This window comes from Plutella xylostella, chromosome 13 (assembly GCF_932276165.1).
Source record: "Plutella xylostella chromosome 13, ilPluXylo3.1, whole genome shotgun sequence".
Classification (NCBI taxonomy): Eukaryota; Metazoa; Arthropoda; class Insecta; order Lepidoptera; family Plutellidae; genus Plutella; species Plutella xylostella.
Window position 1 is genome coordinate 6226140 of NC_063993.1, and position 243793 is coordinate 6469932.

Genomic DNA, 243793 nt, shown 5'->3' on the forward strand with positions numbered 1-243793 from the left:
TCAGGGGCAGAAAGGACCTATACATGTTTGTTTGATCAGTAATAATGACTCGTCTGAGACATAACAAATCTTTTTTGGATACAAAGAGGCCTTGGAACTAGACATTTGAAAATTTATCATGTTAGGTGAAGTGAAGTGCAGTTGGTACATCATTGTACTTATAGTCATCCAAAATATTCTTAACTTCTTAGGATTCCGACCACTCTGAACTGCAATTTTCCGGAACCTCTCATTCGGATAAAATCGGAAACAATCGGCCGCGATAGAACAATAAACATTTTTATCAACTTCGAAATCATCCGGATAATAAATACGCTTGCATGTGTGGGTAGTCGGAGCTATGGCGACACCCGGCCGCGGCCAACAAATTACGGCCACTTGCGCCAATTGACGGCCGGCCACCCTTCCGCTTTCATCTCCGACCTGAACTACTATTCTACTAATTTCATGAAAAGATGGAGAAACGAATGATGCTTTATGTTATCTACAGTAGGGAGCTAGGCCCGAACAGAGAGTTAGAACCTAATGTTTATCTAATCTAATGTAATCCAATTGTATCTAATCTTAGCAAGCTACTTTGACTAATATTTTTGAGGTAGGTGAATTTGAGTTTCAGAAGCTCATATAAGTCGAAACTTGAAATTTGTTTTTATACGACAGAGGTTTCTTTTATATCGACACAGTTAGTTTAATTATTAAAGTTGGACATCTATCAAGATAAGATAGATATAAATAACTTTAACTAGGGATTACATAGCATAATAATGATAAAGGTAGCATAAGCCAGTATGTTCAACGTGACACTACTTCAGGCTGGAGAAAAGGCAGGATAGCAGATAAATAAGAATAATATCCGTAAATTAGCTTATACGGTTCAATCTGGAGGATGAAGATTGCAGAATAGCCCAATAAAAACCATATTACCTGACAAAAATTAAAAAGAAAACATAATCGTAATCCTTACTTTAAAGCTTTCGTTTGATTTTCTACTAAAGTATAATGTGCCTAACTGCTGAAATTTCCTTTAAAATAACTGTAGGTGACTATTGTCAGTAACACTTTGTCTTTTAGCATTAACGAATAATTAAGGAATTCACGACGAACGAATGGCGTAGTGGTTAGTGACCCTGACTACTGAGCCGATGGTCCCGGGTTCGATTCCCGGCTGGGGCAGATATTTGTTTAAACACAGATATTTGTTCTCGGGTCTTGGATGTGCCCGTGAAATGGCAATAGGCCCGCCCCCTATTATATTGGGACTAACATAACACTCCGGCGAAAAGTGGGTGCAGCAATGCACCTCTGCCTACCCCGCAAGGGAGCACATTAGTACAAGGCGTGAGTGCGTGTGTTGTGTGTTTTAAGGAATTCAATAGTAGAATCGGTCGTGCGCGGCTCGTGACGATCCTATTGGTGGCTGGACACAGCTGTTCGGCTTGTTCAACAAGTACATATCACTGTTGTTAAGGATAGTTTACTGGAATAGAGTTGGAGTGTTGTGTGTATGTACACGCATTTACAGCTATTGTCATTATTGTATAATGTGTACATAAGTATTAAGTAAGTATATCGATGTGTTTAACACGAGGTTCAGAGTAATAGAGGGGAATTAACTTCATGTTACGGTGATTACGAGTAGAATTGATTTTTGTTGCTCTGGTCCTACAATTCCCCAACAACAACTTTACTTATTTTATACAGGGTTATTGGTAAGTAGATCAGATCCTTTCAGGAGGTGATAGAGGAAGGCATTTCCAGTCGATTGAACCCAATAATGCATTATCCAAAACTTAACAATTTCTAAGATATTTAAAATTTAAGTTTTTTTTTAATTTTTTGCAAAAATTTTATGCTTAAACCGAAAATAAAAAAAAACTAGCCTCATTTAAATATTTTTTTTGGTTGTTTTGCATTAGTAACACCTTAATAAACAAATTAAAATAATCAAATGTCCATTATTCGACTTAAATTAGACATAATACCTCAAAATAGTTAAACATTTTGAAAAAATATTCAAAACGCAAAAACAACTAAATTAAATTAAAAAAGAATTTCATATGACATTTTTTGTGCACTTCAGCTTAAAAACATGATCAACTAATAAGCTTTCAAACAAGATAATTCAATATCTACAAAGAAACAAGCTACATTTCTCATTGAATTTGATAAATTGTAATAAGTACGCTTATGCTTAGGTACGTTTGTCACTCCGGATTACAAAGTAACGAGCTAATCTTGAAGTAAACATATCCGATAAAGCAGCTAAATACAATATTTAGCACTACTATCATGACATACTCGACGCTATTATCAATTATCTGTGTAGGTAACTCACACATTAATGTAATTATGAACAGTGTAGGTAGTTAGTCGCATTTCCGCACGGCAAGTGACACGTGTAGTATCGATGAATTATACATAACTAGATTAGGTATTTAACTGGGTACATTATATGCGAATTATGCGCTGTTTTCTTCATTACGTCAGTAATTATAATTGAGTAAATCGTTGATTAGCTTATTGACATTGGGGATTTGATTATTGGTATCACTAAAACTTCATTTTGCAGTTTAAACAATATACTGTTCTCCTTGCCAGCTGCCCTGAAGACCTGCAAAAGCTGATAAATTGTGTGGCATCAACCAGTGCTCGTAACGGTCTCAATTTTAATATAAAAAAGACCAAGTACATGGTTGTCGGTCGTTCTCAAATATCTGCCAATCTCTCTGTCAACAACCAACCATTGGAGAGAGTTAGTTCATATAAATACCTAGGGTGTATTGTGAACGAACAAGAGGACCACAGTGTGGAAGTCAGATGTCGCATCGAGCAAGCCAGGGCTGCGTTTGTGAAAATGAGACACCTCCTTTGCAACCGAAATCTCAAACTCTCCACTAGGTGCCGCTTGGTACGGTGCTACATATTTTCCATACTTCTGTACGGAGTAGAAGCTTGGACACTGACCAAGACCTTATGTAAACGGTTAGAAGCCTTCGAAATGTGGATATATAGAAGAATGCTGAAAATATCATGGACGGATAGAGTAAAAAATGAAACGGTACTGCAAAGGATGCACAAAAGGCTAGAGCTCTTAAACACAATTAAGAAAAGGAAGCTGCAATACTTAGGCCATATAATGCGCAATGAAAAATATGCCCTCCTGCAACTCATATTGCAAGGGAAAATACAGGGCAAAAGAAGACCTGGCCGTAGAAGAACCCACTGGCTACAGAACCTCGCCGAATGGTTCAATATGTCCACCATAGAGCTATTCCGAGCTGCGACTTCCCGGGCCCAAGTGGCCATAATGATAGCCGACCTACGATAGTAGATGGCACTTGAAGAAGAAGAAGAAGTCATACATTTGGCAAGATTGCTAAGATCATAATAAGGCTTCATAAACAGGGTGTGTAGGATATGCTTGCCTTTTTTTTTTATCATTGTAGATAGGGGAGACCGGGGACAAAAGTAACAGTTTGTAGTTTCTGTCTGATTTCTCGTTATTAATAACATTTACGATAAAATAAATATAGTCACATAAAACTTTCGTCTATAGTCTACAAATATCCTTTATTACTTTACTTAATGCATCCCGAATTTTAGCAATTTTAGAGCCTCAAAAAAAAAAGGGAAATCGTTACTTTCGACCCCATGGTCAGGGCGAAAGTAACAAGGCATGGGTCGAAAGTAACAACCCATAAATTCTGCCCAATGTTATGAATACGATTCAAAATAAAGAACAAAAAAAATCAATAAAATTATTTAGTTAAGAAAACTTCTTAGAAAACTATCAAAACTAAAAAAAACTTATAACTTTTGACAAAACTAAAAATCTTCTTGAGATAAACTGTAAATGAGATCCATCATTTAAACTGACTAACTGATAAGAATTTGTTTTATTTGTGCTATAATATACAATATTATGGCACAAATATCTAATCAAAACAACAAAAAATAAAAAATTACAATTTTACATGGCAAACTTACCAAAGTAACACGTTACTTTTGTCCTGCCGCGAGCTGTTACTTTTGTACCCATCCCCATTTTTGAAATATCAGGCGACATAACTTTAAAACAGCACGTGTTATTCGAAAACAATTTATAACATGCTACAGACAATCTTATAATGAATCAATGAGCAAATAGTCATATGGTTTTTGGCATCTTAATTCTACGTAAACACTAAATGAATAAACACCAAAAAACTTACTTTTGGTGTGTAAAATCACGAAATGCTCACTAACACAAACTTGCACCGCGGCTCGGGCGCGGAAAATGATATCATGCGCGGGGGGCATCGCATGCTGACAACCAGCGGTCGCTTGGGACGTTAAGGCTATTGGGGAAGTCTACAGAGTCTTTGTTACTTTCGACCCGCTGTTACTTTTGTCCCCGGTCTCCCCTACTCTAAATATGCACTTGACAGTGAATGTACCGATTGTACTGACCACTTATTTTAAGTTTAGAGCTAATAAACAAATAACAAACTACTTAACCACATTTCACGCTGTACCGTATCGAATCCCGACTGCCAAGGACTAGAAAGTCGTCATCAGCACTGTCTAAAAACTAAAAAACCAGGCTTACAAATAAATTTAGTAGAAGAAAACTAAAGACATAGATATTTGCGTAGCTATTAGTGGCCGTTTCCTCGTGTGTCGAATGTATTGACGTCAGCGGCGATACCGGCGCGAATTTCCGGGAGAGGGCACGTGATAAGCCGTATCACTCGGAGACAGCCGCAGGGTACTACAGACACACCACTTGATACACCCAAAAATAATGGAAAGTAAAATACTCTATTTTTTTAAATAATTATAAAAAGAAGACAGCTTGGGAATGCACGTGGGGTTTCTTGTTCTGAAAGCGATTTCTCATTGTATGATTCGTTTGTCAGATTTACGGAACTGCTGTTGCGAGCTTGGAGCTTGCTCTATGAATGGAGGCTGCTTCGTCAACTCAGGACACTTCACTAAATCTCAAGTCTGGCACCTCTAGAGAACAAAGGCAGGTCTATAAAATAAACTATTTTATGCGCAAAGCAAACTAATTTAACACTTTTAGGTGCCATAAAACGGCTACGGTTATTATCATATCGTATTTCCGCACTCTGCAAACACTCGAGAGCTGCAGGTTGTGTTTACAAATAAAACAATAATATCATTCTTGGAAACTGGGTAAGCAGTATCTAATCAGTTTTGAGGAAACGCGCACCTACTAGGATGTTTTAGTAAATTGTTCCGTCTACGGGCTGATTTTTTAATGGTCAGATAAGTGTTATCTGAAGAATAAAATTGCTGCTGTCACTGTCTAATTCAAACATTCAGATGCGACAGATACAATTTTATTCCTCAGATAACATATCTGACTATTGAAAAATCAGCCCTAAGTCTAATATATCGATTGCTAATCGCGTGGAAATGGCACACGTAACCCAAGGGTTTTCGACATGGAGGTAGGTTTCTGTCAAAAAAAGTAAGAAAATCCATCAGGGGATAGGGCGTTAGAACGTACGGGCGTAGGTAGGTACCAACCATTGGCAGCCAAGAAGCTTTCCTATTGAAACGAAACTAACCTATTCAGTCAAAGAATAGATTCAGCGAGTGCAATCGCTGAGTATGTTCTATGTACGTTATCAGTGAGTCGGTACTGTGTGCAGCGCGGGGTGGATGATCGATAGCGCGCGAGTGTCACTTACAATTTACAAGCTACACTGTTACTGCCAATTACATTACACTAGATATAGAGGTTAATTGGCGAATGGCTCGTTTAAATTATTTATGGCAAAGAAACTTTTCTACAAAAGTAAGTTTTCTACAAAAGATGACCCTAGAGACCCATGTATACTTACAACCATGATTTGCGAGGAGCGAATCTTATGAATTATATCTTTTTATATGAAATAGTAACGAAGTTTAGGTTTACTGAGTAAAATAATAATGATTATGTTTTATCTACCACTTACATAATGTACTTCCCTGCTTGGATTAGTGGTCAATTCATCATGATTTGGACATAATGTACCTACTAATACCGATAGCGGAATTAAAATCTGCTAGCTACACTGACAGTGAGAATACCGGATTGCCGGTGGTATATTTCAGAGAACTAAAGAATCATAAACATTTGTTAGACGAGCAAGGTCTGGAAATAAGATTTGGTTAGGTACTTGAAGAGCTGTGACAACATCAATATATCTAACACCACCAACATTTATTAGACAAAACATTCTAACAACTACTACCAATCCAACCAATCAACACCGCACACATCTGACTATCAAGCATAGAAATCTCAGAACAATAACTACACACAACTGTGGCGGTTTCTTTTTATTTCTCACCGGCCAGCATTGTTTCCCTTTCGGGGAGAAGCGACAGCGACAGCGGAGGATGGCGTGCGACGGCTCGCGTGCTCCAGTCGACGCCCTCAAGTTTCTCTGGCCACTGCGCGTGACCATCCGATGAATGTGATCATAATAATATGATGCCTTCAGCCGAGATGAGGATTAGAGAAACTGCATCTGCAGTTTTTAACTGTTGAAAGTGAGAGCTGGGTTGATAGTGCGAGATGTGCACGAATGGGTAGGACTTAGAAGGTGTGTGCTTACTTGATTAGTTGGAACATAATTATGGGTACTAAATTAATCTAAGCAGCAATAAATTGCATCAACAACTTAGCTAAGTAGTTACTGGGTAAGTACCCAATCTTTACAAAAATTGCAATATAAGTTATATTAAAATACAACGCGTTTTTATTACTTTTCACAAGTGCTTATATTTGCATATTGTTGTAACTACATACTACTACTGTAATGGAATTTCAGAATTCGTGATGGTTTCAAAGAAACAGTCGTGAACAAATGTTTTCCATTGCGATAACGATACAGTCGCGAAAATATGTAAAAGAGTCACGAACACGAAACCATGCCTAACTTTTAATTCGAAACGATCTAGTATATAAATTTAAGATAACTATAATAATACATACAATATAACTGATACTATAAGGGACATTAGGGTATTAGGCATTTTTTGTCACTTTTCTGCTAAACTGAATGGTCCAATAAAATACACCAGACACCTCCACTAGAATCTGCCGGCTGAAACTTCAACACTATTATTATAGACCATAACATAATATTGTTCCTTCTGATAGTCCCCTACATTTTCCGTTATCATTATCAGACACCTGAGTTGGGCGCCAGGCTCAAGGGGTCGTCGCCACCGCTCTTACTCTCGCGGCGTTCCGGTCGTTTGAGCACACATCAGCACTCCACTTTCTGATCCGCAGGAATTTCACGTTAGCCAAGTGAAACTGGTGACAATAAACTCTGCTCATAACAATGGGAGCCCACGACGCGATCAACACAAGCGATGTTTGTACTTGTGTTCTCAATAAACGTTTTTTTCTTCATGTTGTTGCCCCTTTGATTGATGGGATGGCTGACATGATATTGAAAGTTGGCGGCAAGGTTAAGGTAAGATAAGGATGATTGAAGATAATCCCTTAATTACCAAAAGCTACGATAGTTAATATAATCAAAGGGGTGTCGTGGGTTAAGAATGAAGCAAATTAAGAATACGGCAAATCCGGACCAAATCTATGAAATTACTAGATATGCGTAACAAGCGCAAAAGCCCACAAAAACAAGAATTTAAACGGATTTCAGGAATACTATGTAGGTCAGGTTAAACATTCTTAGAGCCACAAACAAGTTTTGATGCTTTCATTAAACAATGGCAACCAAATGACGATGATGACATCCTAAGATGACGTGTATCATCAAGAATCCTTCAGCCAGGTCCAGAGGATCCGGGATGGACCAGGGGACCTGCCGAGCTGGTACCAGAACCTGTTCTCATCCTCTCTGCATCAGGAAGTACGAAGCGGTCAAACAAATTAGCATAATGCAATGTCTAGATTTAATCGTGTGAATATTCTGCGTCCGGCATTGATTCCATTCATTTTCTGCTCGCCTGGCCAGTTTTTCTCGACTTCGTGACGCAATAGCGGATGCTCTTTGAAACAATTAACTTGAAGTACTCGCATCTGATCGTTCCTATGCCGAGCATATAACTAGTCAAGTAAAATAACTGATAATTTTATCAGACTTAATTGCTGAATGTGTAAATTTAACATAACTAGCTCAAGTTGGGAACCAACAAAAGTCAACATGTGTGATGTAATGACGAAACGGAGTCCGTGTTATCATAACACATGATAGTGTTGGTGTGAACACAGCTCTAGCGGTTGGACAAATGCAGCATCATGTTCTAATGTTATCATCATACTGGACAATAACATGCACTTCAGCAGAAAGTAGGTACGTACGTACGAAAATCTCATTTTTTTGTTGATATCCATTACAATAGAAGATTCCGAAAGAAAATTATAAAGTTCTTTACAAAGTTACCAACAATACCTACTGGGGTGCTGATATGATAATTGAACGACATAAATAGATTATATAATTTCCCTAAGATCGGTCGGTGTAGAAAGCAGAGGCCTTGGCAATAACCTTGCGCGTGGAAAGCGAGTGACGAGCAACGCCCGAGCATTGTTCGCCAGACCACGGAGGGGCGGAGGCACATCTCAGCGGGGCAGGGGGGAGGGCCCGTCAAGGAAACAGATGCGGTGAAGACCCATGATTGGTTGACGACCACGTATGTAAAACCATTCGCCGAATTGAAGACGACCTAAGAAAAATATTTGCACGTGTCGTGACGAGACCGTCGAGTGCATCGACTCCATTATGATATGCATCTTGAACACTCGACGTTGCCTTGTCTGTAGCTATAATACATCTATGATGTTTTTCATATCGTCCCAGTAAAGTATAGCAAAATGGATGGTTTGTCGTAATTAGTACGATAAGTTTATAATTAACAGTCAAACAACGCGCACCACAGGAAACTGGGAGTTTTGTTTACAATATTTGGATGATAAACTATTAACAAACACTTTATTGTTCCGTTTCAAACACAGAACAACGGACTCGGGTGTAGTTTCATAACATTCAAATAATATTATCGTCGTAAAAAAATGGAGCATGATTAATGATATCGCACATTGCATAGGCGGTCGATTATTGGACTAATTAGTGAGAGTAAACACTAAACAGGCACCAAATCGTTGTTGACGCAAATAAATATGGGTAGAAAATATGACGAGGGCGAGATGCATTGGTCCGGACTCCGGAGGGCAATCGAGGGCCGTGTTACATTACGGTGACCGCAGCGCAACAAAAACAACTCGAGAGATTGTCCTCAATCGTGCGTGTCCTGCACGCCCAGATCCTACCCAGGGCTGCCAGAAATATATACAATACCAAAGGAAAATACCTAATACAAAAACTACTTAAAACAGTACAATAAAGCGGCCTTATTGTTTAAAACAATCTCTACCAGACAATATTTATAAATACATCATCGAAGGACAAAAGCTATGGAATCGCACCTCAAAGGAATAAGAGAAAGAGATGATACAAAAAGTTACGACTACGCCGCGTTTACTATGCCCACAATACCCTAGTTTCAACAAAATAACGTTGACATTAACATAAAACTAGAATGAATTAAAAGCGAGGGAAATATCGCAGAAGTTAATTATGATAATTGACATGCAAACAAACGCGATAAACAACGATTATTATAAATACGGTTATCATCATCAACATTCTTGACGAATGTAACTGAAAACATGTTATCTGCTTCAATGAGATATTATTTATTATGCAATGAGGAGAGGGTACTTTTTTTTACTAACTTATCTAAGGTTACAATTATATACCAAGTCTCTCAATGCAGCTCACTTGCATAACTTCGACTAACCTTTAAATTGCGTATAGAACATCCCATCCCATCCGAAACTGTCAAAAGCCGAGCAGATTCAAATTGGAACACCGTCAACCCTGCCTCCTCAAACCCGTTGGCTGGAGGCAGCGTCGGGAGCGAGACAGGAAGCCGCAGGACATCCGACACGTACAGGAAGCAGAACCAGTTCCATCGCCTTTGTCCCTGCCCCTCCCCCTCCCCGCCCCACCCCGCTAACCACATTCCTACAGAGCCTCCGCGGTTTCGTGCGCCCGCGCACCCTCCGTGATCGTTTTCTTTCTGCTCGTTTTGTTTTGTTGCGCCCGGATTGGAGGAGTGAGTTGTAAAATGGCTTCGCTGATGGTATGTGGATTAGTTTGGTGAAACGTTTAGTTGAGATCGTTTGTTGTAGTGCTTGTATACTTAGAACAGGCAATGATGCATAATATGGCCGTAGTAACGACTACACCTGTTAATTTAGGTTAGTATAAAATGGAAATCTTTGTTATTGGCAAGTAGAGGTATATTGATAAATATTACTAATAACTTGGTAAGTAAACAGATAGTGCTTATGAATTATTCAGCTATGATTATGTTTAATAAATTGTAAACACTTTGTAGTTCTAGGCGAGGCGTGCCGGAAATGACGCATACTTAGATCAACTATTAAGAGTCTGATAAAAATAATATGTTAATTCGTAGTATGTAGGTGCCAATATGACTGTCCAAGCGAAATGCAAGTTCAATAAAAACTTCAGACAGACGCTGACGCTAATGTGACTTCAACATCATTTTGTTGTATGACTCTCTGACTAACACAAATATGAGGTCCTATAGGTGTGTGTAGTCCTAGCATGTTAGATCATAAATCTTTAAAACAGTACCAAGGAAATACAGAGGAAAATATTATTAAATTATTATTATTTCACAGCAGCCACGCTAGATTAAGATAGACAAAACGAAGACATTCTAAATATGTCTCCCACTACGCCTCCGCTGTCTAGGGATGACTTAATAAATCGGTCGAATGTCTCCCAGAGGCGGAAAAACGTCGGCTACCGAAATAGCAGCCAACTATTTCCGACGTTTATACTCCGCTTTACTCGTGGAAATTGTGTCTAAAGACGGCGCGCGCGCAACTTCCGGAGCGCCGATAAACATGGCCGCCGCGAGCCAACATGGCGACGTTTCCGGTCGCGCTGATTCACATGTGATGGCGACTGGCACGGCTTGCTCATTGCATTTCTGGACCATGATTCAGCTTTACACAGCCAACACGTAGGCGCATATAAATTACAGAATTCGTGTAGTAAACACACCTGTTCTAGCAGACGTGCTTCTGTTTATACAGTTAAACTTATAGCGTAACGATTTCATGAACATTAATTTAATACGGAACATCATTACTAATTTGTTGCTTTAAAATTTTATGGACTTATTTTAGCAAATTTGTTCGGCAAGAAATGAACATTCGTAGATAATTATCTTAACCTTATTGCGTTATTTATTACATTAATGTCAGACATGTACGATGGACCTAGGTTTTCATTAGTATGCAGTAGTTATAACATCATAGTTTTTGCTGCAAGGGTCAGTTCTGATGGGGTTGACACGGTTCATAGTAGTGAAAATGTGAAGTACAAAATCCTATCGTTATTTTTATGATAAAAGCCAAGCCTTTTTTGGAGTTGCTCTGGAAAACAAAACGAAGAAAGGATAATTTCAAATCATGATAGTAAGCTATGTAATAGAAAAGCTAGCAATTCCGGTACAGAACATTCCAGGATACAACATCAAGATATGAACATGTCTCATGAGAAACCGGATCTGTGAACACTTCACCAAGGAACAACGGTGCCTTGGCCCCAATCCCCCGAAGAACTTCAGCTTATTAAACCTCACAGCGCGACGGCGGCGGCTTCTGGTGAAAAAAACGGCGCCTATAGATCTGGGAAGCCACATAAGATCATGTGGAGCGGGAGATGAATTCAATTACTGTACTGTAATCGGAGGACACATTTTTCTGTGATGTGAGCTACATTGGCGTTATTGAAACTAAAACATCATTAGAGTTTCTACATATAATTCTTTATATGAATAGTAGGCAAAATATTAAGTTATGGAAACGTATTGTCACGGATGTAAGTTTTCCTCTCAATATTTAGGATAGCTGAAAACTAAAAGCACACACCTAGGTAAAAAAATCAAATTTAGAACGGCACCTTTATTAATATGCAAAGCGTGTATTTCATCATTAGAATAACGTTGTTACGGAGGCGAAGGTAATCGAACAGGTTGTCGTCCGGCCATGGCAGTGAACTTGCTTTCTTCGCAGCGCCGCCGCCGCCGCGCCGCCTCGTCGCCAGCCAACCGTGAATAAGGCTGCCTTCTATTATCAAATACGTTATAATTTGGAACTTATTAGTGCGACTGAAAAATCTATTCCTTCTGCTTTCGACGGCATCTACGTTCAGAAATATCATTTGAAAACACTCGATCATTGATTAGCTTCATTGGGCACAATAAAACAGTTTGTTTTCATTTCGTAGCGTCACAGCACCACCGAGTTGGGTCAAAGAGGCGAAGTCAATCAATGGTTATTATTGCTAATGGCAATAATCGGCGGCGGCATACCGCGGCGGGCCGGTATAACCGCACGGGGTTTAATCGTCGTCCGCGATTTGCTTCCGCGTAGCTCATCCCGCTCGGCGACCTAGCCCGCCCGTTACCGGCAGCCCGTTACGTCGCGCCGCCTGACCCGGATCCGGCCGCGGCTGCACCGTACGGCCAAACGGCGGAAAAACGCACTAACTGTCGCGTCACATGCTGCACTCATGCGCAGGCGCAGGCCTACATCTGGAGCGCGATCGGAGCTACCGTTCCTTTGCTAGTACTTGGTGCTTGTTTAATTGTTGATTGTATTGATGTTTTGCTTTGTCGCAGACAATATTGTTCCTGGTAGGGCAATCTTGAGCCATTTTTCCATACATTGCGACAAGTAGAAAAGTCTGTAACAAAAGTATCCTCAAGTTCACGACCGAGTGGGTAATAACAATAACTAAAACTAACTTTAAATTTTAATAAAACCAAGAAGACTTCAGTATGAAACTGAAAACATAGCTAAAATGTCATAACAACAAATAAATGAAGTGCCACAAAAAGTAGCAACGAATGCTGCGTGAACCAGTAATTATAATTTATCGCTCAGCATGAACATTTGTGTCGTTAGTCGTTATTAAAGTCATGTGGAGCGCAAGTTAGAGCTAGTGACCGTCAAGTGACACTTGGTAAACAGGCTGGAGTAATAACATTCGAGCCTGCTCTTAGCACTCCAGATGATATCATTCGCTCGTCAGATGATATTTACCATAGTAGGTAGATATTTTACGACTCAAGTCCTTATAGCTACAATTTCATTAGTTTAATCATCTTTAGTTTTGGAATACAGGTAAGTAGGTACTTACAATATTTCAATTACAAAAAGAAGAAAAAAAGGTATAAGGACTTTCCAAGAAAACAGACAGTATGTACCTACTATGTATAAGTAAAATGAAATATTTATTTTCCTTATTGTATTAGGTAGAGACTGATCGCGGCGCAAGTCGGACGAGCGCGCACGCTGGCCGGTCATAAACTGGTCGACAAAAAGTATGCATACATTTGAATATGATTTCGCAAACAGGAAATACCAAGACGCGGCGACGCGACTGCCAGAGGGCAAAAAGACAAAAGAAGCTTTGATACTCGTATCAGCTACATTCCCGCTCATCCAGTGGAAAAAAATAGAATCAATTCAAATTTTATAGACAGAATAGCAACAGCTTCTGATTCCGTTTTACATTCCTCAACAATCGGTGTCAATTATAAAAAATATACATAGTCAGTTAATTCCAGTAAGACTCTGCTGTGTCATGTAAAGCTATTGTCAACTGTTATCCAGAAAGTTATGTACTTACATGTACACATATCTGGGTGGGCTCAGAAGGTATTGTAACTGACGACTGCATCTGACTAACACGCTGAATTGACTCATTAGAAGATATTAGGTTACGTAATAATACACTTATGTGCACGGGTAATGAATTTATTGTGACAAGTTGCATAATTCTAGCATCAACAATAGGAAGTAGATAATGTGGAAACTCGGTTAGTATTTCATCTCAACAACAGTATGCAGTTGCGTTGCATATTCACACCTATCATTAAGGTAAACTCATAAAAGTTAAGGGAAAAAATATCGTAAACGATCGTTCAACTTTAATTGACAAGCACTATTCATCTCCGTGGCGCACCATTCCGAGACACAATAAGAGAACTTGTAACGCCATTCAAAGAAACGCAAAAAGGAGTCCATAAACGCAAAAACGCGACAATTGCTGGGAGTTCATCAATCTTCCCGGGATGTATGCAGCGAGCGGGGGAGGGGCGGCCGGGGTGGACGCCACAATGGCTCCGGTCATCCAGAGAAATTATTAATTGGCATCGAAGTCACGACAAAGAAGCGGAAATATAAAACTTCAGCGATGAACCCCCGCGGTGCGCGCTTTACCTGACTCTTGCCCCGCTTTTGTGTCCAGATCAAAAGAAGGTATTTACTTTTGAAGCCCTGTGGGAAATTGCGCAACGCTGACGGTTGCACCTATGAGAAACCTGTGAACCGTTTATGTTTGTGAAGCCGTATCATGGCTACCGGTAATGCTTCATTACAGAAAGATTGAGCCTTTTTATAAGGCTTATAAAACCTTTGCAACCCTTTCAATTGTGATCATTCCTCCAGAAATAATCCTAGATAAGGAGAACAGTTACAGGATCCTGAACATCTTTTATACAACCAACAATACAACCTTAACAACAAAACCAAGAGAATAAAAGTGATCATAAAAAGTAAATAACGATCCATTATTCTCTTTTTCTGATACGCGTATTACCATGACAGTATGAAAACCCTAAAAACGCTACCGCTGGTATACTTGTATTACACAATTTAAAGGGGTTCTACGATTTTAGGCTACGTTAAATAAAAATCCATATTGTTTAATCCCAATCATTGTTCTCCTCAGCAGATCTAATAAACGTGACAGTATCAGAAATCGATGAAGTACTGTAAATTCACACTTCATTGTGGGAAGGCTGAAGCCGATATTCGTTGAAGCCATGTCCAAGTGTCCATTGGGCCGCCCTATATCTCACGAGCCAGTGTCAAACAAAACCGAGATCTCTTCCTAGAAGGACACCGCGGCGCTTTAGACCCCTATTTTTTCTCCCTTTAAAATATAATAAATGACGCTCTTAACAAAAAAAGGATCCGACCTGTTCACGTAGATAACGATCAGGGAAGATTTTTATGGAAATGGTCGAAGGAATTATAACGATCACGAATCCTTTGGGATGCATTGGTATGAGCAGACAATGTGTCGGCAAAAGTATGCAGTAATGGTTCCAGATTCACCCATCTGATAAAGGATACTCAAAAGCGTAATCGTTTAAGATGCATATCGGCATCAAGCCGATGCATCATCAGATCATCACTGAGGTGTATTTTCCGTTTTAGGCAATTTCCATACAATAATTATGGAATATTACCAAATGAAACCTATAAACAAATATTATAATTACAAACCAGTTTAATCCCATCATGGATTCTGAAGTAGGTTTTCTCAGAAGAATCTTTAATAGAATATAAAGAGAAGAGTCCGAATACAGGGAACCAAATAAGACTACTCGAATAAGGACAATAATCTTGCATTCAAAACCGCTTTTGTACGGATGTTGTTTGTCCGTTAAAATCTTCAAGTCCATGGAAGTAACGCCGGCGTCTACTCGTACAAGACAATGTTCCTTTGTAAATACATAAGAAGCCTTCTTCCTTACTATTTGGAATAAGGATTTTATTATGTTCAACAACAAAAAAGCGCATATTCATTTCAGGTTTTTGTTTCCTTATTGCTTTAAAATTTTCAGTTTTTTCTTATCAAACCATACAGATTATTAGACGAGTACTAGTGCTAGTGCGAGCTAGCTATTTTACAACAGGTTATATTATATTTGTTTATAAACCATCAGGTTACATAATTAAATAAAGGTGGCCATTATTATTAACATTATTTATTACCCATGGTTTTTTTCGAAGAAATATACGCGGAGCTTATTTTTTAATAATAATAAAAAGGGACAAAAACTCTGTTCCCCTGTTAGGGAAATAATCAAGAACTGGCGCATTATGATCGCTGTGGAATGAGATCTATTTTTTGTATTACTTCTATTTAGTTTTCGTAGTTTTTTATTGTCAGCATCGGTGTCTTTGTTAAGCTAGCCAGGGCTGGCACTTTGGAATAAACTTTGTTAAAGACAGTAGCAGTGTATGAGTATAAATATGCTTTATACAACTTTTCTTTTGCATCAATGTTCTAACCTTACCTTCATGGTAATCATGGTGTTGTGACTGTAAGTAACACATCTTCGTAACATTGAATTAGTTAGTGATTTAAGAGCAGTTTCAAATATATAATTTAAAATACAAGTCATTTGCAACTTACTTGTAACACAAAAATAACATAGGTATATACATACATAGGTACAGACGAATTGAGCTCCTTCCCCAAAGTCGCTTAAAAATGTGCAAATCGGTATAATCTATGCTTATGTGATATATAAAATGATGAATGATAACATTGATAACACATAAACTACTAACATGGCACACAGCCCTACACAAATCAAGCGAGTTGCTCAGCCCACGTATATCGTGAACAATGCAATGGACGATTCGCCCCACAACAGATTCGGATCTGCAAAGGAACCACTGTTTACCACTTCGCTTCCCATTGATGCCTTTGTTCGGAAGTGAAGAAGTGCCCGATACTTGGAAATATAATGTTTCTCTTTGTGGCAAAGTTAATATTTTAGCCGAACGAAAAACGCTTCCATTGTATCCGGCAGACGCCTTACCTGGCGCTGAATGGTGTAAGTGTGCAGATTCAGCGGTTATAATGCGAAGGACGATGGAAATACAGCAAATACACGGAGAATGTTAATGCAAAGCTTTATAAGTGGGCTGGGCGCCGTAATTGATCGGTGCAAAAAGGTTTCCTCACGCTTGGAATTTTGAATTCACATGGAATGCCGTGCACAGTGCGAGTAAAATACCCGTGGTCATCCAACCAGTACTACGAATATGATGAATAGCATCTAACTGGCACAAAACCATATTTTTTTAGTCAACGACAAATTCAGCATTCAATAATTTGCTATTCAGGAAGTCAGCAATAATCATAAGGCAGCTATTAGGTCTGTAGAGAGACTGCGACGACGTTTCGTTCGAGTCACAAGACAATGGCATGTAGTGAGTAAGGTACGACCGACGTGCCACGCATGATATGTGTGTAGACTGCGCCGGCGACCTTGGAGGACGCTAGAACGTCTTCCTACTTCACTTCCTGCTTTACGCCATCTAGTCAGGACGGTTTATGGCATGTTTATGGCGCCAATAATGTATCAGCACTATATTTAATGAGAAGTATAACAATTTTCAGTGAGCGGAAAGCGAAAACATTTGTTTAAAATTTGCTCTGCTATACCGACTAAGGACAATCAGTGTTATTATAGTTACACAGGTGGCAGTTGCCCAGACAGGCTCTGCAGTATGTAAACGGGAAACAGAGTTACAAATTAATAATATGTAAAACCAGAGACAAAACAAAACTATCGAATTTGAACAATATTTAAACAGCAGTTATAACGCGTCATGCTTACAGTGGAAGTAGAAGACCTCCACTGGTTTAATACATAATGATATCGACAATATGAGTAATTCGTTATTGATTGTGAATTGCTCTGGATTCTGTAGTCTTTACTTGTTATTTGCGATTACATAGTAGGTTATCACTTTGTTATGTAAAACCAACGTAAGTAGGTATTATTTGTCGTTCACGGAAGCTGTACGAATACTACGAATCGTAAGTTGTCATCAATATTGGCATATACGCCAAAAATATTCACTTTGCGGAAGACACGATAATATTACCTACACAAAAAATCCTACATAGCAAGTAAATGTCGTCTGGAGAATGAGGCCACATGTAATCTCCGTAATGGCTACAGTATGATCCATTATCCGAGGTCTGGCATCTAACCCGAATGCACCTTCTTTATGCTCCGTATGCAAACTTCCTGCGCAGAGGCAAGGAGGATAATAGCGGCAACAGTGACACCCTGGCTAAGACAATGCGCCAGCGACGCGGGTTCAGACAATGTTGTTGAAAGGCTCGCAGCCCTCGCAATCTTCCTAATGAGTGCACCCTTTCACACTACACACAAAGCAGGGTTTACGGGCGATGTGACACGTATTCATCACATCGTCCTTTTGTTTGTCCCCCATCAAACTGACTTTCCCTGTGCATTTAATAATAGATTAAAGTGGAAAGTGTATGTTGTGATTGCAGCGTCATCGTTGTAAATATTTCAGAATCATAACAAATACACACACTTCATGGTATTATGTGCATAAAATACACCATGGTATAGGAAAGAATATAAATAACCACATAATAATATGCTGATATATTCATACTCGTATAATTTTATATTGATTGATACAACGTCCCATCGCATACAAAGAGAGACAGAATGTTTACTTTATATTTTTTATAATTAAATATATAATATATACTTTACTAAAGATGACGAAATTAATCAAGTACGAGCCACAAGCCATAATAACGCGATAACAAAACAGAATGAATACCTTTATGTTTATTGTTGATATTAATTTGTAATAACAATTAAAACGGGAAATTGTTAATGACACAGCAACCGGAAATAACTAAGATTGTTAATGCAATTAAGTGGACGATACGGCGCTGTTCCTCGAAACAATAATCGTAATGAATCATTAGCTTGATTCAGTTTTAATGCTGTCAAGACTGGAAACGCGCAGCATCTATCTGTGTTATTGACCTGGAAAGTGTACAAGGATTTAAAAGCAGCTACTGTGAGTTTATAGGATGCAACATGAACCAATGAGGCCACAGATGGCGAGCGGGCCCTCCGTCCACGGCTGAGAATCTAAGAACAGTGGCAGCCACTGTTTATAATTCGCTCCAAAATAAGACGACTACAAAGTGCGAAACTCGGAACCAGGAACATCACACTTGGCATTGTATTTCATGCGATAGCAAGCAGAGTCTTAAGAATTCGTCGATAGGCAGAAGTGATAAATGGTATTGCCAATATTTATCACACCTTTTTGCGTACGCACATGATTGATAAGATAAGTGAGATATGATAAAAAAACGTAATGAAAGAATTATTGTTACTATACTCGTTTTAGCTGGTTACCTCCGCGAATATATTCATGTAAATGGCTGACATAATAGTTGCATCACTAGCTTAGTCGGTATTGCTTAATAACAAGGATGTTTGTGGTGCGCCGGCGCAACACGCAGAGATCACGAAGGAATAGGAAGAAACGATAGAGGAAAAGAGACACAGTAACTTAACGTTCAGTGGCTAGAGCAAGATAGACAGATATCGTCAGAGGTTAAGTGACGAAGCCCGAACGAAATTAATAGTAACTCGGTTCCTATCACAATCGTGACAGATTGTAATTACGCTTGGTGCAGTTCGATATAACTAAATACGTAACCAAACTAAGTCCAATTCAAAGCGGCTCCTTTAAATAAATAAAAAAAAACATAAAAGAAGCAATGAATAATAAGAAAAACTAAATTGAACGAAAGGAGTGTAACAAGTGGCACTGCATTCCGTCCCGAAGCACAAGTATCAATTTGCTGACGGTACCTGTATCTTGGTGGGGTTGTAAGGGCGTGGTGCTGCATACTTTATCCCAGGCACCTGTGGGCCAGCCCTAATGAAGGGTTGTGCGGAGCATCTTCTCACGCTCTCGTCGCAAGGTGTCGGCTTACGACCGCCATCGGGCAAGTGTTCCTGCCACTCGGCTGCTCATTACGCAAATTGTTTGTAATTCATATTTTGTTCAATAATAAATAGCACAAGGACTCGTTGTCTTATCGTTTTGCTTGTACCCGACGTGGAACGTGTTTTCAGGTAAATGTCAAACGAATTATCTAGCTAGCCGGAGTGGAGCAGCGCAGTTCAAGGCTCCCGACCCAGTTTAAGGATCAAGGTTAAACACCTGAGCGTCCCTGCACCCACCACCCTCTCAGATCTCGGGCTAGGGTGGAATGGCACAGGAAAGGCAATGGAGAAGTTTTTATAACTAACGTGATTTAAATATATAAGAATTTCTTTTTATGATACCTCATTTTTTTTCAACTTCAACCTTTGAGTTACGTTGAAGTGTGATTTGTTGTTTTAGAGAGCTTTGCTGAGCTTTGATTAGGAAAACTCCACGTTTTCGTCTTCGTGATCATCTATGTATCAAAATTAGGTTTTTTCAGTGGTATGGCCAGGCTGGCCAGCCCACAAACTACATACTTGCAGATTTTGACCGCTGTATCCGTAACTAATAATGAAATGTAATTCTTCGACACTTTTCGTACCTGCATAATTTGAATTTTACAAAAAACACATCAATGAATTTGACTACACCAACCCCTGAATTCCGTTCCAGTAGAAAACAGATGATGTAACTTTTTGTAAACTAGGCAACTCTACTCCACCGTTGTCTGAGCTTCCGTGTTGCGTTGTTAAGTCGCAGGGGTGGCGCATGGAAGCCATGTAGCTGTGTCCCTCATCCAATCTGGACCCCCGGCTACACGCGCGACGCATAACTCTGGTAATTGCATTACTGCACCGCCCGTAATAGCTGATGCGGTTCTTCTATTACGCTATAGTAGCAAACTAAAGTAGGTATTGGAGTCAAATATAAAAATATTGTGTGCGATCTAATTTGCATACTTACCTATGATATCGGTATCAATATTAATGAATGTAGAAACAACCGAAAAAAATGCAAAGATTTTCTTTATCACTGCACGATTCTATTTATTGCAACAGGATCTTAGTTTGGAAGCAGATTAGACTCCTACATTCCTAATATTTATCTGGTAATAATGCACTATAATCTAGAGTTGTTAGGGTTGATGGGTACATAATGTGCCACCATCATCAGCCAAAACTCGTGCACTACTGGACATGATGACTATTATCATTCAAGCACCGGTCTGTTAGTACGTAGAGGTATAAATTAAATAGTATGCTAATTTGCAATACTTATACTCATAAAAGCTGGCAGTCGATACATGAAACGCCTAAAGGAAAAGAGATGTATCTTTATGCAATTTTTGTATTTTAATGCATTAGTTAGCAAGAATAGTTTCTTGCACTGCACATGTACAGTACCTACACACCCTTAAAATGTATGATTCTAATCACTCAAGAACAAGGGCAACAAAAGTAGACATAATTCCATATTCAAATGATTGACAATCACAATCAAACTAAAACGCACATGCAAGGCGGATGTTTCGTTGCCTTGCAACAAAAGCAACATGTGCGGATCTCATTGTGCAGTAATCCCTAACCCTTCGGTATCGTCCGAATCAATTAATGACGTTGCGCCTAATCCTGGCCGATGGAGGTGACAGATGTGAGGGCTGGGAGACCCCTGGAGAGAGGACCCCTGCGCGTTGTGCAAACTGCTCGTTATGAGCTACATCTGTCCACTTGCCGCTATTTGCGCTCTAGGGAGGTTTCATGTTTGGATGTCGATATAACGATGTTTTGCAAACGCAGTTACAAAATACTTCTACCACGGGTTTAGGTCTTATTGTATTATAACAAATAAGATTTTAGCCATAGTCACCAGACAACAAGCATCTTGACCAAAATCCTAACTAATATTATAAATGCGAAAGTAACTGTGTCTGTCTGTTTGTCTGTTACGCCAAAACTACTGAACGGATTTGAATGAAATTTGGTATACATACGGTTTAGACCCTGGGAAAGAACATAGGCTACTTTTTATCCCGGAATTCCCACGGGAAAACTTTTTAAGGCGAAGCGAAGCGCGCGGGAACAGCTAGTCTCAAATAAAGCCCGAAAATATATATAATATATAGATAGATTGGACTAATATTCCAGTTGAAAGCTCCTGAAATTTTTCCATTAACCATCAACCCAGTTGAGGTAAATCAGTAGGCCACTTCCTGAAACTGAAACAGTTTTGCAAACAATGACGGAACTAGCACTCATTGTTTCATTACAGAGAATGTAAACGGTCGGGACCACCGCGAACTTCGCGCTTCCTGTCTCCAACGAGGCCACGACATGCAAAAACATTATTTATACAACAAGTACAAGCAATGATTCAATATTTGGAAAATATTTGGTGGTGATATTTAGAGTTAGTTAAATTTGAAATCAAAGGAAGAAAAATCAATGTATCGACATGACAACAAGCGATGTAACACAAACCTAGCTAGCTAGCAGGGTAATCGGACGCTGCACTCCGGCCCTCGCAAAGAAGAGGTAGCCCCAACATTCGAACAAGTGGCTCACACACACTGTCACATAATCAGGAAGTACAATAGAGATTGAAAGGACTTGCACACATGTGGTCGTCATAATTCAGTTCGTGTGCCTCAACTACGGAGTGGTTGAATATAAATAATATTGGACGCACACAAAGGAACTGAGGGAGAATTTAATTTAAACGAACGAGAGCGCCGAGTCGCTCATTGTACCAGGAAGTGGAGACACACGCACACATGCAGGGTGTTGCTAGTGCACACACACGGTGCGCGTGTGTGGGTGCGTGTGTGTCGGCGCCCGCGCACACCACCACGCTGGCGCTGCGTGGGAGCGCGCGCACATGGCTTGATTGGGACATACCAAGTGAGCCCCCAGACAGAAGATACGTTTTTTATGACACGGTATATATCACAGTTCACACTATATTTACAACTGACAACTGTCGCGTGGATAGTAAAAGTCGCACTTTTATTTATATGCGTTTTTCTCATTTAACGACCGTTGGAAAAGAAATAAATTAAGGTATGAAATGGGATGATGTCTAAATTAGTCCATTTTAGATCTTAGTTATAAAAACAGAGTAAGCTTGAATGCAATTTAGCTGCATTTCTAACTAAATACGTAGATTGAAAATAAGAGGCCTCCAACTGTCTACCTTGCTTCAGTCTAAGCATCGGGTAGCCATTTGTTGTATGAGTTGCATCTTCAAAAACTATTTACAGAAATAAATAAAATGCTTCTGAATATTTCATCAACTGCTAATAATTTATTCATAAAGCTTATACATAACTGCCATAATAAAAAGGGCATTCAAAAGCCACTGTGCCACACGAAACGATCGATGCATCTTTAAATGGGGGTCCAATCCGGATCCATTGTAGATAACTTTTATCACAGTGGGGTTTGCACTTTTATGTCATTTGACACTTGTGCCCCAAAGAGCTACTCTAGAGGGTGCGTCGGCAATATTACAAACCCACCCTAATTGCGTGTACAAAGCAATCGGGACATCAAATACTTAATGCTCATTTATAATTAATATATTTTCTTTGAAAATACACATTACAATGTACTGTAAATGGATATCAGAATGAAAATGTTCGATCGCCTTCTGTTCAATGCAAGACATTAAAATAATCTTTAGTTTATTTAGGTATTCTAAACACATAACACAGTTCCATAACCTGCACAACACAGCGCAAGGACTGTAAATAAACAAACCTCCGCATAGCATCCAAGGAACACACGTGTTAACCACACGGACGAAACTGACGAAGCTAAAATAAGCTCTATTTCTGAGAATGCTATATCAAATTTCGTTCGAAACGTTCGCGGGTGCACTTGTTAAAGCAAAAAAAGCGGTTGACGTTGAACCCTTCCACCCCTACAAATGTGAGAAGTAAGCGCGATAAACATTCCACTGAAAACTTGATTGATCGAAGTAAAGTGAACGTTGAAGCGAGAAGTAGATTTATATTGATAGATAGGCGCAACGAGCAGTGTGACTCAATATTATATTTGAATACTAATTCTATGTAGGATATTCTGGATTAAGAATTTGAATTGTCACTCTTGTAATCGTAAATAGTTTTTAAAGGTTGTAAGACTAGGTGGTGTTATATGTAAGCTTACTAAGTACTAGAACATTTAGTGTAATTTATTCACGGAGGCACTTTGGATTTCTACATAATATACATATTATATTTATGTCCAATTTTACTGATATTCCACATAAGAACATTAAAATCCAAAATATGATACCTAAATCCTGTAAAGCCAATTTGCATGATAGCATTAAATTGAGGCCTTAAGGCTCAAAAATAAACAAAGTACTTAATTCATTCGTTTTGGGTGACTCTTGTTCAAAATCTCGACATCCGAAACCAATTTGTCATACAAGACGGAGACGACACGAAGCTGGTATAATAGAGGCGCGCTTGCGTGACCACACGGCGACCGCCGGCCTGAGGTCGACGGAAGTCAACAATTTCTTAGCAGCTCTAATTAGGAACCGGGGAGAAGTCACATGCGAACCTGCACACCAGAATCTTACAGTTTGAGACAATCATTATTCACGTATGTCGTTCACTTTACAACATGGAGTACCGAAATGTCTGGGTAAGTTTTTACTTAGAAAGAAAGGGAACGATACTAAGGTCACCATATGAAAAAGATGGTAAAAACGTCGAACTAAGAGAAGTGGATCGGAAATTTAAACTCTTAAAAAAGGAATGAACGATCGCACAAGAAAAAGAATGTCCCTGTTTACAATTTTATAGCGATTGGCGAGCGGAAACACTCTCGTGAGATGGACGCGATAACGGCACACTCGACATGGCAACAGCACCGAGCGACTCGGGCAAACCAGTTGTTATTTTGTTCACTTTTAACATAATTAATAAGTCGTTAGGAAAAAAAACTGCCAAAACCTCAAATATTTAGTTATTTGTATCCGGCTTAAGCAGACAAAAGCTTAAAAAACTTGAAAACATCTTATACCTATAGGCAGCAAAATTTTATGTTTGGACAAGTGATTCACGTAGGTACCAATATTTGAATGTGCGTCGATTACATTAAATTCATTAGTTCTACAGTTTATAAAGCAATTAAAGAAGTAGAGGAGAATTAAAGGTGGCATATTCTTTGTTTCCCTAACTTACAAGAATTATATTTAGGTATCTTGTCGGACTCAAATCGGATTAGTGGTGGAAGGATGACAATTATCACCAATCTCAAGATTGGCCAATGAGCACGACGACTCCAACTAAGGCACCGGAATCGGCGGCAGCAGTAAGTGGCGCAATTTTCGGCATCGTGACATCGTTGCCTAGTTGTTGGTGCCGTGTTATGTAAGCGAGAACAACAACAGTGGAATCGGGGTCGCGGCCCGCTGTTCGGAAGTGCGTCGGCCGAGAGGTTGCAACACTTGCGGACTACGTACTGTACCAAAGGGTATTGCTGGATTGACGTACAAAAAGCGACTGTCCATTAAAATACCAATTACTTAATCGGTAGTCCCAAATGCGTCATTTCTACTTGAATATACCGGCAATATAATGAACTTTAAGTATTAAAAAATATTCGTGAATACAGATATATTACTGATTTAAACGGGTGAATATTACGGGGTCATACATGTTTTCATATATCCATCGGTATGGCATATTTTTATGTGTGAAGATAAATGGGCGGGCCGCGGGCCGGGAGCAGATATGTAGTTTAATTATGTTTCTGTAAAAAATGAACGACTTCAATATAAGTCGCGACTCTCGAGCGCCGACTCTGATCCGGGTCAGTGCTCAGGAAGTGCCGCCATTTCCATACGATTGCAATTTTAAATGGATCGACATCCGGCCGAGACTTCCGGCGCGTTTGCGACGCTTTTCCCTGGTTCCGTTCGAATTGCCGCGTTTTCACCGTAAACAACAATTAATTCCAAGGATATTTTACGTTAACGGTTGCCAACTGGCATCGTATTGGATATTATAACTGAAGTCAAAAGTAGGATCTTCTGGACGGTAAATTTCAACATGACCTCACGTTCACTTTATGGCTTCGTTCCTTTTCCGGTCCATGGCCTGTGCCGGATGTTCGAGCAGAGATTCGCACTCCCCCTCCCTCGCCTCCTCCATCTCACTTCCGGCGCCCACGCCGTCTAATTTCCTCTTCCCGCGTGTACTAATTTCCGGATTTGACTATTGGATGTCTTTTATTTCCTATTACTTTTCGATTAGTATCTACTTCTTCCTTCTTTTGAGATATATTTTTTGTTACTTAATGTGTTGCGGTGTTACATAGGTTGTAATCCATTTAGACTTTGAGCTGAATTAAATAATGTACAAATGTATGTAAATGAACTTTAGGTATAGCTGGTAGACGTATGCGCGCACAAAGTGTCTATTTATTTCGGGAACTTCCGCATGTATTCGGGTCCGGCCGCGTCGTCTCGTCACATTCCGATTGCGCCGCCATCTTTAAATAATTACGGTAGACATGGCTGCTTCTCGAGAACGTCCGACGTTTGGCCGGTTTATGTATCATTTCATAAGATCTCGTCTACGTCTGGCAAACAAAATGTTAATTATTCTCGTAGACAAAGGATGTCATGCAAAAGTAAAACATTATATTTAATTTGAAATCAATGACACCCAGAAATGTTAATGCATTTATGTAATTAGGACATTACCGTTATTCAAATGTCATTAACTCATTATGTAACTGACTGCATAACGAAAACGAAGAGTCAACAAGAAAGTAGTAGCAAGTTCTCTCAGGTCGGTCACGGCCACGCGGCACCCACGGGGCAGGCATTGTTGAACCGCAGCAGTTCTGTGAGTACAAAACCTTTCTTTCCCTCCAATTCTGACAGGCTCCGACTAAGATTCACACATTTAAGATTACAAGCAATAAAGTCCAATACAACACACAGTTTTGCTGCGATGAGCTCGCCGTGTCCGATGAGTACGAATAGCGCGGTGCTGGGGAGTGGGAGCGAGATGGAGGCAGCGGGGCGCGGGTGGGCGAAGGGAGCAACAGGTAAAGATTCCGAGGCCACTTCCGTCTTGGCTGCCGAATATTTCTGTCTCGAACCGGTAGTGGGCCGAGCAGCCAACGCGCACACCCGTGTAGCCCCCGACTGTGTGTACACACCCACACAGGGACACTTTGGCACTCGACTCCTTCATTGGAATTAGAGAAACAACTGTCAACTGACACAATAATAGCTTTGGCCAAGAGATAAAAGATCAGTAATTGATGGTCCTTTCGGAAACAATAGAGAAAAGTTAATCCATAGAGAAATATGGTGCAATTATTACGGTTGAAGGAATGTTTTTAATTTAAGAACTAATAGGGAACTTATGTAGAATATTTCATGAACATTTAGAACTACTTATAGACAGGAAAGTAAGCACATTATTGTGTAAGACAAATTATACATCCTGTAGCAACATTGAATGCAAAACGTCAAGAAATTGAGTGAAACACACACTATATTTTTATAATAATAGGTAGTAGGTGTGTAAAGAAACATGCATCGCTCTGCCCAGCTTCGAACACAAACCGGTTCCGAATCATATTGTCTCACTCTGGCTGGACCAGGAAATCGTCAGCCCACCGCTCGACGTTTCCTGTGCTTTGTCTCAGCAGCGCTACATTATCTACCTACTTGATAACTTACATTCACACCATAAGTGGCTAACAAATGAGACCAAGAATAAGAAATAGCAGCTATGGTAATGACCAATCAGCCAGTATAATTATGAGGATGGAGGATGTTTGGTTTAGTGAAGCTTAATCGAGTCGAACTAGGTAGCAAGCTGCCGTCATTACAGAAGATAAAGGTTAATCGGAACTCCATAGACAAACTTTGAACTTTTTAATACAACTTTAATTATGGATTGAACAAGCACTACAAATGCTAAACCATTTACTTTCCGGAAACACAACATGACAAATCAAAATCAGTAAGGAGTCAGATACAAATATTTAATAAAAATAAATAAGGAAGTGAACATATTATTCGAAGTTTTAAAATCAGTACCTAGGTGCCATGACGTAATCATTGTAACATTTCCGTGTTAACACAAGATTACGGATTTGAGGCGCTTGAATCTGTAGATATATCAAGAAACATCTGAATCTATAGAAAAAGAGTTAAAAAGGTTGTGGAAACAAAACACAAGTCGTACACTAAAGTACCGAGTTGAAGTCCTATTCAAAAGAAATGGGATCCGCTCCTGAAGTTTATCTCGGTATGTGGCGACGACGCGGACGCGGCACAACAACGTCGTCGTCGGCGGGCGGGGGCGGCGGCGGGGGAGGGGGAGGGGCACCTCGCGTCCTCCACCCGCGCCGCCACCGCGCTCAGTCCGCGCTGAACACTCGTTCGAGACGCTCGTTCTCGAGCTAGTTCCCTCAGATACGCTGCTGGTTTACGGCGAGCCGTAACACGACACGTTTGGAGGGACCGCCGTTTGACCGCGTGTAACCCGTGCTCAGTGAACACTGGATTTTGTGCTACTAGTGCTTGTGACTATGATGTGCTGATTAGACTGGTGTAAGAAACTCTTGGGATTTAGCCGGCGCTGCCAGTTCCGGACCAGCTCAGCCGGTAAGTCGCTTATCGCGGGCTACGCTATCGCAACTTTACGCATTTCCGACCGCGCCCGATAAAGCGTGTTGAATGTACCGTACAAACCGGATTTCGATCCTTCACAGAAGAAATAATAATAATAAAGGTTCGGAATCGTATATGTTACATTATAGGTTATCAATAAAATAACTTCGAAAGTACGATAGAGGTTATTATTACATAGCATGGAACGGTTCGAATCATAATTTTATCAGATTTGTAATTAGGACTAGCTTGTAAGACGAACATTGAACAGAATTTAGATTCTTTATTTTATTAAGTCCCAATTCCTATGTTGTCTGTATCAAAGAGTTCATTGGTAGACTACAAGAAGGGAAAGGGCAAGACCAAGGGTCATAAGTTCATTTTCATAAGTGGTAAGCAATGATAGTAATAAACTAATAACGATGTAGGTACCCACTTAACTTCCTAGTACAACTGTGTAGTTATGATTAATATTCAACATAAAGGCTAATTCTGAATACCAGGAAAATGGATCTATGCTTTCATGTTCCAAATTGCTCACACTCAACAAGTTGGCAATCCCATATCACATTCCGTCACTAAAAACCTCGTTCGATTAACTAATGTTTTTTTACCATTAGTATTTTACCAAATTAGGTTGTTAACTCCAAAAAATTAGCAACACAACACAACCAACCATACAAGAATGTTACCAAGAAATTAATAACGACAGAGTAGAACTTATCAATATTTTTATGCGCTGTAAGAGATTACGGTGGTCCCCTTTTTACACGTCCCTTTTCCGTGCACCCCTATTAGCTACATTGGCAATAATAATATTACTCAGCTTCCCTCGCAACAAACAACAATAGTCCGGAGGCCCCCGCCTCTTTATAAAAAAATGCGTCTGGCAGGTGTCACACCACAGAGTACTTTGTATTATACTAGAAATGTCACACATAGGATATCCTTTCTTCCTCTGCATCTATATTTTTGCAACAAACCCACGAATTTTAAATAACGCGAAACAATTTGCTGTAGTTTGAAAACTAATTGGTAGTTGGGTATTACATAATTAATACGGAACTACGGACTAAGTGTAAGTAATACCAATACTAATTTTAGACCTTGCAAAAGATTAACTATCTGGATTAATTATTTCTTTTTCAGTAAATATGCAAATGGTTCTTTCACATTAGACACTGATTTCTTTTCAATATTAATTTAGAGATTAACATCGAAAATATTCGTTAGGAAAACTTAACAGTGTACAGCTATAACTTTAATCATGTTTTGTAATATTTTTTTTGTTCTCATCGAATAAAGCGATCTCTCTTACAAATTCCAAACAACATAAAGATGTAATAGACATAAAGAAACAATAATAGCATCAAATTAAATAATTAGATGTGTAGAATAGTCCAAACAAGATAATGTAATAAGAGTTGCATCATTCCTATACATAATCTAGATAAATGAGATTCAACAGGTTCAAGACATGATGGCTAGAATACAAAATTGATAAACAATAAAAAAGTAACTAACCACAACATAATATACGATTATAGAATTTTATGATTGTAATAGAAACTAAACTCAGATCCTTTATAAAAATAGGACAGACAAAGAGGACATCACAAAAATTATCACCATAGCATTAGTACCTACCATAAAAAATCTGCTCGTCATCAAACTAAACTTCACCAAGTTGTATGAATTCAACTCAAGACCAAATGTTTTAGTAGTGACAGTAGTGAATAGTCTATCCAAAGTGTTTTTCTGTAAAGAAATTAAATGCTAGACTCAACTAGTATTCTAGTTCTACTAGTATTCCTCATCCACCATGCATTGCGGCTATGCAAACTCACGGAATAAAGATGATGTCATCGTGTTTTGAAATAAATATAACTTACCATCTTTAGAATTAAAAACACACTATTAAACACACACACACACAGTTCAACCGAATACGAATAAAATTTTCTACACGACTGCAAACGATACAGACAGAGGAACAGTTTGTTTGGTCATTCAAAAACAATTAACGCCATCTGTCGACGAAGCCGAAGATACAAATAAAACGAGCGAAGTTTGGGGACGAACCCCGTAATCAGAAATCAACACAAATGTTTAAAATGCTAGCACCCTAGATTATACAAACGTTTTAATCCAGTATTCTATTCAGATCAGGTGTAAATTTTTGCCAATCGATGAACATTGTTTTTGCATTCTTTCACAGACAATCGTGATGAAAGTAGTAAGTCTTCAACTCCCTTCTGGGCCCAGCATGGAGCGGTTGCCGCTGCCATTTAGCCCCACGGAGCTGCTGTGGCGCTACCCGCTGCCGTGGGCGCCGCCGCCGCCCTCGCCCCTCGGCGACTCCAAGGCACAACTGCCGGCCGGCCTCCCCGCCGAGCCCAGGCTATGGAGCAGGGAAGATGTCGCCATATTCCTCAAGTGGTGCGAAAGGGAATTCGACCTGCCCAACTTCGACATGGATCTTTTCCAAATGAATGGTGGGTTTCATTTATGATTGATTCCACTTCATTAAAGTTTTAATATTATTATGTTTCCGGAATAAGGAACTCGATCAAGTGCGAAGAACGAGCAGAAACTAATGAAGTTATAATTTTGTCTTTGCAGGTAAGGCATTGTGCCTGCTAACCAAAACAGACTTGGGTGAGCGTTGCCCGGGCGCGGGAGATGTTCTTCACAACGTTATTCAAATGTTGGTGCGTGACGCAGCCATCCTGGGCCGCATGCCCTCGTCGCCCGTGACGCCGACGGCCCGCGCCGCGCCCTACCCGCCCTCGCCGCACTCACACCCGCCCACCCCCACGTGGGCCGTCGACGGCTTCCACCACTTCCACAGCGCCGCCGCCGCCGCCGCGCAACCCAACTCCGTCACCTTGAGCCCGGCACCCTCAGTCGACAGCTCCGGAAGCCCACAGAGGGGCGACACCAACGGCTACGCGTCAGTCTACGCTCAAGCTAGTCAGCCACCTACACAGAACAGCTCCGGAAGCAATCACTCGGATTCCGATGAAGACAACCATCTGCAACCACCCTCACCGAAAGATGCGCCACTCTCGAGTCCGGCGCCGATGACCCACGCGTCTCAGCAGTCATCACACTATCGTGTTCAGCATAGAGAATTCTTCCCCAACGACATGCCGGAATCAAATACAAGTAAGTATCCAAAACACTTGTAAGATTCAAATATAGCATAATTATTTCAATAAAATGTCAACTCCATAGCAATCGACAAGTACTAACTCAATTATTCTACTTTCAGATGGAAGACTTCTGTGGGATTTCCTACAGCAGCTACTGAACGACCCGGGCCAGCGGTACACGAGCTACATCGCGTGGAAGAACCGCGACACCGGCGTGTTCAAGATCGTGGACCCGGCGGGGCTCGCCAAGCTGTGGGGCATCCAGAAGAACCACCTGTCCATGAACTACGACAAGATGTCGCGCGCCCTGCGCTACTACTACCGCGTCAACATCCTGCGGAAGGTGCAAGGCGAACGACACTGTTACCAGTAAGTATTTCACATAATTACATGTTTTGGAAAGGAGCCAGATTGTAATGTTTGAAGAACCTAGTGTTCAGGCATGACTTGAAGACTAACATCATCTACTCCTCATTACAGGTTCCTAAGAAACCCGACAGAACTGAAGAACATCAAGAACATCTCCCTGCTGAGGCAACAAATGAGCCCGACCCGGGTGCCGCCGCAGCAGCAGGTGGTGGCCATCAAGACGGAGGTGAAGGTGGAGCACTGCGAGGAGGAGCAGGCGGACGAGGACATGCCCACGGACCTGAGCATGGCGGCGGCCGAGCCGTGGCGCAAGCGCGCGCGGGCCGACCACCCCGCGCACCCCGCGCCCGCCCTCGACAAGCACCGCATCAGCGCACTTATCGCTGACAACATGATGCAGCGGCGCGACCGCGAGACCGACTACTCCATCGAAAACTACGGCCTCAATCTCAAAAGTGAAAAGTGTGAACAATGATTCTCGAATCAAACAATGATGGACGCTCAGCTATGCGCCACCGTGATGTGATTGTGAACTGCTCGCTGGAGCAATCGACTCCTCCCGCTAATCCTAGTCAAATATCTCTCACGAGTTTTCTGTCTTCCTTGTAACTGTAAAACAATATTTGTTGAGATTATTGCCTACTGTTAAGTTTATTTTGCTTCTAAATATTGTGTTTAGTGAGAGAACTTTGACAGTTTTATCTGGGTTTCCGGAGTTGAGAACAGGGTATGGACCTAAAATTATTAAAACTGTTGCCTTTGTGCCAAGTGATTAAATGCTTGATAGTGTCAAATTCCTTTACGAGTAGTTAGATAAAAGGACAAGTTTATATGTGTTGATTTATAGAGACTGTTTTAATATTTCGTGCAATGGATCGCCACTGCGTTTGGACAACCAGTCGCGAGTACATTGTTGCCAGAAGTCATTGACGTTACTGTAGCTTATTTGATAATGAGTGCGTCCTCGTGAATAGATGCATTTTATGTAATTTAATTTAGTTTACGATCATTTTTGTTTATAGATTGCTGAAAAGAAGACCTGCAAAAATTATAATCACCTAAGTCAACTAGAAATTTGATAATTATGTTTATAATACCAATATTGTCTTCCATTGATTCTTTTTGGCAATGTTTTCCAATTGTAGCATGAAATCTATTAAGTTTTCGCAAAGCCACAATTTTCGGCAGCTTGAGGTTTAAGGGTAATAAGAAACTGGTTTGTGGTAATAATGCAAAGGTATCTTGAGACAATAACAAATATCAAACACTTGACAAAATCATCCACTGTGATAAAAATGTAAAGTGGTAGACTAATAGAGAGTATGCTAGGGTTTTTACACAAGATTTCCAGCTACAATTTTCTGTGATCTCTCTTATCGTTATAGATAAATTACATAAAGAATAAAAGTATCATGTTGTAAATATAGTTAAGATAGGTAGTAATAAGCAACTGACTGTAAAGAGAGTGTATTTGATTTGTAAAACAAAATGTGAGCTTTATTGAACCTAGTATGATAAGTACTAAGAGCTGAGTTTGTATTTTTACAGTTATTTCTATTTTGGCGTATGAAAACCATATTTCCAATTTGTTAAATACAAATAAAAATGGTTTTTCATATAAAAAGATTGTGTCGGATCTATTATAACCTAAAAATAAAGAAGAGAATGTTATGTAAAGTACTTCGTTTATTTTGGTATCCCTATATCCCGACTCTTACTTTCATAGAAATCATACTGCAGGACTACATAGCCCTTGCGAAAAATATACTACAGAGAGCGGTACTAAATATACAAATGCTGTCCGTCAGTCTCGAACGTGGAGCCGGTTTACGATGCAGGTGAGTAATTAGGAATGTATGTAAGTCATATAAAACATAGCCCACGGGCTTCTCTTATTATTATTATTATTTGATACTTTATTGCACAAATATGAAATATAAGTGTACCAAAGGTGGACTTAATGCTAAATGCTTATCGTTATTTATCTAATACCGGAAGGAGTAGTAACGGTCCAGTAATAGACAGGGCCGGATGTTTTGAATTTTAGATGCATAAGAATAATATACTAATGTTTAATGTAGAGCACAAGAGCACAACAAGGAATGATTTACTACGTCAAAGTGGATCAGCGTGGTGCGAACTGCTTAGGAAGTTGGTTATGAGATCTTGTGGCAATAAGCACAAAGGTTCCATTCTAGAGAGCACCTGCAGCTACTAACACCCCTGCAGAGAATAGAATATTATATTCTATTCTCTGCAGGGGTGTATGCAATACAGAAACTGCAAACATAGCAGTGCCACTAAATATGCCACTAAGTTTTAAGTGCCACTTAAGATTTTTGGATTCCTGTAGAGAATTTGGATGGCCTACCTGATTCTCACAAGTTGTGAGTTCAAACATTTTGCAGGACAAATCTAGTTTTCACGATCATCAGATCATCTGTAAATGTATATTCGACCAAACTATGCGTGCTGTACACACCCTGTTCTTATACTTAAATTCACAATATATTATAGTAAATATTTATGTCTGAGAAATATATTTGATAGCTATAAAGTATTCTTCCTATAAAAAGAATTAGGTAGGTAATAAAATAATATTATAAGTAGTTTAACCACCGAGTTTGGTAAGGATGAGGTAAGCACTTTTCTTGGGTAATTATAATGGACACATTAAAAATAAACAATAATTTGAAAATAGATTTTAATGTACCTATGTACTTATAAATGTAACTTAATTCTTAATGACTAATGGTATTTTTAAACCCTACCTTTGAAACATAGAAGTACTTAACAAATTTTTGGCCAATTCACTTTTCAGACTGGGTGGTTGGTTGGAAGAAGATAACATCGTCAGCAATAACCGTTGATGCTGTCCTAACCTGTCCGTCATCTAGTTTAATTTCACCGTATGAAAGTTTTCCTGTGACATAAACTCGTTGTCCTTTTTTTAGATAGTTGTAGACCGTGTCTCTCAGACTTGGTTTGAACACACTGACTCGGTGCCAGTCAGTACGCTGAAGCATGTCTCCGGATTCATAACGATAATTGAAATGAGTAGCAAGAGAAAAGTTTACCACAGGTCGTTCTTCTGTGCCTCTCTTTTGTGGATCAGCACCTACTCTTCCGAGTAATGTCACTTGGTTGATTGCTAAAACAATACATATAAAAAATTATAACAATGAAAAGCGTTATGTTTCTTTAAGATTAAGGGCTGATTTACCAATAGTCAGATAAATGTTATCTAAGGAATTAAAAAAACTGATACTGTCTAATACATAGAAACATTCTGATCTAGGAATACCTAATTCTGATGCAACACAGTAACAGTATTAGAATTATTGCCTTTTATCTCCTCATTGAAAATCTGCCCTCACACATAAGGATAAGGTGATTTTTTATTATTATAAAATACAATACTTACTTTTTTCAGTTTTTTGACTGTCATTTCTAAGAGATGAGGTGTGGAACTTCTGGCACTGGAGACCAACCAGTTGAGGTTTGAAGAGGACCGGTAACTAAAATGAAAAGGGTATTTTAAAGAACTAATATAGTTAACGAATTTAATATAGGTTATACCGAGTGATGTAGCATGGAAGTGCACACGAAAAGTAAAACTTACCTTCAATGCAAAAGACATGGTCAATATGATATATGTGTAAAGTTTTGTAAATCTTAATCAAATCAATAAATGGAACAGTAAAACACTAAATAAATACAATTCCAATATAAATTTTCAGAGTAACAAAATAAACATAACCTTTACCATAAATACAAGAGCTTTTTTTTAACCGCCAATTTCATAGAGTAAGTAAACTACGAACTACGAAGAAGTTGTTCTATGAATCAGAACAAAATACATTATTCTGAGCTTCTGTTATAACCAGACCTACATCATAGTATATGTCGGCTGTTGCAGCTTGTTTGTTGGGTTAAGGTAGTTGTCCTACCGTCGCGCCGACGACGATATAAATTAAGTAAACTATCAGTAGGAAGCGATTGTTTAACCCCTGACGGAAAAAGAGGAGTGTTATGATAGTTCTATCACTGGTTTTATTTTTTACTTATTTTTGCGTCCAGTGATATGAAACAGTCAGCGATGAACTATTTATTTACTTACCACTTTTTTCACACGTAAAGTATATCTGTTGTACAATGTACATTATTTGAATTTTATTGAGCGATAGTAAAATTGGATAAAGCTTCCATAATATTCTTGTAGTGTAAGTACTCGGTCTTGGTCTGACAACCACCATACCATACCCTTGACTTTGCAGAGTATGAAGATTCCATCACCGTTTTGTTTGATTGTGTTCAGTTGTCAAATCAACAGATCGATTGTGCATCAAGCTGCTGCTATTACTATACTATAAAAAATTGTTTGTTGATTTTTATAAACGTTATGGAGCTACAACCTAGCTCTTCCCGGGAAGCAGCCCTATCTGACAAAGCTCAAGAGTCAGACTTTCTCTCTCCCAGAAAGAAGTGTCCTCGTTGTTCTTTTGCGCCTAAAGAATAAAAACGAATGAATGAAAAAACCATAGTTAATTCTAAATATTTAAAAATATAATATCGAAAATTAGCCGGATACAACTGATGTTCAGACTCGTATTGAAAAAAGTACCCAGCCAAAAAAGGTTTGTGATCTCTGACATATCAAAAATCGATAACTGTCAGAATTCTTTCGGATTAAAAATTAGAATATAGTCTAGAAATTTTAGTGTATCATGATATCGGTGTAATAAATGACTAATTATTTATTTATTAGGTATTATTTAAAAGGGATGAATTTAAAAATACCATTTAACCAATGAGTTTTATTTATAGCAAAACTTCTTTGAATAAACAAACCAAGACCTTTATTTTATCAAAAGAAGCAGCACGCGAGGATTCAGTCGTCCAACCAAAATGACTGTGTATAGAATTTTATTTATCGCATTGTACCATAGACTATCGCAATTCTACCTACGGTACAACAACCCAACAACCACCACCATTCCAAAACCAGGAAAAGTTGTTGCCTGTGAAGGATGCCTTCAGCCGCGAATGGAAAGTCTGAAAAACCAGCTTCTTCGGAAGCTACGGATAATTCGCCAGTACGACAGATTCTGACGATTATTGAACATAAAATCCGTAATTTGGAGAAGCGAAAGGTACGTAAACCAACACAAAACTTTGTCTTGTAATAATGTGATTAACCAATTAATTACATTGGTATTAGTCTTCTTTTAATATTTATAGCTTTACATTACGTTAATTTTCTTATGATCTAACTTCATCAGTGCTGTAGCAATAGAATTACAGCAGTAAACCGAACCGTGTCGGTTCCGACCGCTGACGCCATTTTCACACATGTGCTCCAATGTTGATGGTATTGAAATTGCGCTGAAGCATTTTATTTTAACATTCATTACAATTATTCATCAATTTAATCCACGAACAACCTGTTATACATGTCCATACTTACCTCAGAAAATACGTTACGATCATGACGAAAAAATCCTTTGTTCAAAATGATCAAATCATGTTATTTACAACTTTTTTTATTTGCTTACAATGCCGATTATGAAAAACTGGTTAGGGTTAGTGTACGCTCGTATTACAAACGTAATATAGCTTATTAATTAGTGATTATAATTTGAAGCTGTTCTTTATTTAAGTTTTTACCTGTGGCTAAATTAAAAACATGCAATTTTTATGCGTTTCCAGAGTAAATTGACGTCATACAGAGACTTGCAAAAAGCAGGAAAAGAACTGAATGCTGACCAGAGAGTTGCTGTTGCCAAGTACGATGAAGTGTCTCAAACACTGGAGTTTGCACGGGACCTCGCCAAGCAAATGGCTTCTATTGCAGTATCTGCAGAGAGGGAGGCCAAGAAACAAGCTAAGAGGGTACATATTTGCAGGCATATCTATAGTTATAATGCTAGAAATTTGTACCTTGACATAAGTTCAGAAGGCACAGAAATAGCATCCAGATTTGAGCAAAATTTTATGAAATCTACGACAATATATTTATATTGGTTTCATTCAAAGAAATATTTAAACCCAGTGGAAAGCACTCTTTTTTTCATATTTTACACCCATATTATGTGTGTTCTGGACCTACTATTTTTCTACAAATATGTTTTTTGAGTGGTATTCACGAACTTCATCCATTGCTTAATAATAACAATATGAATGCTATTTTATAGATCTTTTACCAATTAATTATTCTTCCAGGATGCATGGGTCCGGTATGCTTCTGACACCAGCAAAATCCGTGAGGTACTTCTAATCATGGACTGCCTGGTGCAGATGGGTACTCCAGAGGTCCGTGAAGACTTCCTCAACGGAACAAATGGTGCAGCTAAACTCACTGAGCAAGATCTGAAAATTTTGGATGAGCTGTAAGTAGAAAGATAATGCTTTTCATTCCAAAACATATAACAAATAGTTACTAAAAACATGTCTTGAATTTGAAGAGATATGAGAGATAGATGAATAGAGAATCCCAGGTGTGATGTGTATGTGAACTGGGGCGTAAAAGGCATTGGCTTCTTATATATGTAGAAGTATCCAGTAATGGATTTTTTATAAATATTCCTTTTCACTGTTGGTTGTTGATTAGCAGTAGGTACTTTATCACTTGAGTGTTTTTATGAGTGCCTAAAGCGATTATATTATGTTGATATTATTCTAGGAATATTTTGAGTGGGTATTAGGTGTAGGTAATTTTGCTTGTAACCTATAATCATAATCCCCAGATACTACACAAAATAATTATGTCTTCTGTTGTTTATATTTCGTTATCCATGAAAATATTAAAAATCATTTGTAATTTCAATACACCTAATATAAAACCTGAACTTTGCAGGTATCCTGAAGTGACGCCTAAGCATGAAGAGGGTGAGGCAGTGGAAGGCCAGCTCGGGTTCCAGGCGCAGGCGAGCAAGGCGGCCGAGCACCTGTACTCCATCATCGACGGCAAGCCCAAGGAGGTGCTCGGCACCACGTACGCACACATCAAGCAGATAGTGACCACCGTGCACGAGTGCGGGTACTTCGACAAGTCGGCGGCGCCCGAGCCCGAGCCGCAGCCGGAGCCCGAGCCGCCCAGCGAGGAGCCCGCGCCCGCCCCGCTGCCGCCCGCGCCGCAGCCATACGCGCCCGCCGCCGCGCCGCCCGCCGCCGCCGTGCCGCCCCCCGCCTACCCGCTGCGCCCGCTGCCGCCCATCACGCTGCAGGAGGTGGAGCACGCCTACTTCGCGCAGCAGTACCCGCCGCGCCCGCTGGCCGAGGTCATCGGCTCGCAGAACTTCTTCTTCCTGCAGGAGTCTGAGCTGGACAGCCCCGCGGGCACGCCGCAGCCGGCGCCCGCGCTCGCCTCGCCCGGGCCCATCCCCACGCAGACCTTCACCAACCAGCACTTCGTGGCCATCGCCGCCCCCGCGCCGCCCGACGCCGCCGCGTTGCCGCTGCCGCAGCCGCACTTCGCGCCGCTCCCCGAGCACGCCGCCTACGCCGTGGCGCCCATGCCCGCGCCGCTGCCGCCGCCTGCCGCCCCCGCGCCCGCGCCCGCCCCCGCGCCGCCAGCGGTTGGCAACAACAACCACCACGACGAGGAATGGAAGGAGAACGAGAGCCCGGAGCGCGAGGACGGTGCCGAGCGCAGGACCCAGGGCCAGGGCGACGGACAGAGCCGCTACGGACAGAACCGGCGGTACGGCGGCGGCGGCGGGCGCGGCCGGGGAGCCCCCAACGGCTACCGCGGGCGCGGCGGCTACCAGGCCCGTCAGGGCGAGGGCTACCACCGCGAGCACCAGGGCGGCCGCGGCGGCAAGGACTACCAGCCGCGCCAGTACTCTGACAACTACCAGCCGCGCCACAAGGACGGCTACTCCAGCCGCGGGGACAACTACTACGGCAACGGCGACAGCGGCGCCAGCGAGACCAACGGCCGCGAGCGATACGGAGACTCGTACCGCGAGGGCGGGTTCAAGAGCCGCGGCCGAGGCGGCCCCCGCGCGCCCCGCGCCGCCCCCCGCCCGCACTACCGCTCCGCCAAGCCGGAGCAGGCCGACTAGCGCCCGGTCCTGGCGCCCCTATACCCCCCTGACATACATTAACATGTTTCGGACCTGCCTCACAACTGTTAAGTGCGACTGCTTGACTTTTAAGAATCGGTATCTAGTGAATTCATTCAGCTACCCTGTTTGAGCCGATCGGAATCTCTCGATAAACGCTCTGTGTGCTTAACTGGACATTAAATGTAATTATAAGATGGGCACTACTAGTCTTGCTGAAAAAGAAATAGTGATATCGCTCGTGAATCAAAACAGTTGTGCTTCACTGTTATGTCGTGAGTCCGAGACACCAAATCATTCGTGGAAGGCAAATTTCACCGGCAACAACGCGCTGTGGTTACAAAACCGAGAGATTATGGTATAAAAAAAATAAAACAAAAAATAATAAAAAAAAAGTAAAATTATGAAACTTGAAACTGAATAAAAAATAAGTTACGTGGATTTAGATGTATGATATATGCAATTTATAAGTTAACTCTAGATTGTTCTCGCTCGTGTCGGTTCGGCGGACGCCACGCCTCGTCTCGTCTCGTCTGCTCGAACCTTTTCTCATATCTAAACTTCGTTTAAGTATTTCGATTCCTTTTCGTTAATACATATTTATTTGTCTTAAGTGATTTTAAATAACGCATTTTATTTGAAATGTTTACCGATGTCGTTTTTAAATATTTTACATTTGTAATTAACCATCGAGCCTGGTAAATATAGTATTAAAAATTGTTATCGTATTACGGCGTTAAGTATTGCATGTCGTTATACAGATATATTCATAACTCTTCCGGGCTTTAAACATCACACATTACCCATATATTGTTCTCAATAGAGGCTGTGTGCAAGCAAATTAAAAGTATTCTATGATTACAATAAACGCTTTTCATTACAATTACATACACCAATAGAATATTACGTACGGAAACAAGGATACAATAATCATGTTTCCATGGTGGATAAGTAAGAGATACAATAGATCGCTAGTAAAAAAAATATACTCTATGAAGAGATAGAATAGAGATAGAAAGAAAGATAGGGCTGTCAAAGGATGTTTTTAGATTCCCGGTACTACTAAAATGGCATGAACGTAGATGCGTCTTCAGTATACAAACGAAAATACGTACTGAGGTAGTATTTTTGGTTTAGTCTGCTTAGCTTAGGTGGTTCTCACACTGCCATGTATCACTCTGCATGTTACTTGAATGCATGATATAAAGTTACATTTATCTGTTTGTATAGAAAATAAACACGCTCATTCCAACACAGAAAACGCATGTTCATACAATTTTATTCATGCATCGTGATGCTTGGTAGTGTGAGAACTGATTGTTTTACGGTTTAGGGTAGAATTAAAATTAAACTCAAAAGTTGTAATGAAAGTTTTTATTCCTTAAAATTGCCTTAGGATTGACTTAAAGTAAATATTAATTATTTAAAGTCCTCCAGATCTGTCCAGTCCAGTCTAAGCAAAATAAATAAAGTTCTCTTTAATTATCAATATCAGACAGAACCTTACTATTTTTACATTACTACTATAATAATACTACATCAAAGTCGTAATATCTATACAACCTAATACAATTATACAAAATATCTTTCACTGTACTTTTAGGAAAGTCAATTACATTTTATATTTATTTTTGTTCATTATATACGGGGCAGATAGTTATTAACAATATTATTCTTATACACAGCATGTGAATAATTATTGCATGTTCGTTTCAACCATCAAGGCAACTTAGGAATGTAACGTTTGTCAAACCTGCACCATCAAGCATGGAATGCTTCTCTCTCTGGGACTGCCGAAATGCACCGACTAACTTTCATGGAGATCTAGATACGGACGCCACATTCTACATATTAAACATTTATTCCCTAGGCAGGCAGTTCACAACACTCCTAATCAATTGGCTAACTGAGATTTTATATTTGTGGCAATTTGGTTTCTGTGGATAACAAGTTAACGATACGGGTAAATACGATTCAATTACTTTTATATAAGTACACTTTGTACAGATAATGTAGAGCCGGTTGAGCTATGTATGCCACTGGAATGTTCGCCAATATGCTTAAAATAATTTGGATTCAACATTAATACTCTGCAACTGTTTACGTATTTATAAATGGTTATTAACGTCTAAGCAACTATTTTCAGTTAAACTTGCGTGTATAATGGCACAAAGACTGCCTCCTAACTAACCGAACTATCCTATTCGCGGCAAATCACAATGTCGTTAAAATAAAATATTTAAATTAGTATTATACAATAATAAAAACTAGTTACGCGTGATGTTCGAGTATAAAAAAATGTAAAAGGGAACAGGTTCCGTCCCGTTTTGTAAAAATCAGTTTACTAGAGGCTAAGATAGTATATGTTATAAAATACATAGATACAGCACACGTATGTCACAGATGCAAAGTCCTCATTGGTTGGTGCTGTGCACGGCACTATGTTATATCATCTGTCGGGACATGGCGAGCCGCATCTTGCGCTCCCAGGACTCCGCCTCCGCCCACGAGTGCCGCACGTCACGGAAGAGCTGCAAATTAATACAACTCATGTAAGTACGAATTGGGATGGCATAATAGGCAAGTGGCATATTTGCGATTCAGCTGTATTGGTATGATGAATCGTAATTTTTTGTTGACGCAAACGAAAAAAGACAATGCAGCGCCTCACTATAATGAAACAAATGACAGATAAATGCCGTTGACAGAGGAAAACATTGCAAAAGTTACACTGAGCACTCGGGGTGTGGATAATGGTTTCTATGAAATACACACTAAATGTTTCCATTTATTGCATAAATAATTAACATGGGCGCCCTCTAGAGGAAATAATGAGACTAAACTATCCTGTCTTCTGAGCCCTTCCACTTGCACTGGAGAAGATTTCCTTCAGACAAACCAGAATGCTATCAATGTATGTATTTGGTCTAGAAAACATTTATTTATGGTGGTTTACCTGAGAGAGCCACAGCTCGTCCGCCAACAGCTCGTTCAGTATGACCGTGGTGTCCTTGCCGGGACTCTGCATGCGTTTCTCGGCGACTCTCTTGCCGCACTCGGCGTACATGAGGTACTTCTGGTGCGAGATGCGGGAGAACAGCTGCACGCGGCCGCAGCACGTGGCGCATACTAGAAACTCCTGGAATAGGGGGGTGGATGGTGAGGTAATGAGGTGATTGTTGCAGGTAAGATGAGAGGTTCACTAGCTAGCACCTCTGATTAACTCTGCAGAGAATATAGGGACATCCAGTCCCGAGAATTATAAAACCTATCGTGATATCATTAACATCGCTCTATGACGTCGTAGTGGTAGTTAAGGCCGTCGGTGCAGCGTGATGGATCTTACTAATCAAGAAATCGAGCTCTTATCGTGTCGCCAGTTTGTTCGTAAGTTGGAATCGACTTGACTTATTCTACATTCTTCTTAGCGTGTCGGTGACCAACACTAGAGACAGACTATATACCGTAGTGAAACGATTAGTCCGTTAGATCAGCTGACGACTCACAGTGCGCCGGTCCTGTATAAGGTACAATACACCCTCGACATAAAAATATAACTTACCTTCTCATAAGCGAGTCTCGCATCCGGCTGGGTCGGCTCCAACGTGCCCGGGTTATAAGGCTGTCCGTACAACAAAAGCCTCGCTACCGCAGGCCGCGCGCACGCTCTGCACGCCCCGTCAGTAGTGCCTGCTACGCTGAGGCCGGGCCACGTGGCGACGGCGGCGTCTAGTGACCGCGCGCCGCTGCCACCGCCGCCGCCCGCCGCGAACGACACTCGCGCTCGCATTGTTTCTGTCACCTCGTCGACTGTTTTGACGTTTGATAGGAAGTATTCGTCTGGAATTTAGAATAGTGCTTTAGGATTTAGTGGTTCAGGTGAAAGAAAATAGAAAACATAGAACCAGTTCTCGAAGAACTATTATGAAAATGACGGTCGAACACATGCTATGTAAATACTTATTCCTACTCCCACTTATGTATAGTCGCCGCCATTTTCATAGCCTTTCTTTATCCACGTAAAGTAGGTTGGTTGCATTCTTCTCTATGAATAAAATTTCATGTTTTACCAAGAGTTCCTGAGAGTAAATAGAATACGTACCTTGTTCTTGAAATATTTCAGTCAGGAAATTGGGATCTAACGCGTGCGATATTAGAGTCTGTATGTACACTTCGAAGTTCTCTTGGTACATCTGCGTCTCCAACATGCGTTTTTCTATGAAATTACAATCATCGCCGGAACTATCACTTCTTATTAATTCTACTATGTTCTCCAAATGTGTTTGTGACCGCACTTTTACGTGTACTTGGGTATATAGTTTCTTATTGTCTGGATTCCATGCCGCGTACTGGAAATTAAATACAAATTTGTAATGATTGGTACTGGTATGGTGGTACCAAGGATAATGATTAATTAAGCATGGATATTCTGAAGTCAATCTACTCAGTGATGTACGACTTGAAGCGGCCAATTACAAGGAACCTACTGCACTGGGAAATTGAGCTTAGGTCTACTCATCAGGAGTAAACTATTATTAGGGTGTTGATATTTATATTTAATATGTATCCATCTATGTATTTATGTAGATATATCAGCTGTCCGATACCCATAACACAGACTCTGCCTAGCTTGGGGTCGGATGGCCGTGTGTGAGATGTCCCCACATATTATTATTATTATTTATACTTAATAGATTCGTCCAAACTGTTCCCAATAAATACCACCCACTCCCTAAAAGGTTGATTTTAAGATTTTTCAAAAATATCCTAATTGTGTCCGGCAGTGGACGATTAGACGATTACCCACGCCCACGGGCTATTGATGAGCATGTATAAAATTTTCCAAATTGTAAAAAGATAAAAGATACTTCATCATCAGCCAATAATCATCCACTGCTGGGCATAGGCCTCTCCCAAGGAGCGCCACAACACTCGGTCCTCGGCCTTCCTCATCCAACCACTACCCGCCACCCGCCTAAGGTCGTCAGTCCAGCGGGCAGGAGGGCGTCCCACGCTGCGTTTGCCTGTTTGTGGTCTCCACTCGAGAACTCGTCTACCCCAACGGTTATCGGTTCTTCGGCAGATATGACCAGCCCACTGCCACTTCAGCTTGCATATTTTGACAGCTATGTCGGTAACCTAAGTCCTCTGACGGATAACCTAATTTTTGATACGATCCATCAGAGAAACCCCAAGCATAGCTCTCTCCATAGCACGCTTTGTGAACTATGAAAAAGCCTTCGACTCCATCGAGACCTGGGCAGTTTTGGAATCCTTGCAGAGATGCCAAATCGATTGGCGCTATATCGAGGTGTTGAGATGTCTGTACAATGCCGCTACTATGACTGTCCAAGTACAGGACCACAAGACAAGACCTATCCAACTGCAACGTGGAGTGAGACAGGGGGATGTGATATCTCCGAAACTGTTCACCAATGCATTGGAAGATGTCTTTAAGACGTTGGACTGGAAAGGACATGGTATATGTATAAATGGCGAGTACATGTCACACCTCCGCTTCGCGGACGACATCGTTATTATGGCAGAATCTCTGCAGGAACTCAGCTGGATGCTAAGTGGCCTAAATGCTGCTTCCCGACGTGTAGGCCTCGGTATGAACTTGGACAAGACGAAAGTCATGTACAATGCTCACATCAAACCGGAGCCGGTCGCCGTTGGTGAGGCAACAATCGAAGTTGTGCAAGAATATGTCTACCTCGGGCAGACTGTTCGGCTAGGCAGAAGAAACTTCGACAAGGAGGCTGCAAGGCGCATCCAACTTGGTTGGGCTGCATTCGGGAAACTTCGTCACATATTCTCCTCGGCCATTCCTCAGAGCCTGAAGACAAAAGTCTTCAACCAGTGCGTCCTGCCAGAATGCCAGATGTATGGTGCAGAGACGTGGACACTGACGGTAGGACTGGTCCACCGATTTAAAAGATACTTACAGTTGAGATATTTCTGTATAGCACCTTTCCATTTTCTTCAAAAGGTTCATATTTCTGCAGTAACGTTTTCCCGTCCACTCTCCATATTGCAGGCCACATTTCACTCAATTCGCTTTTTATTGCTACAAATTCTCCCGACTGCAATAGAAAAAAATGTTATGTACCTACTCGTGAATTTGATATCAATGGAATGTGCACAATGGAGAAAAATTTACAGTGCGTCATAGAAATACAAAGTGCGAAGACTTGTTATTGTCAGTTATTTAGGTTATAATTGAGTTGCAAAATACATGTTTTCGTTAAAATTGTGCGAATAAATCTTGAATACTTATGCTTGGCTTGATACCAACATCGGTTGAAATTCAGGCAGAAAGAAGTCAGTGTCAGTATGATGCTTTGACACCCGCAGATAAAGAATCAACAGAAAAATGGCGGACGAAATCATGTTCTCTCTCCCGATGGATGTTTATCAATACTCCTTCCTACTCCTACTAGTAACGGCCGCCATTTTCATTATGGTTTCTTTATCTGCGGGGGTTATACTGTGCACCCACCTGATATGGCATTTCTTCTATAGGTCGGTTGGCATCGTGTTGGACAGAAGCCGGTTGATGCTTTATCTGATGTAACTTTCTATCGTTCTCCGGTGCCGCATAGTTTCCATAGCCCAAGTTCGCATGTGATGCCACTAAAACACACATTTATACGTTAAGGCATCATGAAAATGAGTATTGATGATATTGAAAATTCATGCAATAGTAAAAACTACCAGTTCGCTCTTATTAGGTACCGTAGGGTTGCCACCGCTGCATAATTCCCAGAGTCGGGTTCGCTGTCTTGGATGTAACACGTCCTGCCTATTAAAATAACTTCTCCTTGCACCATTCCAGTAATTTTGTTCTTACACTGTGTGTTATATTACCTGTGTCTATCCGCCGCTTTTGATGTTTTATAAGTACTTTTAAAACTGATAAAATCGGTCAAGTGTTTAACACGTATCACTTACTGCGGTATCTTGTATGAAATTATGATTGTATTATCGGTTAGGTCATCTACCGTTCTACCTAATTAATTTAATTTAGTAATTTTATAGACATTTAATAACTTTAACTATAAAATATAAATTGCCCATTTAGCATTAGGCGCAAGATATAACAAAACAAAGATCATCACGCTCGCTCTAATGGCGGCGGGATATGTATGAGTGAGCGAGACATGAGACTTTTCTTTTCAGAAGTCTTTTCATGTGCCTCTTGTGACTCGTGCTACGAACATGTCGTATAACCTACACTGCTATTTATCATACTTTATATTAAATCAAGACCTACATTAGCAGTAAATAAATGAAGTATATCGCCATTAGTAGGTTAATCAATAGAGACCGGCGCGGCGGCGGCGCAGCAAAAAATTAAACCATAATCATAGAACTTTTTAGGTCTGAGAATGAATTATAGATAAAAGGTAAAGCAGGGAGGATTGAGGAGCGCCAAGCAGCATCATTGTGATAACATGTACATTCAATTCTGACATTGTTTACAGAGTTCAACAATACAAGTGAAAATAATAAAAAGAAACGGAAAACAAATGATTTATTTTACAATGTACATGTTATCCCTACTGTGGCGAAGAAAGGGTGCTACCAGGAATAATTACAAATTAAAATTACTTAACACATTGTCAGTAATATACTTGTGTTTATTTTATGTTTTCTGCTATTTTACAAAATATGTACATAATATTATATGGAGAATTGTGCATAAACAAATAACAATTTAAATACAATACAAAAAAAATGTCCAGCACATGGCTATTTAATACATTGATGCACTTAGTTATAGCTGTCACTGTATTATGCATTTCCCTTCTCTTACAATATAAAATCACTTTTAGCTAACAGCAAAGAATATGCATACACTATAATTGTAAGTACAAACTAAACTGAAATACTGTAATGATACAATACAGTTACTGAATATATACAACAGACACTCTCACTGGTATTAATCCCTTAAAAAAATATACCACAACTTTGAAATTATTTATGGTAGCACCCCTTCAGTAGCGAGTATGACAAGAGTCACAAATCTAAAATTTACAATAAAATGGCACTAAAAATGTGTCATCATCATTAACAATAACTCTAGTGAAATCTTGTTACAGACTAACGCTAAATATTGAATTTAAATGAGATACATCACATCCCTCCTCACATTAAAACTATTTACACAATAACTAGTTTCGCTCTAATAAATCGTACAATATATCACAGTTAAAATGTAACAAGTTTTCACTACCCCTCGGGCGGTTAGCTTGCTCCTGTCATACAAGCTTCAGGGCTAGCTCTTCACCAGCGCGCTCTACTTCTCAAGTGGAAATCTAATAAATTGAACGCACCTTCCTCGGGCTGGTGTTGGTAATAGTACTGCTGCTGCGGGTGCGGCGCGGGCGCGGGCGGCGGCGGGCGCGGCTTCTTGCCGGGCGCCGCGGGGGCGGGCGGCGGCTTGCTGGGCGCGCGCCCGCCCTTCTTGCCCTTGTCGCCGAGCGGCGCGGCCGGCACGTTCAGCACCGGCTTGTTCAGGCGCCGCGCCTCCTCCTCCTCGTAGCTCTCCTCCGTGCCGTCATATTTACGCTTTCTGTCCTTGTTCGGATTGTAATATCTGGGGTCCTCCATCTCTAGGCCCTTCGGCTGGGAGGCGAGCAGGTTGGAGGAGGCGGCGGCGTGCAGCGGGCCGGCGCCCAGCAGCCCCGCGCCCATGGCGGGGTGCGCCATGCCGCCGCTCATGCCCGCCGCCATCGCGCCGTTGGCGTTTTGCTGGCCGGCGCCCGCGTCGCACGGCCCTTTATTGTGCTCGTTTTGATTGTAGGCCTTATTGTTAGTGTTATTCGTAGTCCGCGACCACGTGGACTTTCTCGCGCCTCGGCCGGCCGGCGGAGGCGACGTGTCTCGCTCTCCTTGTAAGAATTTCAGGTAAGAAGCCATGAACCCTGCACCGGGGCCCGTGGTGGGTACATTAAATTTTTTTTCCATGATTTTTGTAGAGGCGTCTTGTGAAGTATTGTTTATGTTCTGCTGCTGTGAAGTGGGTGCTACCGACGACGCATTTCCGCGTTGTTCTGCAAGGAAACCAAGTTCTTCCTCTATATTAGGCACTACCACCTTAGGCTGCTCCTCTTCACGAGTTTCGGGTGTTGAAAAAGATGACGAGGAAGCCGAAGGTGGAGTCTCACTAAATGAAGACAGGGGCGTTAACTCCACAGAGGATTGAAAGTCGGGATGTGGGGCTAAATGGAATGGTGGGAAATATGTTAGGTGGCCGTGAGGCATGGCTAAGGCTTGGTGTTGGTTCGCAAAGTTGCCAGCATGTAACGGAGCTTGGGAGCCGAAAGCGGAAGTACCGGGGAACATTTTCGGTGGAGGAGGGGGAAGGTTCCACCGCTCGAAGTCAAAGTAAGTTCCGTTCTGTTGCTGGCTGGTGGTGGAGCTGTGCGCGGGCGGCGGGATACGGCTCGCGAGGTAGTCCGCCACCACAGCATTTGACAAATCATTTAAATTGGAGTGCGGAGCCGGTTTTTCTATGCTCTTTCTCCTTGGAGCGGGTTTAGCAGGAGTTATAGTAGATGATGATGATGAGAGTGATTGGGACTTGGCAGACTTAGAATCTTGTAGTTGACAGCTTTGCTGTAAACTTTGCAAATTCTTAACAATACTCATAGGATCACCGCGACAACTAGATAAATCATGTAAGGCTACGTTATTGCTATCAAAATAATTTTGCTGCTTATCAGGCAAAGGCAATGATGACCTCTGAGTAGAGGATTGTGAACTTGATTCATTTTGAGTATTAGATTCAGATATGTTACTGTAATTACTGGTACTATTACTAGAATACTTTCTAGGAGCTTGTCGGTCACTTTCCCAACAGCTCTGACTGGAAGACTGTGTCTGATTTCGTTCATATCGACTATCACTGTAACTTTTGTTTTGTTCTATGCCTAAAGCTCTCGTTATAACGGAGGGATAGGCAACTTGGCTGTTCTGAGAGGGAGGGCGGGATACTGAAACGTCTAGGGGAGACCTCGGAGCGGCACTGCTAGCTTTAGGGTATGCGACTTGACTTGAGTGCTCTGCATGTTGTTGGGGTGAGTTTATAGAGTTCATGGGGCTATGGTACACGGGGTATGCTGGACTCGAGACATGTCCCAAGGGAGATGTCTGAGCAGTGGCTTGGGAAGGGCTTTGTCTCCTGGCCGCATTACAGTCTGGGCCATTTAACGAACTACTACTGGAGTAGCCAGTATCCGTACTAGAACTACTCTTAGCTCGGGCATGGTAATCTGATTCAACATTATTTCCACTTTGGTAATGTCTGAAACCAGAACCTGAGTATTGATTAGCACTAATCCTAGACTTGGAGGATCCCCCAGTGCCGCTGTAATGCAGACGACCGGGCGCATCCATTATTGAATAACTTATGGGTGAAGATTGGGGTTGTATTTTTTCGTTAGAATCGCAAGATTTTCTTTGCTCTGCTGTTAATTCGGGATATATTTTACTTTGTGCTTTAGTCTGTACTTGGGGGGGTTTAGAAGTTGGGGATACAAAGCTGCTAGTATTCTGTCGGGTAGCTTTCTCTGCAACTGGCTGGATAGGTTTAGGAGACTGGGTGCTGTAGACAGAGGCGGGGCGGGAGGAGCTGGAGGAGGAGCGGTTACTGGGAGGAGTCGGGGACGAGGTCACAGGAGGAGTTGGTACTATACAAGATTGTTGAGAATGAGCACTGGTACTTCCAGAACTTGAGTATGACTTACTTCCAGCATAGTCCTGCTGTGATGAAAGTTGACCACTCTTTGCACTGCTTGCACTGTATGAATTATCAGTCTGATTGCCAAAAGATGATGGAGATTGGAAAAACGTTGAAGATGCCGAAGATGCTGGCTGCTTGGGTGCGGTGGCCGGTGAACCAGACCTATTTCCCTGTTTGCTAGCACTGGAAATCTGTGAGTTTAGGTGATTATTTAGAGTTTGGGCAGCCGCAAAATGAGCATTGAAGTTTTCATAGGCTGCTGATGCTTTAGTAGTTGCAGGACTTGGTGAAGATGGAACTACAGTTTCATGTGGTAAGATTCCAAAAGGACTGGGAAGCTGGTTATTTCCTTGCCAACTGAGCCCGCCTGCACTGCCTGGTGATGGCTGGTCAAAAAACGAGGTCCCTTGTGAAGCTAGTGCTTGATGAGGGTAGTTTTCTCTTATTGATGACAACTCTGATTCTACAGAGGATTGTTTAGATGCAACAGCTGCCTGAGCTTGAGCTATCACTTGCCGATGCTGGGCTTGAAGTGATGAACTGTAGTGTGCAGGTTTAGGGTTCGCATGATGAAACAGAGGCGAGAATACTGCGTCGTAGCCAACAGTTGGGGGGGACAGAAATCCTCCAGGATTAAACGGTGATGCAGTTGATGATCCCAGTTGTCCAGCGAGTGATGCTGTTGTGTGGGCCGCCTGCAGCAGTAGTTGACTAGTGGTGGATGGGACGGATTGCCCTCCCAAGCCAGAGCCTCCACTAGCCAGGTGGTGATGAAAGTCCCCACTCGCAGCACCTGCCTGAACCCCAGCTAAGCGATTGTAAGAGGCATATGCTGACCATGGTCCTACTGGATCCATTACCACCTCCGTGATCTCTTATTTTGTGCAAATTTAATTCTGTCAGTATAATGAGTCCACACTTTCATCCATAGTTTTGTTTATGCACATAGAAGTCTTTTTGCACTTGTTAATTCACTGAATATCATTCCTCTTCAATCAATTCATCATAATATGCACCTGGCAATCCTGAAATGGGAATAAAGTTGACTTTATCATTCAATTCGATCAAACAATTCACATCTATCTACACAATAGATACAAATACAATGAAGGCTCTTGTTAGAACCGTAATTAACATTTCGTGGCAAATACAGACCGTTGCCTAAACAAATAACAAATCAAACTATAGGATTGATCTGATTATTAATGTAAAAGGTATCTATGAAACAGGATATTATAGAAGTTGAAGAGAAATAAAAATAATACGCCGCATCCATCGCCATGAAGGCGTCAATTACTTTGGTTTGTAACAATACAATGAACATAACCCTGCGAACGAAAGGTAGTTGGTTACTCTATCTTCACGCTAACATACCATCGCCATCAGTTTCCAATATCCATTTATCAATGTGGTTCCAGCAGACGCTCACACGCTAGATAACATCATAAATATGGCCTCGAGTGAAGTGCTCGTAACGACGGGTTCTGAAGTTATTTCTGAAGCCCCTTCAGTAATACACAAGAGTCCACTATACATTTAACACTTTTAAACTTAAGTTTGTTCCTTTTAGCAATGTTAACAGCGTCTCACAGTATCGATTACTTTATTTACAACCAGAAATAAGACAACGTTTCGCCTTTCACATTATTCGCCGCCATTTTACTTGTCGAACGACCGCACAACAAGCGTAGAAGCGCCCTCTACAAATTCGACAACAATAGAAAGGAAATGACTAATGATTCAGATACTATTTATAGCTTTCTATAAAGAATTCGACGGATAAGATAATTATAAATATAATTAAAATATTATAGATACGTTATATACTTTTCAGCTATATTAGTATCAAATTAATTTCATAAGATTTAAAAAGTACTTCACTTTGAATTCTTTAAGTTCCGCTTGTTGTTTGTCGTTTTGTTTTAGCACCACTTGAATAATTATAAAAAAGTTGGATTACACAAAATTTAAAAAGAACAGGGAAAATATACATTCGGTTTTTTATTTTTGCAGTATTGAATTGTAATCAAAGTTCACGTGCATTCATTGTCATGTTCGGCACTCATAAAAAATATTTGAAATCCCTCTGTAAAATTGAACCGAAGTAATAACAAAACGCACGTACAAGATACTTTTCTTTTTTTTACGTTTCTTTTCAAGCAAAATATACTTTGACCAAAATATGAAATGGAATGGAACGAACGCGGGCGAACAAACGAATAAAAAGCCACAGACTATAGCAGTTTATGGTAAGGGCGGGCGGGGCGAAGCGCGATCTTTCCTCTATCGCTGTTGCTGCAGGGCAGGTAGGTGCGGGGGCGGGGGGTGCTCCAAGGAATGTGGGGTTAGAGAGAGAAGTAGCTGTACTTTTATCTATGAGAAGTACCTACCTACTTACGTTTCGTGTAATTTAACAAATTTTATTTACTTTAAAATACATTGAACTCACACACACGCACAATAAATAAAGGTTCCACTCGAAGGAGCCATGTATAGAAAATTCGGTGGTAAGGCTGCTTACTCCTTGCTCTATGCGAAGTTCACTGATGATTGTATCCTGTATTGCCACAAACAAGGGGGTCACTCTCTTAAATAAAACAGGATAGAGTCGTGATTAGCGTAGAAGTTTTGTAGTTCCGAAGCTTCGGATCGCTGCGCTAACCACGACCTTATCGAGTTGTATTAAGTTTACCGATTGCATGACAGCTCTTGTTCGTTCGATTTTGGTAGTGACTCTCCTCAAACGTAATCGTAGTAACATACGGGTTTAGTAAAAAAAGGGTTAAGCATTTCGTAATAAAACCATTCATATTATTTGCAATTCCTTTTATTTTAGAAATATTTTCTTTGGATTTTGAACACCAAAATATAATAAGAGTATTTCTTGAATCTTTGGTATGACTTTAACTTACAACTACTTAATGAAATGAAATCTTATAAGTAACATAATTTAAGGTAAGATTCGCCTTCAGTATTGAAGCCTTGTCCATGTCCAAGATTGTTGAGTAGGGTACTTCTCAATTGATAGTTACTTAGCATAATATTATATTAGTTCTGAATGAGTATCTGCTTGCCCCACTTCAATACCGGAAGAGAAGCTTTTTAACTTAATTATGTCCATTATAGTAAGGCGATTCACACACTTGACCGCGCACCGCCACGGTTGGCGGATTATCATTGTATGCAAAAATGATAGTTTATATACTTAGAAAAAACGCTTACCCGCAAAGACTGTCGTGCCGCCGCCTCACCGTGCGGAAATTTACTATGCTAAATCCGCAATCCGCGCGGTGAGGCAGTGAAGTGTGTGAACCGCCTAAAGCAGTTTTTTCGACGTCATTTACTACTAGACTGCGAAGTATTAAGTCGCATCCACGACGCAAGAGGGTGGAGCAGAGCGGCGGCACGCACTAGTATTATTTACTCTATGGCAGATAATTACGTGCGAAACTCCTCCCCCAAACACTAAATACTAGTATTAGTAGAACTAGTATATTTACCCACAGTTTCATCATACTAGATTAGATCATAACAACCTAATTAGTTAATTAATTAAGTATACGTCATCTTCATATTAAATTCTTGACAGATGTGTTAAAAGTCAACAACTAATCCCTGCTTATGATATAACCGAGTATGATGAAACTGGGGCTTAGTCTGTAGCCATCGCTCCGCCTGCTGTCGTCGTGGTCGCGGCCTTATAGAATGCCTTATTAACATAATTCTTCTGAAACAATACTAACAACGAAGTGCTGATTTACCAATGTGAATTTAATCCTTTTTTTAACATCATTTCGTTTGTGCAATAATAAAATAAAGACATAAGCACTCCTCGTCCTTACTTTACGTCAGCACCGTGGCGCCATCTACAATTTACATAGCGGAAATATGCAAATGCAAGTTATGCAATTTTTGTTTCATTGACGAGCTTGGAGTAAAAGAGACATTCAGAAGACACAAATATTAATGTTAGCATTGTCAAAACTTATATTAAATTTGTCCATGGGAAAATAATATTAAGACAATCGACCATAAACCTCGATTATTTATTGAACTAAGAATTTAGGTTTTGGCAGTGCTAATTTTAAAATTGATCTCCATAATAGAATACATTAGCTTTACATACTTATATGAGTTCAGCTTAAATTTACATGTTTTAGGAAGACTATGTCGCTCATCATAAGTTGATTTACTTTTTCATTATTTGTGTTATTGGTATCATGTGCGTATGCGTACCTATTTTATTTTACACTTAACTGGAGTGATACAGATAATTTTATTCCATAAGGACATAAAATTCACAAAGTTTCTGGGACTACAAAATACAATCATGGGGGAAAAGGTGCCAAAGCTTTGGCAACACCATTGAGTGTAACTGGCCAATCAGATAATGGCTCCCAAACCAAGCAATCACAACAGTGGAATCCGGTTTTCTTCACGTTTTCTGGCCATAAGCTTCAACCTTTTCTCCCCATTAAGAATTTACAAAACAAATGATTTTTAAACACTTCTATAAAATACACTTAAAATTTGACACATTTGATGGACAAACGGTAATATCAATTTAAAACTCACATACCATTACATTGGAAAATACATCACAACATGATTTAGGTTTGGATGAAATCGAATAGAAAAGTTTGGCACAGTAGGATGTTATGTGCTCGATAATAAAAGTGCATTAGACAGTTTAAGATATTAATTATTATAAGTTTATTAAGTTTCAGATTTTTTATTTTCAGACAAGGTAACGGTTGGTCCTGTTCAAACGGACTATGTTAGGTATTATATTTAAAACCTAGGACGGCGAACACCTACATAAACAATTAAGAGTATTTTACTAATATAACTATTTACTTACTACATTTTATAGCAACATGTAATAACTCTGCAATTACGTCACACATCAATGTTCGAAATATCCATATTGAACCCCAACGAATATAAACATTTATTTTTTTGAACTTATTAAAAAGTACCTACATATACTTGGACCTCAAAAATTTACTTAAGGTTGGCAGTATTTTTATGTACTTATCCTTTACAAATATTATAACGATATAGGTAATAATATTTTTTTCAGTAAAGGTAGTTAGGTGCTTGGATCATTACAATATACCTTATTAGTTTAATAAGTGGTGACTTTAAATCGAAGTAAAGTAGGTACTTTTTTACCACTGATGTAGGACATGGTTATCTCCAGTACCTAGTAACCATTGTTGACTGATAATGATGATGATTACGGATTAGGATAGGTTATTATTCAACATATAAGTTAATTTAAAATCTATGAAGACATTACCTATAGAATTAAAACTCTAGTCTCTAATAAATATTATTTGTCAATTTCTCGTTTTTGGGGACGTAACTTTTAAAACATTTTATCTAAGTTTAGAGAGCGGCTTTCTATACATATTACTTAAATTATAAACGGAGTACGATATTTTTACAGCATGTAATGGATAGATTACTTATAATCATACCGAGTAAATCAATAAAAAAACGTAAATTAAAACTAAATAAATGCATCTAAAAAGTACTAACAAGCATAAAAAAAAATTTATATTATTAAGCTGCAATAAGAGTAACTGGTGGGATGATCTTACATAAAAACTTTGGTATATAAAGGCAAGAAAAAGTAATATCATCGGTAGGAATCTATATTAGTAAGTGTTACCTGTCACAAAAAAATATAAGGTAAAGTAAAGTAAAAGGTACTTGTTTAAACTTTTTAAAATAATGTAAGTCTGAGTCTGTCTGTAAAGTAACCTCTCTTTAACGATCTAATGATGTATGAATCTGGTCTCGAAAAAAATACGAGTTAGGTAGGTAATTTCATAATATTATGGTTTCAGCTGGAATATTATTTTCTCTGAGATCAACAGAAGCTCGAGAATATTTCTTAAGCTATGACATCAACATGTATTAATTGATTGAGTATTCCCTAAAATAAAGTAAATAATATAACTAAACTATTTACCTATTTTTGGTACCTGGCAATAATCATAAAACTTAACATAGATGAAACAACATCTACAACTACTGCACTTAAAACATAAAAACAACGGTAGGTACATAAATCAGACCCTGCATTTAAGTAACAATAATAAAAGTTAAAAAGAAAATGAGTATTTCAAGAAAATCGTAGTGGAAGATATCAATAATTTTCATTAATTCTATGGTTTAAAAAACAATAAAATTCTATAGCCGATATGATCCATTGATCTATAGAGATGGCATCTAACAGAATATATATACGGCGATTGGATATCAGAAATTTTCGAAAGCAAATCATACTATGAACCAGTATATCCTACATACTATTTTGATCCTTGTTGAACTGCTTTAGCTGCTAAATTTATAACATCACCTTATCTACAACACCTACCGAGTAAAGTGGCGAGACAGTATCCTCGGCCGATCCTCGACCAATTAACGGCTACCAAGTCACCGAGTGTCCGAGGACACTGACTCGCCACTGTACTCGTTAGGTGTAATCGACCCATAAGTGATGACCCTCAGGTATTAACATGGCTGGATGCCTAAATACCTTGCGTGAGAGAGTTTTCTAGAACGATGTCGAATTCGTCGAGCGGCTCCAGTATTTGCCTGAGGAACGTGAGTAGTCCACGCTTGCGTAAGAAGCTCTGCTCTTCGTACATCTCCGCCGTCACTCGCGTCACCGACATCGGGACCAGCATTCTGTGCAGCCAGTGTTCCCTTAAATTAGAAGAAAAATACTGTTCATTCCATCTGAATATTACGGGATGGTAGACGACTACACTTTGTAAATTATAACAGTTTTTACATCGTTTTGGACATTTTCAAAGGAAAATAAACTTTATTCACCAGCCATAAGAATCTGATAATCAAACATATAAATATCATCAAAGGATTATATCACTGTACGTACACAATACTCTGTAGGAACACTTTCTAAATCTAACGTGATTACCTCAAACTAAGACACCGACCGCAATTTTGTTCTTGATACACGTCGTGTCGTACTTAATAAAAGCCTGTTTATTTATATCTAATGCCCACCTCAAGCTGAAACATATGAAGAGCTGGAACTTGCCGTCCTTGCCACGCGCTCTGAATCATTCTTCCTCTGTTATCATGTATCATAAATGCAGCGCAGAATGCCACCATTTTGTTTTTTTATTCTAAACTTAAACCCAGCGCAGGAAGCCGCCATCTTGTTTGTCTTTCATTATATGAAATGTACGTTCTGTTTATATTTAAAACCCACCTCAAGCTGAGACAGATGAAGCCTCGTCCATGAGGTCGCAGTAGCAGCGCCAGATGGCGCGGGGCTCCTGGTGCTGGCGGCAGTTGTAGCGACGCGGCGCCAAGAACAGCGCCTCTGGTGCCATGGCGAGACGGCACGAGCTAATGTTACTTGGCTAATGCCTATAAGGCGCTTTTGAGGACCCGTGTGTCTAAACCGCATGACGCCATTGTTGCGTGCTATACCGCTCGCTTACTATTGGTCTATTGCTGTGAGAACGCACTCTAAATCCTTTTTCTTCTCTTATGCATGTCTTATAAATACAGCGCTGAAGGCCGCCATTTTGTTTTTTTCTATGAAATAACGTGTAACTTACTAACAAAACAGGATTCCGCATTAAAAAAAAACAACTACGTATAACTTACCTACTAGTGACTACGCGCTTCCAATCATTCTTCATCTCTTATTTGTATTGCATAAAGCGCATAAATACAGCGCAGAATGAGCCATTTTGTTTTTCTGCCATTAAACGAAGTTTAACTGAACAAAAACCTGTTTAAGTTTAGTACCCACCTCAAGCTGAGACAGATGAAGAGCTGGAACCGGCCGTCCTTGCCGAGCGCGGCGCCGACGGAGTCCACCTCGTCCATGAGGTGGCAGTAGCAGCGCCAGATGGCGCGGTGCTCTTGGTCTTGGCGGCAGTTGTAGTTGACACCGCAAGACGGCTTTGTTTGTTGGGAGTTGTCGTCGCAAAGGCTTAGCTTGAACTCGTCGCGGACGCGGGCTGTGGGGAGAAGTTGTAATTTATGCTAAAATCTGCTATGTATCAAAACCATATTTTAAAGTCATCGCACATAATATAAGCGTAACGTAAAGGGATTGCTTCTTTTAACCAGTACAAGGCAAGCTCGCGAACGCCTGGTTGACAGAAAAAAGGCGATCCCTATACGTTTCGCTTATATGTGCTGAGACCCTAACTCGGGAGTTCCAGTACTTTGGTTTGTGTATACTACAATTCACATGCCACAAATGGCGACACAATATTGTATTTAGACGTAGGACAAAAAACGTAGGTATTTTAATCCACGCCAAGCTGCATTTATATTACACAAATATTACACAGTACAAAATATAAACACCTAAGTCAACCTACAAACACTTGATCAATAAAACTTACCAAAAAAGTCCCAAATGAAGAGATTCTTGCCAAACAGCCGCGCAGACTTGAACCCGCATATGAAAGCTTGCTCCAGACATTTCACTAGTCCGTTCTCTCCGCACAACAGCACGCTGAGAGAGTTCGAGTCTTTCTCCCGCTTCGACTGGTAGTGCCATTTCACTATTGCGTTTACACAATCACCTGAAAAATTAAGCAGCATGTAAAGAATATTGTTCTTAGATGGTATTCGCCATAAGTCTTTTGTTTGGAGTCTCGCTAGGTAAAACAACTTGCAATCATAAATTCGACTACTGATGTGGACGGAGGCAAGAAGACACCGATGATGTCGTCCGATATCAAAGAACACGAGTCGCTTAATATTTGTCTCCTAGTGGGTACAAGACTTTACATTTACGCCTGGATCTATTGGTTGGTCACAATCACAAGTTACAGGGTGTAACTTACAGCAAATGCTGAGTTTTTTCCATTTCGCCAACAAATATATAATGGTTTAAATATATATTTTTTTTACCATGAATTAAATTTTATTGCATGTATTAGTAAATAAATGATTTCCTTTCTATCTAATGTACAGTACTCACCAATCATATGCTGTATAGTGGACGTAGACAGATGCGTAGACGCAGTTTGCGGCGTGGTCGGCTGGGCGGCGGGCGTCTTGGCGGACTTGTGTGTACGGAGTAATTGTGCTACTAATAGCCGCTCGGTGGACCCGTCGTCTACGCCGGAGCCTAGCCAGCGGTTGCAGGGGAATCTGAGGGTAAGTGTGCCTAATTTAGTTTTAGAACCCTATGCCTAATGTGATGCGGTGACCTTAAATTGCCCCCCTCCCGCTTAGAGAGAGCGTGAAATCACGTGGGTTGCGAGCACACACCGTTCCGATTCACAGTTTATTTTCTATGTATAAGTATAACCCCTAATAGTTATGAACAGTCAGTAGCAGTTTACTATTGGACATGAGCTGTCATCGGGTTCCGCTCATCTCGCATAATCTTTATTGACCAAAACTCATTTCGCATAACTCGTATGGTCTAAACTTTTTTGGCCGAACCATCACTTTGCCAAGACTTATGTGGCATAAGGCTCGTTTCGTCTAAAACTCTTTAGGCACAATCTTTAAACACCTAAGTTTCGTTTGCTCAAATTTATGTTCGTCTATACCTATGTATAATCTTGTTTCTCCTAATGTTATCTTAATAAATAATATATTAAGTATGTAGTAAATGTACAAATTGTGGTATTTTTCTCCTACATCCCGAAAATCACGATATTGTTTGATCAAAAAATCGAAAGTTAAAGACCAATATAATTATTACAAACCCCATGAGATCGAAACCTAAAAATAGGTGCGACGACGAGCAAAGCGAGGAGGAGCGTGTTAGGTGCACATGTTCATCAAAACCAAAGCGGAGCGCAGCGAAGCGGAGCGGAGCGTTTTCCAAACAGCGGAAACAATACAAGGCACCAGTTTGCGCTATGTAGGGAGACTAGGGAGACGCTCCGTCAAAGTTAAAGCCAAACGAATATTATTACTTTGTATAAACCTATGCCATAGCATTATTAGGCTATTCAAGATTTGGCAATACCATTATTAGGCTAAACAATGTTATGCGAAATAACTTTTTACTAAACGAGATTTATGCCATACGATTTTCGGCGTAACGAGACTTTGATCAAACGTTACTATGCAATACGAGATTAGGCAAATAAATCTTATGCCAAAAAAGGTAGAACCGCTGTCATCTCCTGCATACAGTTCCCCAAAATTGATAATGCGCATAGAAATCTTCGCCATTGTTCGGCAACGGTCGTATTTCCGAGCGCCAGAAAACGATATGTATTTAGAGTGGTTAAGTGCATTTTCTTCATGTATTTTTTTTTAGATTTATGTGTTTGGTGCTAAAAGAGATATTGATTTATCAGTAACGAAATTTGAGTCGATAATTCATAATATTGTCATAATAATAAAAATTAACTTCGAAAATGTTACAGTACTTTTCAAATGTCTTGCTCAAACTGGTGTTAATATGGATGAAATAAGGTTTGAATAACACAAGGTTTATGTTAGAAGAAGAAATATGGATTTAAAACACAGGTTTACATTAAAATCTCAGTTCAAAAGTATTTACAGCGCTGGTCATTCACAATAATATTACAATTACAAACTTGGTCTTTTGGGTGTGGCTTTATTGGCTAAGTGAAGTCTATCAATGTGACGTATATTTTATTCTTAAATGTGCCTCATAATATGGCGACGTCAAAAATAATTAAAGTTGAAATTAAATTCACATTTGAAAAAAATAACAAGAACGATGTGTAATTGCAGCTATTTATAATTCCACAAAAGTAATACTGATCTTGACCTTTGACTGATCGGTGACAGCCACCGACCGCCCAAATTGTTTTCGATTATGTGTCACATGATATTGACTACTATATCTTTCGAACAAGGATCAAAATACAAGTGCCTTGTGTAAGGCTCTTACGATTCAATGATTCGGGTGTTTCCGGGAATACGACAGTTAATATGGGAGAACTGAACCTGTTTCCTGACAAACGTTTCATGATTTGATAGATGTACTGGATGAGGAAGGTCGCGGACAGAGTATTGTGAGAGGCCCAACAGGGGCTGATAATCCTAATCCTAATATCCTAATATTATATTATTAATATTATAAATGCGAAAGTAACTGTGTCTGTCTGTCTGTTACTCTTTCACGCCAAAACTACTGAACGGATTTGAATGAAATTTGGTAATCATACGGTCTAGACCCTGGGAAAGAACATATGATACTTTTTATCCCGGAATTCCCACGGGAAAACTTTTTAAGGCGAAGCGAAGCGCGCGGGAACAGCTAGTAATCAATACCTACAAAAGACTAAAGAAACTACAGTTACTTACATGTAAGTGTGTCCCGTGACCTCGTTCCTGACGAACACCTGGTCGAGCAGCCATCTCGGCGAGAGTCCCGAGTTGTCGTGACCGATCCGGAGCGTGGACAGTATGCCCAGGTTTTTGTGCTACAACATAAGTTATGGGTTGTATTGAATTCTTGTATGTAAAGTTAATTGAATGTTAGTTGAGCGTTAATCACAGCACTTAGGTATGTTTGGTTTATTGATTAACTTTAGGTGGAACTTAGTATTGAAATTCAAGACTATGATGGAATCATCTATTTCTTGAAATTCTGGTGCTATATGCTGTTTTACTTATGTTTATACTGACGACCTTAGGCGGGTAGCCGGTAGTGATTGGATGAGGAAGGCCGAGGACCGAGTGTTGTGGCGCTCCTTGAAAGAGGCATATGTCCAGCAGTGGATGATTATTGGCTGATGATGATGATGCTGTTTTAATCAAAATAATTACATGTATAGCAATACTTACATGAAAAACAAACTCATAAGTATTCCTCGGTATAGGGATCTTGGGCGTGGCCTCCCCGTGCGCGCCGGAGATGGCCACCCAGCAGTTGGCCGTGGTCTGGCTCGCCTTACGTGAGGGTAGGATCAGCACTCGGTATGGCAGTTCTGGTGGAACAGCATTATATTTACTACATGGATTTTCGAATTACTATATCATATGATACGCGTAGCATGGCAAGCTACGAGTCATGCGACAGTTCCCTATCATTACGTGGCAGGTGGCGAGTGGCGTTGAATACTAGCTCTATTTGGATTAATATTAATTTATTCGAGCTGTGTTGATTAGCTGTATTGAGGTGCTCGGCTCACTCTGTCAGCTACGAACTTTTATGAAAGCTCTTATAGTGTGCGCATGCTAAGTTCTTATAGCATTTAAATTACAGAATTTTCTGATAGACTTTCGGAAAGAGAAAGCTTCTTCACTTAGGTACTGACAAAATCAATACATTTGAAACCACAAGCTAAAAAACATTACCCTCCTCCTTCGGCAGTCGGGTAAATACTCACTAGTAGTAGGATAAGTATTCGTGAAGCAGAAGTAATCCACAGCGTTCAGCGTCAACAGATGGTACAGGAACTGTTCCCGCTCCTCCTCACACCTCAGGAATGCGGTCCTCTTGTACTGAGATCGTAGAAGAGTGGTGTCCGCTAACAGCTCTCGAAGATGTTTGGAAAGGAGCTTTTTTTCCAGTGACAGGCGGACCCAAGCTCTGGCGTACCCGATTTCGGTTTTTATGTCAGTCATGGCTTGGACGTTTCTGGAAGAGAAATAGAAGTTTAAATGAGTGCATGCTTCAGGATTTGCATCTTTTAGGAGGCGTATTAAATTTAAAAGGGAGCGATTCTATAGTAATCAAATTAATTTTTTGCTGTCATATATTATTATTCTAAATGTGAAGGTAAATGTAAAATGTGTTGTTATGATTATCGCGAACGCTGCGTTTGAATATCGTCGCAAACGACATAAAACGCTATGACCGTTCGGTTTATCGTTGCATGGCTGTTACGGCTATCTGTTTACACACCGGCTACTTTTACGGTAAGTGCGTTATGATTGGGCGCATTCAAGGCAAGCTGACGGCAGAGCTAATCAGTATGATGAAGCCGTAACGTCAAGTGCAACATATGCCACTATAAATAAATATGTGGGGACATCTCACACACGGCCATCCGACCCCAAGCTAGGCAGAACCTGTGTTATGGGTGCCGGACAGCTGATATATCTACACAAATACATTGATAGATAGATACTAAATATAAATATCAACACCCAAGACCCGAGTACAAATATCTGTCTTTAAACAAATATCTGCCCCAGCCGGGAATCGAACCCGGGACCTTCGGCACAGCAGTCAGGGCCACTGGCCACTACGCCATTCGACCGTCACTATGTATATCAACTATCCTACCTCATATCGAAGGTGAGTGCCTCGGGCAGCGGGCGCAGCGGCGGCGGCGCGGGCTCGCGCTCCAGCGTGCCGCTGTTGCTGAGGCGGTCGCGCGACGACTCCCGGGACGGGTCTTGAGACTTGTTCCGGGAACGGGAGGAAGAACGGCTGTGCTGGGCCTGGGCTTGGGCTTCCACTTCTGCGCCTACTGAGGATAGGTCTGTGGGGGAATGGTCGTATTGATCATGTAAGTGTCAAGGGAAATTGTAGGCGTCCAAGATTTTTATTAACTTTTTTGTATTTCCGTTGCTTTCACTTTTTATGTCAGAAAACTAAAATATTCATAGTTTACGCTACTTATAAAAAAGTGTAAGCGTTATATACAGACATAGAAAGTAAATATTTACGTAAAAAGAAACGTTATAGATCAAAGAAGGGAGTCTAGAAGGCCTAAACAGTTGTTAGGCACTTGTTATTCAAGTTAGAAACTTTGATGATATCGATCAAACAGTCCCATGGAAAAACTCTCTTTGTCTTCCAGCTAATTTTCAGAGATGCGTGTAATGTGTGTTGTTTAAAATTTACTATCAGTTATACTTACAGTCCAAACGCTTCCGTAAAACACACCAAGCCAAAGCTGCATGTTAAATGGTAAAGAAAATTTATAACAGTGCTAAAGTTATGACAAACCATGTGATAACGATGACCAATGTGAGATTAATTGTAAAATGTGACGGTATAAAATTATGTACAGTGGAAACCTAAAGTTAATTTTATCTTTTCCCTCCCATGAAGCATGGACAAAGTGCTTCTGATGATGGGTGTACAACTTATGTTATGTTTATGTATGGTAAATATCAAAAACAAACGGTAAAGTTCGTTGGCGTATCAAAATACGTAACAAATATTACAGCAGTATCTTTAAAACCATGACAGCAAAAACCACACATACCGGGCGTAAGAAAATTCGGGTCGATCGGCTTAGTAGAATCACTACACTGCTCCAGCTCCTGATAGTTCATGAGATGCATCCACAGCGCTGACTTGCCCATCTTGTGCTGAAGGCCGTGGGACCACAGCCTCTCGAGTAGGTCACAGAGGGAAGCTATCATTGTGCTTTCTTCTACACCAGTTATTGAGACTTCGCAGCCGAGGCCCAAGTCTGATTCCTCGGTACCCATTTTCTCGACTAGCATTCGTTTGGTTTTACTCTTGCATTCCTGTGAAAGGAGAATTAATGTTCAAATTCAATAAGAGGTAGGTACTCAAGCATCAATCTGTTCTTATCGTCACAAAATTTTGTTCCACGTTCAGATGTCCGTTGATCACCAATATTTAGTGCTACATTATCCCTAAGGCTTCTCTCATTATTGCATTCCCACGGAAACCCTTTAAGAGCGGTGTAGTAAAATCATACCTTTAGCAGTTTGTCCACAATAGCGCGGTGGTTGATGCTAGTGGTTTGCGGCGCGTGGTCCGCACGGCGTCCCAGCTCGCCCAGTAATAGCTCCCCTCCACAATCCTTCACCTGCCACTTGCCGCCCTTTATGCGCTTCAGACTGTTCGTTCTGGAATACAATGCAGGGTTAAGTGCATAGAACACAGAGTATAGAAAAGTGCCGACCTCTTTGCTCTTTAGCTGAAAAGGTAGCCGTACGTAAAATAAAAAAGTTTCCGATTCCTTTTGTGCCAGTTAAGTGTGCATGTCCGAACTTGGATGTTAGATAAATGTTGCGATGTCATTATGGTGCGATGTATGTGTTGTTTCTGTGTGTGTTAGAAATAAATAAATTTTCTTTTCTTTTCATTAGCTTACAGTTAAATTGCTTACAATATTTTAGATTGTTTCCGCTAGAGGCGCCGCATTGTATGCAAGAAAACGGAAAATTTCATAGTTTATGAAAACTATCATTACTCGTAGTAAGTCTACTGTACCTACTGATCCTCTGCTATAGTCCTACATGATCGACAAACACAATACTTCGCTTTATAGCTGACTTCAATATCCCATCCATCCATTCGATTACCAGAATATAATTTCTGATTGTTATTGTAGGTATGATGTATCGCTAAATAATTGAATAATCTTGGCATAGACATACAAAGGGTAGTAAGAATATTGAAACCGATTATCAGTTGCTTACCTAGGGCAGTTCAGAAAAGTCAGTAGAAACCCATGGTCAGTAAAACCCATGTTATTGCGAATTACTTTATAATGTATATGTGCTTCTTTAGCTATTTTTATACGCATGCTAAAGAGGCAATTATGTATAACTTAGATGAAAGGGGGATTTACCTATTACACCTACCTAATTTTATAATTCAACAAGACCACATGACATAGCTAACACAAAGCAAATAAGCGGATGAAGCAAGCATCTACTATAACAACAATTTTCCTACTTATTATGTCAACTACCAGTTTCCAAAAGGCAATTTTATAGTTGATCTAATATTTTACCAATTTATAGCAATGCCCAAAATAACATCAGTAAGATCAATAAAAAATAATTAAGTAATTGATAACACCTCTATTTATATGTTTACGGCTTAATCGATGTCAACTTGGAATAATCTTTCAGAAACTGGGGCAGAGTTATAAAAGATACAAAATATATGTTTAAGATCAAGTTAAACTTTATTCATAAACTCATGAACAGGATTTCATCTATCATGTACTAAATAAATATATAATTATGAATTTATAGAGGCCTTTGTTGAGGTTGTGGCTAAGGATTCACTTAAAACTACAATAAATATAGGGTTTTCTAACTACAATATTACGTATTATAAGTTAAAATCTGCTATAAACATTATACATGCACTGACTTTAACAAACAAAATTTCCTTCGAATTCAAATTGCCTCTTTTTTAACAGATACTAGTTTTTTTTTATTCTTGTAAATATATTTTTATGGACAGTAGTAATTAGGGATATATTATCAGAATCACAATGAGTCTTATTACTAACAAGTAACAATATAAATTCGTAACATAAATAAATCATATACAAATATAAATTTAATATTAATTGACATGCAATGTTTACAAAGCATGCATCACATAATTTACGCACATCACAACAATAATAAAATTAAACGTTTTAAATTGTTTTCGAGTAGCCAAAGTTTGGCTATTAACATTTTTATGTTGTTATATCAGTTAGTAATTAGAAATAATTACGCTATAGGTAAATAAAATATATGAGTATCAGTATAATTTCACAAAAATAATCATGCCATTATGTAAATAAATACTTTAAACATTAATATAAATTTATACTTCAAAGGTACGTTGTCTTAAATTAAATAAATTGTTGACAAAATAAAGTCAAATCTATTATACAGGCTGCTGCAAAATTGGTATAGTAAGAATGACACACTAAATCACCCCCTTCGCCCTTTTTGCAACACCTGAATATATTTTCCTACTAGGAGATTCTCTATTAATAAGATCAGAACTTTGTACCAGTTAAACCTACTTTCAAGCAGAAAAATACGAATCTTTATGTTCCTTGCATAAAATATATAGTTTTTCTCGCCATCCTATAAAACTTTTGTTATAAAAGTTTCGGAACTTTGCTAGAAAAGGGCATTCTTTAGAATTATTTAGGTGAGCATAGCCTTTATGTAAGTATTATCCTTTTTTAATCACTAGTTATTTGAATTTACGCCTCATACATAATTTTGAAAAAATTCTTTCAAGTAAATTAGTATTTTCAACATAAAAATGTACCTAATCTAAGTAGATATATTAACCTTTAGAAATAACATTTCATTGCTTATTTTCAAAATTATATTTTAAAAGAACATCACTTAGGTACTTTTGTTTCTATATGGGAAGACGCACTACTTATTTCTACATTATCTAGTAAACTACGTACGTTAATATGCAGAGAAACCTGACCCCCCTCTCATAGTAACAATGCTTCTGAGAGGGGTCAGATTTTTCTGCCTTGTACATGGATTTGCATGCTGCAACATAAAGCGGATTCAAACATGCTTTTACACATACCACATTCAAGATAAGTACGGGACAATGACATTGATTTAAATAAATAATTATTAATCAAACATTGCGTTCATGAATATTGGTAAGGCCTGTTGGTATTTTATGCCATCATATTATACACTCGCGAGCAATGCTAACGTTTTAGTGGCAACAAATTACTCCTAAACGGAAAAGGCTAGCCGTCTCGCCGTATATTGAAGTGCATATTAATCAAGAACATTTATCAGCGCATCATAACAAAAATCAAATTCAGTATCTCGTGAGTGTATAAAAATAACTTGAGTTTTTTTGTCGCTTATAGCGGGTGCAGTGTAAATGCGCGGGCGTGAATGCGAAATTAACATAACGTGCTATCCCTCACAGGGTAGGCAAATTAACTTAGATGAGAATGCACCCGGCTCATACTTTTGAATTTATTTATGTTACTGGCCAAGTTGAAAAATAAATAAGGTGTGGGAGAGAATTATTTGCGAGTGACTTTTGACTCATATGGCATCCCGAATAATCTAGGTAAATCACTGACTAAGCTACTGAAGAGTAATCAAGCAGTGACAGTGTAAATAAATTTTTCGTAAAAGCATTAATCAGCTAGTAGAATTACTTAAAGTATGTACATTATAAATTACTAATTTAGTAACAGTTTATACTCATTTGTTGTAGATTCTCTCCCACACCAATTTAACAACTCACCAGACAACATTTTCAGCATTTTATCATGCGTGATATGTTACACTAGATGAATACCCTCTTTATAGCTAATCACAATTGGTAACAGTCCATTAGTTGTTTAGTCAAAATACGTAAAGAATTTGAGTATTCCCTCTGTTTAATCTCAGTCTAATAGTCACATTTATGGTTTCAATGAAAGCGATAAGCTAATAAAGCAGTACATACTAACATTGCTATAAACGCCACGTGGCATCCGCGTTCTAACTGTCATTGAACAAGTATACATAAGAACAACAATTCAAGAATTGATTAATGCGTATTATGGCTGTGATGATGATTAATAATCATAATGTTATTTATCATTCGTGGAAGTAAAAGTACCTACCATATAAAATATATCGCACGCCAAGCCTCAATAGGCACACAACCTGAGATTGGTTTACAGCATTAAATTTAGTCGATGGATTCCATGAAATAAACAGTATTTGCTACAGTCAAAGACAAATTGAGTATAGTCTAAGGTTTACCCTACTGTACCTACCTGGCGGTAGTAATCGTCAAAGTAGTCAAAGTCAAGTCAAGAAAACATACCAAAATAGTCTATGGTTAGTTCAGGACAGCACCTAGCTGCATGACTGCCGCTATCTTTACACCTGTCAAAGTCAAATTAAGAAACAAAAACAGTCTAGTCTGATTACTTCAGGGCGGCACCTGGCTGGATAACAGTCGCAGTCTTTGCAAGTCAATTTAAGAAAAAAAACAGTCTAGTCTATGGTTACTTAGCGGCACTTGGCTGCAAGACAGTCGCATTCTTTACATCTGTCAAAGTCAAATTAAGAAACAAAAACAGTCTATATAGTCTATGGTTAGTTGCACCTTGCGGCTTGCTCGGGCGGCGCGAGGGCGGCGGCGTCGAGTCTCGCCGGGAACGCCCTGTAGTAGGCCGCTCTATGGCCGAGGCGCTCCGAGGGGCCAATGACCTCCAGTTCGGCGGGTACTTGGACACTATTGGAGAGGGTCGACACGTTGTAGCCCCGACTCGACCAGCCTTCGCCGAGACGCCGTCTGCAAATAGTTTTAGTGCTGTAGTGTTATCATGATAAATTATATGATTTTTAATTACGGACATAGGGCTTGCACTGTAGACCTAATCTCGATATTTTCCTACCAGTACAATTTCATGCATACAAAACTACTTATCTATGTCAGTACATAACGACACTATGCACAACATTGCACTTGACAATTCATAACACTGAATAGTGTCGGGGTCAACTCACAACTTGGATCCTTTATTATAAACAATCAATAGAAATATTATTTACAATTGATTGATTGTTTATGACATGACTAGAATATCATCAATACAAAACCATTACTAACCTGACAGACTTAATCCGATGCTCGAAGACTTGCAAGTTAGGATCATATTCCCCCCAGGTGGTCATTATCTTGTTATCGACCAGTGTAGCGAACATCTGCGTCTCGAGGAAGCGAGACAGGAAGGGGCGGTGTCTCTGCGGCTGGTCGGACAAGAAGGACGCCTTGTCGAAGTTCACCATTGACTCGCGCGCCGATAGCCATGATTCTCTGTCCTGGTGGAGAGAGAATGAGGTTTATAATTATTTGAAGTCCATGAGTTTGGTCCTATTAATTTATTGTAACATGGAATAAGACAACTGAATAATACAGCGGATGTAAGTATGCAAAAATGACCAAAGTGCTGAGTGCGATACTCGACCAAAGCAGATATTGGATGTGGCAAAACGATGACAATAAGGTCGTTACTTATTAAATTTGGTCTCAAACACTTAGTACAAACCCGATGCGACGAGGTATCGCAGTTTTGTGTAAAGAGAGCGTGACGTCACGAGTGTTGCAAGCATTTCACCAAAACGCAGTTTTGTATATGGGCATAAGAGAAGATAATTATAACGATTATTATAAGGCGATGGTATTAAATTTGTTTTTTTTATCCTCACCTGATCCGGCATGATGACAAAGTTCTCGTACATGAGGAACATGTGCACGAATCTGTTCAGAAACGCTTCCCTAACGGCCACGTTGAAGCGTAGATCCTCAGAATATTGTTCCTCGTCGTTTAGTATTTTTTTCTTGGCGGTTGGCATCACTGTGTCCGCATCTACATCGTCTATGTTCACTCCTGGGAATAGAATACATGATTTTATGATCTTTCAAGTTTATTATTTTCGGCCACTGCTGAAGGTTTTGTAGTTCTGAATGGTAAGTTAATGTACGGTAAGAATGAATATTTACTGTACTTTGATTGATAGATATATATTTTTTAAACTCTACTACTAACTTATTAAATTTTATAGGAATCAAAGGTGTCTATAGGACCAACAGTACCATAAAGTGTTAGCTGAAAATTACAATAAGTACATCTAACACCTTATGGATCAACCAAATTGAATGCTTCATAATGAATATTTTATTTCCAAACTATAGTAACATACCAGTCCGTTTAACAATATCCACGATCCTCTGCAAGGCGTCCAGTCGTCTTGGCGCGCGGCGCGTCGGCGACGCGGGCGGGGAGGCGTTGAGCGGCCGACTCTCGTCCCACTCTAGCACGTCGTTGAACGAGTGCTTGCGACGGAGACCGCCTGGGGGAGACAGAGATAGATATAGACTGCGCGAAAGATGTCTATATGTGTAGGGCAGAGATAAATAATAGAGGGGATGCCAGATGCGTCTGAAGTTGGCTGCAAGACGAAAACGATGCAATTTCAATCGCTTATATTATTACACTGTGCATATTTTTTTATATGTACGTGCCTTTTAGAATCTGTAGCAGGGAAACGGTAGAATCCTACTCTAGCACGTCTCTAGCTGCATTTCTTTCGCACGTCTCGTAGCCAGTTTCAGTTAGATAGATATAGTGAAGGTTGAGCGGACGACTCTCTAGCACGTCGTTGAACGAGTGCTTGCGACGGAGACCGCCTGTGGCAGACAGAGATAGACTGCGTAAAATATGTCTGCTTGTGTAGAGTAGAGATAGATAATAGAGTGCATGTAAGATGCGTCTGAAGTTGGCTGCAAAACGAGAACGATGCAATTTCAATCGCTTATACATATACTCGTAGGTAGTTATTACACTGTTCAATTCAATTCAATCATTTATTGGTAATAACTTAAATAATATTACAAGTCATTTACATAGGTATAGGTAATTGGTAATTATGCACTAGGTATAATTAAGTTACTTATACAATATAACATAGACTAGCTAAAGTAGGTAGTTATATAATTATATTCATAAAGTAGAAGCATTGATAGTTAGGTATTTCTTTATACATATAAATAATTTAGTTATTAGGTAGTACATCAATAGTTTTTAGGTATTTCTATTAAGTAACAACATTTCAGCATTATTTGCATATTTGCATTGTGTTTAAGTATGATAGTATCTTATTTGAAAGCTTTATACACACTGTTTTTCATCGTTATGAGAGTTACTGTTGGTAGTAGGTACCAATAGTGCATGGGTTGGCGAGGTGAGGTCAAAGAACTCATTTATAGTATAGCATGCCGAATTAAGCAACATATTTTTAAGTTTTTTTGTAAAGGTGGCCTCATTTGTTTCGTTTTTAATGACATCAGGGATTACGTTATATATTTTTGGTCCTATTATATGGATGAGTTTATTAGACTTAGTTAGCCTGCAGCCGGGACAGTACAGCTTATCTTCACGGCGAGGGCAGGTGTTTGGACGAACATCCTTGTTTGTTGGGAAAAGGCTAAGATTACGCCTTACGTATTTAGCTATTTCTAATATGTATAGACACGGCAGCGTTAATATTTTGAGTTTTATGAATAGTTGCTTTGCTGGGGTGTCCCAAGGTACGCCCGCCATTATGCGCAGTGCACGTTTCTGAGATCTGAAAGCACGTCCTGCATCAGTTGAGTTGGCCCAGATATCGACACCATAACTTAGTATTGAGTGGAAATATCCAAAGTAGGCTTTTTTCATGTTATCTTCAGACAATGTAGGTTTTAATCTGCTAAGAGCATAAGAGGCTGATGATAGTTTAGAACAAATATTGTCAATTTGCGGTATCCACGTCAGGCCGGAATCAAAGGTGAATCCTAGGTATTTGACTGTGTCGACTTGAGGGACTAATAAGTTGTTACAAACGATGTTCAGTTCATGGCCTCTGGTTTTTCTCATTTGGAAGTGAATTATGTTTGTTTTTTCAACGTTTAACGCCATTCCGTTGGCAGCGAACCAGTTAGATAGGTCGCTGATAGTTTTATTTAGTTTAGATTTAAGTTGTTCGTAACTTTCGGCGTTAACAATTACACAACCGTCGTCGGCAAAAAGAACATAATCTACGTTTTCAGACGCTGTAGTTAGGTCATTGATTAAGATTAGAAACAGGTTATTGCCCATTACCGATCCTTGGGGGACAGCGCAGGGGCCTATTGTTTCTAAGTTTGATTGTGCATTATTAACGCGTGTGCTCTGTTTACGCTCGTGTAAAAAAGATGCAATGGTTTCCAGAAAATAACCATTAACACCGTACAGTTTGAGTTTGTTTAGGATTAGTGAATGGTCGACAAGTTCGAAGGCGCGGGATAAGTCGCAGAATATGGCGGCGACTTGTCGGCCGGCGTCCAGGTGACTCATTAGTTTGGTTAAGACATCGCGAGCAGCGTGCACAGTGGATCGCCCGGCTTGGTATGCGTATTGCTGCTTGTTTAGGAGATTATTTGTGTTGAAGAATAACATGAGTTGTTGGCTGATTAGATTCTCAAATATCTTAGATATTATTGGGATTTGTGATATTGGTCTAAAGTTTTTAAGGATATGCATGTCGCCCTTCCCTTTATAGACAGGTTGAACCTTTATTATTTTCAGAGCTTCGGGGTAAATACCGCACTGTACACACTCGTTAAATAGATGACATAGTAGTGATATTAATACAGGGGGTAAATAGTCAAGTACCAGAGTAGACATGTCATATATGTCTTTTGATTTTTTACGTTTGATGTTTTTGACTACTTTCAATATATCAAGTAAAGTAAAACATTTAAATGAAATTGTTGGTATTTGGTCTGGTAAGTAGGTATTTAAAAATGTGATTGCCTTATTTATTTCCGGCTTAGCAGAGTTATTATTTGCTTCTATGTAGAATCGGTTTAAGGCGGCGGCGGTGGCAGCCGCGGCGTCGCGCGCGCCTTCGCTGTCTACAGTATCTACCGAGGTTTTGCTAACAAGTACGTTTAGTGCATTGTTGTTACCCGTGCGGCAGGTCTCGGATGAGATCACTTGCCATACTTTCTTACACATGTTGCTGCCGTCATATTTTGTTATCGAGTTGTTTAGAAATTGTTTTCGGGAATTGTATAACTCGGAGTTATATTTAATTTCAAGATCAAGTAATTGAACGTTAGTTTGTATGTTACAATTCGGCTTTAATAATTCATGTTTTTTTGAAGATATTTGTTTACGTAAGGATCTGGCGCGGTCGCTCACCCATGCACTAGAGGAACTCTTTGACGGATAAATTCTAATTGGAAAATGTACATCATACATGTGTTTAGTTATATTAATTACAGAGTTGAGTTGTTCACCAGGACAAAGATATTTTTTCATCAATGAATCCCAGTCATACATGCATAAGGCATTTGTAAAAGCGTTTATCTTGCATTCTGAAAATAGACGCGTTTGGGACGTAGGGTTGTTTTTTTTACAGTTATTATATAAGTTTAAAATTAGTATTACACCTAAATGGTCAGAAATGTTCAAGTTTATACTTTCATTTAATAAAATATCAGACTTTAGTACGTTAGTGTAAGCGTGATCGATACATGTTTTAGAAGTTTCAGTGATTCTTGTTGGAAAGTTAATCACAGAGATAAAACCTGATGATTTTACAATATCAATTAAACACTTAGAATGAGTTGATTTTACTAGAAGATTAATGTTTATGTCACCCATGATTATGACTTTATAGTTTTGAATAGTGTTAAGTGAAAACAATTCGTTTAATTTAGAATAAAATAATGATAAGTCACCTTTAGGTTGGCGGTAGATGCATACCACTATCAGGTCCAAACCGACACATTCAGCCGCGCAGACTTCAAAATGCATTTCAACGGAGAGTTCAGCGACTTCCTTTCGCTCGATTGTAAGCAGTGAAGGCCTGGAGTAGATGCATGCTCCCCCTCCTTCCCTGGACGGTCGGCAGTACTGGGCGCATAGCTTCAAGTTAAGTATGTTCACTTGACGTAGTTGGTAGGTTTCAAGCCAGTGTTCAGTTAGGCACAGGATATCAGCACCATCCTGCAATAAGGGCTGGAGTTGAAGTTCACATTCGAGTTTGAAGGTCTTTCTACCTAGTCTGTTTACGTTTTGGTGGATTATTGTAACGGTCATTGACTTTGAAGTCGTTATTCTTTCACTTTTGTGAGTGTGTGTCGTCTTCCGTTGTTGTGCTGGTGGTGTCTTTTGGCCTGCTGAGAAAGGGCAGCCATTCAGAGATGCTAATGTTGACTGGCCATGCTTCGGCAGTTGTGAATTTGTCGAAGATTGAAGTAGGGATTCCAATCTTAAATGACGCATATGTGTCACGTTTAGAAGCTATTAATTCGGCTGTGTACTGACCTTCTGCGTGGATTCCACGGAGGTGTTCAATTACATCCTCTGGTTTCGTCGATTTCTTGAAGAAGCAACCGTGGAGATGTTTGTGAACATCAACTCCTTTGATGGTCGTATTTTGTGCCGAGCCCTGGATGGCAGCAATTGATGGCTTCCGTTTGCGTCGGCTGACCGTAGTCCATTTTTCGTTATTATTCGGTTTTTCATTTGGAACGTTGTCGAGGTTATTAGTAATGGCCGTTATTGGTGTTGAGGGCGTCGTTGGTGGAGTGGCGATCGGTGTTTGTCGGCCGTCTTCGGACAAAGTCGTTTTACGCGAAGTGAGCGCCGGGCTAGCGCTAGCATTGGCTGTTCGGTTTCCAACACGGACAGCGGCTGCAGCGCTAATCGTGGGTGTAGCTTTTTTGCGTGTTGGGCGCGTTGTTTGCTGCGGTGGCGCTGTAGCCGCTGCTGACTGCGTGGTGCTCGATGTTTTGGAGGTACTTTGCAAAACAAGTTGGTTAATTGCAAGTGACTGGGTTTTTATTAGGGCATTTTGGTCACAAATTAATGTTTCCAATGCACTAACTTTAGTCGTAAGTGATGCTACGGTACCTACTAATCCTTGCACAACACTTTCGAGGGCTTTGTATGCCATTTTTCCACGGGTTTTGATTTAATAAATCGGAGCGTGATGTTCGCGTGTGGGTACGAGACACAGACTGTGCTTATTGGTTTACGCGCGTCACGTTGCTAGTTTTTAGATATGTACGTGATTTTAATAAGCTGTAGCGGGGAAATTGTAGAATCCTACTCTAGCACGTCGTTGAACGAGTGCTTGCGACGGAGACCGCCTGGGGGGGACAGAGATACATATAGACTGCGTGCTATACGCGCAATGTGCATACCATCGCTTTCGGTTGCATTGCTTTCTAGCGTCTCGTAGGTAGTTTCAGTTAGGTAGATGTTGTTAGATACAGTGAAAATTGAGCGGACGTCTCTCGTCCCACTCTAGCAAGTCGTGCTGGCGACGGAGACCGCCTGTGCGAAACAGAGATAGATATAAAATCCCGGAATACAAAGTTAAGTGCATAGACCACAGAGTATTGAATCGCGCTGCAGTGCCGACCTCTTTGCTTTGTAGCCGAAGAAAGAAATAAAAAGGTTCCGTTTTCTTTTGTGCCATATAAGTGTGAAATGTGCATGTTTGAAGTTGGCTGCAAGGCGAGAATGGCGCACTGTCATAAGCTTACATTTGTATTGCTTTAAGATCATTGGTTTATAGCAAGTATGCACAATTCGTTTCACCGGGCATTGGAAAAAGGAGCTAAAAATTGGAATGTAAATTAATTTCTTACCTGACGGCAAAGTGCAGCTACTAGTCATAGAATCGTTGTGTTTGTATGAAGTGCCATTTATCGTCATCCCTAACTTCGTTGGCTCCGTCTCGGGTCTTTGTATCTGTAATGGAAATAATACCAATTATTTGCTGCTTAGAGCTGCATAGCTAGAATCTGTGTGCTAATTACGAGTGTTGTCGACTCAAGTCACTAGCGTAATTTGTATGAAATCTTGATCAGCGCCCCTATCGGTAACGCTACAAACTAATAAAACGCATACAAATTCCAGTGACTTGCCTATCGAATTAAGTCGACAACACTCGCGACCGCACCTCTGATAGTTTATCTTAAATCTGTCTCACCTGGTGCTTATCCATGATATGGTTGAGTTCCTCAATAAACGGTGTCCGGTGCGGGAATATGGGCAGCTCCTCGGGCAGCTGTATATCCGGCTTGTCGATGTCCACGAGGCACAACGCCGCTTCAGAGCCCAGCGCGATGTTGCGCGCGCCGTTCGGCGTCATACTGGCGCCGCTGTCGGCGTGGAGACCTGGTGTAGTAATAATAAGGAATGTCAGCATTGTTTGTACGTAATGGCCAATGTGGTAGCAGAGTATAAACTTATATTCTGCTACTGTAGTCGACCCTCAAAGGTTTCGTTATAGTTTCCGCTAGAGGCACACGTTGTATGGCAGAAAACAAAAACTTTCATATAACTTCAGCCGTTGAGATAATGCGTTTTTGTTGTTTGCGTCTGGTAAGTAAAGTTGGTTTCGAATGTCAAAAACGTATTCTCTCAACGGCCATACTATAATTCCTATAATTTTATGCAATGTGTCAAACACATAAATCACATAAACATGCACCTGTGGGTGACTTTATCCCTATGCATGGCATCCATGGTGCAACGTACCAAATCTACTTTATATCGGCGGATCCTGGATAGTCAGCCACTGCCGCTATTCGGACTGGTTAATAAAAACGGCTTTCAAACCCATACCAGCTGTAGTGTTTGTCACCGACACGCTAACTGCCAGTTTCAATAACTCTACCTATCGATAGCTGATAGTTATTTTCATACGATTTGGCAGTAAGTCAACCATTTTGTACAGTAAACAGTAAAATAGATTACCCATAACAAACGGCACAGGAGCGTCCAAGAAATGATGCAGCGGCGCCGGCAGTATGGGCACGTAGACATGAGCCCACGTGAACGGCAGCAGCAGCGAGACTATGCACTCCGACACTAGCATCAGCTTGTTGAAATCTGGAAGAGAGGAGTTTTGTTTTAATTATTTATAGAGGACATGTGAATTTTTACTATTGAGCCACAGACGTCTATTATACTAGATTCCGCAAGTGTACGTGCTGGGCGTGTCAAAACTAGTCAAAAGGTTGAGCATTTCTCAACTTTTGGTTCATGGAAATGGGTGGATTTGTAGTATAGTATAATAGACAACTGTGTATTGAACGGAAAATTTAATATAGACCTAGAATTAGCTCCCGTGTCACCCCTTTCGGCTTAGTATATATCAATTTTGCAACACCCTGTAGTATATAACAGTTTCAGTTCATGGCAAACTTCAAACAAGTCGTTATGAAAATTAATAACATGCAGATATTAATTAGTTTGATTGAATCATAATCATAGAGTGCGTGCATGTGCTCAGTTAATTCTGGTTAATTAGCACACTACGCCAGAAACAAGTAATGAAGATTATAGACAATAGATATGTTAATAATTTAAATAATTATATTAATGAGCGTTATGAGTGTGAGTTTTATTTATATAGAATGTTTATAACTAATAGAAATAAAGTTTAATGTAACTGTAAAAAAAATTGCATGTACAATGACATTTACGCAGCCAAACATAAAAGTTTAATTTAAAATGATTTTTTTAATACTGGTTCAATTGAATCAGCAATATGGGCTGCACGGATCAATCCAGGTAGATAAAGTACCTATATCACAATAAATACGAATTCGCATTAATTAATACCGACTTCAATAAAGGACCCGTGATGTAGATAGAGCTTTAGGACTAGCTACAACAAACATACCGCTGGACCGCAGCAGCACCTGGTGCTCCAGCAGCACGCACGTGAACAGCTGCACCGCGAGCTCCGCGCCCAGCAGCGAGAACAGCGCGCGCAGCGGATAGTCCAGTAACGGCAGCTCTTCGGGCAGGTGAGGCATTCTTATTACCTGTGTAGGAGAGGTTATGGTGAAGGAAAACTAAAAGTTCTGGGTTGCTTTTTTTGGTCCTTGGAGCCGGATTTTTTCGTCTATCGGTCGGGATTTTTCTGGATAGATTTTAGTGGTAGGAGGAGGGCAAAGTGTTGTGGCGGTCGTTTGGGTAGGTGTATGTCCAGCAGTGGTTGATTAAGAGCTGATCATGGACGAGCTCATCTCTCAAAAAGGGAAAGGTCCATGTATCGAAGGGGAGTTGAGACAGTGGAGTGTAAGATCTAAGGATCCAATTGAGTGAGCCAGACTGATCTTTTATTTCTGGACTTTTGTAATGAATAATTGTGGTGCCACATGTACCTGTATTTACCATGATTTAATACACCATTCATTTACTGTGCAATATAAATATGTATTTTATAAATTAACAACGACAAATAGTGACGGAAAAGATTAACTTACAACAGGTATAGGATCCAAGTGCGGTTCCGGTGGTGGCAGATACAGCCGCAATGCCTGCCCTGGCAGTGGCACTGGCACTTCATACAGCAAGTTGTACACATACGACTCCGGACTGAGCCCTGGGCCCGGCTGTCTCGGCAGAGATCTGTGGGAAAAGCAGGGATGTATTTATGAAGCTAATAATAATTATTGTCTCTTCCATCCAAAGGTTGTCTGGTAGAGATTGCTTTAAGCAATAAGGCCGCCTTTTTTGTACTATTTTAAATATTATAAGTTGTGTTTTCTTTAATGGTGCAAAATAAAAAGTATTCTATTATTATAAAGGCGAAAGTTTGTAAGTATGTTTTTAATAAGACTCCTGTAACTACTGACTAATTTCTTATGAAATTTAGTATGTACGAAGATAGTCTAGATTAACACATGCTACTTTTTATTCAGGAATTCACCACACGGGAAAATCTTTAAAGGCAAAGTGAAGCGCTTGTGAAAAGCTGGCAAGTGTAATAAATGCGAAACTGTATTTTGTTATTTTAGGTTGGAGGTATTTCATGTAATATTGAGATACTTTTATGTTTTAGTAGCTGAGTGTGTAGTAAAAAAGTTTTTATAAATTAATAAAATTATGGCAATTTTGATGCAATGGCATTGAAGGATTCTTTCAGCATATTATAGAGTACTTTACCCTATTGCTAAAGCATTACTTTATTAAAGCATTATAGCTCTCACTGTACAATAATAAGTATTCAATGTTACTTACCTAAACAAATTTTCTAAAAACAACTGTGCCACCCTAACAAAGGGGTACTGGCATATAAGAACAATACTTTTGGCTACATAGAGTTTGTCTTTGGTAATATCATAGTAAGTCAAAGCAGCACCAGAGTGGGGTGCAAGCTTGAATGAGCGCGGCAGTGATCTGGAACTTTCTTTTCCCGAGTTCTTTCTGTGGTTTGGAGGTGTTTGCCCACTTGACAGCTCAGTGATGTACATAGCCTGAAAAAAATGGGTTCTATAATTTTAACTGTAACATCAGGCCTAGGGTAAAAAAAAATGCTTAGAAAATGGTTTAGACATGGACTCTTATTTGTAAACCAATAAAGTTAACAAATTACAATAATTTAACTAGGGTAACTAGACAACCTTTGAATATAAGAATTATGAGAGATTGGATTCAGTGTACTTATTAAATTAAAGTAAATACCTGCAATGTGTGCATGGCACTGCAGATGTTTCTGTTCCTGACTTCCTCGTAGAATATGAGGCTGTATCCATAGTATCTTGATGCATTTTCTCTTGTTATTACAAAACTATGAAATTTTGGTTCTAATGAATGTTTTTGAGTCTTGAACTGCAGTCCCGCTGGTAGACTGAGCTGTAAAACAAATAACAATTCTAATTTACCAATGTGATGTAAAGCCCATTTTTTTCTTTTACACAAAGGTACTCAATGAATACAAAGGCTATTGTCTTTACTTGAACTAGATTATTAGCACACTCACCATACACACTGCATGCTCATCAAACTTATTACTGTTCACATTTTCTGGATAATGGGCAAGAATCTTTCCTTTATAAGAACGGTCCAATGGTGAAACGTGCAAATTGTCCCCTGAAAACAAACATTTCGTCCAATGAATTAGCTTTCACTTTCAAAATTACAATTACAATGATGATGTCCCAAGTAATCTTACCACATAGTCTATCAGGTTCCAGCCCCGAATCGAAATCCAATCCACATATAACAAAATAATCAGCAAAACGGCATCCTACAGATAATTCTGAAACGGACATCATATCGATCTGCTAATTTACCATGTTATGATGAGACACTTTCTCTTTCGAATCTTGCACTTTTTGAACACATTTTACTGGCATTTTATCAAATAAATTTAACAAATATACATTTTTACATGTTTTTGAAGCCCAAAACAATCATCTTTAGCCAATTTTAACTAATTAATCCCTAATTTTAGGGCATTGAAAGGAACAGAAAAACACCACCAACAACACAGGGGTATAATCGTGACAGTTCTGACATTGCGAAAAAGAGACGCTTATCTACATTAAGCGTAAGAAAGAAACGTTAAGCTGTAAATGTTTTTTGTCCTTTTTGCTGAGGCGCCTGTTTACGTCAGTTCTCTGTGCCAAACAATGAAACAAATGAAAAATCTGTGCCAAACAAAGGCTGACAGTTACAACAAAATTTTCTAAATGCTATTTATTTTTGATTTGCTAGTGATTTGTGGGTGTTTATTAAGTTTATTAGACTATTATCATCACTTAACGAGTGTGTGACATGGGTGGGTGGATTTTGTTCGGTTGTATAGAGCATATTGAACGAAAACACGATGGAATGATGGATGAGATATATTTTCACATGTAAGTAGATACTATCAAGTTTAACAAGCTTACATTCATCATAGTACTATCTATTGGCTCGATTTTAATATAAAACGATACTAATTTTAATACTGTAAGGTCTTTTAGTATCAGTTTTAAGTAAAAATTACGAGGTACCATATCATAACAAATCACATGGTGTTGCAAGTTATTGAAAATTTATTTTACCCACAAATATTATAGTATGCAAAGAAAACACTAGAAATTGTAACGGACTCGGGTTGGGTTTACAAATGGGGCGCACGAATTCGGTTTTTGTGAAGATTGTATTTTGTAGAAGTCATTCTCCTCTTTCAAATGAGGTGCCTCTCATTGTGAGGAAACGTTCGTTTCGTTTTTTTCTTCTATGTGTGATTTCTTCTGTATAATATAAAGTTTATTGTATTGATACGAAATACGTGTTTCCTTTAAAAAAAACCCCATCACATATTTAGCCCACGATTATAATGCTCATGCTCATCCATTTATCTCTGCTTCATAGGTTTCCGACAGAAAAAAAAATATCAAGAAAATGGATAGACATTACCGGTCGCACAAATTGGGAACCAAAGAAACATACAAAAATTGTGTTCGGCACATTTATTTTGAAGAGGATTGTTTCGATTGGACGAAGACAATGAATCATACAATCAACTCAGTTTGTGTATATTAAACAATTATATTGAAATCAAATAAGTATGAGTAAAGTTTTTTTTCTTATATCGTCGGTTGACAGGAAAAACTCACTAAGGCAGATTTTTCAATATTCAGATAAATGTTATCTGGGTAATACAAACATTGAGAAACATTGAGACGCAACAGCATCAAAATTATTTCCCAGCAAAACTTTTATCTGGCTATTGAAAAATTAGCCTTTAGTGTCTTTTTCCTATCAACCGACGATATACTCAAGTTTTGTTTTTGTTATTATGATAAGTTAAATTTCCCCATATTTAGGTTTTATTTTTTTGTCGGCAACATCTATGGTTTGAGTGAGAAAGAGAATAGTGCACACGGCGATTGCGAATCTATTTGTAGTTGATCTGAGACCAACAACAAGACAAGGAGTGCACACAGAATCTGAGTGAAAAATTCGAAGGATGACAGTATTGACATTTGTATATTCTGTGGCAAAAAAACAGATTAGAATAATTACCAATCCAAGTGATAGTGGCGAACCGTATCGCCGCGCCGTCTTACTAATACTGTGAAATTAAAGAAATATGTAACGCCTATACGTAAGATGATTGAAATGGCTCTTTAAATCAACATTTTCATCAACGCTTCGTTTTGAGTTTATTAATTATGCTGCAAAGTAAATAACTTTACTGTACAGTGCGACAAACTTATCTGTTCCGGTGAGAGCGAACTAATTTGATCTATATCTCATTACTTACTAATGAATTGTATATTGTAAAATATTAGATGGGTTTATTAACACCGCAAGAGCGAATTAAAAATACGAGCAAACTTAAAATTTTATAGAATTAAGAAATATTACACATTTATGTGAGCTGTCACCGGAACAGATAAGTTTGTGGCACTATAAGTACTGTGGGGTTACCACCACCGAAGCGGCGCCCACACTAGAGTCTGAAATTTATCTTATCTGTGATAAAAAGAAATATATTTTTTAATTTAGTCTATGGTGTGTTGCGGTCTCGCTCGGCTCGGTTCGAAATGGGCGTGCTGTGGTGCTAGACTTGAATTTGAGATTTTTAATCTTTATTTCTATTAAATATCCATAAATTAACGAACTAAAAATATTTTAATGCTTTATAATTTACGGGGTACCTAGCTCGACTACTAACCTTTGTTGTGCAAATTGATACTGATATTGTGACAGTTTTAGTATAATCTTCTAGTTTTTTGGATTATACTGAAAATATCGTAACGATGAGGTGAGTTCCCATTCCCATTCCGGCTTTAGAGGAGTAGTACCTAAGTGCCTTGGTTCTTATTTTCTTAACCATATTAGATTGGCTTTTGGTTGATGAGACGCCAGAATTATTTATCTTTTGACTCATAGTGACATCGTTCCCTATGATAAAAATCTGGTAATTCCATAGAATTTAAGCCCCTGCTGACTACTACTATTTATCAATACGTGGATACTTGTATTGGCCACTTCATAGCCATTCCTTTTAATTTTTATAGAGGAAAATTTAAAATATGTCCAGGTAATTAAGTTTGCCTAGTTTTACCTTGACATTTTTTATGTGTCCTCTATGTTTATACAACAATACAAGGTTCTTTTGTCACAATTTTATAAAAAGCTAGACGACATAAGTAATAGTAAAATATTTTGTTTCAGAATGCTACGAATCAGAGTGAAACATTTACTTCACTGTATTTTGTTTTTATCATTTATATTCTTCTCACTGGTGTTTGCTGGAGCTATTCAATTGGATGATAAAGAGAAGGCAGAAATCGATCCATGGGCTACCTACGGCATCTATGGCAGCCTCCTGCTGTATGCTCTGAGGCTGCTCACCCTACTAACATTGCCACAAGTGCTGTTTAATTTTGCTGGACTCATATTTTTTAACACTTTTCCCGGAAAAGTCAAGATAAAGGGATCACCCTTATTGGCACCATTTATCTGCATCAGGATAGTCACCCGGGGAGACTTCCCGGATCTTGTAAAGAACAATGTGTCCCGGAACATGGGGCTCTGTGTCGATGTTGGCTTAGAAAACTTCATGATAGAAGTTGTGACTGACAAAGTTTTAAATTTGCCCAAACACAGAAGAGTAAGAGAAGTGGTGGTCCCATCGGAATACAAGACCAAATCTGGGGCTTTGTTTAAATCCAGAGCCTTGCAGTACTGTTTGGAGGATAATGTTAATATTCTGGCTGACACAGATTGGATTGTGCATTTAGATGAAGAAACTCTTTTGACTGAGAATTCAATTCGAGGGATCCTGAACTTTGTGTTTGATGGTCGACATCAGTTTGGTCAAGGGCTTATTACCTATGCCAATGAGCAGATAGTGAACTGGCTGACGACCCTGGCCGACAGCTTCCGTGTGGCCGACGACATGGGCAAGCTCCGGCTTCAGTTCTACCTGTTCCATAAGCCACTGTTCAGTTGGAAAGGATCTTACGTCATTACTCAGGTACACACATACCTACATAGATAAAAAATAGTAATCAATGATTAGATTTGGAATACTTCATATTTGAAGTGTTTAAGCTGAACTACATCCTTATCATGTTTTGAAATATTTTAATAATTAATAGTGATAATGCAAAGCTATTGAATAATTATTATATATCATAAATTAAGCAATTTGCATCTCAATTTCGTCAATCAACTTTTTTCTTATTAATGTTACAGGTTGGCGCAGAAAAAGATGTGTCTTTTGACAATGGTCTGGACGGGTCAGTGGCTGAGGACTGCTATTTCGCCATGAAGGCCTACACCAAAGGTTACACCTTCAACTTTGTTGAGGGTGAAATGTGGGAGAAATCACCTTTCACTATGTGGGACTTTATGCAGCAGCGGAAGAGGTGGATTCAAGGTATTCTGCTAGTGGTACACTCTAAGGAGATTCCCTTCTACCATAAAATCTTCTTAGCACTATCTTGTTACTCGTGGGTGACATTGCCACTGTCCACTAGTAATATAATCTTTGCTGCCGTATACCCGATCCCATGTCCACATCTATTGGACCTTGTTTGTGGGTTCATTGGTGCCGTCAACATCTACATGTACATGTTTGGTGTACTTAAATCATTCCCTGTGAATAGATTTGGCTTTTGGAAGTTTTTCCTATTTGTGGCGGGCGCGCTGGCCACGATCCCAATTAATGTGTGTATTGAGAACATCGCCGTTGTTTGGGGTGTCATAGGAAAGAAGCACAAGTTCTATATTGTGAACAAAGAAATTAAAATTCCAGTCACAGTATGATTAGTTTTCAGTATTTCATATCACTAGGCATGTTTACAAGTTTGTATTCCCTATAAGTGCACAAGTCTTGAGCATTGTGAAACGTGATGACTTAAATAGATAAGATTACTTAGATATTTCGAAGTCACCAATGCTACACACATACATTATTATAATATTTACCAAAGCTTAGTTAATTAATTATTAGGAATAATGTTTGGATGAAGTTTTGTGGTTGCTGGAAAACTTTATAGAGAAAAAAACCAGGAGCAAGATCTCTTATTGTATGATAGATAATAATAATATGTACCTATAATATTGTTATTTATATCACAATTAATTTTATTCTGCAGTTAAGGATTCTCTACTTTTACATAAAAGTACAATACAAAAAATACCAATACATTTTAGAAACATTATTAAGTATTTATTTCATGTATAAAAAAACTAATTCCATGACATTGGTGCCTCTTAGTTTGAATAAGCCCAGTGATAGTTAAAAATTACAAAATTGTTATAATTTTACCACCAATAATTGTGTAAAAAAATTGATTGGTAGATTGGGCTTTTCGTGATGTGATAAAAAATTGCTGTAGTTACCTACGTTGAAATAAACGTAAGGGTCACAAGCTAACTAATAAAATAAATAATAAATTAATTTTATTAGTTTTAAAACAGTGAATCCAAGAAACGATTACTGTGTTATCTTATCACTTGTCGATATAATTCAGATTCATTGGAATTCTCATGTTCCGATAAATTATGATAATTTGAATACCTAGCTCACACTCATGTCTTGCTATATCCACTCAGTACGGATAGTATAATATTCATTGCGATGGAGAATATTTATGTATAATTTGTTGATTTTGTATTTCTTTTTAAGAGAGTTATTAGTTTGAGCTTTATTATTTTTGAGGTACTTACTGTTAAACGAACGAACACATCATGTTACGAGGTTTTCGTATTTTAGATTTAGCTTTTTATGGATTATGTTTTATTTTTCTATTTCTACGTTATCTCAAAAAGCCATAATACATGACGATTTTAGGTAAACAAACAGTAGTGTTAGTAGTACACGAACACGAACAAATTATTTATTGTTGTAATTTAACTTTTTAATATAAAATATAATTTATGTAGCTTGGTTGAAAGAAAAAAATAGATTTGAAACTATGTGCACGTATTATGGAATTTATCTCTCTCTCAGCCTTCTGTAGTCCACTGTTGGACATAGGCCTCTCCTAACGATCGCCACCCCAAACGGTCACCCGCCATCTGCATCCAGCGGCTTCCCGCTACCTTCCGCAGATCATCAGACCAACGGGTTGGGGGGCGACCGACACGCCGTTTGCCGACACGGGGTCTCCACTCCAGAACCTTTCTACTCCAGCGGTCGTCGGCTCTGCGGGCTACGTGGCCAGCCCATTGCCACTTCAGCGTGCTAATCCTTTTGGCTATGTCGGTAACTTTAGTTCTCCTGCGGATTTCTTCATTACGAATCCTATCTCGCAGGGACACGCCTAACATAGCCCTTTCCATAGCACGTTGAGCAACTCTGAGCTTGTGGATAAGCCCTTTGGTGAAGCACCACGTCTCGGCTCCGTAAGTCATCACTGGCAACACGCACTGATTGAAAACGTTTGTTTTCAGACACTGAGGTATGTTTTCAGTGAAGATGTGTCGTAATTTCCCGAACGCTGCCCATCCGAGTTGGATTCTACGAGCTACCTCTTTATCGAAGTTGGATTTACCTAATCGGATCACTTGTCCTAGGTAGGGATACTGATCGACAACTTCGATGGTGACACCTCCTACAGTTACGGGCGATGATGAAACATGTTCGTTCGACATGACCTTTGTCTTGTCCATGTTCATTTTCAGCCCAACTTGTTTAGAGGCATCATTGAGGTCTGTGAGCATTTCGCCTAACTCCTCCAGCGTTTCCGCCATAATAACTATGTCATCAGCAAATCGTAGATGAGAGATATATTCGCCATTGACGTTAATGCCCAGTCTTTTCCACTCTACAAGCTTAAAAACATCTTCCAGTGCACAGGTGAACAGTTTCGGAGAAATAACATCTCCCTGTCTCACGCCCCTTTGCAACTGGATCGGTTTTGTGCTATGTTCGTGTAATCGAACTGACATTGTGGCAGCATTGTACATACATCTCAACACCTCGATATAGCGATAGTCTATATGGCACCGCTGAAGGGATTGAAGCATCGCCCAGAGCTCAATAGAATCAAAGGCTTTCTCATAGTCCACAAACGCTAGACATAAAGGTAGATTATACTCCTCGGTCTTCTGTATAACCTGCCGAAGCGTGTGTATATGATCTATGGTACTATAGCCTTTTCGGAACCCGGCTTGTTCGGGTGGCTGGAAGTCGTCGAGTCTTTGCTCGAGACGATTCGTAATAACTTTCGAAAACAGCTTGTACACATGGCTCAGAAGTGCAATGGGTCTATAATTCTTCAATAGGGCTTTGTTGCCTTTCTTGAAGAACAAAGTCACTACACTTCTGCTCCATGCCTCCGGGCTTGTGCCTTCGAGTATGACGGAATTAAACAGCCTCCGAAGTGCTATTAAAATCGGTCTACCGCCGGCTTTCAGAAGTTCTGTCGTTATTCCATCATCTCCCGGAGCTTTGTTGTTTTTTAGCTGTTTGAGAGCTATACTAATCTCGTCTAGACTGACGTCCGGAATATCTTCGGTATAGTGTCGGGTGAGTGGCGCTCGGCTGTCGTGAGCACCGCTGGTAATAGGGTTTTGTGTTGTGGTGTATAACTGTCCGTAGAATCTCTCAATTTCTCCCAGAATTTCGGGCACTGATGAAACGGTGTTGCCAGTGTCGGTCTTCAGTTGGGTCAACAGAGTCTGCCGAACAGGTCGATCTCTAGCAAAGACTTTGGAGCCCTTGTTTTGCTCTATTGCGTCTTGAATGCGCTTGCAATTGTAGCGTCTCATATCGCAACGTCTTGCTTTGGCGATCTGTCTGTTTAGACGTCTGTATTCGACCATATCAACTGAAGACTGCAACCTCATTTCTCTCCGTTCTCTTATGAGACTCAGAGTCCCATCTGAGAGTTTTTGAGGTCCTCGGTTGGTTCGGGACGAAAAATATTTCGATCCTACCTCTCGGACAGTTTCCACAAACCTATTATTTAAATCGTCAACTGTAACGCAATTCTCTAAACATATCAGGCGGTCGCAAAGCTCAGACTGAAAGCTTTCGGGATCCTGGATTTGAGCAGGAGTAGGGCGGAGCGTGGACTTCATTAGACGGGAGCGTTCTATTTTGCAGTTTATATTCAAAGTGCCTCTTACGAGTCGGTGATCGCTGCCGGTCTTAACCCTACTGATCACTGAGACATCATTGAATATGTGCTTCTTATCCGTCAATATGAAGTCGATCTCGTTTTTAGTCTTCCCATCGGGGCTAATCCACGTCCACTTCCTTTGTGGCTTCTTCTTGTAGAAGGAGTTCATCATATAGAGGCCCTCCTTCTCCAAGAAGTCAGCCAGCATTTGCCCACGATGGTTCCGGACTCCAAATCCATGTGACCCCACTTTCGTCTCGCCGCCTTCTTGTTTTCCGAGTTTCGCGTTAAAGTCTCCCATCACCACCGTGAAATGAGTAGTGAGCTTACGCAGGGCAGACGATACGTCTTCATACGCAAGTTCGACCTCATCATCGGTGTGCTTAGATGTGGGTGCGTAAACCTGTATGACCTTCATTGAGTATCGTTTAGATATTCTCAGGATGAGGTACGCAACCCGTGCCGACACACTTCCGATTTCAACGATGTTGTTGACGAGGGACTTGTTGACGATGAACCCGACACCCCCTTGGGACAGTTGGTCGCCCTCCCGGTGGTACAGCAAGTTTCCGGACTGGAGAATTTCCGTATCCTCTCCCTCTCGTCGGACTTCGGATAACCCTATAATGTCCCATTTTAGCTTGCTGATTTCCTCTTCCAGCTCCTCTATCTTCACGTCTTCCCTCAGTGTCCGTGCGTTATATGTTGCCAGGTGCAAGGGTCGGTTGGGCTGGTAGCCGACTCTCTGCCGGAGATTCTTCGCACCCCCTGCCCCGCCGTTACCGTGACCGCTACCGGAGTCCGGGATAGCGGGGCTGCCGGGGACTGGGGGCCGGGGCTTTGTTTTTTCCATCAGGAGGTTTATTTGCCATAATCACCGCGCTTGGCAGGCGTGTTGGTGATTCTCCTTTTTTACGGCGGGAGATCGCCGCCTCTGCTAGGAGAGGAGGTCGGGTCGATTTACCGCCGCCCGACATTCGGCGTTGTCACTCGTTAGCACCACCCAGGGGACACGTGTAGGGTAACTAGGGTTTGTACCTACGGACGTGAGCGACAAGCCCCCCATGGAATTTATCGTCATCATCCAACACTGTTTTACAATATTTACAGTATCTGTTTTAGATAGAGCGACTGTCCAACCAGATCCTTTATCCTCGGCTTTTCTCATGAATATGTATAAAACGTACGCACGTAAAACTTTATGCTTGCTCCATATTATAATAAAAAAAAATATGAACATATCCGATTATGCGAACTGATTAATTAACGATCAATGTATCCGCAATATAACCTACGACATAACATTTAGGCTAGTCGTATGCCGGGTCTCAGATGACGCAGGGCAGGGCAGGAAGCACAGCTGCCGCTACAAAGGTTCTTTATCGACGCAGATAAACGTAACTATATCGCGACTCGCCATACATGCAGCCCCAAATAAGCGCATATCGACGTCGATAACGAACCCGTGTAGCGGGCACAGGGCAGGCAAGACAGGCATAGTCCATGATTGTGAGAGTAGGACAAACAATCCGGTCTGATCTGTGCTGCTCGGCCTGCATCCGAGTAACGAAAAAGCTCAAAATATTCACCATTTTATAAAAGACTGTATAGTACTGCTATAATGAAGCAAACTTAATTTCAACATCCATCCGTATTTAATATACTATAAGATTTTATTATTATGTCTTCGAGTCCTACCTAGTGTTAATTTTATTTTAATAACGCATTTGACTAGTCATTTAGGTTTACCAACTGTACAGGTTCAAGTAATTATGGTATAAAGTATGATGTAATTAATTAATACCTAGGAATGCTATTCCCCATTAGAAGGCAGGGGGCGACCTTAAGGTTAAGATACCAAGTCATTTGACCCCTTTAATTGAAAGTACAACTGTGTCCTATATCCTTGTCTTAAATTTAAAACAGCACAAAATACACTTATGTTAATATTCATGAATGACATGTACGATTCACGATTATGATATCTCAAACAATTTGGAAGTGATTTTGATAACGAAACCTGTATCCAACTTATTGTATCGTGGTATTAAATCGAGCAATGATAAGATTCTAAGGCAGATCAGGAAACGAGACTTCTTTATAGATTGTACTTACCTTAACAATCTAGTTTCCATAATTTCGTAAACACCGATCGTCCTTTTATAAAAACTCTGGACTTTCATTATTCGATAGGTACATGTGTATTTTGAGTAGGTACCTACCATGCAGAAATAACGGATTTTAAATTGAAATATAGAATAACTCCAGATATGGTTTATTATTTAAAATGGTAGTAAATTCTACCTGATAGGTACATATTATTTGAACTTTGTGTCGGTTGAGGCGTAAGTAGGTACATACATAGGGTTTTGTACTAGATGAGTATGAGAAAAGTTACAGCTGTAACATGCGTGTAACTTCAAACAAAAAACGTTAATAGCTAACACCAAAATCGATAGTTTATAGTTTACATTCACCATGATTATGGCATAATACTTGGGGTTATTCTATATTTTATTTACGAACATGCCTACTGCGATCAATAAATACTTAAATTAATTAATTAATATTTTACATAAACTCATGCCCACCTTAATTGGTTTAATGATAAATTATCAAAAGGAGTCGTTCTTATATCATACATTCAATGTGTCATACACGAAGAGTGATTCTGTTTGTTACAAATAAAGGTATTCCAACTATCGACATCGTACCTATCGCAAGAAAGGGATTGTCATAAAATGCGTCGGCAATGCCGATGAAGTGGACGCGCTTGTGTGAATTTCTATACAAAGAATACTGAATGCAATTCGTCCTTTGGTGGACTTATCTTATTATATGAACTGATGATTGACCTCGGATGTACAAACACTTAATTGTTATGATAGGTGTACACTTCCCACGATTGTGGTCCTTGATGTGCTCCATGCCTTATCAGTTAAGAAACCGAATGTTCCATAAAACATACTATTGTTACACAGGTATCTAATCTAGTGATGGTGCCATATTGAAGTTATACCTTGAAAACTAGGTGGAACCTATTTTGTAATACTGTTCTCGCTGATGACTTATCCTAAACGCAAAATTTTCTATTAAATAAATTATAAACACCTTTACCTGCCTGATAATCATAGCTACATAATATTCAATAATATGGATAAATCATAAGGTACCTACAACCTATTACCTACATAATAAGTTTGAAATGTACGAGTGTGTGAATGATGTTCAATAAGAAAAATGAATGTACCTATGGTTGGTAAACAATTGTAATGATAAGTAGTTAATAATAAATTGTGAATTTGAATAATTAAATTGAGTTTTTCTTATCTACCAGATATTTTTTAACCTACTGCTCTAACGTTTACGTTATAACGTAAACGTTAATTTTTACTAGTAGTGCTAGTAGGTACTTGCCATGAATTTATAATAAAAACTTTATCAGTTGGTCAATAACGAATTATATCTATAGATAATAGATACAATTTGGAAAAATAGGAAGATTACTACCTAATATTCCTAGTAACATAGTCATAACAATGTTTTCATACAAACATCAAAGGAAGTGTCCCGAAAATGTGCAGAATCGCTAGCACAGGATTCGATACCTCCGCGTGAATACACACTGACACCTTTGTTCCCAGCCAGTCACACCTCAACCAGTCACACTGTTACTCGTTGGGAATTTTATGTTCAAAATTCCCATCAGTCCACACTCTGTTACTCGTTGAAACACCCTTTTCCTTCATTCCCAACGTGTCACATACAACTGTAACACTGTAACTAGTTGGGACTATGAAAATAAAAATTCCCAACAAGTCACAGTAACTTGTTGGGATTTTCAATGAAGAATTTTCCACCATAGACAAAAACCGATTATAGAATAGAATACACTTTATTTGTACACCCCAAAAGAATAATAAAATATACACGTTGTAACTTAATTAGGATGCGGAAAGCTAAATATCACATCCAGTGGCGTGCTTTGGGAGACGCCTACGTCCAGCAGTGGACTGCTATAGGCTAAAGATGATGAACCTAATAAGGGTACAAAAGGCGGTCCTATCACTAAAAGCGGACTCTCTGCTCTCTGCCAGACAACCTTTGGATGGAGCGAATAAGAGATTAAGGTAGATGGCGCTAGTGAAACCTCATCAAGTCTTTTGAGCCAATACAAGAGTCCAATGGATCTGAATTCCACCATATGCGATAATTATAACTACTACATGGCTGTTATGCAAATTAGTAATATTAAGTTTTAACTAGTTTAAGTTTTCCGAATAAAATAAATAAATAAGTATGTAAGTACTAGATCGGTGTTGGTCCCCATAATATTCGCCATTATTTTGAGATCATCTGCATCTTCCGACAAACTTTAAGTGTTTCTACGAGTAATATCTTTAAGATTTTCTTCTTCGTTTAGAAAATCATCTCGAGATTTAAACGCTTTACGGACATGAAATAAAATGCTATTATCCGCAAAAAGTCATCTCTATTCATTTAAAATATTCACAACTGCTTAAAAAAAGTTCAAAGCAAATTTAGCTTTAAAATGGCCGCCATTTCTATAATATTGAGATTTGACCCCACATATGGGGGTTTTTCTCGATGAAATTACTCGTAGAATCCACCCTTAAAGTTTGTCGGGTCCGAAAAACAACACACTGTATAAGTCACAGTACCTATCACTGGTTAGGCATCATCATCATTCATCATCACTGAACAAATCTTAACGAGTAACGGGAGAACAGTTGGGAATTTTCTAGTTTATGTTCCCATCCAGTTACAGCGGCTGGTTTGGAATTCAGAAATAAATCATTCCCAACGAGTAACACTCCCATCGAGTAACACTGTGACTAGATGGCACACTTTTCATGAAGAATTCCCAACTGTATACAGTGTGACAGGTTTGATGTGTGACTCGATGGGAACAAAGGGAAAAACACTGTGCTCCGTTAACATTGCGTAACGTCAACTGTCACTGGCAAAGTTAGTTCCAAAAGTGACATTTGTTTTTTTCCATATGTTAGGTGGAATTTCACCAAACGCTAAACGTATTTAGTAGCCTGTCATACGTCTGTCAGTTAGTACAAAATGATCCTTCGTGTAGATTCGAAAATAGTATCGAATCCTATGCTCGCGATTCTGCACATTTTAGAATAGATTAGAATAGAATAGATGCTCGCGCCTCTGAAAGGCAAATGCCGGTTAATGTACCTAACTACATCTTTTTTAAACTGTAATAGTCCCATTCTAAATCCATAGATTAGATTACGCACTACTAAAAAAAAGTTGAGAAACTAAATTGTAAATATTTTTCGACCGTTTTGTATCCATGCATCGTTCGACTAAACGATAAAGACCTAGAAGTACTTTGGTAGCTAACTTACTTATCTTTTGTATTAAAATGCAAAGCCTAAAGTTAAACCCGTTACCCTCTGTAACAGCTAAAGACAGAATGAGCTTTACTGTAAGTAACTAAGAAGTAACTACACAGATAGAGTTCGATTCACGCAACATGACCGCTTTCCCCCTGTATTTTATCTATTTCATTATTTACTTGAGCTATAATCGGCTTGGTTATTTCAGGCAACCAACAGCGTCATGGAATCAACCATCTGTATTCGTATCACCTGATGCTATTGACAATATTATGTCTCCATTTTGGTCAAGTTACGTGACTAGCAGTATACTAGAACGTGTCTCAATCCCGCGTGTCGTGTAGTCTGCATGGATGGGCCTGCCCGCCGCCGCCTATTACGATAAGTGCAGAAATGATCGAAGGCAATTTATGAAAGTTTGTGGACAAACGACCGATCACTTTGATTGAAGAGCTTATTTTATTTAATCTGTGTCTCTCGGGAAACGCCGTCATGATGTCCCCTATATTTTATAAGTAAATCTACTTAGCTATAGCCCCACTGTAAGCGGCTGTTCGTCATAATCTCCTCTGTTTATTTAGTCATGAGTAATTGGCGCGGTATTAGGAGGCGAATACGTTTCTTATCATCACAGTTTACGTACTTACGTGGGTGGGTATTAGGTCCGATAAGTGATTCACCATTCATCGTCAAATCTGTTATTGATGGAGAGGGCGTGATAAATGTAGTTATGTTGAAGGTATGTGCTAAAGTACCATGTTAGTGCACATACACTCAATACCATATTTTGATTTGATAAGTTGATCAGTGCCTAAGTACACACTCAATAGAATACTTATGTTTTTTGATAAGATATAATCAGATTACTCGATCTCTTGAGGAAAACTTTTGTGACTCATCTCTAGACAGTTTTGTCATAATATAATATACCTGTATTATATACATAATGCTTTAAAATTTTGCTGCTATGCGCAAATTGGACGTACAAAGTTCATAGTACACTGTACGAAACCTATATACCGACTTTCACTTTGCTAACTCATATAATAACGTATTCAATTAAAGTGAAAAGGCTTCAGAATATTAATCCGAGCTGCCCGATTTCCATCCGCCTCCGCCGCTTTCAGAAAATCCATTCAGAGCCGATGCTAACAGTAGCTGTTAACAGGGTTGTCACTCGCCACGTAAATAGGATCGGGGGGCCACAACGACAACCTACTCTTTAAAGGGATTACGCGGGAAGCCCTGGACGTGCGTTCGTGACCCGCTGTCCACCGTATGCTTATGTTTCATGTTGACTGTAAGTTCACTTCGCTTAATTTAATAATAGTAGATACGTGCAGTAATAATCTTGTACCAAGGGCGGGCTGGGCCAGTCTTCGGGATTGTTTCGTGGTGGATAGTTGGTTAGCTGAAGGTTCAGTGGTAGCGATGAGTGAGCCTCCTGAGATCACGGTGGAGGATTGCAATGGCGTGGAGCAGGAGGCCCCCGGGCCGGAGCGAGGCGATGAAGGGTTAGTTTCATGTCAGCAGTCAGCACCTACTTAAGTAAATTGAAGCTAAATAGGTACTTAGGGACAATGTTGAGTGTGTGCTTGTCTTGAGTTAGACGCTACGATTATATTTTAGAATGTTTAAGTGATATCGTTTCATTTAGTTAAGTTTAAATATAGGTGAGTAGTAGTTTGTATCCATCACAATAAGAAAACTTATAGATTACCGACATTTGGAAGTAGAATCGAAGGGCAATTGGACGAACATAGACCAATACAGTCTCCAATCTTTGCTTTCTGACTTCCATCTTCACCTTAACTACCTAGTTAAGTACGGTCAGGTGCAGAGAAACCTGACCCCCCTCTCATAGTAACAATGCTTCTGAGGGTGGTCAGGTTTCTCTGCCCCTTACTGTACATATTTATGTTCTATATTTTCTCGTATTACCTCATTACCTAGGTTTTAGATAGGGCAGATAGGTTAGACAAATTGAAACGTGGTCATTACGTACGAACAGTCAAACGCAGCGTGGGACGCCCTGCCGTTGGACCGACAACCTTAGGCGGGTAGCTGGTAGGGAGGAGGAAGACCACGGAATGAGTGTTGTGGCGCTTCTTCGGAGAGGCCTATGGCGGGCAGTAGTTGATTATAGGCTGATGATAATGATTACGAATAAACGTAGCATGGGATTCCAGTGGCCCTCTAATCCACCACTATGTGAGATGCACTATCTCCATCAGTGGTAGGTAATTGGCTGATGATATTTATGACTACTAAATAATGATATATAACCTGCTACAACTTTTAAGCAGCCAATTCTTAGATTAAACTTCATAGAAACTGAAGCTGGACTACGCAATCACAGTCATGTTGGAATAAATGGTCGTATAGCATCGTATAGCACTGTACCTAGGTAGGAACCTAATTAGGTCCTAACCTAAATCTGTATTTTTCAATGGAAATAGGAGCTAAACTAGAAAATACTCCCGGACATAGGCTAACATTACCACCTAGATAAGATACCTAGGTAGATACTTGATTGTTCAACCGCTGACATAGCTGATACTTAAACATACTTACCTACTTATGTATACTTATATTACTTATAGATGCCTGTAAACGATAACTTTTTACGTCGTGTCGAATTCCAATTCCATTTCAGAACTCCAACAAAATTTCGGTTGAAGTCCCCCAAAGCCGAACTAACTCCATGTATTATTCAGACGAATAATTGACGGAACTTTTTTCGCCTTCAAAAATTGCTGCAGCTCAACTTTGAATTGGACTTTTCTATTTGTAGATTGGCCATTGACCCCAAACTGGGCTGCCGAGTTCGTTTTTCGAGTGACGTCATGAAAGAAACGTGAGTGGCAAGTGTGGGTACTATTACTTAAGTTTCATTCAGTGGAAGGCGTGCGGTATTCTCACAAAGCCGATGGCAATAAGAGTTTTCAACTTCGTGACGTCTAGAGTATAGGGTCCCTAGATATGTGCCTTGTTACGTGATCGGAGCCCCTGTAGCCTCATGACGACCACATATCCCGCCACGGTAGCTGCGTGTGACGTCACGGCACCCACGCCTGTATTCACTCAGTTAATATATTAATGATGTTAGACTTAGTTTACATAAGGTTTGTTGCTACCCCCCACGGAGCTTAGTTATTCTAGCACACTTTCACCGGTTTGACCCTTCTAGCATTAATTAATGAAATGAATGGACTTAAAATGTTTGGACCTGCATTGCTGTTCATTGCTGAAAAACTTTGCAAGCGACATTCTGCATGTTTTCATGGTAGGTATTCTAGGTGTAGCCCAATGCTGAGATTCTTCACAAAATGCACATAAAGTTTGAAGCTTTCAGAATTATTGCATGTCTGTGGTAGAACTTTCACTCAGAAGTTTTTTGCCTTTCAAATAAGTATATAGGTTTAAAATGTAGAAAGTTAAACATGCAGGATACTCGTGCTTAAAGTTGTAGGTATAGGCATGTGTAGGTAAGAATCTAAGTATATTTATTATATTTATTAGACTTCCATAAAAGTTATTGAATTGAAAAGGTTCAGTTTTTCAAAAGTTTTTTGCATCGCTTATAGTATCCATCCGAGTTTTTACTCTCCAGTGAGCCTGAAAAGAATAGCAGAGATTAATCCAGGAAGCTTTGCGAGTATTATTAAAAATACTTGGGTAAGTAAAGCACTAGCAGATATTACCTACGACGAATAGTTAAAAGCATGCCTAAGCATACTGGAGTAAAATATCAAAGTTGGTTTCCTGGTCCTGAAGAATTACTTATTATATTCATAAACGCATAACAACCATAATTTATAATACAATGATTGTATAGTTTATTCATAAGTATTAGATAAATATAAAACCCCCATATTTAAAATAGCTGCTTTTCCGGCGAGCTTCGCTTCGCCATAAAAAGTTTTCTCGTGGGAATTTCGGGATAAATATTAGCCTATGTTCTTTTTCAGGGTCTAGACTCTAGACCATACGTAGGTACTTATACCAAATTTCATTCAAATGCGTTCAGTAGTTTTAGCGTGAAAGAGTAACAGACAGACAGACAGACAGAGTTACTTTCGCATTTATAACATTAGTTAGGATAGAAACTAAATTAAAATTCCAACTTTTTTTTTCATAAATACAAGTTTAACCTTTTTTCATTATAGTTACCTAATTAATACAAGGCTTGAACTAATTACATTTTCAAAGGTTAGGTACAAGCGTTATAGGTAGGTAAGGTTGTAGTCCCGCTATAAAGCAAATAAGCAGTTTATTTATAAATCCTAATACCTGGAATCCCTATAGTCCTTAACAGCTCGTGTAAATAAAGGCCTTATTATGTACGTCGTGATGGTGATATATGTACGTAAATTGAATACACACAATAACCTATTCTTTTCAGGTGAGTCGTGTGCCTCGTAGTGGTAAGTAAACACTGGACAAGGCATCTCTACACAATATACACATACATAATAAGTACATAGTACACATGAATATAAGTGCGGGTCAAGATGTAGGTACCTACGTATACCTATGTACCTGATTATATAGTAAGAGCAGTTGCCAGGGAAAACCGAATGAGTGTTCATATATACACTTATCGTAGAATATGGCGTGTATTAAATGCGAACATTGACTACTGTATTTGTATTAAGTTATTTTGTTGTCAAGACTTTATTTTATTTAAATGTATCTAACATTTACGTTTTTATTGCTAACTTTAATCCAACATACCTAACTTGAATATGAACACATAGGAACCTACCTAAGTGCCGCTGAAACTGAATTTTCGAATGCGTTATGTTTACTGACTAACCGCGTGCACGTGTTGTAAGCATTACTTACTTCTGATTCCGCTGCAGAAGTTTATAGCTAACAGTGAAAAAAACACGACGCGAGAAATATCAGAAAACTTTCCATTTTAATTAATACCTAATTAACAAACTGCCAGCCTATACAATAGACTTGCCAACTTAACATTTCCCAACAAGTTTGTTTTAACGAAAATACAAAATCGTTTGCGAAAGAAAATCGTTTAAACTCTTTTCAGTTTGTAATTAGCCTATTCAAGTATTCACCGACAAGCCGACCGGGCAGCGAGCAAATCGACAGCTCAGCCGATTAAATCGTTCAGCAAAAATATGTTCGTGAAAAATGAATTAGCATTTCCATCGCGGGGGTTCGGTAAACACTCTATCGTGGGAGAGCGCGAGTAGGAATTTCAGGTATTTAGGGGTAGCTAGGGCGGGCGCGGGCGGGCGCGGGGGCGGGCGGGGCCTCGTCGCCGCCCAGCGCCAGTCGCAACACGGGACCGCTCAGGGCGCCTGCTTCCCGCTGGACAGCGCTAGTGACTCGCGATCGCGTTCGGAACTATTTGCCGTCGGTTGGGACTTGCGTGGTTTTGTTTGTGAGCTCGGAGCTGGCGGTGCCGGGAGCGCGACCTGCAGCCGGGCCCGGCGCCATGCCCCCCCGGGCCGCCGCCGCCGCCGGCTGACCCGCACGCACCGCAACATCGCGTCAGCTGGTAAGTCCACTTGTTTTTATTTACAAACTACCTACCTGACTACAGGTAATTTTAACGAGAGATTGAAAACACCTTTTTTAAAAATTTGATTCAGTTTTTTGTAAATAAGTATATAAGTTTGCATTGTTGTGCCTACCCACAGGTTGTTTCGAATACATTTTTGTTAGTGTAACAGAGTGTAACTATAATAAGTAACTACGAGATAGTAATACAGCAAGCCTATGAAGTACTACCTAGGTTTATCAATTTGTAAAATAAGTTCCAAATTTAAAAAGTTATAAGTACATAGGTAATATAGGTATCTAACCTACCTAGATACAGCAGTCATTTGGACACCTATAAGTATAGGTAGATATGATTAGTAGCATTTCCCAACCTATTGTCTTGCGCATTATGAGATGAACCTGTAGGATTATAATTCAAAGAAACAAGTCATAGTATAGTAGGTATGGCTACTTAGTTATAAAAAGTTTATAATAAAGTTTATGTGGTTAACTCAAAACCGTGACTCCCATGATGGTTAGAGGAAGAAAATACACGAGCTAACAAACCACTAGTAACTTTAAATTAAATTCTATTAGTCAAGTGGTCAAGCCAGGTAAATAGTAATAAAAAAGTAAAATCAATAAATAGTAGGTAGTATGTATAATATTGAACACAAAATTTTACGCAACTTTTTAGTAAATTTAAAATATCTTCTTCTTCTACTTAACTACTTACCTAAGTATTTTTGTCAGTATGCCAATGCACCTATTCTGAAAGACTGCCTTCAGCTAATTCATTGATACAACTCCATCCCATCTATCTGTCCACTTCGTTTACCTGACCGCCCATAAATTAGCGCCCCGTAGTCCCCATAGTGCGGTGCACGTCAGGGCAGGATCGAGTGTGGCCGCCGCTCGCCCGCCCAAGAATTCTTCTTGTTTCATGAATGTTAGCGAGCGATGTATTCATTATACGAGTACTTTATTTTTACCGAAGCCCGTGATCAGAGTTCTTTTTAGGGTCTCAGCACATATTTAAACGTAACGTAATGGGATCGCCTTCTTTCTGTCAGCCAGGCGTTCGCGAGCTCGCGTTCTTCCTACTGGTTGACAGAAGAAAACGAGGCGATCCCTTTACGTTACGCTAATTATGTGCGGTGACCTTTAAAGTTTGACTTCTGGGCTTCTGTACCCGTATCATGAAAAACCGCAGCATATTCTATTCGATAGTCTATTCGAAAGTGCTGTCAACCTGTCAACAACAAAATGGCGGTGTATTGCGGTGTACAGATTTGCGAAAGTTTGACAGCTATCATTCCATAGGTCATTGTCAGAATAATATCATGTACTCTGTGGTCATTCTTTTCGAAACTCATTCGAAAGGTAAAAAGTGTTCGAAAGTGCTGTCAAGTTGACAATAGTCGCACTCGCATTCGATTCTATTCGTTAGTTCGAATTTTCATGATACGGGTACTGATTATTACTAATTTTTTTGTTTTATTTATATAAGTAGTCTAGTATGCACTTATGTTAAATATTACAGCACTTTACAATGAGTGCGCTTTACGTGCGCTGAATTAAGCTTTCTTTTGTCTAAATTAAGTTTATGACAATATCACTGATCTAAAATACATCAGGTGGCTTTCAAAATTAAAGCACCTATGAAATTCATTTGTACCTAACAGTTCAACCTAAATATTTACGTTGAAAATGTTTTATTGCATTCAGCACGGTCTTATTTTTAACCGCTTTCAAAAACAAGAAGGTTCCCAATGTTCTGTCTGCTTTGTATCGTATTGTATTCATGCCGAAAGATCAATTTGAATACCATCAAATGTAGGTGTAGATGAAAATACTTAGTTATTTTTTTAGAATGTGGCTCTCTGAGGGTCTGAATTTCAATACCTACTAAAGTAGCTTTTGATCGAATTTCAGTTAGCATATTGACACTTTATGAGCTTGTTTTATGGAGAGAAAGTACTTAAGTAACTGTTTGAGGGTTCACGTAAAAATATTACGATGTATAAGTATGAGTAAAATAAAATTCTTGTTTTAGGCAGACGGTTTTTATATATTTTGTGCAGCAATCATATTTACTGATTCTCTAAATTTAATACTTAACTACTACTTTGTAGATAAAAGGAAGTTATTACCTACACTGCAAATTGTACTTACATTTTGTAGTTATACTTACCTACTCGTATCAATCACATTCCTGTCTGTTATCACGACTCGACTAATTCCACCCTATAGACATAACATAAATATTTTTGTTTTACTTAATATATTTAATATAACACATACCTACCTAGTAAAATAACTGTAACACTGAAACAGCTACAACACAACAAAACAAAAAAAAAACGCGAACGTTTTCAAGAAAAACGTCCTAAACCAACAAGCCCTGCCAAAAAGTTTTCCACGAAAATAAAAGGTGGCAGGGCGGAGTAACCTCGGTCCACACACAATCAAACATGATTATATTATGTCAGCCGTCGTCAGGTAGGTCGGACCATAATATATCCCTGAAAGCTGATCCCTATTGAACTCGCAAAGGTCACTGCAAACGTGACCACGGGCCGGCCGCCGATTTCAACCGTCTTTAGTAGAAATTCTATTTAAATAGCTATGTGGGACTTATTCAGAGACCATTTTCTTTTGTTTTATATATAATATAATGACTTACCTTACCATGATTTCACTGCCATCTTGGTACTGGTTAATTTAATTTTGACTGGTTCGAAACTATGGCTTTCTACTCGACCATTTTCTATCCTTGTTAGTTTGTTTGCCATGGATTCGTAGCCAGGAACTATGTGAAATAGTCCAGTTTTATAAATACTTATATGATAGAGAGATATAAGTTGTATGATAGACACTGTCACTGTTACATGTGGCCTAGCTAAAGTAGAATGAAAAGTGAAAAATTATGTACCTATTGAACAAAAAACTTATATTATAGGTTTTTCTTTGACCGCTTCGGGTCGAAGGTTCCTTTCTAGCCTTTGGATATTTTCTGTTTTTTTACAACCTATTACCCTGAAGCGTCGTTTTTCTATAAGTGTTTCCCTTGGGGTTTCCGGTATACCTACATAAAAAAAACAATCAAACTTTTAACATTCTCATGAAAATCGGTCTCTCGGTAGCTGTAACTTTCAATAATATCTAACGACTGGTAGTTTCATACGATTTGGCAGATTGCTTCTTTTTGATCAAAATCTTACCTACTATTTGGGTTGCGCTGGGCTGTCACACAGTATATCTATTGCTGTCTGTACATCTCAGAAGGTTGGATTAGGTTCGTTTATTGGGAAATCTGGATCAAGGTAAAGTAACTTCAAAGTAACATGGAGGTACGAGTACCTAAGTAGGAGCTGCTCTTATTATTTTGTTTACATGATTAAATGGCTTTGTTTGGTTTGTGAGAAAAATAATGAGGCTTGAATGGATTTTCCGTGTATTTTTTACGACGCTAACGCTGTAACCTTTAAGTAGATTCCAATAATAATTGTGTTTGTTCCTATTCAAAATTAAACAAAATGTAAGTGGGTATCTTATACAGAGATACCGCTGATTGATGAATGTACAATTAAATAATTATATCTAGCATAAGTAGGTACTACTTACCAAGAAATAAATGATAAAGGTGGTGAATAGAATAGAATAGTGGGATTAATTAAATTCAAGGTGAGAACTTACACCAATAATTAAAATCACGAGATCGAAAACTGCATTCATATAAAATGCACTGCATCTGCCAAACTGGAATGAATATTCAGGGTAGCGACGAATTTTTCAAAACTAAGCCATGGCAGCTGAAATGAAGGGTTATTTTAGAAAGTAGCGTCTTTGTTTCAACGCGCCCCAGTGACGATCGAGGCATTCTCTGTGGAGCGATTCTATCAAGATATTTACGATGAGATTTATTTTCCGATAGTTGCCAGTTCGTCAGTCACTTAAGTACTATTATGACAGGTAGGTAGATACTTATACTTACGGCTTAGTATACCACTTTTGCAACACCTGTATAAATCGTGCTAAATACAATACAATAATCTTTATTTGCACACCATAAAAAAACTTAAATCTAACTTAAATAACAGTGATGCACAAATGCCGGTCTTATCGCTAAAAGCGATCTCTCTCTAAATATTGTTACTTATTGTTACTTATCAAAAATACATATTTTACAGCCGCGCCTGCATAATACGGTACTAAATACGGCAACCAACTGTGAAAACTAAGAAACAAATAATAATACAAATGAATAAGTAAATAAAATAGTGGAGCGAAATGAAAGAAGTCTTCACAAACGAGGCATGGCAGAGAATACGCGCATGCACCGGCCTCGCCGGCCTGAAAAGTAATATTTTTTCAGCACATCATTAGTGAGTGCTGGTGGCGCCCCCGCACCCCCCGCACCCCCCCCCCGCACCCCCCCGCACCCCCTCGCCTACTTTAACTAGTAAGTAGTCGAGGGCTGGTCAAACACCTGCCTGAAATGGAGGGGCTCGACGTTTTTTTAATTACTTTTATATGGATCCTATATGGATCCAAGCCAAGCGTATGCATGGGTTGGGTACTTCCGGTTACTAAGTAGGTTTGAGTAGGTAATTATGATTAATGAGAAACTTAACAGCTAAGCTGCTAGTAGTTTACAAAAAAGTTATTGATTTTTACCTTCAACGGAAGTTGTACATGATATTTGATAGTCAAACGTTTAGTGAAGTTAATAATCCAACCCGGCGAATCTCGCAGCCCTGAACCCATCATTAAGCTCTAAAGAGATATGATTTTAATTTTAAATTACTCTACTAATTGCAAACTAATTGATGCGGTTAATGAGTGGGGGTCGGATGTATGCCGGGCTCGTGTTACGCATTTTAATATAAATATTAACTATTAAACTTCAGTTATAAAAAACATAAACTTATACTTACATTTACAGCATAATTTAAGTTTCACGAGAGCTTTTGTTTGTGATGATGAGCTGGCGCACGTAATAACCAAAACAAAAGGCTACACCAAATACGCGGGCATCGATATCGATTTTATAAACTTGCCACGAGTTCGAAATTACATCACATGACAAAACTAATCTAACACAAACAAAGAGTACATACAATACAATCTAACTTGTCCTGTTAACCGGAACTCGGGTAACCTATAGCGCAGTGCGTACCTGTAACTCGTATTCAAAGCTTACAAAACTATTTCCTCGGGATTTGTGCCAGTGAGCAGGCAGTGCCTACCGTGTGACAGTCGGGTGACATGCCCACTTATCTCAATTCCCCTACAGCTCGGATTGTGCTCTGAATTTGAATCAGAATTGGGGATTCCGGGTTCATGTGTATTTTGGGGAGCACGAGTCATCCGCCGGACGATCCGCCGCTTGAGTACTTGTCAATTACCGTGTGACTGGAATCCAATGATAGGTTCTCTCACTACGCATGCCAATAACAAAAGGCACCTTACCTCGCTTTTAGAAGAGCGTTCACGATTGATTGACGCATCGACTTTAGAGCTATAGGTATTACTTTATTTATATTATGTAATGCACCCTGGGCAGTCAGCGACTGTCAACTAATCTGACTGGCTATTGCTCTGTTCCGTCCGGCCATAGAACAACGCCGACTCGGGTGTTCCGGCTTTGAATTCTATCACAGACACGCTAGGAAGAAGATTGATTTTCACCAAACAAATTAATTTAAAACTTTTATACTTATTTAGCTCTAACTTATTAAGGTATGGCAAGAGAGTCTGCCAACGATATTTAATTAATGATTCAGTTGTTGGTTTGTAATTTTACAAGGGAAAGGTAGCTATCAATTTCAGCAACTTCTCTACAGGGTGTTCGCTGTTCGTTTCCACACGGGGCGCGGCCGCGGGTTGCTCTACCACGCCGCCGTCATATGCAATGTGATATTATTATTGTCGCTCGTAAAATATTTCGGCCCTCTGGTCCAATTTATAACAATCCTATTGAGATCAGCAGACTCAAAAGACACGGTCAATAAGAAGATAAATAGCATTCTCTAGTCCTTTATTATCGCAATAGGATTCATGACCGACACGTACGACTAGACAGAGTACATGCAGGAGCGAAGTTATTCACGCTCACACAACATGTGACCATATGAGTCTCCTTAAATAGGATAAGTAGGTATTCATTCACCGAGAATCGAACTCACTATCTCTGCATGTAGGAAAGCTAGACTACACTAAACTTTTGAGCCTCGACATTAACACTATGTACACACATAAGAGGGGTAGGCTGAAGTGACTGCCCATTTCCCGAGTTCTACGTACTCGTTCTCTGAATCGACCCATTTAAAACAGCGCAACAAACATTGACAGAGAATAAAAAATTTATAGCCCATAAAACGAAACTGGATTCAAAGTTAAAAATAAAGTTATGTTGAATTATTCAGTTTGCCATCCAATGTTTTATAGGCAGAAAGCAATCCGTACCGGATAATGTAAATAAGTAATGGATTTAATTCCATGTTAATTTTGTAGGTAATCTCACTTGTTGCACCGTGAAGGTACCTCACTTTCGAAACGACTTTTCACCACTCATAATTTTTAAAAACATATAAGTACTTACACACTTTTTCCGTTTTCAGTTTAAACTTTTTTATCAGCGTACATAAAATTGTACCTACCTCTACTTCTTGATGTAAAAAACTTGAAAGCGATGTAAATGTTTCAGGCAAATTGTGTTCGCCGGAAAACCTAGTTTGCATTTAAACAAAAATATAAGGGCCGCAACAGACACTTTGGTATGCTAATTCGTAAATAGCGTTGTGCGATGAATTCGCGTAGTGTTTTTAAAATGCTACAGAGCATTATGAAAGCACTCTACGCCTCCTGAAATAGCTTTGTGATGTGATGAGAAATGTCTACGTAGTATAGATAGATGGGGTCATGGATTTGAATCCCAAACAGTCATTATAGGATTTTACTCAGATCTAAGTAAATGTTTTTCTTTTAGTCTGAAGAACATCATGTTACAAATAATTTATATGAACGCCAAATAATTTTTTTTTTAATTTTATACATTGATGTTTTGCAGCCAAAAACTATTAAAATTCCTCCTTATGTCAGTTTTTTCGTGGAAAATACTGAAATTATGTGCTTAAATATTGGTAAGTATAAATATAGGTATCGTCGTTGCTTAACTATGTTTAGATTTGTTCTCCTAAGTAGTAGGTGTATTGACATCTATTTCATGGACATGGAAAGGCTTTTTAAGAGCACAGATTAGCTCTATATCGTGCCGATTATTTTGATAACATACAATCTTTGTTTGACCAAAGCTCGCTGCAATATTTCAGTTTTCAAAAGCTTGTTTTGTGAACGATCCTGTTTGTTGACGTAGGTAATTAACGTAATATTTCGATTTTGTAAAGACGACTAGATAACGAGAGTTGCACTAATGACACATAGAGTGATCGTAATGAGAACGAACGGACCACCTTATGTGGTTAGAATATCGAATAGCCCTACAGCCTCCATGCTCATTCCACTCACATGCTGAATGCTTGTTCGTCATTTGAATAATGTTTATGAATAGTCCTAGTCACTCCCCAACGGCAATCAAGAGAACTTCGCACTGCATACAACAATTGAGTATTGGTAATTTCGGTCCCGATCGGTATTTCAATTTACTCTACTGTAATGTAGAGGTAGACGCGGGATGGGTCGGTAATATCGGGAGAATTTGATTCAATTGAATTCCGTGAATCTGTTATATTGACGGTACCTATTTACGTTTAGCAACAAAATAATGTTATGTGGTTATAGTTGACCCTATTAAAAATAAAATATATTCAGTAAGTAATATAATATCCACAGGTTGTCCAGGGCTTGTCTGGATAACATGAAAAGTATGAAAACACTAGAGAATCTCTCTGTAGCGTAGGCGATACGCCGGGGGCCGGCGCCGCTCGCGCTCACGCCCCGACGCTTTCGCCGTCGTTTCGTGAAAGACGATACAACATTGCTCTGACGTCAATGTTGCTTTATGACTCAATCTTGTGTTAACTGAGCTCTCTCCCAGCTGAGTGCAGGCCGCTCTATAAATATCCGACCAATTTACATACACATGCTTTAACGTACGGATCCTTTTGTCTGTGGCGCCTCGTGGGCCGTGCGGAGACCATTGTCCAGCTGGGCTATAATATAGTCTGTGCCTATATCGGCTATCGATGCTGAGTGAATGGCCGTCTAGGCAGAGAACGGTTTGCATTAATTGTTTTGCGGAGATTGAGTAGCTGCACCGACGCACAATTTCAGAGAATGAAACAAATCCTAAATAACTAAAATTAGATGCTTTTGTTTACGGTTGCCGATTCGGCAGTCGGCACACTTCTGGAAAATACCTATGTATACCAATTACCTACGTGAAAGAACTATCCTAAAACATTGTTCAGTTATTTAGGATTCAGGTAGATTAAATACCTTTTTAGAAAATACAATGTTTAATTTGCTTATGGAATAGCGTTCATTTATCATTAAATGTTACGTATGTATTACTTATATTATTGCTTTAATTGCTCAAAGTAGACCCTGAGTATCGTGAGATTCACGAGTACGTAATTATTAGACATAGCTGTGTGATTGGCTGATTCGTCGTTCAGTAATACTTAAGTTCATAAGCTTAGCTAGGTATAATCGGTATCGTGACACAATCGACGTGAGTCCCTAAAATCATCATATAAGTAAATAATCACGGTTATTTGTTTGTGTAAAAGCCCTTCATTTGTAAACTAGATCAAGAGCTGTTCTTGCTGTTTACTTCAGACTTTCTCTCTTTGCTTCCTCATATTATACCTCAAATGATTCTAGGACGACCGAATGGCGTAGTGGTTAGTGACCCTGACTACTGAGTCGATGGTCCCGAGTTCGATTGCCGGCTGGGGCAGATATTTGTTTAAACACAGATATTTGTTCTCGGGTCTTGGATGTGCCCGTAAAATGGCAATAGGCCCGCCCCCTATTACATTGGGACTAACATAACACTCTGGCGAAAAGTGGGTGCAGCAATGCACCTCTGCCTACCCCGCAAGGGAGTACATTAGTACAAGGCGTGAGTGCGTGTGTTTTTTTTTTTTTTTTGATTCTATATAAAAATTTGGATATAAAAAATCCTACACCAGGATCAAATAGGGAGCTCCAGTTAAAATAGTCAATAATGTATGATTTACTACTTTGATTCACGACTGGTTACCGACATAGCTGTTAAAATATGCGGGTAACCGGTAGTGGTTGGATAAGGAAGGCCGAGGACCGAGTGTTGTGGCGCTTCTTGGGAGAAGCCTATGTCCAGCAGTGGCTGGCTGATGATGATGATGATGATGATGTATGATTCACCAACCTACCTGCCAAACGCCAAACCTACTTCACATTCCCATAGTACCTACCTATGTGTGTCCCGCGTTCTCTTTTGGTTCTCTCTTCATTATTTAATTTTCTTACTTTGTATTTGTCAAATTGATGTCGGCGCCGGAAATTGGGGTCGAGATTTTCTCTTTTTTACTGAAGTGATCCAATAAAAATAAAATAAGCTGTCCCTTCAAATATAATAAACTTAAGTATACTTTTACGATAATAACGCTGTAGACCCTCATGTTATCCAATGTGGCTTATTGGATCTATTGGCGTTGTCTCCTCTTATTGCCACTTTCTATATTCTGAATTAAGTCACGCAGTTGTCTGATTACTAGGAAAGGAGCTTCCTCGAGTGACGTACAAAATGTAGATACCTACATGATATGTAGAGGTATACATGTACCTATGTCCCACACACCATAATTAATCAGTAATCTCATCAACTGAAATCGTATCAGACTGGCTAATATTTTCTGACGGTGACAAACGTTAGTCCAACTCCAGTGTTTATCGCCGAGACGTGAAGATAGTGCTATAAAATTTAATTTCTTCTTCTTTTTTAACCGACTTTAAAAAAAGGAGGAGGTTCTCAATTCGTCGGGATATTTTTTTTTTTTTATATTTTTTTTTATGTATGTTCACCGATAACTCCACCGTTTATGAACCGATTTTGAAAATTCTTTTTTTGTTGTATTGGGTTGAGCTTCCAGGTGGTCCCATTTTTTTTTCAGAATTTTATCTCACCCCTAAGGGTGGGTAAAGGGGTAAAAACAGGGTATGAATTTCCATTTTGGACACATATTAACCGATTCTAATGAAATTAAGAACGTAAATATAGTTCTTATAACAATAAAATATGATGGTGACCTTGAGCTGATCTGATGATGGAAACGGAAGGCAGTCAAGGGAACTCCTCAACGGTATATAGCAACTACCTCGTGTTTAGGCTTGAATGATTCGTATTGATTAGTAGGACTTTTTGGTATCATTTGCATCTTACTTTTGATTTAAAATTATTGCAAATAAACTAAAAACTATAAAATAAAATAATAATTTAAAAAAATAAAAAACCGACTTCAAAAAACCACTAAAATGTAAGTAATAATTTAAGGTTTACACAAATTATATGTGACAGTACAAATATACCTAAGCAGGAACTGTTCTTTTTTGAAGTTGGTGCCATATTTCTTCAGATTACTTTGTCACTGCACCAACATCAAAAAAGAACAGTTCCTGCTTAGGTATATTTGTACTGTCACATATAATTTGTGTAAACCTTAAATTATTACTTACATTTTAGTGGTTTTTTGAAGTCGGTTTTTTATTTTTTTAAATTATCTTCAGAATTTTACTGCTGGTCGTAGGCGCAACGCCACTGGATGCGATCCATAGCTTTCCGCAGCCAATCATAACCAGACACCTTTCGCAAGACGTCACCCCATCTAGCCGGAGACTTTGAGAGAATTTAACGTTAATAGTAATACTAAAGTAATAGTACTTAATAAATTTATAGTTAGTTAAGCAAAAAGTTACAAAAAGCTACTTGGCGACTCCAGTTAAATAGACCTGAAAAGTTGTGAGTTACACTAAAGGTTTCCCTTTTATCCAATTTAATAGTTTCCGAGCTCAAGGAATCTTCTTATTTCAGGAGGAAGACGACAATTCTTTCTTCGCATCCGCTTTCTCGAAACTTAACTCTATCACAATTTGTTCATGAGGACCACTGTATCAAGTAACGACTAATACTTGAACCCTTTGAGCACCGGATTACTGTAGTAAATGAATGAATGAAAGAGAAAGTCAAACCCGAGCCGGAATAAATTATATTGGAATAAAAAAAATTATGAAATATACAGGGTGTTGCAAAATTGGTATACTAAGCCGAAACCTACATGTGCAGCATGTTATATCTAAGCCCGAAACTGAAATCAGAATTTTTAAAAATTCGCGAAAAAAAAAAACCATATTAAAAAAGTCACGTGACCAACAAAGTTTCTATGGAAAATAAAAAAAAAATATTCGCGAATTTCCAAGTTCTGATTTCAGTTTCGGGCTTAGATATAACATGCTGCACATGTAGGTTTCGGCTTAGTATACCCTTTTTGCAACACCCTGTAGAGTGAAATTGGTAAATTCCGACAGATTTACGATAATCCTATTATTAAATATTTTAAACTACATACTTACCGAATTTATATCTAAAAAGGAAACAATTCTAGGCGAAATACTCACCTACTCTCTTCTTCAATTTAAAATTACAAGGTATACTAACTTATGAAAGCGTATAGCTGAACGGAGCCCATTCCCAGAGAGTCCAACTTACTCCAGTTCTCAACTAAACTAACATATATGCAGGAGAGTTCTTAATACTCTTTACCTGAGTTTCCTTTGAACAAATTGAAATACGCTTAGCGATTCCCAATTCTCGTTTTTCTATTCATGAAAGGAAATTGCTTTTCACTGATTGCCGTTGGAGGAGAATGAAAACTTTAAAGTTGCGATCGTGTGTGGCTCCCGCTTGATTTTGGCATCAACTGTACAGTCAGCCACTGGGCTTAGTGCGATTATACTAGGTACTATAAAGTATAACAGGGTATATCGTAGGTATAAACTTACGCCCTTTCAATGATAGATTGATTAGGCAATTCAAAACTTTACACCGTTTTATGATGTTTTATGTGTAATGTATAAATAGCAATAACTGCTAGTTTATAGGTATAAGTTTAAGTTTAAAGGGCATCCTAATCGTAAAGTATCAAAGTGATAAGTATACGAATAAAATTTTGACTATTTGACACTAATTTATAGATGAAACTATGTTTCTGGCGTTATGTGAATGTACCGAGATATTAATACAAACTTTTGTTGTAATTTATAGTGATAGGTATACAGGGTGTTGCAAAATTGGTATACTAAGCCGAAACCTACATGTGCAGCATGGTATATCTAAGCCCGAATCTGAAATCAGAATTTGGAAATTCGCGAAAAATAAAATTATTCCATACTAAAAAGTCACGTGACCAACAAAGTTTCTATGGAAAATGAAATTTTTTTTTCGAGAATTTTCAAATTCAGATTTCAGTTTCAGGCTTAGATATACCATGCTGCACATGTAGGTTTCGGCTTAGTGTACCCTTTTTGCAACACCCTGTATATTTTTAAACCCCAACCAAAAATAGGGGTCTATAAGTTTAACATGTCTGTGTATCTGCCTGTGGTAGCGTAGCTCCCAAACGGTTCAACCAATTTTCGAAGTGTTTTTTTTAAGGCACAGGTAATGTTAACCCGAGTGTTCTTAGGCATATTTTATCAAAATCGACTGAGCCATTCAAAAGTTATGCGGCTTGTAGTGTTAAATGTCGGGCGTTTTTAGGTAGGTTATTTATATGATATTAATAAATATGTATCTGTTATCTGAGCGTACTCTGAGTGTGTGCGACGGAACGAGCGGTGTGTAGTCGGTCCGGGATACGGGATGGCTAATGAGTTCGCAAACACAGCCAGATACAACACCCCTTGTTTGGCTTCACTCGTGTGTGCTTACCGTTACGTGTGGTGCTTAGGATCTATTAAATTGAGCGAAATCGAATGACGCAGTAGTTAATTAAGTAAGGGCCTACACAATCAATATCATTAAATAATACGGCAATCAGATTACACTGCGGAGAAATAAATAGCAGATCAGATAAAAATATAGAACAAAGTTTTTTCTTATAATTAAATTTGAATTATATCCGCTTGCCAGATCACCTAGAAAGTAATAAGATACATAAGGTACCTATTACAATCACATCACATGATCTTTCAATCATAATAATAACCATAGAGTGTAATACACCACGTTTTTGTTATGTACTACCGGGAACCGAGCTGCTATTTATAAAATATGATAGATGACTTCCAACAATAGAGTAATAACTTCTCATATATAAGTAATTGTAAAATATGGATCATTACACCACTAGATTACTAGACTTCAGGTGAACGATCAATAGATTAGGAATTAAATTATATCGAGGGTGAAGTATTTGGTCATGTCTATTGACTAGTAAAATGTCTGAATGGAAAAAATTAAGCTAGGTTACCTTTATAAATAACGATGTTAATGCCTATATGTAGGTATATTTCATTTTTACACAGTATCCTTAATGTACAACAATTTGTATTAGAAGTTGGGAAAAGTTGCCGACTCTACGTGACAAGAAAGCAACTGTCCTATTAGATAAGATGTATCGGTCATATCTACAAAGCTGTGAAACGAGATTTTGCAGTTTGCTGTAATACCTTTTCTTGAGAAAAATGTGTAAATAACGACTGACTTTTATTTTCATTGAATACTACAAATGTATAAACTTTTTAAATTATATTGCAAATCATAATTTTTATAGTTAGAGGGGCTAGATTTTAGTTTTTGGTTAATAATACAGACTGCCGCTTTGACAAACATGAGGGCAAATGTAACATGGAAATGCCAGTCGGATTATTGCATCTAGTTCCCAAAGGAGATACGGGAGTTGGCCAGATTACATTACATAGTTCCTGCTCATTTCACGTACCTACATACCTACATTGTTTGTATTTAGCAATGTAGGGTGTTTGTAGATTATGAAGATACCTAATTATTTAGAGAAGTGATTGGTATAATTGTGTTACCAGAATCCGTCTGATTACTACTTATGTTATGTTTGCAGTTTGCATATCCAGGGAATTCTTTAACTGATTCTTAAATATTTACCCCCTTAGGGCTGATTTTTCAATGGTCAGATAAGTGTTATCTGAAGAATAAAATTGTTGCTGTCATTGTCTAATACAAACATTCAGATGTGACCGCAACAATTTTATTCCTTAGATAACACTTATCTGAATATTGAAAAATCAGGTGGTTAGTGTCCAACATTAAATGATTATTTTTTCTTACTAAAACAAGGTATGATTATTTTGATTATGTATGGGTACGTAGAGAAACCTAATAATAAAATACATCACAATACTCTGTTTTAAAGTATACTTGGACATTTCAACACCCCTATAGTGACCGATTTGTTCGTAAATCGTAATAAATAATACTCATTGTATGTCGGGCTCACTGTTTCGCCTTCAAATAAAGAATTTGCGATGTGAGAATTGAATTTATTTCAATTTATAGTTCCAACAAAGGAAAGTGCAGAGTCATTACGGGAAAATTACATGCTATATATTTTCAATTCCTTGTAATACAGTATTCGCTATTTTGTGTATTTTCTATTACTAGCTTCACTCGTTACATTTTACTTTTGTTCTCATGCAGGTATTGCTAGTCAGTCCAAGTTCTTATAGCTATTAGTCATTTATCTACTCTCCTTTGTGTTCAGATAATAGACAATGTCTCGGTTGGGTTGTTATTATTTACTCAAGACAAGACGTCTAACCTTTGACCTACAGCCGCAGGATTATTATACAGGGTGGTATAAATTAGGCAGGTGCTGCTCAGCTAAGCGCCCGTGTCCCGGGAGATGTCACCTCCGGCTGCCACACTATCATTAAGACAGAGATTGCTCCTCAAATTACATTCGCCTCAAGGGTACTATGGCTACTCTTCAACTCTATTTCATAATCAAACATATTATAAGTTCAATAATTATGCACAGTTTATAGTAGAGTCAATTTTTACGTATAATAATGAGCCGCATTTGATGAAAGAACACAACGATACATTTAAAAATGCATCAAAAGTTTAGCAAAGAGATATACCAAAAAATACGTACGTTTGAATAGAAAATTGACTCTTCTAGGTTGCCATTGACAATAAAAGAGTAATGTAACTCCAGCATACAGATAAATACGATGTAAAACAATACATAGTGTGTGAAAATGTAGCATATACATGAGTTAAGATGGTAACGATGGATTGATTTCAAGAGTAGCCGACCAGGTTTATCCAAGTACCCTCATCTACACTTGGCAGTCAACACGCGTCACAGTGCCTTGATAGCCGGATTATCGGGTTTAGAGTAATTATTGTTAATCTGTTTGCCTAAAGCCTTTTATTGCCTTGTTTTAGTTTTATTTACTGTTTCATTGTTATACGGCAATCGATTTGCGGTACATTGTATAGGTCGACATAGCTGTCAAAATATTCAAGCTGAAGTGGCAGTGGGCTGGTCATATCTGCCGAAGAACCGATAACCGTTGGGGTAGACGAGTTCTCGAGTGGAGACCACGAACAGGCAAACACAGTGTGGGATGCCCTCCTGCCCGCTGGACTGACGAACTTAGGCGGGTGGCGGGTAGTGGTTGGATGAGGAAGGCCGAGGACCGAGTGTTGTGGCGCTCCTTGGGAGAGGCCTATGTCCAGCGGTGGATGATTATTGGCTGATGATGATGATAGGTCTATGCCATTTGGACTTTGGTTTAAGCTTATTGAAACTTATAAGTACTGTTTCCTTTTACCGAAATATCCAATGTGAGGGCCGACAAGCCAGCCTTGAAAGGAATATTAAATTTCACCTATTTCACAGTTTACAGGACAATTCTTGGAATTAATGCCAGTACAGTATTTCTGAGTAAATTTTCTGAATATAATCGTAATTCAGATCAAAAGTTATGACCATAAATTACGTTTGTTACTTTTGTGTTATTCACGGTATTCTCATTATGAGTAAATACGATGGTTGAACGGTCCTGAAAGTGACTAATGTACGGGTGGGCTACAGCGATCCAGCCACTTAACTATTGTAAAGGCTCAGTGTAGAAACATACATTATGTAGGTGCCTAATAAACATATTCAAGGCGTTTATTTAACCAAAGCCTTATGCATTGCCCATTTACGTTATAAATGGTTGCTGTTAGCAAAATTTACATTTGTCGTAATCGCAGAGATAAAATGTATTTTCTGTCTTCACGTTAACTGGTGTTTTGTCTCAATAACTTTTTCTACATTTTAAGTGCGAGCTTTTTTGCTTCAAAATATTTTGTCGTGGGAATAACGTTTTATGCGCTTTAAGTTTAGAACGTTTATCTTATCTTATCACATCATTTGTGAAGTTTAAGAATATTAGGCAGTTACAAGTCATAAGGAAGTGGCATAACTGCTAAATTGATAACCTTTGAATAGGGCAACATTGTTGGTTGGATGAGCAAGGCGCAATATTTCTTAAGACTAGATATTTGTACCTATATTGCCAATATCAAGCTTTCGGTCGTCTAACCTATCGACTCAAAACATAAAAGCCAATTAATTCTCTTAAGACAAAATTTTCAATATGAAACTGTAAAATTATTAAAACCAACGCTTTGGGAAGTTACGAATTAGGTCAGATGTTGCTTCACAAGCGAATCTTATCCAATAATTGATCTCTTCCATTTCATCTTTTCATCTCAATTTGTAAATCTCAATTTATCATAATATTAGATAAGTAAGTATATTAATTTATTCAGAGCTGCCCAAAAGACTCTAGGGAAGTCGAGTTTCTGATTATCAGCTTACAAATGAGTGGATGAATATCAAACAGCCATATGTCACGTCCACGCAAAATTTGGGAAATGGAGGTTTTTGTTTTCTCTATTATTTAATGGTCATAGAACTTGCCCCGTGATTTAATCAGTTGACTTGTGACTTTAAGAATGTATTTTAATAAACAAATCCATTATAACACTCATAGAAAGGCGTAAAAGTTAATAAACAGTTTGGACTTATAGCAGTTTGATATGCCCATACAAGACTTATGCTGTTTTGATATGAGTCATAAGGACTTATAGTTGTTAGAAAAAATACTATTATCATGGGCCGGACTCAGTAAGACTAATATAGTCTATATTCTATTAAATACAATGAAGTTAATCAACCAAAATTTATCGGTAGAAAAGTACCTACCTACCCTATTATATTCTATCCGATACGACCCTGTGTTTACTACGAAAATGCTTTGTGATTGACACGTGGGTTGGAAAAAAGGGGTTTTAAACTTACTTCGCCATAGTTTTCTGTCGTTTTTTTGCTACACTCTTCAAACTGTTCCTTTCCGAGCTTTATCAAGGTCCACAATCACAATTTCCTCAACATTTTCATTCATATTCGTTATAAAACACTGGTAGCACACACCACAGCCTCGAAATTCTCACCAAGACTGACGCCATGTTGAAAAAATTACGCTCTGTGATTGGCCGGAATGGACTTGTGAAAATTTGTAATGCGAAACGGTTAGACTTAAAAGGATTTGAAAAAAACTTACTTTTTTAACGGCTTTTTTCTCATGGATGCCTTGCACTTATTGGAACTTGAAGGGCATAGGCAAACTGATATTTTAACGAAGAACACGACCAAATCAAAAAGTAAATTTTTCGGGTAGGTGGACATATGGCAGTTTGATATTCATCCACTCAAATGCTTATTAATAAGATTGAGATCGTGTTTTGAACAAAATCTTGGTTCCGTGTTGTTTACGTAGACTCGTGACTGTTACAGTAAATTACAAAACACCTGTTGGTTCACGAATCAATAACAAAACATGGAAGATAAAGACGTACATATCGTTAGTAACCAATACGCAAGTTCGAGGCAGCGCTAACAAGGGCGATATACGTCAATGGAACCACCGGCACCGCCCAATCAATATTCACCCTTATAACAACAAGAGTAGGGTACAATAATAGCTCTATAGTTTACCTGTATTTCTATTATGCTCAGGCCTCAGGCTGTTCCTATTATTTCAAACATTCACTGCCACGTGCCCGCTGCATGCGTTCCTGAAATCACTTCGTGCTAATATTGTAAAGATTGGAGTGTAATACCTATGTGCGTTTATTACGAATACATTGCAAAATAACAGTAGTTATCGATTGAAAAAAATATTTCCCTATGATAAATAATACATTTTTCTTCAGTTATATAGAACTCGCGTTTAAAAGCATAAATAAAATACAGTAAAGATGGTTAAATATATTCCTACGCATATTCTCTCTCCGTTAATATTATACAACTTAACAAATGTGATTACATGGTCTTCAATCCACATAATTTTGAAGTGTGTAAGATAGAATAGAATATGTTTGCATTGTTCACCATAATAACATTAAAAACGTAATAGTTTTCAGACATCGTGTATTAATTAAAGTTAGCTTAATCATACTATACTATTTGCTACAGAGCGATGAAAGCTTCAATGAGGATTCAGGTTTAACACACGGACAATACAAAATACAAATACTGCTACGAAATAAATCGTAGCACTAATTGTAGTTAACGCAAAACAAATAGTAAAAAAATATATTTATAAAAAAACCTTTTGATGTTTCCAATCCTCATTGATTCAACCTTTGCAAACTTGTTACCTTTTTCGATGATACCTGGACCCTTCTTACGAATTTAAATAATTTAACAGGGCACTTCACCGACCGGCATCCGTATGTATAACATAATAGTGTAGGTCTGTACGTGTGTGCCTGTTGAGCACAAACAAGTGGCAGGGGATAGGTCTCCCTGAGGAGGCCGAATAAACTCATTATCCTTGACGCAAATTGTATATTACGACTTTATTTCCGTACGAAATCCATCGTAGTTCTACGTGGAATAACAAAGTCCTGTGCAACTTTTCTCCCATAACGGAATTTACGGAATTCGCGGTTGACTTGCGATAAATAAAATAAAATGTGCCTCAGCTCGTGGAAATGTTTGAGCACAGATATAAAGCGGCATGTCCAATATCTCACTGAGCCCGCCCGTCAAACGCTAAGCGGGCAAATAAAGAGACTCAGCGTCACTTTGCCGCGGGAACCGGTATATTTACTTATAAACCGGATTCGAGTTTGTGTAAACTCCGTTGCGCCATTTCTTTCATCTGAAATTTTGCCTAAAGAGAGCATCAAGGGCCTCAATATATTAAATAAGTATATGGGTAGGTACCTAATGTGATGGTGATAGAAGCAGCTATTATTGTCTGTGTAGTCATCGGTGTACCTACATAGCCGGCGCGGCTGGCGTGGTTCGCGGCTGGCGACGGCTCAACAATGGCTCAGCGATTCAAAGGCATACCAGCCCGGAAGGCGTTTTCATTGCACTATTTTCTTTGCCCGACTAAACTATATTAGAAAGCCGCCAGACATGCGTAGACTCACAGTATTTCACAGAATTCCAACCTTTGTTCCGCTGGTAACAAGATCGACAGTGCAAAAACTTTCAACGTCTGAAGTGAGTTGAACTTGGCCCGAGGCGCGGTTCCGTAGATTGCTCTTCAAACGTCACTACAAAGGTTTTCCTTTACCGGAAAGAAATTCTTTTTATCAGTAACTACGTGAGGTTTTACCGCTTACAGTTTTCTTTGCTACCTATAATGTATATTGTTGTTTATAATACCTTGTGATAAAGGATAAATAAATTTATTTAGTTCTATGCCACAACAACTACTGAATCGGTATCCATAAGTACCAATTTAACACTATGTTTTTAATTAAAAATAATATACTTAGTCCATAATTCTGAAGAACCGGCGGCGACTATTCGCCGGCCACGCGCGGAATGCCTCGCCTGACCCCGGTCGAGGAACTATGCTGTCAGCCACTCTGTGAAGCCATCCAGAAACAATTTCAACTCGCCTCAGTGTCTCAGACAACTTCACTAAACGACTTCAAAGTTTGCCACAAACTATTATTATCGCAAGACTAATGTCTCCCATTATAATAACCTTCTGACAAAGCGGTAGATTTGTTCAGGTTGCGTTAACAAATTAACAAACGGAAATGTTGTGTAAGAGCAAGGCATCCCTTGATTAAATATTCAATTGAGTTCGCTACTTGGCATATTACGCATTGTGTTAGTTAACTAAACAACTGTTATTTATAAGATAAACTCTGTGATGTTTCTCTTTCACTACTTACATACCTAAATTAACTAAGTTATTTTAAATAAACAATTGCAACAGCTCTGGCATAAAAATACTTAGAAATAAGCTTTAAGTAACGTGTAGAGACACAAAGCAGGGTAGTCCGGAAGCAAAAATGAAAAAAAAAGTTGGTATTGGTACTTTGGTACTTACATGATACAATTTTTGACTGGCCCTTAATGAAACTGCTGTAATTTATTTGTTGTCTTTGCTGATGCTAGGTAGATAAAACCCCCAACGGGAACCAACGGGTCGGATGGAAACGGTCGATCGTCAAGACTCAAGACAGATGGCTTGACTGACAGACCAGGCGGCTACGTCACTGCCGTACCAACCAACCCGCCCAAACACGATGAAACGTATTCTTTTTAGGTTTTTATGCCCATTCATCTTATTGAGAGACAAGAATAATAAGAATCATGCCCTTACATCCTATAATCTGGTAAGAAATGGGTAGGTACTTTTTTCATGGATAATTATTATTATGGAAATATCCATATTGTTCTCAATTTCAACTAGTTTTACCAGATTTCCTCTGGATGAGATTTGATTGGCCGAACAATTAACTGTCAATCAAAGTCTTCTTGTTATATACCGGGCTCGGCTAGCGGGGCCACAAGTCCGCAACGCTTTGTCTGTCAATTAGCCAAATTTCTGAAAGCAATGAAACCTTGACGTTAGAGTTACGTCAGATAGAAATAATTAAATTACAGCAAAAGATTATTGGAACTATTCAAATCATAGAATCTTAAATAATACAGATGAAGTAGGTTTGTAAATTAAAAGATACTTAAATAGGTATATGTATTTGGAACTTAGTAAGAGACAGAGTTTTTGCGCGGGTAAAAAAACAATAAACGTGTCCCACGTTACATACGAAAGATAGTAATGCATAATGCGATAGAAACGCAGTGAAATCACATTTTGAATAGCGCGACTTAAAAATCGTGTCGCAAAAAGTTGCTCTACAAAAAATCGCAGTGGGCACGCGCCTCAATGTTATTGTGTATCGGTAATTGGTGTTGCCACTGTCGAATCGGCTGTTTGTTTGCGAACATCCGACGTAATTAAATGATAACAAACTAATGCTTATGCGTGTAACTGAAAGCCTCGTTTCACGTTTGAAACCTCTGTGAAAATTACTTCAAAATAATTATGCTTTTCATTTGTAACTAAACTGCGTCGAATATTAAGTTAAGTAGACCAAAATGATGGCACTGATAGCTAAGTCGGTAGTCACCCTGCTTCCCAAGCTTGGGACCGCGGGTTTGAATCCGTTTCAGGGCAAACCTTCGTGTGTTGCGAACTTGTGTCCGGTTGTTTATCTATAAATACGTTTCTATCTATGTATTAGCATGGAAATATCAGCTGTGCCTACTGTCTACAGGCTCTGCCTAGTTTGGGGTCGGTTGGCCGTGTATGCAATGCCCGCACATATTATTATTATTAAACCGTACCGTCACTGGCATAATACGGCAAGCATAACAGTACGCTTCGCTTCAGAGGTAATTCATAATTCAGCACTAGTTAGCCGTCGTTGTGCTATGTCGCAGTTGTAGTCACGTGATGGTGCGACGTCGACTGTTGATAATTAATTAAAAACAAATAATTTAACTTACGTCATTACTCTTCTGTGCACTTTATTGATTTTGCAGATGCTAGGCCTAAGTCGTGAGTACAAACTGTATCTTATCGTTTTGTAACTGAATAAAATGCAAGCAACGATAGAGTTAGAAACAAAAGCTCAGTCAGATACCTATTACACTCACGGGCAATGAAAAAGTTCCACTCATTAAAAGCCAAAACCGAACGACCCCAATTTTTTCAAAAATTTAATTTGAAATATTGACAAAATATTACCTTTTTTAGTTGGTAATATCCTGATGCTCTATTAAATGTACTTCAATGTTGCAGAAGTCGTCATTAAGCTAGCCTTTTCCGTTTAGGAGTAATTTGGTGTTTTTCTCAGTGGAATCTTTTCATTGCCCGTGAGTGTATTAAGTACCTACCCTACATCCAGCAATACTTTGAGAAAGAAGAGGGGAATCGTGCTTACAAAAGTTAATACATTATTTCAGAATTCATATGTGTATTATGAGTATATTATGAGAAAAAGCGGTGGTAGCTCAGTCGGGTAAGCGCCCGCTTCTCACGCCAGAGATGCGGGTCCGATCCCGGCGCTGACATGTACCAATGAGTTCTTTTAACTTAAGTACAATGTATACCATCGCTCTTACGGTGAAGGAAACCATCGTGAGGAAACCTGCATATCTAGATCTGTGAATCTAGATCTAGCACATCTAGATATGTGAACCCACCAACCCGCAGTGGACCAGCGTGGTGGGGAAATGGTCCAAGCTTAGGAAGGCAGTTTAGACCTTGGGGATATGCACAAAGGTTCCATTCGAGAGAGCCAGGTGCAGGTACTTACACCCCCACAGAGAGAATAGAATAGAATAGAAAATGAGAAAAAGCTTAAATGTTTAAATGAAATTGGTGGAAACCTATCACGCAATTTTCTTTTGTGTTGTGCTTTAAAAGTGTAATTGAGCCAATGCTCAGGACATTTTGTCTCCAAGGAGTTTGGACAAGCGTTTCTAAAAGAGCTATAAGTATCTACAAGTATTTGCTATCGGGAAATGGCGTCCTTACGGAAGAGGAAGTGAAATGAAAGGCTACAGCTGCTTATTGGATTTTCATTGAATAAAGATGCTTTCCAATAAAGTGGATGGTTGAATTTGATTATTTCAACCTGAAAAAAACATGGAATTGAGAATAATGTTAGAGGTAATATCGTTAGATGTTACACTTGTTACCCATACCCCATAGATCCCCATACCTCAGACAGGTGACATGCTGTGTTTAAAAAAATACAAAAAACTATTGTCATTTTTTATTTTAAATCCGAATTGATAGACCGACATTGATAAATTGGATACCTAAATAGTGTTAGAAATTTTTCGGATTGTGCAGGACAAGGACAAGTTGCATCATTGCCAGGTTTCAGCTGGCTAATACCACATTACTTATAATAATAATTCATGATAACATCAGAGAATATAAGTACAAATAACAAAATAAAAACGCCTTTTGTTAAAGATCAGTTTACCGTACGAATTTATTATTTATTCAATAAATAATGCATTTCAATTTATTTAATGGTAATGGAGGTAGTTATTCCATTAAATTATTTATATTGGTTCTACCTATATGCATATAGGTAGGTACATTAAGATATATTGAATTGGAATGGAATAAAATCAAGTGTTTTATACAAACAACGAATATTAATGTTTAAGTGAAATTAATAAAATCACTTGCGGGTTAAAATGATAGGGAGATTCCTCACGGGATGGTTTGAATAAATGACAGTGAAATTATGATTTTATAGTATACATACCTACATCGGTAAAGTTCATGTTTATCTCACGGAGATTAATAAAAGCGGGAGTGGAGGATCCGTTTAAAAAATGACACAACAAGTAGGTAGGTCCTGACACGATATTTGAGCCAAACGAAAATCACAAATATTTTTAAAGTCCTTTCGTATGTTTCGTACTTATACATTCACAAGGATTATTATCTGTCATGAAAATGCGTCATTCATAAATATTTAATTTACATAATTTCTGTTCCACCCTGCTAAAATAACACGATATAGCGTAAGTAAGTATATTAATATTCCCCCAAAATTTCCACCTAGTTATTTAATCACGATAGTGTCAGCACATTTAACTAGCTCATTTTTTGTACACCTATTGTTATGTTAGTCATTATCATTTTTCATACGTGAAAACGGAGCCGGAAAATTTATTACTGAAAAACACGCGAATCATTTAAAAGTACCTAACTATACCTATGTAAGTAACCCATAATTTACTTTACCTACGTACATAGTGTGAGGGTGACCCAGAAAGAGTATGACTGGCGAGCTTTATTCGCTTTGTTCTGCTGTCGTAAAAATTGTATGAATGTTTAATTAGAAATGCCATCACCACTACCGAGTATAAAAACGATGAAAGAACCGGTTATTTGATTCCCAGTTCAGGGTAACGTACGGTACGTACGAGTACCTATTGTAATGATGCCTTTAGCAACTCACCCCATCGGAAATAAACCAGCGTTTAAATCGTATGACATGGGGCAATTTTTTTAATGGTCAGTTAAAAGTTATGTCTGGGATAATTCTGATGCCTTCACTTGTATGAATGTGTTTATTGACAGTGAACACCATAACTTTATTCCTGAGATAAAATTTATCTGAATGTTGAAACATCAGCTTTAAATACTTAAGTAAAAGCTTAAGTGGTGGAGCATTCGCATAGGTCACCCGTGTATTGAAAATAGGCATATTAATTTTATTTTTAAAGTTTTTATAGATAGAGAGGAGAATTACATTTAAAACTTAAGTACCCTGGCTAGTTTACAGTCACGAATACTTGAATACCTTCAGTGGGAGCCATAGTACTTTCAACTTATAGTAATTTGAAAAGTTGGAGACTGTGCACACTCGTACCTCCTACAGAATGCGATGAGCGCTGAGAGTGAATAACTTTACATTTCTTGGTGAAATAACTCTTTATTTACTCAAATATACAGAGTGTTGCGAAAAGGGTATACTATGCCGAAACCTACATGTGCTACATGGCATATATAAGCCTGAAACTGAAATCAGAATTTCAAAATTCGCGAAAGAAAAAACATTTTCCATAGAAACTTTGTTGGTCACGTGACTTTTTTACTATAGAGAATGTTTTATTTTTCGCGAATTTGAAATTCTAATTTCAGTTTCGGGCTTAGATATAGGTACCATGCTGGACATGTAGGTTTCGACTTAGTATACGCTTTTTGCAACATCCTGTATAGAAATATCTTGACATGACAGAGCCTGTTTGATTTTATAATAACACACAGAGGTTATAGCTATGCATTGTTATGCCATTTTTAGGGTTCCGTAGCCAAAATGGCAAAAACGGAACCCTTATAGTTTCGTCATGTCCGTCTGTCCGTCTGTCCGTCTGTCCGTCTGTCACAGCCGATTTACTCGGAAACTATAAGTACTACAGTGATGAAATTTGATGGGAATATGTGTTGTATGAACCGCTACAAAAATATGACACTAAATAGTAAAAAAAAGAATTGGGGGTGGGGCCCCCCATACATGTAACTGAGGGATGAAATTTTTTTTTTCAATGTACATACCCGTGTGGGGTATCAATGGAAAGGTCTTTTAAAATGATATAAAGTTTTCTAAAAAACATTTTTCTTAAAGTGAACGGTTTTTGAGATATCAGCTCTCAAAGTCGTAAAAAGTATGTCCCCCCCCTCTATTTTTATAACTACGGGGTATAAAATTCTAAAAAAAATAGAGGTGATGCATGCTAATTAACTCTTTCAACGATTTTTGGTTTGATCAAAGTATCTCTTATAGTTTTTGAGATAGGTTGATTTAACTGTAATTTTGCTGCTACTCTTTGTGCGCGAGCCCGACTCGCACTTGGCCGGTTTTTAGGGTTCCGTAGCCAAAATGGCAAAAACGGAACCCTTATAGTTTCGTCATGTCCGTCTGTCCGTCTGTCCGTCTGTCCGTCTGTCCGTCTGTCACAGCCGATTTACTCGGAAACTATAAGTACTACAGTGATGAAATTTGATGGGAATATGTGTTGTATGAACCGCTACAAAAATATGACACTAAATAGTAAAAAAAAGAATTGGGGGTGGGGCCCCCCATACATGTAACTGAGGGATGAAATTTTTTTTTCGATGTACATACCCGTGTGGGGTATCAATGGAAAGGTCTTTTAAAATGATATAAAGTTTTCTAAAAAACATTTTTCTTAAAGTGAACGGTTTTTGAGATATCAGCTCTCAAAGTCGTAAAAAGTATGTCCCCCCCCTCTATTTTTATAACTACGGGGTATAAAATTCTAAAAAAAATAGAGGTGATGCATGCTAATTAACTCTTTCAACGATTTTTGGTTTGATCAAAGTATCTCTTATAGTTTTTGAGATAGGTTGATTTAACTGTAATATTATATTTGCTGCTACGGAACCCTTTGTGCGCGAGCCCGACTCGCACTTGGCCGGTTTTTTTTTCTAAGTTGGTAAACTTGAATGATCGCAAATCATCGTAATAAAATGTGCTGTGTAGTAAACTTGTCTAAGTTTTGAGATTATAAAATTACTTACAAGACATACTAACAAATACATACCCCGACATTAGTCATTTTTAATTCAACTGACTGCATTAGAACAGTCAATCGAAAAAACTAATCGAAATGTAGTATTTTTTTTCGTCCAAGGCTTGCAATTCATACCAGAGAACGAGAGCCACGGGCATTCGGAATACGTTTAAAAATGTAATTTGAATTTTACGAGGGACCGCCGCAGCGTCTCTGCATGCAGATAAGGGCTGCGGCACACCCACTGGAGCCCGCTAAGGAATTCTGTAGTCAGGGGGCTACTCTTGGTTCAAGATATACACAGTTTCGAAGAACTATTGCGCTACGCTACGGCTCTATCTCGTTAGATTAAATATACTGATTGTACTGCCGGTTTCTGAAACTTCGAATTGGAAAAGCGAGAGTAGCCCCTCTCTAGACAGTGTGACGTGGGCGCCTGTTATAAACAACGGGCATTATGTGCGACGCGCAACACACTGCTCGATGCTTCGATGTTTTATGCAGGCGCTTATTCTGCGATGGTCACTGTTACCGATAAACTCTCTTAAATTATACACGTATGTTTATGTTTAGAGATGACTTTTTTATTCACATTTCCGTGGTCATAAAGATACCTACTATTTAATACATCATTATGTATTAAATAGTAGGTAAGTATCGGTATCGTATCGTCATGTTTTACCTATGAGTAAATTCTAGTAGTGGTTTGAACGTTGAATAATAAAATTTTAATATTAGTCCCATCACAGTCCCAATATTATTTCGCAGAAGGTTGCAGGCATTGAAATCATCTTACAGCACAAACCCACTTACTTATACGCGAGCTAGCTACGTCAGTGATTTTGGTTCTCTTCTGTCGATACACTTCATTACTGATTCGATGCTTAGCTGATACTTTAAGAATAGCTCGTCTTGTGATATAATAATAATAATAATAATAATCATTTTATTTCAAACAACAAGGTCCATAATTAATTACATATAAGATGTGCTGCTGAATTTAAGTTTTTTTTTAATTTAATTGTATTTTACCCAATTAAGGCAAAACCAAAAGAATGGTTATGTGATAAACTTGTATGTTCGAATGTTTCTTCAAAGTTGAGACTTTACTATACAGGGTGTTGCAAAAAGGGTATATACTAAGCCGAAACCTGCATGTTATATCTAAGCCCGAAATTGAAATCAGAATTTCAGAAGCCCTGTAGACATAAGGCTACTTGAGAGGTTAACGTTAGTACTTAGCCAAAGTAAACTTTACACTTTTGTCTCGTATCACCACTAAATAAATTTAATTCAAGTGTCCCATCATGTGAAACATCCAACTTTATGTTGAAAATATAACCTCATAAAACCTATTGTGTCAACGAAACTCCCGCTACGAATGCACCGCACTAGCTGAGAATGTTTAGTACGCTTCTTTTTTCATTTCTTTTGTTAAACTTAATTAGTTTGTTATGTTTAGTACAACCTACATACTTCAGTGAGATAATTAGATATTCAGTGAGACGAAATAAGACGTTGTTAATTAGATAGAAACAGTATACATACGTATTTATGGTGGACCTGTGTAACTATGTTCAAATAAAAGGTTGACCTTTATGTTATAAAAAAAACAGTCTTTACGAAAATGGAACTGGTAAAATAAAAACCCAACTCACAGAACAATACAGTTGGAAATAGGCGGAAATAAATTTGAACAACGGTAAAGTTACCGTTTGTTTAATGACTTCGTATTCATGGCTCGGTATTGAAAGTGACCATTCAATTCTATACACTGAATTTGAGTTGTAAGCTGAATTCCGCTTACAATTTTTTTGTCAGTTTTTTATTTTAATATTTTAACGCTTTTATAGAATGAAAATTCGTTGAAAAGATTCGACAGCTTTTTGTTTTTCGCGTAGCAGTATTACTATTAAGCATGTTTAAAAAAACACAATTGAGTGGTGTATCAGTTAGCACACTGGCTAAACAGCTGAACGTCGAGTTCGATTGACGCCAAATTGATTGCTCCAATCTATAACCTAAAGAAGACTAAACTTTACTGAACATGACGTTGAATTCTAAGTGATAGCGATAAAGCCTGCTACGGCTCTGCTACGTGGTGCTACGGCGCGGCGTAGGTGTTGCTACGCCATAGGTCTTATAGTGTGCTGTGTCATCGTATAACTGCTTATGATTTGTTTCAATTCGCCTGAAACAGTGTTTAAAAATAAAAAATAAAATTGACTACCTTTGAACTACAATCAAACAAGCCGCTTAAAATTTTATTTATCAGATATTTTTTCAGTGGCTAGTCAGGGATGATGACACGGTTATACAATAAGCATTCATTGATTATAATGATAAACTATCTCGAATTACTGAAATGCAATTTAAATATGAAAATACTAAATATTAACCGAAAGACTTAAAAAAGGTCATATTTATTTATTTTAGTGTTATTAATTTGAAATTAATAACACTACTAATTTCATGATAATCGGCATTCTTTGTATCTACTCGTATATAATTATTGTAGATAACTTAAAACAGCCTTTGTGAAACGAGCCGTAAATCGTGTAAATGTAAATTAATAAATAATGAAGCAACTACACTTGCGGTGTGTCGACTACACTAAGGCTCTGATTGGGTCAAAAGGGTCAAAGTGGGTTATAATGGGTCACCCAAGCCGCGGCCGGCTGTGCGAATATCAACAAGTTTCAGCCAGTTCACGCTTCAGCAACTTGGAATCTACATACAGTTATGGATATTGTAAATCCCAGTATAACATATATAACATAATTTGCATTAACATAAACAACGTTAATATCATAGGTTTCTATCAGTCACTGCGTGCCACAGCGTGTGGACTTAACTAATATAATGACATCTTAAAGTGGACTGCGTCCGATACACACCTTATATTCATATCTGGCTCTGACTGGTATTTTTATCGAGAATGGTTCACTAAAATACTTCCAAAATGATAATAATACAGTTGAAAAGACCTCCACTTAACCATTATATTTGTGTTATGGTAGATGATACTGTATTTCTGTAATTTTCATATCTGTATTAATGCCACTCATTCGTTGCAGTTTGGTTTAGAAAATTGATAAATCAAATTCACAGTGGGTATTTTAAACAATACAAAATTTGAAGGTACCGTCTCTTTGCTATTATGCGAAGTTTCATCGATACGACTCGAGTTTTGATTAACTAGCGGGAACCCCGGTAGAATACCGCGCTGCTATTCCAAAATAATATTATAGAACAATGTTTGCTAATTGTTTTGCTACAGTTATGTTATTATTTTGACCAAACTTTTCGTTGTGTAGCATTTTTGCTGTAAAAGTATTATCCACGTAGCATAAAAAAAAATAGCTGCATTCTGTATTGCTACCGCACGGGTGCTAGGTAAATAACTGAAACTAGCCGTATAAAAAAACGGAAGAAGATATTTTTGCGGTGTCTGGAAAGAAACTAAATATACACTGACTTACCTTAAAACTTTTAAAGAGACAACGTACCTTCTCAAAGTACCTTATTTCAGAAGACATTAACAAGGGGGCGTAACGGTAAATGTTTTGAATAATTTATAGCGCGGTCGACTGAACAACCAACATACGGCGTGCTCAGGATCTATTCATTAGTACATCCGAGAGCTGACCCGGTCGAATGGAAACAGACGGTTAATATATCGTAATTTTCGGCTAAATGACATGGCTCGGTCTCAAATAATGACCTGCTGAAATACTCGCAACATAGGTTTGTAATTATACTGGTAATTTTGGGTATTTTAGTATTGATAATGATGTGGTATTAAACCACAATAGTTAAGTTTATGTGACCATCCCGCCCCTGTTAAGACACAAACAACTGAGTCATTCCATTCTATTTAATCTAAAGTTTCAACAAGGAAGCCAAAAATTTGTATTTTTCAAAATCGTAGAGCTAAAGTTTCCCAGAAAGAGCCCCTCACTTACCCCCTTTTTGACTTTTTAACATTTGCAAAACACTATTTAGCTCCTCCATAGAAAGATTTTTGTTGGCCACGTATATTTTTTTCTATAAAAGGTATTTTTTTGATGAATTTCTTCATTATTAGAACAGACGGAACAGACGTTGTTTGAAATAATGACGAGCTCACTCAACCCCTTTCGGCTCAACATTTTTTTCATCATCCTATATAACAACGTAAACTATTGTATAGACGATCAAATTCATCAATGATTACTAACTGGCAAATACAACAAGAAAGAACTATGAAGAACAAACATTCATTCTCACTCACTCATCATGATTTGCTCTCCCCAAGTGGCAACTAAGCATCTCGCACAATGAGATTTATAGACTGGCAAAGTAGTCTTTTGTTGTCAACAAATGAATTGATTTCCACTCGATTATTAGATTTATTATCTAGGGGGATTAGTTTTGCGAATGGATTACTAATAAATATGTGAGTACAAAATTAGATTTTCAACATCGAGAACGGCGATAACAAAATTATAGAATGTAATTTTATATACACAATTAGAATAAAGCTGCGTACACACCGGGCCAACGAACGCCCAACGAACGCCAACGGTTATCCCAACGATGGATATTTATCATAAATAATACAGGGCAGATTGTAGCAACGAAGGCCAACGTAACCCGTTCGTTGGCCTTCGTTGGCCCGGTGTGTACGCAGCTTTAGGTACACATGCTTATAAATGTGACTTAGAACTTTTTATAATAAGTAGGTGTTGTAGGTAAGCTAAAATAAATTTCCCACCATGTGACGTAGGTACCTACATGAAATTTCAGTGTTAGTATAAGTTGTCTGTTTAAATGTTTGTAGAATCTTCATTTGTATCCGATATAACTAACGCAGATAAAGAAACAATTAGGAAATTGAGGATCGGCTCATTCTATTATTTATTTTTATGTACGCGTTACAATGTCGTATTTAGAACTAAATGAATATCTTGAGGTTACGGAAAAGTTGTTCGTTTTTATTCGCTCCCATGGGCGAGCAGTCCATTACGGGTCCAACTTGGAATTTAACGATAGATTAAGTAAGAGAAGTTTGAATCACGAAAGTAGCTTGGCTATTATACGCCATTAGCCCCGAGGAATCATAAAATTTTAATTCAAAGTCGGATGTTAAAAGTTAGCCAAAGCAGTACCTAACTTTAACTTAGTAAGTTAAGTACTTAGTTAGTTTTTGACTCGGTCTTTATAAAGGTACTAGGTACCTTATTATGACGATATCTTTTAATATCATCGCAAATAATTTAGCTTTTGTATGTTTCACGATGTTATTTTTATATACATATACGATATGAGCGCTTAAATATATATTATTATTTTATAAGTGGTGTTGTTAGTAGGTATTACTATATCGTAGTAAAATCATGATTATACATTAAACAGTTCAATGTAATAACAACCTATATTTATTATGTATGTGGTATATAAGGCCATCTTACTTTATTTTAATTATTGTTATACGCGCTAGCTCCTACACTAGTTTTCAACCCGGATTCACACCAGCTACCATGTTGTACCACCGAACTTCAGCAATCTACCGTATCCATAAGCTGCAACATAACTTTTATAGAAATTATAATTTTGTGATAGAATATTTGAAAGAGAAACGCAGCGGCCGCACGTCCAGTGACACTGATGTAGCGGCAGTATAACTTTTGTATGAGCGCAGCTGCGTAGGGACACTGACTTGTCACTGTGCCACTTCAGTCGAACAAAAATTACTGTCACTGCATCAGTGTCAGGCTGTACCCTTGATTGTTGATTGCCATAGAACAACGCTGATTCAGGTTTTGATTGCTAATGTGTCGGTGGTGGCAACCCTGGTCCTCAGTACCCAACATCCTTCACCCTGAGTGCATTGAATAAGTTAAATGTTTATAGGAAGAGCGGAGTCTCCTGGCATAGACGTTTATTAATGTCTAACTGCCAGTTTCAATTACTCTATCTATCGATAGCTCATAGTTACTTTCATACGATTTTGACGTAATGTAACTTTTTATGTGTCAAAATCGTACGATAGCAAACTGTCAGCTATCGATAGATTGGAACTGGCAGTAAAAGGAGTCCTTAACTTCTATGATGTAGTTGTTAAGAAAATTTGTTGAAGCAATGAACAATTTTATATGATTTGATTGACTAATGCGCCTTTACACGTTGTAGCAGCAGCTAGAGCGGGCGCTGTGCCGGCGGCGCGGCGGCGGGGCGGCGGCGCCGCGCGTGTGCCGCCCCGCCGGCCATGCAGCGCCTGCGGACCACGTTCACACGCTCGCGCACGCCCACGCCCGCTGACATGAAGACGCAGAGCAGCCTCGAGGTGCCCAAGCAGGTGAGGAAGCTAGATTCTAGAGCTGAGTTACCCCCTTACGTCTTACACCTGTTTAGAACTATAGAACATGACCACAAAGAGGAGTATGAGAAAAGTGGGTAACTCAGCCTCTAATTACAATTTTGTAAGTTGTTTAGAATGACCCTCTGAGTCAGACTTTCGACTGACTGTACACTTTTTTTTAACATTTATGTATAATTATTGCGCAAACACGTGATGTTACATGCAAAAAGATACCACCTTTACCTTGTAATTTTGACAGCCAAAGCCATGTTGCGAAACCGCAAACCGAAATATTTCCTGTGTAGCACCGTCTCACGCCCTTTCAAATTACAATACTACTTTCAGACACCCTGTAAAATCTAATACTCTGACGTCATACTAGGTGACCCAATGACGTCATGTCTGTACTCTGTAATCGGATAAACAAGTATTAGTAATGTAGTACCTAAATGGATATTGATATTGGAGATTATGTAACTAATGTTCAATAATGTATTGCATCATAAAATAATATTAGAATCTACTACTTAGCTGCTGCTATATCGGATACAAAATTTGCAAATTGAGAAGGATTTTCACTCAATGTTAAACGTATATTTAGTGTCTGTGCCTGTCAAACGAACAAAACAAAATGTAATATTTTTTCTATTCAAACACAGTTAGTTTTAGGGTGACTTGCACAAGACATTCATAAGTATTTAAATATATTGCTCGCTTGCTTTGACAATATAGTGAGAGAGCAAGACAGCAACAGATTTAAATACGTTTAAATGTCTTGTGCAAGTCACCCTTAAAAAACGTTTAACGTTTGGTAAAAGTCATCTACATATCATGTGACGATATGTAGCATAGGTAAAAGTTTTTTAAAGGTTCTAACTTACATTTTTCGTCTTTGTAATAATAGTCAGTACATTAATTATGATAGATAACAATTTAACTCTATGATTTATAAGTTTTTGAAACTTTTTTACGGAAATTATTAGTAACAACCAACCCAGCAGTCAAGAGTCCCCACAAAAACGTAATCCCATCTTTATATTTACGCTGAAATATAATTTAACTCAGCAAATGCAAACGTAAGCGAGGGAAAGGATAATTAATTATTCGCAATCCGCAGCCATGATTCAGCTTATGTCGGGTCTTCGCGATAAATTACAATGAAAGTAATCAGCAGCTGACACGCCAGTTGACGCTGCAACAACAGCACAACAATAACAACTAATTACAACATCAACAACAAAATATTCATGACTGTAAATTCCTGAGGGAGTAAGTCGGGAGTTAGTCATTAATTATTATGTGTGAGACTGGATGTTCGGTAATACTGACTTATATGTCACAAGTCCCGGGTTCGACTCCCGGCCTAAGATTGCGTTGTTTGATATATGATATCCAATGAAGCAGCAGTTCATCTATTACGTTAGTCTAAACTCTAAACCATATATTACGTACACTCCGTAGATATTCCAGACAGCTACACTGCAAGTGCCTGTGGCCCGAATCTCGGCAATTTATATAGAACACTTCATTTAGATAACCCTCGATGATAGGAAGGAACTGGTTGCTGACACACAGGTCACCCTAGTTTACAAGAAACAAGGCTACCCCACCTTGTATGTTTCTTGTTACAATACCTAAAGATATGTTTATGTTAATGTTTATAAATAAAACTCTCCTCCCTCCACCAGGTCCGTTCTGCCTCGTTCGATGAGATCCAGCTGGAGGCGGCGCGCGGGTCAGCGGGCGCGGCGCTGCTGGCCGTCCCGCAGCACGGCGCCCGCAGCCGGTCCTTCGACTCCGCCGGCTCCGACGACTCGGGGACCTACCTCGAGGTACTGTATCTACTACTTGTTTAAGCAATGTTTCATACTGCGGGGAGATTCGTGGTGGTAATTGTGGATCATGTCCCCAGGTACCGCGGCTATGGTCCCGCCGGCGCTCCGGCAAGGGCACGCCGCCGCCCTGCGTGCACTGCCGGCACATGGAGACGTGGCTGGCGCGGCGCAGCGAGGAGCGCAGCACGCCCGAGCGCGCCGCCTTCTCCTCCTCCGCCGAGGACGACGACGACAGCGACGCGGAGCCGCCGCGCGTGCTGCTGGCGCCGCCGCCCCCGCCCCGCGCGCACCCGCCCCCGCGCCCCGCCGAGCCGCCCTCCTTCGAGCTGCAGCCGCCCGCCGACGAGCCGCCCGCCCCGCCCGCGCGCCGCCGCTCCATCTCGCGCCAGGAGGCCTTCTTCGTGGAGCCCACGGGCACGTCGCTGGAGAACGTGCGCGCCTCCGAGCAGGGCGCGGGCTGCAAGGACGCACTGGTGCACGACATCTACCTGGCCGTGCCGGAGCTGAAGCGCGACCGCGCCGCGTCCGTGGACTCCTGCTTCTCGAAGCCGCCGGGCGCGCGCGCCGAGGAGCTGGGCGGCGGCGCGGCGGCGCTGGCCGTGCCCGCCTCGTGCCGCTCGCGCTCCGTGGACATCGTGCTGCCCACGGCCGAGCAGGCGCGGTACAAGGCATTAGCACTCGCCGGTCCCCCCTGCCCCGCGCAGCCCCCGCCGCCTCCACCCGCCCCGGACCAGCTCGACCAGGCGCTCACTGAGACCAGGTCAGTCGCATGCTGCTCCGTATTGCATGACGATTTTAATGTTAAGAAATAAATTATTTTTCGTTGTTTTAGTTGTTTTGTTTCGCGGATCGGTATTACCGAATCTGTGTCTAAATATAACTGACTGGAGATTACGAAGATTTGCAATAAGCAATCTGCCCGAAGCGCTGTAAACTAAAATAGAAGCCGTCTCGTCTGCTGCTGCCCTTCAGTCGCCGGCGGCATTCCCGGCGATCAATTGATTATTGGCGGGCCAATGAACCGTGAAAGTTAACGATGAGATAGAGGTAACTTGAACGACGCCCACATGACCCATTGTTTTATTATTATCATTTTAAAATACGAGTAGGCACCTCGTAACAACCCTTGTAAAATACTTTTTTTATGGTTTATGGGATTATATTTATTTTATAAACGTAGCTACTGTAATTTTTATAACAAAATTATATCCTCCACGTAGTGATATAATTTACAATCCTCATATTTTGTGCCAAATAAGGAGTAGGAAAGCCTTAAACGAATTCTCCTAATCTCAAATCACGGGTAATATTTCTCCGTAATTGTGCACTCACTCTAAGCGCCGTGAAAATGGTTACTTGTTCGGAATTCCGCAAAATTATACTTCGCGGAAAATTCACAATAACACAACAACAATTCAGACAAAGGTAAACCGGTTTATTCACAGCGGGCTTATCAATGTTTATGACTGTTGATTTAATTAATTAGAAACTGTAATTGTTAATATTCGTTCGCCTTTCTTTGTGCTATTGAATTGGGTTAAATATTTGATGATGTAGCGGTTCAGGTCTAAATTGAGGTCAAGCCCACAGTAGGTAGACGTTTTGATAAATACTCAACAAATACGCACATGAAAGGTACAACCTACATGACTCATACCCTCTATCGCGTCACCGGACATGTACGAGTACCTAAATGGTTTGAATATATTTTAGGTTGTTAGGTTGTTGAAGTTAGGGCCCGTTAAGGATCGTAGACTTAGGGCGTCGGGTGTGTGTGTGTTTGCGAGCGTGGAAGCTAGATTTTATAGCATCATCACATTCATCAGAGATAAAAAAAACATCAAAATATAATTTCAAACAGGGTCTAGCAAGGCGGAGCTGCAACTGTCCAGCGGTCGCAGTTATATTCGGTTCGTTAGGTAGGCCGATTTAGGAAGGGAGCACAAGGGGGTAATTCTCTTAACATTCCCAGCTTTGCGACAATCATCAACACAGCTTTGAGAATAACGTACAACGCGTGTCTCTAGAAGTAGCAACCCAACTAGGACAGTACAGCCAGAAATGGAATTGAACATCTGCTAAGCTGGGCGGTTCGTTAAAGATTCAGTGACCGCCGGTTCCGGCTCAGAGCCTTGGGGCACTCCTGCCTCTACCGCCAGAGTCTCGTATTGCCCGTAGGTAATGCTTTCAAATGGGATCCACTTCAACTTTAAACTTTTTATTATAGTGTTAGCGGGTTTGCAATTTAAAGAACTTTTCGATTGTGATACGATAGGTTTGTTTTGTAAAATAGATTCTGGTTTTGTTTTGTTTCGTATAAGGATTCGTGATGCATCGATAGGTTGAAATTTTAACTTCAAGCAATATGTTGGACGACATTTATGTGTAAAAATTCACAGATATCATAAATTGATGATCATAGATGAGCGGCTGCTCAGTATACCGCCAGCCAGGACAAACCTGCTAGCGAAGGCACCCCTTACTAGGGCCTTAAGAATATTAAATAAAGTTAATGAGAGTGTGGATTTATATAACTGCAGTTTGGGTGAATTCACAAAGGTCACCTTAAATATAATATGTTATAGTTAGTAAGATAGGAATAAGTTAAATTATAGTCATTGTTGAAATTTTTTGAAGAAGTGTTTATGTTGATTTATTTTATTTTTATTGTATTTATTTTAGATTTAAGGTTAAATGTATAACAAATTAGTATTTACTGTAATGTTGTGCAATTTTAGTTAAATAAATAAATAAATTTTGAAATCCTCCAAAAACATGGAATATCTTACATATATATACCTAATGTACAAATAACATGTTTAATAAGAAAACTCAGTCAATCCAAAAAACGTTCAGTTGTTTTTTTCAGGTGATCACGTATTATATATTAACTTTTTGACCTACACGTAATCTCAGGTATATTAAACGAAATGACATTCTCAAGTTTTATAATTTATACTTAGGTACTTTTAAAGCCTATTATTAAATTTTATTAGTCTTGTTTTAAATCAGACAAATAAACAAGTTGTGTATTATATCGGATCTCTATGTAATTTGGAAAGTTTTGAAATATGAGGTCCAAACCGTCGCAAGGTCGTACACTGGATCAAACAAAAGTTTTAAAATATTCTGGGTCAACTTAGCAAACAGATGGTACTGTGGACTACCGAATTAAATGTAGTTATTTAGTAAGGGAATATATAAAACTTAATTTACGGGCCGAAATACCTCTTAGCTATATCAGTATCGATACTATTTAAAATACAGAAATTTACCTCACGAACTTAACACCTTCCATATAAGTTTGTAATTTAACCTGTAAATTTTTTTATGTGAAATAAAAACCTATTCCAAGTGTATTTTCGTTTTTGGAAAGTTATTTAGTTGTATATACCGACGTCGACTGTCGACCGCGTAACAATATTTTGGATACATATTATCAATGAGACATAATTATATATAATAAGAAATATGTGTCTCGTGTTTATAGTGTAATGATAGATTATAGTCATCGTCCAATATGATTAAATTCCTCTCATATTCTAGCCCTTGCCTCCATTTCTGTCATTGAAAGCACACGTTTTCCAATGACACGGGATCTATTAGATGTGAAACTCTGTGTTTTTATTCCAAGGAATATCTGCATATCGACGACAAGGCGGAATATTAAACGAATCCGAGATCTCGAAACACAATAATGCGAAGATAATTCTCGAAGGGAGCTTTTGCTGTTTGTTCTGTAACGCGTCGTGTGTTGACTCAAACAATGCTGGTGAAGTTTCCCTTTGTGCGATTTATTTGCTGTTTAATATTTAGATTGTTCTGATTTACTTCCTCTGATTCGGTATGCAAATAAATAATTATTCAAGTGGTGATTATTTCTCCTTTGTGTGTGCTTCATTCATAAAATATAAATAAAACATACAAACAGACGAATTTAAAACCTCCTCCTTTTTCAAGGCTGTTAAAATATAGTTAATTAACCTAATATTGAATCTATCAAAAATAAATGTTCTAGAGCACAACAACGCTATCTTTACAACGAGTAATTTATGGGAGAATATTTTGGTTTTTAATTGTTAGCCTTAAAATTAAAAGCCGCAAAGAATAATGATTGTTGTCCTTACAAACTGTTTTATTGTTGGCAATTGTTTCTGTTGCAAAGTTAGCACGGTAGGACTCAACGCGACTCCACACTGAGCACGAAGGGCGGATCTTTCAAACTTTACATTAAATTAACCCGAGAATTACCTACAGTAAAATCAAATTACAGTAGTACTGAAGCGGACGCTCATCTTCCCTCTAAATGAAATAAAAAATGCCATTTATTTACTTCGCATAAAATTATATTCATACTCTTTGTATTTTATAAAATTTACTAGTAGGTAGTTCCAAGCTTCGCGTCGTCTTTGAATGACTGTACTTTTATATACTTTGTATATTTTTGGCCCAAGATGGTACCCCACTGAAAGAACTCAACACCACAAATACACAGGATATAAATGTTACGGTACTTACAAAAGATTTTTATAAAACATAAAACTTCTATGTCATCAATGTAGGTAAATCTGGCATGTTGTATCTATAAATGTATCTACACGCAAAACGTATAACACTCCTGTTGATTCAAAAGCACCTGTTTCCGTGTCGTGACTTGTTTCCGGTCGCCGTTTGAACTTGCCCCGGATCCCGGTCCCGGGGGGATTATCAAGTTTCGCCGCACATTTTCTCTTCAAAATTATACTTTATACCCGAGCTTTAGTCTTGTAACTAATGAATTTTATATGAGCAATTCTATTTTGTTGCCCGGCACGAGGTATGAGGAAGTTTTGATTTAAAACCTGAGTTATTCTTCAAGTTCAAAGGTTTTCAAGAATAATATTATGGACACAATAATGCTAATGACTGTAATCCTCGAAGTGGAAGCTGGAGATTATACATATATACCTTGCTATCTGTAGATATAAAATCTGCGCAGATTTGTAAGTTTTGTAGGTACTTTTTTACAGCGGCAACGATCGTGTAATGTTCAAAATTGTTCATGGTAGGTTGCGGCCCTCTTATAGATTTCTCTCCTTTAGATGATTATTTTAAATATTAAGGTAACACCGCTTTTAAATTAATAGGTATAAATGATAGGTCTGCATTGGATCCTCATCACCTACTATGTAGTAGGTGTACAAATTAACGAATGAAAATCGAACATTACATGCGTATAAACGTAGCCACAAACATAATTAAAAAGTACAACGTAAATTTCGGGGCATATTCTGGTAATGTTGTCTGACTCATAACTCGCTAATTCGCGTTGAGCAGTGACGGCGGCACACCGCACGCGCGCTGATTAAACACGAACACGGAATACCAATGCAGCCGCAAAATATACACTACACAGTGAATATACACTACACAGTGAATATACACTAGACGTGAAATATACAGTTGGACGGGAAATCCTGACAATACCACTCTCACGTTGTCTGTTACTTGCATCTAAAACAACACACACTCACGCCTTGTACTTACTCTATTCCAGTGATTTGTTACTAAGATTGACGCTAAATAGATAGTCAACACAGTTAGATAAGAATTGTTTATACGAGACAAAGTTTTAGAGTCAGTACTTCAATAGAATTAAATACGTAAAATAGCGGAGCTCACAAGTACACAAGCCTACAAGTATATGTGGCGTCCTATAAATAGGTACGTCCTTTAATCTTGTATTCACAAATAAATTAAGGTAAACTACTTACCACCCAAACATGTTGATTAAGATAACGATTAACAAACCGGGTAGTAACCGCCTGCCATCCCCTTATTTCAGAGCCCTGGCTGAAGGGTATTTCTGAAGGACCATTAATCTCTCCTGTAAAAGATAGTAGAGTTCTTAATTAAACCATAACTTTCCCTGTGGGATCATAATCCTTGTACGGGCACTATTAAAATTGGATACTAAATAATTACTGCTACCTTTTGGTAGTAGATACAACTTACCGGGGTAAACAAAGTTTCGTGACCTTTAAATAACCCTAAGTTTATTGCAGGGAACATCGTCTCAATCCGCTTTCAGAGGATTAAACTTCAAGATGATTATTCCGGAAATACTAGTTTGCATTATGATTGGTCTGTTATTTGAAATACCCTGCAGTAGGTATTCATCAGACACCCGAAGAACTTGCAGAGAGTGCTCGATCGATCGATCGATTCACTCATTGCGATGAATAGGGCGCCGTCCTATTGATGAAACTTTCCAGTCTGATTGAAAGTTGAAATACAGAATTAGGCTACAGGGGTAATATTAGGTTCACCTGTTTCAAAACAGAGATACAGTTATATATAAACAGAGCTTATATACGGTCTTTTTTGAATATTTTTTGTTTTATATTTTTCATTCACCACATAGGTAAGCTGCAGGTTTTATCCATGGTACATTTTGAAAGGCAAGGCAAGTAGCTTTTTATTTCTACGTAGGAAAATTTAATTACGCGTATTCACGTGTTTACCCACCCTCGTCCAGTATTCATGTATGCCATAGCTTATGATGCAGCAATAATAAATCTTTCACGTGGCCTTAATTAAGCCTTCCTCAAGTCGTGGCCTAATGAAGGTATCGCGTTAAGATTTCAGACAATGCCTCCACCATGCTCGTGTAATGGATAACTTTTCAAGTCGTAGCCTCCTCCACTCACGGGCAATGAAAAAATTTCCAGTGAGAAAAGCACCAAATTACTTTTAAACGGAAAAGGCTAGCCTAATGACGCCTTCTGCAACATTGAAGTACATTTAACAGAGCATCCGGATATTACCAACTAAAAACGTTAATAGTTTGTTCAAATTTTAAATTAAATCTTTAAAAAAAAATTGTCGTTTGGTGTCGGTATTTTGTGAGTGGAACTTTTTCATTGTCCGTGAGTCTAGTTACTTTCCATTCACACATTTCTTTTCACCTTATACCTAATATTGCATTGCCCTTGCCTAACCCTAAAATTACACAAATGTAAATTTCATTTAATACCTCCGTAAGTAACAAAATAAACGTGCGACATTGTTTACATGTTATTTTGAATTATACTTAACAAGGGAAAGCTTTTTGCCTGAAACAAAGCTGTCAGTATTAAAATAAATAATAATCTGCATAGACAGGATGTTGTTCGGGTTTATTATTATTTCATACGTTGGTTGAACGAGGATCAATGGGTACCAGTGGTATTATTTTTCTTTATGTATGCGATTTATTAGTTTCAAACGTTACCGGGAGGTACGGTTCTATCGAATTACTTGTCGACAAGTGTTTTTTTTTCGTGATACAGCCTCTGATAAGGTTAGGTCATTATTGGTCATCATGAACTTGACGATTTCGAAGACTTGATGATTGCACTACATGAAATCATCAATTATCATAAATGTTGGTGTGTGGTAATAGTTAGTTTCAATTATCAGAAAGCTGAGCTGAACACCGACTCTCTGGTCAGTTCACAGACGAAAAAATACTTATTTAATAAGCGTAGTTAATCACCATTTCAATTTGACGAGACTACTAAACTGCCAATAAACGCTCGCTGAAACGATCACTTCTTACACCATCATTGTAATCAAAATAGATAAAAGCGTTCCTTAGCCGGTCACGCGCACACTCCATCCACAAATAGCTTTATCACTTGGCATACGTCCTGGGAATCCCGCTTCTACACGGAACTCCAGACACACCTGAGCTGATTACTAGTCCTTAATGCCTAGGTGTTAGAGTAGGGAATCAATCAGTAAGCGGGTCTGGGATGGCTGGTTATGTTTTACTACTACATGCAAAATTGTCGCGTGCGTAGCCCGTCGATATTTTGGTTTTGTGACATCGTGTGACGCGTGTGTACAACACTAGCGCCGAGAGCCACAGACCGCGTACAGTTTCAGTGAAATCAAATCTTATATACTTTCCTCTATTATGTAGCAACTTTTCATTGATTTCACAATACATAACTAGAATATTCATTAAGCTTAGATGATTTATACGATACAGGATACTTTAACAGTGAATATGGAGTCAGGTAGTACGAGTAGGGGCAAAAGAGACTGATAAAAAGTATCCAAAACAACTTTTTTTTTTTTTTTTTTTTTTCATTTTCCATTGTATCTGCAATCAGTCCCAGAACTATGAGCAGATTTGTTCTAAGTTTAGTGGCATTGAAAAGAGTCCCCCAGTGGGGACCCCTCTTTATTTCATCGCTAGGAGTGTGCTAGCTCCATAGGTTCCCTTCTCTTCAAACGACGCTGGAAGTTTGGTGTGGTCAGCTGAGCAGCTAGTTCGTTCGGGTGGTTACAGAGACGGTTTCTATAAGATCCAGCCTGAGTGCGAATTTCTTCAGCTACTGTAGGTATCCCCAAGTGCTCATGTAGTTCGCTGATCCTTATAAACCAGGGTGCCTTACCAATTGCCCTCAAGATGGCATTCTGTACCCTCTGAATGATGTTTACATTGGAGATGGCTGCGCTACCCCAGAGCTGGATTCCATACGACCATACAGGTTTTAGCACTGTTTTATAGACAAGCAATTTGTTTTCCACTGAGAGCCTAGAGTTTCTTCCAAGAAGCCAATTCAGATTCCTATATTTCAGATTGATTTCGTCTCTCTTAGTCTTCAGGTGTTTCTGCCAGGTTAGTCTACGATCAAGATGCATTCCGAGATATTTAACTGTGTCATGGTGTGGTAGCTCCGTTTCTCCAAGTTTTACAGGAGGACAGTTTCCCTTGCGTAGTGTGAATGTAATCTGCACTGATTTTGTTGCACTAGCTCTAATTCGCCACTTTTCAAGCCACTTGTGAATATCATTCAGACTTTCTTGCAGATTAAGTGAAGCCTTTTCAGGGATTTTATCACTTGCCAGAATTGCCGTATCATCCGCATACGTTGCTGTCGTAACACCTTTACTTTGAGGGAGATCTGATGTAAATATTGAGTAAAGTATTGGGCCAAGCACAGATCCTTGGGGAACTCCCGCATTTATCTCATAAAACTGGGACATACTGTCTTCTTCCTTTACGTAGAAAATTCTATCCTCAACGTAAGATTTTATGATGTGGAAGAATGAGTGCGGCAGGAGCATTTTTATCTTACACAGCAGTCCAGTGTGCCATACTCGATCAAACGCCTGCTGGACGTCAAGAAAAGCTGCTGCACAGTATTCTTTTTCTTCAAGAGCACATCTGATGGTACTACAGACTCTGTGGACTTGCTCAGTAGTAGCATGCTGTTTTCTGAAGCCAAACTGGTGCTTGGGTATCACTGATCGTTCAGTAAGGACAGGAGTTATCCTTCGCAGGATTACTTTTTCAAAAAGTTTTGATACCACTGGTAGGAGACTGATTGGTCTGTATGATGTAATCTCATTTGGAGGTTTGCCGTCTTTGTGTATCATTGTGATTTCAGCTATCTTCCAAACAGATGGGAAATATCCTGTTCGGATAACAGCATTGAACAAGGCTGTAAGGTAAATTATTCCTTTTCGGGGTAGTTCTGTCAATATTTTCTTATCAATTTTGTCAAAGCCAGGAGATTTTCCATTTTCCAGTCTGTATATTTGCTGAGCTATTTCCTTTGGGCTTGTGTGTTTCAGCGGCATGTCAAGCTGGAAGTCTTGACTCATCACTAGGTTTATATCTTTATCCTCTGAATCTGAAGATGCTGCATTTGGCGTGAAGACCACAGCAAGGTGCTTTGCAAAGGCTTCAGCTTTTTCTTGACTACTTCTCACCCATCCAAGTGTAGAATGTTTTAGTGGCGGTTTAGATTTTTGGGGGCGGTCATGTTGTTTAGTTACTTTCCAGAGAGAATAGTTGGTGGATTTAGTTGCACTTAGTCCTTCAAGTTGAGTTTGTAGGAGTTCATTTGAGCAGTTCTGAATAATTTGTTTTAATTCAACAATAGCTTTATTTAATTTAGATTTGTCTGCTGGATGGCGACTTGTTTGCCAAATACGGCGCAACTTTCTTTTTTCTAAAATCTTAGCTCTGATTTCTTGTGGAACAGGTTTATTTTTCTGTGTCGTTACATGATATGGTGTACACATCCAGCAAGCTTCTTGAATTATATGGAAAACATTCAAGGCGGCGTCTTCAATGTCGTCAGGTGTTTTAAGACAGATTTTTAGGTCGAGCTTTGTTTCCACTAAGTCCCGAAAGGAGTTCCAGTCAGTGTGTTTGTTATAGATATAATTTCGGTTTTCTCTATGCATGACAAGTGCACTCATTGTTAGTATAACTGGAACATGATTTGACGAGCCGTCCAGGCATGATTCAATTTGAAAGTTTAGTCTCGATAGCCCTGCCGTTATAAAGAAGTCAATGGTATCTGGCAGCTTTTTAGGATCTCCCGGCCAGTGGGTTGGTTCAGCTGTAGAAAGTGTAACCAGATGTTTCATATCTAGACATGCTTTCAATTCTTTTCCTCGTGTGGTAGTTAATCTAGAGCCCCAGTGTATATGTTTGGCGTTCCAGTCACCCCCAGCTATGAACCGCTTGCCAAGCGTCTGGAAGAATTGTGAGAACATATCTTTGTTGATTTTTGGCTTTGGTTGGCAATACACAGATGATACATTAAAGTTTCCATTTTTGTCCTGTACAGAAATAGTAGTGGCTTGAATATGATTGCTTCGAAAATGTGGGAGTTCATGATGACTTATAGATGATCTTATGATCACAGCTGTTCCTCCATGAGCAGTCCCATCTGGATGATTAGTAGTATAGATATTATAGTTAGAAATTCTTATTTGATTTTTATTAGTTAAGTGCGTTTCTGATATTAGAAGAATATCTAGTTTGTGTTCATTTATTAGGACTTCAGCTTCTTTGATCTTCGCAGACAAACCATCTATGTTCCAGGTGGCGATCTTGAGAGTATTCATTTTATAAATTTAGTTATTAGCGTTGACATAAGCCCAACGAGGGACGTTATTTGTTCCAGGAGTATATCCATTTTCTTTGTTTGCTCTATTAGAAGTTTTTGCATGATTATTATTGGCTCAGTCTCATTTGGTTTGTTGGTTTCTTTTCCTTTGGTGGCTTCAGCGAATGTTTTAGTATTTGTATTTCCCGGTTTAGGACTTAGTTCAATATTTAGTACTTGTTCCTCTACTTTTTTGTCATTATTACTCGTACTTTGCTGGTAGATTGGCACAGTTTTTGCTCGGGTTGCCTTGCGTTTGTGGATTTGTTGATAAACCTCACAGCCTTTGTAGTTTGCAGGATGCGTTCCCAAGCAGAGAGCACATTTTGCTGGAGTATTCTTGTCTTTATTTGGACAGTCACTAGTTTTGTGGGATTCAGCACATCTAACGCAACGGTATGGCTTGAGGCAGTTGTTTTTTGTGTGTCCATATTGCTGGCATCTCATGCATTGCACCACAGTACTGCGTTTTATGGGGTCTTCAATCTTGACTGCGGTGTGAAAGATGTACTTAATATTCTTTACTTCTTTGTTCTTGGTGCTGGGTTCCAGGTTAACAAAGAAGGTGGTCGATGGTCTTTTATTTGGACCAACCCGAGCGTTGATGATCTCTCCCCTGACTATATTTCCTGTGTTTTCTATTGCTTCTTTTATAGCTTCTATTGGTGTGGTGTGATGAAGATTTTTAATAACTATGCGATAGCATCTCTCCGCTTTGGGTGTAAAAGTATGTCCAATCATATTCTGCTCTCTCACAAGGACCATCAATGTTTTATAAGCATCAATAGAGTTGCAGGTGACACGCAGTTGATTTTTTGATACAATTTTTATTGCATAGTCTGTTTTTTTCTAAACACTTTCTATGGTACTGACAAGTTTATTGACATCTTCCACTCCATATAGTAGCAAAGGAGGTGGCTTATTCTCACGTTTTGGTAGTTCGCCTTCCGCGGCATCTAGTGGTAGAGTTAAATATCTATTGCTTGTATTTGCTGGTGGGGATGGGGATTCCGCAAACTTCCTCTTTTTATTGGTCCTAAGTACGGGTACCCTTTGCCACTGGGGATGTTCAGATGATTCATTGTTAATTTAATCTCCATGATTTCAGAGTTCACACTTTCTTTAACAAATAGGCTGGGATGAAATATTTGTTGTATCATCTTCTTCTTTTGAGGTTCAGTGGTCATTTTATTGCTGTCTGTAGAAGTACTTTGGGTGGAGGCATGATCAGGACCCCCCAGTAAATCTACTGGATTGGTAGTATCCAAAACAACTATATAACATTAAATTATTTATTTTATATAATATATTAATGTTTATAGTGTCAAAATACAAGCAAATATGCAAAAAATACGAAATCTCCACTGTTTGCCTAGCTATGTTGTAATTGCATAATTAAATAAAATATAAATAATTAATAAACAACAATGATTAGGCATTTGTAAAAGATATTAACCATTAACGAATATGTGTTCCAAACTTCACAAAGAGTCATTAAAACCGTCTTCCCTTATAATAAGATACTTTCTAAAACTTTATAATTAAAATTAATTCCTTTTAGAGTGGAAAAATGTTTATTGCTGATAATGAAAGATTTCAGCTTTGAAATTGTATTGAAATTTTTACTTTGACTCGGACAAATCATAATGAAAATACCTTTTCAGATTAAATAGAACAGCGAAGGTATCACAATTTGAACAGTCACAAATTTGCTGTCAATTTGTTAAGAGTTTTTTCAATTTATTTACTAACGACTCCATGTTTATTGATATTCCTTTCTGAATACTTTCATAAACTCGTAAAACTCAAAACGACGAAATATTTAAACGACAACGAAATAATTAGTGTCCAATTCATTCCAATTTAAAAATGTTCATACGTAGTACCTACTTAGTAGCAATCTTAATTTCGTCGTCTGATACTATTAAATCATGTTATTATGGTTATACGCGTGTCGATACTCATCATACTCATAAACTCGATGATTACGATTACAAGATATTTCATTCATTACGTACCTAGTAGGTACCTACCCTACCTCATGTGTTGAAGAAGGAAAACCAATCTTAGATCGTCTATCCTTTGTATAAACGCCAGGGGGGTCACTCTCTATCGACGAACGAACGAAGAATAATTTTCACGCAATCGGCTTTTTAATACAATGAGATAGAGCTCCAAAGCTTTGGAAAAACAAAACTGCAACACTAACCACGGCTCTATCTCAATGTATTAAGCGTGCCGATTGCGTGACAATCCTTATCCGTTCCTTCGTTGATTTAGACTATTTAGAGAGTACCCCCCAGTTCCTTAAGTCCCTATGTCCACAATGTTTCTTTACACTTGACATTGAGTTTGTTATTCGGCCATCCGTCTCCATTACTCGCTTGCTGCAGGCGCGTCGCGGTCTATTGTAAGCGGTTCTATTTCGGTATCGAAGTGGCATTGCGATGCGGACGCGGGTAGCGACGCTAGCGACCGCAGCTGACTGAGTTCTGCTAATGATTTTTGACCATCGCTTTTAGGGATAATACTACCTTTTGTATCTTTATCACGATGACATGTTAAGTTCTGTAATTGTGTCCAGTTTTTTGTAGAAATGAAGAATATTATGACCATATACCTACCTATCTATCTAATAATAACATCTACATACTAATAATCGTAGTTATAAGAATAATAATATAATTATTTTATATTTGGTTATAAAGAGGAACTATTGGTTGATTGATTATCTGTGGCTAGTTAATTAGCTAAAGCTAAATGCTACTGATTTAGATTTTATCAATTTTGTTGCGTGGATATATTTGAATAACCTCTGTTTTGACCAGTGACAAACTTAATTATATCAGTTAGGTTGTTAATTTCTATGTCCGTATGCAATTTTTAAAGTTAGATTTGATTTATCTGCACATCTTTTAGCAGAATAGGGTGAGTGTTGGTCTTATTGTGGAGTTAAAGTCGGGTGGTTACCGCGAAATGTGGGGTCGTTGCGGCCCCATGCATATATGTATGTAGCCACGTACATATACGTATATAAGTTGTCTTCTATTTGTCGCGTAAGCTGCTTTGGTTTGCGGATAAGCTGCTCTCTGTGACATATCGCAGCTGTGTTTTTGTATACATAGGTAGTATACATATTTATACATTGTATATTGCTCGAAGGTGTTTATGTATATGCGTAGATTTCACTTAAAACATCGTATAGTTTTTTTATTTTTATTAAACAGCGGCGTTAACTTTCTATAACCATAACACATTACATCTTCTGTCCGTTTGAAACTTTCATCAATAAGGACTATTTTTTAAATCATGCAGTTACGAGTAAGTATTATTATTATACTCGTAATACCAAAAATTCTTACTTACTTAATCAAATATTACACTTTAAACATTCCTAATGTGCATGTTGATTTAAAGTTTACATTCAAAACATGTCAACAAACTTATTATTAGGTATAACGTGGTATACACTATACTACCATGAAGTTGTTATAATTATAACACATCGTGTCTGAAGTCTGAAGAGTATCTTCAGTAAGCGCGTAGACGTAATGTCACACATTACAGTGAAGCTCGCTGCAGTAATGACACTCTAATCACAGAGCATTTGCACAGTAAACACCATCACACTTAACGCGGTTTGTCTATTTGTACACGAACTTCACGCAAACACGATGTTTGGTGTACTTTATCTGGCGTTGTTTATGCACATTCATTACCTATGTCATGCATCCACGTACCTACTACTATATTAGTTTGTAATCGGCTTCTGATTCTTAAGAAGGTAGTCATGGGACACGATGGACGAAATATAGGAATGTTATTATTTTACTTATATTTATATAATAAATTATTTGAATACTGAAGATTTAAAACTACTCACAACATATATCAAAATAGCAAGATAACTATTTCAGACTTTATTCAGGGTTAATACCAAAAAAAAATCTCAATTCGTCGCCATATACTTGTGACATCCTTTATAATATCTCATCAGCTATTCAAGTTTTAACTTGCATTTCAAATAAATAACAATTACAAATTCCTGTAAACATCCTAACTCTACACCTACCCACACTGTACTTTACTGTTCACTATTGGTCTGTGTCGCGAGACGCGATGACGTCACCGGCGCGGGCGCAGCACTCCCGCCGCCGCTAGTCCACGCGCACGGCTCCGTCCCGAGACACGTCCCGGCTCCACGTGACCTCCGTCACTGTCGGGACATCACACTGTAGACACGGTGTCAGTGCGTCTTGCGTGATAGTGCTCAAGTGTTGTTTACACCGCGGTTACAGCGGCTGAAGGTTTCAGTGCTCTTTAGTGATAACGATAACGATTACCAAAATAATTTTGTGATTTTTAGGTTTGTGTGGTTAGGTAGTTACTGAGAAAAGAATTTAATTGTTACACGGCTTTGCACATAATTGAAATTGAAATACCAGCTGGCAAAACAAACGAGCACCGGATCGATAACGTTGCTCTCGTTAAAATTAATATTATTTGCTTCCTAACAATAAGGATAATGTAGCGGTCGGAATATTTAATGATCCAATCCAGCGACCTATTCGGCGTTCGACTGACTCACACGTGCTCTCTATGTGGTTGTTTTGTACCTTACGAAGTGTGAACAATGTGCGTCAACCAGTCGCCCCCCATCCAGTGCGGTGAAACCTGCAGATTAGTGCGGTGAAGTGATAACAGTCCAATAAATGATTCGAGGCAGGTAATGTGCGCGATAGCAGTGTTTACCGAGTGATAGTGCGGCGCGAACGTACCCACCATCGCAGGCACATGCCGCGGAGTGACGTCACGGGCATGGTGCGGAGACTGTGAGCTGGTGGTCGCGTGGGCGGGGGCCACGCGGCGCTATGCGGTGTGCTGGCGCGCCGAGTGGGCCGGCACCACGGAGGCGCTGCGCTCGCTGCGGAGCTCCATGCTGGCGTGGCGCTCCGGCAAGGTAACCGCGGGCAGCAGCCGCCCCCCCGCCTCGTCCCCCGCGCCCCCCGCCGCCGCGCCCCTCGCCTCCCCCGACCTGCAGTCGGACGACAGCGACGACGCCGCCATGGTGCTGGTGGCCGGCGCCGCCGCGCGGAGGCGACATGCCCTCCGCATTAAAAGGAAGTCCAAAATTGCCTTCAGAGTGCCGAGGTTCGTTGTCGCTTCTTTATTTATTACAAGCGATCCGTCTTGAAGAGTTTCAAAGATAGCGCAATCTATCATGTTCTTGCCAGTCTCTCGAGTAGATTGATCGTGAAGATTCTTTATGTTTGCGAGTCGTTGGTGTAATCTGTAGTGAAATGAGAGATCCTACCATCAGTCTTTTTAATCTTAAATGTCGACAGTGGAGTCTGGATCCACTGAAACATTATTGGTGAAGGCATGTTCTGTTCAGCTGTGCATTAATTATTGTACCTATATCCTGTAAATATCGGTGTTTCGGTTTCGCTCGGCGGAACAATTGAAGCCGGGGGCGGCGGCGTATTGTTAGACAATTTGGGTCAATCAATGGCGGAGCCCACGGCGACGGCCGCCGCTCAACTCGTCGCTATTTTTCACAAAACCAATACAACAATGTTACTCTGCGGGCAACCGTTCGAAAACAGCTAAACTAACAAGCGAATGTTTCCAAACATGAATATACTACACTACGCTATAAATTCGTGAACAAAAACATTTCTTCTTTACAAAACGCCAGGTAAATTTCGAATATTTTTCCACTATACCTCTGTATCTAGATGAACCTCTATGAGCTAATTCTTGAATTCGGGGTCTCTGATACAAATGCCAACTGAGACAAAGATCGCGTGTTTTTCTCTCGTAAGGGACAAAAACTTCGTCCATTTGTTTTTACTGTCACTCGGTCTGGTTTCAATCCATGCTGATTGTGGTGGATATCCCTGTCTGGTACTTTTCACAAAAAAACTTATCTACCTTGGATCGGATTTAGGGTGAATTCGTCCAAATATCACGTTACACGAGAATAACTATACCGGGATTAAAATTATACGCGAGTAAATATCTAGGATAAGTACATTTGCATTCTACCAAGTTATACCATGATTAAATTGAATGAACGAGGAACGAAACTGTAATGCAACTAAAATAAAAATAGCTGCGTTTCAAAGCATGCAATAGAAATGACATGCCAACTTAGTTTGAATGGATTATAAAAGTATGAAATTGTTTATGTTTTAATATTTTATTCGCTGTTGTTATTCTGAGACTTTGCCTTTTAACGTACTTTTGTTTATGTTTTGACAGATGTGTTTATATGTCATTATGACGGTTTTCTAATCAGCTGATGTGCTGCCGCCATTACAAAATTACTCTCGGATAAGCTCGTTACACGGTCAATTTTGGCGGTATAACATTTTATTCTTGGGATAAGCTAGTTATCTTGGTTTCAGGTTTGGTAGAATGCAAAATCTGCTTACTCGCGAGTAACTGGTACTTTACTCGTGAGTAAAAAGTTACTCGACGTTGGCCGAATCCGCCCTTAGTGATTTTGCTAACCGCGGGCATAGACAAAAACCCAGGTTCTACTTTGATATTATTGCAATAATATCGACTCTTAAATAAAAAAAAACTGTGGAAATGAGTCTTGTTTATTTGTTATATTTGCACCGTACGTTAAAAAGTATTCCCAAGAAATAATACAAATATTATTGCTGATAATATTAGTAACAAACTTTGAAAGTTTTTGAACTTCGGCGTGGCGTTTAGAGCAAACCAACGAAGGAAGAAGACATTAAATGATAGTGAGCTCGTAGCCACGGGGCTTCGATAGTTCCCACTGGGAAACAGAGAGCAACCATTATAAGTTTTTGTTTTAATTTACTTACACATATTACTTAGAAAGAACGGGGATACTTAAGCGAGCGTTTATTTATTTACTATATAACATGCCGTAGTGATTAATTATTAAAAAATACGGGTACATAATATTTTTATAAGTGGGACCTGCAAGCATATTAGAAACACTACCTGGCTATTATGATCATCATCAGTTTGCAAGTGTGTCAAATGAACAATGTCAAATCAAATGAACTTAATCAAAAAGTCCCCAGTGCCAAAAAAAACACAATGCCAATATGATCCTGTCTGGTAACTCTTTTAAATGAACACAGTAAATTACGGCAGCTTGTCCCGGTTATTCTTAGGTTTAACCGACTAATCTTCAGTTTATCTTCACAAATAACATTAGCCGTAACATAAAAGACAATGCTTGTCCATGTCCATAAACAAACACACAAAACATAACAAATAAACCGTGCGCTCGACAAAAACTGTAGCCCCGAGACGGATTACCCAAATATTGCAGTCAGACGGATGCCATCCAGCATTGTGTGCCGAACTGCTCCGACGCTGCCCGACTGCTTCCGAACTTTATAGCTCAGTCTGATTCTGGTATCTTGGGAAATTTTATGTTGTCGGCTTCAGAATCCTAAATTTCGGCAATATATCAGCATCATAAGGAGTCAATTCCTGGTAACTGTGCCAGACTTTCCGATTTTAGTTGTTTGATATCAAAATCAATCAACTCAAGTCTATTTTGTCGTTGATTTTTTTTAAATAATCAGATTTTTATAATGTTGCTGTCAATGGCTAATAAAATAATTCAGACGCTACAGCATCAAAATTATATCATTTTAAATAAAAAATAAGAATGGAATTGGCCGATTTCAATATCAAACAACTCAATTATGTACCTGACAACTGTGCCAGACATATCGACTGGAAAGTATCTGGATTCAGTGGAATGGCCCCGTGAACAATGCACGAATAAGTTAAGATTCCGGGCACGTAGGGCGCCGTGTCCTCGCAACAGGTACGTATATTTAACCGGCACGGTAACCGGAGACTGTCCACTTGCGCGCGTAATTAAATTGTCACTGATAAATACGATGACACGAAATGAGCTGGCCAAGGAGGTAAATATATCTGTGAAAGCGATTAACCGGATGCACGCCGAATTCCAGCGAGACAAATCTAGGATGGGTTCTCATGTTTTAAATTTATTTCGAGTAACGAATTTCCCCAATTTTTTATAAAATAAAACTCAAACCTTCAAAAAAGTAAAGACCTTAAAGTTTTTAAAAGTCATAGGACAATAGAGCCTCTTATTATAGTCACCTTTAGCTTCCTCTACCGCTTCTGCAAAACCCTGTGTATCGTATTATACTAAGCGTAACATTATATGAAAAGCATAATATCGCGTGAAGTGAAATGTCTGCCGTACCCGACCCGTCCCCTGTCTGCAGTCGCGCTACTGGCACCAGCTGCGACAACATCCACGATATGAAGATAGCACCAGACAAATATTATATGTGACGTCGTGACGTGCCTACAATCCTTTCCTTTCTCCCGTGTGTAAGTGGAAAAACTTTCAGAGAATTCTTCGTCATTCGTCATACTTACTAATATTTGTGAGGAAAAATTTGCGTGCTTGTACCGAATAGCTGAATATTATACAGATTCAATTTGAATCATTCTTTCGCTATTGATTTGGAGTGCTACTTCGAGAAAATCCTAGTATTTTATAAGCCAAACCTCGCTAAAAGTTTAACATGAAAAATAAAGCCACGAAAGGGATTTTTCATACTAAACTATTTCCTTGCCCGTTCACAATTGAAAAGTAAACAGACTCAGCGAGGATCTGACGGATCTGCCATATAAATTCAATATGATTTTACCACATTAGCTTGGTCATGCATGCAGCTTCACGTTGAATCGTCAATATTACGGAATTTACGGGATAATATATTATGCATGCAGGTATTAAAGGAGGCTGTAATAATATCAGAATGCACTGGGAAATTCATCAATTAATGGCAACTGAGTTACATCGGCAGTCTGGGAATCTTAACGAGTATTTATCACCGGTGCGGCCATTTCAATTATGCGATCAATCGGCTATCCATTACTGGCCCGAGCCACTGACGGCCCCAGTCGGGCGAATGTAACCAGTACATGGTAGTCAAAGGAATACGAAATGAATGAGAGCATACTGCTAATGAGAGTAATGAACAAGGTAAAGCCTCTTCACGCATCGCATATACTAGTAAATTATTTAAAAAAAAACTAGCAATAATAAAACAATTTATCTTCTCTGCTTTTATCGAAATAGGTATAGGTACCAGCAATATTTTATTGTTATATTATAAATAACTTCACTACCGTGAGTAAATTTATGTACTTATCTACAAACACTTTATGTAGGGTATCTAAAGTCTAGTAGTAATATCTACATTGGCTGATGGATTAAATACATCAAAACACGTATAACTAAAAATAAGTCTTCATAATTTGTGCTCTATAAATGCGGCGCTATGACACATTCAAAATGACTATAATTTCCTCATTCTTGGTAGGTAAATCAAATCTATTAAAACTAATATTGCGCCACTCAATGAAGATGACAAACTGCGGGATCTTGTTAACTTCGCTTGTTCCATTCTATGCCAATAAGAAAATGCTGTTAGTCCAGAAAGACGATTTCCAACCACTCGCCTTTGAGTTTAGTGATATAATTAATTCCAAAATATTCACTATTTATATGGCGTTATGACTTTAACGCGCCTCTGACAGGCGACTTTAAAGGCGGGTGGTCGAGAATTGTCCCGCAGGTCTCCTTGCTTCTTTCTATAGACTTATGTCATGACGTAGTGTCGATGTGACCTCAATATAGCATTAGGTAGCTCCGATGTTCCCCGGGGTCTCGACATCATGATCAAATTAATCAATTATCAAATAATAAGCCGCCGATCCACCTCTTGTCAGGCCTCTGCAGAGCCTTGAACCTCAGGGGCTTCCTCCGTACTAATGCTATTTAAAATTCATAGCCATTTTGTGAGCCTAAATAAATTTCATTTCGTATAAACGAGCTCTAATGAAATACTCGGATTAATCATAAGAACATAACGCAATTGCCATGACTTGTAGATACTATGAATAGTAGGTAAGGAAAGTCAATATTATGTACCTAGATATTATGATCGAATTCGTAATGAAGTTTTCAATGTCAGTGAGAAAAGGGTTAAGATTTTCAATAATATAAGGTTGCGAAGGTAAAGCTTGTGAATACATTCAGAGCATTATTTTTGCAACATCCAATTTTATAAAATACGTCACAGTACTATATACTAATTAATCTAAAAAAAACGTTTTTTAAGTGATTAAAATTTGTTTAAGTGATGGCACGAAGCGGCACGAGAAAGAAAATAAATTAGGCAAGTCTTAGCTGTCTCTTATATTTTTCCTTTTTAATAAAATTATAACAGTTTGTCCCTCTCTGTATAAAGACCTCATTTTAAAAATTTCTTCAGAGGATAAGAATTAAGTACTCATTAAGAATTACTTACAGACTTATTTATATTATAATGTGCCTATATATTCTGAAAGCCTAATTTCTTGTACATATGTACACTCACGGGCAAAGAAACAGTTGTACTTGCAAAATGCTAACAACAAACGGCGTAATTTAAAAAAAATAATAATATAGGAAATTTGAACAAAATATTTACGTTTTCAGTTGGTAATATTCTGAGACACCGTTAAATGTACTTAAATAATGCTGAAAGCATCATTAAGTTACTTTTACCCGTTTAAAAGGAACATGGTGTTTTCCTCACTGGAACTTTGTCATTGCCTCCTGCGTGTCATTATTTTCAATTTAAACTGAGTTCGAAAGAATGAGGAGGTTCTTGAATCGGCTCTGTGTATGTTTTTTTGTATGTATGTATGTTCACCGATATCTTCGCCATTTATGAAGTGATTTTGTAAGATAATTATTGTTAGTTGTGTTGAGTTTACCTTATTGGTAGGAAAAGAGGTAAATTTTTAGCCTATTTAGGCTATGAATTTCCATTTTGGGTAAGTAGGTATTAACATATTCTAATGAAATTTTGAACGTAAATAAGTAATTTTCATATACCAAAATAATATGACCTGGAGCAGCAGCAGCTTATCTGATGATAGAGATGGAAGGGAGGGGGAATTACTCAACGGTATAACTACCTCGTGTAAAAATTGCGGCTTGAATGATTTGTATTGATTAGTACGACTTATTGATATAATTTGCAGTAAAATCATTTATAATACCAAAAGCAAACGAAATCTAATTTTTAAGCGTTTGTTAAAACTTAATTGGTGTGTGTTTAAAAATACCTGTACACATTTGCAATGCAAAACGCATGCAAGCCAGCGGATCAAATCAAACAACAGCGGAAATGACAAAAAGTGGTCCCTTGCACTGCTTTATCGATTTAACACTCGACTATTGAACCAGCGGGCATCGGCCAGGTACTGTGAAAATGCAAACACGATTTAATCAAAGTGATGGACTTTGATGATGGAAAGTGTGGACACCTCTTCACTTGGGCAGGATTCGAAATTAAATTTGAACAACCAATCAAAATTAATCGCGCGTGTTGACGTCACAATAACAAAGGCCTGAAGACCTAGCACGGGGTGCAAGACGCGCACGCCAAGACGAGACAAAACTTTTGCGCGCGGTTTCCGTCACACCGAAAACCTTCTGTTGCGTCTTGACGTGACCGTCTTGCGCCTCGTGTTAGGCCTTCTGAATGTAGGTAAGACTCGCATCCTTTAATAAAAAACTGTGATGGGCCCTTAATAAAGCCGATAATTTAACATTTACCTAAACAATTATATATACTGAACGTATAGAACAGTATATTATTGTCTTTCGTGCAACCCAATATAATTACTTATAATAATATAATAACTTTACTAATGTATATTGAACTGCCTCGATCACTGTCTTTATCTATCCACTAAAACGGTATACCTACTAACTTATTTATCGATGGAGTTTAAATCCTAAAATTTATTACAATTAATATATTATACAGCAAAACATGGAAATGTCATCCACCTTTTGATATAAAACTCGCTCGATGCAGTCACATGTTAGACTTCCATAATAATTAAAATTAATTTGTGTCCAGTGAAACAAAGAGAATTTGTGAATATCTATCCTATACCATTGTAATAAGGCAGAAATTTCCGGAATACCACTCCGTGGATATGTAACATAGCTCCTCAATCGGGTCATTTCAGGGGCAAGGGTCGTATAAAGTTATATTAATTTGCTAGTAATGCAACCGACCTTTGAGCCCGGTACGATCAAGGGTCGACTCTTTGAGTAGGTAACTATATAAATTAACTATGTGCTTTAATTATTATTTTTTACTTTCATTGTTTACTTAAGTTATTTTAAATCTCTTATAATTGAATTTGGTCTAATTATTTTTGCTAGTTAACAAAATTTTAAGTAGTATTTAAGTATATTTATTATTTTAGTATACCCAATTACCCAATTACCTAACAATCATTTTAACTACTATCTTACATCTAAAGTTTGTCTGGTAGATATTGCTATATGCAATAATTAATGTAAGTTATATGTATTTTTTGTTGTAAAAGCGTATTAATTTACAATATAGGTACCTAGTATAATTTGCAATATTTTTTTTGTAAATGCTGCAGTAGAAGTTTTTATTTCCATGGTTTTAGATTATTTACACACCATTATTGCATGTTTTATTTGGGCATAGATAAACTTTTTGTGGGACATGATGAAACGTGCTTTAAATACGTGTAGATAAACTAACCCCAGCGACAGGCTGATATAAATAAATTCGGGAAAAAATATCGTGTCGTGAGATCCCCGTTATTAAATGCACATCAATATGCTGAATATCCTCCCTTAAATTACAGCTAAGCTTGGTAAACTAATTGAATAGAACATTGAATACATTTTGACACAAATTCAGAATATAAAAAAGCTTGCTTGAATGTAAACTGTTGCATTTGCAGTTGCCTCAGGATTTTGAGTCAAATCCTTTTGTTTTTTTTATATTTCGTCTTCAGAACTATGAGGTGTAATACGCGATTTAGTGGGTGTCATGATGTTTCCTTTAAGTGATTGCTTGTATTGTGGTATACAGTGGGGTTTCTACAAAATTTGGTTGTATGGGCACGGATATAAATATTGAGGCGTAAGGGTTTGGGAAGAACACAGTGTCCGGTTGTTAGAATTTAGAATCATACATGTATTTTAGTATAGGTACCTTAAGGTAAACGCAGGTATTATCGCCACCCTTAAGCCATTTTTTTACTTTGAAGATCGAATAAAGGGTTTCGGTTAGTCGTAATTATATTATTTTTTTTTCCTTGTAAGTATGGAATGTATATTTGTCAAAATTTATGTAAAATTTGTAAAAAAGCTATGATTTATAGACAAAAATAATTAAATGGGACCAAAGGGCTATTGTTGGCATTACCGGCACTTTGAAGCCACTCAGTAAATTGAAGTTTCTTGAAGGTGGTGGAACCGAAACTTTTTTTGGGTGGCGGTGATCGCTGCGTTCATGTTAGTATAACCTAATTACATTTGAAAGTAACTTGGGGCTTTATTAAGTAATAGCAACAACATTTTCGTGTAGGTTGGTTAATTTTTAAAACCAGGAACTCATAATTATATTTTTATATAAAATTGAAAATGTGTAATATAATAGCCAGGCCCTGTTTTATTTCCGTAAAAATACACGTGTTTCGGACTGACCTACACAAATACATGACTGTATATAATGCATTATGTATGTTCTGTTAAAGCCGTCTCTCCTGTGAATCAGAGCTACATAAAGGAGATACACATTACATATTCCGTTTGGGAAGTGAAGCTACAATCGCAATTTACCGTTACAGCCGTAGCAATTTGTGATTTTCATTTTCAAGACGATTTGATTATGCGACACTTACGTAGGTACTAAATCTTTTTATATCCATTTCTAATTCTCTTTGATGTCGTAATAAAGTGTGACTACCTGACACAACCCCTTACAGCTTACAATATGCTTTTTATAACACTATATTTTAGGTTAAATTTGAGATAAGAAAAAAAATGTAACTTTAATAGACTGTAAGTACCAGCTAGCGTTGCTTCGTAGGTTCCAGCAAGATTGCAATTGTAGCAATGTAGTTGGCTACCTAAGTATGTAATAGTTCTCTTTGTTGTCGGTAAAGAAGGTAGTTGAGTCAGTAAGTCGGTTGGCCGGGGGCGCCGAGGGCCCCTTGCAGTCGGCGGTGGCGGCGTGCGCACTACGACTGTGGGGTTACCACCACCGAACATAAGCTATCGCGATAGGGCCCCTGAGCTGAAAATATGGTAGGTACTGATGAGTTTTTATTTGTTTCATTAAATTTCTTCGTCCTTGGTTAGTCGTTAAACTTAAGCAGGTCATGAATTTTGTGGATTCTACCAAATATACGTACAGGATGTAAATTAATATATGAAAAATATAAAAAAGTAAACAACAGGATTTCTAGGATAATTTATAGTGTCAACTCTATACATATAACGGGGTAGGGGTGGTAGTAATGCCATCTATCTTATTGGCATATCCAAACCACATTTAAAAAATGGGTTGGAACCGGAAATCTTTTTAGAGGTACAAACGTAGGTATACGTAGTTACCATTCCGCGTCGGTCGGGTTATTTCGCTATTGAACCAACTAAATTTATTGGTTTGCACAACTCACGTTGGAACTATAGCTGTGAGGTTTGGTTGATCTCGGGTTTCAGGGAAGCCATTTCAAAGTATAAGTTGAAGGAAGTAAGTTTACAATCGGGCGTCGTGGTTAAGTCTTATATCGCCGGCCCATTCTAGAGCTCTAGAATTATTTTCATAGGTACTCTTAACTGACTAAAAGAAGGAGTATAAATAAGTTATTAACTATTAACTGTCATTTATATTTTTACGGTTATATTCCGTTGATTCGATCGTCATTTGTGAAAGAAAATTTCATATTATTTGTTCGTAGTACGTAAAAACGTCTCACGAATGAAAACCAGCCAAGTAGTACCCGAGGACACAATACATGTTATAACATGCTACCTTACTTATTAGTTATGTACCTTTTAACAAAATAAGTTTTTTCTAAAACAATACATTTTAAAGATTAGATAATAATAACATATTGGCCTACAATTAATAAATTCAAATTCAATAAGGGTCAACGATTTACTATTTAGATCCATCTCGGGTTTCGTAGAAGCCGTATTTCGTAAGGAAGTAAGTTTAGACTCAATCGCGGCTGGCCCAAGTAGGTACATTTTAGTGTACTGTTGTAATGGGAAAAAATAATACCATCCCTATTTTCGCAAAGGGCTAAAACGGTAATGTGTACATAAAACGATCTTGTGTCTGTACAGTAAGTAGACATCGTATAATTCGACCGTCTGACGACCGAAGCGCGTCGGCACGACGTCTTCACGTCTAGAGTATAAAATTTTACTGTCTCCGTCGAAGATGTGGGAGCTCTCGTGTGACGACAGCCTAACGTAACGTTTGACTCTTTTAATGCCCTTAGATTTATGATTGCAATCGTAAACCCTTAAATACATAGCAGTAAAAATCAACGTCGCATGCTTTTACTACATTTTTATTGTGGTGCAATCCCCACTTGAAAGGGGAAAAAACTGTAGCGGCGTCGGCTTGCGGCTTTCAATTAAAAATGAAAACTACTTCCAAGATAAGGATTAAATTAAACACTCAAAGGTATGGTGCAACAAAGTGCAGTGTTGTTTTATTTTTAAAAACTTGATAAACGCAGTTAAAAGGATGCTTGACCCTAGGCGAGATATACTTAAGTAATTATTAAAAATATAAAAATATTAACTTTTAAGCACCTTTTTAGTCACAAAGGTACCAAAATCACCAACTTCACTGTTCATTGTTATTTTCTTATACAAAGGTATTAACTATTAATCCTTTGCTGAATAAAAAAGGTTGTCTCCCCGCCTTTTACATCTACCTATTCAACACATTCAATAAAATAATATAATTATAAACAAACAAAAACCCGACTGCACGCTAAAAAGATGAAAACAAGTCCCAATGTTAATGGAAAATATCGTAGGCGGGGACCAGCAGAGGGTTCACCATTTAGCTGAATGTTACTTAGAAAACGGCCTTGTGTGGCGGTCAAGTTGGTCCCCGCTTGCGATACTTTCCATTAACATTGGGACTTGTTTTCATCTTTTTAGCGTGCAGTTAGGTTTTTGTTTGTTTATAATTATATTTTTTTATTTGTAACTTTTTAGTTGTTTTTATTTTATGAAATTTTACGTCAGTAGTCGGGTTTTAGTTCATGAACATTTTTTATTTCAATAATTTTGGCGTTGTTATTTAAATACCTTCAATATGCATATTTTGGAAATGTGCAAATCAAGCCCTTTCATTTGATACCCCACACGGCCTAGTTGGAAAAATATTTTTTTTTCCATCATCACGTTATGTCCTCTAGAGGGCGCTATGTACATTTTAATGTAACGTCACATAACCTATAACCATTGCGCCATCAATACGCTTCTAACGATACCTCATACATCAAAATCTATCAAGCCGTTTAGGCTACAGGAGGGAACAAAGAAACAGACAAACATACATACATAGTACATACATACATACAATCGAAAAACATTTCCCTCCTCCTTCGGCAGTCGGGTAAAAACAACCACTTTCTCCAGTACAGTTTTTGTTTTAGTTCGAAATTTAAATGTTTCTGCTTCAGAGTCGCTTGTTGCCACTATCTTATTTTATTTTTATTTTAAAGAATAAAACTATTTTATTTTGAATTTTCCTCTTTTTTGCTTTCCTGTCACATAACTTTTTACTAGAGTGGAAAAAATATGTTTGGTATTTCTTACGTTTTGGCCTAAGTAAATAAATGATGCCGAGAGCTGGCAAGAGATGGCGTGAGACGTGTCGAGAGCCGCGGCACAAATATTATATTTTATCTGAGTTTTTGCTGTTGTGCCGGTAGACGGTCGCCGTCATAAAATCATTCAATTACTCAGACCGAGGAAGATACTCGACAACTTAGTTAACAAATAATTCAGGTTCAATTAAGTAAACAAAAAAAATCTAAGTTGGTAATCTACCAGTGGCCGAGCCGATAAATAAATAATCAATCATCTAATTAAATAACTCATGAACAATAAACATGACACAAAAATGAGATTTACTATAAAAGAAGCCGCAATTTCTAAAAAAAATAGTCCCTTGAGCTAGAGCGGTGGTAGCTCAGTCGGGTAAGCGCCCGCTTCTCACGCCAGAGATGCGGGTTCGAATCCCGGCGCTGACGTGTAACAATGAGTTCTTTGAATTTAAGTACAATGTATACCATCGCTCTTACGGTGAAGGAAAACATCGTGAGGAAACCTGCACATGTAGATTTAGCACATCTAGATATGTCTGTATGGGTTACCACCAAGCCGCAGTGGACCAGCGTGGTGGGAAATGGTTCAAGCTTAGGAAGGCAGTTTAGACCTTGGAGATATGCACAAAGGTTCCACTCGAGAGAGCCAGGTGCAGGTACTTACACCACCAGAGAGAATAGAATAGAAATATAATAGATAGTTATAGAAATAGTTATAGAAAAGGGGAGGGCAACCAGTGCCCATTCGCCACTGCGACCTACAAGATCTATTGTCTTTATCTTTATCTTCCCTTTAACGTTTATTTTTAATGGTATGTTGGGTACGTGCGTTGTACCAAAACAGCGGAACGGTTAATATAACAACAAACTGTTTTCAGTCATGTATTGTTTCAAAATATACTGTTCAAATACCTATATTTGGTTTTGTCCACTGGTTTGTGCATGCCATGGTCATCTTATTGCCAGTTTCAATAATTATAGCTATCGATGACTGTTAGTTACTTTCTTACAATCCATTTTGCACTCGACATTTTTTTTTATTAGCACCTAATACGGTTCGGTCTTGTTTACAAATTACAATACAAAAAAATCTATCTTTATTGATTTATAATCTCCAAATTATATTTGTACACCATTGTGTTTTTTCAATTTTTTTATCTAAAAAGGGACACACACATAAGCCACCCTAAGTTTTATGATAAAAATTAATGAGCTATATAACGCTATGTGTATAATATATAAATAGGCATAAATAAAATCTTGGTAAACTAACAATATTTTTTTCTTTTCAGGTAAGCTTCTATAATCGAGTTAATATTCTCAAGGTGTATATTCAGGTAACAAATACCTATTAATAACTTAAACTAGATAGTGTAGCAGTCGTAAAAAAATACGGGTACCTATAGGTAGCACAAGACCTAAGGTACTGCTGGGCGAATATCGACCCCAACTGACTATTATAAAGCAATAATGTACAGTTAGGGGCAGAGAAACCTGACCGCTCTCAGAAGCATTTTTACTATGAGAGGGGAGACCTGACCGTACATACAGGCTGTTGAAAATGTGGTATAATAAGCCGGAAGAGTCATTCAAGAAATAATCATAAACAACTTTTTAATAAAACTCGCAATATGAGTAGCAAAACACTGGAGGAAGTTAGCTTAGTGCATTCACACGATAGAAGAAGAATAAAACGCGTTTCTACAAAAGATTCCTAGTATTCTAGTATAAGAATAAAACTAAATCAAATACAACTAACACGATAACAGATCGCTCAAAAATTTAAAGTCAAACCAATCTGTTCGTTAGGAAAAATCACAATTTAATAACGAAATTGAATAATAAAAATATTGTGGTTGAGATAAGAAGAAAAGGTATAGTCTCGGTACAGTATATACTTACTTAAAGCTGAACTGATGTGATTAGTTACAAGTAAGTTTGTACGCTATGCGATCTGCGATCACGTTTAAAGTCCTAGCATATATATGATTAACAATTAATATTTTAATATACCTACCTAGCATACCATAGAACTAAAAAAAAATATTTTAATGTTCGATCCAGATAATACCCGAAGCTGAAATGGTGTGAGGTCAATAAATTAATGCACTAGCGACTTTAATTTCCATAACTTATGTTAATTTAAATTTATATACTTATTACTTAAATGAAGTAAATAAATTAAACGCTTAACCCATTTCAATGAAGTTCTAGATCAAACATGCGTGCGCGACCACTGCGGCGGCGGCGGCGGTCAAGTGCATCGCTAATTGCCATTCATTAAAATTCTTATTTACGTCCTACGCCATATCAATCATGTGGAACTACTCGTACAAGATGGTTAAATCAACATGCAGTTAAAGGGAATGTCTGAGCAATACTTGTCTTGTACATTTGTAGTTAAAGGTGGTTTTTGTTTGTCGCTCGCCGGGCTCGGACACGGTGCAGTGTGGAGGCAGGTGCGCAGTGTGCCGCGGAGTGCCCGCGTGCGCCCGCGCAGACTGCAGTGTGCATGCACCTCTACACACCGTCAGCTGTGAGCCGCTGATCACCGCCTGCTACCTGCCCCGGTCGATGCTCGTGCTAAGCGCTTAGTCACGACACGCGCCGCCACCGCGCGGTCGACCGCCATGCCGCCTCTAACAACACTCTCCCGCCGCGATCGTGATAACAACTGTGATAAATACTGATAAAAATAGATATGAAACAAAATGGGATTCCTCGACGGCGTCTCCTTCTCAGTGTTCAAAAAGTGCCCGAACCTCAAGCTGAAGCGCAAAAGATGTTTTCGCAACAGGTAATTTTGGGGACGCACGTGTTCCCTTATCATATCTCGTAGTGCATCGATACGGGAGTAACGGCCGGGATGGAATTCAGTAAAATGTTGACGATGGCGGCAAGTGGGCCAGCGCGGGAGGAATGTAAGTACAATGCGTTCGGTCGCCGGTACATGTTTGCTATTGATTTGTCAGAACCTTGAACTTCATTGTGGATGGTCGGCGTTACTTTGTGTACGTACCTACTAACTAGTTCTATGTACTGCGGTAAGAAAATGTATCAAATACTAATAGATAAGTACATAAAAGGTATGATTGACTTCTGAATCATAGTTAATATCCTACCTACAAGTGTTAACTCAATGCCAGTCAATGCCTAATCGTGATTCACTCATATTTTTGTATTTTCACACTTCTATGCTACTAAGTGTGTACCGAGCGATTCACACTAATCGGTAGTGTTTGTTTTATGTCATAAATGTAAATAGGAACGTAAATTGAAAATAATTATAAAATTGTATCGTATGTGTAGGAACAGGAATATTGAAATAACAACAAAAATAAATATCCTTACGTTTCCATAAAAAACCCGTAACTTCCTCTTTTGTAATACGAGTTGTCCCTCGAGATTGACGAAACGTTCGAATACAAGAAATAATATCAATGTAAAACGTATCCGGGTACATCAAACAACACAGTATACTTACATTTACATACAGTTTTTACATGATGACCATCTTGACTCTATAGCCAATACTAACTCGAGGGTATCAATTCATAATGTCCAAGTTCGCAAAGCTCAGTGCTCCACAAACAGACAAACGTAACTATGACAGTGGATAGTAATGGATGGATGAAGAAGATCGAATATACTTGCTGAGTTGTGGCGCTCTTAGGGCATAGCTTAGCCTATGTCTAAATTGGAGAATTGGCAGAAGATTTCGAACATTTATTATGCTTTTCTTCCTTAATACTTCCTTAGAAAACCTAGAACCTACCCTTATGCATGATATCATTCGTCCAACATTAAATAATATGTAGACACTGTAAGAGGGCATCTGTTGATTGCATATTTATGGAACTGAGTCAATATTAACCTGATTTTAACCCATTTTGAACACCGGGAAACTCATTTGTTTTGACAAATGTGAATTTAATGGGTGTCGGTTAGTTAAACGAGGCTTGACTATCAATAACTGATCGAATGGACCGCGCTATGCGAGTTAGGCGACTGAATTTCTATGATCAATTGTATATTTCTCATCACATTTACTATTTACCTACCTTTGTATATTTTTAAACAAAACCAATAACACACACAAGGAAAACAAACTAAGTAAGTAAACATTAATTAAACACGGATTGTATTTTCTTGTAATCCACAAATTTATCTACCACGATACGGTAATCAATAATATTCAAAATAATGTAAAGAAACTTTAGAAACCACGGTTACCAAAACTTCGTTCTAAGAGGAGGGTTGAAATTGAAATTCAAAAGCAAAATATGAAGGTCAGGAGATACCCGGTGCATATCAAAGAGCTTCGTTTGCACATCGCAAAGATATCTTCCACCCTTCTGCTTGCATGGAAGGGCTTTCTATGCATTTCAGCTGACGTAGCCCTACAGGGCTACAGGTCGCAGCGAAAAGGTATATCAAGCTTTTTACACCTCAGTCAGTTCAAAAATATGCACAATGTACCTACAAAATGTATAGTAGTGTTTCCAACGTATTTCTATACGGTTCTCCATCTACACTGTGGTTGCACATTTTTTTACGAAGAGTGTGAGATATAAACTAAAGTCACTTCCATAAGTAGTATGTAGGTACTTACCTACATAAACTGAGTTTTTTTCAAACATATGATGTCACTTAGTATTCGTGTCCGAGACACCTTGAAGAACCCTGACAATGCATTTTGCTGGTAGTATTGTGATGTTGTCCTGAAGCATTGTGTTTCTGACTTGCTCTCCGCTGGAGTGCCCTTGTACTGGTTTCAACAGTCTTTGGACGGGTCACACTATTTACACATTTGATTTAATGTTCATAGTCCTCACAAGTATTTATTTCGATAAGACTTAATATTCCTACTTCATTAATAAATATGAACTTGGCGATAGACGTGATAGTCTTCGATAAACACTTATGATATTTTATGCATTGACTTCATAAAACCTGGGTACTTAAAAGTTTTTTATAGTTACTTCAGTTTGTAACTGATAATCAAACGCGTAACACGCATACTATAATAGTTACATTGTAAAATATAGGTACGTTCCATTTAAACATGTTTTAGTTAAAGCCAACTTATACCAAAACGGCTTGAAATTGACTGAAAAATACGGTGTCAATAAAAAAAAAGCTAATCGGATCAAATGCAGCCAAGCCTTGCCGAGTCCAACTAAAATTGTATTCATCAAAAACGATTTATTTATTTGATCCGTGATCCCGATCGAAATATCATGCAGTGCAGAACTAGTAATTTGATTGCACTCGTTCGTACGGCCTCCCACGCTGCGCCCCACTCACTCAGCCTATTTAGGATAGGGCAAAACACCCAGTAACTGACCACCTTAAGGGAGTTGTTCCAGTAATTTATCTGTAGCGGGCTCAATTCTTATCGCTTATTAAATCCGATTTTTGTTTTAGAAACTAGAATAACAGAGCTACATTCCTGAGTAAATAGCAAACATGTAGAAGTTACTCATTTTTTTTATATATTTTTGCAAACAAAAAATAGTGATTTTCCCAGTAACTGACCACTAAAATCTAGTAACTGACCACACTCGATGCCAGTAACTGACCACCAATTTAAAATGGTTTAAAAATGGAATTATGATTAAATCTTATTATTATTTATTTATTTCATTACTTCATGTAATAGTACCGATCCTCTGGTCTCTTTTAATGTGTGACACATCACTTTTGCTCAAGGTTTCTTAACTGAAAAGTGCATTAAATTAATTAATCAGATTAATGCATAATTTAAATGATATCTTATCCTAATAATCAACCATTTATTTATTAAAAACACAAGTTTATGCATTTTTGTTAAATACTTAAAACAAAGGAATAAACACACATGCACATAGTGAACACGCATTTTAAATTTACAGCTTTCAGGGAGATTAAGTGGCCCCAATGTAGTACCTTCAGATAAGTCACAGAAAGGGCGATTTTGTTTGTCCGGAACAAGCCAGGATCAGTGGGACAGGCCCATGAAGCATTCATGGTGCCAGAAACGAGCATTTTCTTAAATATAAAGTAGCGAATCCAAGCGCTAAAGCCGGTCTTTTCCATATTCGGTATCAACTGATGAGAAGGAGGAATCGTGGCGGATTGCATTGTCGACCTGGCCATGTAGCACGGGGCGCTATTAAAACATGACAAAAGTTCTCTGTCGCGCTCGCTCTTGAGGCTGCGCGATGTGAGTGAGCGCGATGCAAAACTCTTGTCACGTCTTAAATGCGCCCCGTACTAGCCCTTCTGGGAAAACATAAATTCCCCGCCGGAAAAGTAGACCCTTTCCCCGCCGGTCCTTTCAAGGATGTAGGACCAGAGACAGATGGTTTTCATCATTGCTGAAACCCCACCCAGAGACTTTCAGTGCGGCTAAAAGAGTCATTGAGGCTAGCCATTGTAATTATGACCGAATCAGATATTGGGGGTTAGTTTTTCAGGATACAAAGATGGATGCCTTGACGAACGGGATTTCAATGACTTTGTTGAGGATTCAACTGGAATATTTAGGATGCTGTTGAAACGTGCTTTCGTAGGTAAGTATTTGGCCAAAGACAGGAGTAGTCATTTCTGCAAGGGGGACAGGGAATCTTTGCCTCGTTGAAGAGGCGTCACTGAAGCAGAACATCGCTGTACTTTCTGCATTTTCCGCTGCTGGACTAATGTGTCTGCCAATGATAGTATAGCGTTGCCAGTGGATTCCGGATAGTTGTGGTATCGGTTCCAAATGGCTGGGGTTTTGGTCGTGGTAACAACTTATAGAAGAATGCCCCATTTCTTGTGTGCCAATTTTACCGTTCTGTTTGAAATTCGCTGGCCGTTCATAATGCCATTGAAGGGCGTGTTGGTGCACCGGCTGAGGGTGCTAGCATTGTAGTGATGCTTTCTTTTTCCTATTTTGCTGAAGTGGCTTTGCCTGTCTTTGGAAAAATGTGGAGGCGCGTTTCGTCGGTAACGTATATTCGGGTTGGGTCATTAATAGCGTCATTGAGTTCTTGTTCGCCAAGTGCTTTTGTGCTCGGGGAACCAATTTCAACTGGTTCACAAGCGCTCGCATTGGTTAGGTACGCCTTCAGCTGTTCTGAAGAAATCATTTGAGTATCTTTTCATAGAGTGAGATGGTGAAAGCCATTTGTCTCCTGGTCTTGCATTCTTGAAGGGACTGCTCCAAGGATTATCTTTAAGGAAAAATGGTGACATCTGTCTTTATCCTGGAGAATCCACATTATCCTAGGCTGATAGTATGCTCCACTAGCGTTTTTATCTTCCTCATCAGCTAATACCGAATCTGGAACAAACTTGGACTTTGTGTTTGAATTCTCTATATTTTAAAAGGTGCTTGCATGTCACCCTGAATTATTTTGGAACGTCTTGTTGATCCTAGTTTGTCTCAGACAAGTGGAATTGCCTTTTCTATACTTTTTTTGCTATTTTGGCGCTTCTTCATCTCGCTGAAAGCTGTAAAAATATATCATATATAATAATACCAGTAACTGACCACCAATTTACCCAATAACTGACCACCTATGTCAGTAAATGGAAGGAGTGAAGATAGAATGCTCATATTTTGACACAAGAAAATGGCACATATGAGCTTTAATATTACGTTCTTATTTTGCCTAAATTCAGCTTCAACCAAAAATCCCAATAACCGACATAGGTGGTCAGTTATTGGAAAATCACTGTTTTGTCGTCCAGTAACTGTCCACCTCATTAAAAACAATCAAACGGGAAATAACAAGCTGAATCTTATCAAAAACGTAATCTTCATAATTAAATCTATATGGTATATTTTTTTCTTTTAGTGATTTCAATATTTTTCATGGTAAATTTTACTATCAAAAAATTCACTTACCTTAACAAATACGTTAGTCACAACTGCAATTTACTCGGTTCGCGCGCCAACTGAACTTTTTCGATCGCTCACTATCCATCTGTTGGCGGCTGGCAAAATCTTTTGTATCAGTAATGCTCTCAATGAACCACAAAATAGACTGGATGTTCACTAGATGGCCCTGCTTGGCTATATTTCTTATTTATTGGAGTTGAAGAGGAAGGTGGTCAGTTACTGGCACATGGTCAGTTACTGGGTGTTTTGCCCTATACGAAACAATACTGACAATAGCTATATTGTGCAGCCTGACGCCTGACGCAATTCACCATCTGTGCGTTCACAAAAAGCTTGTGCCAGTTACCTGTCTCCATGCAATTATGGTATCTATAACAGGCACAGTATAGTCAACAGTCGCTGCCACTCCAGCTCTCCGCATGGGACGAGGTAATTTGAACGCACAGACCATGGACACTCCGGCCCATGACCGTGACGGGTCACGGATCACTGAACAAACTACTCTTTTTGTAACGAAATTGCACACGGAACACTATAGTTTTATCTAAATAATGGATATTTGCTTCGTATTCCAACGACAGGATCTATATCAATAAATATGAACCGAATTGGTGTACGCGAAATACGGATTACTTATCTAGTTATCTCTCGAGCCTGAGAAATAGATTCCCATTAGATACTGAACGGGGTCGAGTGGTTGCATTTCTTATAGATTATGTTGGCAATAATGTCAGAGCACGCGTGAATATACCGTAATTAATGAACTGTCTAAAACATAATTAATCTAACCCGAATAAAATTTCAAGAGTATACTTAACCAAGTTTTTGGATATTGTAGTATCGTGATGGGGGGTCTTATAAGGCTAAGAAAAGCTTCATGTTAATCATATTAAGAGATCCCTCATCAATGGTTGCCTAACTAGCTGATCGTTAATGCATATGACACTTCGATTGCGACAAAACGTGACTATTTATTGCCAACATAATGTTCCTATTTATAACAATTTGTCACAGATAATGAGTGGCTCAGTCAGGCCTGTGAACACATTAAAACGAGTCACGCTATCTTTTATGTACTTATTACTTACATAGGAGTCTTAAGATTAAACTCAATAACTATTATATTTACCTCTTCGTCTCGATGATCACTACTAAAAGACATGGTAAATACGCGATCGTAATTGGCCAATAGGAGTTTACTGATGGACCTATGCCTTCCCAATAGGAGCCGCAGCACTGGCCTCGTTAAAATAATGTTATCAAAGAGAACGAATTCATTCACACGGAAAAATTAGCCTACTTAACAAAAATAAATACTGAAGAGAAAAAAAAAAAGAAATGTATTTATGATAAGAGAAATATGAAATTAAATACGTTTCTCCTTACATACTTCGGACTCCTGTATTGACTCTTGAGCTTATTTAGTCAGTATGTTAATCTGAAGACTGACATTGTAGGTGGGTGATAGAGGAGAGAGGCTCAAAGGTCCAACGAAATCTTTGTAACGCTGTAAAGGTGAACTATTGGTGCATGTAATGCAGTAGAATCGAATGCAAATGTTTGATGACGAGGCGACGGAACTGACTACCTACTCCTGTAGGTTCTTTATAACTGCACACTACCCAGGACAAGCATGTATTAATGGGAAAATCTAGGTATACTGAACCGATTTTCCCAGCTTGTCGTGCAAGCGGGTGTAGGGTACAGGGTGGAGCCTTTAAAGATTTTTTGGGTTGGTTTTACAGTCACAGTTGGTTTTTATATAGTAATATATGATTTATTTTAAATAATTAAATAAATAAATAGAGTCTTTATTTCCACTAGCATTAGTCCTAATAGAAATATGGATCCGCCCTTGAGGAATTCTATAGCAGTCACATTTTAAAGCAGCCATGTGCTTGTAACTAGCTGTTACTATTATTAAATTTAATCTTTAAATATGTATGTACCTGCCCAACAACAAATGTAAGTTTTTATCATAAATTACTTACGCTAGAACAACATGCAGTCAGGCTCTCAAATAAGAATTATAAATATTGGCCAAACTATTAACATGATCGTGTTGGTTTTGTTAGGTACATGCGAATTATTTACCTCATATTGGCTATATGCGGATATTGTGGAATTGATTATATTTTGTTCGTATATAATGTATTATTTTCTTGAAACTAAATGTATACAGAAATGATCTCAGCAAGTAACAATGACTCAGGTAAATAGTAATAAAATGGTTATCATAATAATATTATAAATTCGATAGATTCTAAGTATGCATACTATCCATATAACAAACTAACAGACTTACAATTATAACAATCCGATATCAACAAATATTTTTATTCATGAGTAAGTACTAATATTTTATACTACTTACCTACTTTATCCCTTTAAAGGCAACGCGAAGCTCCAGCAGAAAAGCTATTACATAGATACCTAAGCAAATACTTATAATTGAATCTAGAAGACTACGAGGCTTTTAAATTCATTTATATTTTACAATCGTCAATTAAGTATTAATAAAACATTCAATGGTGCTCTGTCATTTATTTTAATAAATAAACTTGAATGAAACTTAACGCTCAACGTATGACGCAGTTAACTTCAACTACAAAAACATTGAATAAAAATCACCGATAAAACAGGGTGTAAACATCGTAGCATCAGCTTTATACATGGCCTAATGTGGAGCTCATTTTGTGTGGCTTATCTGCTTTGCGGTAACCATATTGACTTTAATGATATCCATGTGTGCATGGATTACATTATCACTGCCTCATTTTCGCGATTAGCGTGATCCTTTTACATAATGGAACGGAGTTTTCTGTTCATTTTATCGGGGAGCATAGAAGATCTTATATCTATAGATATAAAGTCCGTATTAGGCCAGCCAACACATTGATTTATACTTACCTATATTGTACTGACTTGCTCGCGCTTTATAGCTGTAAACTACTTATTCTTCAGTATATTCTAATAATTCTATTACCTTGCAACAGTTCAAGGTGGCCTACTTAATGGCTATTGTACACGTGTAACTAATAATATAAGTTTAATAAAAAACCGACTTCAAAAAACAACTAAAATGTAAGAAATAATTTAAGGTTTACACAAATTCTACTCGTATGTGACAGTACAAATATACCTAAGCAGGAACTGTTCTTTTTTGATGTTGGTGCGGTGACAAAGTAATCTGAAGAAATATGGCACCAACTTCAAAAAAGAACAGTTCCTGCTTAGGTATATTTGTACTGTCACATACGAGTAGAATTTGTGTAAACCTTAAATTATTTCTTACATTTTAGTTGTTTTTTGAAGTCGGTTTTTTAATTTTTTTAATTATTATTTTATTTTATAGTTTTTAGTTTATTTGAAAAGTAAGGTGCAAATGATACCAAAAAGTCCTACTAACCAATACGAATCATTCAAGCCTAAACACGAAGTAGTTGCTATATACCGTTGAGGAGTTCCCCTGACTGCCTTCCGTTTCCATCATCAGATCAGCTCAAGGTCACCATCATATTTTTTTGTTATAGGAACTATATTTACGTTCTTAATTTCATTAGAATCGGTTAACATGTGCCCAAAATGGAAATTCATACCCTGTTTTTACCCCTTTACCCATCCTTGGGGGTGAGATACAATTCTGAAAAAAAAATGGGACCACCTGGGAGCTCAACCCAATACAACAAAAAAAGAATTTTCAAAATCGGTCCATAAACGGCGGAGTAATCGGTGAACATACATAAAAAAAAAATAAAAAAAAAAAAAAAAAAAAAAGATCCCGACGAATTGAGAACCTCCTCCTTTTTTTGAAGTCGGTTAAAAATAACTCATATTTATTCACTTTTATCAGCCTTTCACCGGGAGGATCGAGATATTATGATGTTATATCTCACACACAAAATTAAGATTCCTCATCTCGGGATTCAACCTACCGTTTATGGCTCAAAAACCCGCGTCAGTATAAAAGCTGTACTAGCTGTTAATTTCACAAGTTACAACAACTTGTATTCGATTTATTCGGATTATTTTAATCGGTGAGAACTCGACACGATTCGATTAAAAAGTTATACTCTACCGTTTAAAAGTTAATTTCAGTCTGCGAATGACAGGGTTAAAATGTAAATAAATTAAAAACTGCACCATTGAAGTACAGTTTAAAACTCCGAGCAAAATCATAACCCGTAACCTGTCAGAGCCCTTATTCGAGCCTGTCGCCCTTGCTGCGGTCACGGGCGCCCGGCCGCCAACCGGTTAAATCCTCCTCCGTGCCACTATTGTTGCTGGCTGGTTATGTCACCGCGCCCAGCCAGTTGTGTCATGCAATGCATGGAGGGTTGACATTAAAAAGTTGAGCTGACGTCATCACGCGCTCCGGTTACCGAGATGATCGCGTGAGCCGCGCGAAGTTATTATTCTGATGGTCTGGGAATATTTTAAATATTAAATTTACTTGGATAAATGTACTTAAATCACAGTTCCACCTACCCAAGATAGAACTCCAATAATAAATACAATTGCCCATATACCCGCGGATTTGTTTGTTTGAGTAAAAAAAAATACCTTTATTTTAAAATATTTCGATTAACTATTTTAGGATGTCATTAAAAAAGCATCATAATTTCCTGATTGTTTTCCATCGTAGCAGGCAAGAACCCATTAGGAACATTTGGCTAAGATTATAGCCCGTATAATGTCATTCGTATTTAGTTTTTCATCCTCTGTTATGATTATTTTAAAACTGTGTATAAAACATTACAAAGACAAATAGCCAAGGCCAAGAATAATAGCCCTTTAAACAATGAACTTGTTTTAATTGCACTTTGCAATTGCTTGCAAAATTATTGTTTTCTAGGTTTTTTTATTTTATATGCGAGATAACTTAACTAGTAATAATAATGCACATTCTAGGATCATTTTACGTGACAGGAATTAATGAATTTGTTCTTAGGAAACCCACTGTGAAATAAGGGTTAAAAAAATAACTACTTACTTATTCGATACGTATCTGACAAATCTAACAATATTTTTTCGAAATCCGGAATATTCACTGTAATGTACTAAAATGTAGATAGATAGATAGATAGAATACACTTTATTTGTACACCAACAAAGAATAATAAGATTAACAAATTGCAACTTAATTATGGTACAAAAGGCGGTCTTATCACTAAAAGCGATCTATGCGAGACAACCTTACAATGTACTATTTGGTTTCATTAAAAATTCAGGATGACTGCCATTTTTAATGTTGATTTATTATTTTTTACAACATAATGTGTAATGACTGTGTACTTACGTACACTGAGTAGGTACGCGGCCTCGCTATACCACACCACTATTATCCCTGACTATTCATCAGTGGACTGTGCGGAATTTAATTGAAGGCTTCCTTCGTCTATCGTCTATGGTCAAATAGGGGCTTTGCTTTGTCATTTAAATGACCCTCGTTCACTCGTTCTTTCATCCTAAACGGATGTCGGTTATCTAGTGTTCTTGTCGAGGCAATGACTTGTATTTGTATGTGGCTTTTGAATGGCTCGGTAATACGCACAGATTCAATGCTACAATTCATTTTTGGTATACAGAATACGGACAGAGTTTCTTTAGAATAATACCATTGTGCTATCACAGTTAGTAGGTAGACGGATAATATTACAGGAAGATAGACTGGTATTTGATCAGCGATTTGATGTAACATTAGTAACAACTCAAAGAAACAGTCAAATCATTTATATGCTATAAATATGTATTTAAAATTTGTATCATACATAACTTCAATATGTATGTTGTGGAACAAGGAGCAAGATAGAAGGATGAATTGCAAATTAGTCTACCGAGGTCCGAGGCCTATCGACAACGCAAAAGAATGAATTTAGTATGAAAACATTCTGATGTTTGCTTAGTCTTCACGAATTATACCAGGTACTTGCGAAGATACCTCGGTGTCCCAACTGCAAGCCTGCGGTCGTAGTATTATTGCACAAACCAATTATGAGGTGACCGACTTGTTACCGGCCTATCTCGTCAAACCACGGAATTAACCGCACCGTGGCGGGATCATCAATGTAGCTGTCGATGTTATCCATACATTGTGTATCGACTGCCCGTCTCAAAATGTAAGGTTTTTGACACCTTGTACTTTTAATATTTATATTATCGACGGAATTAGCTTGTCATATTGTGACAATGTGAAAAATCTTGGTCTCCACATACAGAGCAATTTGTCTTGGGAGCTGCAGGTTTCTGAGGTCAGCCGTAAGATCTATGCATCCATGCATGGACTCAAACGCCTACAGAACTTCCTGCCGTACTCTACCAAAGTTACGCTAGTCAACTCATTGTTGCTCCCAATTATTGATTATGCAGATGTGTGCTACCCTGATCTCACCGAAGAGCTACTTGATAAACTCGACCGTCTGCTCAACTTATGCATTCGCTATATTTTTGGCCTGCGTAAGTATGATCATGTCTCTGATTTTCGTAACAAACTCAAGTGGCTCAATATCCGTCACAGAAGGAATGCTCATATTTTATCCCTCGTTCATAGTATAGTCTATAATTTTTGTGCCCCATCCTACCTAACAGAACGCTTCACGTTCTTCGACTTTTCTGACCGTCCTCAACGGTCAAGTCGCAATCTTCTCTTTCGTACCCCAGAGCATAATGCGGCAGGGTATTCTGATTCTTTCACTGTGACAGCGGTTCGCTTGTGGAACAAGTTACCACTGGATATAAGGCAAACTAAGTCTATAGATCTTTTTAGGGTTCCGTAGCCAAAATGGCAAAAACGGAACCCTTATAGTTTCGTCATGTCCGTCTGTCCGTCTGTCCGTCTGTCACAGCCGATTTACTCGGAAACTATAAGTACTACAGTGATGAAATTTGATGGGAATATGTGTTGTATGAACCGCTATAAAAATATGACACTAAATAGTAAAAAAAAGAATTGGGGGTGGGGCCCCCCATACATGTAACTGAGGGATGAAATTTTTTTTTTCGATGTACATACCCGTGTGGGGTATCAATGGAAAGGTCTTTTAAAATGATATAAAGTTTTCTAAAAAACATTTTTCTTAAAGTGAACGGTTTTTGAGATATCAGCTCTCAAAGTCGTAAAAAGTATGTCCCCCCCCCTCTATTTTTATAACTACGGGGTATAAAATTCTAAAAAAAATAGAGGTGATGCATGCTAATTAACTCTTTCAACGATTTTTGGTTTGATCAAAGTATCTCTTATAGTTTTTGAGATAGGTTGATTTAACTGTAATTTTGGTTAAGTTATTTTATTTGCTGCTACGGAACCCTTTGTGCGCGAGCCCGACTCGCACTTGGCCGGTTTTTAAATCTAAAGTTCGTCTCCACTACCTCCAAGAGCAGAACATTCAGCTTAACTGATCCCTATCTACGAATGTGATGATGATGATAGTAATTTTAAGTTTATGTATGTATATGTGTATGTATGTAATATATGTATGTATGTATCATGTATATAATTATTTACTTATATTGTATTGGTATAGTTATATTAATATTTTGGTTAGGTATTCAATTTAGACCATCTTCTATCGTAAGCACTACCAATCACTTTTTCAACATCACCAAAGGTTAACTGGTAGAAAATGCTGTTAGCATTAAGTTCGCCTTTGTAACAATTTATTTTGTTCAATAAAGAGTTTAATAATAATAATATTAAGGGTCTGTTTCACAATGTCTGGTTAGTGGCTACCTGACGGATAAAATACATGCTGTCACTCTCTGTTATTATTTTTTAAACAGTGACAGCATGTATTTTATCCGACAGGTAGCGACTAACCAGACATTGTGAAACAGGGGCTTAATATTTAATAATAATATAAAAGTAATGGCATTATAAATGAATTAAAACAAATTGTCATTTAATTTTTAAAGTAGAACCATTAGCCAACATTTTATCCAAAACACTTGATAAATAATTTAAAACCACTTAAAAATTATAAACTCCAAGAGAATCGGGAAGTTTTTGGCGAAATGCGAACCCCCGGCCCATGACTTTGTGTTGGGAGTTTTCTTATATTTTATGCATTCGAAAAGCAATAAAGGCTGGAGCACAATTTAGAATCCAATAAAATGGTGAAAATACGCGTTGAGTTGAGTCAGAGTCGAGCCGCCCCCATGGTGCCCATACAGTTAATATAAGGTCTATTCTCTCGAAAATTCCGTTTTCAGAGGCGCTAGCAGCAATGATGAAAAGTTGGCGTGTGTCACGCATACTGTGCAATTTCACCCCATGAATAAATGGTAAAATCATTCGATTTTATACCCCCGATGGAAAAAAGGGTGTTATAAGTTTAACGTGTCTATGTATCCGTCTGTGGTAGCGTAGCTCCCAAACGGCTGAACCAATTTTCTTTTTATATTTTAAGGTTATGGGTAATATTACCCGAGTATCCTTAGCGATGTTCCATGAAAATCGGTTCAGCCGTTTAAAGATTATCACGTCTTATCTAGTGGGTCTATATCCTGTGTCTTCCTGATGTTTGAACATCATCAGCTCTTTATTAGATGATGAGGGGATCTAAACACCTTCCATTTGTCCTATCGATTCGAAATTTGCTACCGTTGAAATATTTTTTGTGTGTATAGAAAAAATTCAGGAAAATATCATGTTTAAAGACCTATAGCTGTATAACATTAGAAAGTTAGTTTGTTCTCTTGTCTTTTCATGTTATTCTAGCCCAACTATTCACTCAAAATGATTATTTATAAATATTTTAAATAGGTAATTATCGTCCTCAAAATCATACGCCAATTTATTTTACGCCCTCAGAAATCTTGAAAGAGAAAATATCTTCAAAGTTTTTTTTTGCATTTCCCATCTCTATCACACGTTCTGCTTTGAATGGCGTCGGATATGATAGCAGATGGTTCTCGGTTCCGCCTCGGCTTACTTTTCATTCAGTCGGTTGGGTATTACGAATACACGACTGCTTTCATTCCTCCCGTTTTCTTGTATTTTTCACTTGAATACCTTTTTATCTGTGTTTTTTGTAATCTCGAGCCACATTATTTGTGTTGCCGGTCAAGTGTGAATAAGACTGGTGTAATGGGGTCCCATTCATAGATTTCAATAGATTTATAGTTAAAAGATATACCTAGTTTCGAAATTGGGATTAATTTTTTTGCTTGCTATATAGGTAGATGATTGTAGCATTGAATATAATTAAGTTATAACTTAAAACACAAATACACACACATATCCTATACCCACACACATCCACAATGAACATACCTAGGTTCAATACAAGAAGATAATATGTAGTATGTACACATCGACATACTTTCTTAATACCTACTAGATCTTATAAATTAGGAGATGGATTAGTGATAGTTACGTGGTTGGAAATAAATAAATATTTGATGTGAATCGCCAAGCTATCAAAGCTCAAATTATTATCATATATCCTGTGCATAAAAACGCTTTACTTGTACATTTGCGGTACCCTAAAAAAGATCTTAGCCCTCCGGTTCTTTACTTATCCAACAAGAATGACCTTAATTTGTTTTTATTTCCCGCCTTTTTGTAGCAGCCAATTTGCTCTCCTAATGTTTGTTATAAATAACTTCATTCCGTTAGCTAGAGTTTAAAAACAAAGAAAATTTTATTTTCATTTTCTCTAACTGCTAGTCTCAGTATTAATAGTTCCTATAATACTATACTTACCTTTGTTTTGTCCGAGACATTGGATTGTGTTTTGCAAACACTAGAATAGTCGCTGTACAATGTTCGACATTTGCAGAACTATCGAGCTATCGAGATATTTTCGGAAACACTAGGCACTGCACCATAGAATACTAACTTGATAGTAACCGCTGTGCAGACGACGCGACCGCGAAGCAATACCACGCGGCTGCCCGCGCCGCGCCGTGTCGCCGCGTTCTCCGTCCTCATAGAGAAAAGAACACTACGTTTTAAGAGATGGGAGTACAAGGGAAAAAAAAGTAAAAAATACTTGTATTCTTTTTTTTTATTCACGCGTACTAACAGAGGGTACCAACAAAACAAAAATTATGACGTACAAAACTGCCAACATAGCCCCGCTGAAATAGTGATGTGCTTCTTATGGATATTTTTTTATCGATAACTAGTAAAAAAAAAAGTGCGAGTGTATTACTTTAATTTCAGTTTTACACAATAGAATTTCAGTGTTACACAATGACACCAACGTTAAGTCTCGGTTCAACGTTATGTTATGTTCCTATTTGAACACAAAAATATAATCCATAAAATAAACTCGAGATTTTCCGTTGACGTAAGTGCTATGATATAATGTTGAAATAAAATAAAAGTGGAAAAATATAAATTTATTATAAAATAAAGTGTCTGCAGTAAGTCCCACACATGGAATTGTTTTTTTTTTCAATTGGATTCTTAAAATGTTGTGGTAGAAAATGATTGCCACAAATTCGTTTAAGTTGATGTAGCTTTTCAATAGGCACATAAACCAGATCCTCCTTACCGGTCATCTTAACCCACTGTTTACATCTGCAAACAACATTTTTATAATTATTATTAAACAATTAAATATTATTTAAGTAGGTATAATAAAAGTCACTGGTAATTTTTGTATGGAGATCCGAATTTGATTTTCGCTAATTTCCAAAACTAGTAGACCAAAGTTGTTCTGATTGATGAGCTGTGCGTACTAAAGATAAATAAAAATATCGATATCGATAAAAAAAACATTCATGCACTATTGTTGGTTGTGCAGACCCTCCAGTTATTTTATTAGACTTTAACTTTTTTATACATATAAATAATCTAAATCCTATGCTTTAGCCTTTAATTGTAGCTTACCTTTCCTCATCCAGTGGAAATTTGGCCATGAAAATTCTCTTTTGGCCATCTATACGACCGGCTAGCGGCTCTTAAACCACATATTTCACAAGTTTTATAAAACATAATTATTATCAATAATATCAAGCAAAACTAATAGTTAGGTACCTCCACACAAACACTGCACTTATCCACAGTAATAATAATATATAAATAACAGTTAAATCTTAATTTATTTATGATTTAAAATTATTTTTCAAACTAAACGATTGACTGACTGACACTGACAGATGACAAAAGCCAAAGATGTCTATGATAGCGTAAAAAGTACTCTGTGAGCGGTGCTCGCCATTATTTTTCGTACGCGTTCCATACTTATTTTTATCCAGACTGTCTTGCGCCAGACTGTCCGTCCTCAAAGCACACGCACGCGGGACGCAGCATTGGCCGAGTATGGGGAAGCGCTCGCGCGCGAAATCTGGTCAAAACGCATGCTATAGTATTTTTGACATTGTGCGCCATCGACTATTTTGACATTCCTTTGCGATGGTACGAGAGTTTTCCAGGAAGGAAGGATTCCCCTGTTTCAAATATCCCAACCTGACTATACCTCCACATCTAGTTACTAGGGGGGACTACTTTCACCTCCACTGATAAAATAATTCAGGTTACTTTATCAATTCCTAAACAAAACAAAATAAAAAACCAAAATTAAAACATCCACTTAATATTTATTACAAACGATACAGTCAAAAGACACTAGAAAATTCCTTAAGCACGAACTACAGTAGACTCGAGCGCTTGCGGTGTTAGGGCCTGTTCACACTGGCTGCACCTCCTGCAGCGCCAGGAGTTGGAAGGAGGTAGTCCACTGCCGAGGCACTCCAGGTGGAACTGGGAGCAGCACAGGCTGCACTTGATGCTCGCGCACCCCTCCACCGAGCGCTGGCAGTGGGCGCAGTCGACTTTGCAGGATTCCATTGTTTCTGTAATTGGAAAAAATATATTGTAGATCTACTAATTTGATAACTTGGGTGAGTGCCAGAAGCAGTTAGTGGATTACGATTTCTCGAAGCAATTTTTAATAACTTAATTCCAAACAATTATTGATCGCTATATCAATTAGCTACTGAGGTATACTGTCGGTTTTGCCTACGTACGGATAGCTCTCGGATTCATATTCATAACCATTATTAAATATAGGAAACTGGGACAAGACTTTACAAGACCACAGGCAGGCAACTTGGTGGATCGTAGAAATTAGAAACACATCGAAAACGTAACTAAAAGGAACACTCACAGGTATAGTAAGAAAAGAAACTGATGACCTAAAAATTAATTAATAAGGAGAAATATTTTTTAGTTTTACAGAATGGTTTATAATTTTTAATATTTTTATATTTGTTTTCACCTGGTAGAAGATTTGTTTAAAACTGAATTTTTTGAAAGGTTTCGTCTTGAAGACAGTTCTGCATCTATTCTAAATTCAAATATTTGAATACCTATACGCTGTCTGACTTTCAAATTCACTAAAAAGGTTAAGTTTTTATTCACGAGTGTAAAATCTCCTTGGTGAGTTGAATGAGAATGCTCAGAAAAATAACTTCCGCATGTCGTACCTTACGGTCGTGTATTAACTAAATATTAACCAACATAAAACCGGCCAACTGCAAGTCGTACTCGCGCACGAATGGTTCTGTACCATTGTTAAAGAATACCAGTGTATGGAGACCGTAGGACGTTAAATGAACAGTTACTTGTTATAAAAATCTTGATTGCTTTACACTTAGCTCTTAGGGTGTTTAATAAAAGTACCTAAGCCAAAAGGGGATGAGCGGATGAACTCTGGTGGTGATTCTTAATCACTTTTGTTTTTTTCAACATCTGCATACTTATTTCACCACTGTAGTATCACTCTGTTTTGTCCTCATGTCCACTAGTGTACGGTGGCCTGCGCCTAAAAGTAATCAGGCGAATTGGAAACAGTAATGCCATCTAGTAACCAGCTTGTAAATATAAGTTACGGGGCGGTGGCGGTAATAATAACAGCATAATGATAGCATATTTCGAGAACGCTATCATGGTCGGTGATAGTCTGAGTGGTTAAGCATTCATGAATTGATGCGGCGGCATGAGGTCCCTGTGTTCAAGTCCTCCACTAATTAGTAAAACTATTGGTTTTTATTTTTAAATGCCTTTTAACATTCTTGATATCAGTAGTAAGCACCGATAAGTAATATTTAGAAGCCAAAGCGATTTATAAAACGTTGAGTGGAACGCAAGTGTTGTATTGTCTCAAAGAACTTTGGGATTCATGATCACATATACTTAATATATTATAATAATAATATATAGTTCTACCCGCAATCTTATGAGAACAACTCAATAAATAAAAAGAAGCAAGTTTTAGTTAGTCGTCCGCTACATTGCACCTGACTGCTACTAACTATTGTTGATTATTGATCCCATCAAGTGTGTTATTGATTAACAATCAATTTTAATTTAGTTTTTTAAATACTACCAAACCCTTAATCGAATTAAAAAATTAAAAAAGAAAGTAAAGGAAACTTCTATCATTTATTATGATCTTTAAAGTCACAAAAAACAATAACAGGATGCGAAGTAAGTATCAACAAATTCGTAATAACTCATGCGGCACCGCCGCGCCACGCCTTAACAACTACGCCACAGTCACTATGACGAAATTGTAAGAAATTAACTACCTAATATACACAGTAGTAAAAACAGCGAATACAAACAATATCGTACTGCTCAAACACTCTTACTTATAGAACAACAACATGCACTTATCAAAACACACGTCCAATACGTTGTAGTTACAAGGTTTTTACTAGATGGCATTACTGTGCGGACCGTGCCTGCATACTTTTAGGCGCAGGCCACTGTACCTCTAGTACAGGTTTGATAGTGTGTCAAAAAGTTTACGCTTTCTCCCATACAAATTGGTGCCTAGCGGAAACAATCATGAAACTTTTAACAGATAATGTACGTAACGCAGGGGACAAAATACTTCTCTGACGGCGTTACGTGTAGGTACGTAAATTGCAAAACCCGTAATAGAGGCCCATGCAGGTCTATACAATGTCTGTATGTGTATATGTGTGTTGCAGAGTGGTGTCGCGCGGTCGTGCAACATATTATGTAGCTCCCGAGAGTCGTGGAGATTTATGTACGCGTCTTGACAACCAGCCAATTGCGTGTATCAGCCTATTTTCTAAACAGTTTCAGTAACATAATTTACTGTTAGAGTCCGACCACGCTCAAAAAAAACAAAAATGCAACTCAAAAAGTTGCATTTTTGTTTGTGTTGCAAAGTTAGTTAAGTGTGAGTTGTGACTCAGGAATATCTCGGTTATGTATCCTTTTCCTCCTGACATTGCTGAAATTAAATTTTATGCCTTCAGAATCGAAATAACAAAAATGAGACAAAACTTCATAAAAAATTAGTTAAGTAACTAACATAACATAACTTTTTAATGGTAACGTTTAAAATATCTCAACTGAAAACAGTTACAACTTCTATACCAGAATGCTCTTTTCTGAAATACAGCTAAAAGTTAGTCTTACATCCAGAAAGACGGCTGATGCAAGTGGACTAAGTATCGCAAAGTGTTCGCCAACATTCAGCCTTGATGGCGCAGAAAGATCTGTTGGTGAAACTTTATTTTCTTCAAACAAGATTTAGCTACAGTCGGATTTGAACTGGAGACATAAAACGATCCTCCGATTTGTTCAGTTTCCAAGTCTCTCGACACAGTTATACCGCTGGATTGATTCGATCTTTCAGCACTTCAACTCGAATCTAATCTCGGATTCCTGATTTTGTAACTTTACCTTACATTTTACTGCTGCAATTTCTTGAAGTAAAAATCTTATTATCAAAGTATAATCTAAGATGAAGGTACAATTTTTATACGTGATAGTAGTTGTTAGTTATTAAACAGGAAACACGTTTGACGTTCGTTATAGCCTGAATATCAAAATCGTATCGGTAATTTTATTGGCAATTTTAACGACTGGCTCGTGGGTAAACAATTTACGTATATTGGTTTGCTATCACTTTACAGCCCCCCATAGATAGATTGAATAGTTTATTGCTCAATTGTGTCATCCACTATACTTCGATTTTACGATACTGTTGGGCCATAAACACGGGTGTAAGAGGAGATTCAGCCAGCTCATTCAAACTGAAACGTTCGAGGACTGCCTCTCGCGGTTCACGCATCAACGGCTTTTCCCCGAACCAGGACAGAAAAATTTACATATCTTTTCCCAATTATCACTACATTATTTCGGTTGGTACGTCGCAGCCTTTTTGAGATAAATTAAATTATAAATTTGAGAATAAATTATTGTCGTGATTAATTAGTATCTCGTTGATAATGGAGATGGAGGGAGACAACATTTAATGGAAAACGACTCACGTTTATTTTCGAAAATGCTCGTAGCATCATTATTTACTCCTTCTCAGAAATAATGTTGTGATACTATTATTGATACGTAGGTACTTTTCCGCACCCAATTATCAGGTTGTATTTGCATAATTTTGTTTCGGCAATTAGTTTGTATAATGTTGCAGATGCAGTGATGATGATTCTGTAGAACTTCATCAAGCGTTTAATTAACTGAAACTACACATGTTATTGCATACATTATGTATAGCCAATGAGGTATATTATGAGGACATACATAATTAATCGTATCCACTTACCTACAGCCGGCAGACGCCTGCAGCTCGAGATATTTGATGTTCATAATGAATGAGTGGGTGCTGTATTATGCTGTTCAGTGTAAGTACATACTGTACCTACGTAGTAAATATATATACCTATCCTTATATTTTTGGCACACCCTTCCTTTCTGCCCCATTTTAGGTGGGACTGAATGCTTTTAGGATTAATTCCACCTGATTGTGCCAGATTCTAAGTACATATAATAACGTTTGTAGACTAAGCAATAAAACTATAAAACGGTATTTAATAAATGTGTGTTTTTACCATTTACCACCTAACCCACCGATTCCAATTACTTTACGTACGTGCGTAGTGAATTCGAAATAATCGATTTTGGAATGTTGGTAATGTTGGTATCATAATCACGGCGCTGATTCCACAGGCCTTTACAAGAGCCTGGCTCCTGTCCAGCTCAGTTTTTGAGGTAGACGGAATTCGATTTCGGAATAGATATAGAATAGTAACCCAAAATTATTTATTGAAATCTAATTATTCTCTAATTTATTTACATAAAGTTCAGCATTAAATCAACATTAAGTCTCTCTCACACACTTACACACTCACACACACATAAATATCATTTTTTAATGTTGTTTTTGTGTTACTTCAGTATATTTTTCTGTTGAACTAAGTAAGTCACTCGCAATAATATTGGCGATGCTATACTTTTTGTTTTTAACCGGTAGTCCTTACGAAACATTTTTAAAAACCTATTTAGGACACACCACCTTATGCTATTGCCAATTTTACACATGTTCTGAAAATAAATATTATAATTATTGAATGAATGAATGAAGGAATATACTTTATTGACAGAAAATATATGTAGGTATAGTATACATAAGTTGAACAATTAAATAAAGAATTTACATTGTTACCTAAACTAGGCTCATCACCTGTGCGTTAGATAACAAGCCCATCCTTTATAATTCAATGGTAGGCACTACAAATAGTATTATCTAACTGTTTCTTCTCCCCACCAGACGGTCGGGCGAGGGCGGCGCGCGCGTGCTGCGGGCCACGCCGGACTGGGGCGAGGCGGCGCTCAGCGGGGAGCACCTGTGGGCGCCCACCTCCGTGTCCGGCGACTGCTGCTACGTGGGCGACGCCGAGTGCCAGGTGAGAGAGACTCCCTACGTAGGCAGGAGGATTTCTTAGCGCCTAGCGAGTCACCAAGCGACTAGGTAGGCGCCAAGCGAGCAATGCGGCCGTTCAGAAAGATTCTAGAACGCTCGTTTTACTGAGCTACTCGCTTGGTGACTCGCTAGGCTCTAAGCAAACCTCCTGCCTATGCGGACGTAGCCTAACTGTTTGTGGTCACTATTATACTCACACGCAATGAAGAAGTTCCAGTGAGAAAATCACCAAATTACTCCTAAACGGAAAAGGCGAAGCTAGTTTATAATATGACGCCGTCTGCAATATATAATATATTTATTTGATAAACAGTTTAGTTTGTTACACAAAATTCTTAACTAGTTGATTTATACTAAAGTAATATGTAATAAAGTGTTATAAACATAGCAGCATCTGATGCTGAACTAGGTTTATGGCCTGTATTTCAGCATTCAGCGCCTCAATCCTCAGTAATCTTAAATAATATTAGACATCTGTTAACGCAAAGTAGAGAAACGTAACGTAATATTTAAGTAAGTACATTTAAGCATGCATCAGAATATTACCAGCCAGAAACGTTAATATTGTGTTTTTCAAATTTTAATTCAATGTATAAAAAAGAATAGGCCACTTAAAGTTAGCATTTTTAGAGGAACTTTTTGTTTGCCTGTGAGTGATAATGAAACATTGATAATGAAATTTCGCCGACTGTACTCTTAAAACATATTTAATAAGACATTTTGAAGGGTAAGAAACTAAGCAATATTATGAACTTAATAAATAAATTATTGTTAAAATTTTACAAACGAATAAAAGATTCATAAAATAATAAGGCTATTAGACCTACATTTTTGCGGGTTTAAACTCTAGGGACATCTAGGGAAAGTAATCATGCCTCCAACACCACTTATACTTTCCTACCTACGTAAATGAGACATAAAGAAACTTTAAAGCTGGGAAGTTTATAAAGTAATCCGCTAAGTAGGTAAAAGCGCCCCGTTGTGCCTAAATGACTGATTTGCCCATTAATAATAACAACATCAGTGCATAAATTGCCTAAACCGGGATAAAACTAGCTCCGGGAGAGACCTCCCGTAATCAAGATCGCCCTACTTTCCATTCGTGAATGGAGTAAGGAAACTAGCCTATTCAGAACTCGGCTCATATACTACAAATGTATGCTATACACTATACACTATACGTATACCATTTCATCAGTGATCAACCCAAAAACTTGACTACTAAAATATAGTTAAAATTATATGCGCACGACTGTTATCCCCGAGGGGGTAGTAAGGGGTGACTCGCAAGCGAGTCACGCGCTTTTCGGTATACATTTGTCCTCACGTGATGGTTCGTGAGCCGTATCGACGTTTTTGATTGAGTACAATGCACTTAGATTTTAGATTACACATCTAAACTAGATGTGCAGGTTTCCTCACCATGTTTTCAAGAGCTATGGTATGAATTGAATGTACTTTAATTCCAAAGAACTCATTGGTTCATGTCAGCGCCGGGATTCAAACACGTATCTCCGGCGTAAAAAGCGAGCGCTTACCCGACTGAATTACCACTGCTCTTAAGTTAAAATTTCAGTATGAATTTATTTATACTTTATGCGTCGACTATCATGTGATAGTTTTTATTACATTTTGTGTAAATTTTACATTTCATTGTGTACATTTTGTGCAGTGTTTGTCTAGATCACTGTTAACATTCCTCCCTGTATATTATGGTTACACTACACTGTATAGTGCTACGCGCTACGGGCTACGCGCTACGGCTGTGCTACAGAGCTGGCTACGAAACATTCGTAGCAAGCTTTGTAGCCGCTAAGGTGCTAATAGTACCTACATATCTTAAAGCATAAAGCACATAAAAACAGACTCCCAATATCAATAAAAAGTACTTCAGTAAGTAATAATGCTTTACATAAGTTATTAACCGCACCAACATCAACAAAAGATAGCTCGTAGTAGTAATTTAACCAAATGTTTTCACCTGTTTTGCTTTTGAAGTCAATTCAGGGTGTCCCAGGTTAAAGTGCACATAATAAAGATATTGACACAACTCGTCATTCTAAACAACTTTTTATCTTCACTTCATATTATTACAGTAACTATGCTAGCCATGTGACTTTTTGCCATGAACAATGCACTTTTTCTTTACAACTTCCGAAAGTTCTAGATCAAAATTTGTTCAGAAGGACGAGTTGTTGTGTCTTATTTCAGATGTGCACTTTAACCTGGGACACAAGTATAAGTAAAAACCTTATCTTGAAAATATAAACTACAAATGAAATTAAAAATGTCAAAGTTTTAATATTTATATTCGATTCTCAATTTTTGCTATCTTGGAAATGGCGGCGATAAATTGAACAAACTGCACTGAATAAGGAATTTCATGTACATTGCAGTAATTAACTTAATTAATTTGTTTCAAATTGCGTTGGCGTAAGCTGGCTTCGGCGATGTCGTTATTGGATAACGATAACAATTGTATGAGGAATACATACATACATATACAGGATGTTTTAAGTTTAAAATAAATAACATTGATTGGATAAAAATACATAACTCTACATAACGTAATCCCAGAAGGCGTAGTCAAGGCAAGAGATAAAGATGTGACCTATCACATGACTAATATACTAATATTAGTCATGTGATAGGTCACATCTTTATATCTGTTTTTGAATGCACTTATACAGGGTGTTGCAAAATTGGTATACTAAGCCGAAACCTACATGTGCAGCATGGTATATCTAAGCCCGAATCTGAAATCAGAATTTTGAAATTCGCGAAAAAAATATTTCATTTTCCATAGTAAAAGGTCACGTGACAAACAAAGTTTCTATGGAAAATGAATTTTTTTTTCGCGGATTTTCAAATTCTGATTTCAGTTTCAGGCTTAGATATACCATGCTGCACATGTGGGTTTCGGCTTAGTATACCCTTTTTGCAACACCCTGTATGTATAACCTAGAGGTGTAGATTTCTTCATTAAGCTGTCCTTCACCTTAAGGGCACATGGTATAATTGTACTGAAAATAGATTTTCCATAAGTTTCGCACTACGGTTTCCCTTACGAAAGAAAATTCGCCACTGATTAGACAATAACAAAAGCAAAACCATGTGAAAAGACCTAGTGCAGCCCAAAGTGGCAATCCCGGTAACCTTTTAGTTGATAGCTTAATCCACTTCGGAAAGAGCCCAGTGACATTTCAGCAGACTCTCAGCTCAGTATAAACGGACTTTACTTTTTTTTGCTGGCGACATGCAGTGGGACAATAAGCTCTTTATTTGCTTATTTTGAAACTGCACTTGGAAAAGAAAACATTTAGACTATTGCAGATAATATGTTTATATCCCATTCCACGGGGAGAGACATCTGATACAAACAAAACTACCCTTATTCTAATGTAATAAGGGTTCTATAAGATGTCTTTCCCCGTGGAATGGGATATAAAAATATTATATTATCTGCAATAATCAATAGAAATAATATACATAGAGGGTAAACTTATACATAGGTATAATCTCACTTCTAACTCTCTCACTCTTTTTAAAATTTAATCATAATTACATGAGGTTTGTTCGATGAATGATAATAATTGATACAAATACACATATATTTCACATTTATTAAAAAATATTACGCTGCTGGTACAAGTGAAAAGTCACACTAGCTATGTTTCCCCGCTGAATAGCAACTGATATTCGTTGATACCAGGAATTTTAATGATAATTATACACTATATACATATTATACATTATACATGAATACCTACCTGAAAAAACACTCTCTTGCTGAAACATGAAATTACGTCCAGTAAATTTACCTATGGTAGATTAATTATAGATTTTAAATGTTAGCGCCGCCACCGTTTAAAGGACATATTTCAGGCCTTAATCACCTTATACATTAAGCTACAGTGGTTTACCTCATTTTGCTCTGAAAATGTTATCTTATCTTTTTAATCTCGTCTTTCCAAATCCAGCGCGGCGCGGGCGACCATCCTTTTAAATTTTAAATGATGTCTTTTATCACTTACCGATCAAAAGCGAGGCCATACTGAACTTTGTTAATTATCATGTTACTGAATTATACAGGGTGTTGTAAAACTGGTTAACGTGGAAATGCGGGACTTGAAAGGTCCTTCTGAACAACTTAATTTAGCTTTTCGAATTCCTGTTTTTTTAGTTGGTCATAGAATAACTTTGTTTTTAATTTTTAACTTCAATTTAAATAATTTAAACCTAATGTTCGTTCCCTGGTTTTAACTGACTTTATTATGTAGGTATCTATGTATGACTACTAATATCTTCGCCAGCTATAGACTTTTTCATGTATTGGTGGGTTACTAAAAACAGTAAAATAAAGAAATAATAATAAAAAGGACTTCAAAAATCACAAAACAGTAATTATAAAAAAAATCATGTAAGGTAAGTAAGACTAATGTAGGTAAGTCTTAATCGATGCTTTTAACGAAAATACACTATCCCAAGAAGTATTAAACCTACACGCGTAGTCCGTGCTTAATAACAGCCATTAGTAGAAATAGCTGAAATAAAAACGAAGCTGAAAACTGAAACGGAATGTAAAATTCACACTGTACCATTGCATTGTACATTTTTGTACGTATGGATATGGATGGGCTCGTGACAAAAGCATTTCACTCGGCTTGTAATTTCCGCGGCCATTACAAAGTTTCCTTTCTATTCCGCGCGGCGGCGGCGGCGCTAGTGAATGTAAGATTAATGATCGCAACAAACATTATCTGCCCGTGACCAGCGGACCTATTTTTATAAACCAGCATGTTTTGTTGAGAGACAAAGAGGTGTCTTTAAATTTTCATCGGTATACTCATTATGTAAGTACCTTTATTCATCTGATTAGAGTGCATCAAAATAAATATACATTTAGAAAATAATATAAGTAGGTACACAGGGACAGTCTTTGCCTAGCAGTGAGACCCGAGGGGAGGACTATAAAAAATATTATTTTCAATAAGTCAATTTAATTCGTGTCAGAGGTAGGTAAACACACTAAATCGTGTAACTAATAGCTGTTTATGTGTAATAGACAACATAACCCCCTACACGGGTGATCACCACTTTATTGAACCTTTCACATTGACATGGCACCATTCTACCAGAATTCCCAGCCGAAACTGACAGAAAAATGTAGTTTAAATTATATACATCAGAATATTGTATAACTGTAGGGATTTACGACACGTGTATGAGATGAAAAGAAAATGTTTTTTATTCTCCTTTGTTTTATTTAACCTCAGTAATATGAGTACCTAATAGATATGTGTTTTATTCCCATATTAAATATACACCTAGAGTACCTGTTTCTATGCGTACACGATATTGTGAGTTCTGCTTTTTCTAAATGATTGATTTATTTATACAAAAATATGAAGGTTTTTAGCAATTCATAAACTGTACTCAAGTAAAAAGTTAATGTTTATTTTAATTTGTTGTTTTTTTCGTCTTATGTGGCATGCCATATATAGCACCCGCCCGTGCTATATATGTAGGTATATTATTATCAGATAATAAATACTCGTAATGGGGATAAAAGAACTCTCAATCGCACTATTCAGCGTTCCTAACAAAATATTACAAAACTTTTGATGTTCAACTAAAGAAATAATACTTTTCGTTTAGTTACAAACCTGTGAGTTTCCCACCTAGAAAGTTCCAAATGCAATGAATAGCTAGTACCTGCAGCATGCTACTCACGCCGCGAGCTCCGAGCTACGATCCTGAACTAAGTCTTTAAAACAAGTACGAACTAACACAGGTACTAAAAGAAGAAGTTTGCTGTTCAAAACACTTTCCCACGTGCTCGTGCTATCGACTACAGCGAAGTAACTACACAACTTTATTTACGGTCAATTGGACTTGGAAACTGCAGCTAAAATACCTTAAATATAACCTACACGAAGTTAAAAGCTATGATGAAATATGAGCGGTAATTAAATCGATCCATCTATATTTCGGAGCTAGATCGTCACAATTATGTGACGAGCTAGCTCCGAGCTATATTATTAAATATATTATACATATTATTATCTTCTTCTTCTTCTGGTGCCGTCTCCTATCGAAGGTTGGCAATCATCCTGCTGATTTCCGTCTTGGAGGCCGCCGCACGGAACAATTCTCCAGTGCTCAGCTGGAACCACTGGCGTAGATTTTGCAGCCATGATGTCATTGGCCGCCCAGGCCTCCTCCTGCCTTGTATTTTCCCCTGGGTTATTATTTGGAGGAGTTCATATTTGGGGTTTCGCATTATGTGGCCGAAGTATTTCAGCTTGCGTCTTTTTATGGTATTCAGTACCTCTGTGCCTTTCTTATTTAATCTTTGAAGGACTGTTACATTCCGAACCTTCTGGACCCACGATATTTTGAGCATTCTCCGGTAAACCCACATCTCAAACGCTTCAAGGCGCTTGGCCATTCTCTCGGTGAGTGTCCAGGCTTCAGCTCCATATAGAAGGACGGAGAATACGTAGCATTTTGCTATACGCGTGCGTAGATTGAGGTTCAGGTTACGGTCACAGAGGACTTTTTCCATTTTTCGGAAGGCGCTACGAGCTTGTTCGATTCGGCATTTAATTTCGAGACTGTGATCTCCTTTGTCGTTGACTATAACACCCAGGTATTTGTATCGGCTCACTCTTTCAAGGTCTGTACCTTCAATGTTAATGGAGGAGTTTGGCTGTGGTCCTCGGCTTACTACCATGTATTTGGTCTTTTTCGCATTGATGTTGATGCCGTATGACACACTTGCTACGGTGACGATATCCACGAGTTTCTGCAAGCTTTGCCTGGTTTCAGCTATTAATATGGTGTCATCGGCATATCTGATATTGTTGATGACATGGCCGTTAACTGAGACACCCTCTGTGACATCTGACAGAGCCGCTGAAAATATGGCTTCGGCGTATATATTGAAGAGCAACGGTGAGAGGATGCAGCCCTGTCGCACACCTCTGAGTATTTCAACGTCAGTCGAAACGCGGTCATCAACTCTCACGTTGGCCTTTTGTTGACAATATAAATTCTTGACTATTTGAAGGTCTTTACTATCAATTCCCACCGACTTCAGGGTTTCAAAAAGTTTCTCATGCCTGACTCGGTCGAAGGCCTTCTCATAATCAATGAAGCAGATGTGTAACTCGCGATTTACATCAAGGCACCGCTGTACAAGCATTTGATATCCAAAAAGAGCGTCACGTGTTCCTAGACCTGCTCGAAATCCGAATTGAGTCTTAGATAGTATAGCTTCGCATTTAGGATAAATCCTTTTATGTATTATCTTAAGGAATATTTTTAGCACGTGACTCATCAGGGATATAGTCCGGTAATCGCTGCATTTCTTCGGATGATTGATTTTTGGCAAGGTTACAAAAGTAGATTTCAGCCAATCTCTTGGTATGTAGCCAGTTGAGTAAATTTCGTTGAAGAAATTAGTAAGGAAATCTAGATTACAGTCATCGATTTCTTGAAGTATCTCTACTGGAATGTCGTCTGATCCAACAGCCTTCCTTCGTTTTGCTGATTTTATAGCATGTGCTATTTCAGATTTTATTAACTCAGGTCCAGATTCCGTTATAGAGATTTCATTGTTGTCTATTTTTCTGTCATGGAATAGTGTCCGGATATACGACTCCCAAATCGCTAGTTTCTCTTCTACTGAAGAAGAAAAATTACCTTGTTCATCTAACAAAGCAAGATGTGTTTTAGTAGGATATCTTTTACTTAAAACATCTCTTATACTTTTGTGTAGATTAAAATGGTCGTGTTTGGCTTGGAAATCCTCTATTTCTTGACATTTTTCTGCCAACCAAGTCTCCTTTGCTACTCTTATTTTCCTCCTTATGGTGTTTTGTATACATTTGTATTTTTGATGGTCTTTTCCCTTGTATTCCCGTCGAGTTGAAATTAACTGCAGTATTTCTGTAGTCATCCAATCCTTCTTCTGAATGATCGGGGTAGGTGATAAAACAGATTTTCCTGTCTGCACAATGGCATTCTTGAAATCCATCCATGTGTTTTCCACGTTGTTGTAGTCCGGATTAGATGATTTTAACCGGCAGATCTCATTATTTGTGCCAAGATGTAACCTTACCCTAACTTCACGATCTCTAATTTTAGATGTATCCATTTTTGGTTTAGGTGTTGGATGACATAATTTCTTAAGTTTTATACACAGCTTTGCAACTAAGGGATTATGATCTGAGCCAATGTCCGTGCCAGGGTACGTTTTCAATGACTTGACAGTGTTCCTATGTCGTCTACTGATTAACACATAATCGATTTGATTCCGCACAATGTGATCAGTCTTATCTGCGGGTGATTTCCACGTATACAGACGTCTTGGTGGCAATTGGAACATTGTGTTAGAAACAATAAAGTCTTTCTCCTGGCAGAATTGCACAAGCCTATCTCCACGATCATTTCTTTCTCCTAATCCGTAATCTCCGACATAGCCTTCAACCTTACCTTGACCAACCTTGGCATTGAAGTCTCCCATAACAATATTGATTTCGTGCTTTTTCAATGAGCGGAGCACGGTTTCTATTTGTGCGTAGAATTCTTCAATTACATCATCATTTTTGTCAGCAGTAGGTGCATATACTTGGACAATATTAATGTTAAACGGTTGTGCTTGAAGTTGTAAAAGCATAATACGATCGGATATAGGGATAAAGTTTTTAACGCAGCATCGTAGCTCCTTCTTCAGAATCACTGCTACTCCGTTCCAGTGGTTCTTCTTGTCCTCACTACCACTGTAGTAAACCACATGACTCTTTGTAGCCAACTCACCTGTTCCTATCCATCTGAGTTCGCTTACTCCGAGTATGTCTAGTTGTAATCTATCCATTTCCAGTAAGGCATTATCCAATTTAGCGTCCTCGTAAAGACTTCTTACATTCCAAGTGGCTATCTTCATGGCTGACCCGGAGATTCTTAGCACCCTCTGACCATCTAAGGTCTGCCGGGGACTGAGGGCCGTGGTAATGTTGTACTCAGCCATGATGATTTTCCTGGGGATGATAATGCGGTGGTTTCCCGTTGCCTTCCGCATCGCTGTTTGTTACCGGAGTGAACAATAATAACCGTCGACTGTACCGGTCTCCTTGACCTCCACTCTCAGGTCTACTGCAGGCGCAGCTGCCCGCTGCAGGGGTGGGTGTGCTTATTTACTGGCGGCACATGCTCGCCATGTCACAAGGTACTCATTGAGCTTATGCAGCACTTTTTAGGTAAGTCCGTTCCACCAGACTTCCCACTACGCTCTCGTAACCTCGCCGCTGTGTGGTCGGGGACTGCTTATTCGATATATTCGCAGCTAACCACCATATCTGATGGCCGTTCACTATCCGCCACCTGTGACCCCGGAGATAGCCTACAGCTCAGCCCCCCCTTATACGAGTTATTATACGAGGTAACAATTCTCTAACTCTCACTCTTTTCAACGCAAAGCAATCTTTGTGAGTTGGTTTTTGATAAAATCTTTGGAAGATTAATTGGTAGATATGAATTACTCGTAGGTATAACTTGGATGTTTAAATAGAAATTGTTTCAGAACTCACCTTATCTTATATAGGTAAAGTTCCTAACAGGTGAGCGCACAAAAGATGCCTCAATATACCTGTTTCGCCGCTTCGCCGAATTCCTTATGATGAAAACTTTTTCGTTCATTTAAATGTTTCGATGGATTTAAATTGCAAATGAATTTGAATATTTATGAGTTATATTTTCACGTATCTGCGTCACGGCGCTAAGTATTTTATTTGGAAATGATCCGTGTTTGCATTTAATGTTAATGAATTATTTAGCAGGAGGTAGGGAAGTACTTTTGTGTGTCGGGGATTGTTATTATCAATTAGAATTTAGAATGTTTGGGTAGGTACTTTCGCTAACTTGAGGGTCTAGTTTTTATTTTTAAATTTAGGTACTCTGTGAAGTAGGTATACTTACTTAATGTTTCTAAAATCAAAACTCGTCCGCCATTTACGCCTGAAAGAAGGATAAGTAAAGGAAAAAACTTTTGAATTTGTAATATTGTTTATTTTATAGCTATACCCGCGAGCTCCGCTTTGAACAACGGGATAAAAATTAAGCCTGTTACTTAGGGATAATGTAGCAATATATTGTTGAAAGAATGGTGGTAAGGTTTTGAAATTGGTCTATTAATTTTGAGTTTATTCGTTACAAATATGTACAAAACCAACCAACTTTTTTCACGGATCGAGTAGGTAGTGCAATCAGTAGTAGATACTCACCGCTGAACACTGTTCAGCGTTTATACTTTTCACTATTCAGTAGATAACAAACTGAAAATGAAAATGAATGAAAATGAACTCATTAATCTATACAGCTATAGAGGGTGGGGCTACGGCAACATTGCCTAATTTAAGTTTAGATAGCCATAAGCCTATGTGCCCAACTGCCCACCTATTTCCTTTTACTGACAATATAGGTACATAAATTGATTGATTGGTCTTGGGTGTTGCTATTTATATTTAGTATGTATCTATGTATGTATTTGTGTAGTTATATCAGCTGTCCGACTCCCAAAACACAGGTTTTGCTTAGCTTGGGGTCGGATGACCGTGTGTGAGATGTTCCACATATTTATTTATTATTATTATTTATATATAAATAAGTAACAACTCTATTCCCGTCCGCAGAAGCACGGGTCCCGCATGAAGTGCTCGGCGTGCAAGATCGTGGCGCACACGGCGTGCATCGACACGCTCATGGACCGAGTGCAGTTCACGTGCAAGCCCACCTTCCGCGACGTGGGCATCCGCCAGTACCGCGAGCAGACGCTCACGCACCACCACTGGGTGCATCGCCGCTCGGAGAAGGGCAAGTGCAAGGCTTGCGGCAAGGTTAGTGGCGATGGATGGTGTGGTGTGCGATGTTGTTGTTTATGTGTTGAAATGTGCACGGTACAGGCGATGAAATGTGAATGTGAAATATTAGTTTTTGCGTTACTTAATAGCTTGTTACTTTTTCATCTTTTGGGTATGAATGTTTTCTATCAATACAAATATAAAGTAAAAGGGTAAAAGGACAGATAAAACCCGAAAAAATATTAGGTAAGTATTTGAAATTGTAGTTAGATATATGTAAATCGACCGTATACCTATTTGAAACGTGACAGTAAAAAGTAGTTTTTTCTCTTTTTTATAAATGAAAATTTATTGTTCATAGTTACATTAAATTAATGCTAATATAAGAAATTCATCCAACCATTGCAATTTAATTATAAACCACCATGCATCTGTTCAAATCGCGATATCCTTTAAATGTATCTACGCACAGAAATGGTAAGCGAAAAAACTTTGTAATTATCGTCTTTTGTTTGATATTTTAAGAAAGAATGGAAATAGGATTTTTGTTATCTTTTAGCAATCTTATTTCCGCGGTGAACTAAATTTACATTCTGCTTGCTGCAGGTATTGTGGGATCTTTCTCTACACCATCTCCGTTTGCGCAGTAAATTTTCACTACAACATTCATATTTTAATAAATTTATATCATACAGCTTGTGTCACCTTCTCTCGTAGGAGATATATTTTCTGTTTATATCTATAGTCTACATATGGCGGGTACCTACCTACCGTTGCTCGCAACCACTTTATATGATTCATATCGCTTTGCTTTGCAAATCTCACCACGTTTGTCCACGAAACAAAAATTCAGAATTCAGAAATAAATATTACATAGGTACATGAATGAAATATTACAGGCTGTATAAAGAGATGGATTTGTCACGTGACAAGGGTTCCGTACGGCATTTTACATATTTTAATATCGGATTATGAATGGGCGACAGGTAAAATAGGATTTTTCCGAAGCTTATCGTTGAAACGATTCGTAAATATTTAATTTAACGACAAAATAAGAATGAATTTCATTGTGCCCGTAAAGAAAGTTTGGCAATACTATGTTAGATACAATGACCTGCCAACAGGAGATTCAATGATAAAACTCCACCTTGTATAATTTTAAACATAGAAGCAGCAAAGTAAATATAGAATAACTACGTTGTAATTTCCGTAATGCTCATTTTTTATGTAGCTAAACAAAATCGATAGGATAATAAACTGACCAACCGACATTCAATTAAGAGGTCCGTCGTTAATAAAGAATAAAGTCGTACCTGGGCAGACCAGATAATTGAGTCTTAAATATTGAATTAAATCCCTTAGGGTGCGTTCACACATCACGCTATCGGGCCATTTTATAGATAGATGTCGATTTTTCTTGGCATAAAACGTGATGGGATGACTTGGTCTGTATTTAATTAATTTTTAGGGTTCCTTCCTTAATAAATTAAAATATTTGAGAAAGTTATGTATATAAATATTACCTATGTATATTACACATTAAATTTATATCAGATTCAAGTATTGCGTTCCTTTTATGGTTATTTTCGATGAACACTCTATTTTTATTATTAGTTAGTTCTAGCTTGATTAGGTTGCTTGATACCTGTAGTGCAGAATCCCTATCTACGTATATAAAGAAGATGAAATGGTAATGAAATGTATGAATAAATTCCATTTCATTTACTCACTGTCACCGTGCCATCGACTGCTCGGGACGTATGTAGGCTTAGCTTGTTCCACCGATGTAGATTGTAATTAATGTTTTCGTTCATACATAATATAGTGAGCGACTGATGTGTACGAATGGTCATTTTATTGGGTTGACCTTTCAAGATAGATCTTTTTAGATTAGTTTGACGTGTGATTTGTTTGTGTTTGGGGTAAATAGTACCTAAATACTTACACGTGATTTAATATGATAACCAAATAAGATATTATCAAAAAGACATTATTTATTTATTATTATCTGTTATTTCCTAGTTCAGAGCAGTATTTCACCTACCTTTAGATTTAAGAGTTGACCTATTTTTAAAATATGTATTACCTATAGTTATCTGAATAAATTTATTCTATTCTATTCTTATTCTATTCTATTTGGTAAATATGATGTTTATATTTCATCATCATCATCAGCCAATAATCATCCACTGCTGGACATAGGCCTCTCCCAAGGAGCGCCACAACACTCGGTCCTCGGCCTTCCTCATCCAACCACTACCCGCCACCCGCCTAAGGTCGTCAGTCCAGCGGGCAGGAGGGCGTCCCACACTGCGTTTGCCTGTTCGTGGTCTCCACTCGAGAACTCGTCTACCCCAACGGTTATCGGTTCTTCGGCAGATATGACCAGCCCACTGCCACTTCAGCTTGCATATTTTGACAGCTATGTCGGTAACCTTAGTCCTCTGACGGATAACCTCATTTCTGATACGATCCATCAGAGAAACCCCAAGCATAGCTCTCTCCATAGCACGCTGAGCGAGTTTAAATCGGTGGACCAGTCCTACCGTCAGTGTCCACGTCTCTGCACCGTTTATATTTCGAAATGTGTATAATAAAAAATAAAAACTATATATAAACATAAACTCAGTTTTTTTTTTATATCATGGATCATACGCATAAAGATGAAGTTCAATAGTTAAGTTATAACATGAACATAACTTATATTAGGCTAGATGGGAGGACGACCTCATGAATGAGACCCGAGCACTTTATCCGTTACGCTACCACTACCTAAGAATAGATGTACCTACTAATTTAATGCATTTTTTTTGTATGAGATTTGAACTGCTGGAGTCAAGTCTTAGTCTTCTCTGAAACAAATCTGTGTTAGCAAAGAAACATCCTGAAGTTTATACTAAGTGTATCGGGCTTAAATAATTTGAAAACCTTTAAATGTAGGTAATAGAAGATTTTGAATATACCCAACAGTTTGGTTCAAGATTTACTCAGTAAATATTTGCTTCCTACCATTTATAATATGATTCCTATCTCCGGGAAACGTATGATAACCACATAATTTATTACTAGCTGAGGCCTCGCGATGTGCTCCCGCGTATTCCAATGTGAGGCTTACAGGATAAAATATAAACCTTATATTTACATTATTTATATTGGTATGTTATTTGATATAATATCAGGCTGGTAGGGGGTAAATGTTTTCACGAAAAACACATCAATGTTGCAAAAAAATTTAATAATTGAAGTACTTTTTTGACAAAACATATACTTTATGCGAAGCTTGCGGAAAATCATTATTTTACCAAATTTGCCTCTTACCCCGATACATTATTTAATCATAACTATTAATTAGTCTCTGTGTAACTAGTTTAATCTACGAGATTTCATTAAGAGAGCACACACAATTAAGTTGTGATGTTCACGCCAGTCGCAGGCACGGGGCAACTCCTGATCCCTCAGGAGCCGAACTTTAACTTAGAATATTCAGAGCAGCATCCACCTACTACACATGTACCCGACACTTTGTGGACGGAGTATAAATAACCCAGCGGCTAAATGCAGATATTCGTCAGCTATGCGCCACTATCAGATTGGCAAGTATATTGCTCGTAGGTAAATCTATACTTCTAATGTTATGCATATTGTATATAAATTTAAAAAATATGTGAGTATATTCTTTTGTGCTTTTTCTTGATTAACTGAACCAAATAGGTATATCTCAAGTGAAAACGTAGCGTACAAATTCAATTCTACCGAAAATACCGAGTCCGAATCCAATTCAGACAAATTGTAAAGAAACAATTTTCCTCGTCAATGGCTCTACAAAGCCATACTACACGTTTAGCCACGATAAAAAACTGTTCAATTCAAACGAACTAAATGACCTTTTGATTTCTTCTCGTGAAAAAAATATGTATGTTTCCAGCGTTTTTCAGCGGGCAAACGCTGTGTGGTTTTTTTTTCACAGTCATCAGTTGCCTTCCGTGTATGACGCAAACATGCATTTAGCTTGCAATCACGCCGCCGCCGCCGCCGCCGCCGCCGCCGCCGCACACTCCAGGCAAAGTCGTTACCGCCGCCGCCCGCGCCCTCTCACACGCTAATGACAAAATTACTGAAAAACCTCCCGTTACGCCTGCAGTTACCTCCAACTAGGTTACTTGTAAATAATTGCGGCATTTAATCAGGGGCTAGTTTTGCTTTAACTTACTTTCAAAATAATGGCTCGTGCATGTCATTCTTTTATTTTAAATATTAGGGCTGTTCTTTTTATTAAAAGCTTTCTTTTCAAACAAACAATTCTTGAGGAGCCTAAAATTAAATTATGACCCGAAAAAGACAGTATGACATAAATAATATTGTTTGGTGATTGTTGGGGTCGCCGCACAGACATTAGTCATTTCACTTTGACACGCCACATGGCAGCTCGTTCACTCCGCCCGCCCGCCCTGACGCCGCCGCCGCCCGCCCCGCGGCCGCACCGCCACCGGCCGCCGTCAAAAAGGAATTAGCGAGATGGACCATCACTTTATTGTGCTGCTATTTTTATGAATCTAGTTTTTGTTTAAGTACCAAAGGGTTTTTAAATGGATGTTGATGGATGGTCGCCCGAGCCAAGTTGGATCGTTGTTTTAAAACAAAAACTGAATCGAAATTCTGGTTCTTTATTCTATGTTTCTTAGTTATTTGGCAAGGGACAGGGTACTTGAAACGTTATCGAATTACCCAGCCGGATACCAAGTTAGCCATTGAATGAGCTCGTCTGGTCCCGTCACATAAAGGCAGTTCTCAGCCCAAATACCTACCGGCCGACAAAGTGAATGGAAAACCTAATCTTTAGCGAACATTTTATCGGAAATGTGAATTCAATTTCAGTTTAAGCCTCCGGTGATATTCGCAATTGTGTTAAAGCTCTCATTTTATTCGCAGATAGATATCTCGCAGCCTGCTTCTGTATTATTGTAAATCCAAAAGTTTCATTATTCGCAAACATTATTTTCCATTAACGCCGTTTATGCTCGGAGCCTAATGCCTAATTGTTCCGAAAAAATATATTATAACAAATTGCATTGCGCCTCGTGGGCTGGATTTGCATCCACCTTGCATGTGACTCGACGCACGACACGACTGGTCCAACACGAAATTAAAAGTTCATTTTTAATGACGTGTTAGCATATCGCCCGAACAACTCGTCGAGGGGGAAAAACGGGGTTTTGGGGTTACATGCTGTGTTTTTTACTAGCAGCTTATTCCGTATTATGTTTTGCGGGCTACACGAGTACTTGCTGGTTAGCTTCTGTTTGAGTTTTATCGTGGGGGTTGTATTTTGTTGCAAATTTTTATGGTGCCTATGCTTCTGTAGTAGTAGTAGTGATGTGATACCTGCATGTGGCATGCTTGTTTGTCTGCAGTGGCTGCGGCGCCGCTGTGGCGCGTGCGTGCCGCGCGCTCGGTCGGGTGATGAGAAGGAGAAACTATTCGGAAATGATTGTTCGGACAGCGTGCGTATTATTATTTGCGATAGAATTATCTTATGTTGCTGTCGTTACAAAATTAAAAAGCTTTTTCTTGCTTGCGTTTTTCTTTTATTTATAAATGATTTCTATACATGCTATAAGTAAATGGATAGAACAAACTTTATTGAATTTTATCAAATTCACAATCTCTCTAACTTAATTTCCTATTCATTTTCCCGCCTGCGCGACAAGAAGGAAATATCAATGTTTAAGATTAAGATAAGAATGACTGAATCCTGAATTTATCTCCATCATTCCGATTTCCAATATTTGCATAGAAAATGCTACTATCTTAATGTAGAACTTAAGTTTTTTATGATCTATTTTTATCCTATTGTGTAAAAATCTATTAATAACTTAGTTTAAGTTGCCCAGTAAAATAACACTTAGTTTTAATTATTGGCGTAAATTTTCTGCCAAAATGCTTATTAAATGAATATGCTCACGTGTAGTCTTACTTATTACATTATTATTAATTAAGTTGGAATGCTGAAATTGATACTCACATTCGTGGGAAACTCTTTCCTTGATCCATTTCAATTAAACCAATCAACAAAAGCTTGTAACTAATCCTGCCAATAACAACGTTACAATCAATCCTAACACCAAAATTCCTATCCATCTGATTCCGGTTCACACACTGTTTAGTGCGAGTGTTGTAGACGTACATTGTTGGGCTAGTTGTATAGTATTTGCAAAACTTTTGAATCTGCCATACATACTCAGCAATGTACGTCTACTTAAAACTCGCACTAAACAGTGTGTGAATCGGTCTTTATGCCAGCTGTGAATTAGCCCCAGTCATCATACTCGGTTATGATACTGGGGCTTAAAGTGGTATTCGTTTGTCAACAGGCCCTGCAAGCCAAACTGTCGTTCAGCTCGAAGGAGATCGTGGCGCTGAGCTGCTCGTGGTGCAAGGACGCCTACCACAACAAGGAGAGCTGTTTCAACCTGCAGCGGATAGGGGAGGAGTGCTGTTTAGGTGAGTCTTCCTTAGCCGACGTTCTGTTCAGCGCAGTTAGAGCGCTTGGCGTCTAGCTAGTCGCTTAGCGTGTATCAATGCGGACATTTACGAAGATACTAGAACGATAGTTTTAGTAAGCTACTCGCTTGGTGACTCGCTAGGCGCTAGGCGCAAAACAAACCTCCTGCCTGTGCGGACGTAGCCTTCGAGTTTTTACTACAAATTCCGAATAAAGTTCACACAGCACCAATACTGCACCGTCGCTTAAGCTATCTTGTTTTAATACCCAGGTTCACAATCCGCCATAATAGTCCCGCCGTCATGGATAGTAAAACTACCTAGACGGGGAAGCTTCAAGTCGTCGCTTCGGAAATCGCCGAAGAAGAAAAATGCGTCCAAAAAGAAAGGGAAAGATATGAAATCAGAACAAAAGACGTTTGCCATCAAGCCGATACCGACGTCGGAGGTCAAGCCGGTGTTGGTGTTTATAAATCCGAAGAGTGGGGGCAACCAGGGAGCCAAGCTGCTGCAGAAGTTCCAGTGGCTCCTCAACCCCAGACAGGTCTTCGATCTCACTCAAGGAGGACCTGGACCCGGGTAAGTGAAAGTTTCCGGATTTTATTATAGATATGGTGAATCGAATCGTGAGTTTTGTCTGGTGAATGTGTTGGCCAGTCCTATCTTAGAATTAAAAAAAATCATGTACTTTTTTAAAGTAGCATACATTTGTACTAATACTATTTCTTAAGTCCTACTCGTTGGTTGGCAATATGAACGCCATGGATGGGTCGGTACAGAATGCAATTACATCAGCTGCAGATTTGCTGACTCGCTTGAGTATTTTCCATAATCTTAATTCTTTCTACGACCTTTCCCGACCCACATAGCGACTGCTCAGAACGCCACAGATAAAAAACACAACACTATTTTCCCAGGTGTTTCATTCTGAAATTGGTTTTCTGAGATTATTCAGAACGTAATTAATCTAGAGAAGAGTTTTTTACAAACCCGAAAGTATATACTCTAATGCTTATGAATAGAACTAAGTACTTACCTACGCCTTAAATTATTCAAGTAATTACTCTTTTAAGTCATGCGTATAGTATAATAGCGCGGTTCCTTTACCGAGAAATGATACTTTATATATTACCTACCTCTATAATACATGATCAATCAGTCAATCGAAATAATCAGACAACGAAATATTTGCATCAAAGCCAAATATCCAGCCCATTTCACGCTGTGGTTTCCAATCGAAGCTTGTTCAACGGATAACTAAACTATATTTACTTACCTTCATTCTACTCGTATATCTTTATGTCGGTACGAACCTCATTTCATATTTATGTACACGATCGATACTTGTAGAAAAATATGTCCAAAAAACTTCAATACATAAAAATAGCAAAATTATAATTAGAAATTAAACGACGATCATAAAAAAGCCAGGAGCAATCTACTCAGTTTAGTTTATCCGGAAATCGCTCCTAGAAAATGCGACGAACTCAGAATTACTGTCCTGACCATACACGGAAGGATATTGTACGCATCTATACTAGGCATAGAGTACACGACCAAAAAAGGGAAATAAAATGCAAACATTGGGTGCTATTCTGTTCCAATTCATCACCGAAAACAATGTCCCCATTCATAACATTCATTCATTGAACCGCCTCGGGCTACTCAATCAACTGCGTATTAAAACCACTTCAGATAGAGCTGTATCTCACCCAGTCATTTTTAATTAAAACTGCGACAATACTTTATTCCTTATTTTATTAGCCGTAGTCAAATTAAAGCACCTGGCACCTTGTTCCGGAAACCCCTGCTAATCTTAAGATAGGATTCATTCACACAGCAGTCCGTTTTAATAATATCCATATTTTTTTTATTGCAGGCATCAATGGCCCATAGAATTAAATACACAAATACATTTTTAAATAAAGTTTTACAGTGTCTGTTTTTATTCGTCGATTTGGATACAGTATGCTGTTCATATAACTCTAACTCTACCACTGCCAAATAAAAATATTGACCACTGTGTGAATGAACCGTATCACCGTAGGTAATATTTAGATACATACATGTTGTCAAATGAATAAAATTTACAGGATTATGTAGCTGACTGTACGTCCGCTAAGCTCAAAAGTCTAACGAATAAATATCATTACCGTGGCTTGGGTTCTTCTGGTGCTAAAGTTGCATAAAACGTTTTCTAACTAAAATGTAGAGTCAATTCGAACTTTTGCTCGTGGGGACAGCTAGTTATTAATAATATTAACGTTATCCATCAACTTTTCACTACTTATTAACAACAGTGTATTCTATTGTAGTATTATGTACTGGCATAGACAGCATGGATTGCAAAATTCATAGTAGATTCTAATTAAATTTGATATTACAAAATAACAATCCTATCGCATGGTAATAACCTAACATTCAGGCCTGAATTATTGTTCGGAATTTAGTGAGGCAATTATACAGGAGCAAGTAATAAACGAATAGAGGCGCCTTTGCCTGTTCATTCGCAAGCAAAGTACCTACACATACAATTTAAGGCTGTTCAGCCCCTGTATTCTCTATCTCCGAGTGGGATTGGTTCCGATGTTGGTTAGAGCATTATTAATTATTAATTTCTTACTACCTACTAATATAATTTCAAAAACATTTGTGTTGAAATTAAGAATACAATACATGTATTATGAAGTTTCTTTCATATTTTTTTCATTAAAATTTGTCACTGAGTAGATTTAAATTATCGCTGATTTCTAACGACCAAAAAGTTAAAGCATATAATGGGCAGATTAGGATAGCTGCTGGCAACTAACAAGCCTTAAAAAAAATATTTCATGAACTTAGGTGGAATTAAAAAAGTTTTAACCCTAGCATGCAAAGTTAATTGGAGTTTCAAGAAAATGCAAAACATGGAATTGTTTATGACGCAGCAGCTGCATTGTTGTAAATGTGAGCTGCTTTTTTTAATACGGAAACTGTTTATTCATATTATTATGTATTTAAGTAAGTACAGAAATCTGTTGCGTTTTCATGTAGGTACAGCTTTCAGTTTATAAACCAAGTGAGAGATTTACACGCTGTCTTCATGCATAATTAAACAGAAGCTCCCAGAAGGTATGAGTATGAGAAATATTGCGGTAGTACATTTATTTATTGCATACATTTATTGCGCAACCCCTGACCTCTAACTCCACTTTTCTGCTACACATATTTCATATTCTTGGGGCTAACAAAATGGGTCTCAATAAAACATAACCCCCGTGGTGTAGCGGCATTGCCCCCCGGAGAGGCGCTCGTAATCTCTGGCCGCCGCCGCCGCCGCCGCCGCCTTCCCCGGCGCGCTGTGTGCCGCCAGTAATTGGCTTGTTATGACGCATTAACGAAACAATCCCCGGGATTGTGGCGCAATCAACTGCCCAGACGAGTCTCACTAACTTCTTTGAGCTTTACGTTTTAATTTTTTCAGTTATTTTAATGAGAGAATCTTATACTTTACTAGTTTCAATTGTTAGTCACTAGAAACTCATATTTTTCAGGACATCTTGTTTAAATGATGATTCAATTGAAACAGGTATATATATATATATACAACCACAATGTCCTGAAAAATATGAATTATTACGAGAGTCTCGCAAGTCTTATAAGTCTTATGAGTCTTATAAGTGTACGTCAATGGAGTCGCTGGCGAGAAACCATCCGATCATTCACGATTCCATTTTTCTATTCCAAACAGTAAATTCTTCGTATTAACGTAATTCATTGATGGACACATAAATAATTTGGTACTATGAATTGTTCCTCCCGCAGGCTGGAGTTGTTCCGCAAGGTCCCCAACCTGCGGGTGCTGGCGTGCGGCGGCGACGGCACCGTGGGCTGGGTGCTGAGCGTGCTGGATCGCCTGGGCGCGCGCCCGGCCGTCGGCGTGTTGCCGCTCGGCACCGGCAACGACCTCGCCAGGGCGCTCGGCTGGGGCGGGGTGAGTAACTGAGTAGACAGCACTGTGGGATGTGATTTTTGCCTGAGTAGGTATATACTATTGCAACTTGGTGCAGCATAAGGTGTAAGGAGCAAACACTTTTTTTTAAGTTTAACAGTGCTATAAATACAATATATAGGTACTTACAAATAATGCTATGATACTTACTTAAAATACTGTTAAAATTCTAATTATAGAGAATTTTGTTTACGGACATTTTTACTCAATCCTGAAAGTTCTGATCTGATAGTGCCAGCGCAATGACTTGTGGTTCCGACTCTTTGGTCTGGACTGAATAATCATTTCTCCATCGCCTCTATATAATATTTATACTATGCACAGTACGTCATATTGATATTTTCTCCACACAAGAACACTCTATCATCCGTGTTTTCCTTCCTGATAACTGTCTCGCCCGTCGATTCAGCGTCTCGTATAGGTAGTAGTAGGTAGGTACTACACACACAAAGTTATACCGGTGAAACTCAGTATACTACCAAAAAAACTTCACGTATGTAGTGTAAATATACTGTAAATAAACACCGAAACTGCGATAACAGAATTTGCGATTTTATTCAACTACGTATTGTCACTGAAAATACGAAAGAGCAACAACAATATTGAATAATGCTTTTTGAATTTGAACTAGGTAGGATATGTAACATTCAAATCTTAATCTTGCATAGAATTTCCTTTGCAGACGTGAATTTAGGTCTTAAAGTGAGCTAAGATCTGCCTTTGACATGAGACTTGCTTTTGACATAAAATCCCAGCTTGAGTGTGCGGTAAGATGGCTAACAAGATAAGTTAACCACTCAGTAAGATAAAGGCATGCAGAAATTCCAGCGAATATTCTAGGCATTGACATAGCAAATTGTGTTAGTAATTTAGTATTACTTATGTACATATTATTGATTTTCAGTAACATGATACATGTTGTAAAAGCGGTAAAAGTACTACGCCGAAAGGGGGTGACTCAGAGAGCCAGTCTGAACAATACAGGGTGTTGTAAAAAGGGTATACTAAGCCAAAACCTACATGTGCAGCATGGTATATCTAAGCCCGTCTGAAATCAGAATTTCAAAATTCGCGAAAAAAAATATAACTATGCTGCACATGTAGGTTTCGGCTTAGTAAACCCTATTTGCAACACCCTCTATTTGTAATACTTACGACTTTTGGAAATCCGCGAATATTTTTTATCGACCATAGTAACTTAGTTAGTCACGTGACTTTTTACTATGGAAAAGCAACTTTAGCAACACCCTGTTTATGTAATAATGTGAAATGTTGAAACGCGCTCATCACACTGCTTTATCGAATCTTCTCGCGTGTGTCGAAGTAGGCCGTAAACTTAGTCAGCTCGCACTTGACACATCAAATGTTTGCCTCCTCGTTACTCGTGCTACGTACACAAACTCACACTCGCACCCACACATACACATAGGAGGCACTTTATTGATGTAAAACAACGTAAATACAATCGACATCAAAGCGATTCCTAAAATCGTGCTCCTTTTATTGTTGTCGAGTTCAGTTGATGTTGTTTTATAATTGTGCTCGTATATTTACGTTCAAAACAATGTTGAAACTTCGATGAGAATTTAAAAATACATAAAATAGACGAACTAGTGAATGTACATTTTTGTTTTCCCTAATATTTTGTTTATTTACACGACTACCTACAAATATATATGTTTTCTGGCAAAAATACAAATACGTTATAGACACATTAAATTGTTATTTGCTACTTGCGGATCTTCAGTAAATATAGATCATCATTTTCTAAGTAATAATTGTACGAATTTCATATTTAACTACTACCTATATTGTGTAGGTAAGTTCGCCTGTAAGTAACATTACTTTGAAGGAACGATATTTCTACAATGGGAGCGTGTTGTTTCGCCACCCTGTATCTACACTGCAGAGTATGTCTTACCCACGCAGATGGGTACTCCGCTAAGTAAATTATGATGATACAGTTGATCGATCGTAAGCGTACATGTTCACTTGTTGCCGAGAGTACAGCCAGCAAAAGAGCTAAATTGACCATACGCTTTAATTTTAGGATCCACTCACGAGTGACACGTGGCAAATAATATATTGAACTTACCTATAGTAATTTGTATGTATCGATAGAATTTTAATTGATTCACCTATCTGCCCTCCGTGAGTCTTAGGGTCAAACTGTTAGCGCTGGGATGGCTCACATATTTATTTTGCTGACTGTACGTAGGTACAAGCGACTACACGAATAATGTCCGTGTTTACTCCCACTTACGTTTCCGTCTGGCTGACTCTCCCGCGCCTAGACGCAATAAACCAGCGTCTTATGATGAAATTATACGTTTTACGTCGCGCGTTTCAGAATACTCAAGCTGTTTATTACTCATTCTGTTCTTTGATTCTTTACAGCTGTAGCTAATTAAGTTGAACGTATGAACCGATAAAATATACAATTACCTATGTGTCTAAAAATAATTAGGTTAACATCTAATCACACGCAAATGTAGATACATTAGTTGTTTTCGCTTACAATTACTTACGCAGCTGTGCGTAGTAGCCTAATAAGTAAATTAGCGTTTCGTTAGCGCAATGGCAACAGATTGCGTGTTCGGTACACATCGCCGTGCCCGGCTTATGAACGGAACAACAGGAATATTATTTGCGCAAAGATAATACTGTACAGTTTCGGACAACCTATTTAAAGGTTTCAGTCCCTAATTAAATACATAAGCGCTTATCATAATAATAATAGTATGAAGAGGAATGATTTGTACGACTGTGTGTTTGTAATGAATAAACTCAAAAAGTACCGAACCAATTACTATTATTTTCCCATAACTATTTATAATGCTACATAACGCATCGGTGCTATTAGGTTATTTCTTTTACATCCCAGAATTCCCCCTTTAAACAAGAGGAGGATCTCGTGCGGAAAAGCTAGTAAAATAGTATTAGTAAACACCCAAAAACCCTTATCCCTAAATATTATCCGTAACTTTCACCACCACCGACTTTAAACACCATACTCCCGCTTCCCGCAGGGTTACGAAGACGAGCCAATCTCGAAGATCCTGGCCAACATCGGCGAGAGCGACACAGTTCTGCTGGACCGCTGGCAGCTCACGGTGGAGCCCAACGCCGCCGCCGCGCCCGACGACGCCAAGAACGCCAAGCCAGACCTGCCACTCAACGTCGTCAACAACTACTTCTCGTTCGGAGTAGACGCCCACATCGCGCTCGAGTTCCACGAGGCTAGAGGTAAGGGGGTTACGGAATGTTGGTCTACACAGGATTGTGAAGTGAGAGAATGGGAGCTATTGTCTTTTTATGCGTTCATGAAAATATACTTTTTTGAGTACAGCGTGTGTCACTAGGTACTGTGGAAGGTCATTAAAGTCTCGTAGTCATACATTTGCACTCCACCTACCACAATATACTGTCGCACCAAGATAACGAGAACAATCCAATTATTCAAATTAAAATTATTGAGCTCGTTCGAAAAAACTTGAATATCAATTTTATTCTGTTAAAAATCATTAGCTACCTCGTTGTTGACATGAATCTTATGAAGTAGGCTAGGTTCTAGTAGGTAATAAAATATCTAGGTAGTCTAGGTACCTACTTAAATAGATTTAAGCTCTGGAGCGTGCCGAGTATCCGCATCATCAATAATTAGGTTGTCTTTTGGCGTCTAAGTTACTAAGTTAGGTCCTGAGTAAGTTAATATTGCTCTCAAATATCAGGAACTAGAGGCAGCTTTTAAAGTCTAGGATTACATTGGACCGGTCGCTTTAAGCTTTGAGACTATTAGAGCTCAGCCGATATTAGTTACTTGCACTTCCTAGGACCCTATTCAGTGGTACCTACTTACAGCAGTATTTGTGGTTCAGTTACCCAATATATTGGGCGGAAGATTATTTCGCTACTAATAGCATTGAGGAGTAGATCCGTCGGGCTGTGGGTATATTCGTCGAAAGTTCTCTTTGAAAGGTTTACTGGGAAATTGAATTTGAAGTTAATTTTAACTTTGTAACGGGTACAATATGGTAGATATTTTTAACTGGTTGCCGTAAGTAAATGAATGAAAAAGTTAGTATGATATGATGTATACCTAATAAGTGACAGAAATTACAAAGATGAATTATTGTTTGCTCTATAAACTTGTTTTTGTTTCAAATAATTATGTTGTCGGACTCTAGTGATGTGACAATGGATATCGTGACTTTCGATGTGCACAGCTACGAAACTCGTAGCGCGTAGCAGCATTTTCCCGCTAAAAATCTCGTACGCCAACAGTGAAATCAACTGGCGAGTCAGCCGCACGAACCTTTTTAAATTCGTCACAATATTAGGGCTTGAACTAAAAAAAACGATTGAACCTGAGTTTGCCTGATAGATATAACATTTAGCAATAAGGCCGCCTGATGTATTTTAGTTAAAAGTTATCTTAATAGTACATAAAATACCATAAAGTTATACTTCTACTACTGCAATCTTTTAAACCCGTTCTCTTCACCGTCAGAGGCACACCCAGAGAAGTTCAACTCCCGCATCCGCAACAAGCTGTTCTACGGCACGGCGGGCGGCAAGGACCTCATGCAGAGGAAGTGGAAGGGGCTGGCGGACCTGGTCACCATGGAGTGCGACGGCAAGGACCTCACCCCCGTGCTGCGCGAGCACAAGGTCCACGCCATCGTGTTTCTTAACATTCCAAGGTAAGATATTTCGTGATAGTCATAGTGATTTATTGACACCATTTGACACAGGTTTAGTTATTCATAGTAATTCGCGTAAGAATAAGTGCTTGTAAGTATAACTATTACGACGTATTCGGCCTATACGCCTTTAAGTAATACGTGGTAAGGGTTTATTTATAATTATTAGTATGTAAAGTGTATGGAAACTTTAAGGACATAAATTATGCAGTTTTTAGGGCACTTTTCCAGCGGCATTTAAAACGATCAGAGTATGCTCGCTCCGTCTTTTAGATGAGCAGGTTTGAATGTAAAGCTGTAGGGTGCAGTTTTGTAGGCATTTTTCTTCAGCGGCGTTCATATGATAAGACTGTATATATTGGCTCCTAGCCCGCTCGTGTGAAAATAAAGCATGATCCGATTCCGCCAAGTGGCTGGTGTTACTTTTATAGTGTAAACGCCGTTTTACTTTGCATAAATTGTGTTAAGCAGAGTGAAACGGCCGCATATCATACTTTATTCTGTACCTTAACTATTATAAATAAAATGCGTTATAAATAGTTTTAACGGAAAATTAGAGAGGTAGCAGCTAAGTAGTCTAAGCTGACTCTTAAAATGTGCAATCTGAAGTGGCAGTGGGTGTTCTAAACAAGGAACCGATACCCGTAGGAGTAGAAGAGTTCTCGGCAAACTCACGTTTTATGTACATTGTTTATTAATAGTTAATATTAGACTTTATCTTTTATGAAGCAGTTTAGAAATCCAAAAAGAAGAGCACGGTTGTAACTACTGTTATTGCTTATAAGATGTTTTATCGCTTGCCGGGTCGTTAAACCTGAAGAAAATAGTAAAAGAAGTCCGACTAAGTACTAAAAACTTTTCCTAGGCTCATAAGATGCTTACTTGTCCGTACAGTTTCATGACGTTATATGTTTTTATATCAAAGTATGTAGTCTAACGGGCTTTTTCCACCGAAATTAGGCTACTGAAAAGTTTTTTCGTGTAGAATAACCTAACTGTTTAAATACTTACACAGAGTGTGGGAAAAGCTCACAATATGCGGAATGATTTCAAATTGCTTATCACAAAATATATTAATTGTATGTTTCTTGATTAGTTATACATATAAAGCCATATTATAGCCCTAGATCAAGTATCAGAATAATAAAATAAGATAGGTACTTACCTACATATACAATTGAACGCGCATCTTCCTCCGGGTTACACAACCCCCTGCGGGCTACACACTCGTACAGGTAAGTAATGTGTTGTTTTATTCCTCTCCCTGCTGCATGTACATTGTACAGGCACTCACAAATGTGCAGGTACAGGACATAACTTCTGAATGTGCATGTAGAGTCAACACGAGATACGTTTCCATTTCGAGCGCAAATAGCACATTGGTAAAAGATTATGCGTATCAGTTGCCTTACTTGCAGCCAGGATGGCTTTCCACCAGATACGTTTTTTGCATCATAGCTGCAACGTTGTGAAAGAAATCCGTTTTCACCAGTGCTGTGCTATGTGGAACAATGAATAAGATTGGTAGATATCAAACGCATTCATAGCAACGTAGCATAGCACATATCCGGTAAAAACTCGGTGTATTTTTTCTACAGTAAGTGTTTTCTATGGTGGCATACATACACTCACGAACAATAAAAAAGTTCCAGTAACATATTATGGAACGTCAATAGCAGGTGGAACTTTTTCATTGCTCGCGAGTGTACCTTTCTTTTCCTGGCGGTACAACCTCTAACCTCTCTTTTTCTCCACAGCTACGGCGGCGGCACGCACCCGTGGAACAAGTCCGGCGGCGCCTCGGAGCCCTCCACCGAGGACGGGCTGATTGAGGTCGTCGGCCTCACCACCTACCAGCTGGTATGTAGCGGCATCAGCAGGGGATCTTAGATTAAGAATCTACGGACCAGATGGAGTGTCGGTGTAAAAGAAATGTGTCGACAAATCACATGCATCCACTTTCACAGGGCACTTATTTTGAATTAATATTTGTGAATTTATTTATAGATATTGTATCAATGAATAAAGTCACAAATCTTAATTTATTGTGGTGGTTATTAGGTTAAACTTAAAACGGTTTGATAGTAAACAGTTTTTTGCTTTGTTTTTGTATTTGACACACCATCTTGTTCATACATTGTTAATATAGCCTACAGTCGTCTACTGTTGGATATAGGCCTAACAAGAAAAACTTCAACAGTCTATCGAAAAAACCGATTTGGTTACAACAACTAGATATCTAGAAAAAAAAACATTACAAATCCCACATCCAGCTCAACTGAAATCATTTCCCGTAAACCTGTCATAGCCATCACCGTCAGACACGATGCATTTCCAAAGCTGTTCCGAGACAGATCTGGCACACGGTGCCGGGAAGCGCTTCGAAGCACTATTCACTAAGCATCCCTTTGGGAATGCTCCGACGCGCAGTAAAAGGCATCCTTCTATCTGAAAGTACTTACGAGTCTATCTTTAACAAATTCCGGCTGACTTTGGATGTAGTTGATGGGTTTTTTTAAGACTTCTGTAGTCTTTTGCAAGTAGACTTTTTAAAAAACCGGTTGTATCCCGTTGGTTAAATCTACTTCACAATGACCACCGCCCGATGAAAGCAACTGGAATACACTTCTCTGAAAACAATAAAAATGTACGCCGTTTTTTTTTCTGGGTACATTGACCGGCCTAGACATTACTAGAAGCGGTGGAGTTGGATACTTATCTCTTTTGCCGACTAAAAATCAAAAGTCTCTATCTAATGCGATAAATTCAACCTATTTCCATTATTCAGCCTAATTTCCCGTGTTTGAAATTAAAAGTGATTGTACAGGGGGCTCAGTAATTGAAAGTGGATCTTCGTGTCAAATTATCTAATAATTTCACTCTCAACAGCCACTACTCCAAGCGGGCGGCCACGGGACCTGCATCACCCAGTGCAAGACCGCCAAGATCGTCACTACGAAAGTGATCCCTATGCAGGTGGACGGAGAGGCGTGCCGCCTGGCGCCCTCGACTATTACCATCTCGCGGCTCAACCAGGCCATCATGCTGGCTAAGAAGAAACCCGGCCGGGTCATTGCACCGTAAGTGATAACAGCCTCTTGTTAGGCTGCGTCCACTGTTCCCCGTCGACTGAGTTAGCGGTGTATTCATTTAGTATGCCGTGTTTCAGTTTACTAGTTTTGCGTTCACTTTACGCGCTTTACTTCTGCGCGCGTACCGCTAAAAACTGTTTGCCTACTGGGAATGCAGCCTAAATTACTGACTGTCGAAACAAAGAATCAAAAGCTCTATTTCATATTTAGCTTGAATGGAACTAAATTTAGTAGTATTGATTGATACGTCTCCGCCTTAAACAGTCCGTCTTTGACATTATTTACGCTTCGTTTAGAGTCTGGGGACATCGGGTAAATGTAATTTCCACTTTATATTTCATTTACGACGTACCTACAGAATGTTTCAGTACTTTCCTATAGGTATTATTGGCACGTGCGCCGAACATTTATATCACAAATTGTAACATATTGGTTAGTATTTAAAGCTGGCACGTGTAGAAGTGTTTTACCAGTAAATATCATCGAGTGTCGATACAGCGACAGCGGTATTTTCGTTTGATATTAATTACTCTTTCATATAAATGTTGTGTTTAGTTTAGAAATTGGTTACAATAGTTTAGTTATAGACTATAAATAATTACCAAATCCGCGTATTTGCATATCATCATAAACCAAGGCTTTTGTGCTATCGATTGTCATTCATACAGGATCTGCAAAACTTAATTCATAGTTTTTATTATAATTTTCACACAGAGAAATGATGATGATGTTGATTTAAATACGACTCAGATCAAAACAACCTTTCTCATTCTCATCTTTTCCTTTCACAACCCCCTATTCTAAGTAAATAAGTGGATTAACCCATTAAATTCGTACTTGATAATCCACGGAAACAAAGTCTGTTGCTCCCAGAGTAAGTCGTAGTTAAATTTTGTTTGTTGTAATAATTGAATTGTTAATCCGCAGACAAGCCACGTTGGACAAGTTGACTCTGACAGTGAACCTCATCACAATGGCGGATTACGAGCGCCATCATTATGATAAGGAACTGCTGGCTAAAACGGGTAAGCTATTCTTAAACCATTCTTCAATTCAACTTAGGTCTTATTTATTTATAGCATTACTTTAGCTTCCATTCTTGTCTAAGGTAATTATTTTTTATTGAGAACTATTAAATACCCTCCATTGCACTATCTACACAAACGGGGTTTATGACTGGTATTAATTGGTTATAGGGTTGATTTTTAGTTTGCATTTTTAGTTCCTTGTTTGATATTCGTTTAAAGACTTATCTTATGAAACGGCCCTGATTGCAGCAGAGAAATACACCACCGCACAGATGATGCCTCGTAATGTGCTCGTAATTTACCAAAATATTTTTTTCCCTTTATCTCCAACCTGCCAAGTGTAGAGATTATAGCAATAACAGTAACCCTCCAGTCTTTGGGGGAGGTTCATGTCCTACCGTGGTTTATTACGGCAAAATCAAGCGTCAAAATTACAAGGCAACATCTCCGCGGCGCGGCGCCGCAAAGCTTATCCGCACTTCCAACAAATACTTTTTTTGCTTCCATCAACTAATTGCATAAATGTGTGTGTGTAGCGGAGCGCGTGGGCACGCTGGACGTGCACCCGGCGGCGGACCTGGAGCAACTGCGCGCGCTCATCCAGGGGCTGGTGCGCGAGTCGCGCGCCTTCTCCGAGCTCGTCGACTGGTGGTTCGTCGACTGTGAGTACCCTTCACGTGTGTGTGTGTGTGTGTGTCTGTGTGTGTGTGTGCGCGCTCATCCAGGGGCTGGTGCGCGAGTCGCGCGCCTTCTCCGAGCTCGTCGACTGGTGGTTCGTCGACTGTGAGTACCCTTCACGTGTGTGTGTCTGTGTCTGTGTCTGTGTGTGTGTGTGTGTGTGTGTGTCTCTGTGTGTGTGTGTGTGTGTATGCGCTCATCCAGGGGCTGGTGCGCGAGTCGCGCGCCTTCTCCGAGCTCGTCGACTGGTGGTTCGTCGACTGTGAGTGCCCTTCACGTGTGTCTGTGTGTGTGTGTGTGTGTGTGCGCGCGCTCACCCAGGGGCTGGTGCGCGAGTCGCGTGCCTTCTCCGGGCTCGTCGACTGGTGGTTCGTCGACTGTGAGTACCCTTCACGTGTGTGTGTGTGTGTGTCTGTGTGTGTGTGTGTATGTGCGCTCATCCAGCGCCTCGTGCGCGAGTCGCGCGCCTTCTCCGAGCTCGTCGACTGGTGGTTCGTCGACTGTGAGTGTAGCTCTTACGTGCTTGGGTTTCTTGTGTTTTGTTTACGACTTGGTCATCATCAGCTTACGATATAGGCCTCTCCCAAGGAGAGCTATACTATACCTAGTGCTCTAACCGACTGTGAGTGCCACTTTACGTACTTGTGTTTTGTTTACGACATGGTCATCATCAGCGTACGATATAGGGTTCCTCCAAGGAGAGCAATACTATACTATATCGCGGTCTTTCGATAAAGGCCCGTAGCTGTGCGACGCGAAGAGCGTCCTGTACCTACTACGTTTGCATGTTTAGTTAATTCACTGCATAGATAGAAAATATACGAGAATAGTTTTAATACTCGCACTTGACAAAACAGAGGTACCTACTCACATAGCAACAGCAGCAAGACGCGCACGACAAAACGTGAAAATTTTAGGTAGTTTCACAGACTTTGTGTCCAATTTATGTAGATACATTGTACAATAAGTATCTACAATTTATCGTTATAAACGGAGCCATTATACCTATACTTACGACAAGATTTAGTAAAGATATTAGAAAGCCATTAAAGATTTAAAGTTCAAAGGGACGGCCGGATGGTAGCTATTAGGTAATTAAAAAGCTAAATTAAGCATTTAAACTTTTATGCGCAGGTAATATCGCTTTCTGTTTACCTAACTCGTAATATTATTTTCTAAAGGCTTTGTTTTCCTTTGCATGATAGAAAAAATAAACGGTTGGTACAAACAATATCATGAATATAAAAATACTTTATTCAAACCAGCTATTGTAAGGTAGGATATAATTTAAAATACAAACAACATTGTAAATCCCAAGATGGCAATTCACACACAAAGAAAATGAAAATAAATGAAAAGTCTTATGTTTATGTCCTAGTTACTTAAATTTACATTCTGCAGAGGCAGCTTTTGTTTTGTTGGCTGATGACGACGACTCTATTATATACTCGTATAATAGAGTCATAACTACATACTGCTAAATGGCAACTAACTTGTGCTGCATTTTAATTTCCTGTTCTGAAATAAGAACTTAAGAAAACTGGTGAGCAATGAAAAAGTTCATACAAAATGCCGACACCAAAATATCAAATTTTTTTGGAAACATTTAATTTATATATTTATTTATTATTTAATCCTTTATTGCACAAATATATAAATAAGTGTACAAAGGGTGGACTTAATGCTAAAAGCATTTTCTACCAGTCAACCCACAGGAAGTACAGTATTTATTACAACAAAATATTTACGATTTTAGTTGGTAATATTCTGCTGCTAAATATAGTTCAACATTGCAGACGGCGTCATTAAGCTAGCCTTTACCGTTTAGCAGTAACTTCTTGTAAATTTCACTGGAACATTTTCATTGCGTGGGAGTGTATAATCAAACAAATTCTATAACCCCAACAGCGTGCACAGCGGAGCGTTTCTTCCGCATCGACAAGGCGCAGGAAAACCTGCACTACGCGTCCGACATCGGGCACGAGCACATCTACATCCTGGACATGGCGCCGCTGACGCCGGACACCGAGTCCACCGCGCACCCCGACACCACCACCTCGCTCGACCAATCAGGGCCCTCCATCTCCTTCGAGACGACGACTGGGCTGTCGGTCTCGCTGGACATATCGCAGAGCCAAGACACGCCTAGTGCTGGCGTGTCACTCGACGTGCCCGAGTCGCATGCTAGGTGAGAAGGTGTTTGAATATTTGATTATTTTTTTACATATTTATTTTTACAGCATCCTTTAATATTCGCAAATAGATTGTTCATTAATATCATCATCATCAGATTCTAGGATAGAGGGCTCGAAGAGAGACTTACACTCTGACCAGTCCTGTTCCACGCCTTCTATTATATTAAATTGTACCTATATCTAGCAAAACATGTTGGTCAACAGTGAGTCAGGACTTGGCAGTCCCGCCCGGACGTCCGAGGAGCTTCTGTCGCCGCAGACGCCGCCGGCCGCGCCGCCCTCGCCCCGCGCGCCCGCGCCCGCCCCGCGCGCCGCCTTCACCCCCGCGCCCTCCGACTCGCACTCCCCGCCGCTCTGCATCAGCCCCCTGGCCAAGGAGCAACCCACGCACGACCCCATCGCACGCTTCAAAACGTAAGCACTCATACACTAGCGGTCAACCTATACGTGTGTGTGCTGTTTGACTTAGCGAACTAACAGAATGACTCCCATTACGAACTAATTAGATTTACTTTAGCAGGACGCGCGGATCTAATGAAGTTAGCGTAGCAACTTTTAATAGAACTTCTACCTACCGTAGATTGCACACGAGACTTCGCTATTCTCTCAAATAGTGATATAGAGTTGATAATAATCTTAAACTATGTTCTTGGATCCGTAGCGCGCTTGGAAACAATCTTATGAAGAGTAATTAAAGTCCGTTTGATTCACTTCTTTCATGAAACGGATTTAGATTTTATTTATTTCTACATTCCATAAGATTAATTCAGGTAGCTACTTTAGAAGCAGTGTGACATAGATAGATACAGACTTGGCACAGTTCGTTTAACTCGCACGAGTAGCACGTTTCTCTTGTGATTTAAATCTGCACTCTATCTCTTCTTTGTTTGTATTGCATGCAGCATTCATGAAAAACTGTTCGGACTTGACCAAGAAGTGTTTGGGTATAGGTAAGATATTCATTTATTTAACAATTATTTCATAAGTAGGTACTTACTCAGTAGTTAATTAATACAACCTTAGATTTTTATAGCCGATAGAGAGCAGGTAGCATTATATTAGATTCAAATAATGATTTGGTAAGGAATTAAGTAGTCACTAGTTAAATATTAACGTAAACGTAGCGGTTTGCGTGAAAGTTTTGAAGGTACAATAACCACAAAAAATATTGTATTATCTGATATAAGTACTAAGTACCTACGTCGAAAATAAGTTTTTCTGAAATAAATATAAAGCATTTGGCATGAACAGTCCTGGGTTACTTGTGACTTTCCAAGTTAAAGTTTTAGTGGTTTCTTGGTCAACTTGGTTAATTAGAAAACTTGTTTTTAATCTTTAACTTTAACCATTTCACAATTACAATGATTTTCCTAGAACAAAAGGACGTATTCGAAGTCAGGATAATATTATTCCACTTATTATTTGCCGACTATGAAAGGATTTCATTAAGTTGAAATTTCATGAAGCGGTGTGAATGTAACTCGTGCGGTAGCACTACTAGTATTCTTTTTTTCTCTGTCCTGAAAGGCTTTATTAATAAATTAATAAATCATTGTCGTCAACTAGTATCAAAAATGTTACATAACTCTAACTGGAGCTAGTTGAATAACTCCATAAACCGAAGCTAATAATTTATCAAGTGGCTACTCGGTTGCACAGGACCCTCAAAGTTTTAATTGTTTCAGAAATCTACTGGAAAAAACCTCCGACACTCTCCTCAAGGCGGCCAAAATAGGGGACTTAAAAATGGTGAGACATAAAAAGATATTAATTTTATAAACAATGTCATTTACCAAGTTTTTCCTTGTTTAGCTAACGTTTCGTAGCTATTTATTTGCGTCACGGTTAGTTAACTGAAATGAAAATTCTGTTTTCATAATCTTTGCAAATTATATTTAAAGAAAATTCAATTTCCGTTGAACATAAAAGAACGTACCTACTTAGATCGTAAATTTTCGAGTGAACAACTCGAGTTGACCGCGGATATTCATTAGCGCTGCCATAAAGCTCGTTCAAGTGTATTTTTATCGCTAACAAGGATTAAATTTAATCATTTCCTCTCCCACCACCTCAAATCAAATACAAAAAGGTACATTCAAATCAGTATAATACACTTACATATTCTTATATAATGTAGACGATTTTACTTTTTTATAGAAGTATACAATCCTTATACTTTTTAAATTAACTAAGTATGGCAAAAGATATAAATATTTTTGTATATTTTCCTCCTTCCTAGATGAAGGAGCTGCATGAGGCTGGCTACTCACTCATGTCAATCGACGCATGCGGCCAGACAGCACTACACATCGCCGCACGATATGGCAACAAGGAGATCATCAAATACCTGATAGCGTGCGCGCCGACGGCCATTTTGAACATGCGAGACAACGAGCGCGGGCAAACAGCGCTGCACAAAGCGGCAGCGCACAAGCGGCGGGCGATCTGCTGCATGCTGGTTGCAGGAGGCGCCTCGCTCACCCGCCAGGACCACGCCGGCCTCACGCCCAGGCACCTCGCCCTGCGAGCAGAAGACCACGACTTGGCCGCTTACTTGGAGAGTGAGTCAGCATTTTTAGTATTTTTACCAAGCGTAGGCTCAAATCCCCTCCCTAGCGAAGCCGGCACGTCCCTATGTTACACGATATGCTGCTCATTAGTTGCGTGTTTCGGAGCGACATTCGCGTTTTGCGAAGATCATGGGTCTCGAATTACTTGGATGTTTATTGTTTGTTTTGTTTGCGATGTATCTGGCAAAAGATGGGTAACTGATATGTTTACAGCGAGTTCTGAATGATAAACAAATCTGATGTTATACCTACTTACTACGTTTTTCCACCTGCAAATCTTTACCTACTTGAAGTGGAAAGTTGTATTTATGTTCGCTCTATACATATGAAAGATTGTTACATTCTCGTTATGAAAGTTTTAGTAAGTAGGATCTCTGTAAAGAACAAAGATTTTGTACTTAAGCGTAAACTTTTTCAGGTCAAGAACATTTCCAATTAGTGTCTGAAGATTTAGAAACGGCAGTTTGAAAGCTGGTGGAACTGCGCCCGTCGGATTTGAACCTGGGAGCTCGAGCCTCGCGCCGCCGCCGCCTCACCACTCGGCCAGTGCGTGCGCGATGGAAATACTCTGACACCAAAGTGATATTTTAGATCTTTTCGATTAAACATTTTTAAATTATAATAATATTTAGGTATATAGTCGATTAAAAGTTAATATATTTTCAATAAAATTTTATCCTATATCCATTATAATACGTTGCTGGTGACGAATTTGTAAATACTTACCCTGTATTTAAATTATTCTAATTAGACCATTTTTTAATCTTTTGTCCACCACCTGCTTTGTCACGAATCTGACGACGCGTAACGCGTGACGTGACGTACGACGTAATGTGTGACGTGACGTGACGCGTTAAGCAACGTGTGACGCGGGGATATAATTATAGGACAGATAAAAGTTGCATATTCTTGAACTTGTACAATCAATATAGAAGTTAAAAACTAAATTTTGTACAAAATATTATTTTGTTTGATAGCATTTTCGTAAGTACATAAATTACTAAATATCTATTTAAGTAAAATCTGTCATAATAATACATGAATATGTAGGACGGTAGTGTATTAAGAAAGTATCTACATTTGAATCTGAATATAAACCAGAACGCATCGAAGGGACCTTTACTGTGTAGTGTGTATAGTTACTCCAGCTGTCTCTACTTGAATACTGTGTTGTTTGATCTGTTTTATTGTACATACATACGCCTTTTCTACTCGTAAAAATACGCCTTATTAATTTTAGAATGATAAAGATTCAGAAGTGTGATTGCTCTCAATTCCTATCTATATCTTCGGCAATAATAGCTAGATAAGACTAGTCCTTGTTATGAAACTACAAATTTGTAATCATTGTATTTTACTATCGTGTTGCTCACAACTTGTTTATTCATACTAGCGAGTAAGGTATAATTTGACACTTCAAACTTTTTTTCAAAATTTTGGATAACTATCGCTTAATTATTTTTTTTTAATCATCGGGATGAATTGGCGATCTAATGGGTCACTCTCAATATATTGCTACTATTTTTTATATTTTAACTTAAAACTAGAATTTCTCGAATACCTAGACGTACCCTGATGATAATTGTGTGGAGACATCAACGAATATACCTGTAATCGAATATTATTTTCAAGAAACATTATATTTATTCCAGTATATAATTATTAGACATCACATAATAGGTCACATATTTGGGTCACCACCTGTGTAGCTTGTCTCAATCTTATGTGAAGGCCTCTGTGCCGTAAAGAAGCTGTATATCTGAGTATTATTTATCGTAGTATGAATACCTCTACATTTATGGATAAGTATAATAGTCTAGTATTAACGAATTTACTCGTACTACTCGCTGATAAAGCGAACAATGAAAGACAAAGCTGTGAGAATTTTCGTCGTAATGTAATATATAGTAAGGTCATTTAAATTATAAGATTTTGACGATTGTCTTTTTTTTTTAGGTAGATCTCTTTGTGATTGTACCTAGATAGATTACAAATAATATATGATTGTATACCGTAGAATCAGGTCTTATGATAGTGCGCATTGCTTATATACATATTTTGTCAACTGAGAATAGAAAATTTAGTAAAATTGTAAAGAAGTAAAATATTTTTTCCATATTAAAATTTTAAATTCAGAAATATTACGTTAATAGGTCAGTACAACATTATTACGCAATCAACATGCCTACTTACAGTAATCTTCATTAGATTTAAATTGATATCTTAACCATAAGATAGGTTCATGTGTTATTCAATCGTAAAACGATCATTGCATTCATTTTACAGATTAAAAAAATCGTTTACCAAAAATCTATTTCTGAAATATTACCGAGTAAATTTTTATATTTTCAAATCTCAATAAGTGTAAGTAAGCAGCAATGTCTGATTTGATTTCAACAGTTACAACCTTAATAATCTTTTCTCAAAAAATCACAGTTTGTAGGATTTATACTTATTATTGTTCGTCTTCTTTAGCTCTTTTCCGACTCTGAGTAGATAATGTACTCAAGAGTAAATAACTCACACAGTAATTTATCTTATTTTCGCATAATGAAGTACAATTGTGTTATTGATATTTTCCTACTAGCTAATAATATTCGTCTTCGTATATACTACTCGAGGCCTTTATTCGTGTAGAGTACCTATTAATGTATGTATATGATATTCTATAAGAACATAATTTAATGACCAAGAACTATCTTAAAATGAAAATTAAATATCACTAGTGTAAACTTTCAAGCACTGATTTAAGAATATCTTCGATATTTGATAATTTATAAACTAAGGTACAATTAAGGTTCTTTTTAACATTTTAAAGAGATCGTAATTTGAAGGAATATTTAAAGCATTTTATGACCTTTCTAGCATTTACACAATGTTACATTTTCCGCTATCTAAAACATTTTATAATAAGTACGTCAATAAATCCATGGCTATAATTATAACAAAACCGCACCAATTTGCATTCCATGTTGCAGATTTTTTAAAATAGTTACGTGGTTTTCGATAAAGATCAAGTGAAAAACTTTAAAAAGTCACACAAGTGCGTCCACCTTCATTGGCATTTCCGACGCCGTTTCTCAATACATTTATGAAAATCCACTTTGGCTGATTCGTACCATAGCAATAGGTGGACGCTTACCTTAACTCACCGCTGCACCAAGCAGTGTCATTGTTTGACAGCGATAGATTTAATCTCGGTATTATTGTTTAAGTTATGCATCTGGCGGTAAGAAAAATAACGGTGGCCTCATATATTTGCTGAAATCCGTGAACAAAAGGTACAAATTGATACAATGCAACAGCAACAAGTAAAACACTTATATCAAAAAATTACCGGCGGTAGTAACACGAATTAACGTCATATTTGTTTTTTGTCTATGGTTCGGAAATTTAATTATTATGTAAGTATTAAACTTTATTATTGAGGTAATGTAAATTAACAAATATGTTGTTTTGTTGTTGTTTGAATAAGTTACATAGAATGTTGTTATTGTTGACGAATACGGTATATTAGGAAATTTAAGAATGTTCTCAGATACCTTTAGTTTACTTAGAAATCCTGTCAATAGTGTGACTTCAATTACACCTGAGCTAAGTATTTATTACAAAATGATTATAATTGTTAAACGAATTTTGCTTAAATTACTTACATTATCATAATTTTTGAAACTAAATCATAGTTGGTAGATATATTTAAGCAGTATGCATTTTCCCTTAGAAGTGTCCATAAAATGTCATTTAAAGACTAATAATTATGATAAAAAGTGATTTTAATAATATTTTGGATGCACTCATTTCATTATAAGTACATACCTACTTATTTTTGCACTAAATAATGTCACTATTTTAAAAGAAATTTATTAATGAGGTAATCTGAAAGAACAATAAAGATCTACTACGTAGTTTGTTTTCTTACTTCATTTCCTGTAAAATATAACCTTTGTTCGGCAGTCAGCAGATTCTTGGTTCAGAATGTTGTAAGTACTCTTTGTATATACCGTGCGGTAACCCGAGGTTTACTCTAGCTTGACAAAAAGGAATAAACACGAGCAGCTGTCATGCAATGGGAATGTTCGTTTGCGCAACAGGGCTCCATTTGTAAAGTTTTTAGCTATATAGAGTGACTTATCCATCCTCATACCACCGTTACTCTATTTCTATTCCATTTCGAACGTAGATAAAGTTTTCCTGTAGTTTTGTCTACTGGATGTAGGTAGGCCTCTTCCGATAAGTAACACGACCCACCAACAATGCGAAACGCCACAAGGCTCTCCGCCGAAATAAAATCGAGTGAGCCTGTCAGAAATTAACGTAGCGGTATATCCGACGTACGCGACAAACCCAACCAGTCATCCCGACCGGATATTAGATAAGTTTTACTTTACAACATGTCATCCGCAAACATTTTCAAGACAGTTAAAAGGCTTGGTACAGTCCATATCTACAAAATCATGAAATCGGAATGAATGCTGACTAATTGTTTAAGCCGGAATCTAATTGATGCGATCTTTTAAGTTTAAAAGAGATTATCAATCGATATTTTGTTTTTGATGCATATTTAATTTAAGTGAATAACTGAAAATGATAAAAAGTCTTCCAAAAATTTTACATCCATAGCGAATTTATTGAAGTATCATGGATAGGTATTAGGTAAGTACCTACGCATATATTTTTATCCGTATGTATTATTTTGCTTTGTTTGCAGAATAATCAATCATTACAAATTAAATATCAAAATATTTTTGAATGAATTAATTCACAAAGGTAAGGAAAAACGAAGAACTAAATATTTAAGTTATCTTTCTTTCCCACGAGCGACGGTATGGGTTGTTAAATTATGCGCTTGAAATATTTTTTCTACGTGAAATATCTTTACGGGAAATATATAAAACGGCCTTTTACCTTTGGCAGTTCGAGCGGACACATTTCTTGAGTCCTCTATTAATTCTTCCTGTCCAAAAATTTGTAAAGCGATTATATTATGTGTGTAAGAGCGTAGATATTTACTAAGCTTGGACCATGGAAGTAACGGCTGCGGGGACCCAGACCGACCGACAGTGATATCAACAGGCCAAAAGCAGTGTCACCGAACCAGACGGAAGTCTACAAAAAGATTATGAGTCTGAATGAATGGTTGTTTAAGTTTTCTTTGACCTCAGATATGACCGTACATAATGATACGACGCGACGGCCTAAGCATTATTCAACAAGATTTATAATAAATGGTCTGCCAAAAGGAATATCTTATTTCAGAAGGATTTGTTTGAACATCACCAGTATAAATCTTGAAGACAATTTGGGGAATCCATAAAATCGTATCTATTTGTCTAGCCTTAAAATAACTACTATTTTATTTATACCTAGGTTGACCTTTCATGTTATTTATTTATGCTCACTTCACAGTGGATGAATACTCAAGTTCATAAATAAGTATTTTTGTGTATTCAGCTATAATTTTAATATATTTTACATAATACAATACGATACATACCGCTATGCTCGTGGGACAAAGGCTACAGCTAGCGGCGTAGCGCGTAGCAGCGTAGCTCGTAGCAGCGTAGCTCGTAGCAGCGTAGCTCGTAGCAACGTAGCTCGTAGCAACGTAGCTCGTAGCAACGTAGCTCGTAGCAGGTGCTCGTAGCGGCCACCGTAGCAAATCGTAGTTACCAGTTAACTATTTCTATTCATCTTTTAATATTACAAATTGATACTTAGCTATTTTTACAAATACCTATAATGGATGGTCTATATTTATATAACACGCTCGGTCTACGTGAGACGTTTCAATCAACAAACCAAGAAGGAAACTAATTAGGAACAAGTCTTCACCAAAATTACACTTGGGATGAGTCGGCGACTAATGGCAGCCGAAGCTTCGCTCATTAAAGTTTGTAATGTGCTCTAAACTCTGTCGATACAGGACGTTCCTGACACACTATACGCATATTGCACATACATACGACAGAAAAGCAGTTAATAATATAACCCATAGTTTTGTCATATACTTATATTTTTTAAAGTGAGTCATTTATTTCAGAGGCAATAATGCGTGTGGCAAAAATAATTTAAAATAAATGGTTCTATTCTATTCTATTCTATTCTCATAGGGGGTGAAGTTCCTGTACGTGGCTCTCTCGAGTGGAACCTTTGTACATATCCCCTTGGTTTCAGCTCAGCCAGCCTAGCTCCCGGGTAAACTGGAGTAGCAGGCCTGGGTGTTGTAATAGCTGAGGTAGGCGCTCTGTTGGTCCAAGAATAGATAATCTTGTTTCTGTAGTAGGTGGACAAGCTAACAGAATATGTTCAACCGTCTCATCTACTTCCTTACATGTCCTACATAAGGGACTAGTTGAGTTACCTATGGTATATAAGTGTTTATTCACGCAACAATGTCCTGTTATTAATCCTACCATTAATGATATATTACTACGGGACAGGTTGAGTAAGTAGCGTGTAAGTTTGTGGTTGTGTGATACAATAAACGCTTTAGTTTGTCTGCAATCTACACGATTTTTCCACTCCTGATTGTGTTCAGATAGTGTTTTATCGGTGAGACATTGCCTTATTGCCTTTGATGACAGACTAATAAATGGTTCTGGCCCTATTGGTAGGGTATTTGATCCCATTCTTGCTAGTCGGTCAGCCTCGCAATTTCCTATGTTGTCGTTATGACTTTTAATCCACTGTACTGTTACATTATTTGAAATGCTTAGGTTTTCCAGTGTTCTGTGACATTCTAAAATTAATTTAGATTTTGTTACAGTTCTGCCTAAGGCACCTAAAATAGCCATACTGTCTGTGTAGAAGCAGATATTGCTATTTTTTGTGTCTTTTATTTGTGTAGCTCCGTCAAGTAGGCTGGCAGCTTCTGCCTGAAAAACAGTAGCTTTGTTCCCGAAGCTGACAGAGTATTGTAAATTAAGTTCCGGGCAGAAGACACCTCCACCGCTGCCCTTCTTGTTCTTGGCTCCGTCAATGTAGATATTGATGTCGTAATTGTTTTCGTCTGATGTGCCACACTGATCTCGCTGGATAGTGTAGCTTCTGTTGAAGATAAACGTCTTTATAGTAGTGTCGCTGCATTCAGTGGACCCGGGAGCCGACAACTTGGCAATGTCAAGTATGCGACTGTGTCCCTGTGCAGTAGTATTCGTTGACCATAGTCCCATGTTACTTAGCCTTATCGCCGCCGCTTTAGCTTCCTGCTTGATGATAATATCGAGTGGTGGAAGTCCTAGAATTATTTCTAGGGCGGCTGTTGGGGTTGACTTCATACATCCGGTGATTGAAACGCATGCAAGCCTTTGAAACTGTCGTAGTTTGTTTTTCACAGTAATGAGGTTCGATCTTTGCCACCAAACCACTGCTCCATATGTTATTATAGGTCTGACCACCGCTGTGTACAACCATTTACACAGCTTTGGCTTGAGTCCCCATTTGGATCCAACAAGTTTCCTAGTTTGGTATAGGGATATTGTTGCTTTACTTAGGGTTTTCTCCACATGTTTAGACCAGCTTAGGCGGTGGTCAAGCCATATGCCGAGATATAATGATAGATAATAAATGGTTCATTATAGGTATAAATAAACAAGAAATATTGATTGTTAGTTCCTAGTTCCTATTTGCAAACTTACCTACCAATTTGAAATTCAGTGTAAAAATGTAAAAAACGTGATATAATCTTTTTAATTAGGACAGTTTGTAAATAACTTGTGACAAAAGTGTAGTTTTAAAAGTTTTCTAATTAACACAAACATACTTACTCGGTAACTTTCAGGTTGTTCAAACTGACGAAAGTCAAAAACATTGAAGTGAGAAGTATAGCGAATAGTTGCGACAGGAATAGCCTACATATAAACGTTGGAAAGTAAAAGACAATCTGTCAGGTCGAGGCGGCGAGTCAGGTAGAGTGACCACTCCAGCTTACTTATTTATTTATTTATCAAGCATGGAAAGAAATCATTATGTGTTTAGACATAGAAATATGAAAAACATGCCAGTTATGGGTTTTCAAATTTGGAAGTTACACCAAGTTACTCAAAATTTATGCTTTGCATCACAGTGAGGTAACAAATAATTAATTAAAACTTGCGAAGTTCTGCGCCCTATCTAGGTAGATGTATTAGCGCTGATTCTTTAATTTCTAATAATTGTTATTACACTAAGGGCTTCTTTTTCAATAGTCAGATAAATGTTATCTGGCGAATAAAATTGTTGCTGTCACTGTAACTTTTATCTTACCATTGAAAAGGCCGTCACAGCTGTCCTTCGTTTGTTTTTTGTCAAGCTAGAGTTATCCTCTAAGCCCGAGGCAAGGAATGGATGACGACCCGATTCTCATATTACACACCTGGGGACACCTGGAAGAAATTACTCTTAGCATTATTACTATTGTTGGTGTTTAAGCTTACAAATAGGTTTTATAGTTTATAACTGGCGTTTTCGTGAAAGATAGCATAGTACATAATTATTCTTTATTTGAATATTTATTTACAAATAATGAAAATACAATCTGCAGCGGGTATTTGCGCAAATTATCATCGTCAATGAGAAATGAAGCTTCGTAGCCAATCGTAGCTACGTACTTTACACATAATAAAATTAATACAATAAATAATCAAAAGTATTAAATGGCTAAGAGGCTATGAGTATAACAAACTGTAGAGTAGAATAGAATAGAATACTACTTTATTGACTAAAAATAACACAAATAACAATTTATACAGTGGAGTTAAAGCAATAGGCGGTACAATGAGATCGTTAAAAACTTGCACTATTTACGTAACAAGGTTCCTCCTAAAGTAACAAAGTTGCATCATAGATAATAATACGTATGGTCGGTGTAAGAACACTAGGTTGTTGCCTCTTTATTTATGAGCTCAGAGTTAAGACGCAAATCTCCCGAGGTGCCCGGCGCGGGGGCGGTGGGGACGGTGGGACTGACTTTGTTCTGTGTTTATAACTATTACTTAACAACAGACAAGACGTCAGAGCTGCATACCTAGCACGGGACGCAAGACGTACTTGACAAGATGTGGCAAATAGTCGCGAGGCTTAATTTCATAGTAGGGAGAGCCGGTGTGAAAACAAAAATTTACATGAAGTGGTTTGAGGTGATATGCGCGATATGAGGGAGCAAGATTTTTATGACGTCTAGTTTTGCGCGTCTTGTTGGCTTGTTGCTAGCCCGGCAGCCTGCCAGTTACACAAACACGAATATAGCATAATAGCAGAACAAACGAGGTATTTATTATGATTCTATTGATTTCTTTTGGTACATAAACAAGTTCGAACTCGGATAACGACTTCTGAAGTAAGATTAGATTTGATATTTTTATGGGAAAACAATATAATCAATATTCATTCATGTAAGTATACATATAAGTTTAGGTATCTAAAGTTCCTAATTAATGAATTGAATTAAGTTATTGAAAATGATAACCAATTTGAATGCAAATGAGATTGTGGATTTAATTTAAATGTGGTTTATTATTTTCATATATGACTGGATTTAATGTATGCGACATTGTAAGCATTGAACATTATTTACATGTCTCAGTTCAGACCGAAAATGCCAGCTATGTCGGAAAAACTGTCATGTTTTAATTTTACACAAAGGAAAGAATAGTTTTTTATGTAAGTAAGTACAGTATGCAAAGAAATCCATTTAAAAAACTAGTGTAACTAACACGACTAACATTAATACATATGTCTTATAATATTTATATAGGTAAGTATATAAATGGCCTTGTTTCATGAGAAATAACAGTTTTCCGTCATACTGCTCTCTAGAAGAGGCCCGGGCATTTATAAAGTGAAGTACGGCATCGTTGGCGTCGGAGTTCACACAAAGAGCCCCCGTCGTGCACACTGCACACGCCTGTTTTTGAAACTGAACACTTTTTATTCAGGCACAGGAGGGGCCCTACCTAGCGGTTATCGTCTAAGTAAAAGGGTGACCGACAAGCGTTCAAAATCACGCTGGCGGTGGATGATAACTATTTAACATTACAATTTTGATACACAAATTGGGATTCTAATAATAAACATTACACAAATAGGTACCTAAAATAAAGATAAAATGATGGTTTGCAACTTCTGACTAGTACACAATGACATTGATATCAATGGAGTTAAAATATGTATAAAAAGTCTTCGCTCATGTATCGAAGACAAATTATACATTCTAACTAAGGCGTTCGACTCCATACTCAATATTTTTTATAGAAATACGAAGATCGAAATGCACACGTCGTACATGAGACGTCGGTCGTCACGTTTCGGTGCTGAAGAGCTTTATCGCTTAGCTTTATCTTTATCTTATTTATTCCCAATTAGTGTTAATTCGAAAATAGAGCATTTTCCCGGATGGCACCCGCCAACCCTCATTAGTGCGCGGCGGAAATAACTAAATAATGCGGGAAGGACAAACATTTTTCAAAATATTTATCACTAAATGTTATACTTATAATTTGTTATATATTGTACAGGCAGTCCCGGGTGGGATTTCAGATATTCAAATACTTAATTATATACCTACATATTTTTTATAACTCATTTGCTTTTGTATGTACTTATAATTTGTTACGTTATTCGGTATTTCATTTATAAATATTGCTATAATTTCAGCTGATCACTGATATTATTTCCATCTATACGTATACATATATTCCAACAATTAATGTTGCAAAGTGATAAATCTAGTTCGCGGTTTAAAATTTAACGCTTCAGAAAATCTGAAGAGCTGAAGGCTTTAACAAGCATGAATAAATACGCTGAAACTGAATGCCGAACTGAGCCAAAATCTGTAAAGCAATAAAAAAGCTTAATCAGACTTAAAAAGTCTGTATGGCCTTATGTAGTACGTAGAGAAAAGCAATACAGTGTTGTAATAATTCATTTGATTTAATTATGAAGATAAAATGGACATAGTTACGCAGAAAGGCCTCAATCCACAACTTCGTCAAAATTGAGTTATATACTAGAACATGCTATTTAATGTAGGGTCTACCTGTCAAGAAAACAAACACAGTAAAAAACCAACTACAACATACTTTTTTGATGTGGGGGACCAACCCACATTGTATGAAACACACATTTTTTAGTTTCACATAAAGGACTCAAACTGTTTGAGTCCTTTTACAGAAACGCATTTCCTATGAAACCATGAAAAATTTAGTTTTTCATAAAAGACTCAAGCGCTCTGAGTCGTTTTAGAGAAATACGTATTCATTAAAAAAAGACAATTTGTATTTAGCAGAAAGGACTCAAACCGTCTTGAGTCGTTTTAGCGAAATACTTATTGATTGAAAGAAGTCAATTTGTATTAAGCAGAAAGGACTCAAACTGTCTGAGTTGTTTCATAGAATATAAGTTTTTAATAAAACAGTTCAAATTTTATTTGGCAGAATGGATTCAAACTGTTTTTGTTCCGTCTCTTGGCCACTATTCTGTCACCGCATTTTTCCACCTTCCGTCCCACCACGAGCCAAGTATCCTGCCACTCCCATTTCAGTTCGGCGACCCGCATATCGACGTTGAACACTTTCCTCTTTTGACGGATCACCACGTTGGGAATACGTCTAAGCGAAATACTTAACATGGCTCGCTCTATAGCTCTTTGTGGAACTCTGATTCAGTGCACAGTTTCGTTGGTCATCGTCCATGTATCGGCACCGTGTGGTGAGAGTCGCTCGACTCTCAAACATCTATCAGATTCATACAAGTTACGCCCGATTTGATAAGCGAGCGACGATGCCTAAGGATTGTTAATGGCTAATTTTTGGTGGTGGTAACTCCAAAGGAATGTCACAAGGTGACTTGGTTCTTACACGACTGTCGAACCGGGAACCAAATCGACCACATTTTGATTATTCGAAAATGAAGACATTCACTTCTAGATGTTAGAAATACTTAAGAAGGGTTGCTAAAGTCAAGAGTGATCACCACTTAGTGGTTGGAAAAATCTGCTTGACGATAGCGGGAGCTCAGAAGCAGGCCACAAGATCTGCCAAAGATGTCGCTGTAAATAAGCTGCAGGACCCAGAAGTCAGAAGATAACTTATACTTAAGATAACTTTAACACAACAAATACCATCAACCTACTAAGTGTGGGCGACGCGCCTCAATCAAAGATAACTGCACTGGCATTAAAGACATGTTTTAAAAAAGTTGCGAAGAAATAATAAGGCACAAGGAACACTTAAAGAAAGAATGGATGTCTAAAGGAACATGGCATATGATCAACTCTCCAAGGAAGACTTAACATCGAACTAGACTACCATTCTAAAGAAGCACGAGTTGCGTACGAGTATTTTCTTTGTGAACAAAATATCAAACGTAATTTAAAAAAGGACCAACGCTGTTAATCTGATTCTATATCTTGGAGAAAACAAACAGCGGCTGCCATGAAGGATCTATAGAAAGAATCAAATAAACTTTGCAACAAACCCCAGGATATTTCCTTGTTACTATGGAAGACTGACTTGTAAGATGGTATGACCACATTGCCGAAGTTTTTAAAGATCTAAACCAGTCTGCATCTGAAGAGTTGGATGCAGATTCAATAAACCAGGAGCATCTTGTATATCCAGATCTTGATGTATGTCAAGAAGCATAATCGTAATCATTATGATTAGTTATAATAAAATTGATAGCAGTCGTTAAGCCTACTCAGAGACTTTCGGGCGGCTTGAAAACATCTGACAGTCGGGTTGCCCAATTACCCGTCAACTCTGTCAGCACAAGCTTGCTTGTGTTGGGGTCCACTAAACCACACTGGGACAGAGTAGTGGACTAGGCCTAACCCCTTCCTTCATTGGAAGGAGACCCATGCCCCGGCAGTGGAGATGTGACGGATCGTGATGATGGTTAATGATTATGAGATTTATAATTATTCTGCATCTTGACATAAATTTTAATATCCAACCGCAAAGTAAAGTCGAAGTGATCGATCGAGAGTCGAACGGACCATACGATCGCTGAAATCCCACTTTTCAGCGATCGTATGGTAAGCACAGGGAACGACGGATATCCTACGGAGGCATAAAAAGGAGGATAGTTGCAATATACCGAGGATGATGAAGTGAAGTTAGAGTAAAAGAGAAATTATTTATGTCCAACTTTATCCTTTGAGGTTTGCTTATGTTCATATTGCTTTATCCTGAAAATTATGGGATAATATGGGATGGGACACTTACTAAAAAAGTGGGCTTCTATTTCGTAAAAAAATATATCAAAATCGGTTAAGTTGATCCAGAGTTTTGCTCTTGGGAACACATTTCCGGTTAGAATTTTATTCATGCCCAACTTTTTTCTATGAGGTTTGCTTTTCGTCAAAATGCCTTATCCTGAAAATTATGGGACACAAACGGGTCGTAGATACTCACTAAAAACGTAGGCTTCTATTTTGTAAAAAAATATCAAAATCGGTTAAGTTGATCCAGAGTTTTGCGCTTGGGAACACATTTCCGGTTAGAATTTTATTTATGCCCAATTTTTTTCTATGAGGTTTGCTTTCCGTCAAAATGCTTTATCCTGAAAATTATGGGATACAAACGGGTCGTAGATACTCACGAAAAAGGTAGGCTTCTATTTTGTAAAAAAAATATCAAAATCGGTTAAGTTGATCCAGAGTTTTGCGCTTGGGAATACAGTTCCGGTTAGATTTTTTATATAGATGTGAAATGTTGTTTCCGATTACATTTCAATATAAATTATTTAATAATAGGTTTATTTTTGATATATAATTTTTATTTTGTGTAAAAAAGTAATGTCTTGTGTTTACAATATAAATATTTTAGTTTAAAAACCATAGTGTTATTTAAAAAAATATTTTATAAAAATAAATATTTGGTTGGATCCTTTCTGCGAAACGTTGAATTTCCCTGTTTGCATAGAAAAAGCAATTTAGGAGAAAGGATCCAAGTGCATATTTTCATCAATAACTCAATAAATATTCGTTATAGCTACACCATGATTTGCAATAGTAAAATAACAATAAATATGCATAATTTAAGATAATTTCCACATATAAGATGCTTTTCATTGCTGAAGAATACCGATTAGAACTTAAAACGTCTATATCTCAGAACTAGGTTTGTGTGGGTTGAGTCCTTTCTGCGTAACTACGTCCAAATTGCACAAAATATTAGTAAATGCGTTGTAAATTATGCTCATAATTAATAAAATTTGAAATGTAGATGCTCTAATATCACAATAAATATACTTTAAAAAAATATATTTATTGGTTCAATTCGCGGACGTTAGACACACACATTATTTTTAATGCAGTTTATATTATTTTATAAATACCATAATGTATTTATCTTTTAGTAAATTTCCTGTCTAAATTTAACTCTAGGTACTTTCTCACCAAGTGGCATCGACATGGAACACCCTGTATTATTACCGCTATGTGTTACTATTACGACAGAGCCGTGCTATTTCTGCTCCTAACAATCACAAGTCGGAAGGCAGACTATTAATTATTTAGCTCTTGGAAATGTCAATAGAGCCTCCGCCGCAAGTTCACTTTATAATTTTAATAATTGCAACCTACAGGCGATTAAATTAGCTTCGCTGCGTACATTGCAATTTGTATTTTCCTTATGTCATCAGGCAAACACCCACTGCTGGGCACATGCCTCTTATAAACTCACTAATTAATAGTATGTCCTCTGTGTAAGTACTAGTCAAATATGTACCTACTTAGATTCTACATAAATAGTTTGATAGAGTCACAAAATCCCAGGATCAGTCAGGAGGTGATATTTATTAAAGAATAAAAGAGAATACAAATTGCTATTAAGTTTACGTTTTTACAGGAAAACATGAATCCATCTTCAGTAGTATCAAATAATAAAATAAAGATCTTATTAAAATTTCAAGAGTTCATGAAAATTATAGAATAACTTAATACTTACTTATCCACAACTAAGGAATAACAGTTACTAATACCACCTAATACTAGGTACCTAGTATGTACCAATGTATGCATAAAACAGTGAGGTAGCCACCGCCTCCGCAGTGGCCGGAAATGATCCGCTTAGTGGCGGAAGTAAGCCGCGCGGTGACGCGGATACCGCACTGTTGCTATTATACATAGCTCTACTCTCTGATTTTTAATTGGAAAGAATTCTGACATTTTATAAGTGATGCTACTAAAAAAGTTCTTTACCGAAAAAATGAAAAATTGCGATCCATTTCTGGGAAATAATTTTTTTTTAATATTTTTATACAAAAAGATAAATCTAAATATTTACTTGCTCAAGTAAACTAATACAAAAATAACAAATATTTCAATATAATAGCTGTTCCCGCGAGCTTCGCTTCGCCTTAATAAGTTTTCCCGTGGGAATTCCGCGATAAAAAGTAACATATGTGTTAATCCAGGGTGTTAGCTAACTTCATTCCAAATTTCATTAAAATCGGTTCAGCCGTTTTGACGTGAAGAAATAACAAACATACACACATACATACATACACATATACACTTACAAACTTTCGCATTTATAATATGAAGTAGGATCACAACTCACGACCCATGTATCGAATTAATTTTAATTGCTTTATTTTATTCTTTAGCATGGCATCACTTCCTACTAAATTCAGGGATAATAAACCTTTTTAATCAATTTCAAAATAAGATTGTCTATTCGGTAAGTACATATAATATGTTCGGTATGTATGTAAGATTATTGGAACTGCACCATATTGACATATGACAATATACGAGTATTAGGGCTAATAAACAAATATTCAAAATTTTATAAATGTTTATGTACCTATGCTTATGTACGTACGTTTATATGCTTGTTGGTATGTATGTTTGTCCACGCATAACTCCGAAACGATTGATCCGATTGTCACTATTCTTTTTGAGGGTTCCGTACCTCAAAAGGAAAAAAAGGAACCCTTATAAGATCACACTTTGTTGTCACCACCTTTTTTCTCGGAAACGGGTAAAGATATCAAGCTGATATTTCATATAGATGTACATAATTATGATGAAATTAAAAGGATAACTACCTCAGGTAATTAAGTATACTTGTACGGAACACTCAATGCGCGAGTCCAACTGGCTCAGTCGGGTAAGCGCCCGCTTCTCAAGCAAGAGATGCGGGTTCGAATCTCGGCGCTGACATGTAGGTAACAATGAGTTCTTTGAATTTAAGTACAATGTATACCATCGCTCTTACGGAGAAGGAAAACATCGTGAGGAAATCTGCATATCTAGATCTAGCACATCTAGATATGTGAACATTTCAGCGCCGGGATTCGAACCCGCATCTCTTGATTGAGAAGCGGGCGCTCACCCGACTGAGCTACCACCGCTCCCTATGGGGCTAAAACGTGGACACTTACTGTGGGACTGGTTCACAAACTGAAGGTCACTCAGCGAGCTATGGAAAGAGCTATGCTTGGAGCTATGCTTGAAAGATCGCATCCGGAACGAAGTAATCTGACAGAGAACTAAAGTCACCGACATAGCTCACCGAGTTAGTAAGCTTAAGTGGCAATGGGCTGGTCACATCTGTCGAAGAACCGATGACCGATGGGGTAAACGTGTTCTGCTGTCTTACTCCCAGCGATGAGTCGCTGACACAATTTCACCTGTATCGCTAATTTGGTACCACCACCGCACATTTTAGACTCACAGTTTGCTGTGACGACACGCAAGCCAGTCAGTGCACACAATACAATTTTATAGAGCGACATCTCTTTTTTTTACCTCTATTCAAATACGAACGCAACATCGCCCTGACATCGGCGCGACTACCGTTTCAAAAATAATTACTAGTTGTTTTTAGATATATTTTCTACGACAGCGATAATTATATAAGATAATTGAGATTATCTTTAATTGTATTTTTCACTGTTTGTAATATATTTAGGTAGGTACGGTAATTATTTCTCACCGTAGGTAAATCCCCTTTTAATTTGGAGCGCCGCACTTAATAAAATGGATACAGGGACTAAAAAATATATATTATAGTCTCAGATGTCCAGACTCGTATTGAAAAAGTGCCCAGCCCAAAAAGGTTTGTGATCTCTGATTTGTCTAAAATTGATAACTGTCAGAATTCCGTAAGATTACTAATAACAGTATAGGCACTTATGACTTACTATACTTACTTTGTTTCACTTAGATTTCGAGAGGTTTAGAGATTTTCCTGAGGGAATCTCAGGGTAGATACCTAATATACTTAGTATCCTATAATTAGCTTATAATTTTATATGCTATCTTAGCTTAGGTCTCCGTATATAAAAACGTAAAAATCGATTATTTATTTATGTTTTGAAAATGGTCGGATTCCTTTACACGACGCTTGGAAAATAATCTTATTTGAACTCACATAATACCTATATGAGGCTATTTTTCTTAGGAAACTTTGCACCCAAAGGTTCCATTTGGAAATGTCGTAGAAAAAATAAATCATCTGCTTTTCTCTTGCAACACTTTACATTGTAGTCAAGTGTAGAATTTATTGTTATTTCCGTTGCTTACTTTGCTTTTAGTAACGTATTTCTGTACTTAAGGTACAGACATAAAATATTTTCCAGACCATTCTACACCTCGCCACAACGAAGCTAGTGCCCATAAAGAACTGCTTCTTTTCATGAGCATAATAATATTTGTTTTCTTTACTGAAATAAAAATGTAAACTTTATAATAATGCATTTAAATATAATATGAGTAATTATGTTCGTTAATATATGCTTTACGTTGGTAAGCATGTTATAAAAAATACAATCGATTGAAAATGACTTATATTTTTAACCAACTAAAAAAAGTATGTATGCATTTTTGATACTACATCAATTAGAGGTGGTAGGAATATGTCTGCGAACTAACAGGTTTAGATACAATTCTCCACCGATGGACCTTCAGGATCAGGACAGCGGCAGCACACGTGACCCTCACAGTCAGGTCTACCTGTGGCGGTCACCCACTGGAACTCCTCAGGGCCAGCCGGCTCAGCGGTCCCACATAGCACTCCGTCCCGTGGGACGCCCCCGCTTGCCCCTACGTACGGCAGGGTTGCTGGAGCCTTGAATTTTATCTTCAATTTCTGCTCAGGCATGTGCAGAATCTCTTTCAAAGTTGGTGGTTCTTTTTCAAATTTGATCTTCTTCTTTACACGCTTTCCCTTTTTGAAAGCAGATGCCTTTGGCTCAGGGAGTGACGCATTTGTAATAGACATTTGTGGTGCAAGATTATTTTTAAAATGAGTCGGATCTGTTGCGATGACCTAGTTCTTCCCCGTTCTTCTGATGGATCCACAGCCTATAGTTGTTTCTGTGGTGACCCTTGACTTAGCTGCAGGTTTCTTCGAAACAAAGAGACCGGAAATACACTTGCAGCAAACGCAGTCCTCGCCGTGGTCCAATTTCGAGTAATTCATCCTTTAAACATATATATTTTCTATTTTTATACGGTTCTTCAGTTCTTCATATAACAGAGTACCAGTTCCAGAAAAAGTCTCCGTAAAGTGATATTTATATTACTTACAAACTGTTCTCAATTCAATACACACTGAAGTAGACCCAACGCGGAGGGCATTACAAACACTCAAACGAGCATTTCTCATTTTCCAAAGGAATTCAACTGAAGATACCTTCATACACTGCGTTGAATAGCTGGGGGATCCCTCCATTCCGATAAAGAAAAGACAGCGATCAATAGAATTTTCTATCTGTATTTCGAATACCGATGAATTCTTAAAACATCACTTAGGAAAAATAACCCAGTCCCGAGTTTTCCTTTGAAGATATTCAATGCTTTAACATAGGTATCTCAACACAATGGTGGAATAAACCAGTCGTAATCCGTATGATGTATTCATTGGCTGGGGACGCGACGGAGCTGATAATATTGGAGATTATCAAACTTATATGTTCTACGGTACTGATTCATTTGGTGCCAAAGATGTATTTCTTGCAGAAGCCAAAGCAGCAGTTTCCGCAGGCAGCCAGGGCGGCAGCGGAGTCAGCGCTGGCGCCGGGCGCGGGCGGGGGTGAGGGCGCGGCGGCAGCGGGGGCGGGGGCTGCGGTCCCGTGGTACGACCGGGAGCGACACCCGCAGCACACGCAGCTGTCGTTGTCCGGGTGAGAGAACCTCCGAGGTATGCTGGCAGTGGCACCCTCCATTACTTGTTTAGTTTTGCTGCACTTGTGGTATATTGTAGTCTTGTTTAGTGGTACATTATGAAGTTTTTGTTTGTTTTGTTTGTTTATTTATAATTCTGCTACATTAGCTGTCAGCGTGACTTGTAATAATCATGGAAGCATCATGGAAGTAATAAGCACTAATAAGTATATAGGCACTACAATAATAGATAAGCTTCTTATAGGCCACTTATAGGCAGATAATCCACTACAGACAATAGGCTATCTACCTCTATTATTTGATTACAGTACAATCTTTGTCTCAAAATCTTGCAAAGTTGCAATGACTTGAACATAAATTAGGTGTTGAAATAATTATGTTACCAAATCTTAAAAAATTATAAATTATGAACCGGAGTCTAGTTCCCCGAATGATGTTAGTATCCAACTGACGGTCGAATGGCGTAGTGGTTAGTGACCCTGACTGCTATGCCGAAGGTCCCGGGTTCGATTCCCGGCAGGGGCAGATATTTGTTTAAAGACAAATATTTGTACTCGGGTCTTGGGTGTTGATATTTATATTTAATATGTATTATATCTATGTATTTGTGTAGATATATCAGCTGTCCGATACCCATAACACAGGCTCTGTCTAGCTTGGGGTCGGGTGGCCGTGTGTGAGATGTCCCCACATATTAACTCCTAGGCCATCAGCCTGCTAGTACGTGCTGTTACTAGCGCTGGCCCAATGACAGTATCTTATGTTACGTGTATTTATCGTACTAAGTAAATATCATAAAAGATCAAGCAGGGATTTTACTATTCTCCCTAAAATAAAGCAATTTATTTTCCACCTCCCTGTGAAACCGCCACACTTAGTTAATAAACACATTTTTAATATTTAAACACAGCCAGCACGTTAAAGTTAGCTGGGAGCTAGTTTAGTAAAAGGCATGACATAAATTCGCGTAGCCCGGTCCCGCCGGGCCAGCGTGCATGCGCCACTATTTTCATTCTGCCCACGTGAAAAAAACACTCAACTCCGCTCGTTTGGCCTTTGAAAATGGTTTTTAACTTTTCAATCCTAGAAGATTTATGCTTGTGTCGGTGTTAGGGAACTATGTAGGTGCTCGTATGGGCAACAGTTTTTGTTTTGCAATAAAGCTGTATCCATTCAGTGAGATCTAATGTACTAGTGTGTCCGGTTGCTCGGGCGCGGTATTTCATTGACTCTGCATTCATACTGCAATGGACTTCCACTACTACTTCCAACGGAGTATACATTTAATGCTAATAGTTCATAAGTTGGTACGTAGGTTCAACAATCGTGGTATACTGAATGTTATGCCGAAGGAACCGGATTCGATTCCTTAGGACTAACGGTGACAATGCCCTCTGTCTATAAACGATGGCCCACGGTTCAAAAGAAATAGGGTATAATTGAGAGGATAGCATTACCAGTACTTAGAAACACTACAGACTGCCAGCATAAAATGAAAGATTTACACTTCTAGGAATATCTTTAAAAAATAAAATTTTCACTTAATACCTACCTATTTCCGTAAGCACATGATTTAAAGGATGATTGCATCAAAACACGATTTTATTTTTATCTATCGAATGTACCGATAACCTTAGGTCCCATCGGAGAAATTCATGTCTGCCGGATTAGAAAACAACGTCCCGTGTGCAACTCGTAGGCTTAAACCGTTCTTTAATGCAAGCCGCGACCGATTATCCGATAGTCATTTAAGGTATACATCCACCTTTCGGTATCGCACGTTATCGTACAAACGGATTGTAATAAATGTATGGAGAAACGGCTTAAGCAATGCTGATGAAGTGGACACAATTGTGTGAATTTCGACATAAAAAAATACTGAATGCGATGCGTCCGTTGCGTACGACGCCGAAAGATGGACGCTTACCTTTACTCAGATGTAAATTGAAACATAAATTGCGATTAATTATCTCGTTTGCTTTACATTATTGATGACAAGACTGATAAACTTTAACGATTATTGATAATGCACTAAGAAAATAATTAGTTGATCCACTGATAACACAAAGATATCAGTTTGATTGGTCGTTACATCAGCATTATTAATTATGATCCTTTGTTTTTCTTTTTGAAAACTAATAAATTGTCTCATAAACGTGTAAATTGGGTCGGTAATCCCGGTGTGATTAGTTAATCCCGGGAAAGGCCACGCCTCCATATGTGCGAGCGGCGTGCCGTCACTCGCGATCACGCGAACATCACTACGTAGACTTATAGGAATTTAGATACGTGTTTATAATTATAGTTACAGTAAATTTTTAGGGTTCCGATTGCCAAAAGATAAAAATGGAACCCTTATAATGATACATAGGAGGTTGTCCATCAGTGCGACCGTCTGTGCGTATGTCTGTCTCTAAGTCCTTTATCCCGGAAACCCGAGGAAATATCGAGGATCTATATAATTATTATATTC

The 243793-nt window shown here is 38.4% G+C and overlaps 8 protein-coding genes and 1 non-coding gene across 13 annotated transcripts; 4 read left to right on the forward strand and 5 right to left on the reverse strand.

The window, feature by feature from the left end:
• The first annotated feature begins 28144 nt into the window (after positions 1-28144).
• Positions 28145-33588, forward strand: LOC105391065 (ets DNA-binding protein pokkuri). Its single transcript, XM_011562475.3, has 5 exons — positions 28145-28381; positions 30606-30882; positions 31010-31555; positions 31662-31911; positions 32023-33588. Exons 2-5 carry the CDS (start codon positions 30615-30617, stop codon positions 32384-32386), a joined length of 1428 nt encoding a protein of 475 aa, XP_011560777.3. The 5' UTR covers positions 28145-28381; positions 30606-30614; the 3' UTR covers positions 32387-33588.
• A 1010-nt stretch (positions 33589-34598) lies between these two features.
• Positions 34599-35714, reverse strand: LOC105391066 (single-stranded DNA-binding protein, mitochondrial). Of its 2 annotated transcripts, none has more exons than XM_011562476.3 (3): positions 35534-35714; positions 35336-35429; positions 34599-35062 (listed from the first exon to the last, which is right to left on the reverse strand). In XM_011562476.3, the coding sequence occupies exons 1-3, from the start codon at positions 35549-35551 to the stop codon at positions 34722-34724; spliced, it is 453 nt and encodes a 150-aa protein (XP_011560778.1). In that variant the 5' UTR covers positions 35552-35714; the 3' UTR covers positions 34599-34721. The 2 variants fall into 2 exon arrangements, with proteins under 2 accessions (XP_011560778.1, XP_037967908.1); XM_038111980.2 differs by having other exon boundaries at positions 35332-35429; positions 35534-35694.
• A 1152-nt stretch (positions 35715-36866) lies between these two features.
• LOC105391074 (caprin-1) lies at positions 36867-40841 on the forward strand. The gene is made up of 4 exons (XM_038112312.2): positions 36867-37064; positions 37621-37803; positions 38134-38300; positions 38768-40841. Exons 1-4 carry the CDS (start codon positions 36942-36944, stop codon positions 39975-39977), a joined length of 1683 nt encoding a protein of 560 aa, XP_037968240.2. The 5' UTR covers positions 36867-36941; the 3' UTR covers positions 39978-40841.
• Positions 40842-41336: 495 nt separating this feature from the next.
• On the reverse strand, positions 41337-52430 carry LOC105391076. Of its 2 annotated transcripts, XM_038112311.2 has the most exons (9): positions 52105-52427; positions 50735-51755; positions 48320-49039; positions 46480-46613; positions 45926-46063; positions 44080-44326; positions 43540-43817; positions 42934-43116; positions 41337-42508 (listed from the first exon to the last, which is right to left on the reverse strand). In XM_038112311.2, the coding sequence occupies exons 2-9, from the start codon at positions 51585-51587 to the stop codon at positions 42422-42424; spliced, it is 2640 nt and encodes an 879-aa protein (XP_037968239.2). In that variant the 5' UTR covers positions 51588-51755; positions 52105-52427; the 3' UTR covers positions 41337-42421. The 2 variants fall into 2 exon arrangements, with proteins under 2 accessions (XP_037968239.2, XP_037968238.2); XM_038112310.2 differs by having other exon boundaries at positions 48320-51755; positions 52105-52430.
• A 4709-nt stretch (positions 52431-57139) lies between these two features.
• On the reverse strand, positions 57140-81229 carry LOC105391067 (DENN domain-containing protein 5B). Its single transcript, XM_048625088.1, has 24 exons — positions 80920-81229; positions 80728-80837; positions 80430-80600; positions 79986-80221; positions 79229-79373; positions 78640-78784; positions 77709-77843; positions 76939-77126; positions 76595-76697; positions 71110-71259; positions 70615-70796; positions 70016-70227; positions 69509-69697; positions 65370-65520; positions 64905-65172; positions 64554-64589; positions 63974-64172; positions 63072-63322; positions 62527-62669; positions 62044-62162; positions 59723-59895; positions 59139-59321; positions 58535-58745; positions 57140-57450 (listed from the first exon to the last, which is right to left on the reverse strand). Exons 1-24 carry the CDS (start codon positions 81020-81022, stop codon positions 57273-57275), a joined length of 3981 nt encoding a protein of 1326 aa, XP_048481045.1. The 5' UTR covers positions 81023-81229; the 3' UTR covers positions 57140-57272.
• LOC119691450 lies at positions 71760-75957 on the reverse strand. The gene is made up of 2 exons (XM_038108911.2): positions 75264-75957; positions 71760-74942 (listed from the first exon to the last, which is right to left on the reverse strand). Exon 2 carries the CDS (start codon positions 74748-74750, stop codon positions 72078-72080), a length of 2673 nt encoding a protein of 890 aa, XP_037964839.2. The 5' UTR covers positions 74751-74942; positions 75264-75957; the 3' UTR covers positions 71760-72077.
• A 2029-nt stretch (positions 81230-83258) lies between the features above and the next one.
• LOC105391069 (beta-1,4-mannosyltransferase egh) lies at positions 83259-86158 on the forward strand. Its single transcript, XM_011562478.3, has 3 exons — positions 83259-83508; positions 83922-84726; positions 84948-86158. The coding sequence occupies exons 1-3, from the start codon at positions 83504-83506 to the stop codon at positions 85518-85520; spliced, it is 1383 nt and encodes a 460-aa protein (XP_011560780.2). The 5' UTR covers positions 83259-83503; the 3' UTR covers positions 85521-86158.
• A 13361-nt stretch (positions 86159-99519) lies between these two features.
• On the forward strand, positions 99520-226111 carry LOC105380254 (eye-specific diacylglycerol kinase). Of its 3 annotated transcripts, XM_038112088.2 has the most exons (21): positions 99520-99733; positions 132324-132489; positions 134181-134324; positions 134405-135087; positions 186434-186569; positions 197281-197484; positions 203820-203949; positions 204222-204528; positions 207754-207922; positions 210970-211186; positions 212451-212643; positions 214401-214503; positions 215533-215723; positions 216663-216760; positions 217300-217425; positions 219350-219629; positions 219841-220050; positions 220539-220586; positions 221322-221385; positions 221876-222197; positions 222625-226111. In XM_038112088.2, the coding sequence occupies exons 2-21, from the start codon at positions 132400-132402 to the stop codon at positions 222672-222674; spliced, it is 3765 nt and encodes a 1254-aa protein (XP_037968016.2). In that variant the 5' UTR covers positions 99520-99733; positions 132324-132399; the 3' UTR covers positions 222675-226111. The 3 variants fall into 3 exon arrangements, with proteins under 3 accessions (XP_037968016.2, XP_048481036.1, XP_048481037.1); XM_048625079.1 differs by lacking the exon at positions 220539-220586; XM_048625080.1 differs by lacking the exons at positions 99520-99733; positions 132324-132489; positions 134181-134324; positions 134405-135087 and adding an exon at positions 149419-150415.
• LOC119692276 lies at positions 181408-182163 on the reverse strand. Its single transcript, XR_007266920.1, has 2 exons — positions 181997-182163; positions 181408-181682 (listed from the first exon to the last, which is right to left on the reverse strand). It is a non-coding gene; the product is annotated as an uncharacterized LOC119692276 (transcript).
• Positions 226112-243793: the final 17682 nt, after the last annotated feature.

Bases quoted from the DNA above. Each gene is read 5' to 3' on its own strand.
- LOC105391067 (XM_048625088.1), bottom strand. From the start codon at position 81,022: ATGATGTCCGTTTCAGAATTATCTGTAGGATGCCGTTTTGCTGATTAT. The intron at 80,838-80,919 runs GTAAGATTACTT...GTTTGTTTTCAG, and splicing joins GGAACCTGATAGACTATGTG to GGGACAATTTGCACGTTTCA. The intron at 70,797-71,109 runs GTATGTTACTAT...TTCTATTCCCAG, and splicing joins GGATATTGTTAAACGGACTG to GAGTGAACATAGACGATGTA.
- LOC105391076 (XM_038112310.2), bottom strand. From the start codon at position 51,587: ATGGATCCAGTAGGACCATGGTCAGCATATGCCTCTTACAATCGCTTA. The intron at 46,614-48,319 runs GTGCGTTCAATT...TGTGTGTTTTAG, and splicing joins CCAACACCAGCCCGAGGAAG to TGGCATCACATGCGAACTTG. The intron at 43,818-44,079 runs GTACGTATTCTA...TCTAAATTCCAG, and splicing joins TGAAATATTTCAAGAACAAG to ACGAATACTTCCTATCAAAC.
- LOC105391069 (XM_011562478.3), top strand. The intron at 84,727-84,947 runs GTACACACATAC...TTAATGTTACAG, and splicing joins GATCTTACGTCATTACTCAG to GTTGGCGCAGAAAAAGATGT.
- LOC105380254 (XM_038112088.2), top strand. From the start codon at position 132,400: ATGCAGCGCCTGCGGACCACGTTCACACGCTCGCGCACGCCCACGCCC. The intron at 134,325-134,404 runs GTACTGTATCTA...TCATGTCCCCAG, and splicing joins ACTCGGGGACCTACCTCGAG to GTACCGCGGCTATGGTCCCG. The intron at 203,950-204,221 runs GTGAGTCTTCCT...TTTAATACCCAG, and splicing joins AGGGGAGGAGTGCTGTTTAG to GTTCACAATCCGCCATAATA.
- LOC119691450 (XM_038108911.2), bottom strand. From the start codon at position 74,750: ATGCATTTTGAAGTCTGCGCGGCTGAATGTGTCGGTTTGGACCTGATA.
- LOC105391074 (XM_038112312.2), top strand. From the start codon at position 36,942: ATGCCTTCAGCCGCGAATGGAAAGTCTGAAAAACCAGCTTCTTCGGAA. The intron at 37,804-38,133 runs GTACATATTTGC...TTATTCTTCCAG, and splicing joins CCAAGAAACAAGCTAAGAGG to GATGCATGGGTCCGGTATGC. The intron at 38,301-38,767 runs GTAAGTAGAAAG...TGAACTTTGCAG, and splicing joins CTGAAAATTTTGGATGAGCT to GTATCCTGAAGTGACGCCTA.
- LOC105391066 (XM_011562476.3), bottom strand. The intron at 35,063-35,335 runs GTAAGTATTGTA...GTATTGTTTTAG, and splicing joins CAGTCAAAAAACTGAAAAAA to CAATCAACCAAGTGACATTA.
- LOC105391065 (XM_011562475.3), top strand. From the start codon at position 30,615: ATGAAAGTAGTAAGTCTTCAACTCCCTTCTGGGCCCAGCATGGAGCGG. The intron at 31,556-31,661 runs GTAAGTATCCAA...TTCTACTTTCAG, and splicing joins CATGCCGGAATCAAATACAA to ATGGAAGACTTCTGTGGGAT. The intron at 31,912-32,022 runs GTAAGTATTTCA...TCCTCATTACAG, and splicing joins GGCGAACGACACTGTTACCA to GTTCCTAAGAAACCCGACAG.